At 43.9% G+C, this 288,358-nt stretch overlaps 4 protein-coding genes across 4 annotated transcripts; all 4 read right to left on the reverse strand.

Annotated features, from left to right (window-relative positions):
• Positions 1-14,495: 14,495 nt before the first annotated feature.
• CTNNBL1 (catenin beta like 1) lies at positions 14,496-167,340 on the reverse strand. The gene is made up of 16 exons (XM_082643383.1): positions 167,198-167,340; positions 143,285-143,473; positions 138,821-138,927; positions 130,059-130,200; positions 119,092-119,187; positions 111,077-111,170; positions 107,498-107,589; positions 98,731-98,803; positions 98,434-98,492; positions 96,816-96,964; positions 70,226-70,407; positions 42,061-42,158; positions 40,549-40,629; positions 25,954-26,091; positions 25,652-25,724; positions 14,496-14,688 (listed from the first exon to the last, which is right to left on the reverse strand). The coding sequence occupies exons 1-16, from the start codon at positions 167,225-167,227 to the stop codon at positions 14,600-14,602; spliced, it is 1,692 nt and encodes a 563-aa protein (XP_082499509.1). The 5' UTR covers positions 167,228-167,340; the 3' UTR covers positions 14,496-14,599.
• Positions 167,341-176,364: 9,024 nt separating this feature from the next.
• On the reverse strand, positions 176,365-177,405 carry LOC309816817 (melanoma-associated antigen B3-like; the record flags this gene model as incomplete). Its single annotated transcript, XM_082644593.1, has 1 exon — positions 176,365-177,405. The coding sequence occupies one exon, from the start codon at positions 177,403-177,405 to the stop codon at positions 176,365-176,367; it is 1,041 nt and encodes a 346-aa protein (XP_082500719.1).
• Positions 177,406-206,799: 29,394 nt separating this feature from the next.
• On the reverse strand, positions 206,800-207,840 carry LOC309816789 (melanoma-associated antigen B3-like; the record flags this gene model as incomplete). Its single annotated transcript, XM_082644560.1, has 1 exon — positions 206,800-207,840. One exon carries the CDS (start codon positions 207,838-207,840, stop codon positions 206,800-206,802), a length of 1,041 nt encoding a protein of 346 aa, XP_082500686.1.
• Positions 207,841-237,076: 29,236 nt separating this feature from the next.
• LOC309816243 (melanoma-associated antigen B3-like) lies at positions 237,077-238,117 on the reverse strand (the record flags this gene model as incomplete). The annotated part of the gene is made up of 1 exon (XM_082643500.1): positions 237,077-238,117. One exon carries the CDS (start codon positions 238,115-238,117, stop codon positions 237,077-237,079), a length of 1,041 nt encoding a protein of 346 aa, XP_082499626.1.
• Positions 238,118-288,358: the final 50,241 nt, after the last annotated feature.

Consider the following 288,358-nt stretch of genomic DNA (forward strand, 5'->3'; position numbering starts at 1 on the left):
TGTGGAAACATCACTGCTGTCTAATCTCAGCCAGGGCCTGAGTTTTAAGCCCACTGCATCACTTGCTGGCTGTGTGACTCCAGCCAAGCCACAGGGCCCCTCCTAGGCCCCGCTTCCACATCTAAAGCAGGCGGTCAAGGTAACAATCTCATCTCTATCTTGCAGGGTTGCTGTGGGTGTGGATTCAACGAGCCGCTGGGTGATGGCTGGGAAGCAATGTGGTAGAGGGGGTGCGGGTACTGCCCCCCTCTCCGTGTTCAAGGCGGAAAGGGAGGCTAAGGGGGACCTGCAACCTGTTCTAGGTCACATGACATGAAGGCCAGAGTCAGAGCCCTGGAAGAGCCTGGCCTGGAAGAGGCCGAACCCTGGGATGGGGGACCCGAGACTCAGACAGCCCAGTGACTTAGGCCCTTTGACCTACGTTAAGGTGGAAAGAGGGAATTCCCTGGCTGTCCAGTGGTTAGGACTCGGCACTTTCCCTGCTGGGGCCCGGGTTCAATCCCTGATCTGGGGACTAAGATCCCACAAGCCACATGGCACAGCCAAAAAAAAAAGGTAGAATGTGAACAGCAGGGAGGCAGTTGAGGGTTGATGATTATTAATGGTGTACCAATAATAGTAACAGTAACCAGTGAGCAAGTCACCTTGGAGGAGGCCTCTCACGGGGGCTGCGGGAGATGGAGGGCGGAGGGAGGACGCCCTGACGGTGCACCAGGCCAGTACGTGGGGCTCTCGGAGAGGCCTGTGAGCCATCGAGGATGCGGGGGCCAATGGCGGGACACCTGCTTGGCCCTGGCTCCCAGCCTGTCTTCTCAGAGGAGACCCCCTCCTCCTCACTCACATGTACACCCACCCACGGGTTCATTCTGTTCACACTCACTGTTCTCTCTGACTGGAACATTCCTCCAGCTCTGCCCTTGGCGGCCCTGCTCACCTTTCACGTCTCAGCTGGAACAGCACCTCCTATGAAAGGCCATCCAGAACCATCTTATCTCAAGTAGAACCTCACCACTCCCATACAACGCACTCTCTAATTTGCTCTTTTTTTTAAAAAAAAATATTTATTTATTTATTTTTGGCTGTGTTGGGTCTTCGTTGCTGCAAGTGGACTTTCTCTAGTTGCGGCGAGCGGGGGCTACTCTTCGTTGCGGTGCGCGGGCTTCTCACTGCGGTGGCTTCTCTTGCTGCGGAGCCCGGGCTCTAGGTGTGCGGGCTTCAGTAGTTGTGGCACTTGGGCTCAGTAGTTATGGCTCATGGGCTCTAGAGTGCAGGCTCAGTAGTTGTGGCGCACGGGCTTAGTTGCTCCACGGCATGTGGGGTCTCCCTGGACCAGGGCTTGAACCCGTGTCCCCTGCATTGGCAGGCGGATTCTTAACCACTGTGCCACGAGGGAAGTCCCCCTAATTTGCTCTTTACCTCATTACCTTATTGTCTTCATCTCACCTATTTCTGTCTGAAATTATATCATTTCGTTCTTCTTCTTTTGATTGGTTTAGTTGCTCTGTGCGTGTCTCCTTCCACTCATGAGTTCTTTAAGAGCAGGGATCTTTGGGCTTCCCTGGTGGTCCAGTGGTTAAGACTCTGCGCTTCTACTGCAGGAGGCATGGATTCAGTCCCTGGTTGAGGAACTAAGATCCCACACGCTGTGTGGCCAAAAAAAAAAGAGAGTAGAGAGCTTTGTTTTGTTCCTTTCCATCTCCCCAGAGCCCAGCAGGAACACAAAGCTCAACAAATATGGCGGAATGAACTTTGAATTCACCCGTTCGTTAGTATCTGCCTTGGTGCCTGTCGATGTGGGGGAGGCAGAAATGGAATTAGACGGATGTTCTGCCCTCACACGCTCACAATCCTGCCCAATATGTAACTGCAGGATCTCAGCAAAGCCCAGCCCCCTGCACCCAACACTACTGATGGGATAAAACCTCCTGGGACAGCCCTCTTGGGGGGTTGGCCAGACGAGGGGCAGTGCGTCTGGGGCAGCATCCAGACAGAGTCCTGGGTCCTGTCTAGGTCAGAGCCCTGGGGCCAGGCCAGTGTGGGCTCCAGCCCAGCTCTGCCCAGTCTCACCCGGCCCCGATGGCCCTGGCTGGAGACCTGAAATGACACCAGTTGTCCGTGAGGCTCTGGAGGAAGCTCTGAGAGGGGGAACGGCTCCAGTCCAGCGTGCACAAGCTCCAGTTTGTCTCTTTGTCTTTTGGGGTGTGTGTGTGTGAACCCCGGCTGGGGAGCCCCTTCCTGGGGAGCAGGTGTCTTATTCAAGGACTGGGAGATGCATCCTGTCTGGAAGCCTCAGGGATATGATGGCTTCGGGTGACAGAGAGGGCACCTCAGCTGTCTCCCTGCACTGTTTGTTCATATTTCTACTCCCTGCCCGTGTTCCTCGTTTCAGCCCATATAAGTAGGTGTCCAGGGGTGTCTCTGATTCTGCTCCGATAGAATTTGCCTTGTTTAATCAGTAACAGAATGGCTGCCTCTGACAGCTGTTTTTCCCAGAAAAAACTGCTATTAGGGATGGCGTGAGTTGGGAAGCAGCAAGAATGGGGTCTCTTGGCTTAAGTTCACCTTAGCCACAGATGTGTGGGCGACCCCGGTGCCTGTCACTTCCTGTCCCTGGACCTCAGTTTGCCCATCTGTAAAACGAGGGGAGTCAGACTCTGTGACCCCTCAGCTGGGACTTTGAGACGCAAGGGTTGGAGGTGGTGCCACAGTGGAGGGTGGGCTGAGTTCGTGGAGCATCACTCACTCGGATGCCAGAGAAGAAGCATTTAAATCCAAGGTGGTGGCAATTTATCTCTGTGTTCTTAATTGTAATTGCCATTTAATTAGATTAATGATCATTAATAACACTAATAATGTCCTGTCCTTTGTCTGGGACAATGACATTGCAGACCCACCGTCCCAAAGTGGAGCTGGGCTGCACTGAACCTCCCTCCTCCTCTTCTCTCCCCGCCAGCCCCGTTTCTCCAACTTTGTCTCCCTTTTCACCCGTGCTCGGCACACGGGGTTGTGACCATGGCTTGTCACGATGGTCTCCCTATTAGACCATGAAGTGCTCCAGAGAGCTGGGGACCGGTCCAGGCATCTCATGCCCCGCTCCACCCCTCAAAACATAGAGGAATCCTCCCAGAGAGGGGACTGATACCTACCGGATGGCAGGAAATTAAGTGGGCAGGTGTGTGGATGGATGGTTGGAAAGATGGATAAATGCATTAATGAATGGCTTTAGTCTCGGGCCAGGGAGGTGACAGCGCTATCCGACCCCCAGAGGGGACCCACCTCTGCTCTCAGCCCCCTTCTCCCTGACCGAGCCCGGACCGCTAGAACTCCATAATAGCTCTCAGATACGTCTCCCCCTCTCCATCCTCAAGGTCATGGTCCTGGCTGAAGCCACCAGCACGCTTGCCTAGACAGCAGTACCAGCCTCTGCCTGGCTCTCACAGCCTCCTGAGCTACCCCTTTCTATCAATGATTATGTGCAAAACCGGAGAGGCTCTGGGACTCATATACGTATGTGACCTGCCTCTCTCTGGTTCAGAACACTTCCAGGGCCCCTCTGGGCCTTCCGAAAAGAGTACAAACGCTTGGCCTTGGCATTGGAGCATTCCTAATCTGGCTCCTGCCCACCTCCCTGTCGCCGTCTCTGCTATTGCCCCGCCCGCCTCCCCGCCCGCTCCTTTTACTCACACACGCTCTGGCCACCCTGGAGCGGGCACACTTCCTCCAACACGCTTTCCCCCTCTGGGCCTTTGCCATGCTCTTCCCTTGGCAACCTCTCCCCTCCTGCCTCGCTCCCTCCTCTCCACCTTTCACAGTTGAATTCAGATGCCACCTCCTCCACGAAGCCCTCCATGATGCCCCAGGGAGAATGAGCTACTCTGCTTGCCCACAAGTGTTTTTGTGGGTCTTTGACAGTATCCTCCCCCTACTCCCCACTTGCTTTCCAGGTAGAATCCCCATTTTCCACAAGAATGTGGGAACATATTTTATTAACCCTTCTTGGGCTTTGAGTTCAAGTCTCAGCTCTCACCCGCAATAGCCTGTGACCGTCCAGCCTCCTCCTCTTTCCGACACTTGATTTTCCCATCTATAAAACGGGGACAGCCGCTTGCCCTTCACAGGGCTGTGGTGACAACTAACTGGATTTGGGTCTGTAAGGCCCCCAGCTCAGAGCTGGACTCTTTCCTGCCTCCCCACCTCTGCCTGCTCATTTCTGTTCCTGGAAGCGCCTCCTGTCTTCTCACCTGCGGAATTTCCACTCTCCCTTTTATTCCTGGGCCAGAGCAGCCTCCTCCAGGAAGTGGCGGGGACCTTCCCAGACATAATTCAGTTCAGATGTTCCCACTGCTTCCCACTCTGAGTCAAGACGCTTTTGTGGCTGCCGCTCTGACCACTGTGAGCCCAGGCTGGGCGCCGGCCCCTCCAGACAGTGGGCCAGAGGGACACAGAGGACAGGAGGGGAACAGATCCTGTCCCACACGGTGGCACTTCCTCCATGCGGGCGGCCAGAGTCTCAGTCTCCACCCTTCACTCCATCATTCATCCTCTCATCCTCCCTCCCCTCACCCATTCCCTCCCTCCCTCCTTGACTCAGTCATCGTATTCCACGCATTTCTCTTCTCTGCGTACAATCCTCTGATGGCTTCCCATTGCATGTGGGAGACAATCCAAACTCCTTACTGTGGCTGACAAGGCCCTGTAGGGTCTGGTCCCAGCCCCGCTCTGCAAACTCATCTCCTCCCGCTCTCCTCCTCATTCTCATGGCACATCTGGCCGTTCCTCAATAGGTAAACCACACTCCTGCCCCAGGGCCTTTGCGCTTGCTATTTCCTCTGTCTAGAATCTTATTCCCAGTTCCCCCTGGCAGCTGCTCTGCTCAGCAGTCCTGTCTCAACTCCAACATTACCTCCTCAGAAAGGCTGACCATCCAGACCAGAGTAGCTACGCTTCCTTCCAGTCACTCCTTTATTTTCTTTATAGCTCCTAAGCGCCATCTCAGGCTGCCTTGCTGGTTCATCTCTTGCTTGTTTACTTCTGTCTCCCCTGCTTGGAAGGCAGCAGGGCAAGGAGCCTGTCTGCCTTGTTTGTTCTCTATTCCCACGGGGTCCGGCACAGAGTAAGTGCTCAGAATGTATTTGCTGAAGAAATGTTGCAGGAGCACCACCTGGGTGGCAGGCCCTGCGCTGGGCACAGCAGAGCAGAAATGGATGAAACGCGGCTCCCACCCTCAGTCAGCTCATAGGGCAGATGGGGAGAAGTGGGCTCAGGGGAAGCTCACTGGGGGTCTGGGGAGGGCAGAGAGAGGGTGGAAGAGGCGCTGGGGGGCCTCAGGGCTGAGGGCAGAGTGTGTGGGGTTCTCGGCACCCCTGCTTATCACGCTCTGGCTGATGGGGGTTATATCTGCCTCTGTCTCTCCTGTGAGGCTGGGAGCCCCCTGAGGGCAGGACTTGTGCTCCTCCTTCCCAGATAGGGAGCCAGTCTCAAGGAATGAGTAGGGTCACCAGGGGTTTGGGGAAGGGGGAAGTGGGAATTGGGGCAGGTTACAGAGAAGGAAGGGCGTGGACAAGGGCCTGGGGTCGGGGACATCAGTGTGGGCTGTAAGCAGTGGCTGGACAGTAGCTCAGGCCCACCCATGGCACTTTGGTTCAATTCCCCAACCCCTTAAAGAGCACTTGTTGGGACTTCCCTGGTGGCGCAGTGGTTAAGAATCCACCTGCCAACCTAGAAAAATGGTACAGATGAACCGGTTTGCAGGACAGAAAGAGAGACACAGATGTAGAGAACAAACGTATGGACACCAAGGGGGGAAGCGGCGGGTGGTGGTGGTGGGCTGAATTGGGAGATTGGGATTGACATATGTACACAAGTATGTATAACATAGACAACTAATAAGAACCTGCTGTATAAAAAATAAATTAAATTAAATTAAAAAAAAATAAAAAGAATCCGTCTGCCAATGCAGGGGACATGGGTTCGAGCCCTGGTCTGGGAAGATCCCACATGTCACGGAGCAACCAAGCCCGTGCACCACAACTACTGAGCCTGCACTCTAGAGCCCATGAGCCACAACTTCTGAAGCCTATGCACCTAGAGCCCGTGCTCCGCAACAAGAGAAGCCACCGCAAAGAGAAGCTTACGCATGGCAATGAAGATTAGCCCCCGCTCGCCGCAACTAGAGAAAGTCTGCAAGCAGCAATGAAGACCCAAAGCAGCCAAAAAAAAAAAAAAAAGCACTTGTATAAAATACATTGCTCACTCTTTGTTCCTAAAGGACCTTGGCTTGGGTGTTCGCTGATGGATGGATTGATGCCCTCATGGGTTTTCTCCTTCATTCTGGAAGGTATAAACAAAGATGAGTCAGCTCCCAGTCCAGTGGGGAAGGTGAACAAGAACACCCAACAAGATAAGGCTATCAGGGAGGATGATATGACCACTGATCAGCACATTATAGGTGCTCAAGCGCTTCCTGTGTATCAGCTTGTTGCTGGTCTAGACAGTGAGTAGTATTGTATAGTATGATCACCCCATTTTATAGATGAGGAAACTGAGTTAGGCAGGTGAAGTGACTCACCCAGGGTCACACAGCTGGTGAGAAGCAGGATTAGATTTGAACCCAGGTAGCCTGTCTCCAGCATCCATGCCCTGTGTTCACTGCCCGTGTGGGTCCACAAGGCCAGCCTGGTGAAACTTGTTTGTGCATCTTTAAATCTTTCCCAATTACAGAGAGACTTTTGCTTACAGCTGCTAAAAGCAAGAACCTGTCCTCAGGCCTTGCTCCCAAGAGGGCCAGAGCAAGGTTGGGGGTAGGGTCGAAGGCAGCTGGCACAGCCCATGTCCTGCCATGGCCACTTAATGAGCTTAACTGATAACCACGGGCCCAGGCAGGCTGCCGACTGGGTCTGTTCATTTGGCCAGGCTTCCTGGCCTTACACCCACTGGCTGGGGGAGGGTGGCATTGGGGCCAAAGGAGGGGCCTGAGGATCTCCAGTTGTCTGAGTGTTGGCAGCCATGGCCAGCATCAGTGACACGGTTGTGTGACCTTGGGCAAATTCCTTGATCTCTCTGTACTTCCTTTTCTTATTTGTAAAATGGAGGTGAGCGTGGCACCTTGGAGGATGCTACAGGGACACAGCAAGGTGCTGAGGACAGTGGCCTTCAGTTCAGAGACTACCCGGCATGTAGTAGGCACTCAGCAAAATTTTCAGCCCAGTCCTTCAAAGGCCTCAAGAAAACAATCTCAGCCCTACCACGCTTGAATAAAGCAGAAAAAGCCTGCCGTGAGAGGCTGGAGAACTGGACTCTCATCTGGCTGTCTCTAACTGAAGGGGTGACCTGGACCCTAGCTCTCTCTGGGCCTCAGTGTTCTCATCTGCAAAATGGTATAACGATAGTCTCCACATCACATGAATGTGGGGAGGATTCGAGGAGGCAGGCATTTAGTTGGTGCTATAATGTAGCTGACACTAGGGTAGTTTTGGATGGCTGGATCTGCAGACCCTGTGTGATTTTAGGACAGTCACCTACTTTCTTGGGGCCTCTGCTCTCTCATTTGTAAAACATCTGACCCCAAGTTCTGCTTCCCCCCAGCTCTGTCATTCCAGGAGTTCAGCAGTGTTGATTACTGCTTCCTCTGAAACCCACCTAATCTGCTTTAGATGAGGAGAGAGTAAAGTCCTCGTGTCCAGGGGAGGGGGGAAAAGTGGGGGCCGGAATTTTTGTGCCCATTTCCCAGCTAAGGAGAGTGAAGCCCCTGAATTTTAATGGCAAGACCCATGTCCCTGCCCACTGCTCCCTCTTGCCTGTTCAAGCTGTGGGGCTGGCGCAGGGAGGGATCAGACTCCCCTGGGCCCCAGGAAGGCCTGGGGAGAGGGGTCTGGGTCTGGATTCTCCAGGGCGTGGGGCTGCGTCAGCTCAGAGTGGAGGCAGGGCCTGAGGGGGGGTGGGCACGTTGATTGCAGCCGTTCCTCTCCCCCTGCAGCGCCTGCTTCTGATGACATTTTACGGCAGGTGGAAATGATATGACTCCGTCAGCCCTAAAAGCACTTCTATTTATTCATTAAAGATATTTATTACTGAGCAGCCCTGTGCCGGCCCCACCTGACTCCTGCCGGGCCGTGAACTTGCTCCCAGTCCTCAGTGCTGGGGGAAGCCTCCACAGGGCAGGGGGCCCCTCCCTATAGAGTGACCAGCTGGCTCTGCCCCAGCCACATCCTTAACCCCCTGTCTCTAACCCACTACCTCTTCCCGGTCCGAAGCGCCAGTATCCCCTCTTCTTGGGTCTCCTGCTTCCATGCTGGGCTCCGCAGTGTGAGCTCCATCAAGCCGTCAAAGGGATCTTTTCAAAACCAGATCACATCCCTTCCATGCTCAAAACCCTCCGTGGCCCTCCAGGCCCGGCAAGACCTGGCCCCTGCCCCCCTCTCTGGCCTTATCCTCCACCAGCCCTGCCTCACGCGTGGGTCCACAGTGGCTTCTTTTGGCTATTTCCTGGAGAAGGACGGTGCTCTCTCTGCCTCAGGACCTTTGCACCTGTGCCTTTGCTTAGAACCCTCTTCCCTCAGCTCTTGGGCTGCCCAGCTCCTTGACATCATTCAGAGCTTAGCTCAAAGGCACCTCACTGAGGAAGACTTCGCAGACCACCCATCCTCAGGGTCCCCCGTTAACTAGTCTCTATCGCTTTGCACTGAGTTTGCTCCTTGACGGTAATCACTCTACGTATTTGTTTACTTGTTCATTGTCCTTCAGTCTGTCCCACGAGGATGAGGATGAGGACGTGAGCTCCTGGAGAGCAGGGACAATGTATGTTTTGTTTCCAGCTCTGGTGGGTGTTCAGTAAATGGTGCGGGGGAGGTGGGTGATGAACTCCCAGACACCATGAGCTGGTCACAGGTGTGGAGTTCCCCGGGCTGGGCCCTCAGAGACCCTCTCAGTCCCCAGATGAAGGAGAGCTGAGATTCCGAGAGGGTGAGGCTCATGTCTCACAGAGCGTGGGCTGGGGGCTCCTGCCCCTCGTCCTCTGCCCTCCTGCATCTGGGTGTTTCCTGGATGGGCGGGCTTGCTGAGGCCTCAGGGGCTGGAGCCGGGCTGTAACCTTCCTCAGACCACGGCCTGGTTTCTGAAGACCCGGCTCTGGTGGCTCTTCCCCAGCTGCTCTCTAGGGCTTTAGAGCAGAGCCTCTTCCCAGGGACTGTGGGAAGCCTCCTGCAGCCTTCCTGCTGCCTTAGGGGTGGTGGCCTTGCTCCTTGCTCAGCTAATATCAGTGTATCTGGGTCCTGGGCACTTTCTGCATGACCTGCGAGGCCGGATCTTGCTTGAGGGGTCAGAATGGAGGCTTCATCGCCATCCAATGGAATCTGTTTCTCCATCACTCAGGGACTGTAGAGATTTAACTGGAACAAGCTGTGACTCAGGACAAACGGGACCCCCGAACTCCCAGGAAATCACCACATATGTGGTTCTGGCAGGTTCTGCCACAGCCAGAAGCTCACTCAACCCCGGCCTCGCTGACCTCAGGGTAGCCAGGGCCTATCCAGTGAGGTAACCGTGAAAAACCCCTCATCTCCAAAGGCCCCCTGCATTGTCATGGCCCCGTTCCTTTGCCCGTGCAGTTCCCTCTGCCTCGAATGACTTTCTATTGATACCTCTCGGGTGCTGAGACTCTCGGCCATCCTAAGGCCGCCGTGGAAGTCACTCAAGACACAGTCATGGTGCCGGGTCCTGCCTCCCCCAATCTGTCCTGCTAGGTTTGGAGGCGCCTCTCTGCCCCTCACCTCTGTCGAAGCCCATCATCGCTCTCTCATGACACCCTGTCCAGCTACCGTGGGGGTGGTTCACACTGCCTTTCAATCTGGGGGCACGGTTCCAGAGCCCAGCAATGGGGCCCGGCACAGAGTGGGCGCTCAGCAAACGCTTCCCGGGAGGTGAATGGCAGGAGGCAACGTGGGACACGGAGCCAGGAGCAGGGAGGTGCTGGGTGAGGGTGTGAGCTGGTGGGCGGGCAGAGGAGGCGATGACGGGAACGGCAGGCAAGGGGCCTCGCTCCAAGCGTGCTTGAAAGTGGCTTCTCCTCCTCGCTGCTGCGGTGGGAAAGCCTAACCTTCTTCCAGGGAAGAGCAGCCAGGGACCCTGGCCCCGGGGCCCTCACGCAGGTGAGTGTTGCAGCCACTGCTCAGATGTGGCGTGAGAGACACAGGGAGAAAGCAGGGACCCTGCAGGGCCGCTGGGGGCTTCAGTCATGAGGCTGAGTCGGTGCTTCTCTGGGGCTTCTGCTTCCAGTGCGATAGGGCGGAGCCCCTTCTCTGCCACGTAGTTGGGGGACAGTGTGGCTCTGGGGTCAAGAGTGTGGGCTTTGAAACCACTTTGCTGTTCCCCACCCAGCTCCGTCACTTTGTAAGCCACCGACCCTCTCGATCTGCTTTCCTCATCTGTGAAATGGATTGATAATAAAAGGACCTACACCTCACGAACGAGGGTTAAATGTGCTAATTTGACGAGCTCATAGCAAGAGCTTCAATGAGTATCAGCTAATATGGCACACACTCAATAAATCCATTCTTCCGAAACACCAAATGACTTCACTCATAAGAGAAATGCAAATTAAGACAGTAAACTCCATTCCCCCATCAGAGAGGCAGAGACGGAGACGGCGAACACGGCCACGGAGGGTGTGGGGCAGCCCTCACATCCACCACTGACGGAAGTGGGGCAACGTGACAATATGCATCACGGTGAAAACTGCACATCCCCTCTGACTTAGCAGTTTTGCTTGGGAATTTAAACTCACACATGTGTGAAATGACGTTCTATACAAGGATGTTCACTGCGGTACTGTAATAGCCGAAGACCGAAGACAACCTAAATGTCCATTAACGGGATTAACTGAATTATGGTACCGCTCTGCAATGGAGCTCGGCTATTAAAGGAGTAGTGGCGGGGGACTCTGTGCGTTGGGTAGATGTAGAGTGAAAAGCAAGGTGCAGAGCAGAGACCGGGAGATGCCACCGTTTGCGTTGGCTATATTTTATTCACTTGAAGGCACTGAAGACTGCCTCCGAAAGGATACTCCAGCTCATTATCACTGGCTGCTTCTGGGGAGGGGCCTGGGTTGGCCGGAGATGCAGCTGGCAGGGAGACTTATGCACTGAATCTCCTTATGTACCTTCTGAAGTTTATGCCAAGGGCATGTGTTACCTATCAAGGGAAAGGTGACTGGAGGAGCGCTTGCCATTTTCTCGGCACAGATAACGAAGGCCCACCTCTGTGATACCAACCACTTTCCACGTGTACCGGGGAGCAAGACAGATTGAAAAATGTGGCTCCACTTTTATCTCTACTGTGGAGTAAGAAAATCTAATCAAGAAGTTTTCGCCTTTAGGAAAGCGAGTCTGGTCTCCCCGTTGACACTAAATTGACGCTCTTGGTAACGGCAGGAGATGCCACCTGGGCACTGGTGCTGCTGTGAGGGTGACTGAAGGTTGCCTTCCAGCTTCCCTGACGATGCCTTTCCCCCAGATAAAGAAGGAATGCAGCCTGCATGCAAATCTCTCTAAATTAGACATGGCCCATCTTGACGCCGCTGAATTCAGGCTGACCACCATGAGCAGAGCAGCAAGCTGCAAAGGAAGAGGAAAATAAAATCCTCATTTCCCTCTGGAAGAAATTCTGGCTAATAGTGCTGAAAGACTATTTTATTGCCGTGTTTAGATAGAAAAAGGAATACCGCCTGGCTGGGGTGCCATGTCCTGGACTCAGCTATGGACACAAGGATGGACACGAGGGGCTTTGTTTGAAGGGGAGAGCTGGGGAAGCCCATGAGTGGCAGACGCAGAAGTCGCGTTCAGAGCCACAGGGCAAATGGGGCCTTTATTCGAGCCCAAGAAGTCCTCCTGGAGGGGTGGGGCTGCTTGGTGAGGCAGAATCTCAGCCATGAGCAGACGCAAGAGGTAGGACCACACCCCTCGAGCCTAAGGGTGAGCAAGGTTAATGATGAGGATCTTTCTCTTGTTCTTAAAGCTTTTCTCAGCCTTGAGTGGCGGGTTGTCAAAGTTAGCTGAGTTTAGAGATTTCTCCCCATCCCGTCTCCTTGGTCTCCCAGCCCCTGGAACCGTACACTCTTTCTGAATCCTAAGGGATTGTACCTCACATTCCCCCCAAACCCTCCCATCACAAAACTGATGGAAAAGGGGACCTCATCCTCATTTGAAAGTGAAGGTGTGAGTTCAAACTTGCTTTTAGTACAGGGACTTATCGGAAAAACAAACTCTCAGGAGGCAGTCTAATGTAGGAAGCAGGGCAAAGTGGGGGGACTGTAGTTGAGGGGGTGAGTGGCCTGAAGCCCTACCCACCTTCTCTTCTATGTTGGCTTCTGACGCACTTGTGGGAAGCCTGGGGCTCAGGTAGAAAACTGCGGGACAGAACTTCTCTGGCTGGATAATCAGGCGACAGCAGTTGCTTCCGGGGATAGGGAGGCCTGGGGGCAGGTGGGAGATGGGAAGGGAGACTCCTCTCTGCATACCTATTGTTAAAATTTGAACTTCCGTACCATGTACAAGCATTACCCGGGCAAAAACAAAATTTAAAAAGAAAATAAAGCTGAAGGACTAATGATCTAAGTACAAACCTTAGTTCAAAAAATTTAAGATTCTGAACTTATTTATGAAACAGAAACAGACTCATAGACATAGAGAACAGACTTGTGGTTGCCGAGGGGGAGGAGGGGTGGGGGAGGGATGGACTGGGATGGGAATTAGCAGAAGCCAACTATTATATATAGGATGGATAAACAAGGTCCGACTGTATAGCACAGGGAACAATCATTTTGCTGTACACCAGAAAATAACACATTGTAAATCAACTATATTTCAATAAAAAATAAATTTAAAAAATTTAAGATTCTATAGGTTACATTCGTTGTGAATTCATTAAATCCCATATGGACAGTGGAACAGATCGAAGTGGACTGTATCAGTCAGGGACCTGTGACTGTCTCCTGAACAGAGGCAGCTCAAGGGAGGGCAGAGCATGGGCTGTGGAGTCAGACCTCGCTTTGAATGCCGGCTCCGTGCGTACTGGTCCCAGGGCCTTGCACAAGTTACTTACTCTCTGGGACCTCAGTCTTGGCTTCAGTAAACCGGGGATAATGATGCCAGCAGGGCTATTGTGCAGGTTAGAAAGAACGGACGTAAAGTGAGTAGTACATAGCAGGTGTTTGATACATGGTCGCTATTATAATTACAGAAAAGTGAAATTAAAAAATAACAATCCAAATGTGACTGTAGGGCAACTCTGATTCTGTAACGGGACCCCGGGGAGTGCTTACCTCATGGTAATAACAGGCACACCGTCCATCTTCCCGCCAGGCTGGACGTGAGCACCGAGAGGGTAGGGCCAGCCTCACTCACTGCTCCGTCACCAGCCCAATCCGGGGTGATACAGGTGCCATCTTATTCCGAGTCCCCCAGGGGGGTGCCTGGGATGGTGAACAGTTTCTCCTGGCATGTCAACTCTGGCCAGATGGTAGTGGCCGCCTGGAGCCCTGTCCCTGGGGGCTCACTGAGAAGCCAGAGCTGCTCTGACTGAATGGTGGCCACGGGCACAGCACAGAGCATGCGGTGTCCCTCGTAGCTGACCTGCTGACCCTGGGCTAAACACTTCATTCTAAGACGGTTGTCCTCCCACTCCTCACTCACGAGGACTTTACTCTCTGTGACAGAATAAAAACACGCTAAAGGACCGCTGACTTCTGTAGAGGAGGAGACCAGCTTTCTCACAGTCCCTGTAAAAGGGGTGAGACTGCAATTCTGAAGCCACAGACGTGTGAGGGAAGGACAAAAGAAATCACCAAATGGGTATTATGACCCCCACTCTGCAGATGAAGGAAGTGAGATTCAAGAAGGTGAAGTCACTTATCCAAACTGCCACAGCTGGTAAACAATGCAGCTGGATTTGGACCCCTGTCTACTCTAAAGTGGTAGTTCTCACCCTGACACTAAGAACCACCTGGGGGCTTAGGACAGTACCAGCACCTGGGCCTCACTGGACATTCCGATTTCAGCATTCTGGGGTGGGGCCCAACACCGATATGTACTTCCAAGCCCCCTTCCAACCAGAGTGACTCTGACGCGTGGCCAGGGTTCAGACCGCTGCTCTGAGGACTGTGTGCTCTGCGGGCGGCCTCGCAGTGCCAGGAAGCCCTCCCCAGGGTGCTTCTGCACGAGCCACGTGCCTCGTGTTACACGCCCAGGCTCTTCATGTCAGGGCTGGAAGCCCCAGAGAGGTCCCCAGTCCATGCCTTCCCCTTCCCAGCTGCAGATGGGAAGCTTCACTGTAACCCCCAGGGCAGCCACAGTGGCCACTTTATCACTCATCAGCTCTCAGACTCAGTTTCCTCACTGGAAGGGGGAGGCCAACCACTAAGCTTCCTCAGACGCGTTCCGTGAGCACTGCTGGGAAAGGTGTTGGGTAAAGGTTAGAAGGTATAGAGAACACCAGCCCAGGAATACCAAAACTAGCTTTTATTTGTCCAAAAGTCACATCGAGCTCCATAAAAACTGTTTCTGGGGGAGGCCCAGAGAGAGTCCCTGCTGCCCAGGGCCAGGGGCCGCTAGAAGTTCTCCAGCAAGCCCAGGATGCGCTTCTGCTCGCTATCCCGGAACTCCGGGCTCCGGCCGTCCCCGATGTTCTCCGCATACTCTGGGGAGACAAAGGCAGGGTTAGGCATGAATCTGAGGCGTGGGGTCCTTCGTGGCCGGGTCACATCATGCCTCTCCCTGAACCCCAGCTCCCGTGGGGTGTGTGCTGTTCTAATGCCTCCAGTTGCACCCACGGTGGCAGTTGTGTGCAAACTCCTTGGTCTTGCATTCAAGGCCCATGGTGGAAAGGGCGCAACTCCCCTGTCCCTGCCCGCATTCCCCTGCTAGCTGCAGCCTTTCTTCACTTAACACACACAGTGGATGCTATTATGGGCAGGTGCTGCCCCAGACCCAGTGGTTCTCAGAGCGGGGACCCCAACCCACAGCAGCAACATCACGCAGGAACTTGTTAGAAATGCAGATCTGGGGAGTTCCTTGGCGGTCCAGTGGTGAGGACTCGGCACTTTCACTGCCGGGGCCTGGGTTCAATCCCTGGTTGGGGAACTAAGATCTTGCAAGCTGCGTGGCGCAGCCAAAAAAAAAAGAAATGTAGATTTGGGGGTCCAATTCAGACCTACTTATTAGGAAGCTCTGAGGATGGGGCCCAGCAGTCTGTGTGAACAAGTCCTCCAGGTAGTGCTCATGCTGCTCACATTTGAGAACCACTATTTGAGGCAAAGGGGATAAAGTCCTGATCAAAACAGGACAGGTGAAATCTCTGCACTTGTGGAGACTACCTTCTAGTGGGGGAGACAAACCGAAAGGTAAATAAAATATATAGGGTGGCTGGCAGAGGCCTCACAGAGATGGGGGATTTGATTAAAGACCTGAGGCAGGTGTGTGCGGGAATATCTGGGAGTGAGTGGCAGAGGGGCAAGCAGAGCAGGGGCTGAGAGGGGAGCATGCCTGGACCCTCTGCGGTGAGCAAGGAGCTCAGAGCCGGGGAGGGGCGGGGCATAGGTCATGTCGGGCCACTGTAAGGACTTTGGACTTTCCCCTGAGATGAGAAGTTATAAGAGAGTTTTAAGCAGAGGAATGACATGATTTGACTAACCAGCTCACTCTAGCTGCTGTGTGGAAGATACCCTTAAGGTGGCAAGGGCAGAGGGAAGGAGATGTGATTTGATTGGTGGTTTGGTCCAAGGAGGTCATGGTAGAGGTGAGAAGTCTTTAGACTTTAGATGTATTCTGAAGGTGGATCCAGCAGGATTTACTGAGGGACTGGAAATGGGGCGTGAGAGAGAGAGATGTGGATAGTGAAGCTACTAAGAAATACGACAGGGTAGTGGAGAGGGTGACAGGGAGCTTGGAATTCCTCCAAGGAATAAGGGGAACAGGTGTCTGCACCACCAAGGAGGGGGGCTGGGGTACAGTCCACTGACATGAGATTGAAACAAATGGGTGTTTTTTGGAAAGAGGGAGGGAGAAAGAATGGTCTAGAGACGCCCAGGAGGAGCGTGGAAGGCCCCTCCCCCATCTCCAGTGGTTAAAGGCATTTGGGAGAAAGTAGGTACCACTTGAGAGGACCCATCCCTGGTACAGACAGTTTTAGTTAGAGCAGGAAGATAAAGGAAATAGGCCTAAAGAGGATGGGAATACAGGACATGACGTTGATGACAGAACATAACCGAAGAGTTGTAAGGTGGGTAAACATATGGTCCCGTTTCCCCTGTTATCCCAACAGAGTACTTAACACACCTCCATTTTATTCTCAGAAGTGTCCTGGCCCCCCCAGATTATGTGGTCAGCTGGTTTTAGGAGGCGGGAAGGGGTGCAATATGGCACAGAAGTGATGTGTGGAGCTTAGGGACGAGAGTGCAGGGCCTGCGTGGTGAGTGGGGCCCTGAGTTTCCTGCGGTGGCACCCAGAGCCCAGTGGACGGGGAGGGGGGACGGAGAGCCAACTCCTCTGTGTGCTGACCGTGCCCTGCCCCCGCCCTCAGACAGGAGATGGTGCAACATTGTGGGCTGTGTTTGTATCCTGACTCTGACTCACAATCCTAGGTGGCCTTGCGCGGTCTCCCCCTCCGCAAATGCATGTAAAGAACCTATAATAACAGATGTTCAAGATACGCTAGCTCCCTGCCTGAGCCTGCTTTGCTCAGGCCAGCAACATTTCTCGGGGAAACACCACACATCCTTCAAGGACACCATCTCCGCGAAGCCCCGCCCGCTCACCTCTGACTCCTGTTCCTGTCCTCAGGCCTCTGTCTCCACCGCAGGCCTGACTTCTAGATCATCCTCTACTTGTCCCCTCTCTCCCTCTAGACTGACAGCTTCATGAAGCTAGGGGCTTTCGCCTTACTTTCAGCTAAATTCCCAGCAGAGCCTGGCTGAGAGCCAACTACCAGTCTGGTGCTGTGAATAAGCTCTCAGAGCAGTGGATCAGGAATGAGTGCCTGCGGGTCTGCCCCCAGCTCCCTGCTTGGGGTGGCCTGAGATGGAACAATAGAAAACTCTCCTGCAAGAGGCTTCTGCATAATAAAACATCTGCTCATCCAAATCAGACAAAGAGTGGGGAAAGGGAAGAAAGCCTGCAAACCCTCCCCTACCTCCCATTCCCTACCACGATGGAGAAATACCTTGCCCCTGCCACTTCTTCATTTTTCATCCATCCTCTTTATTACTTTGGACATGTGCCGGAAAACGGGACTTGGGATTCAGACATGTGCCAGCTGTGTGTCTCCCCCTGGAAATCATCCTCTTCTGTTAGGCCCACCCATCACCTCCAACAGCAAACGGCTGTGATCCCTTCTATTAAGGCTCCTTAAAGGGAGGGCTGGGGAGAACAGAAACTGGGCTGCGGGAGAAGGCTAGGGGCTGTATGTAAGTGGTATCTCTTACTCACATGTGAATGATCTAGTCGCTGCCCCAGGAGAGAGAGAAATGACCATTATAGCATTTAATACCCTCAGAGGCATGGTCTGAAAGCAAGAGTCTTAATGGATTGAACTAACACTTTGTTCTCCTAATGTATTCTCAGACCCAGGAGAGAGGGAAGTGGAGAAACAGTCTGATCCTTTGGGGCAGTGATTTTTTTCCAAGTAAAGCCAACTTCCCTGGAGGGACCTAATCTCTTTCTAGGGATGCGCAGAGGAGAGGACCAAAGTCTGTATCAATCCCCTGCTGAATCACCCCTCCCAAGGCCTTAGAAAAACACATGCCACTGCTGTACACAGAGCACCCACCCAATGGACAAGTCTCCTCTGTTGCTCTGCATGCGGGGAAGGAGGAAACAGTCAGATTACCTGCTCTCTGGAGATGGGCTGTGAAGGAAGTTAGTAGGATCTGGAAGAGGGGCTATCCTGTACAGAATGGAATGGGACCTCACACGTGGTGAACACTGTTTACGTGCCAGGCATTTATCTATATTGTCTCATATAATCTTTGCAGCAATCCTATAAGGCAAAGAGCACCATCTCTGTTTAGAGATGAGGAAACTGAGGCGTATTAGAGAACTGAAGCAACCTGCCCAAGCCTAGGATGGTAGAGGAGCTGATATTCACACCAAGAACATGTGTCAGAAGTGAAAAAGGGACGTCAAAAGCCATGGGGGTGGGGCTGGGGAGCTGGTCCCCAAAGTGGCATCCTCTTACCTAGGCAGTTATCTTACCCTGCCTGTTCCCCATCCTTTGGGGAAAAAAATCTCCAAAGCAGCCCAGCTGTGGCAGGGCATCTGGCTACAACGTCCTCATAAAAGGTAAGGCTCTTCAGTGCTTTGTGACCACCTAGAGGGGTGGGATAGGGAGGGTGAGAGGGAGACGCAAGAGGGAGGAGATATGCGGATACATGTATATGTATAGCTGATTCACTTTGTTATAAAGCAGAAACTAACACACCATTGTAAAGCAGTTATACTCCAATGAAGATGTTTAAAAAAAAAAAAAAAAGGTAAGGCTCTGGAGGGAATGTCCTGGAGTAAAGGGGCCTCAGCAGCCAGAACAGATGTGGAGTGGGCTGCTGGGGCCATGCTCCCTCATGCCAGGTCACTGAGTGTCAGGGCTGGCAGGCCTCTCAGAAATGTACTGCAACTGGATGGACAGGTGACCGGCCAGGGTCCCGCAGCGAGCCAGCCACAGGGCCAGGCCCACCGGGCCTGACAGGCCCCGAGTGCTCTCCCACTGGCCGTGGCAGCTGGTACCAACCGTGCACCTCACCTCTCACCCTCTGCCCCTTACCCCAACTAACTCTTTGTTTCCAGAGTAGAATCCTATTTGGAGCAAACCTTGGTGGTGCCAGCTACCTCTGGTTATTAAAGCTGCTGCAGCAGTTTATAAATATTAAACAGATTCCTCCCAGAGGTCTTGGGAAAGAGTCCTCTTTGCTCTGTGCGCACGCGCGCGCGCGCGTGTGTGTGTGTGTGTGTGTGTGTGTAAGAAAGGGAGAGAATGCAGGAAAAAGAGAGACGCTAGATGAAGGGAGGACTTCAGGGTGGGGGAGAGGGAGAGGGGAGACAGGAAGAGCGTGAGTCGGGCTGGAGAGTGAGAAAGACGGTGTACACATAGACTCCCTTCTCGACTTCCCCAGCGTTTTCAAATGCTCTTACAATAAAGGCTTTGATGGAGGTCAAAAACAGGCAGCAGTGCTGAACGCATAAATATTAAAGCAAACTTTAGACAGCAGGTTTATTATGCAGACATGGAATACAAGCTGTTCTGTTTTTGGTAAGAGGAAGAGGGAGGGACACCCGGGCTGGCAGATGGGGAAGGACTGTCTTTGAGGACAGAGACTGGGACCAGCGCTCACAAGCCTGGTTCAGGTCCCTGGACCTTAAGCCTTAAACACTCACCCTTGAAAAAGTGCAGGAGGAAGGGTGAGTGGGGAGAAGAGGAACACCAATATTTTTACACTGAAAACCCTTGAAGACATAGAAATAATCACAAAATAGAAACTGGGAAAGGAAAATCCTTGAGGTCTAACAGAGAGTCCTTAACGACAAGGATGAGTGTGGGGGGACTAATGTTACTTCTCTAGGAGGAGGATGTGCTGGGGCTGCAACTGGGGATAGAAGCTTCATCAGGGATCCGATTAAAATGAAACCTACTTAAAGGAGGAGGAGAAGGAAACTTACCCTTTGCTTACGGCGCTAACAGGGTCACATCCCTATAGACCATTTTCCCACAGACCTTTCAGCTGCTTGAAAAAGCACCACCTACCCCTTCCACCCCCACCAGGCCCTGAGGAGTATGGCCTGGGTGTTGGTCCGTGGGCTTTCCTGCCAGCACCGGTGAAAGGATTAGGCCAAGGAAGGGAAGGAAGGAACCTGCATTTACTGAGCAAGTAGTCTGTCCCAGGCCCCCACCTGCATCTCAACCTCAGCCTTCCTTGGGGCAGTATTCACTTTCGGTTTGTTTCTTACAGAGGAGTAAAGGAAGGCTCAAACGGGTTATCTACTAACTTACCCCAAGTTACAGAGAGCCAGAATTCTTGCTGGTCTGTGCCTCTCAGCTCTGCTTATTCCTGCGTGAGCTGGGATGCGAATCACAACGGTGACGGTAGCTACCATTATCAGGCACTTATTACGTGCCAACATGTAGGCACTTTACCTGCAGCACCTCATCTAATTCCCACAGCAACCTTTTGAGGCAGATTACCCTCATCTTATAGACACTGTGGCTTAGGGAGAGGGCAAGTAGCTGCCTAAGGTTAAACAGTCCCTCCGGGGTCCTTTCCTGCCTCTCAACCCTAGAGGCCATAGCAGCAGTGGCCTGGAGCAAGTCTCACACATCAACGTGTCACCGGAAGAGAAACCCTCTCAGCTTCTGCAGCTTTCAACCAAGAGCTGAAATCAATATGGAAATACATGTTTATGAGCTTCTGAGAGAAGACTTCAAGCCATAAAGAACACAAGCAAATCAAAGGGCCGGGAGCCAATCTCTGAAAGCATTCTGAAGTCTTTGGCTCAGTCTTTTTGCCACCAGTGACAGAGTTTTGAGTCAGTAATCCTCTAAGCTTTCCTCTGCCAAACAGCCCAGCACCACCTGATCTTCCAACAACTTTCACCAGTGACTAAAACATCCAGGAGACTCACCAGAGGCTTCCATGCAAACCCCTGGCACAAGTATTTATATGAAGAAGTATTCCCAGGTCACAGCGCCTACTCCATATCCAAGGAGAGGACCACTCAGTGCACACCTGCATCTGCATATGGAGGTCCTTCACAGGCTTCAGGAAGCCATCTCCTTACTCACAGTCATCAACCTCCCAGGAACGGAATATACAAGGGAGGTTGCCAGGGGCTGGGGGAGGAGGGAATGGGGAGTGTTTCATGGGTACAGAGTTTCAGTTTTGCAAGATGAAAATAACTTCTATGGACAGGGGGTGGTGATAGCTGCAATGGTTAAAATGGTAACTCCTATGCATATTTTAGCACAATTAAAAAAAAAAAACCCCAAGCACCTCCTCCTCTGTGCAGCCTCTCTGGATCTGCAAGCTCCTTTATAATCTCCAGCAGAATTAACTGTGCTTTCTTGAGTCTCCCTCCATATCTTAGCACTGACTTCAATCTGCTTTGTGTTGTGCTTATTTATTTCACATGTGATGGCACTGAATCGCCCTGGGGACAGGGCCTCCTAAGTGTCTCACTCATCTAAGGAGCCCACCTAGTGCCCTGCGATGCCAGTGGGTACTCTGTAAAGGTGCATGCCCTGAATTTTCTTTCTTAAATGCAGTAGGAGTGTATCAGCCAATTGGCACAGTTAGAGCTCTCCTTTCTGCCAGATGCAAGACCGACTGAGTCTGGATCCAGTTTCCAGCATTAATAGTGACCTGGGTAACATCCCTTAACCTTAACCACAAGTCTTGGTTACCTCATCTGTGAAATGGAGACTGTAATCCTGCTTTTAGGACCGTCGTGAGAACCAGAGAACATACATTAAAAGCCTGGCACAGACGACGTGCTCGGGAGAGACCACTCTACCTACTGTGGTCCTGGATTTCTGGAACAGCACAAAGAAGCCTGAAGCACCACCTCAGCAGTACCCTCAATAAGCATTAGCTGAGCCCCTTCTCTGCGCCAGGCGTGGGCCAGGCACCAGAAGGTAAAAGCCAGGGACGACTGTCACTGCCCTTTCAGAGCGCGTGGTCCTTCTCTGGCACAGAGACCACCGTCCCCTAGGTGGGCACCAGAGGCCTCAGGCCAGAGCTGCTGCCAGTTCAGGGAAAGCTGGACTTTGGGAGCACTGAGTAAGCAGTCTGCAAACCAAGGGACTTTAATGAGCCATCAATTTTTCCCAGCTCTCTTGGCACCCCCAACAGAAAAGGAGGGAGGAAGATCCTGAGAAAGGGGACTGAAATATAACGGGAAGAGTCCCCTGCTGGGCTTGCCTCATCAGCATTTTCCTGAGACCTCAAGGGATACATCAGCTGTCATCCTGCCAGCAAAACTTAGGAAATATATAGGACATAAAATCAAAGAAAAAAGCTTGCATCTAATTAGCACGTTAAAAAAAAAAAAAAAAAAAGGAAGCAACCCAAACTGAAAAACAAAATTAAAATCAAAGAGCACAGACTGATGAGCTGGCTTTCTTTGTGAGGCTTTGTTTTCTCGTGCATTGTGATGGAATGGAGGGTGGGGGCAGGAGGGGGAGGGCGTGAAGGCTTTTAAGAGGTGGGCCTGAGCAGAGCCCAGACGCCACCCCTACCCAGCCCTGCGGTAGCCTCGCCCCTTTTCAACCTCAGCACTGCCCGGAGCTTGCTCACTGCACCACTTTCAGGGGCTGCTGAGAGGCAGCCTGTGGCACAGCTCCACCGCCCAACACCGCAGGCAGGTGGGCTTCCTGGGGCCAGCGTGAGCCCTTTATTATAACCTTAACCTTCCATCTGGAGAGAACTCTTTCTTTTGTTTGTTTTCAGTGGTCAGCGTCCTGTGAGGACTTCTTTGACCTGGGCAATGACATCTAATTTCCTGGCTTTAAATATCACCTCCATACTACTGACTTCAAATTGTCCAAACAAGCACCTCTCCCGCCCTAATGAGAATGTCTACTCTCTGCTGGCCAACAAAGGGATGCAGGCGCTACCCGTAACCCAAACTCACCGTGTACCCAACAGAACTCGAGAGACTTGCCCAGCAATACTCCCAACCCCACCCAATGCTCCAGCCTCCCTCACCCCTGCTTGGCCTCCACTGACGTGGCAGGGTCCGTATGAAGGCCACTGGTGTCCTGTGCTGGACCTCTGCTCCTTCTGCCTGGGACGTGCCTGTCCCTCTGGGACACCATTCCCAGTCCTGGGAGGAGCCTCTCCTCCCCTGGGATTCCTTGGTATGGCCTGTGCCTCCATTACTGCCCCCTTATCACTCCCTTAACGCTGTTCACAACTTTAACGCAGCACCAAGCACGTCATAGTTAGTTTCGAGTATCTCTCCCAGCTAGACCATGAACCCTCAAGGACAGGGATCTTGCTTATTTATTCTTCCTTGTATCTCTAGTACTGGATACAGAGCTTGGCACCCAGCAATGCCAGCTGAGTAGTTGTTGGAGTGTGTATTTCACTTAGCTTGATTTCTACATCTGTGTTCCCCAGAAGACTATAAGCTCCATGAGGGCAGGTGCTGTGTGACACCTTAGTAGCACAGTATTAGCACTGTGCCGAGTCCTGAGGAGAGTCTCAGTAAACATTTGCCCATTTAAATTCACATAAGGGTAGGGTTTAATTCAACAAGTTTAATGGACACCGGGTGTCCATTATGTGCTTGGCATTGCTCTAGGTGCTGAGGAGACACGGAGAACGAGCCAATGTGCCTACGTCACGGAGCTTACAGTTTAATGTATGAGACACACAAACCAAGGAAACAAAGACATAAATAAAAATAATTACAGACTGTGATAAGGGCTAGGAAGGAAATAAACTGGGTGCTATGATGGAAAATAACACATGGAGAGAAGTGGATTGATTCGGGATGGAGACTGGAGGCAGACATGGCAGCTTTACTAATGGACTGGCTGTGAAGGGTGATGGCGAGAGAGCTGAAGGGCTGGACCTGGGTCTGGAAGGATGGATCTGGGAGTCTGGACAGAGCGGGAAAAGAAAGCAACAGGGGAGAGGAACAAGAGTGCTGGGAATGAACGCAGCATCTGTGCAGGCTGCTCACGGGCTCACCTGCCCAGATAATCAACAAATGTCTATTCAGCACCCAGTATGCGCCCAGTGCTTAAACAGGCACTTGGGGAATAAACTGGGATCTGAGGGAGACAGAGGCTGGCTCACAGCAGCTGAAAATCCTGAATAACCTCAGGTATATGTGTTAGGATCTCTGAAAGAAAAGCATCCACCTACTACGTGTCAGCACCTGTTAAAAACACTTCTCCTTTCTCAGATCACTGTTTTGATCACAGGAGTGGAGGTGCAGGGAGAAGCCTAAGTGCAGGAGAGTAGAGCTGAGAGTCATAAAAAGTTCTAACTGAACATGTGGGCATTGAAAGTAAATGCCATTTAAAGGCTGGGGTTGCAAATCACCACAGCTGCGCCTTAGGGAGGGGGTGGCATGACACTCTGAGCAGTAACTCATGTGAATGTGACACTGAGAAAGAGGGAGCACCCATGATGCCACTGTGGAAGATACTAGGCTAGGCTCATGAACAAGTTCCCTCCTTCCTCTTTCTGAGGGAGAAGACAATAAATTCCAATGCCTTGAAGGCTCCATCTACAAAATGGGCACGACGGATTTACCATCCCCACCCTCCTGGGAGGGCTGTGCCGATCATGTGATTTCCAGTCCTATGTTTTCACTCACGCTGTTCCTTTGTTTTGGAATGTCTAAGGCCCAGGTCAGTGTTACTATTCCCACAAGGCTTCCCATGGGGTTTTAGCCATGCCTCACTTATAATGCTGCTAATGATAATCATCATCATAATAGTTCATAATACTCATAATAGCTAACATTTGCTAAGAACTTACTAACTTGAGATATTTTCCATATATCATCTCATTTAATCCTTTTACCTAATCTATGAGGTCCCAGAGCAATTGGATACCTTGCCCAAGGTATCACAGTAAACAGCAGAGCCAGGATTCTGTTTCAGGAGCCAGATCCCAGAACCCATGGCTCTTAACTTCTCCTCACTTTATTATATGTATCATTTATCTCCACATTTCATCTCCCACATGTAACAGGAGTTATAAGCCACTTACAGGCAAACCTCTGAGTAAATCTAGCCTTATCTCTCATCTTAGAAGTGGGCAGGAGAAGGGTCAGAGAGAGAGAGATGATGTGCCTGCAGTTACGTCCATCACGACTCTCTGAACTCTGGCATTATCAGTACTGTAAAGGCCAATACAGGCTTCTAGCCGCCATGTGTGTTAGTCTGTGCTAAGTGGCCGGAGGGTGGAACTGCACCACAGAGCTGATTGAGAGCATGCTCACCGACTGGAGGCCCCTTGGGAGCCACTCCAGCTGAGTCAGGCCCAGCCAAAGATACAACAGCATTGGAGAGACCCGTTGGGGTAGGTGAAGGAAATTCGCCCAAGCACCTTCTGTGTGCCAGGCACTACACTGGATGCTATCATGTAAGTATCTTGTGAACTTTTGCAAAATGTCTTCTAGATCATGCTCACACAGCTGGGGGAAGGCAGAGCTAGCACTGGAAAGCAGGCATGCTTTTTCTACTACACCACACTGCCTCAGATTCACTTCCTTCTGCCTTAATTCCAGGTAGTTCTTGTTACTTCCTTGTTTTTTTCCCCTAAGAAAGCAATTTCCTTCCATTACATGCAGTTTGGAACTGGATTTTTTTGTTTATTTCTTGTTTGGTGTTTTTTTGTTTTGTTTTTATATTTCCAACACCTAGTGCTTCTTGTTTGTTATGTGTTTTTAAAATTCTGGAACTAGAGGGTCAGAGGCAGAGAATACCTAGGGTAGTCTTCGGTGTTCTGACAAGATGACCTGGACACACACTGAACTGGATAACACACTTAAGCCTTTAGTGCAGAGAATGCTATGCACCAAATTCCAGGGATATTGACAGAGACAGAAAGCATCATCTAATTCCCTGGAGCCCCAGACACAAGCAATGTGCAACTCACCCTTGATGATGTGCCTGACAATTTTGATGGAGCTTCCGCGCATATTTAGGATTTGGTGAACCCTCTGGCGAATCTAATAAGGAAGGGGAAGAGTGGAAAGAGAAAGAAAAAGCATCATTTGCCCTGGTAGACATCAGAATACATCGTATTGAAAGTATTCACCTCACCCCCATCCCTAAAAGAGAGGGCCCACGTAGAGTGAAGGAGTTCAAGGAGAGTGTGATTCACTCCATTCTACCTAAGCAGGTGGCAAGCAAGGAGGCAGGGAAGGAAGGGCCCATCCAGGGGCAGCCCCCTCCTACCTGGGGCACGTTGGCATTGCAGATCTCTGCCATGATGTAGCAGATGTGCTGGAGAACAAAAAGCCCTGCGTCCAGGCGCCGGAGGTAGAACTCATCCTCAATGTCATTGTCTATGATTTCTCCACGCCGGACCATGTCCTAGAAATGAATGAACGTTTGGGAATAAAAGCCACACAGTGAGTGAAGGAGGAAAGAATAGGTTTCTAGTCCACCCCTAATACACAGAATAGTAGTAATTACCACTACAACAACAGAAGAAAACCACTCTGCCTCGATTTGCCTCCTGCTTCTCCCATTATTCTAAAGTATCTTATGTTCTCTTGTTGGCCCAGGGAGTCAAGATTAAAGTCCATTTTTCCTACACAGTGACTCAGGGCCAAAATGATCTCATCAACATATTCAACCTGAAAAAATAAGCTGATGGGGACACAAATCTATTCATCTGCTTCTACTCATTCTTTACTCTTTTGTTCCAGCCTCCATAAATAACCTCTCTACAGATATACTTAACTCTCTTTCCCTTCCATCAAGTTAACCTAGGGAAGAGAGGTCTGCTTTCTCTACGATTCTGTCTTGGTACCCTGGTGATGGCACAGGTACCCAATCTATGTGTCCCTTTTGGCTTACATTTTGTTAGATGCAAAATACTGCCCATCTTTCCATTTCACTCCACAAGTTCAATACTCCCTTAAGGCCAAAGTCCTAATGAGTGATGGGAGTCTCTTTCCTAAACTTTTGTAACCCCAGACCTATCAGACTTGCTGTCCCCATATCTATTCCTCTCTAGTAGATTCTTTAGAAAAAAACAAAAACAAAAACAGCTTTATTGAGATACAATTGACATACCATACAATTAGTATAGTCAGAGTTGTGTAACCACCATCACAATCACTGTAGAATATTTTCATTCCCCTCCACCTCCAAAGTCCCTCATCCAGTGGATTATCACCACCTCTGCCAAGAGGGCTCTTCTTCCCAACTCAGGGACTTTAGGGCCTTCCGTCCTAGGGATTCTGGGGTACCTCTCAAGCCAACGCTATTTTTAAGCCACCTCTCCTACAGAGCCTTCCCTGATTACTTAAAGCTAAAAACTCCTCCTTTCCAAAATTCCCGACAGCACCCTTGCAGGTCACTCCATGACACGACCTCTTCTGGCACGTCATATTCACACTGATTTCAGTTATCATCAGCTCCCTGTTTCTATAACTCCCTTTATTTCATGAGGGTGAACTGTGAGCTCTGTGAAAGTGGGGACTGAATTTTGTCTTTACATTCCCAGCTCAGTAAACATCCATGCAGTGAATGAAAGGAAAAAGACATCTCTGTTTCAGGCTGTCAGCTCTCAGGAGTCAGAACTGGAGGAGGGACTCATTCTACACGACTAGCGATTGGTCTAAGAAGACAGGTGCTTGAATACATGCTTTTGATGACAACAATCCATTTCTTAATTCCGTCAGTGGTTTTATGGCCATGGCTCCCTCTGACAACTCAGGCTCCTGTCACTGACAGAAGCCCTTGGGACTCTGCTTTCCACTCTCCCAAACTCGAAGGACTTACCACTGTGGTCATCAATCTCCAACCAGCATCCTGCAGAGACTATTTAGACGCAGATAACATGCTTCTTTATTTGCCCAGGGGGCCAGCCTGCAGCTACACAAGGCTACTTTTCATCTCACTCCCAAAGGTCTCTGTCTGAGAGGCAAAAGAGGGTTCTAGATTTGCCAGGCCTTGCACTGCCCAGTAAATCACCACCACTAATTCATAGCTTCATTTAGTAGCAAATTCCTTGGTAATCTGGTAATAGTGCTAACGTTCATGAGGTAGTCATGGAGCACTGGACTGATGTCCAAGGAGTTTAAAAGTAGAAGGGCCTCTTTAGTTTCTCATTTGCTCATAATCATAACTTCCTGCTCCAGAACTCCTAAGTGTTCAGCAGCTGAGGGCCCAGGAAGGAAAATTACTCTTGACTTTCACTCATGCAGAAAGCATTTGCTGCTAATACTTCACATTTCTATAATGCTGCAGAGTTTAAAGTGTTATTATGTATACGGTCCTTATTACCAAATTTAAAGAGAGCAGGGAAGGGATTATTAATCCCACTGTACAAATTAGAATCCAAGGCACACAGAGGTTAAGTTAGTTGCTCATAATCACCAGTTTACTAGAATATGGACTCCCCGGGGACAGGAAGCCTGTCTGATTCACCTCTGAGGTGGAAATGAATAACATGAAGCACAGTGTTCAGATCGGGACCCTGCCAAGTGCCTAGTGGCAAGAACACCTTTCTAAGCATTGAGTTAAGGCAGAAAAGGAATGAAAATGGAGGTAAGGGGATGCCCTGGTCTTAGTCACCAAGAAGCTGACTGTCTATCCGGGAAGGTCACAGTAACACAGAAAATGACCAAAAAGTAAAGGGATACAGTGCGCCCACAAATTTAAAGTCATTGCAAATGGTGGGTGCTAATCAGGGCTGGTTAAGATGCTAGGGCATTGGGAAGAAGTGACTTTATAGATAAGGTTTCAAGGCTCCTCACTGGCAGACATAGCAGAATGAATGCCTTAAGAATGAAGGCCTTCCTGTGGTCCGAAGCCTTACGCAAAATGCCTTATGCAGTTCATACTTTCTGCTCACTAGCCCCCGACCCATACACACAGCACAAACAGGCCTGCCCTCCTTTTTCTGGCCCCTTCACTTTTGCTTGTAATGTTGGTACTCCCCCCAACCCCCAATCTCTATCATAATGTATTTAAAGTCTAAAACGTGATACTCCTTACAAAACTTCTCCTGCGATCTTTAAAAACTTCTCAATGCTTTCCAACTTGCTATGATTTTTCAATCCTCACCCCCCCCAAGTTTTGGATTTGTACCTCTTTTATGGCACCTCCCATGCCCTGTCCTGCAACAGTTATTCAGATGTGTGCCTCTTTCCTGTGTAGGTTCCTTGAAAGCAAGAGGTGTAAAGTTTTAAATCATCTTTGTACCTAGAAAGCACCTTGCATGGTACTTTTTTGCATAGCAGACTCTTGAAAAGCATTTGTGAAACAGGATTGGAAAAATGCAGGTTAAGTTCAGCTGTATTAATGAGCTGTGTGTGCTAAGACTTCTGTGGATGGGGTAGGAGGGGAAACATTAGGAAATGGCGAGGGACAGTGCCTTGGAGGGCTAGCTGGTGGGAAGCTTGAATGCTGGCCAGAGAAGTGAGATATGGTGAGCTGCAGACTACACTGTGCAAGAAAGTGAATGAGAATGTGCCAACACCTCTATGACGGACACATCGGCTTAAACTGTTGAGAGGCAGGCAGGGTGTACAGCTCGGAGGCCACAGTATCAGCCTGTGTGAGAAGTATATCAGGTGGGGAAGAGAGGAGGGGAGGGGAGGGGAGCAGAAGAGAGGAGAGGACAGAGACCAAACCCTTAGAGGTTTCCAAACATGGGAACTTGGAGAGAAACATATTCATTCATCTACCTGGTAAAGACTTCCTGAACACCTAACTATGGGCCAGGTATTACATGATGTACCAGGGGCAGCAAAGATAAATAAGACAGTCTACATAATCAAGGAATAAGACAGTCTACATAATCAAGGAGATTAAAGTCTAATCAGGTTAACAAATATGAACAAACTTCTTTTTTAAATGCAGTAACGGCTATTATGAAGGACCTCTCAAACTGTACTGAGTGCCATGGGACTCCAGAAGAAGGACAGACTAAGTTTGTTTTGAGGAGTCAGGAGAGTTCAAGGGAAATGTAACATTTGAGCTGGATTCTGAAGGAATTTGACAAGCTGGAAAGAACATTCTAAACAGAGGGAACAATAGCATGGGTCAACTCGGCTAGGGTGGAAGAGAACAAGAGTGGAATATCACCGTCATTAACAGACAGAAAGAAGAGAACGAAGGGAGTGTTCCTTTGCTTATTAGATCCTAGCTACCGGCAGATCATCGTTTTTGAATGATTACTACATACCAGGCGTTGTGTGAGGCAGTCTGAATAATAGCCATTGCTACCACCATCTACCCACCTTGGAGGAGCAGCTAATGTTTACTGGGGGCTTATTATAGTGCCAAGTGCTTTTCCTATACTGATTCCTTTACTTCTCACAAATATTACGCGGTAGGGATTGTTACCCCCATTTCAGATGAGGAAACTGACTCAGGCAGAGCAACCTGCCTAAGGCTAGTGGGTAGGAGAACTAGGATTCAAATCCAGGAATGTGCTCTTTTCATACTACCACGGTTGTGTAGGTATACGTTTTAGAGCTGTTTGGAGAACAAAGGAAGATACTAAATAACAGAAAGGCTTAAGAAATAGAGTTTAGCAAAATTAAATTTCTCCAATTACGTCAGAAGTGCCCCTGGTGATTTTTTCTTTTTCACACTCTTTCCCACAATCTGATCTTCTTTTAACCAGACATAATGTACCTTCCAATTTCTCTAAATACTGTCATGTGGAAAGGATGGACCCAAGAGAGCATTGACAAATCCTATTTTTTCCTCTTTCCTCAGAACTTCAAGACTCTAACAACATTCAATTCAACATTCTACTTTTAGACATAAGGCCACATGATTTGAAAGTGAAATTTTCCAATGTAGATCTGAGATACGATTACAGTTCATCTCCAAGAGAGGCATCACCATCACCGCACTGAACAGGCACAAAGATGAAACACAGACTGGCTTCTAAGACAAAGTTTTGCCCTGACAGATTTAGAAGCATCATAGAAACCAGCACACAGAGAAGGTGACTGCTGTCAGGATAGTCCCTAATCTAGCCTGTTACAACTCTGTGGCATGGAATATTTACTGCTGAGTGGATTCACGGAAGCTGAGTACAAATGTGTACTCCATGTTTAAAGGGAAATTAAAAAAAGCAGGGTGATTATGTATTATTCTGATGGAAAATAAGGAAGTTTGGGTACAGTTCTTTTAGGCTTCTCAAGTTCTGGTCTGTTTTAGAAAGAAGTAGGATGGTATGTCACCTTTATTATCCACCCGTCTTACAATGTGTGAACAGAGTCAACGTCTTATAAATGGATTAATGCATTTTTGGCTCTTTTTCTCCATTTCTAAGACACTAGATAAAAATTTGATCTTGAGGTAAGGACGTGATATGGTTCTTTGGATTTCTGTGCCTGAGGAAGACCCAGACATCTTAAAGAACTAAGCAAATGGGATCAGATCCCAACTCTAATACTAACTTACTAATGTCCGTAGGCAAGTCATTTAATTTTTCTTGGCCTTGGCTTCTTTGCTTGGAAATTAGAAGCCTAAGCTGGATCAGGGAAGGGAAATAGGGTTCCTGAGTGCCAACTCTAATTCACTGTCATGGCTGCAGATTACCATATTGGAAAAGCGTTGTGCAGCCAAGTTGGAGCTTAGTAGGGGAAGAACACTGAAATCAGTCAGCACTGTTTACACCAATCACAGGTTGGGGAGTGTAGGGGGGCTGAGCTCTGTCTTCCCTGATCTGGCCTTCCTGAAGGTTCCTTTTAGCTTTGATAACCTGTGGCAAATCTAGGACTGAAGCACCTTCATAACCAGATGCAGTGAGTTTCTGCCTGCATATGGGTAAATGGACAGACGGGAGCTGTTGACTGACAGTGCTCCTAGACAGTCAGAAGAGCCACTGGGAGACATGCCTCAAGTAGAAGACACAAACTGTCACCTCAACAGGACAATTAGCTCGTCCTCTCATCGATAAATTAAACTTCCCTATAAGAAAGAGACAACCCCTGGATCTGCTATTATATTAGACAGGCTATTTTAAAACAATTTGGGCAGGCAAATCAAGTGCTCTTAAAATGGGAATATGATTAATAGAGATTAAAGAGAAATTCCAAAAAATCAGTAACCTCCTTAAGTATTGTAAAGATACCGTACTTTACAAAATTTCAAAGTGAAAATCTATATATACATTGAATTGTATTTGAAATATGACAGGAGAGTTAAGATTTAAAGGATGTCTTCCACAAATTAATTCATTCAACTCTCACCTTTGAGTGAAGGTGACCGTCTTCTCTGTGAAGCAATGACAACTCAACATCCACATACAGCATTTTTTACTTTTCAAAGCAGTGGATCTGCATTAACCTCACTTGTTATATATGCCCAGTGTTGGATATGTACAGCAAACACCATTTTCAGATTTCACAGATGGAAATATTGAGATAGATGTCAAATGACTGTCACTGAGTTTCGGTTAGAGACTTGACTGGAACATGATTTCCTAGTCCAAAACCTTTTTCTGTTAGTCCTTTCACTCTGACAAGGGATGGGCAGCAAAAATGGAATAATAACAGCACAATTTCCTGAGTCCTTACTGTCTGCCAGGCACTGTGCTAATAAGCACTTTCATGGACTTCTCATTTTTCCTTAAACCCCAAGAGGTAAGAATCATTACTATTTTCACTTTCAAATGAGAAACTGAGGCTTAGAAGAGTTGGAGAACTCTCCAAAGGTCACAGGCTCAGAGCTAAGTGCTGGAGACAGGATAAAAACACACACAAGTCTGGCTCCAAGCCTGTGAGCACTTCCATAGTTCAAAGAAGGAAAGTCTTTGTTTTATAGACCTTTTCTGGTATTAGCATATGAGCATATGAGTTCTTTATGCTATATCTGGGAACTACTACAAACCAGCAGCATTAAATGTAAGGTCATCTGGCTCCTTTGCCTGTCTTTTCCTTATAAATTGAAGAAACTTAAAAAAAAAAAAAAAGAGGGGGGTGGGAATCTATAGCTAGACCAGCAAATTCCACACGCAACTTGGGAGAGTTAAACCAAAAAAAAAAAAAAAAAAAAAGACACTCTGAAAGGTTTTATTTTGTTCATTCCATAAGAGAGGGCTAGAATAAAAAAACTTAGATGGTAATTCAGTGAATAGCTCATTAAGTAGAACAGATTGCAATTCACAGCAGCATAAGTCTGTTTGGGGGCTGCTAAAATAAACGGCTTCGTCTCCTAAGACACACAAGGAGGTGGTACGTGTGGCATCAAGGTGCCATTTCTGCAGGGCTGTGTGTGTGTGTTCTAACCCTCCTCCAGCCACATCCTCACTTTAAATGTTAATCTGTCTTCGGGAGCACTACCAAATCACTACCTTTCCAGGTGTCTCTATCGCTCTCCGCAGGCAAGTCGCAAGCCTCCAAATGGGCGTGTGGATGCTACTCCTAATCTGCCCCTGACAGGCAGCGAGCTGCCCCTCGCTGAATCCCTCTTTTCTTAATAAGAGAGGACATGACTCAGAAACCCATTGGGGGTCACAGTTACTGTCTGTAGTCATGGGCAGGAATTGCCCCACCATTGAGAAAAGGCCAATTTCCTTTTTTCTTCCAAAGCAAAGGGAGAGATAGGTATGTGGAGTTGGGGGAGGCACAAGCAACAGCAAAACAGAATCTTCCTCCAAGAGCTTCTGAAATAGGGCAGACTGTTAGAGAAGGATCCTAGGACTGCAGGTCACTTTCAGCAGGGGAAACAGAGGCTGGAGAATTAGTAAAAGGGATTTTTTTTTTTTTTTTGAGAATATACAGCCAACTGATAGCAGCTCTAATAAGAATCCAAGGATATCAGGCCAGAGTTTGCCCAACAAAGGGAAAACTATGTGTTAGGCCAGCCTTAACACATGAGCATGTGCCAGGTTTTTACAAACAATCTCATTAATCTTCAAAATGACCCTCTAATAAAACTATCATGAAAACGAATATACATACACACACAGGGCAAGGCATTTCCCCAAAGAACAGAATTATGTGTGGCAGAGCTGGGATTTAACCTTTGGCTGTACGACCCCTGGGTTCATGTTCCTTCTATGGTACCATGATGCCTCCATCACAGGTAGGATTTCTAAATTCACTAAAAATAAACAAACAACTAGACTACTAGACTATTCATCTGAATTTTCACAACATATAAGCCAGCCTTGAGAGAACCAGGGCTTCTGTGAAGTTGGGAGAGACTGTGGACCCCCCCTGAGAGAGGACAGAGAGGATGAGAAAAGCAAAAACAGAGTGCTCAAGGCTACACTGCAAGGTAAGAGTCAGAGGCGGGGGGCCAGAACTCAAGCCCCCCAGCTTCTCCAATGGTAGGAAGGATGACTGTGATCAGGAAAGGCGCGGGCAGGGAGGCAGGAGAGAGCGGGTGAAGGGGCATATGGCTAAATCTGCATCTAGGAAAGAGGCAAGCAGGACAGGGAAAAGCACCATAGCATCCCCTGCCCCACCACCTCTGGCTTCTACTGACTGTAAAATGTGTTCTGCCAAGTTCATAGACTGACAAGTTTGGGAACCACTGTTTCAAGAACAGCTGAGAGGAACTCTCAGCAGGACTCCATTTCTTTTAGGTTTGCCCAGGAGCTTCCAGCAGTTAACAGAAGACTTGACAGCAGTCTCACACTTCCACTGTCTACACACCTACCAGTGCTTTACGATCACCAATCCCACTCATTCGTTCCTGCGCTTTACCCCCTTTGTACAAATCCTTAAATGAGTTTCAAATGCTAAGGAAATAGTCTGTTTCCGACATCACGGCCTGTGGATACTGTTTCATTACAAGGAGTCCCTCTTTCTCTTTCCAGGATAAAGCCTGGGATGATTCAACTGTGGCAAAATTTGCATGCAATTTGTAAGTCATTATGGTGCAAAGTATGTGGCAAGAACACTTTATTGAATAAACCTGCTGAGAATAATTTTCCTAGGAACTCAAAAAAGGAAAACCTTTCATCAAGGCTCTCCTCCTTCTTTTAAAATCCCTGCCAGTATCTATATAATTATGTCTTACTTCTGACACTCAGAAGCCTGGCATTTCTGTACATTTAACCAACAGAAGCCAGAAGGAACCCATGAGAAGTCAGGATATCTTCCCAACAACAGGGGCCTTGGCATTTTCTGGGCTTCTTGCTGCTTGGGGAGTCAGGTGAAATCTGCTGAGACAAGCATCCTGGGTATTTATAGATCACAGAGAACTGCTGCTCACTAGAAGAGTCTTAAGAATTACATGCCCTTTAAAAGGTTAACCAGGAAGCCCAAGGGTATGTTCAGATACACTGTGGCCCTGAAGTCGCATGGACACTGAATATGACGTTAAAGCATTGGGCAACTGCCCAAGATGTGAAAGTCTTTCCTAGTTACAGATTGCTGTAGCTAATGTGATTTGAACTGAGTATGTATACAATTATCAGTTTGTCCTGTAGACTCTTCTAAATAGGAGTATCTTTCTGTGTTTAATATAGCTACAGGTATGCCACAGAATTTACACAGTTGTAAAAAATATTTTTTTGATGATGGGGCTATTCAGAGAAAACAAAAATTAGGGTTAAAATGAGAGTTTAGATGTAATGTAGAAAACTCAGGACCCTCTATCTTCCTTAATACCCATGGACAAATATTAATTTTATCTCATGAGTAGTTGTCCTTCATTTACTGCATGTTATCACTATGTAGGTCCTAAGAATATGATGAACAAGAGATTAGAGTCGCACAGACAGAGAGTAAACAAACATATAAAATAATTACAGGTTACGAAGAAGCACTGGCATGGGGACACTACTTTACATATCGGTGTCATTGAAAAGCTCTCTGAGGGGGTGACATTTAGGCTGAGACCTGAAAGTAGAAGGAGGCACCAGCGTGAGAAGAGGCAGGACAAGGGGAGAAGCAAATGCAAAGGCTATACAGCTGGAAGTTAACGCACAGCAGCAGGAGAGGAAGTGGGAGAAGTAGAGGGGACTCAGATCACACAAAATCTTGCAGTATTAGGGAAGGAAGAAAATCGTGTGTGCAGAGAGGTGGTGGTAGAAACAGTGCTCACAGAGAAAAGAAAACTAAAGGTTCTCTGGCCACCTCTACAGCCCAGGACCTGTGGAAGCAGCTTTCACGTGTGTTATAGCTGTGTCACCAAATTCCTAAATATGTAATTCCTCACAGACCCACAGGTTGGGACGTATACCTTAAAAACAAAACACCAGAAAGGAAGAAAATAAAGCTGGGGAAGTTAGGCTATTTGTCCGCAGTTGGAGAACCAGAAGAAGCCTGGCTCTAAAGCCCATGCTCCCCCCTCGCACCTTCTGCCCTGGAATATAACTTATCACTCGCCCCAAAACTTAACTTGGCTTCCCACTGCCCCTCCTTTGCCCCTGTTCCTCTCTAGTCTGGAAATGCCTTATATGTCTCCTCCTTTTAAGGTTCACCTTGAATTCTGCCTCATCCACAAAACTGTTAGGGTTGACTCGAGGTGCAGATGGCTTCCCTCCTGCTCCTTGGATTCTTCCAGCCCTCAGCAGCGGCAGCAGTACCCCTGGGGCCCATTCTTCTTTTGACACTTCCACCTGTGCTCACCCCCAGCCAGTGCCTAGCTTAGTGCCTTGCACAGAGCAGGTGCCTGAGAAACATCTGCCAACTGACTGGATTCTTTTCAGTGAATCTTGGTCAACTGCAAACCATGGACACTTGCACCGTGCCCATGGGAATCTGAAGTTCGCAGGGAAGATGGTGGCTCCGAGACACTAAAAATGTCAATACTTGATCCCCCTTCTCTTGGTCAATACCTGACCCTGTTATTTAAGGTGTTTTTTTGTTGCAGACTTGGCAGAGTAGATGAGATCTTTATTCATTATGGATATGACAGTCAATGTTATCAAATGCCTGAGAAAAAAGTATTCAATTCAGGTCAACAAATATTTGCTGAATTCCCAGTAGGTGTAGGACATTCAAGTTTAACAGGGTGGGGTGAGGCAACAAATCGTTTAAGAGAGACTTAAGAGAGTAGGCTGCATGAAGGAGAGACGAAAAGAGGTGGTTTGTTCCAGGTCACTTCATACCTGTGAGGCGGCTTCATCTGGCAGGATGAGCCTGAGTGCTGGCAGACAGTGCTGCTCACAAACATGTCCCCCCCCACCTCCCCGCCACGACTCTCCCAGCAACACTGAGGCTGCTGAGCACTAATAGCCTTGGAATGTTTGCCAGTGCCCAGCAAAACAGCCTTGGCATCAAGGAGACAGGTGTTTGTCAGGGAATGGCAGGGCCCTGCGCCTGTGGCACACAGAAGCACCGTGAACGCTGGCGAGAGTGGCTGCAGCCATTACTCTCCGTCAGTGCTAATCAATTTCACACCCTCTTCAATGTTGATAATAGATAATCTTGTGGGAAGCAGCCCAAGTTTCTTTTTTTTCTTTTTTTTTTTTAAACATCTTTATTGGAGTATAATTGCTTTACAATGGTGTTAGTTTCTGCTTTATAACAAAGTGAATCAGCTATACATATACATATGTTCCCATATCTCTTCCCTCTTGTGTCTCCCTCCCTCCCACCCTCCCTATCCCACCCCTCCAGGCGGTCACAAAGCACCGAGCTGGTCTCCCCGTGCTATGTGGCTGCTTCCCACTAGCTACCTATTTTACGTTTGGTAGTGTATATATGTCCATGCCACTCTCTCACTTTGTCACAGCTTACCCTTCCCCCTCCCCATATCCTCAAGTCCATTCTCTAGTAGGTCTGTGTCTTTATTCCCGTCTTACCCCTAGGTTCTTCGTGACCTTTTTTTTTTTTTTCCCCCTTAGATTCCTGCTCCCTGATGCCCAACAGCTTACTCTGGTCTCTCTCAAAAAACAAAACAAAAGAAAACAACACCCTCCCCCGCAAAAAAAAAACAAAAACAAAAACCAAAGTCTATTCCAGGTTCGCCTCAGATGAAGCATCTGATGGTGCCAATGCCCTGGTCTGCTAGGACAACTCCTTCTGGGTTATCTGGTAAGGAGGATGATCTTAGGAAAAGGACTGCCTGGCATACTTAAAAGTTACATGGGAATTCCAAAGGAAGCTAGGAAAATCTAACAACAGCAGTAGCTTGTACTTATTGAGCAAAGTAAATACATAGTTTATGCTTAGTCTTCATGATAGCACTGAAAGGGAAGTGTTATGGCCATTTTACAGATGAGAAAATCACAGCTCGGAGAGGTCAACTCATTTGTCCAAGGTCTCAGAGCTAGGAAGCAGCAGAGCTGAAATTCAAATCCAGGCTTATCTGACCCCCTACCTCATGCACACCTTTCTACTAGGCTGCTGCTGGCACTCCATGAAGAAGTCGCTGATCAACCTCTCATTGTGCTTTTAACCCATTTCATTTTCAAAAAACGGCAGTTACCGAAGTATGCTCACCTGAATCTGAGGGAAAACGTTAAGTTGGAGGGGATTTGAGAGACCTCCTTTGCTGATGCCACGTTATGGCTAAGAATCTGGGGCTACACAAGGCGCAGTGACAAGGTGTGGCGAGGCAGTGATTTTGAGGTGGGTGCCTGCACTTAAAAGCTAGTCCTCGGACTCCCAGGTGCTCCTTCAACCAGCCCTGAAAATCTCCTTCAGCAGATAACTTGGGGAATTCCGTCAGAGCAGGAGTTCTAATTGTCCCATGGCTGTTTCCCTACAGAAGTCTAGGGAAGGGGCTTCCCTGGTGGCGCAGTGGTTGAGAGTCCGCCTGCCAATGCAGGACACACGGGTTCGAGCCCTGGTCTGGGAAGATCGCGCATGCCGCGGAGCGGCTGGCCCCGTGAGCCACAATTGCTGAGCTTGTGCGTCTGGAGCCTGTGCTCTGCAACGGGAGAGGCTGCAATAGTGAGAGGCCCGCGCACCGCGATGAGGAGTGGCCCCCACTTGCCACAACTAGAGAAAGCCCTCGCACAGAAACGAAGACCCAACACAGCCAAAAATAAATAAATAAATAAAATTTAAAAGAACTCAAGGTCTTAGTGTTCAAACATCTTAAAAAAAAAAAAAGTCTAGGGAAAGTTCGATTTGTTTCTAATTATCATTCAGTCAAAGATGAAGAATACATAGTTTGGCACTTTAACAATCACAAGTGTGGACCATGTACAAGTTACTGTGAATGGAAGAAAAGAGGGAAGAGGAAAGTTTAATCAAAGAATAAAATAAAGGGGGTGAGGTGTGTGGAATGAAAGGACTGTGTGTGGAACATGCTGGTATCTGAAGTCCAGCCTCAGAAGTCAGAGTCTCTGCCATTTACCCTGTAATAGTATCACCACATTAAAGAAGAAAGTCCCAGTCAATCAATTCAATCAATCAACAAACATCTGAAGACTTACTAGGTTTAGAGAGCACAAGAATGATACATATGGTTACCTATCTACTGGTATTCATAAATGAAGGTATAGTTTGTGAAAGGGAATGGGTGGCTTCCCCATGGTGTCTAGAAGGGCACAGACAACAAGGTCACTGTTTCCCCCAAGCTCTAGTCTCTCACCCTGGCCTGAGGCACAACTTGAGGGAAGATGCTAGTGTAATTCCCAGTGTACACAGCTCTGCCTCATGGCTGGCCTGCCCCAACACAGATGGGAGGGGTGCTGAAGCAGGCTCTCCCACCAGTGAGGCTCAAAAGCCTCCAGTGTGTCTTTAAGGCAAGAAGAGTGAAAAGAAAATAGAGAGATATAGCAAATCCAGATCATGAAGAAAGTGGGCTCTACTACAGACTTTGAAAAAAGCAAAAAAAGGATCATTGTGCAACATGACCATAGACTGAGGGTACTTCCCTGGTGGTGCAGAGGTTAAGAATCTGCCTGCCAATGCAGGGGACTTGGGTTCGATCCCTGGTCTGGGAAGATCCCACATGCCGTGGAGCAACTAAGCCCGTGCACCACAACTACTGAGCCTGTGCTCTAGAGCCCACGAGCCACAACTACTGAGCCTGTGTGCCACAACTACTGAAGCCCGAGCGCCCTAGAGCCCACGTGCTGCAACTACTGAAGCCCGTGCTCCTCCACAAGAGAAGCCACCGCAATGAGAAGCCCGCACACCACAACGAAGAGTAGCCCCTGCTCGCTGCAACTAGAGAAAGCCCACACGCAGCAACAAAGACCCAACGCAGCCAAAAACAAAGAGAATACAAATCAGACATTAACCAATATGAAAACCTGCTCTGATTAAAGGGACAGATGAGAAAGCTACAGAGGACAGAGATAGCAGAGAACAAAACAGAAGCAGATGAAAAATACAGGAGGTAGGATAACACCCTAGGTTAAGTATGGCTTGTCAAGAAAAAACATCTAGCAGGTTTCATCTCCCTCAGCAACCACCGCATCAGACAATGCGGCTCAGTCACTCTGACCCGGTGTGCAGGCTGTGCTGCAGAGCTTTGAGCTCCCTTCTCTAGGTCTCCAGGTTTCATCTACAAATGCGGGAACTGGATTCAATGACCTCACAGTTTCCTTCCAGTGCCTCCCTATGACTACAGAAGCCAGCAAGTGTGTGTGCCGAGACACACTCTGCCACTGTGGTACCAAGTCACAGCACTGTGCTTTGGTCAGATTTTCGAAGAGAAGCTCTTGTCAAGGGTACTTGTGCTACCACCCAGACTCCCAGGTCAGACCGGGATCAACTGTACACATCCGTCCTCTTCAGGGACTTCACTCCTGTTAAAAGAGCAGTTATAACCGCTGGCGGACTGTCATCTGCCCAGCTCTTACGACATGTTAGGTGGCACACAAAGGCAGATGGCACCTTTGCCCTTGCCTGTCCTGTGGGGAGATACGAGGTGCACAAGGGACCCAATGGAGTGCAAGTCAATAGCTGGCAAAAGACAGGCAGGGATACGTACGTGCTTTTCCCCTTCAATCTTCTTGTCGGCCACCTGCATTGCATCCAGATATTTAAAATGCAATTCCATCAGCCTGTCAACCTGAAAGAGAGATACTTCACAGGCATGAGTGAGAAAGAAAGAGAATACCAAGGCAAGAGGACACTGGAGCTCCTATTCGTCTTACTGTCACTCCCCACAAAGGGAGAGCCACTCTACCACTTCTCACTCTGGATACGAGCTTTGCTGCGGAACACATCAGGAATGGATCAAACGAATCGGGCAGAACAAAGCAAACACTTGGCATGGATGTAGTTTGAACACAGGCCATTCCCGAAGGACACTATGCATTCCCAGCCCTTCTAGGACTCCCCTGAATTCACGTTGTTAAAAACAAACAAATTAAAAATTCAAGTCCCTTCTTGCAAAGAGAAGAAGCATGAAGTTACATACTTGATATTCACTTAGAACTATATAGAAATTTCTTTTTTCAAACTGAAACCTTTCATGTTCAGATTCTGCCCCAGAGCTGATCTTTTTTTTTAAAAAGGTCTAAGTAAAATCTCTTTAGTTGCTTTTCAGTCAGAAGAGAGTGCAAGAAAAACTCCTTCACAACTTAAAAAAAGCCCCTGACTTTTGCTTAGCAATAACCTAAAAATCAGTTTCAAACTTAGCAAAAGTCATGCTTCAAACATGGCCTGAGGAATACTGAGTGGATTTGAAAGTTTCATTTTTTCCCTAAGACTTCCAAAAGATTGAAGGAACACTGTGAAGCCAGCCTAAACTTCTAACCTCTCTTTTTACTGGGTTGGCACCACTATGGTTCTTGGCAGCCCTGGTATTTACCCAGGAGCTGGTATTGATTAATAGTAGATGTTGCTTCAACACAGCATCAGACAGTCAGGAAGACTGTGCCCAAACCTTCCCTGGTTAACAATGATGACCCTAAGATCTTATATATTTCAGTTTACAAAGTATTCTCATATCCACTATTTCCTTAAACATTAGAAAAACCTGATAAGGCAGGCAGGGAAGATAGAGAGCAACCCTAATTTTAAAGATGAGGGAGCTGACGCACAGACATTAGATAATGTCACCAGGGTGACATGATTGCTAAGATGTTCTGTGTCCTAACCCAATGGCCTCTTCTTCTTCTTCTTCTTTTTTTTTTTTTTGCAAACAACAATTGCATTTATTTGTATTACTTACATGGTAACAAATGGTTTCATTGCATATTAAGAATTTTTAAAGCACTGACCTGATCTTTTCCTCCTCATCTTAATGATCCATAATGGTACACTGTTGCGTACAGAAATGGTTTCAAAATATTTGGGGTCAAGGGTAATGCATTAGGAGATGAGAGGCAGAATAACCAGAAAAACCTTTGAGATCCAAACCAATGGAGCCCAGATGCTGGAGAAGATATTTTAGGGCAGGAACACTTAACCCAGCACTCCTCAGATCACATCAGGGAGATAGTGATGCTATTCCCACTGGTCCCAGTCCCATCTTTACAGTCTAACAAGCACCCACCTTCTCACTGTCATTTTCAGTGAATTTATTCAGAAGCCGGGTCCGCTGCTGCCCTCTCAGGTTCCGCAGAAGGGAAGCCAGGATCGAACAGACATGCTCTGGGTTGGGAAGGAGAAAAGAGAACATGTTGTGATCAGAGCAGTAATTACTACCTCTCTTCAAGCCTGGTCTGGTTCTATTGAAGGAGGAATAAGTAGGTCTTCCCTGACTGCTGCTATTGATTAATAAGACAAGAACCTAAATTGTGTCAATGGAAAATTGAACTGATTTTCACATATGGTGCAAGAAACATATTCAAAAGGGATTATATCCCCAAGGACAACTTGAGCAAGTGAATCAAAACTAAGTTAGAATTTCTATTCTGCCTATAATTGAGTTTTATTGTCCACAACAGAACCTCAAACTAATCCCCCCATTTACAGAAATAACCTGTAAATAGAGTATGAATACTAACCATGAGGTGAGCACATAATGAACAAATAAGACATGTTCTACCATATTCTCAAATTACCTAATAACTTTCCCAGGTAAATATCTGAGAATTAAATAAGAAATATGAAAGGGTCCCAGTGCTATCACTTACATTCTGGTGCACCTAAAATCCCTACCTCAAGTTTAAAGACAGCAGGACAGTAAGGACTTCAAAAGGATAACAGTGTTTTTTCAGTCCACATAACCTATAGGCTTCTATTATGAGATGCTATTCTTCTAGCCAGGGAAGAAGAGGGTAATTGAAGGGTATATTATAGGCTTCAGCTGTAAAGAGGTTCTTTTCTTTAAAAAGAATTTTTAAAAACCAAGGATAATGATGTTGACAAGGAGATGGCAGAGTAAAGTTTGTTTTGAAATAAAATGTTCACAGTGTGGGTAACAAATATTCTGTTTGAAAACTGACTGAACATCTTCATATGCCAAAGTCTGAGTTCTCAAAAAGTCACTTTCCTCACTTATATCAGAGAAGCATTCCTCACTACTTCATTTTTCCAATCTCTTAATGCTAGAGTAATTCAGTCTTTAGACTTCTATTTCTACCTCCTACACCTTCTTCTATCTACTTTCACCTCCCTGGGGATCTCATCTAGTCCCACAGCTTTAAAGACCATTTACGTGCTGACAACTCCCAAACTTGTGTCTATAGGCCAGTCCTGTTTTCTGAACACAGGCTCATGAATTCACCTGTCTACTCGCTCTCTCCACTTGGCTGTCTAACAGGTCCTTTAAACTGAACATGGTTTCGGAACCAAGCTCCTGACCTCCCTCCTCAGGCCTGTCCCCAGTTTGTTCCACTGAGTTAATGGCAACCAGGTCCTCCAGTTTCTCAAGCCAAAAACAGTGGCGATATCCTTGATTCTCTTCTTTCTCACACGTCCCATAGAAACCTTGTCAGCTGTAGTTTCAAATTACACCCAGGACTCCATGTCTTCTTACTGCTATTCCCACTGCCATTACGCTGGTCCACAGCACCATCACCTCTTGCTTGGAATACTCAGCAGCCTGCTTGTGGGGCTCTCTGCTTCCACCCTTGCCCGCTTTGGCCTGATCTCCATAGAGCAGTCAGAATGATCCTTTAGGTTAAAACCTAAGTCAGATCCTATCATTCTTCTGTGTAAAACCCTCTAATGGCTCCCCACTCACTCAGACTAAATGCTGTTTCTAACGTCAGACAGGCTTCTGCCCTGGGACCTCTGTACTTACTGTTTTCCTTGCCTGAGATGCTCCTCACCAGACTATCTGCATGGCTCAATCTTCAAATCTAGTTTTACTCAACTGTCATCTTCTCAACGAGGCTTTTCCTTGACCACCCTATTTAAAAATGCAGTGCTCCACCACCACCGATTTCCAAGTCTTAACTGCTTTATTTTTCTCTTCAGCATGCATTATCTTCTAAAATACTGTATAATTAATTATTTGTTTTGTTCACTGCCACCCTTCAATTAGAATATAAGCTCCTTGAAGGAAGGGATTTTAGTCTGCTTTGTTCATTGGTATATCCCTGGTCCCACAACACTGTCTAGCACATAGTAGGTGCTTTAGAAATACCTGCTGAATAAATGGGAAGAAAGCAGGCCCTCAGTACAAGTTTTTGGTGGTGGTGGTGGTGGAACCAGACAAACAAATCACTCTTGAACTCTGGGTATTTTTCAAATGCCTTTGAATAGCTTTCACCTTTTGTATATAGTGCCTATCCCAAGTTCAGAGTAATAGCACCCTTGCATTGGTAATATGCTCTCAAATCATCAGTTACAAAACGGTCCTTAAAGATATTTTGCATTTGGGAGTAAGTGGATGACTTTTTCTTAGGGAGCCATCAGTTTGAATAAAATATCTCTAGTCAGTAGATTCACTTTTTCTTTTTCTTTTTTTTTTTTTTGCGGTACACAGGCCTCTCACTGTTGTGGCCTCTCCCGTTGCGGAGCACAGGCTCCGGACGCGCAGGCTCAGCGGCCATGGCTCACGGGCCCAGCAGCTCTGCGGCATGTGGGATCTTCCCAGACCGGGGCACGAACCCATGTCCCCTGCATCGGCAGGCAGACTCTCAACCACTGCATCACCAGGGAAGCCCAGCAGATTCACTTTTTTAAGTATAAATTTTTTCTTAAAATATGCTGTGGAGAGAGGTATTATACCTTCTCAAGACCCCAAGTTCACCCCAATATCTTTCTTCTAACTTCCGATGTAAAGCTGGGATTGAGCTGGTATAAGCTCCACCTTGAAAAAAAAGGAAGGGGCACGGAACAGGAGGAGGGTGAGATGAGGGTATAAAGTGGTGAGTGGACAGAATAGGACCTGTCTTCACAGGAAGGCAAAAAACATCATGAACCTAGGGTAAGGAACCAAGACAGCTCAGCTCAGGGTGACAAAGTATAATAAGAAGGGACATCTTTGGAGGCTCACATCAGGCAAAAACAACAAAAAAGCAAACTTCTGTGTATGTCAAGGAGAGAAGATTAGAGGAAGGAAGAGTGGGGGACGTAATCAGTTCTGCAATCTTGGGCCAAGCAACTGGATGTGGCTCTGATCTCTTCAAGTTGGTGAACAGATGTGGGACAGGCCATAAAAAATGCAGTGAATTTTAACAAGCTTAGTTTTGAAACTTTGAAATTACTCAGCATGACAACTGGTAACAACCTCCATGTATATATATGACAATCTGACAACCATAGAGGAAGAAAAAAAAAAAATCAGCCAGAGAGTTCTCATAGATTATCTAGGCCAAATCTCTTATTGTACCTATAGAAAAATCGAGGCCCAGAGAGAAGTAACTTGTCCACACAGCTAATTGGTGAAAGAGGTAGAACCCAAATTTCAGATTACTCACTCAGTCATTCACTGACCACTTACCTCTGTGCCTGGCAAGCACTTGGTTATCAGGGCCTCCAAACAACATAGTATCCCTAACCTTAAGGAGCTCTGTATTTAGTGGGGAAAACAAAACAATAATTACAGGGCAGTGTGACAAGTTCCATCACTGAGGTAGGCAGAGGGGATCTGGGGAGCACAGACAAGGTATAGCTGACCTAGAGGAATTCCCACTGGAGGTAACAAACAACTGAAAATCTTAAAACAAAACAAAACTAAAAAGCCATGGCTGACAACTAGATAGAGAAGATAGAGCACTCCAGGCAGAAGGAACAATATATGCAAAGGCCGGTTTGGATGGCGTATCACATACACATGGGGGAGGAGAGGCCAGTCAGGTGGGGAAAGGCTGGAGAAAAAAGCAACAAGGATGCACCAATGAATTTTAAGCTGTAGACAGATAAGACTAGATATGAGTTTAGACCAATCCTTGGCTGCTAGAGTCCTTTGAGAGATCAAGATAATGTTTCTCTTTCCTGATAAATTTTTTGTGTTTTTTACCCGAGTTACCTCTTTGCCTTGGCTGTTAAGAAGCTCAAAGGTGAGTCCATGCTCAACCACAGGAGTCAATTTCTTTTACTACTTTATTATTGACTCTTTCCATCCTCAACCAATGGATTTTAAAATAAAAGGAATGGATGCATATGGTAAAAACCGAACTATACAAAAAGGTATGAATGTCCTCAACAAATATTTATTGAGCACGTACTAATACTTTTCTTTTCCCATACTCCTCTCACTACCCTGTTCATCTCTCCCAAAGGACAAAAAACTACTAGTATCTTGTGTACATTTACAGGAGGGGAAAAATATATATACATACATACACACATGTATGTATATATACATACATGTGTGTAAATATATACACACATATATTCTCTACTATATTTTTCTATACCAGCACATACTTTTTTTTTAATGGCTGTCAGGAATTCCACTGAACTTATTTATCATAATTTAACTAATGCCCCAGTCATGGATATTAGGTGGGTTCCAGTTTTGGGTTGTTTGTTGTTTTTGCTATTAGAAACAATGCTGCAATGAACGTCCATGTACATGTATTCTGGCACGTATACCTTTATTTCTGGCATGGATACACTTTTGCACATATATTCTTATGGCAAATTCCTAGAAGTGGAAGTGGTGAGTCAAAAAAAAAACATATAAAATGTTGAAAGATATTGACAAATTATCTTCCAAGAAGGTTGTACTGATTAACTTCTACTCTCAGTATGTGTATGTGTGTGTGTCTATGTGTTTTGTACATACAAAAAGCTTTGATGATTACCTTTTATATGTGGGAAGCATGTAATTTAGTAGGAAAAGCTTACATTTTGGAGTCAGACCACGTAGGTTCAAATCTAAGCTCCTACCACTTGCTCAAGGGCATGACCTTAAGTAAGTTAATTAACCAGAATGTGCTGGGAAATACCTACATGCACATACACATATATCATACATACACACTGAGAGTGGAAGTATAATTTTACATACATAGTGAAAAAGAATATCTGTTTTCCCATATCCTCACTCAGATTGGATATTATCCAACTTAGAAATTATGACAACCTTGTAGGTGAAAAATGGGATCTTCTTTCGATTAGCATGTTTTTATTTTTATTATGAATAAGGTCAAACACCTTTTCTGATGTTTACTGACCATTTGTATTGCTCTCTGTGTGAACTGCCCGGCCTTATCCTTTGCCCATTTTGATTTCTATGAGCTCTTTGTAAATTAAGAATATTACCCTTTTGTCTTCTACACTGCAGATATTTCCCCCAGTTTGACATCTGTCTTTTGACAAATTCTTACTCAAAGCTAAGATTTAGTATCACCATATTGTTTTGCTGTAAGTTGCTTCAAATTCCGGTATGAAAGTAAGTAGGGTACAATAATAACTGTCACCAATTTATTGTGTATCAATAACAGTAGGCTTGAGTCTGTAAACAATTTTCTCATTGAATCTTCACTACTAAGCTATGCAAAAGGTACAATTCTCATTTCTGATTTAGTATGCAGAATCCAAGTGTCAGAGAGGTTAATCAATTTACTTAGTAGGTCATGTCCTTGAGAGAGTGGTGGGAACTTAGATTTGAACCCGTGTTGTCTGGCTCCAAAATGGAAGCCTTTCCTACTAGGTTACATGCTCCCACATATAAAAGGTAACCATCAAAGCTTTTAAAGAAGAAACTTTTATGATAAAAGAGATCAGAAACTAAACCATGCAAAGCCTGAAAATGTGCTTCATGGGGGGGCTCACTGTGTCCAAAAGACAGGCACTTTGTAAATGTGGATTAACAAAAAAGTCAATAGTTTTAACAGGAGGAAAGTGAAGAGAAAGGCCACATGGAGGTAAGACATGAATAACACCCTTCTTTTCTCTTTTACTGAATTACTCTTTCCAGAAGCAATTTCTAGCGGAGTCCAAATAAAGAAGTGACTGAGTTCTGGGCAGTTCCACAAATACTAAACCAAAACTTCTCAATAATTCTCCCATTTAATCTTCCTCATTAAGATGGATGAGGAGTTGCAAGAGAATGTTCTTTTTGTGTGTGTGGGGGGGTCCACGCTGCGCGGCTTGCACAATCTTAGTTCCCCGACCAGGGATTGAACCCAGGCCCTGGCAGTGAGAGCGCAGAGTCCTAACCACTGGACCGCCAGGGAATTCCCAAGAGAATGTTCTTTATATACCTCAACAAGATGGGATGTGGGGTGCTGGTGGCACAGGGAGAGTGTCAGGAGCTGTAATTTTCAAAGAGGAAAATATAATATAGAGGAGAATCATTTTTTCTGGAACTAGATCATATTAGCATGTATTTCCACAGCTCATCCCAGCCTGGAACAGGAGATACCTTGATCAACTGCAGTGGTATACTAAGAACAAATGACATATACCTATTAGTTTGGGATTTTAAGCAAAGGACAGGTTGTCAAAGGCAGACCTGAATCTGCCTATGTTCTTTGCATCTCTCTCTCTGGGTGCTGTGGCTGGTCGTAGGTCACTGGTGCCTGCCAGATAGGAAAACACTTCATTCACCCTAAGTTTTGCGCATACACGTGAGTGCAAACACACACACACACACATACACGCTTTCATTAGCCACTAATAAATGTAACTTCCCTAGGAACAGATTTCAGCCCAAGGTGGTGTCAATTCCTCATGCACCAAGGAGATGGGGAGAGCTGCTGGTACAGAGCGCAGGGGAGATAACAGGTTTATCTGCTGGCCAACACCGCTCAGCTGCTCTGTCATTTCGACAGGATAAAATGGAGGTGAAGGATGGCTATGGAGCTGTCAGTATAGACAGGGTGGATGTGGTGGCCCCACTGCAGAGAACAACCTCTAAGGCAGGACCCAGGAAGAGCAGAACATACGCACGCACGTGCACACACATTAAAGGAATCCACAAAGCGCAGGGAGGGGAAGATCACGCAAATCTACACTTTGAAGTCACTAGGTAAGGAGGCAGGGGTCTTGGTGGAGAATTAGAGAGCCAGTATTGAAACTGTGTGCCAGTGTGAGTCCCTGCCTGCTGGGTGCCTTGCTCAACAGTCAGACAACTGACTGCCTCAGACACTAATTAGTGAAACTGCCTAGAGGAGTGGTTCTGGCCCATTCTTCCCCCAGCTCAAATCCCTTCAGGGCCTCTCAAGAGTGATTAGCAATGGGTTAGACCCCCCTGGATATATGCAAGGGGGGCTAAAAGTTTGATTCTCTAGGGTCAATCAGAATTCTGTAATTTTCAGAGCTGAAAGGAGAATTAGAAATCTTTGGTTCAACTCCTCTGGGATTTCGAGTATAGAAACAAGAGCCCTGATAAAGGATGTGATTTGCTGCTTCCAGTCAAAAGTACCTTTCTAGGTCACTGAAATCTAGATCTGCAATTTGTCCCCCCCCTTCTTATTTTTTCCTTCTTAAAATCATGACAAACACTTCTGAGAATCTGATGAACCCTTATGCATGCTATTCCCTCCTGTATATATAGATACAAATGCCACATTTCCATGAAGTTTCAGAGTGTTCCCATCTCTTAGGGATGGCTCTTGGGTTAAGAACCCAAGATCTAGTATACCCAGATCAGAGGTCTTTCCAGAATGGCACAACCAGACTGCGGCAATCACTCTAACCAGCCTCCTGCAGTATGTGCCACTTTCTTAAAGAATGAGATGGAAGTGCATTTCCCATCCTCATTCTTAAAAAGGTATAGTCTAAATCCCAATAGGCTGACGTCACCTCTCTCTGTGAGGAGAGTTATTCATCCAGATGGGCCTATAAACAACTAGGCCTATCAGTGTCCTACTGCTGAGAGGTACACTGAGAGGACTAACTCCAGGGACCTCCTCCAGAAACGCCAAGTGAATTAATTAATTATGTGGGGCTTCAGGATCAGACTTGGATTCAAATCTTGCCTCTGACACTCACTAGCTGGTTAAACTAAACCACTGGCATACTGTTTAATCTCTGAGCCTCAGTTCTCTTAATTTGTAAAATGTGGCTGTCCCTTCTATGATTAAGTCCATTGTATCAAATGAGATATGTACACAGTAGGCACTCAACAGACATTAGTTTGAGATCTGCTGCACTGAAAAAGAGCATCACAAGAGGTTCTCTCACTGAGGCACCTGCCAGAGATCGCCACCTCACTCCTTCCGTACTGCATCCTGATCACATGTTGGCAACTGAACATGTTTCAGTCGGCCTGGGCTATTCTAACTCGCCCCTGCTGAGAAAAATAGGAACTTAGATGGCTTGACTTTCTCAGCTGGTAGGGCTATTTTCTACAACTCGAGATTTGTTCTAACTCTAAAATGGAACAAGGCCAAATTCACTCAGACTCTTTAATCCCACAATAAATTAAAATAAAGACCTTATGTGTGGTTGCCTATAAAGCCAAATAATACAAGATTCTGGGAGACCTGCAAACAGCCCTGAGGTGGGCAGTGGCTATTTATCAGTAAGCTGAAGGACACAGCACATCTAAGCAGAGATGGTCCTTGCCTTTTGATCTTGTTGCAAGAACTGAAAACATAACACGTGATCTGCAGAGGAAATGAAAAAGACACTCTCCTTTATGAGTTTTATAACCACAGGACAAGTAATTACAGGGCACAAAGTGGTACATACACCAGCCATTCCTTTACTCAAACTTCTGAGTACCTACTGTGTGCCAGGCAATGTGCTAAGTACTGGGACTGCAGAGATGAAAGATGATGGTCCACTCTAGAGAAGCTCATCCTCATCATCTTATGAGCAAGGCTGGAGGTGTTACACTGGCAAGTAAATGTCTGTGAGCTCACAACCCCAAGTTTTCTATGGCAAAGCTGGTAGACAGAAGCTAGAATTTTGGGTTCTAGGAGCACATTTAATTCTTGAAGCACAGATTTGGACCACATTCTTGAATCCTGGGACAAATGGACTACTATTTATATTAGCAAGTCTCCCAAGGTGAGGACTGGGGTAGAGGTAGGGAACAGAGGGAAGAAGGTGACAAGGTGCACAGTAATAATCCCCAAATGTGACTTCTTCATCCTTCTGTGCCTCTGGATTTCAGAGGTGTCCCACTTGCATCTCTGTTGGTCCCATGAGGCAGGGGAAGATTATATTTACCAGAAAGGAAAAGGAGGCATTAACCAGCTGAGCTGGGCCACAGGACTATCTTTGGGACCGGAACTGACACTGATTTATTCATTTATTCATAAGATAGAATCCTACAACATATAAGATTCAGTGTTTGGGGACTGAGACAATCAGACAATCCTGCCCTCTAGGTGACTGAGGTATACTATGTCTAAAATTACTTGACAGAATGTGATAGTGAATGGGAAAGGGGCAGAAACTACTAATGAGTCAAATACTCTTCCAGTGAGGATATCTGGGGAGGCTGGTAGGCAAGATGGCACTTGAGCGGAGCCTTGAAGAACAGAAGCAGGCAAGAGAAGAGCCTCGGCAGGAGAAGGGGCAATGGGAACAACAGTATTCCAAACAGATGGACAAGCATGAAGCAAAGGCATTAAGTTGAAATGTACAGGGTGCAGGCAAAGAACTGGGAGGAGATCAGCATGGTGGGAGGCAAGGGGGACAAAAGGTGATTAGGTTGGAAAGGTGGGGAGGGGTGCAGATAATGGATAAATGTACATGCTGGACTATGGAAAGTGGACCCTAACCAACACCCCAATGGCCTGGCATTTAAATACTGGCCCAGCATGGCTCATTGGGGAATGAATTCAGGGCTGATCTGCCCACCCAGCTTCAGAGCCTGCACCTCCTTCCAGCAGCCCAAATGGTTAAGAAAGATATGGGTCAGCCAGAGTTCTATTCTTAGGACGGAAATGGTCCCTGTACTTCAACCAGCAGTGCCATGTCATGGCAAGATCTTGCAGGGCCACTTTAAAATTCAAGGCCATGCTGAAGAGCTGCCTTTGTTTAAGTCCATTAGCTCTTTTGTTTTAATGGGATCACACAGAAGTGATCTCCCCTCATTTCTAAAATGAAAGCCATCTCTGTTTTATTGCTGAACCTTGCTGCCCACCTCCCCCTGAGCTCCCCCAGATGGAGAGACATCCTGCTTTCTGGTAAGACTCTAGATGCAAACAGGATGTTTAAAATACCTTAATTAGATCGATCTTGACTTCAGCACTGGTGTGTTGGAATACAGATTAATCTGTTCCATGCCTGGCACTGGCAGCTGAAGCAGCAGGAGGCCCTGTCAAATCAAGCCATAACATCACACTGCTCTGCCTTTATTATTATTTTTTTCCTTTTTTACATTTCATTATAATGGACATCTGCCTACCAGGGGATGTGGTAACCCAAGAAGAGTCATGCATGTGCACTCAGCCACTCCAGTTGAATATTGATGCAAGTCAAATCAAACACTCTTTTCAAGACAGATGGATCTGTGTTAAGCATCTATATATAGTCCCTTTTAACACGTACACAAAATACATATATTCCTATTCTTCACAAACACTTACTGAATCCTGGCAGGCACTGGGCTACAGACTGGGACATAAAGAGGCAAAATTTATTGTAAACCTATTATGTGCCTATGTGTGCTCTGCATGTATTACTTTATTTAATTCTCACAACAATCCTTTGAACCATGTTTATTATCCTCCCCATTTTACAGATAAGAGACTAGAGACTCAGCTAGGAAAAGAAATTTGCCTCCCAGGGTTTCACAGCTAATTAGGAAGTAACCTCATTAGTTCCACTATAATAAAACTTGATTATTTTCCTCAAGAGTTAAAAAATACCCAATAAGCATATTAAAAAGGCATTCAGCCTCAATAGTAATACAAATAAAATCATGAGATAGTTTCATTTGATAAAGTTTTCAAAATACCTGATGCCTGGAAGGCTGTGGGGAGCTCCCGTAAGCTCTCCTACACTGCTGGCCCTTATAAGTACTGATGACGCAGTACTGAAACCGCTCTTGCTGTGTGAATCTCCCGGACAGATGGTAAGCTCCTCCAAGACAGGGCCCATCTTTTTCACTGGCACAGCTCAGTGTCTAGCCTTGTGCCAGAGATTCAACTAATACTGAATTTGACATCCTAACTAAACAGCATGGTAAGCCAGATGTGAACTTGGAATATAAATGATGAGACTCCTGAAGGCCATTTTTCCAAAAAGTGGTTTTAAATATGTTTGTTGTTTGCAATTTTGAATGCATTTTCCATCGAAACAGGCCCACTGAAATCCAGTTAACCTGAAATACAGCCAAAATTAATTCAGTATTCTCATTTTTCAGTTACGGTGAGATTCTACAGTGTCTAAGCATCTACTGGGTACAAAGCAATATGACAGGTGTTGCTTTTAAAAAATTTAGTTCCACTTTCCCATGGGATTTCTTTCCTTCCTTTCAGAGTTCCAGTAGCACTAGGGATTTAAGAAAGTGTTTAAGTGCTAGCTTAACTAATTTACGGATTTGAATCTGTGGGAAAATGGGCCTTACAGCAAGAAAGGGACATGTATGCCCAAGCAATGCTTCTTTCTGCTACACAATTATTCTCCAAGGACTCAGAGCGAAAAAAAACAAAAACAAAAACAGAGGGATGTGGCATCTAATTCTCCCAACTCAGGGCTTGAGCTGAAAGCATGAAGTTCCCTAAAAGTCTAATGTTCATATATCAGGGAAGGCCCAGATCTTAGATGGGCCGAAGGAGAGGTCCATGAAACTCTAAGTGTCTGCCACGTGCATACGCAACTGTCTCCTTGGAAAATGATTCCAATCTGTAGTTTTCTATGGCTCCTACAAGGTGCTTTGTCAGTGAAGCCAACCCTATCACTCAGGCAGCGGCAGTGTGGATTGGGGAATGATACTCGTTCTGGGGAGTACCACTCTGAGATGGCCTAGACGAGCTCTGCCCAAGAGAGGTGTTCTATACCAAGTGGCAGCATCCTGACTGGAAGAGACCGCCAGCTACCTACCCAATTTCTCTTATGTCTTACCAATAGAACCTATATTTACTTGGTAATATGCCCAGCTTAAAAAAACAAACAACAACAAACAAACCACCACTTCCCTTATAGCTAGGTATGACTGTGTGACTAACTTTGGGTCAAGACTTAAGATGAACTGGTATTTGGGACTTCCAGGAACGGCCATGACCCCTTCTGCCCTGCTCCCTTCCCCTTTTGATCTTCTGTAGTTTGGAATGTAGACACAGTAACTAAAACTCTAGGAACCATCTAAGACCATGAGGCAATCCTGAAAACAGAAGCCAGGCATTTTATAGGTGCCTGGGGTGCATAAACAAGCAAGCATACATCCCTGGCCCTGTGATAAGGAAGAGAATGACAGAAGGAAGCTGGGCTCGGGCTGACACTGTGAAAGTGCCAGTCCAGTCCTGCTGACCTCTGGGCTGACTTTACATGAGACAGAAATAAACCTCAATGTGTTCTATTTTGTTTAAGCCACTGTGAGTCTCTGTTACTAGCAACCAACTGCAATTCCTAACTGATATACTAATTCAGTAAGTCCTTTTCCAGGAAGTCCAAAGACAGACTGCATCCTGAGAGTCAGGTATTTACCCCAAGAAAGCTGAGTGTGCAGTCTCACTCATGTTTGGAACCAGCCACACATCCCAGTGGGGAAAATCCTAGAACCAGGAGTAACTGCTGGTGAAAGGCACATTCCCCTCTTTTCATCTGTCTTGAAGGATCTCCTCAGGACACTTTTCCATTATATTCTGGAGAACCTGGCTGGAAGGACTGATACAACTTTTTTTTTTTTTTTTTTTTTTAATTAAAAAGATTAACCCTCATCCTTGTAATGGCAGAAATGCATGCCTGGAGTTTCAGCACCTTTGTTTCCTCTCTGCATTCCCACCAATACTCATATAAGCAGAACTCACACCCAGCAGTATTTTGAAGAACTGGTATGAGAGGCTCAGATGCCTGGTTTCTGACTCACCAGCCTGAGTCCTTTAGTGAGCCCCCTTGATGAAGCCATCTGAATGTCAGGTGTGGCTGGTTAGAGTTTACTTTCCTTTAGCACATCACTTAGGAGTATTTCATCTAAATTAAACTGACTGTGGCCTAAAAGCTCTTTCAGGTTTAAAAAGGTAAATTATACAGTTACCACTCCTCTCCCCACCCACGCCCTACAAAAAACATTAAAAAATCTTTAGATCCTAAAATGAGACAATCACTATGAGTATTTGTAATGTGGCTTTTTTTTTTTTTAAAGAGTCCTTTTCAATGGTTAGCTTACTGTATTCTCCAATAAGCCTAAAAGGTTAGGAAAGCACAGCAGAACCCTGTCGTAACAAGGATTTGGATATACTTGACGTTAAACCTAAGTGCCAGAATTCTCCCACATTCTCCCCTTCCTCAGTGATTTCTTTGCTATTCCAATCTCCCACTTTCCAAGTATCAACCTGCCTTGGCTCAGAAGAGCTGATCACCACAGCCCCAAAGCAAGGGAGGTATTTTCACACTCCTCTGAAAGCCATCCCTGGATGCCTGCTTTAGATCAGAAATTCAGTTTAGGGGGGGAAAAAAAGAAAGAAAAATCTGTTTCCAGGGCCTTCAGGGAATGATCTAAACCTACCTCTGCACGACTTTCATTTATTCACCAGTCCTGCCTTTGCACTCTTCCAATAGCCACGGCTCCTCCTCCTAGTCTTCCCACATTTAGCAGTAAAGTCCTCTTTTAAGCTGCTGCAGCCTCACCAACTGTTGGGCTCCACACACTCTTCCTCCAGACTCCAGGGCTTCGCTGATTTCCACAGAAACCAGAAAAACCTGCTCGCAGACCCAAGGCGGCCTTACGTTCATTTTCTTGAAGTCTGACTTCTTAACCCTTTTTCCATCAGCCGGTAATACAGCAGTGAAAGTACAGAGGGAATTTCAGTGCTGCACTAACACAGTTCTTTCATTTCCATTGTGAGACTAACAAACTAAACCATTCTATAATCTTGCACACACAAAAACTACTGGGAAAACATGCAGGCATCTCTGCGAAGTTGCTTCAGGATCATATTCTAACAGTTATTAGACTCATAATGGGGGGGAGACAAAGGAACCTGGCTAATCCTAAAAAACACAAGGCATTTGGGAAGACAGAGTCCATATTCTGTTTTACGAACAAGATATAATCAACAAGTGGCAGATATATGCAGTACTTTACCATCATCATTTTCTCACAAGCTAATTCTTCCATATACTCAGTGCAACCATTTTACAGTTGTACAAATAAAGAACTAAGGGTCTGAGAGATTTACGTGCCTTTCCTGACGGGTCTTCCTCCCTTCTTCCCTCCCTTCCTTCCTTTCTCTCTCTCTCTCTTCTTTTTTGCCTGCTCAGCTTATGGGATCTCAGTTCCCGAACCAGGGACTGAACCCGGGCCATGGCAGTGAAACCCGAAGTCCTAACCACTAGGCCACCAGGGAACTCCCCAATGGGTCTTTCTTAAGAGGAAAAAACCCATTTATTAGTGTTACATGCCAGGTTACTGTGCTAGGTGCTTCACATACTCTTTCTCACTTTATGTTCATGACCACACGTGGAATGAATTCTCCCCATTTTACAGATGAGAAAAAGTAAGGCCCAGAGAGGCTATATGTTTTATCCAAGTTCTCAGAGCTAGTAAGAGCCAGAGACTGATCTGACCAGTTTTCTCTCCACTGCCCCAAATCTGCCTTTTTAGTGGTAAACTAAATTTACTAGCACCCAAATTTCTGGGGGTACTTCTTAGAAAACTGAGCTGTAAAAAATAAGCAGGGAGCCCATTTTGAACATAGCTATAAATTGAATGTCAATGTCCCTTGCTTTATACAAAGCAGATGGTTTCTGGAAAAAACTGACTTCGAAGTAATTTCTCTGAAACAAATCCTACTTGTTTACCACTATGGAATCCAAGATGCATTCCCAAGGAAAGAATTCCCCAGCCTGCTTCATCATCACTGTCCCTGTTGGCAGTGGTATCCCAGAACTCCCCTCAGCCTGGCTTCGTGCTTTTCCCTGCTCAGTGAGACACCCCCACGAGGACTACAGGAAGTCTTCCTGCTCCTGGGAAGCCTCTGACCTCACCCTGGTAGCTCCTGGAAACTGTGTGTAAGATAGTAGGACACATGTTGGCACAGGGATTGGAAAACAGAGATTTTATTCTCCAGCATGACACGAATAAGTACAGTAACAATCAGAAAGGCACTCTTCCTTTCTGGCACCATTAGGTATTCAACAAATAATGGCTGAAGAAAACTTTAGAGTGAATGAACTCATGGAAGACGTCAGTCGAGGATTCCTTTGAAAGGCCACCTTACAAAGGTTTTCACAGACTTCCTAAATGACTCCTAGTTCTGGGCAAACACCTCAAGATGACCTCCTAAGTCATCAAGCTATGCTCAGATGTGGGCATCTCTCATTTTAATGCTTAATCCTGAATTTACTACTTGCAAAATGTCTTCTGTAGCCTGGAACTTTGACAGAGATAAGACATGCTGGGAATACACATTTCCAGAAGTACTTCTTAAATAAAGGCCATGTTGGAAGGAGAAGGGAAGAGGGCTAACATTTGTTAAGCACCTACTATACGCCACAATGACTCTGAGAGACAGATAACTTACTGAGCTCACTGGGCAGGATGTGGGTCTCCTTCCACCACTGTTTTATTGTTTCAGGGCATGTCTCATGCTTCTGTTGCACGGTTTTGTTGCTAAGCAAGCCTGCTTGGTTTTGTGGGTAAGCAAACCTGCTTTCTTGAGTGATCAAGGGGTCTCCCATACTTTTTCTCTACTTACAGTCCCCTAGTGGGATTAACTATTTAATCACCTCCTTCGTCCCTTCACCCTGTCCCTGTCAGTTTTATAGATCCCTGCTACTCAAAGTGTGGTAAGAGGACCAGCAGCAGCGGCACCACCTGGGGCCGCTTCAGGCCTCACCCTAGACCTACTGGAGCAGATGGTGTTTTTAAAAGATCCCCAGGTAATCTGTCGGCAATATAAACACTGAGAAGCACTGTTGTAGATGCAGTATATCTGAGATCAATGAAGTTAATTAATGTGCCTAATGTGATACTGTGAGTTATAATAAGAACTATTATATTTGGTCCTTGTCCCCATTTCCGGCAAAGAGCTCCTAAAACCCTTGGAATTTTCTAAGTGATGAAAGCTACAACGGTGTCTCTTGTTATGTTAATGTTATGTTGCTAGGAGAACCAACCAAGAGGTTAGAGTGATTGGAGGATTGCAACTTTCAGTCCCAACCCCAGATCTGGGAGGGGATAGGGGCTAGAGATTGCATCAATTACTAATGGCCAATGATTTAATCAATCACACCTATGTAATGAAGGCTCCATAAAAACCCCAAAAGGATGGGGCGTGGAGGGCTATCGAGGTGCTGGGAGAGCGGCGTGCCTAGAGGGGGGGCATGGAGGTTCCGCACCCTATCCCCATGCCTTGCCCTATTCATATCTTACATTTGGCTGTTCCTGAGTTATATCTTTTTATAATATACCGGTAAGTAAAATGTTTCTCTGAGTTCTGTGAGCTGCACAGAACCCAAGGAGCAGGTCTTGGAAACTTCTGGTTTATAAACAATTAATTGATCAGAAGTACTGATAACAACCTGGGCTTGCGAATGGTGTCCAAAAGGAATAGGAGTGGGGCAGTTGTAGGACTGAGCCCTCAACCTGTGGAAAATGCTCCTATCCCAGGTCTATAATGTCAGCATTGTACTGAATTCTAAGACAGCCTGCTGGTGTTCGAGAACTATTTGTTGGTATGCGGAAACCACCCTCACCTTCACGTTGGAAACTGAGTCTCAGAACACCTAATTTAGTTACACAACTGGTATAAGCTGGGATTTGAACTCCAGTCTGCATGTTCTATAAGCTTTTCCCCCTACACTATTAAGAACTATGCCAAGCTTACAGCTTAGAAAAACACATCTAACTTAATATAAAACACATAGAAAAAGCTTTATAACAAGATTATTTCAAAAATTTAGGTTGATGTTATAAAAAATGTTCACATCCCACATTACAAATATGCCCCCCCCGCCAAATTCACATCTTACATAATACAAAAAAACTTGGTAATAGAGCTTTTCTGCCCTGCCTTGCCAGTATTATAAATTTTCCTGTTTTATTTCTAGAAATAACTAAAGGTTGCTTTGGTGATGATTAAAAGTCATTTAACTCTGGTTTTCAGTTGTCTCTTTAAGAGACTAAAGCGTAGGATCAAGAACATAGGCTTTAGGTTCTAGCAGACATTAATTTAAACTGTGCACGATTTGAGAAAGTGCTTAACTTCTTGGGGACTGTTTCCTCAGTAATAAACCAGGCTAATGATACTCCACAAAGGGCTGATGTTAGGGATAATGACATCATGGATATACTGGAACACAGCAAATACTCAATAAATGTGAGACACCACCACAGCCATCATTGTCAACAGTAACCTCAGACTGGCTGGCACATCATCAGGAAAATCAGCCTGCTAACGAGAAAAGCAAACACTGTTTGCTTTTCCACGAGTTTGCCAGCCAGCAGGCATACTTAACAGAGACATGACTTATTAGTAATCGATACTTTTAAGAAAGTTGTAGGCATATTTTTAGTGATTATCAAAATGATCACTTAATTTATTTTATGGTAACCCTGCGGCAAATACGGAACAAATTAACCATCATTTTCTTTCTACTTTGGAGCCAGAGACAAGGACGAAAAGTGTTACAAGGAAAAAAATATAAGGAATGAAGAAGAGACAAGGGAAAAACACTGAATGTAATACACACCACAACCATATCGTATGTGTGCATAACCGTATAGTATATAAAAGCACTTCCCCATATACCATCTTATCCAATTCTCACACACTGTGAAATATTATTATCTCCCTCTTTAAGGGTGGGGAAACTGAGGTTCAGAGAGTAAATGACTTACCGAAGTCACAGAGCCTATGGTAGAAACACAAATCCAAACCTCCTGAACCCAGCCCAGGGCTCCTTTCTAATAGGCTACTTAAGGGATTTGAAGCTACTACTGGCAAACAGAGGTGCTCAGCTGCAGAAAATCACCCCATGATGGTTACAGCAACGTTCTCCAACCGCATCCCCAGGGTGACCTCCCCAGTTCAACACATAGATCCTTTAATAAACCTGAATCTTAAAGAGAAAAGAGCTGCTTCACTTTAACCTGATACCTGAGAATAATTTGTTTGGAGATCCTTTGTTTGGCTACCAGAAAAGAACAGTCAACATCTTTTCAACCTCTTTCTTATGCTAATTATATTTCATCAGCATCTGGACACCCATAAGCAAAATCAATCTGACTATAAAAGCAAGCCAAAGGCATTTTCTTACCATAAGAGAAACAAACAAGTAAGACTGCAACATGATTAAATACACAGAGCATTTCCCCAGCAACCTGCAAGCTGCTGTGTATAAAAATCACATCCAATATCACAAAAGTCCAGGAAGGTGGACACTAACAAATATCTCACACACGTAACTGTATTCTTTATGAGCAGTGAAATGTATACAGGTTTATTTTCAGTTTATCTCCTTCTACCTTATATCTACTGTTAGATGCCAACATGTCTAACACATTAAAATATTCACACATTAAAAAAAAAATCTGAAAGGCATCTTCACTGCCCTTATACTATAACCAAGTGAACTCAGACGTATTAGCCTTCAGTCCGCACCTCCTTTCCTTACCATCCTGAAGTCCCAGCACATTAACAATACTTGGAAGAGCCAACATCACCATCCAAGCACAGCTTACCGTTCCAAACTGCTATCACCTCTACAACCTAATTATTTAACCTGAAATCTATCCTGCCTTCTAAAAATATACAGTCCTGTTTCCTAATTTTATTAAAAGACTCACCCCTATCAAATATGCCCAAGACACACTGAGTAAAAACAGCAGGTTACAAAACAGCATATACACCATGGATCCACTTATACAAAATTATATGCACATATATCCAACCCCCACCCATAACACAGATGTTTGAATGGATAGTGTCCACCATGTTTCTAGTCATTAACTCTGGGTGGTGAGACTGGGGGTGATTTTAACTTTCCCACCCTTCTTTTCCACAATGCTTGACTTTTCTACATTAGGTTAATTATTCATACTCAGAAAAAGCAATAAACATATTTTTAACAAGGCTTCCCCTAAGACCCGCCATGTCAACAATCTTCTCTCGGCCCAGAGAGAAAGTAAAAAGTATGCTTACCAAGGCTTATGCTCTGAGCATTCTGGCTAGTGGGTCTCAGCACTAGCTGAGCAACAGGCTCTGGAGCTTTTAAAAAATACAGATGTTTGGGCTTCCCTGGTGGCGCAGTGGTTGAGAGTCTGCCTGCCGATGCAGGGGACGCGGGTTCGTGCCCCGGTCCGGGAGGATCCCACGTGCCGCGGAGCGGCTGGGCCCGTGAGCCATGGCCGCTGAGCCTGCACGTCCGGAGCCTGTGCTCCGCAACGGGAGAGGCCACAACAGTGAGAGGCCCGTGTGCCGCAAAAAAAAAAAAACAACAAACAAGAAAAACAGATGTTTGGCGTTCCGATGCTCAGAATTCCTGGAGGTGGGGCCCAAGCATGTGTATTCTGTCAAAGCTCTTCAACTCAGGAGGGTTGAAAACTATGGATTCATGTCTCATTCTCAAGGGGGCCAACAGAGGGAGAAAATAGGCCAGAGTGCTGAGTGAAGTGTTTAGAGGCAGGCAACTGCAAAGTAAGCAGATGGGAATGTTTAGGAACAGAAATTGAAGGCTGAAGCAGTGCTGAGCTTCAGGCCTGAGAGGCCACCGAGAAGAGAGTAGAATATCAGTGGACAGATACACCCTAAAGTCGGAAGCCAAGAAGAGGTGAACAAAGTGTGGCAGGGCAAAATGTTTGGAATTGAGAGAGTTTATGCAGTACTGGCTGCAGGACTACTGATGACTTAAAAGAAGTCAAACAGGAAAAGACACCAAGCAGTTTAAATTAGGCCCACTACTACTAAGCAACACTGATTTATGATTAAAAGAAGAATTAGAAGAGTACTGCATATGATTTAATTTTCAGAAACCATGGAAAAATCTTAGCTTAAAATCCTAGTAAGGCCATGTACTAGCTGTGTCTTCGGAAAATGACAACTTCTTTATGCCTCACTGTTCTCACCTGTAAAATGTAGGTAATAATCCATGGCTCACAGGGTTCTTGTGAGGATTAAGTGAAATGATATAATGAATGCTTTCACCTGATAGGTTTTTGCCTATCAGAGTACTCAACAAAAAAAGCCCCCAGTGGTAACATTAGGAAGCATATCATAGTAAAGATTACGTGTTGAATTTTAATAAACCAGGTTATTATAAACCAGGTTTAATAAACCAGTTAATTACTGCCTAGCCCCTAAGTTATTTCCTCATTTTGGCACCACCTAATGCTAAAGAAATAACCTAAAAAGGTTTGGCTATTTCTCGACTGCTGCTTCAACATTCCCGGTATTTGTTTTACTTCTATAAAGGAGATACACTGCACACTAAACTATTTCTATAAAACCTAATCAAGATTATAAATGAAAACTAACAGAGTTATATTGACAAAATAATAAAGTAACAGTGGAAAACTCTATATCCAAAATAAGAATTCAGCTAATGCTACCACTAAAGAACTAAGTTTCTACCTGGCAAAATGAAAAACGCAAAAGAAAAACAGTGATAGATGTTTCTCCTTCATCCTTTCCACCCAGGCCTTCAATATCAAAATTGAGTTTGTGCTAAATTAGCTGAAATAGTCAAAATAATTAAAATTAGTACTCTATCTATGACCCAGAAAAATTGGGGGGAGTCCTTTTTTACTATAACACAATAAAATAACTGTAAGAACAGCAATAACTATTAACATTAATGAATGCTTACCATGTGCCAGGTACTGCCCTAAGCACTGTACATATATTAACTCAGTCAATCCTCACAACAGCTCTGCAGGGTCCTTCAAGGTCTGGTTTCTGCTTAACTAATCTAATCTTCTGGCTCCATGCTCTTTTTACCAAGGGCTGGTGCCTGACTGGTCTCAGAGGGTACTCATGGCAAGCTTAATAAAACTACATATCCACCAGCATTATGCAGACTGGTGGAACCAGAAACTCTGAGAACATGTCCCAGAAGGCTACATTTTAAACAAATTTCCAGATGATTCTGAGGGGCAGCTAGTTTAAGGCTCACTGTAGTCTGTGCCTCCCACCTTTTATTTTATACACGCTGCTTTTTTCACTTGATATTCCTTCACGTGGCTAACTCAGACTTAAGGTTTGGCTCAAGAGCCACATTTCTAAGGTGGAGTTGTTTCTAACCTCCACCTGTTCTCTCACCACCTAGGTTAGATTAGGAGCTCCTGCTCCGAGCTCTCTTCTACCACTTTACCTTGTAATATAAATACAGGTTTCCATGTCTCCCTAGATGCACTGTGAGCTTGTTCACCTTCCATCTACAGCACCAAGCCTGGCACAAAGAAGGGGCTAGTGGTTTGTTTAATGAAAGAATGAATGAGGCCTCACTGACCTACCTTTAGGGCTCTTATCCATGAAACAGACCCTCTGCAAGAGCATCAAACTGAAATAGAAGGGTGCAGGACCTCATTCAAGGTGATGAATCTTGACAGGACCAGCACAATCAGGATTATAACTGAGGGTCCAGATTAGTAGGCTATCATGATAGACTGGCTGTCCCATCTCTTGGTAGCTCCTGTTATGACCCAGCCTCTCTACATATGCAGTCCTGGTGCACAACTGGGCTTCACACCCACGAAAGCCAAGGAGTTTTGCTCCCTACATATAAACATGAAAACTGAGAGAGGTAAGGATGACTATTTTTGAAAGCAGGCTGACACGCAGCAACTATTTTACCATTTATTAAATGTCCACTTGCTAGAGACTATGTAGGATGCTCATAATCATTATTCTTCACACAACAATTTGAGGAAGGTTTTATCTGCCTTGTTGATTGAAGAGGAATTCAAAGTCCAGAAAGAATAACTTGTCTAAGGCCACCAGCTGTTTTGGGGGTAGAGCTGGGATGTGAAGCCAGGTTTGTCTCCTACAAAGACAATCCTCCTCCCCCTACACTGTGCTGCCTCTGGATACCAACCAGGAGACCACTGGAGCCACCTTGGTGTTAGAGGAACCTTTAGAAGCAAACCTAGGCTCAAATTCTGTTTGTGTCACTCACTTGCTAGAAGGTATTTGGTAATGAACAAACTCTTTGAGACTCATCTGTAAAAAGACAGAAAGATAGAAATGCCTAATTCATAAAGTATATACACCTGTAAAGCCCTCAGTATACTCGTAGATGCTCAATAAAATGTGAGTTGGCCACTAACCTCCTCCCACAAAAGAGAAGAGCAGTTTTCCAGGATGGTAAATACATCCTTTGTTTCACTGTCTTCCTCAGTGGCAAACAACTATGCTGTGCTCTACTTGGGAAAGGCCCGTGGGTTAATCCTTATATGACTGGAACCAGTTAGCAAACCAGATGTGTAACACTCAAAATCATCCCCTCAAGCCTGATGAGAGGAACCCTAAGTCCAAACACATTGCTTATTTCAGCATCCTTATATTTTGTCATCTGAGGTCAGGAAAGAGACAAGCAGCTGGAGGGAGAAAAAAGAAATTGATCCAGGAACTATTCAGTTATAAGGTTTTCAGATAGCGACAAAAAAACAACAGCCAGACATTTCCATCCTTGTTTAACATAAAGTCCCTGGTACCAGATGGCTTAATGCTACTCTTAAAATTAAATACCATTTACTCTTCACTTGTTCATTATTCTGAGCACTACAGCCAACTCTTTGGGATTTTTAAGCTTGGGGAATACAAAAGGAGGGGGCGAAATCTTTGAATTCCTGTTTACATGATGTGGAGAAGTGGGGAGCTGGGGCTCCCTAGTACATCCTCTATGGGAGAGGTTTTTGTCTTACATTCCACATAAGACTGGCATGTTTACTGTCTACCCCTATGAATGGCAGATCCAGGGAGAAAAAGGATTTTTTTCTGTGGGTACTTCTAAAACTACTAATAAAGTAGAAGGAAGAGGAACACAAATGGGAAACCTATCCACAACCCAGCCACTAATACTAATGAAGCAGGCACTAGGCTAATCATTTGATCTGTATTATTTCATTTAATCCTCGCATAGTAGCCTTATGAGATAGATTCCAATATTATTCCAAATTTACAATTGAGGAAATACAGGCTCAGGGAGGTTAAGCTACTTTTCCAAAGTCATAGAGCTAGTAAATGGCAGAACCAAGACACCAACCCAAGTCTTGTCCTGTGCATGTGGGGAATATTAGAGTTAGGCATGGTGTGTTGATTTCTGCCTTGGGTGCCATTTACCAGGACAGGAAAAGCAGAAGAGACTTGGGTGATGAAGGAATGAGTAAGGTTTTGAATGAGCTGAATTTGAGTATCCGGTGCAGTTGTCTTCTGGTTAATTAGTTGTGCTGATTAGAGCTTGTAAGAGAGACAAGGCTGAAGAGTTGGGAATCAGTGGCAAAGAGATAGAGGTTAAAGCTGCAGGTAGTAGATGAGATCAAGGAGAGTATGGGGAGTAAAAAAAAAAAGAACTGGGGGAAGACACCGCCAATCCAGACAGACAAAAATGAATGCTTGAGGGACAAAAGGATCTGGAGATTTGGAACACTGGGAAAGAGCAGCTCCCCCAAGGACAAGCATTCAGTTTTATTCCTGTCACGTGTTAGGTCTGTTAAATTTTGAACACAGTAGGAGCCCCAGTAAAAGTTGCCCCCAAACGATGCCATGTCATTACCACATTAAAAATATTTCTTTTTTGCCTATGTTGGCTAAACTCCCTTCTTTTCTGACTGCAGGAAAGGTTTTGCTATTTCCCTCTCCTAAGCCTGGTAGGTGGTGGGAGCTCTGGTCTGCAATTCCTCACCGTTAGGAGTCCAAGAAGCACCAGGCAACTGTATACCTCCTGACCTGAGGAGTCCATGAGAATCACCTACAATTCTCTTCAGATGACAGAAAAGTATTCTTTAAAGCAGTGACCTGTTATCAACTGCTGTCATTGTTGATGAGGTAAGATGTGTGCATATGCCTAGCATGCACACACACACCTACACACTGCTTGGTAGCTCACCCCCTTAAAGCTCATAATAACCTCTAGGGGAACCATGCTGAGACAGTGCAATTAACTAGAACTGCTATAAACTCAATAACTCACCTACCTAATGAAGCAATGCAAGGAAAATTGGACCTATTTTAATAAGAATTTTTAAAAGAGACAAGAAGTAAAGGTCAAATGCCATTTCTGGATCCCAGCTCTTTTCTTCCTCCCTCATATTCTGAAGCAGTTAATTCCAAAGAGACAATATATACTGTGCTATTCTTTATAAAACCAAGGAGGCAGCCAATCATGCTATTGCACCCAAGGGCAAATTTTTTCCTTCCAACCCATCCCCCAAGTTAAGTGCCTCCCCTGATCTATTTCAGAAGGTTTTATTATGCAAAACTGAATGGATTTCAATTATGGTAATTCTTTTCCTTCTCCATCCCAACTCATAAAAGAAGAACTACATTACCCACAATTCTAGGTTATAAGGGTGGTTTCTGCTTCTTCCCTCCTCTCTAGAGTCAGCTTAATCTAGAGACTGTCCTCTGTCAAAGCTCTTTTGTTAGCTTTAGGAACATGTTGTTTTTATGCCGCCCCACTATTTAGCATATCATGACTCCTGACATTCCCGTCAAGAATGAGTTTGCCCATTCTCATGCAGCAATCATACAGCGATTAGACCGAAGGCCAATAACGCCCACACTCTCCCAATCCTCCCATACCCAAGGTGTAGGCAGTCTCTTTGCCTGGCTTCCCAGTGACCCCTTAGAAGAATGGGTATGTGTGACTAAGGTCAGGGTGGGCAGAACTGGAGACAGATTTAGTAGAGGAGAGAACTTACACTTCTTGAAGTGCCTACTCTATTCTAGAGTCTGTGCTAAGTTAATATCTGTCACCTCACCTGACCCTCACAATCACCCTATGTGGTAGATCTAGCATTTTACGTAAGGCTCAAGTAAGGCTCGGAGAGTTTAAGAATTAACCCAAGATCATGTGGTTGACAAGCAGTGGATCATTCTGTACCACACCAGGCTATATTGCTACCATCGGAGTTTGGGGAAGATTCTAAGTGATGACAGGGGCTGAGACTGGACCAGGATGAACTTAACCCTGATATGTGACAAGCCCCTGAATCTGACAAGAAAGGGAAGCTTACAGGGTAACCCTCCAGAGGTTCTGGACGGGCAAGCTGATTCCCAGCCCATAGTCCTTTATTAGGAGTTGCTGGATTACCACAAGAAGCTTGTCATAGGGTGGCCTCACCTATAAGGAAGTTCCATCCATAACATGTCTCTTAAAGGCATAGCTCTAAAGGAGGGGGGAGGAGTTCTGCCATAATTTCTAAGCCCATGAGACAAGGAAAAACTTAAGGCTAGGAACCCACTTGTTTTGCTTCCAAACAAGCTGGTCACCCCAGGTGTATGACCAACAACTGTCAACTGTATTGATTCAACCTTGCAAGGTTCTGGGGAGAGCCCCAAATCCATGTCTGTCTTTAATGAGCAGTCTTTTAGGGAAGCAGTTATCCATTCATGCAGTCAGTAAATATACACTGTGTATCTACCACATGCCAAGCACGGGACTAGGCCCTGGGATGCAGAGGTGACAAGACTAGTGGTTCCATAATCTTAAGGGCTATGAAGTCAAAGTCCTGGGTCCAAGAGTCCACTTAATAGGAGGTTCTATTCAAGCCTAGGAGCTGATGTTATGTTTCCCTGAGAAAGTGACATCAAAACTAAGGACTAGGGCTTCCCTGGTGGCACAGTGGTTGAGAGTCCACCTGCCAATGCAGGGGACACGGGTTCGTGCCCCGGTCTGGGAGGATCCCACATGCCGCAGAGTGGCTGGGCCCATGAGCCATGGCCGCTGGGCCTGCGCATCTGGAGCCTGTGCTCCGCAACGGGAGAGGCCCGTGTACCGCAAAAACAAACAAAAAAAACAAACAAAAAAACTAAGGACTTGAAGGATGACTATAAGGCAGGCAAGCAGACAGGTCAGAGAAAATTGTTACAGGTGGAGGCAAGAGCATGGTAGAAACCTGGGGCTGGGCATCTTTGCAAATATTTCTGATGGTCTGAGCTACCGTGCTCTAGCTTACCACACAAACCTGGTCCACTTCCTTCAGAAAGGTCAGCACATAGAGAGCAACCCAGAAGACAGGACAAAGAAACCTTGCACAAGGTGCCCCTGCTTTGCCCTGCCTCCATCCTCACCCCACCACCATGGCCAGGAGCAGGAGCAGGGGTGGGAGAAGGGCCGGGGCTGTGTTTTCTCCTTGGGGGTCACTCTTTGGGTGCCGGTGTATTCAGGATGCAGAGCTCATCCTCACCAGCCATTACAGTCCAAACGTGCCCTCCAGGAGCTGTCTTCCCAATCCACTGCCCTCACTAATATAATGTTATCAAATTCCTAATGTGGGTACTCTAAAGCAAATGTACTGTTACCAGCATGCCACCAGGCACATTTTTCAGAAGGAAAACAGCTACTCACTGAATCTGTCATTTCTCTTCTCAGCACCATGCACACAGAGCAAGACCCTGCTAAGGGCTGTTTCCCTTCACTTTCTTCAAGCATGCTCAAAATGTAGCATCAAGCCTCTCAATACAACCCAGCAGGTCAGCCACCCACAGTCCTCGAGGAGTTTCCTGGATTATAGGACAAAGCCTTGACAACTAGGGCCTGTGCCTCAGGATCTTAGGGTACAGATATCAGAGCTTCTAATTCACTAGTCTAGTTTCCGCATCTTACAGAGCAGGAAGGAAAACGCAGTTGAGAGAAGTTAAGCCAAGGGTCTAAAGTCACACAGCTATTTAGCTGTAGAACCACCGCTTGGTTCCTTTCTTAGCTGATTTCCTTATCTTAAAAAACAAGGATACCACCATCTGCTTCATGGGTAAGGCCCAACTAAGATAGCATATAATGCAGCAGCACTAGGAATGTGGCAGGTTTTCAAAGAACAGTGACTGTCTCCAAAATTTTATCTCCTCGCTCTCCAATACCACCCATTCCCTCTCCCATGGCCTCATTTTGCTGAATTTCCATTGAGGAAAGAAAAAAGATCAGCAGTAGGCTTAACATGTTCACAGCTGGTGTTTGGTCAGTCTCTGGTTTGAGGTGAACTGAACTCTCTACATGTTCTCACATCTCTAATCCATAGCTCTTCCCCTGCCAGACTTCCTGCTGTCTCTGGAGAGCTGCTTTCATCAGAGAAGGTATCACTGGAGGTGACCACCGAAGGCATCCTCTTCACCTTTAGCCACTCCAAGTTGGTACAGACTAAGTCAAGTCAATTTGAGAACTGATAGACAGGAACCCCCAAACTTTTACCTAGGAGCGTAAGGAATGCAAAAGATCCTGCAGATACCTATGCCGTTCTACTAATCATGATGAAAAAAAATCAAACCATGGGACAGATGCTAACTTCTGACAAGACAACCAACTTAGCCAGCCAATCAGCCCAGGTCCTCGTCCTTCACACACACCACCTCCTCGTCCCCCTCTTAGCACCCTCCCCATACTTTAAAATAACCACCCAACCACGTAAATTCCCTGGTGCAAGTATCTGTTAGCCTCCAACAGAACCGTCAATGCTCATAAATCCAGGGCCCTCCAGATTGCACTGCGGCTATTTACTGGGGAGAGGGATGCAGCAGGCCACTAGACAACAGCAGGAAGAGAATGGCCTAGCAGTAACTACTCTGCTTACAGCACCGCAATTCATGGCATTTTGCTGGGAGTATTGCACCATCAGGGAGGAGAAACATAAAAAGGGGAACCTGGGCTGTAAATAGTTTATTTCGGCAATTCCTAATGGTGGCTGAATCACACTTTAATACAGAAATACATGAAAGCACTACTCTGGCGGTGACATGTGTTGCCACCTCATTACTCTTTTCAAAAGGGTCTTCCATCAGAGACACTCCTCGCTACAAATTATAGTGAAGAAAACAAAACCTTCACACACAGACTTATTCACAGGCCAGAAGGGAATGGAACCACTAGGATTCAAACAAGCAGAGAACCAGTGCAACAAAGGCCATCAGTGATCAGGGGTCTCTGGGTTGCTTTTCCATGCATAGACAATAAGCAGGTAAAAAAGAAAAAGGTAGCACACTTCCGCCTAAGAGTCAACTCCTCAGCTGCATGACGGAGTTTTTCAAAGTAGCCCTCATTGCCTCCCATTTCTCCTAATGCATCTTCATTAGGCTGACTTCTCCAGTGAACCCTACCTTCATGCTCCTTCTCAGTGGTTCCCACTTTCTTGATCTTCCTGGGAGATTTCATAAAAAGGGGAAAGATGGTTCGTAAGCCAAGAATATCAACAAACTTATGGCAATTGTCTGTGCCCTCGGGTCCAATCATGGCATGGTCCAGCACTTTCAGGGCACTGCTCCGGGAGATCTTCTTTTCTCTGGGAACAAAAGAGGTTTTCATGAGTGTGTTCTAGTCTTAAAAAAAAAAAAAAAAAAAAAGTGTATTTACTGCAATACTCATTACAATGGAAAAAAGAAAAATAAAAACAAAACAATTAAAATGTCCACCAGTAAAAAAATTATTACATTATAGTATATCTACATGGAATTGTTAACACTTGTTAACAATTAGGAGCGTATGTGCTAGAATGAACAAGTTCTTATGGTCAGAATGATAAGCACAAAAGATAATATTCAAAATTCTGTATGAAGCATTATCTCAATTATGTAAAACATATGCATTAAAAGAGACTGGAAAGAAACAGATCAAGATACGAACATGTTCAAGGTGGTAGGATTATGGGTCACCTATTCTTCCTTTTTCTTTCTTTTTAACAGCTTTATCAAGATATAATTCACGTACCATACAACTCACCCATTTAAAATGTACAATTCAATGAATTTTAGAATATTCACAGGTATGTGTCACCATCACCATAGGCAACTATAGAACATTTTCATCACCCTGACAAGAGATCCTCTACTCTTAAGCTACCATCCCTCTACCCTCCCCATTCCATCCTAGCCCTAAACAATCACTGATCTACTTCCTGTCTCTATGGATTTGCCTACTCTGGACTTTTCAATTTAAATGGTATCATACAATACTTAGTCTTTTGTGACTGACTTCTTTCACCTAGTATAATGGTTTCAAGGTTCATCTATGTTGTAGCATGTATCAGTAGTTCATTCTTTTCTATGCTTGAGGAGTAGTCCACTGTATGGAAATGTCACCATTTATCTATCCATTCATCCATCATGGACATTTGGGGTGTTTTTACCTTTTGGCTATTATGAATAATGCTGCTATCAACATTCATGCACATGTTTTTGTATGGATATATGTTTTCATTTCTCTTGGGTATATGTATACCTAGGAGTGAAACTGCTAGGGAATATGGTACTCTATGTTTAAACCTGTTGAGGAACCATCAGACTTTTCCAAAGTGGGGCTACATCATTTAAGATTCCCATTAGCAGCATATAAGTGTTCTGATTTCTCCACATCTTTATCAACACTTACCATCTGACTTTTTGGTTCTAGCCACCCTAGTGGGTGTGAAATGGTATCTCACTCTGGTTTTAATTTGCATTTCCCTGATAACTAATGATGTCAAGCATCTTTTCATGTACTTATTGGCCATTCATATATCTATTCAGATACTTTGCCCGTTTTTAAATTAGCTTCACTAGCTTTGTTATTGAGTTGTAAGGGTTCTTTATTCTGGATACAAGTCCCGTAACAGGTAAATGATTTGTAACTACTTCCTTCCATTCCAGGCGGTATCTTTTCACTCTCTTGACCGCCCTTTGACGCACAAAACTTATGTTTTTCTTCTGCTGTTTGTGCTTTTGGTGTCATAGCTAAGAAACCATCACCAGGGAATTCCCTGGTGGTCCAGTGGTTAGGACTTGGTGCTTTCACTGCAGTGGCCTGGGTTCAATCCCTGGTCGGGGAACTAAGATCCCGGAAGCCATGTTGTGCAGTCAAAAAAAAGGAAACCACTGCCAAACCCAGTGTCGTGAAGATTTACACCTATGTTTTCTTCTAAGAGTTTACTAGTTTTAGTTCTTACATTTGGATCTTTAATTTATTTTGAGTTAATTTTTGTATGCACTATTAAAGTGTTAATGATGACAAAGCATACTATCCTGGGTCAGAATAGCCAGCCAGAATTGGGTCCCAGTGAGTGGAGGAAAGGAGAGTAGATAAAAAGCTTGCTGACAGTGCCCTTTGGTGCTAGACCATGCTGGTATACCTGAGACTGTTCCATTTTTAGCACTGAAAAGAAAGTACGACATCCTGGGAAACCCCTCAGTCCTGGGCAAACCGAGATAGTTGGCCATCCTACTTGGTGCCAACCTCAAAAGATCAAGGATGTATTGTGAATATTCCTACCTTTATTCCCCTTGCTATGGGGAATAAACAAATCAATCAAAACAATACAAGATACTCACAAATGACATTCAACCCAACTACTGAGTTTAACAGAAAAAAAAAAAACAGGCTTCTACTAAGCACTTGCCTCCATACAGCAGGCACTACACTAGCTGCTAGGAATTATAAGCTCCCTGTCTTTAGCCAATTTAAGAACAGGTAAATAAAAATAATTTCAAAAGCCCAAAGCTGGGGCTTCCCTGGTGGCACAGTGGTTGAGAGTCCGCCTACCGATGCAGGGGACATGGGTTCATGCCCCGGTCCGGGAAGATCCCACATGCTACGGAGCGGCTGGGCCCGTGAGCCATGCCGCTGAGCCTGCACGTCCGGAGCCTGTGCTCCGCAACGGGAGAGGCCACAACAGTGAGAGGCCCGCGTACCGCAAAAAAAAAAACAAAAACCAAAAACCCAAAGCAATGGAAATTTAACTCCAAGGAGGTGAGAGGTAGAGATAATTAACTTTATCAAGGAGAAATCTGTGAAGGTGTCAAATGAAAGGTGACATCTGAACTGAGTCTGAAATATGAGTGTTTGTCAGGCAGAGAAGGGAGAGCCATGACATTGGTGGCAGTGGTGGGTAAGCGACCTGGGCAAAGGTACAGGAGGCCTGTAAGAACACGCCACTTGGGGGAACTGGAAGTAGCTCTCAATGACCAGGGGTTGTTGGGCTTCCCTGGTGGCGCAGTGGTTGAGAGTCCGCCTGCCAATGCATGGGACATGGGTTCATGCTCTGGTCCGGGAAGATCCCACATGCCGCGGAGCGGCTAGGCCCGTGAGCCATGGCCGCTGAGCCTGCACGTCCGGAGCCTGTGCTCCGTAATGGGAGAGGCCACAACAGTGAGAGGCCCACGTACCGCAAAATAAATAAATAAATAAATAAAAATGACCAAGGGTTAAGAAGATGACTAAGGGGAGGTGGGCAGGAACAGGTCATGACAGGCCCTAGATGTGCTGCCAGGGAACCTGGGCTCCATGTTGTTGACATGGAGAAGCCATAAAATGTTCAAGAAAAGGAGGACTCTACACAGATAGATTTTAGAAAGCTTAACCTGGCAGTAGTGTGATGAAGGGACTGGAGTGACAGAGCTTGGGGGTCAGTAAGCATATTTAAGAGAATGACAAGAGTGTAAGTGAAAACGACAGAGTTCTGATCACTGCAGTGGGTATGAGAAAGGCATATTTGTGAGACATGCAATCTTAAATATCTGGAGCAGGGTAAATAAATTTCTAAATTCAATAGGAAGGGTATTTTTTGCACCAAGATGAAATTCTAAAAGGAGAGTAGACAAATAATATATATGTTTTCACTGCAGTTGGACTTGAGCACCCTACTCTACAAACTTAAATTTACAAAGGTTATGGCTAGGGCAGATAACCATGTGAGCAGAAGTTAGGAAACTGAAATACAATATCCTTACTGTTTAGTCACTCAGAAAAAGTCCTCTTGAAATGAATTACAGTCATGTAACAGGGCACCTTCCGTTACCATGCAGCATACATTCAAACCATTTCACATATAACAGAATTGCTTGAAATGCTAAAGATAAATGACGCTGGTTTCGCCAAGTCTCTTTTTTTCCCTGCCTAAGCAAATTCAACAAACAAAAGATCTTAAAAGTAAAACCCTTCTTCAGGTAGGCAGTGTAAGACACGTTTAAAGGGGGCAGTAATTGCATATTGATCAGGCAAGCTGCATGGAGGTGAACGTTGGAATACTCACTGGGCTCAAGTTCAGGCTTTTAGCAATCAATAGCTGTTTGGCCTTTCTTGGGTTGACTTTATTTGAAATATTTATTCTACTCGAGGACAAGCAGTTTATCTTAGTCTTGGCTGGGTTCATCAGGTTGTTGATCATGCGAGGACCAATGTGAATGCTGGCCTCTATAACATGGGTGGTTGTGGGAAATGACTGAGTCACCTACTGCTCCCTCTTCTGCCCAGGTGAGCCTTCTGATAAGAAGGAAAGGTGAGGAGTGGGAAGTTTCCGTTGTTGCTTTAATTAGCTTATTCTTCTTTATTATACAGAAATACTTTTGTAATGAACATGCATTCTGAGTATAATTTTTTTGCTCTTTCATCAAATATAATATTTATGAGGCATCTAATAGGTGCCAGTTATTAAGCTGAGGATGTAAAGAGAGGCACAGCTCATGCTTCTGAGGAGCTCAGTTCACAGGGGAGACAGACATGCAGACAACGAAGAGCCAAGTACTACAATGGAGGTGTACACAAAGTAGAACAAGAATGCAGGAAGGAGGGCTGACTATGAGTCAGGGAGGCTTCACAAAGCAGATGATGCCTGAACCAAGCTTCACTGGATGTCCTTCCCAGACAGGCAAAAAAGATAAGGGTATTTCAAGCAGAAGGAAACAACAGCACATGCAAAGGCATGAGTAAGCATGGAACCTTCAGGGAAGTGGTGCATGGTACTGCTAGAATATAAAGAGCACGAGGGGCAGCAGCAAAAAATGAAGCCTGCTGGGCTTCCCTGGTGGCGCAGTGGTTGAGAGTCCGCCTGCCGATGCAGGGGACACGGGTTCATGCCCCGGTCCGGGAAGATCCCACATGCCGCGGAGTGGCTAGGCCCGTGAGCCGTGGCCGCTGAGCTGCACGTCCAGAGCCTGTGCTCTGCAACGGGAGAGGCCACAACAGTGAGAAGCCCGCATACTGCGAAAAAAAAAAAAAAAAAAAAAAGAACAACAGAACAAAAGAATAATTCTATGCCATAAACTTGGAAAACAGGTGAGAGGGACAAATTCCTAGGAAAATATATTTTCCCCAACTCAAGAAAAACAAAAAAATCTGAATGGAGAGCTAGTTAAAAATCTCCTCCCAAAGAAAACTCAAGGTCCAGAAGGTATCACTATCAAGTTATACTAAGCATTCAAGGGCAAAATAGTTCCAATTTTACTTAAACTCATATAGAAAACAGAAAAATAAGGAACATTATTCAACTCATTTAATAAGGCTAAAACAAACAATTAACAACCTCTGACAGCAAAACTTTTCTGAGAGAGTAAAATTACAGGCCAAGCTCATTCATACATATAGGTATAATAATCATAAATAATATACAGAATCCTAGAAAACATAAAAAAGATGGGCTCATTCCAGGAATGCAAGGTTAGTTCAATATCAGAATATTCATTAATGCAATTTTCACTATATTAATATTAAAAGATCATCTCAATAAATGTAGGAAAAGCATTTGATAAAACTGATTGATCAATTATGTGAAATCTGTGACAATTAGAGAAATTTCATTAATCTGATAAATGCTATCTCCAAAAAACTTAGAGCAAATATTACTCAATGGCAAAATGCATTTCCTTTAACACCAGGAACAAGACAAGTTTGCCCTTTATCACTACTCATACTCAATGCTACACTAGAGGTCATAGCTAGTAAAATTTAAACACACACACATACACACACACACAAGTTGACAAATTACTAAAAAGAAACATGATAGAAAATAATCTTGTTTCCAACTATTAACCGCTACTCTCTAAAAGAGGCATATACCTAGTGGTTCGAAACTAAAAGTTCAGCTAGCTCTCCAGAAAAAAAGTGCTGATTTGTTGTGTTTGCCAATTTACATGGTGTAAATACTCCCATCATAGTATATTTCAAGTCACCAACATGATCACTAAACGCAGTGTTGGAAAGAGAGGTGTACAAGCAGCTTTCATGAGCCTATATGAGCCAGCTCTAACACATCACTGCTTATATACCCTCCTCCCACCACAGACATCAGGTTTGGCCATGTGACTTTTTATGGCCAAATAGATGTGAGTGTAAGTAATATATGTGTCTTTAGAGAAGTTTTAAGATTTATTGCATTATCCAGTCTTTTGCCTCTGCCATGAGAGAGTCATGTCCCATTAAGCACTGCTCCTTCAGCCTGAATCCCCAAATAAAGATGTGAAGCAGAGCCTCAGATGGCCAGTGATAGATGTACCAGGAGTAAAAAACAAACATTTGCCATCGAGAGTCCCTGAGATTTGGGGATTGTTATTGCAACAAAAGCTGACCAATACATGACACAGCAAAGTTGTTAATAAAAGATCAAAACACAAAAGTTAATTGCATTACTATTTACCAGCAATAAATGGTAAGAAAATATAGTTTAGAATGTATTTTTTTTTCAGTATATAATATACTGTTAGGCTTCCACTTTGGGTCAAGATGGAGTAACAGGGACTGGATTTACATCCCCTCCCATGCCTAAAACAAAAAAATGAAAGGATAAAATATGCAAAACAATGGTTTTCAGATACTTTACATCAGGTAGCACAGGAAGTAATCACTGAGAGAGGGAAACACATTCAATGAGCCAGGTTGGCTGGTAGGAGAGAGTTTCCATGCCTCAGGGCAGGGAGGAGGCACAGTGAGGAGTCTGGGGAGACCACTGTGGCTGGAGTTCACAAAGCAGGGTACCAGAAACAAGAGCTGCACAGAGATCTGCAGAGGGTACCTGCTGAGTCTTCAGTTCAGTATTGATTAGAATATGCATGAGGAAACTAACCAAAGCTGTAGAAAAGAAGCACCTTAAAGAAGAAGGGGGAAACAATCCCTAGAGCTCACCAAGGGCCAGGAATAGTTTGTGTTCCCACCAGTTGCAGTGGAAAAGCTTGGTGAATTCCCAGTGCAGCAGGTAAAGTACTCAGAAGGGTACTGCTTTAGTAATGAGTTAAATTTGCCATAGACTAAATGCTAGTCTGGTCCCACCTCATAGTAAGCTTAAAAGTAAGCCTCAAAAGGAACAATTATTTCCAATTAATTTAACTAGAACCTAGAACAAAGTTAAGAATATTTACTAACACTGTAAATCAACTATACTCCAATAAAATTTAAAAATAAAATAAAAATAAAGAAGCACACACACACACACAAGAATATTTATAAGTATACCAAGAAAAAAAATCCAAATTCACAAAATCTAAATTTCAGTAAAAAAAAAAAAAATTAAGCATTCAGACATTCAAAGAGACAGGAAAACATTAACCATAAAGAGAAAAAATATCATTAGTAAAAATAACAGAAATGACAGAATTAGAAGACAAGGATGTTAAAACAGTTATTATAACTACATATGATATGTTCAAGAAGATAGAGAAAAGCTTAAGCATGTTAACTAGAAACAGGGAAGATATAAAAAAGACCCAAGTTGAACATCTAGAGAAGAAAAATACAATGTTTGATGAAAAACATACTGGATGAGGTTAACTGCAGATTACACACTGTAGAAGAAGAGTAAGCTCAAATACATAACATTAGAAACTATCTAAAATAAAACAGAAAGAAAAAAAGACTAAAAAAATGAATAGATCACCAGTGAGCTGTACTTGGACAATTTCACAGAGCCTAATATACAGTTGACCCTTGAACAACGTGGGGAATGGGACACCAACCCTGTGCACAGTCAAAAATCTACGTATCTTATACTTGGCCCCCCATATCCGTGGTTCCTCCACATACACAGTTCCTCTGTATCCACAGATTCAACCGACAGCAGATTATGCAGTACTGTAGTATTTACTATTGAAAAAAAATCTGTGTATAAGTGGATCCATGTAGTTCAAACGTGTGTCGTTCAAGGGCCAACTGTAACTGGAGTTCCTGAAAGAAGGATGGGGGCAAAAAAAATATCTGAAAATATGATGATTGAAAATTTTCCATATTTGATGAAAACTATAAACTCACAGATCTAAGAAGCTCAATGAACACCAAACAGAAGAGACATGAAGAAAACAACACCAAGGGACATCATAAATTATTCAAAATCAATGATAAAGAGAAAATCCTATAAACATCCAGAAAAAAAGACACATCACATACAGAAGAACATATAAGACTGAAAGCAGACCTCTCATTGCAAACTAAGCAATCCAGTAGACAGTGGAGCAACACTCAGAGTACTGAAAGAAAAAAAAAAAAGCCTATTAACCTAGAATGCTATATCTGGTGAAAATATCATTCAAAAGTGAAGGCAAGTAATTTTTTAGACATACACAAGTTGACAGAAATCATCACCAATAAACCAGCACTACAAGAGATGTTGAAGGAAATCATTTGGGAAGAAAAAAACTGATACAAGATGGAAATCTGGATCTACACAATGGAATGAAGAGCACTGGCAATGGCAAATATGTGGGTAAATATAAAAGACTTTCTTCTTACTTAAAAAAAAAAAATCTCTTTAAAAGATAATTGACCACTTATGGACTTCCCTGATGATCCAGTGGTTAAGAATCTGCCTTCCAATGCAGGGCACATGGGTTTGATCTCTGGTTGGGGAACTAAGATCCCACATGCCGCGGGGCAACTAAGCCCGTGCGTCACAACTATGGAGCCTGTGCACTCTGGAGCCTGTGCACCACAATTAGAGAGAAGACTGTGAGCCACAATGAAGAGCCTGTGAGCCACAACAAAAGATCCCACATGCCGCAACTAAGACCCAACGCAGCCAAATTAATTAATTAGCTAATTAAAAAAATAAAACCCAGGGGACTTCCCTGGTGGCGCAGTGGTTAAGAATCCACCTGCCAATGCAGGGAACATGGGTTCAAGCCCTGGTCCAGGAAGATCCCACATGCTGTGGGGCAACTAAGCCCATGTGCCACAACTACTGAGCCTGCATTCTAGAGCCCACAAGCCACAACTACTGAGCCCACATGCTGCAATTACCAAAGCCCACATGCCTAGAGCCCATGCTCCACAACAAGAGAAGCCATCACAATGAGAAGCCCGTGCACCGCAACAAATAGTAGCCCCCACTCGCTGCAACTAGAGAAAGCCCGTGCGTAGCAACGAAGACCCAACGCAGCCAAGAATAAATTAAAAAAAAAAAAAAACCCAAAAGATAATTGACCACTTAAAGAAAAAGAGCAACAGTATATAATGGGGTTTATACCATATGTAGAAGTAAAACATGTGACAACAGGAGCACAAAAATCAGGAGGGAGAAATGGAAGCTTAGAGTTGTAAGGTTCTTACACTATAGCTGAAATGATATAACACTACTTGAAGACAGACTGTGAAGAGTTAAAGACGTACCCTATAAACCTTAAAACAAGTACTAAAAAGGCAAAGAAGAAGAGCTAAGAAAATAGTATGGAATAATAAAAAAATACCGTGAATCTAAAAGAAGGCAGACAAAGCAAAAATGGGAACCGGAAAAAGAGATGGGAAAAATAAAAACAACCCACAAGAGGGGAGATTTAAACTTAACTATAAACCACCATGTTAACAATCACGTTAAAAGATATACTATACTAACACTAATCAAGAGAAAGCTGTGGTGGCTATATTAATATCAAATAAAGTAAATGTCCACCCAAAGATTTGTACATGAATATTAATAGTAGCTTTGTTCTTAAAAGCAAAAAAACTGAAAATCTAAATGGCCATCAACAAGTGAATAAACAAAGTGTGAAATATTCAGAAAATGGAATACTACCCAACAAAGAAATAGGGACAAACTATTGATACACGTGGCAGAATCTCAAAATACTTATAGTGAGTTAAACAGGCCCAACTAAAAAAAGAGTAAACACTATAATTCCATTTACATAAAATTCTAGAAAATGCAAACTAACCTATAATGGACAGAAAGCAAATCAATAGTTGCTTGAAAACACTGAAATAGGGGAGAGGGGTTATGGATTACTAAGGGGCACAAGGAAACATTCGGATATGATAAATATGTTTGTTATCATGCTTGTGATGATGGCAGGATGAGTCTAAGCTGATGGAAGGGCTCAAAGATAGGTCCTACACCATTTCCTGCCAGGTAATCTTGCTTCAGTTTAATCTGCCGTCTCTGCCATAGCACTTTCCCATTTATGAAGAGGTAACACCAGCCTGGAGGACTGCTGGAAGCATTACTTTGTACTTTTGAAGCATCTTTCTATTTCTAGAGATCAGGTGCAGACTCCTCTTACTCATCTAAGTGAGAATGGCAATATTCAGTGAGTGGGGAAAGGGATGTTTGCTGGACAAACAACAGCAAGATCTGTGTGTGCAACTTGGAGCACAAACTGGCTACAGCCCCATTAGGAAGCACAGCTGAATTCTAAAAGATCTGCATTACCATTTTGCTCTTGCAGTTGAATCTGGAGACTGAAGGTCAGAAGAAAAGGTTCTAGAATTTAAAGGCACCACCACCACCAACCACCACAGCAACAACAAAACCTTTTGTAAAGGATCACAAGAATAAAACTGCGATAGAGTTTGGATCTTCACATGTTCATTAGGAACAAAACCAATAAAGAACAAAACCAAGGGAATAAAATTTCAAGGTTAAAAACAATTCACCAGGCTGGCCTACCTACCTATATGCTTTGGTACAAACTTACAGCTCAGAATTGGGCCTGCAAAGACTTACTTTGCAAATGGTATACTATCACCATTTTATTTGTTTTCTTTGTCAGAGACAATTTTCTTTAGATTAAGGAAAATCTTACTAAAAAAAAAAAAAAAAACTCATAGGAAAAAAGAATTGATGGCTTCTGAAATGGATGTATCTATGTACCCTTCTCTTTCCTTTCCTTTTTTTTTTTTTTTTTTTTTTTTTTTGCCTATACAGTTAATAACCAGAATCGGTTCACTGTATTTCTGTTACACAATCCCAAGCTGCAATTGTACACATCCCTTGGGATCACGGTGGTCTCTTCTTTTTCTAAATGGAACAGGGTTTTACAACAGAAGTAATAAGCTTCATGTCAACATTTCCAAGGAAACTGACAATGTAGTTCTTCTGTCTCCCACTGGCTTTGTTGTTTCTTAAAGAACACTGAACCATTTGATACAAGGACATACTGTTAAAAAGTGGTTTGTGGAGGCAAGAAGCAAACATTTGGAGTACAGTCTATAATTAAGCCCAGTATACTGAAATCTTCTATTTGTAGCAAAATCTTACCAAAGATAGGCATCTGTAACCAAGTACAAAGAAATGGCAAACCAGTCCCCATCCAGGGGCAATGAGGGCATTTTTATAGCTCCACCCTCATTTCCTGCCAAATTCTAAAACGGCTATACCCCCAGGGGTATAATCTAGTCTTGTTAATACTACTTGGCTCATGTTCATATCTTAACTCTCCTGCTGCTAGCCAAAGACCATCCAAATATCCTCTCTGTACCCTAACTCTTGACTACCAAACGAAAAGAATGAGGCCAAGATGCCTGACACACACACAGGGACTCTGGCTCTCTCTTCCTTTCAGTACACAGTTCTCCACTGCCTAAGAGGCCCTGCAGGTCCCACCCTCACCTCATCTTTTCTCTTTCCTTATCAAAACGCTACAGCCAAATGTGAAATCTCTTTTTTTTTTTTTTTTGAGTTCCTATACTCTAGGACGGCTACCTGCTGTTTTTTCCACAGCATGAGTTCCATTTTAAAATATCACCTCAGCAATCTTTTCTTCTTTTCCAAAACGTCTTCATCTATCCTTTGGCAGAGAGAGAGAGAAAAAAACAAACAAAAAAAATGGCCCTTTTTTCCTTATTGATTCTGTCAAGCACTGTGAAATCCAGGCACTCTTAACACAGGAATGAAAAGAAGTCACCTGACAACTAAACTGACACTGGGGTGGAAGGGTAAACCAGAGGGGAAAAGCTTGTTAGGTAAGGGCTAAGAGGTACTGGACCTCTGAACAGTCCCCAGAAACAAAAGCTGAAACTCAACTACAAATCTACATGAAGGACTTCTTTGAAACTTGAGTAGAAAGGTTATAAGAAATGAATAACTAAAACATAACCCTGAAACACCTAGGAGTATGATGGAAGAAGAGTCGAGAGGGTGAAGTATTCCAAAGGGGGATAAACTAAAGTGCGGGCACTTGAGTTGGTTTCTGCTCTGAAGCCCAGCATGGACACAGGCCAAACAGGACAGTGAGCCCAGGACTAGAGCTGATGCCTGGCTTCCCTGGAACCTTGAAGATCAGGTTCACAACCATCCTGTAGACTGTTCTATGTTCTTCACACACTAAAAAATTTCACATAGGAAAATAGGACTAAATATCTCTTGGCAGGAAATTGTGTTCTCAGCTACATGGCTTTTAATAAGTCACTCCTCATTCTTTGGGTCTATCTATGGGGTCTGCCAGCAATTCTATGACCCAATGACTCTAAACAGCAAAAATATTTCTCAGATTTTTCTTATTCATTTAGAAAATATTTACTGGGAGCCTAATGTATACTGTTGTTAGATTCTGGGGATGTAAAATGGAAAACCTGGTCTCTGCTCTCAAGAGTCTTATAGTGGGCTTCCCTGGTGGTTCAGTGGTTAAGAATCCACCTGCCAATGCAGGGGACATGGGTTCAAGCCCTGGTCCAGGAAGATCCCACATGCTGGGGAGCAGCTAAGCCCATGAGCCACAAATACTGAGCCTGCATGCTACAACTACTGAAGCCCGTGCACCTAGAGCCTGTGCTCAGCAGCAAGAGAAGCCACTGCAATGAGAAGCCTGCACACTGCAACAAAGAGTAGCCCCTGCTCGCTGCAACTAGAGAAGGCCCACGTGCAGCAGCAAAGACCCAATGCAGCCAAAAATAAATGAATAAAATAAATAAATTTTTATATATATATATAAAAGAGTCTTATAGTACAGCCAGAGACAAACAGATGTTCACCACACAGGGTGGTAAGTGCTCCCACAGAGGTATGCAAGGGATACCACAACCTAATCTCTACAATCTAGGGGGTGGGTGGGGGTATAAGGACAGGCCTAGGAGAAGTGATACAGGGGCAGAAGCTTCTTAAAGAAGTTTAGCCTAAACATCAAGGGTGAATCACCTGGAGAATACAGCAATGTGTTAAGGAATCTAAAGTAGTCTGGTTTAGACAGTAGAATGTAAATGTGTGGAAAAGGGAGAATGAGAAGACATGGTCACAGGAGAATTAGACAGAGACCAGATTCTGAAGGGACTTGGTAGCGTTTCGAACGTTCATAAACAAATAAATAAAGCTTCATTTTTTAAAAAGTAAATTTCACTGATAGAAAAGAAACAATAATTTCCATATTTTCACAGAAGAAGGAAAAGGATAAAAGAACTAAAAGACAAAACAAAATAAAATAAAACCATGAAGGAAATCATCAGGACAAAATAAACAGAAGAGGGACTTCCCTGGTGGCACAGTGGTTAAGAATCTGCCTGCCAGTGCAGGGACACGGGTTTGATCCCACATGCCGCGGAGCAACTAAGGCTGTGCGCAACAACTACTGAGCCTGTGCTCTAGAGCCTGTCACAACTACTGAGCCTGTGCACCACAACTACTGAAGCCCATGTGCCTAGAGTTCGTGCACCACAACAAGAGAAGCCACCGCAATGAGAAGCCTGCGCACCACAACAAAAGAGTAGCCCCCACTCGCAGCAACTAGAGAAAGCCCGCACGCAGCAATTAAGACCCAACACAGCCAAAAAACCCCACTATGTTTAAAAATAAATAAATAAATAAACACACAAACAGAAGAAAAGGGCCAAACATAATAGTCATTGTAATAGAAACAAGTACATCAAATTCATCTACTTAAAAACAAACTCTCGCATTGGACTAAAAAACCAAGAAACAGCTATATGCTCTTAACAGGAGTCACATATAATATAAAATGACATAAAATGTTAAAGAAGACCTTCTCACGCCTGTGGCCAGGCCTAAGAAAAGCTTCCCCCAGGGCTGACCTTCTCGCACTGGCTGCCAGGCGCTAAGACTGGATCTATCACTCCCGTGGCCTCTGGCTTTCCCATGCACCTGTCGCCACCAGGGCCGCTGTGACCCAGGGAGTCATGCCACCTCTGCACCTTGTCCTCACCAGGGCAGACCCAAGTGCTCCAGGGCAGCCTCAGGAGCAGACTCCTGTGGGTGGCTCACATGCAGAGGTGAGGCTAAAACCACAGTTGAGCCCCAGGGCAGGGCGACTAAGGAAGAGGAACAAAAGTCTTCCCGTGAAGCTGCACAAGCCTCAGATTAAGTCCTCGAGATCAGCTTGGTAAACCCTGCATCTACAGAATACCTGGATGGACAATGAGTGTTCCCACAAATGAAACTGGTCTAGCTGTAGCAGCTGCAGACTTTGAAGACTAGTACGTGCAGGAGGTGGGCCAGGTCAGAGCCTGAGCTGCCCCCACAGTGCCCACAGTGGGACCAGAGACCTAACTAGAGGCTGTGGAGGGCCTCCTGGGGAGGCAAGTGCTGGCTGTGACTCATGGTGGGGGCAAGGATGCTGAAAGCTGAGACCCAGGAAAATATAATGATTACTATTTTTAAAAATGTTTTGTTCTGTTGTTGTTTTATTATTATTGTTTTTATTTTTATTTTCATTTGAGTTTTTAAAAACTTCTAAAATATATTTTAATTTTTTAATATTTCTCTTTCTACATTACTTTTTTGTTCTGTGTTTTTTCCTTTTCTTTTTTTTTCTTTCCTTTGTTCTGTTTTGTTTAAATCTTTTTTGCTTTGTTCTATTTGCTCTTATCTTTATCTTTTAAAAATTATCTTTGTGTGTTTGTTTTGTTTTCTTTGCTTTTTCCTTCAGTTTGCATTCTGCTTTTGTTTTGTTTTTTATTTTTTTGTCAATTTTGTTTTTAATTGTTTGATTTCATTTTGGGGTTCTTTTGTTTGTCTGCTTGTTCTCTTGTTTTTTCTTTTCCCTGTTTTTGTTTCTTTTTTTGTACGTTTTGTGTTTCTTTGTTTCTGTTTGGTTCTGCTTTTACCATCTGTCTGGGGCTTTGTCTGCTTCATTTGTTTGTTTGTTCTTAGTTGTTGTTGTTGTTTGCTTGTTTTTATCTTTGCTATCTGTCTTCAGTTTTCATTTGTTTTCTTCCTGTCCTTTTTTTCCCCCACCCTCTTATTGCCAAGCTGTGCAGCTTGTGGGGTCTTGGTTCCCAGGCCGGGTTTTGGGCCTGAGCCTCTGGTGTGGGAGCGCTGAGTCCAGTACACTGGAATGCCAGAGAATTCCCAGTTCCAGGTAATATTAAACGGCAAGAGGTCTCCTGGAGGTCTACATCTCAACTCCAAGACCCAGCTGCACCCAAATGCCTGCAGGCTCCAGTGCTAAATGCCCCACACCAAACAACAAGCAAGACAGGAACACAAACCCATGCATCAGCAGACAGGCTGCCTAAAGTCGTACTAAGCCCACAGACACCCCAAGAACACACCATGTGATGTGGCCTTGCCCATCTGAGTGATGAGATCCAGCTCCACCCACCAGAACGCAGGCACCAGTCCCTCCCACAAGGAAGCCTACCCAAACCACTGGACCAACCTCGCCCACAGGGGGCAGACACCAGAAGCAAGAGGAACTACGACCCTGCAGCCTGCAGAAAGGAGACCCCAAACACAGTAAGTTAGACAAAATAAGAAGACAGAGAAATATATTGCAGATGAAGGAGCAAGATAAAAAACCACAAGACGAAATAAATGAAGAGGAAATAGGCAAGCTACCTGAAAAAGAATTCAAGGTAGTGACAGTAAAGATAATCCAAAATCTCAGAAAGAGAATGGACAAAATACAAGAAACGTTTAATAAGGACCTAGAAGAACTAAAGAACAAACAAACAGTGATGAACAACACAATAACTGAAATTAAAAATACACTAGAAGGAATCAATAGCAGATAACTGAGGCACAAGAATGGATAAGTGAGCTGGAAGAAAGAATGGTGGAAACAACTGCTGCAGAGCAGAATAAAGAAAAGAGAATGAAAAGAACTGAAGACAGTCTCAGAGACCTCTGGGACATTAAACACTCCAACATTCAAATTATAGGGGACTCAGAAGAAGGAGACAAAGAGAACAGGTCTGAGAAAATATCTGAAGAGACTGTAGTCAAAAACTTTCCTAACATGGGAAAGGAAATAGTCAATCAAGTCCAGGAAGCTCAGAGAAATAGGAAATATGAATAAACCAATCACAAGTAATGAAATTGAAACTATGATTTAAAATCTTCCAACAAACAAAAGTTCAGGACCAGATGGCTTCACAGGAGAATTCTATCAAACATTTAGAAAAGAGCTAACACTGATCCTTCCCAAACTCTTCCAAAATATTAGAGGGAGGAACACTCCCAAACTCATCTACGAGGCCACCATCACCCTGATAGCAAAACCAGACAATTTATCACAAAAAAAGAAAATTACAGGCCAATATCACTGATGAACATAGAGGCAAAAAACTAGCAAACCGAATCTAACAACACATTAAAAAAATCATACACCATGATCAAGTGGGATTTTTCCCAGGGATGCAAGGATTCTTCAATATATGCAAATCAATCAATGTGATACACCATATTAACAAATTGAAGAATAAAAACCATATGATCATCTAAATAGATGCAGAAAAGGCTTTCAACTAAATTCAACACCCATTTATGATAAAAACTCTCCAGAAAGTGGGCATAGAGGGACCCTACCTCAATATAATAAAGACCATATATGACAAACCCACAGCAAACATTATTCTCAATGGTGAAAAACTGAAAGTGTTTCCTCTAAAATCAGGAACAAGACAAGGGTGCCCACTCTTGCTACTATTATTTAACATAGTTTTGGAGTCTTAGCCACATCAATCAGAGAAAAAAAGAAATAAAAGGAATCCAAATTGGCAAAGAAGAAGAAAAACTGTCACTGTTTGCAGATGACATGATACTATACATAGAAAATCCTAAAGATGCCACCAGAAAACTACTAGAGCTAATCAATGAATTTGGTAAAGTTGCAGGATACAAAATTAATGCACAGAAATCTCTTGCATTCCTTACAGTAATGATGAAAAGTCTGAAAGAGAAATTAAAGAAACACTCCCATTTACCATGACAACAAAAAGAATAAAATACCTAGGAATAAACCTGCCTAGGGAGACAAAAGACCTGTATGCAGAAAACTATAAAACACTGTTGAAAGAAATTAAAGATGATACCAACAGCTGGAGAGATATACCATGTTCTTGGATTGGAAGAATCAATATTGTGAAAACGACTATACTACCCAAAGCAATCTACAGATTCAATGCAATCCCTATCAAATTACTAATGGCATCTTTTACAGAACTAGAAAAAAAATCTTAAAATTTGTATGCAGACACAAAAGACCCTGAATAGCCAAAGCAGTCATGAGGGAAAAAAATGGAGCTGGAGGAATCAGACTCCCTGACTTCAGACTATACTACAAAGCTACAGTAATCAAGACAGTATGGTACTGGCACAAAAACAGAAATATAGATCAATGGAACAGGATAGAAAGCCCAGAGATAAACCCATGCACCTATGGTCAACTAATCTATGACAAAGGAGGCAAGGATATATATAATGGAGAAAAGACAGTCTCTTCAATAAGTGGTGCTGGGAAAACTGGACAGCTACATGTAAAAGAATGAAATTAGAACACTCCCTAACACCAAACACAAAAATAAACTCAAAATGCATTAGAGACCTAAATGTAAGACCGGACACTATAAAACTCTTAGAGGAAAACAAAGGAAGAGCATTCTGTGACATAAATCACAGCAAGATCTTTTTTGATCCACCTCCTAGAGAAATGGAAAAAAAAACCAAAAATAAACAAATGGGACCTAATGAAACTTAAAAGGTTTTGCAAAGCAAAGGAAACTACAAACAAGACAAAAAGACAACCCTGAGAATGGGAGAAAATATTTGCAAATGAATCAATGGACAAAGGATTAATCTCCAAAATATATAAACAGCTCATGCAGCTCAATATTAGAAAAACAAACAACCCAATCCAAAAATGGCCAGAAGACCTAAATAGACATTTCTCCAAAGAAGACATGCAGATGGCCAAGAATCACATGAAAAGCTGCTCAACATCACTAATTATTAGAGAAATGCAAATCAAAACTACAGTGAGGTTATCACCTCACACCATTTAGAATGGGCATCTGGGGATGGTGGTGTGCTGAACTGGGCAACTGGGATTGACATGTATACACTGATGTGTATAAAATTGATGACTAATAAGAACCTGCTGTATAAAAAAATAAATAAAATAAAATTCAAAATTTTTAAAAGAATAAATAAATAATGGGCATCATCAGAAAATCTACAAACAACAAATGCTGGAGAGGGTGTGGAGAAAAGGGAACCCTCTTGCACTGCTGGTGGGAATGTAAATTGATACAGCCACTATGGAGAACAGTACGGAGGTTCCTTAAAAAACTAAAAATAGAATTACCATATGACCCAGCAATCCCACTACTGGGCATATACCCAGAGAAAACCATAATTCAAAAAGACACATGCACCCCAATGTTCACTGCAGCACTATTTACAATAGCCAGGTCATGGAAGCAACCGAAATGCCCATTGACAGGCGAATGGATAAAGAAGATGTGGTACATATATACAATGGAATATTACTCAGCCAAAAGGAATGAAACTGGGTCATTTGTAGAGATGTAGATGAATCTAGAGACTGTCATACAGAGTGAAGTAAGTCAGACAGAGAAAAACAAATACTGCATATTAACACATGTATGTGGAACTTAGAAAAATGGTACAGATGAACCGGTTTACAGGGCAGAAATTGAGACACAGATGTAGAGAACAATGTATGGACACCAAGGGGGGAAAGCAGTGGTGGGTGGTGGTGGTGGTGTGATGAATTGGGAGATTGGGATTGACATGTATACACTGATGTGTATAAAATGGATGACTAATAAGAACCTGCTGTATAAAAATTAAATAAAATAAAATTCAAAAATTAAAAAAAAAGGATTATAAAAGAGACGTAAAGAGGTGAAAAAGAAAAAGATGAAATGAAATGGAAGATACAGAAAAGAATGATACAAATACAAGGACAACATATTAATAAACTTGAACGTCTATGAAATTGAAAATTTCTAGGAAAACATAAAGTATCAAATTGTCTTTAAAAATCAGAACATTGATGAAAGAAATCAAAGACCTAAATAAATGAAGAAATATACCATGTTCATTGATTGGAAGACTCATTATTGCAAAGATGTCCATCCTCTCCAAAAGAACCTATAGATTCAATATGATACCAATCAAAACCCCAGCAGAGTTTTTCTAGAAATTAACAGGCTGATTCTAAAATTTATACAGAAAGACAAAGACAGTAAAGAACTAGAATAGTTAAAAAGACATTAAGTCAGAGGATTCACACCATGTAATTTCAAGACTTAACCATAAAGTCAAAATAGGGTTGTGCTGGCAAAACGATAGATACACAGATCAATGGAGCAGAATAGAAAGCACAGAAATAGACCCACACATACATAATTGATTTCTGACAAAGGTATAAAGGCAATTAAACGGAACGTGGATAGTCTTTGCAATAAATGGTGCCAGAACTGGACATCTATATGCAAAAATAATAAATAAAACCAAGAACCTCAATTCATATCTAACACTACATATAAAAATTAACTTAAAATGGATCACAGGGCTTCCCTGGTGGCGCAGTGGTTGAGAGTCCGCCTGCCGATGCAGGGGACACGGGTTCGTGCCCCGATCCCGGAAGATCCCACATGCCGCGGAGCGGCTGGGCCCGCGAGCCATGGCCGCGGAGCCTGTGTGTCCGGAGCCTGTGCTCCGCAACGGGAGAGGCCACAGCAGTGAGAGGCCCGCGTACAGCAAAAAAAAAAAAAAAAAAAAAAAAAAAAAAAAAAAAAATGGATCACAGACCTATAAATGCCTAAAACTGAAAGTTGTAAAAGAAAATATGAAAGGAACAGTTTGAGACCTTGGGTTAGATAAACACAGTTTATACACCACATCAAAAGCACAATTTAAAAAATATTTTTGACAAATTAGACTTTATCTAAGTAAAACTTTTGCTCTTTAAAAGACACTGCTAAAAAATGAAAAGGCAAGCCACAGACTAGGAAAACAATATTTCTAAAACATGTATCTGACAAAGGCTTCTATCTAGAGTAAAGAACACTTAAAACTCAGTAAGACAACCCAAATAAAATTTAGACAAAAGGTCTGAACAAAGGTTTGACTTTAACAAAAGATATAAGAAAGGTCAATATGAACATGAAAAGATGCTCAACAACCTGAGTAATCAGTTATATGCAGATTAAAGCCACAATACACACTCACTCAAATGGCTAAAACTAAAATCTGACAATACCAGGTATTAAGGAGGATACAGAGCAACTGGAGTTCTCATGCCTTGCTGGTAGGGATATAAAATGATACAATCATTTTGGGAAACAACTTGGTAGTTTCTAATAGTAAATTTTTATTTAATATATGACTCACTCATTCCACTCCCAGGTATTTACCCAAGAGAAATGAAAATATATGTTTATCCAAAGACTTTTAAGCAGCTTTATTCACAATAGCAAAACAATGGAAACAACCCAAATGTCTAGAACAGGTGAATAAATAAACAAACTGATATGCTGGAATGGATTAATATAATGGAATACTACTAAGCATAAAAAAAGAATCACACTACTGATACATGCAAAATAAATGAACCTCAAAAACAACCTGTTGAGTTAAATAAGCTAAACAAAACACATACTGTATGATTCTATTTATATGAAATTCTAGAATGACAATGTTTGACTGGGGTCAAAGGTGGATTGGTGGGAACTGATTGTAAAAGGGATCAAGGAAATTTTGGAGGGTGATAAAAATGATCTACATATGCATTGTCCGATATCATAGCCACTAGCCACATGTAGCCACTGAGCATCTGAAATATAGCTAAATTTCAGATTTAAATTGAGGAGCTAAAATTTAAATTTAATTTAAATAAATTTAAATTTAAAAATTGATACTTGATTCAGTTATTGGGAAACAGTTAAGTATGTTCAGAGAAACCTAAGTATGGGAATCTACTTTTTCAACTGTAAATTTTATGAAATCTAAACACAAATCAAGTACTGTAATGAAAATTTAGCATTGAATTCAGATGTTAATGTAAAATACACACTGGATTTTAAAGACTTAGTAGGAAAAAATAATGCAAAATGGCTTAATAATATTTTTATTGATTACATGTTGAATTGATTTATAATATATGGCATTAAATAAAACCCATTATTTTGTTTCTTTTAAACTTTTTACTGTGGCTACTACAAAATATAAAACTATGTATTGCCAACTCAAAGTTGTCACTTGCCATCTGCCTCTACAAGGATTAGGTCACTAACCACAGCAGTCGCTGACCTTCAACACACCCTGAAAGGAGTTCAGGGTGGAGATATCAGGAATGAGGCACTGTGTGCTCTGGCAAGAACTGGCAGAACAGGCCTCCAGAGAGTTAGATATTTTCCGAAGATTTTTTGTTGTTGTTGAAGTGTAGTTGATTTACAATGTCGTGTTAGTTGCAGGTGTACAGCAAAGTGATTCAGCTCCGTTACAGATTCTTTTCCATTATAGGTCATTACAAAATATCAAATATAGTTCCCTGTGCTATACATTAGGTCCTTGTTGTTTATCTATTTTATATATAGTAGTGTGTATGTGTTAATCCCAAACTCCTAATTTATCTCTCCTCTCAACCCTTTCCCCTTTGGTAACCATAAGTTTGTTTTCTATGTCTGTGAGTCTATTTATGTTTTGTAAATAAGTTCATTTGCACCATTTTTTTAGATTCTACATATAAGTGACACCATATGATATTTGTCTTTCCCTGTCTGAATGACTTCACTTAGTATGATAATCTCCAGGTCCATCCATGTTGCTGCAAATGGCAATATTTTATTCTCTTTTATGGCTGAATAATATTCCATTGTATATATATATATATATATATATATATATATACAGCATCTTCTTTATCCATTCATCTGTTGATGGACAATTAAGTTACTTGCATGTCTTGGCTACTGTAAATAGTGCGGCTATGAACATTGGAGTGCATGTATCTTTTCAGATTACAGTTTTCCTCTTTTCTAGATATATGCCTAGGAGTGGGACTACTGGGTCATATGGTAACTCTATTTTTAGTTTTTGAAGGAACTTCCATACAGTTCTCCATAGTGGCTGCACCAATTTACATTCCTACTAACAGTGTAGGAGGGTTCCCTTTTCTCCACACCCTCTCTGCATTTATTATTTGTAAACTTTTTTTTTTTTTTTTTTTGGTATGCGGGCCTCTCACTGTTGTGGCCTCTCCCCTTGCGGAGCACAGGCTCCGGACGCGCAGGCTCAGCGGCCATGGCTCACGGGCCTAGCTGCTCTGCGGCATGTGGGATCTTCCCAGACCGGGGCACGAACCTGTGTCCCCTGCATAGGCAGGCGGACTCTCAACCACTGTGCCACCAGGGAAGCCCTGTAAACTTCTTGATGATGGCCATTCTGACTGGTGTGAGCTGGTGCCTCATTTTAGTTTTGACTTGCATTTCTGTAATAATAGCAATGTTGAACATCTGTTCACATGCCTGTTGGCTATCTGTATGTCTTCTTTGGAAAAATGTCTATTTAGGTCTTCTGTCCAATTTCTGATTGGGTTGTTTTTTTGCTATTGAGCAGTATGAGCCGTTTGTATATTTTGGGAATTAAGCCCTTGTCTGTCACATTGTTTCCAAATATTTTCTCCCATTCCGGAGGTTGTCTTTTCATTTTATTTATGGTTTCCTTTGCTGTGCAAAAGCTTATATGTTTGATTAGGCCCCATTTGTTTATTTTTGCTTTTATTTCTTTTGCCTTGGGAGACTGACCTAAGAAAACATTGTTATGATTTATGTCAGAGAATGTTTTGCCTATGTTTTCTTTCAGGAGTTTTACGGTGTCGTGTCTTATATTTAAGTCTTTAAGCCATATTGAGTTTATTTTTGTGTATGGTGGAAGGGCAGGAGAAGATTTTATGAGCCTAATTTCTTGTAACCTCTCATATCTAGAAAAACAGTAAAATCATTAATCTTCTCCTCACAACTAGCAGCAACCCTCTGCCGAAATGTGTGCTTGATTGCACGTATTCCCCTTCACCAAAATCATATATGTACTGACCTCCCCCCTTACCTCTTCAGAACAGTTCCTCAGAGCTATCTGAGAGGCTGTCTCCCAGGCTATAGTCCTCATTTTGCCCCAAATAAAACTTAACTCACAACTCTCACGTTGTGCATTCTTTTCAGTCGGCAGTATCTTGCATCTTCATTGTGGTGAAAACAAAGGTATATACATTTGTCAAAATTAAAATTAGTGTTTGATTGCATATAAATTATGCCTCAATAAAGGTGATAAAATCATTAAATTGGGTAGTATTGGGTTGGCCAAAAAGTTCTTTCGGGTTTTTCTGTAAGATGGCACAGAAAACCCGAACGAACTTTTTGGCCAACCCACTATATATATATATATATGTGTGTGTGTGTGTGTGTGTGTGATAACTTGTGCATATAAATGTATAAATGACTATCTTGTGGGTGACCTTTCCTTATCAATAATCAGAAACATAAAAAAAAATTCTGTGGACATGCAAAATTAACTGTTCCTCTCAATAGTTAACACATGAAATTATATTACGGTTATTTAATGTTGGCCTCCATCACTAGCAACTGAGTTTCTTGAAGGCAGGAATCCTGTCTTGTTCATGTCCGTATAAGCCTAGCACTTAACACAGTAAGTTAACATAGCACTTTACCAATGTTTTAAGAACGGCAGAACTGTCCCAGCCAATTTATATATATAGTCTAATACCCACAAAGATCCCTGCAAATTTGGCATTATTACTCCCATTTTTCATATGAAAAAAGTGAGGGTCAGAGGACAGAAAGCTTAGAGTAGCTCACCAAATATCCAGAACTAGTAAGTGAAAGAACTAAGTTCCAAACCCACATTTGCCTCAACTCCAAAGCCCGTTCTTCCACACTACATCATACTGCCACCTCTCCAGGTGGCCATTTCATAACTGTTTGATGAACGTCTAAATCAAAATAAAGATTAGTATTTAGGGGCAATGGAAGCACAGAAATTTTCCTGAACTTCTAGTGTTACAGCTTCATAATCTTTGAATGGGTTTCCTTGAGACAGAGCAACTTGGCAGCTCTTGCTAGAAGATCAGGAAGGATGAATCTAATAGGAAAAAAAAAAAATCCCTCCCAATTAAACTTTCCATTTGGGAGTCTGAAGAAGAAAAATAACCCAGAACAAAGAGCATGGGAAAGAGAAAAAAAGAAATGCTGAATCTGCTAATATAGTTAATTAATGTGAAAGAATTAATCTAACAGTAACTTCAGCATTCAAAAATGAAGTTAGGGGCTTCCCTGGTGGCACAGTGGTTGAGAGTCCGCCTGCCGACGCAGGGGACACGGGTTCGTGCCCCAGTCCGGGAAGATCCCACATGCCGCGGAGCGGCTCGGCCCGTGAGCCATGGCCGCTGAGCCTGCGCGTCCGGAGCCTGTGCTCCGCAACGGGAGAGGCCACAACAGTGAGAGGCCCGCGTACCGCAAAAAAAAAAAAAAAAAAAAAAAAAAAAAAAAAAAATGAAGTTAGGAGATCCTACAAAGGTAGTACAGTTTCTAAGTCTTTTGGAGCTCCTTTTTAATTAGGCTCCCAGAATCTCAGCATTCCTGTTTGAATAATCCATATTTCTGGTTATTTATTCAGCTCCCCACTGCTGCACATTTACAAGCCATATGCTACAGGAATACATCACCTCATATTTGCACTCAAACATCCAAAGACACTGACAGTTCAGACCTTTAAGAAGCTTAGAGGAAAGTCCCTGCAGAGTATAGTTTTAAGGTTAGAAGGTCCAGGAAGCCAAATGCATCTTCTTTATATGCTATTTGCTTGAGAGAAGGTGGGTCATTTCAACAAAAGGACAGGCAATTAGAAGGGTAAAGGAGATAAACAAACAAAAGACTCAAGAGAGTAAAGCTAGCGAAAATCAGCTGAACACTAAAGGCCTCTGAATAATTCCAATGCCCCTCTCTGCACTTTAAAATAAATTTTTAAAAACAATTCCACAAAGGAAGATTCTTCAATCAATCTAAGGTCTGGTACACACTGGACAAACCAAGAGGTCTACTGTGCCCCTGGGCCTACACAAGCCTTTAAAGAGGAGAGGTTTTAGTAACATATACCTTGATAATCTTAAATACAAAAATAGTTCAAACACAAAAATTTGTAGAATTTGTCATTGGAGAATTTTTTATAACAACAAAACAATGGAAATACCTTCCATATCAATAACAAAGTAAGACTAAGTTATATTCCCTTAGAGTGTGTTATTCAGTTATTGAAAACTCTCATGAAGGTTATGTCAAAACATGGGAAACAGTATGTTAAGTTCAAACAAACAAACAAGAAAAACAGTATAGAAAATTACATGTGTGGTAGGCCTAAAAAGCTGTTAAAGAGAAAACAATTATGGGAAAAAAGACTACAAGGAACATGCATCCAAAGTTGGGCTGTGTTCAAGTGACAGAGCTGTTTTTTAGCTTCTTGGAGGCAGGAATCCTGTCCTCCAATTCTGTATAAGCCAAGCACTTAACATAGTACCTTATCAGTCCTGCTACTAACAGTAGTTTTGCATGTCTATACTCTAAGCTATCAAATTTATCTAAAAATGTTGTCAATGAAATAAATTAACGGAATTTTCAGTGTACTTGAATATGTTTCAGGACAGCAGACTCTGGCTCAATTTCATAAATAATCCCATGATTATAGTCTCTTGCATCTCTCAATTGAAAAAACTGACCATTGATACTATAACCCCTTCTCTGGTTACTCCTTCACACCATTTCTCTATTTCCCTTCCAAGCCAGATTTCTCAAAAGAGTTATCCATAACAAGCTATCTCCTATTTACTTCCAACTTTAGGATTCTGTGAATTATACTAACATGATATTTACTATAAATATTTTAAGAAATTAAAGCATAAATAATAAGATATACAAGGAAAGCACTATAAAGAAAAGTTCTAGAACTGTCTTGCACATTTTCCTATCTCCTATGCTAGCCACATAGCACATGTGCAATGCATTATTGAAAATAACACATAATGAAAAATATGTATAAGTGAAAAATATGAATTATATTCTGCTGTCAATAATAAAAATATGGACAAACATATGGCATAGACAGGTCTATGTGGAATATAAAGAAAACTGGGCTAAGTTTAGAAATTAATATAGGATATGTTGAGAAGTTAACGACTAGATTTCCCAAAACCAACACACTATAAGGAGGAGCAAAAAAAACATTTCCCTTTGATGGAGTGGTCCTATTACCAAATGACCTAACAATAGGGCACAAACAGACTGAAATATACTTTTTATTCATCCAATCTAACTTTAGAAAAGACCATACACACACTTGAAGACTTTACTGTTTTATATATCTAGCAAACTCAATGGAATAAAAGACTATAGCTACATGTTCTTGAATCCAGGCTAACAGTGAGGAGTTGGGCAAAAAAAGATGGAGAGCTAGGAGATAATAGGAGATAAGAAGCATACCTTAGCATGAGATTCATCAGTTGAAGACCCTCACCCTTCAGGAAGCGCTCACGATTGGAACTGAGCATTAGGCAGGAACAGAGTGAATCAAACAGATTCTCCATCATCTCCTGCTCCTCGGCTGTGCTAGGATTGTGTCTTTTAAACACCTGTCAAGTAAAGATATCAGAAAGCACAGAACCATAAGAGAATGTCTTTTCATCAACCAGCACTCAACAGTTTCCAAAGCCTATCTACTCCAAAAACCCTACAACTGAGGAAACAGAAGCTTACCAAACAAAATTCTCATCAGTTTCCATTATAAAGAAACTGGGCTTTTTGATGCACAGGTTAAATAAATGGCTATCAGTTCATGCAAAAAATCAGAACACTCAACCTGACCACTGAGTCCATGAATAACTGATAGTTCCAAGGAGGCAATTTAACAAAACCCAACAAAAGCTTTTCATTGTGAAATATATTAACATGTAGAAAACTCTATAAAAGACAAGTATAGCTAAATGAATAAAGTGAACACCCCTGAAACCAGCATCCAGATCAAGAAACAACTTTGCCAGCTACCCCCCAAAGCCCTCCACTTGCGCTACGCAACCACATTTCTTCCCCTTCTAAAAGAAACCACAGTCCTGAAGGGCAAATCTTGGCTCAATATAAGGAACAGTTTCCTAACCATCAGGGCTACTGAACTGCCTCATAGACTAGTTGTGGCTCTAAATCATGGGAACAGCGAAAAGCAGTTTTATCTTTGCCAGAAATATATGGCATGTTAAGAGGAAAGCCTTTTAACAGTGTATGCATACCCATACAGTCTACTACAAAATGATCAATAATCTTGCGGGAACAGGACTAAGCACTTTCCCAGAATTGGGAGATTCATGTTTCAAAGCTCTGTTTTTTGGGGTGGAGGCCAAGCCACTCAGGCTGCTGGCACCAAGACGAAAGCTGTATGCAAACTGACATCTCAGACACTCCCAACAGTCTTAAGATTTTATCCAAATGATCTATTTTCAGTCCTGGTTTTGGAATAGCACAGATGAGATTTGTTAGAAAAAAAAATCTTAACAGTATTTTCAGAATGCCAGTAGAACAACATTTCAACAGGATTTACATTTCTTACAAGGAGCAAATGGCAATTTCTAATTTCTTTTTCCAGCCTCCAGTGCCACATCCTTCCCTATCCTCCTCTCTTACCTCTATCCCACTGTATTGGAACTTGTACTCCTGAAGCTTATCTGGATCCTAAATGAACAGACTCCAATTTAGTGGCAGACTGACGGGAAAGCAAGTGAATAATCTTGGGAGTGGGTCAACTAAAAATAATTTGGCATTCTTGGCTCAAGAATATACACTTAAGCAGGAAGCACACCTCTTTTGAATTGATAAATATCAGAAGACTGAGAAAGTCCACACCAGATACACAGTGATATCTGGTCATAAAGAGCAAATGACTAAGAAAAGGAGGCAAACCATGTACCTCCAGTGTGACCTCAAAACTGCCAACACACTCCATATGGCTTGCATCACATGGCTTATTCCTTCCAACAATTTCCAGCTCCACCTCCCATTTAAAGCAAGCCATGTATCTTCACTGCAGACAGGAGGCATAAGAATTACTCACAGATAACTGCTGAAGAAGCACATCGATTCCATCCAGCTCCCCAAGCAATTCCCTGTTTTCTAAAAGGGGAAAAAAATAGAAGGAGAAAAAAAAATGAAGCTAACTGTCAGATTTTACAGCCGTCTAACACTGATACATCAGCAAACAAAATCAATACAGCTTGACAGAGTACAAAAGCTGCACAGAGAGTGAGAGGGAGAGCAAGGGGATGCCAAAGGCAAGAGAGCTTGCTGTCATGATCTGAAACAAGCCTGGCTCCTATCCTAACAGAATATCAATACTGAGAGGGAGCCTCACCATCATTGTCCTGGAGCAATATGGCCAGCACTTCACTACAATACAGTTTGTTGGCATCAAAAGGCATCTTTGCCTGTTGGGAAATAGGAGAAATGAGAAAAACGTTAAGGAGCCTTGCTTCCTTCCCCAGGACAAATTTTTTCACAAGTACTAAGATCTGAGTTAGAGAGAAGTAGACGTTAGAAAGGGAAAGGGCAGGTTAAGGGTAAAAAAAAGTCTGCCTCTGCTCTCAGGAGACCAGACTCAAGCACTGCATAGTAAAACCATAAACAGCAGATGTACACAACAGCTCTCACACTCCTAAAGCCCAGGTGCAAATGTCACCTCCTCTATGAAGCCTTCCCAGATTCCCCATTTTGAGTCTAGGGACTATTGTCTAGCACATAATACATACTCAAATGTGAACTAGATAAATGATTGAAAGTTTTGAACATTTAAGACTAAACTCCATCATGAAGCTTCATTCACAAGTTACAATCATAAAATTAGGCTGTAAATTAGCTGATAGATGATCAGAGAAGCTGAAAAGAAAGCAAGCTCTTGTTTTGATTAGTTGAATGTCTTTATAACAAAGTAGTTTCCTTTGGATTTTTTTTAAATGCTTAAAATTTAATTTGAAATCATAAACCTATCTGCTCATGGGCCATAATCTGCCTACTATTTAAAAAGGAAACCACATTAAATATGCAGAAATGTGTTAATATTTTAACACCCAAATTACTACCCACAATTCTTTCCCTGCTGCATGCTCTGCTACTTGGAGTTGCAGAGGGGACACATCTACTGCAGAGCCTATTTTTCATGGTCATACACATTGTTGCCCCAGTAGTGAGACTCAAGTGCCTCATCGTTAACAATGCCCCTTGGATAAAGGTACACAGAGAGGAGCGCAAGCCTCATCGATGTGTTTTTATTTACCATACCCTTGATCTTAAAATGCAGGCACAAAGACCATGACTGTTAATCAGCAGCAGCCTTGCTACCTATCCAGGTTTTTTTTTTGTTTGTTTGTTTGTTTTTGCGGTACACGGGCCTCTCACTGCTGTGGCCTCTCCCGTTGCGGAGCACAGGCTCCGGACGCACAGGCTCAGCGGCCATGGCTCACGGGCCCAGCCGCTCCGCGGCATGTGGGATCTTCCCGGACCGGGGCACGAACCCGTGTCCCCTGCCTCGGCAGGCGGACTCTCAACCATCGCGCCACCAGGGAAGCCCCCTATCCAGGTTTTTGAACTAACAAATAATTACTGTACCCGAAAAGGACAGGGGAAGTGTTTATACTGAAGCTAATACCTCCATCCCCTTAGCGCCATTCACAGTTCTGTTTGGACACTGATTTTGCACTTAAGAAGGAAGAGTGGCCCCTAATGAAGCAACACCCAGCATCTTTTCAGTTCTCTCTGCATGTCTTCCCCATCAAGCCTAAGCGCATCCCATAGGGTTTCAGAAGGCTGACCAGGTATGACCCATCTTAGGTTAAAAGATCTGTAAATACAAGGTCTTATGTGTGCTGACTGCAAGTTATGCTCCCTGGGCAAGCTTAAGGCCTTGTTTCAAGAAATTCAGTACAACAGCCAGGGTTTAAATCCAATCTGTGGCATTTTTCACTTTAAGAAAAACAGTTTTATACAAATCAAAATACAAAAGTGAAAAGCCAAGGGGTGAGCATGTCTATTTGAATGAAGGATTCGCTAATAAAATCACTTACTCAAACGATTTAAGTTCAAGTATTGCTAGTTTAAATTATTTAAGCCACACCAACTTATATGCAGCTTTTTAAGGGTCAGGATTCTTGTTGCAAACAAGATACACTCAACTGAAAGAAGCCAAAAGACATCAGGCCACTAGAGCAATAGCCTTTCTGTGGTTCCAATGTCTCTTGTCTTTTATTTGATTTTATAAACTCCTGTCTCTAAGGTAGGAGATAGGTTTCCTCTTTTTTTCCAACAAATATTTATTGGGCACCTGCTATATGCAAGACACAAAATTGAACGTGACAGCAAACAGAGGTGAATTTGACATGAAACTGGTCCATTGTTATGTCATTTAAAAAATTACACTGAATTAAAGTTAATTTCATCAAGTAATACATTTACGTTAAAAAAAAAAAAAAGGACATGAACCTGGGATGAGACATACCTAGATTTAACTCATAAGCATGTACTACCTATGTGACACTAAGTCTGCAGTTCCCAAACTGTGTGCCAAGGTACCTGGGACATCATATTGAATTCACAGGGGACTGCAAGGATTTACAAGGAAAGCACAGTGACATCTCACATCTGCTGATTAGTGAGCACGTTAACCACTAGCTTCAGGTACATTTCTTTTTTTTTTTAACATCTTTATTGGAGTATAATTGCTTTACAATGGTGTGTCAGTTTCTGCTTTATAACAAAGTGAATCAGTTATACATATACATATGTCCCCATATCTCTTCCCTCTCGCGTCTCCCTCCCTCCCACCTTCCCTATCCCACTCCTCTATGTGGTCACAAAGCACCGAGCTAATCTCCCTGTGCTATGAGGCTGCTTCCCACTAGCTATCTATTTTACGTTTGGAAGTGTATATATGTCCATGCCACTCTCTCACTTTGTCTCAGCTTACCCTTCCCCCTCCCCATATCCTCAAGTCCATTCTCTAGTAGGTCTGCATCTTTATTCCCGTCTTGCCCCTAGGTTCTTCTGACCATTTTCTTTTTTTCTTTTTTTTTAGATTCCATATATATGTGTTAGCATACGGTATTTGTTTTTCTCTTTCTGACTTACTTCACTCTGTATGACAGTCTCTAGGTCCATCCACCTCACTACAAATAACTCAGTTTCGTTCCTTTTTATGGCTGAGTAATATTCCATTGTATATATGTGCTGTGTCTTCTTTATCCATTCATCTGTTGATGGACACTTAGGTTGCTTCTATGTCCTGGCTATTGTAAATAGAGCTGCAATGAACATTTTGGTACATGTCTCTTTTTGAATTATGCACATTTCTTTTGATGACATCTTTTCTTTGTGAAGCTGGGTTTGGGTGGTTGCTGTGATAAAAGAACTATGTGAGGGCTTCCCTGGTGGCGCAGTGGTTGAGAATCTGCCTGCCAATGCAGGGGACACGGGTTTGAGCCCTGGTCTGGGAAGATCCCACATGCCGCGGAGCAACTAGCCCCGTGAGCCAGAAATACTGAGCCTGCGCGTCTGGAGCCTGTGCTCTGCAACGAGAGGCCGCGATAGTGACAGGCCTGCGCACCGCGATGAGGAGTGGCCCCCACTTGCCGCAACTAGAGAAAGCCCTCACACAGAAACGAAGAGCCAACACAGCCATGAATAAATAAATAAATAAATAAATAATTTAAAAAAAAGAACTATGTGAAAATCAATGTGGAACAGAAATGAAGATGGTTGCATTCAATCTGATTCCAAGGTTTTAGAAGTTGTGTAGTACAACTACACAAGAGGCACATACATCTACTGGTAAGTAATTGTGATATTTAAGAATGAAATAAAAAATATATTTTATTTTAATTCATGCATATTATTTTTTTGAACGGCTACTAAAGTCTTAGGACATAAGTATGTATTAAATTTGTTTGGACCTAACTACTTTAAATGGGACTGGTAGGTCCTTTTTGGCATAGAACCCTGTAAAAACAAAATTACTGAGATACTGATGGCACCATAAATTAAGAACGGTCATCTATGACTGAAGTAACATTTCCTGGTCTCAAGTTTCTTTATCTGTAAAATGGAAACAATAAAATAACATCTTCTTTGGAGAGTTACTCTGAGAATTAAATAATATGGAAGTACCTAATACATAATAGTTGCTATAAGTTTTTCTGATGATTGGGATCAGAAATATCCAGGTTAGAATCTCAGCTCTAACAGTTACCAGCTATGTGAACTTGGCCAAACTACTCTGCCTCTCTAACCTGATTGATATCTCTTACGTTGAGTGAAACCGGGCTAGATGGAAAAGCAGGAGACTAATCTTTCATGCCTAACCAAAAACAAAAGTCACCAAGGAAGTTTTATTTCTGTTTAAATCTCAGCCAGAGATGACAGCCTCCAAGCCTGCAAAATACCAAACTGCCAAATTACAAGGACATTTAGTCAAAATCAGGAGGAAGGAGAATTTATTTAGCAGGTATAGTCTCTTGGATTTTGCAAAGTTAGTCAACGGGAGTTGGAGCTTTGGGGGCTCTCTTCTATCCAGGAGCCTGGTGATCCTACATCTTTCAGCTGTCAGAGTAATTACAGAGTCAAGCATAGGTTTGTACTCAGCATGTACTGGCCTTGAATAAAATTAAACTTCACCTTTTTGGGAGCTGCTGCTTTTTTTGAAAGTACAAGACATTTATGCTACCCACAGCCAGAAGCTGTGAAGCCAGAAGCTGCAGATTATTTCTGCAGCTCACCTCTGGTACCTGGAACACATGGGGCAGGTTCAGACACAGCTACAGCCCTGGACAACAGTCAAAGCAGATTGTGCCCTACAAAAATCCCATCTCCTGGTCATAAGAGGCTAAGAACTTAGCATCAACCAGTTGTACATGTAGTATAACATAGCCAATTCTCAATTCATTAGCTCAAGCGCCAAACATTGCAACTGTTTTTGAAGCAATGATTTAATTGAGAAACAAAAAGCAATCTCAATTTTGTTTCTTTGGAAAAGAAAAAAGTTTTGGTGTTATTTTCAATAGTACACAATATCCTAATAAGTTTGTATTCCCCATTAAAAAGTGAACTATGGTGCAGTGTCTCTCATACTACTGTTATCTGCTTACCTGTTAAACCATTTAATGTAATCCTCCGCAATGGGTTTTATCCTTATTAGCAGCACAAATGAGTGAGGTTTCATTTAGTGAATGAAGAAATCCATGAGTATCTCTGTAAACTGCTAGGCTACCAGTACATAAAGGAGACTCACCAATGTGCCACTCAGTTACTCAAGGACTACTGAATAAACAGGGGACAATCAGTTAAATAGCAGGGTTTTATCAAGCAATGTAAACTAAGTACTCTAGGATGAGGGTTCTCAGACTTCAGCATGCATCAGAATCACCTGGAGGGGTTGTTAAAACACAGATTGCTGGCTCCACCCCAAGCTGGGCAGATTTAATGAGTCTGGAGTGGGTTCAAGAATTTGCATTTCCAATTGATGCTCCCCATTGGGAACCACACCCTGCGAACAATCGGGAGGAGATACACATATGATGGAGTCCCAGTCCTTGCTCTTAAGGAGTTTAAGGACATTGGGAGAAAGACAAGGAGCACACATAAAAAGAGGAAAGTCTCCCAGGTGATGAAGAGAAGATGCTCCATGAGGGTAAGGGTCACCCAGTTATAGGCATATGTTACAACCCAGATCTGCTAACTCCCAGAAGAGAACCAGTAGAAAAAAAATAAAATGATTGATATTCAGAAAAGAAAGAGGGCAATATGGGCTGGGGGCAAAGCAATGCTATGGAAAGGGTGCATGAAGAAAGTCTGGAGGCTTGGGTTTTCATTCTAGCTCTATCTCTAACTAGCTGCATGAATTTGGGCAAGGCACTTAATCTCTACAGGTCTTGATTTTTAATTTTTTATCTGCAACAGAACTTATAAAATTCCTTTCAGTTCAAAAAATGATGGAGGCAATGTGGAAGAGTAGGGATTTAAGTTGGTTAATGAAGGTGGTGTATAATTTAGAATTACATAGGCAGGAGTCATTCCTGGGGGAGGGGGGAACATGAACAAAGACAGACACAGAGGTCAATACTGTTGACCCTTGTTGAGCTTTGCAAAGGGGGTAGGTACAAGAGATGTCTGAACAGTAATAAGGCCAGTGTTTCAAAACTGAGAAATGAAAGGAAAAAGGAAAGAAAAGAAAGGTCAGGCCACATTAACGGGCCTTGAAAAGCAGGCAGAGATGGTGGGATCTGATGAGGGCAGTAGCATCACTCTAGGAAGGTTCTAGAATAGGGAATGGCATAATGAAAATGGAGTTTTAAATTAGTTTGGGAGCAGTGCGGAACAAACATGCTCACATTTCTAGAGACCAGTGGATCTTAGTGAGGATCGTACATTTACAATCACAGGTGGAACTTCTCTAAAATACACCGAAGACAGAGGGCTTGAGACAGTAAGTCTGGGAATCTGTATTTTTAAAAGTTCTACTGGTGAAAGTAAGGATCTGGGTCCAGCACTCATTCTGATTCACCATGATATTTATGATGGTGAAGATTAAAATAAGCACTTTCCTAGATTATGAGAAATAAGAGCAAGGCATTGGTTTTAAAGACATGCCTTCTTACTGGCCTCTCCCTTAAGCAGAACCTTCTTTCATTAATGTTCTGGGCAGCACAGGATTTTTCTAAGGGTACTTGCTTACTAGTAAAATAACCAAATAGCATTTTAATGTTTAGATACCCCAAAACCTTGAAAAACTGTTCCAGAGAGAGCAACATGGCTATTTATGCCTTGAGGATTGCATAAACACTATGCCCTTTGCAAGAGTCAAAAGCTTGCAAGACTACCAAATGGACCTCTTTATTACTCTCATAAGGGTAATGGTATCCAAGCCAAACACCCAAAGGTCTCGATTTCCCTTCCTGTTACTAATCCAAAAAAAGACTGGCAAGTTTAAACACCTTTCAAAAGGCAGAAGAGGCCTTACATTCTGGTTTAATGAAGAATCCCTGATTCAGTATCAAGTCTCAAGTAACTGGGAAAAATTGGTCCTGATTTCAAAAAGACAAAAACTATTGGATTATTTTGTATATTTTAAGGTTAAGGCCCCAATCTATGGCCACCCCATCAACAATTCAGGTCTCTTCCATCTATCCTACCCCCTTAACTACGTGTTTTACTTTCCTCTCCCCTACTCCTCACCCCCAAAATGTCTCAAGGCTTTGGAGAATAAAGATTTGTTGAATATTGAGGAAAGAAGAAACTGAGGGAGATGTGAAGGTATTTACAAGGGGAAACCAAAGGACATCAAAACTCGTAAGAGGAGGTCAAAAGGAAGCTGCAAAAATGACAATGAATGAATTAACCAGACCTGATTTTTCCTGAAAGGAAAGGCGAGGGTGAGGGTGTGTGTGTGGGTAGGAAGTTGCAGTCTACTGAACTATGCATTAAGTTTATACTCTGCCAGCAAATGTGCCCATACCCACTGATGATAATATACAGCAGGCTAGCTGAATATCCTCAAGCCATGTTATATAAGTCTATGTTACAGATTTAATGGGAACAAAGGATTAAATAAGAAGGATTGGGGAAGACCTAGACTGTCAGAGAGGGAGGGAACCATGGGGGCATATGATATCTTAGGCAGAATCTTCTTCCTTAGCCCTAACCAAGACAGTGGGGGACAAATCGGACCTGATGCACCTCAGACTTTCTGCATCTCTATGACACTCTGAAGCACAGCAAGGCCAGGACTACTTAAAGAATCATACCAGCTACAAACATGTCTTCCTCTTTCTCACTGAAAAATTGGGAACCCTTGCTTGCCGAGATTATTTCAGTAGCACGTAGGCAGTTCCAAACTGCCTTCCACCATATCTTTGGTTAACACTATTCTGAGAGAAGCTCTTACCTCTCCCTTTCCTCATTTACTCTCTGTGACAGCACTAAATGTTAAAAAGATGGTCAAAAGGACTATGCTAAGAAGAGAATGAATAATCCAACAGAAATATGAACAAAGGATGTAAACAGGAAGCTAAAAGAGATGAATACAAATGGCTAATAAACAACTGAAAGCCAATACACTGTCCTCGATTTTAAAATTCCAAATTAAAATGAAATACCCGTTTTCACTTATCAGATTAACAAAATTTTTTTTTTTTTTTCTTTTTTCTTTTTGCGGTATGCGGGCCTCTCACTGTTGTGGCCTCCCCCGTTGCGGAGCACAGGCTCTGGATGCGCAGGCCCAGCGGCCATGGCTCACGGGCCCAGCCGCTCAGCGGCATATGGGATCCTCCCAGACCGGGGCACGAACCCGTATCCCCTGCATCGGCAGGCGGTCTCTCAACCACTGCGCCACCAGGGAGGCCCTAACAAAATTTTAAGTTTGGTAATACCCAGTGTAGGTAAGGGAGACAGACCCTCTCAACTATTAGATTTTGCAATATCTACCAAAAATGTTAATGTGCATACCCTTTGACCTATCAATTCTATTTCTAGGAACTTATCCTACAAATAAACTAACACTAGCATTCAAGGAAAAAAAAAATGTGCATGTGTACATGGGGATATTCACTGCAGCACTGTTTTAACAGTGAAAAACTATTATAAACAGGAGAATGGTTAAATTGACTTTGGTACAACCGTAAAATGGAATACTAGGCAGCCATTAGTTCAGCGAAAAGATCAACTTGCAAAAGAAAATAATGTATAATTCTATTTGTGAAACACACACAAACACACACACACTCACATACTCCTATTTACACAGAAAATTTCTGGAAGGATAGATAAAATATTGTTAACAGAGGCTGTCTCTGAGAAGTGGAACTAGAAGGAATCAGCAGAGGAGGACTTTTATTTTCAGTATAAACCTTGTGTACCACATGAATTTGTGTTGACAACATGTTTATATTATTTTCAGGGGCATTAAAGGGTACTTTTAAAACAAACAAAAGAAGAGAAGCAAAGAAAGAGGCAAGAGTTGCCAAAAGATTCCCAAACTAGATCACATAGCCTAGGAATAACAACCTGTGCCAATGACCCAGCATGAGCTGTGCCCAGAGCAAAGAGAGGTTTGAGCTACAGTCCCACAAAGCCAAACTTACCTTCAGCCTCTTCAGCAGCCACTGCAGAAGACCCTGCTGGGCAGCCTCTGTGCACATCTCAGGCCGGAACTCAGCCATGTTCTCCACAATAGCTGAAGGGAGACAGACACCAGTAATGTGGGAGGGCAACTTTGTTTCCATCTTCAACAAGCTTGCTTCCCATGACAGACATTTTATTCCTCTTTCCACTTCCCTGTATTCCTCCCAGCCAGATGCTGTGTTGTCATTTTCAGATTAACCAGGGAGATGCTATGGTTTTTTTTTTCTTCAAGTTATGTGACAAGTAAAACTCATAACTGAATGTGATGGAATTCAATAAAGGAATAGTGAAAGATTTTCTTTGTTAACAGGGAACAACACTACAGCAGAACACACAAAGGTGTGAATATCTGCCTAAGAAGGCCCTCTTAATCTCACTGTACTAGAGTCCCTGAGACCTGTGACTAAAGAAACAGGGGGCTAGGCAGAAGCCTTAAGGAAAAATCAGGGGATGAATTCAGAGCCTCTTCCTCTCCTGATTCATCCATTTTCAGATCTCTTTCTCTGGACACTGCAAGGGAAGCAAGCATCATCTTAACTGAACAAAATAATGTGCACAGAGGGGAAAGACCATGCTGGCAGAGGTAACCATCAGGTACTCAGAAGCAAATATAATTGGTCCTGCTATCTCCTACAACAACCAAATTGCTGTTTAATGGAAAAATTTTAAATGAGGAGGCAAAAAAAAAAAGTGATTGTATGATTATGATGCTAAAAAAAGAACATTAAAAAAAAGAACCCCAAACCTGTAGTCTCATTCTATTGCATCCAGTGCTTTACTTCCTTCAGGGCTCCATCCGCTCCCCATCCCAGGATATGTTATTATCTATCATAAAGCGGATCGGAGTTCTGTGCTCTTTAAGCACAACGCCCAGCGGGTCTGAGTCTTGAAGAGAAAGGGCTGAAGAAAGCACTACACCTCCTATCTGCTTCCTCACTCACGCCAGCCTCACCAATGGCAAGTTAAAGAATGACCAGGCAGCCCCTCAGGGAGTGGATACAGAGCTGTGGCAGCAGAGCAGCAACGAGACCCCTGAGAGATGAAGATCATTTTAATCGCTTAATTACTGTCTCACATTTTCTAAGAAATCAGCTCATTCATTTTAATCTCCAATGCCTTTATCTTATTCTGCATACACTTTAGGTGGCTTTCTGTTGTCCACTAGGATAAAATCCAAACATCCTGCCAGGGTTTAGAAGGTCTTCCATAATCTGGACAAACTTACTCCTCCGGTCCCATCTCCCACCGTACCTACCTCACACTGCCACAGTACATTTCTAGTCTTCCCCCAAAGCCCTTGCCCATTCATGGCTTTACAAATGATACTGCCCTGCCCGTCTCACATTTCTCCGTCAAAATGCCCCTGTCGGGACTTCCCTGGTGGCGCAGTGGTTAAGAATCTGTCTGCCAATGCAAGGGACATGGGTTCGATCCTTGGTCCGGGAAGATCCCACATGTTTGTTGCAGAGCAACTAAGCCCGTGCGCCACAACTACTGAGCCCGTGCTCCACAACAAGAGAAGCCACCGCAATGAGAAGCCTGCGCATTGCAACGAAGGGTATCCCCTGCTCGCCACAACTAGAGAAAGCCCGCACACAGCAATGAAGACCCAACGCAGCCAAAAATAAATAAATAAATGAATTAAAAAAAAAAAAGCACCTATCTTCATATTCAGCCCTAATCAGCTACCTGCTCCTACCCACCAATTTGGAGCCCCTTCCTCTTCACTTCCACAGTGCTCCCCACTATTACCATTTGTCACCCTGTATTACCTTTCCTTTCTGTTCAAGACTTTCCCATCAGTCTGCCTCTTAAGAACTGTACCTAATTCATCTTTAATTTACCCAGTGCCTAGAACAGTGCCTGACAAACATCGGATGCTTAATAAGGGAAAGAGGGATGAATCTCCTGAGCTGTCGGTAAGGGACCAAGTTGAAAGTAGAGAGAACTTCATAGACTGCCAGGCCGGTGCTTTTTCCATTACATCAGGCTTTTTTTTTTTTTTTTTTTTTTGCGGTACGCGGGCCTCTCACTGTTGTGGCCTCTCCCGTTGCGGAGCACAGGCTCCAGACACGCAGGCTCAGCGGCCATGGCTCATGGGCCCAGCCGCTCCGCGGCATGTGGGATCCTCCCGGACTGGGGCACGAACCGTGTCCCCTGCATCGGCAGGCGGACTCTCAACCACTGCGCCACCAGGGAAGCCCCATCAGGCTCTTTTTACTAACTGTCAGTTAAGACTTCTGATACTCTTTCTACTCAGCAAAATTCAGCATTAGGCTAACAGATGGCAATGCCAAATTCTGGCTCTAGACTAGAGCCAACCCCCAAATCACAGATTGTTGTGTTCTCTCTTCTCTTACTCCCTAGGTGCCATGTCTTCCTCCTTCTTTATGATAATCTTCACAGTAGAGAGTATAAAACTATAAGAGAAATCTGTGCTAGACACAAAGGAGCTGGAAGAAAATCTAATCTCATCAAAATTTCTACTTCTGCTGGGCCTTGTTCATTTCTCAAGCTCTGCTTACCGATATGTCACCTTTGGTTTTATAAGACAGTGACCAGTGATAAAGAGAACTACCCAAAAGCACAATTTTAAATAGGCTATTGGTTCAGCAACTTTGCAGGGGGAAAGACTGGAGAGACTCAAGGAGAAGGAGGAGGAGGGGAAATATTGCAGAGGAATCCACTTAAATGAACATATGATAAAGGGGCAGCCAAGTTAACAGCAATATTTCAACTCACAGTTTACACGGCAAAGTACACATAAGAAGCGAAAGAAATACTAACTCTTTTTCAAATAAAATGTCCTATAAAGGTACAAGCATACCTTGGAGGTATTGTGGGTTTGATTCCAGACCACTGCAATAAAGCGAATATCACAATAAAGCAAATCACATGAATATTTTGGTTGCCTATTATATATAAAAGTTATGTTTACACTATACTGTATGTAGTCTATTAGGTATGCAATAGCATTATGTCTAAAAAAATGTACATACCTTAATTTAAAAATACTGTATTAGTATATATAATGCTAACTATCATCTGACAATGCAGGGTTGCCATAAACTTTCAATTTGTAAAAATGTAATATCTGCAAAGCACGATAAAGTGCAATAAAATGAGGTATGCCTGTACATAGTTGTTCAAAAGTTTGTAGTTCCACTGAAGGGAAATGTGAAGAAGAACCAACAGAAGGGGATTCAAAAATTATAAAATAAACACTTTCCAAAAAAAAAAAAAGAATTCATCCTGCATAGACTTCATCCTAACTTTTGGAGGCAAAGGCAAAGGCCTGCTCAAAGAAGCCAGCAGTTTCTCTCCAGGAATGATTTCTGCTTTTATTACCGCAAGCCAAACCAAAGCAGCAGTTATATGAAATCTACACAAGGGTCTTCATTTCTGAAAAGGCAGTTTGGGAGCAGAAAAAAGGAAAACCCTCCTGCTGTTGACTCTATAATGAAGGAGGAAGGAAATGAGTACCAAACCCCAAAACAAACACAAAGAAACTCAGAGGATGCTGGCACCCTCCCCCTTACCCAGAGTGTTGTGGACGCCGTCTGCCTCTTCTTTCACAGACTCATCCAGACGTTCCAGATTCTGGACAAGCAGTGCTACCACTTGCCCGTCCACCTGCAGCAACATGGGAGCAAAAGGAGAATGGGATACATGTCACAGTCTCCAACATGTTGTCATTCCCATACTCCTCTACTGAAGGAACAAAGTAAACAACCTGCCACTTATGGTCTACAGTATGCTCTCCCATCCCAATACCTCTTTTGAGGCTTGAAGTGACCCTGAGGCAAAGAAGGGAAGGCATCATTACCCCTAACGTTAGACTGGAGCTTAAGGGGACAAGGTAAACTTCAAGGTTACATATGTAACTGAGTGACAAACTTGCACTTGAACCTAGGCCTCTGAAATCAAGTCCTGTGCTCTGTCTACTGCTATGCGGTATTGAAACACCTCACAAAAATGCCATCTTAGGTCAAGTCACAAGTTCATTCAGGTCAAAAGCACATTTCTAGACCACAGCACCAAGAGATATTCAGTTGGGGAGTTTACTTGCCATATTTACACTGACATCAAAATTTAGGGTTAAACTCAAAACATTCCTAAGTTTCTACATCAAGCTTTTATGAAACTATTACTTTCGAAGAACTTCTGACTCCTTCTCGAAAAGAATATTAACAGAATAAAATACCTTATGTTTGTATTACACATAATGCATAAGAAAGCAATTACATTTCTCTTATTTAATTTGATTCACATAACACTTATGGGAAAATTTTAGTAGCCACATCATATAGATGATATTCAAGAGATTAATGACTTAGCCAAGACCACACAGCTACTAAGCAGTGGCAGCAGAAGCAAAAACCAAGCTTCCTTCTTAGGTGAAATAATGCTTACACCGCTTCACACTACCTTCTGGCACAATGTGCGCCCTTACAGAGACTGCCTTGGGGAACCCTGAGGCACACCAAGGAAGATAACTAAGTAAACACCTAATAATCAAGAAGTGATTATCTATCTGGTAATACATTTCTAAGTCATAGCCAATAAGTAAACCTATACTGGAAGATAAGATCTGCTGCATACCCATGGTATATCCTCTCTCTCACCACCTCAGTTTCTTCACTTAGGAAATGGGAAAAAGTTGTAAAGATTAAATGAAATTATATGGCATACTTTACCCCGGGTCTGGTTCAAAAATTAAGTAGAGAGTTTGAATCTAGCTCTTTACTTCTTCTGATACCTCATTATGCACTGTTCATATCTCCCATGGGCTAAGAAAAACTCAAATTCTTTGAAGGCAGGCACTGCACCCTCATTTATCTTGGTACACTCCTCAAAGTCAAGTGCAATACTATACATTCAGTAATTTTGCTAAATTTAAATAAACTGACAAAACACTTTACTTTGTGTACTGTAGTCATATTTTTTATTTTGTTTTGTTTTGCGGTACGCAGGCCTCTCACTGCTGTGGCCTCTCCCGTTGCGGAGCACAGGCTCCGGACGCGCAGGCTCAGCGGCCATGGCTCACAGGGCCAGCCGCTCCGCGGCACATGGGAATCTTCCCAGACCGGGGCACGAACCCGTGTCCCCTGCATTGGCAGGAGGACTCTCAACCACTGTGCCACCAGGGAAGCCCTGTAGTCATATTTTTATATACATTGCTCCATTTACTCTCATGTAATCCTCACAACTTTTACAGGTGAGAAAAACAAAGGTCCAGAGAGGTTAATTAACCTGGTCAAAGTCACAAAGCTTGTGGCAGAAGTGACCAACTCCGAGACTATTTTTTCCCATCATATCCTGTCACTTCAATGAGGGGAAAAGAATGGAGAGGAAAGAAAGGAGCGAGAAGGAAATGATCTCATTCCACTGATGCCTCCTGAACACTTGCATATAAGGCACTCTATGGACAATTCAAACTGAGCCTGAGGATGGAACAATGGCAAGAGGGACAGATCTTCAAAGAAGGCCTCTTTACTCCTTCTGGGTGAGACTTAAGGGAAGCATCTGGATGGGGGAAAAGCTGAAGTTGTTGACTAATTTGGGATACCTGAATCACGAATGAAGCAGATTTTTCTAGGCTCTCCTTTATGCCCTGGCGTGAGAAGCAATGAAAGACACTAGTTGCAGATTGGAGGGGATACTGATGCCAGAATTGAGAACTCCTGTAAATACGAGAAAGAGCTGTTTCCCTCCCTTGTATCAAGGAGATATACAGTCTTGCTCTCAAATCTCACAGCCAGCAAGAGCTTCACCAAAGAAATCCACTGCAATATTTTCCTTAATTAATTGGACAAGTTGGGTATGTGAGAGAAAACAGAAAAACATCTGGGGGAAAAACATGAACCATATCACAGTTTGTTTTTCCCTAAATCACCCTGATTGACTTATAATCTCCCTGAATCCTAAAGCAGCGGACACTGCAACTCCGCTCGGTATCACACTGCTTGTCGGTTCTGCAAACTGCCTCACCAGTTTCAACTGCTTATTGATGCTTTATGTGCATTGTCCCCCCGTCCCCTTGATTCTTAGTTATGTTACCCATGGTCTGCTGTCTGGAGAGTGGTGAGGACAGTGGCAGTAAGCAACACATTCAAATCCCAGAACTGAATGGTTATTGGTAATGGGTGTCTGGCTGGAGGAAATCTTTTTTTCTTGCTACAAAAATCTAACTTCTAACAGAGAGCCTTTTTAAGCTTGCAAAGTGTGAAACTTCATGTTTAGCTGGGTTAAATGCAATTTTATCTGACTGCAGGAGGGTCAAAGCAGTCAAAATACATTTAGCTGAGAAAACCCTCAGGAAAACATTTATATTATGCATAGCTCCAGATATCATCTAGTAAGAAGCACAAATTAGCATTCTGTCCCTCTAAACCCTTGGGTCTACCACCGTCCTGACTGTTTTGGACCTGTGACTAACTCTGAAACTAAAACCAAATCCTGCTTAGGGATTAAAGCATCAGGTAGAGTAACTCTGGTCTTGGAAATCATGACTGTCTTAAGCCTGATGTTTTCTGATAAGTCATTGGCTTTTTCCGCTTGTTACCAGTCTCCCAAACAATACTCCACCAGGTCCTACTGAGACAGGGTTCAAGGGCATGATCAGTCATATTTTTCCACTTGACCAGAGAGGGTAGATACAAGAGAAGATGAGGAAATAAAAAAGGGATAGATGAGGGGAGATGAGAGGGTTTGAAGGATTCCTTTTCTATCTTGCACAATCTGCCAACAAGGTTTCTCAAGAGTTTGACTGGAGTTTTTCTCCCTACTATGAGTTCTGGAAATTTCATATTTAAAAAACAATAATAAATCCTCCCCCTGCCCTACACACCCACCCACTGAATCTTGACCAAGCAATAAGTTTTGAAAATACACAGAGTAATGTGGTCATAATGTAAAACTCAGGCCTGCTGCAACCTAATATATTCTAGCTTCCACTCTTGCCCCTCCAATCCATTATTGACACAGCTCCCAAGAGTGGTTTTTTGAAAATGTTAGGTCAGACTATGTTACTACTCCCCTGCACACTGGCAATCCCACCCGAACTTACTACAAGGCCTACAAAGCCCAGTGTGGTCTGGCGCTGACGGTGCTCTCTCCCTTCACCCCAGCTGTGCTCCAACAATACCGGCCTTGTTTTTGTTCCTTGAGTATGTCAAACTCATTCCTTGCCCTTGGTCATTCTGAATGGCTGGCTTCTTCTCATCACCCAGAACTCAGGCCTTTCCTGACTATCTAATTTGATGTGATTCTCCAGTTGCTCTACAGGACATCATTCTATGTTAATTCTCTATGTAACAAGGAGTCATTACCTGTTTTCTCGTTTACTAATTTACTGTTTCTCCCGACACTAGAATACGAGCTCCACAAAAACAGACTTTGTCAGTCTTGCTCACTGCTACATAAGCAATTCTTAGAATCCAGAACACACTAAGCATTCAATAAACAATCAGTGAAATGAATGACCCAATGAATTCTGCTTAAGAACAAATACAGATGAAGGTGAGGACGTGAACAGACATGGGAAGGGATAAAAGTGGTAGCATCCAGAAATTTACCTAAGTACCCTCAGAACAACCAAAAACCTGCCAACTTCAGCCTCACCTGAGCAGCACAAATGCATTGCCACCAGCTCAAGCTTCAAAATTTAAGTAGGGTTAACTGAGGGCAAGAATGGGTATAGGGCCATCTCCTGGCCCTCCACATCAAAGCCACGATGGGAAACTATAGTAAGTGGTGGCTCCCAGCCACATTTCCACCTCCTCTGGCTGTGACCCCTCCAAGCACCCTCACATGGAAGACTCCCTACAGGGGCCATGGCCAATACCTACAGCTCTGCCGGCCCTCCTGGTTCTTCCCCATCAGAAGGGATGGCTCTCTCCTCCTCATTTCCAAAGAAGCTTGCATCTCTCACAGTCATTCTTAATGCTCTGCCTTGTATTATCATCATTACTTATTTCATCCTCTTTTTTTTTTTTTTTTCAAACTAAACATCTATCCCCCCATGTCTCATTTAGGTCCACACCCTTCAGATGTTTTTGGGTATTTGTTCAAAATGTTTCTTGAACATTTGCTGAAATGAAAAAAAAAAGTTTGTTGAAGTCAACAAACATTCATAAACATTTCACTGTGTGGCATGTGATATATATCGTTTTAACTTGACACTTACTAAGTACTTAATATGTCCCAGACATTTATACCATTATTAAGACAATGGCCAACATTTATTGGGTTTTTACTCTGTGCCAGACACTGTTCTAAAGATCTACTAAGTATCTCATTTATTCCTCACTTCAGCTCTATGCAATAGGCACTACTGTTATCCCCATTTTACAGCAGAATCAACTGAGTACAGAGAGGATAGGTAACTTTCTCAAGGTCACACAGATGGTAAGTGACAAAGCCACCACTTTGGCCACTCCCCTGATCGGGATCACATCTCAGGGAAGACAAACTTAGAAACAGTGCCAGGATATACACAGTGGTAGGGGAACACAAATTCTGCTGAAGTGATGAGTCTGAAAAAAACTCAGGAGAGATAAGGTTTAAGTGAGGCTTTAAAGAATGAGGAGGGGTATTCCAGATAGCCCGGGGAAGCAAGCCTTGCCAAGCTGAAGGCAGATGTGAGCAAAGGCATGGGATTGCCAAGCACATGGCAAATTTTGGGACTAGTAGGGAAATGACTATAATCTAATCATGACTCTCAAGGAGTCCAATGTCTTCTTCAGAGAGGCATGCCATGCCAAAGAACTGCCATCAAAGCAAATACCCTGAGTTCCCGCTTTTCAGAAAAGAGTCTGTTTTCCAGGCTACCAAATCAACTTGTTACAAAGCACAAATATTTGCCTTTTGCATAAGTAATAGCAGTGGATATAAACCAAACTTTAAACCCCAAAGATCCCTGAGAATACCAGGACAGCACTCTCTCCCCACAAATGTGCTATTCTATTGCTTAGGACTTCCAGATGAGAAAACGACCAAGGCAATAACTGCAAACTGAACGTCACAATAAATTCTACTACATGTCCTCTAGCCTCTGCTCATGCAATTCCAGGCCTCCAATATTGGCCCCAAATTAAAACTACGAAGACAACTCAACCCTTGTAATATGAGAATACTTATCAAACTTCTTCCTGAATGCAGCACAAGGGTAGAGGAAAAACAGATGAAGACCACCTACCAGTTCTGCTCTCTGATATTTACTGATGGCTCCTGACTGGCTGCAGATAAGCAAATAATATATGGGAGTCTAGAAATGTTCAACTGTTTGTGATTCACACCAGCCCCACCAGTATAAAGCTGTAAGAGTCAAAATCTTAAAATAATATAACAATAAAGAAACTAAACAAAACAAACAGAAGACCCTGTATAGCAGCTACCTAATGGCTCCCCAGACTGAGGATGAACTGTCTCTTCCCAAAAAAACAATAAAATCTACAAGATCCAGCTTTCATTGGTGGGCTTGGCAACACAGAAAACACAAAGGGGGCTTTTGTGTGAATTGCTGTTTCTGGGTACGTTTTACAGGCAGCAGACCAGCTAGTTGTTCCTGTCTTGTTTCCTCTATTCACACAGGCAAAGGATGTTAATTAAAATCAGCCCAGAGTCCAGGCAGGAAGGCTCACTCAGGGCCACTGTAATTAACCTCTGAAAGGTAAGACTACACAAATGACACTGTGGGGACATGGAGAAGGAGCAAGTGCCACAGCCTTCCTTCAGATGCTCCTCCAAACAAAAGGACACCCTGACATCGCCCTTTTCTGTCTGCACAGTGGTTCAAAGGAAAAATAAAGGTCCTGAATTCTACAAAAGTGGCAGTTCGCTCTAGGAAGGAGCTTGAAAGAAAAATGCCCATAGAAATTTTCATCATACTCAGTCACAAATGGCCCTGCTGGACTCCAGCCTCGCCCTCTGTAAGAGACAGTCCTTCATATCCAGTGGGTTCACAGCCCCTTCATTCACACCAAATGGTAGCTGTGAGCAAGGCACATGGGAAATTTCTCGTGTCAAGAACCTCAAGAGAGGGGGCTTCCCTGGTGGCGCAGTGGTTGAGAGTCTGCCTGCCGATGCAGGGGACACGGGTTCGTGCCCCGGTCCAGGAAGATCCCACATGCCGCAGAGCGGCTGGGCCCGTGAGCCATGGCCGCTGAGCCTGTGCGTTCGGAGCCTGTGCTCCGCAACGGGAGGGGCCACAACAGTGAGAGGCCCGCGTACCGCAAAAAAAAAAAGAACCTCAAGAGAGAAAGGGTGAGGAGGGGGTGGGGAGTGTAGCAGTGGGGTCTCAGAATCATTTGGGGCCCTCGTCCCAGCCATTCTGATTCAGCAGGTCTTGGATGGGGCCAGAAAGCAGCCTAACAAGCACCCCAGGTGCTTCTAATACAAGTGGCTACATGGACCTTTGATAAACTCTGCAAACTGCATCAAAACCAGTACTTATTAACATTCTTAACCAGAGAGAAAAGACCAGACAGCAGAAGACAACAGAAAGGATGGAAAATCAACAGAAACTTGAGGAGGGAGATGGCTTGGTGGGTGGACAGAGCTCCACAGGCAGTAGCAGGGTAAGAGGCTGGAGAAGAGTCACTCCTGCCACTGGCCAGCTGTGGGGCCCTGGGGCCTCTCCCATGCCTGGTAAGAGGGAAACTGGTGCTGTGGGACAGGACTGCAGTGGCGATCACAACGTGCAGAAGCTCATCTTTGCTGTTACAGGGACTGGCTGAGAGCGATGCAGGGGAAGGCTTCACTTCTGCACCTGGGCTTCCTCAAGGCTAGAGTGAGTTGATGAGATTACATCACTTCACCTCACATATACATTCTTTGGATTGGCTGCTTCCTGGAATAATACCTGAAGAAGATTCTGAGGCCTTGCCTAGGCTGCACAAAAAGGAACACAGAAATCAGCTGACCCTGTCTTCTGCAGTCAATGGCTGCTACTTGGACCTGGATGAGCTAGAAGGTTTGTTCTTGTTTTTAAACACTCTCCGATTCCCTATCTGTACAACAAATAATAATGATACCCCTCTTTACTAGCGCTTGGGATTATAAAGCCCAGAGAAGAAAAGAAACTCTCTTCTGCAAAAACTCTTTGTAAAAAGGTCAGAAGCAACACAGTGAGGGCAGGCGAGCAGGAACGTGGAGTCAAAGAGAACACAGGTTCAAATCCCAGCCGTGTGACCACGGGCAGGTTGTTTTGTCTCTCTAAGCCTCAGCTTCATGGCTATAAATGGGAATAATAGCAGTAATACCCTTCTGAGAGGTTACAGTGAGGATTAAATAAAGTGTAAAAAACAAGAAAACGCCTGCCTACAGCACATATTTAATAAATACCAGGACTCTACAACCCCTGCCCTAACACAGTTCCGAAGAATAAAGTACCCCACAGGTTGCACTTTACTTTCTTACTCTCCTCATTCAGTCCCGCCTTGCCACAGAGCTCTTCCTGACACCCAGCCCGTGCCACTCAGAGAGACAATGGTGGGGAGGATGCCAACACCGTACACACACCTGCAAAACCCCAGAGGGACACGTAACTTACCAGAGCGTCAGTGAGTACTTCTGCTCCTTCTTCACTCTCATGGAGGGTGTCTATGTCTGTTAATTCCTGAAGCAAATCAACCACAGCTATGGACACATGTGAAAAACGTTAAGGGTAACACATACCTATGAAAACCCAACTGACATTTTATTAAAATATTTGGTTCCCTTCCATTTCCTGGTCAATCGCTTCATCACCATTTACCTTTGATACACTCTAGTTTTATTAACATCTCTTCAACAAGGTTCTACTCACAGTGGGTGTTCAATAAATGTTGGCAACTGCTTCACTTAGTTCCTTTCCTTATGCTGCCTTCCTGGCAACTTATTCCATAGGTTCAGTGCATTTTCATAAATTTCAGAACTTCAAATAGATCACTTAGGAGGTCACTTTTCCAGTGAAAAAAAGGCCAACACCCTTAACCTTACCTCATAATTTAAATTCTTGGAACTCAGTATAATCTTAACTATCTTCTACACTTCACCTTCAAAGACAGTAATGATTACTTCTGAGATAAGAAGGCTGGTGTTCACCAAGGAGTCTTCAGAAATCAGGGCGTGACAAAATAGGTTTAAAATGTAGAGGGAAGGATTTTCGTTGGACTGTGCTAGACCCCACCAACCTCCCTTCCTCTTAAATACCATGTTGCTTTGGACATAAAAGGAAGGTGAACAATGATGATTAAACACGAGGCAAAAAGAGAGAGACAGGGACATACAGGAGAAAGAAAACATGAAGGAGAGAAAAAAGGAGTTATGTTTGGAACCTGGAAGCCCAAACTAAACTAAGTTTCCCTTCCCTCACCTTGGACGCATACACACACACACACACACACCCCACTTGCTCTGTCAACCAGCATTTACTGAATGCTTATGATGAGTAAAGCACTGTGATAGTGACAAAGGCAAATCTATTCACTCTGGGCCTCAGTTTCCTCATTGATAAAATGAGGAAGTTAAGGTAACTAAAGACATTTAAAAAAAAGTATATACCACAGGCAATTACCAACATGTAACAAATGAGGAATACAGACAACTTGAAGTGCACACATCCTGAAAAAGGAGCAAACTGAACTGGGAAATAAGGAAAGATTTGCTAGAAGATGACTGGTCAGAAAACAGGCCACTAAATAGATGAGGGCAGGTAGGCTAGAAAGCAAAACATCAGGAATATAGACAGAGAGATTAGAATGTACAAAGGTATATGAAGAGGAGAAGAAAGAGGATTAGGGGCGGGGGAGGGGAGAAAATTATACCTAGACTCATATGAAGAAAATAATAAATTGAAAGAATAATATAATAGCTGCGTGCAGGATGCACTAAAGCACTGTGAGTGTCGGGTTTGGGGGTGGCTAGATGGGGGGTATGGGGAAAAGCCAGGCCTGAAGGAGGAAGACCTGTTCCGAAGCTACCACACACGAAAGAGTCCAGAAGTGAGATGACAAGGGTCAGAATCAGGGCAGTTTCAATGCAAACTGGAAAGAAAAAATAAAAAGAAAGATACAGGACATATTAACAAGAATGATAGGACTTGCTAACTGCCGACTGATGTTACAGGTATTTTATGAACATCTTTTGCTAAAAGAAAAATTATTCAAAGGTTTGTTTTATTTATCTATACCTGACCAGCTGACCACCATGAATAAGTAATTAAGCTTTCTGTGTCTTATTCTTTCACACTTTAAAGTAATATATATGCAAAACTTGGGTGTGCTATGAAACTCTGTGTGTATAATGAGATTAAAGGTCTTTGGATAAAACTCCTTCATGCATATAGTATACAGTCTTTATTAACAAAGTAACCAGAAAGTTCTTGACACAAAAGACCATGTATCAAACGTGATGTATAGTAAACTAAACTACGTAAATTGTTTGAATTGAAAAACAAAACAGAACAGCCGAACCACAGTAACCGCTAGACATTCTGAGTAGTAGGACTTAGCAGTCCTCCCTCTCTGAACACTGCTGTAGGTACCATCATAATAACTACCAGTTTAAAAAAGTCATCATTGTGCCAAGCACTGTGCTATTGAATTCTCACAGCAGCATTAAAAGTGTGATCCCCATTTTACAGATAAGAAAGCGAAAGCTCAGAGTGGTTAAGTAACTTATCTAAAGGTCACTGCAATAGTAAGGGAGAATGTTAGGTCCGCCTGATTCCAAAAACAATACCTTTGCCCGTACTCTTCATATTAATGCACAGGGGAGGATAAACCAGGTTTAAAAACCGCTAGATTCAGGTAGATTCTAGCTATTGACCCTACTATAATGACAGAGAAAAGGACTGTCACTTACTTCATCATAAATTATTAAAATCCCAGGAAAAAGGACAAAATGCTAACAACTCCTCATTCTCCTCATCTGAGAAGCTCCCATATTTATTCTCTTGGAAAGTTCTTACATATGAGATGTAAAAATCTTATTATTTATCCACCTGCGTATTTAATATGCATGATGGCATTTCATCCATCTATCCATCCATCCATCCATCCATCCATCCATCCACCATAGAGTCAGATGTCTATAGGACAAGGATGTGAATTGGGCATGTAATAAGTACTATCACTACATCCCCTGAATAACATCATGCCCCACTAAGTACTTAATAACTATGATTATTAATTAAACATTAGCCTCAAGAGACAGGTGGGGCATATATGAAAGAACAATAGATGAAGAGTCAGAGCAAACTCGAGGACAGGGGTCATATCATATTTATCTTTGCTTCCTATCTTTAGTGAACCAAACTGTCCCCAAATTGTTAATACTATGGAATCTTGCTCAAGCTCCTTTATTTCCTTACAGCTTAGTTTCCTCATCTGTAAAAAGGTGATAATGATCTCTGCCCAGCCTATCTCACCCAGTAGCTATAAGGAATAAATGACATCATGTATGTCAAAGGGCAAGTAAATCCAAGTACTGAGAAAATAAGAAAGCACTATAATAAAGATTGTTGTTAGTCAATTCTTCCCACAGAATGGCCAAGCCCTCACTATTGCCTTCATTTTTTCTAAAACCTCTAAAATCTAAAATTTAAGCTAACAACAGCATGATCCTCCCTTTCTGGGTCAAAATGGGTTGGAAGATCTAATTTTATATTTCAGCTATGCCACAGAAATTCAGATTGATCAAGTCCTTTTTCAGCCTCTAAGGTCTTATGGGACAGGTATCATATTTTTCTTTGATTATTCTTATACCATGCTCACAAATGGGTCACATTAAACCTGGGGGAAAAAAGGAAAAGAAAATTTGACAATGGTGATCGTTTTATATAGGAACCGAATAAATGTCTAACTTTTACCAAGAAAAGTCATTTCTTATAATGGTCCAGTAGGTATCTCCTTGCCTACGACACTCCTGCCTCAGTTGAGAAGTCAAACAAGAAATCACTTACCAGCTACCAGGTCTGGTAAACAACTCATCAATCCTACCACTAACTGATTTTACATAAATTCTCAACTTTCACCAAATAGCATTTCAGCAAGGCAGTAATGAGTCCATGATTGTAATCATCAACTCCCGAGTAATATAATATGATCCAGAAGATAGAGGTCATTTGAAGACCAGAAAGAGGAATAAGAAGTGAAACTAAAGATAAACAGATGAACTCTCAGTCTTAATGAGAAAATTCAGCATGGTCTGCCACCCATCCAGCATTTCTTCACAAGCAGACTCTGGGCATGGGTGACAGGTTTTTCCACTGTAGCTACAATTTCATTTCACAAGGTAAAAGGCTCTCCCATCCAAGTGCAATAGGAAAACAGAGAGCCTGTCTCTTTGCGAATTACTAAAACATAGTTTTTGATAGCCTATTTTGTCATGTCGGGTAGAAAGGCCACCCCAATCACTCCCTCTGCACCTGTCCACTACTGGGGCAATAAGCCAGTATAATATAAGAGGTGAAGTAGAAAAGACCAGCTGGGTACAAAATGGCCCACAACACAATGGCTTTTAGAAAAAGAGGGGTGTTTGCTTTTATTTTGGCTTTAGATATTTGTTTTTTTGGCCTCATCTCATGTAGAGTCTTGGGACAGAAATGGGGCGTCAATTTCATTAATCTCCAGTGAGATGTGACCATAAGGAACAAAATTATTAAAAGAAAAAAAGATAAAGAGGAACAAAATATATTAAGCAGATGGCTTTTTTTAAAGTCCTTTCAAAAATGCTTCTTTAAGAAAAATGACCAGTCTAGATTCACAGTATGTAACTGATTTAATGGAACAAATTTGGGGTTTTTTAGAAGCCTTTTTTTCTTTTATTCCTAGATTAGAAGAGTGATTAGATATAGCTCAATTAATGCAGATGAATTTCTAAACAGACAAAACGGTCTTTTTCTCCTTTTAAAATAATGGCACAGAACTACCTAGAATGAATCTAGATTCTTAATTTTACCCCAATCCTTAATCAAAATAGTATGAGGGAAAAAAATGTCCTCATTCAACACTCATTAAGTACCTACTAAATGTTAGTGGGCACTATTAGGCCACAGGGGAAATGTCCAAAGCAGGCTACGACCACCCTAGCCTTCCAAGGACATGGAATTCACCTAAAACTCATAAACAAGATCAAAAGTCACATTAAGAGGTCCTTTTCCTAGATTGCCATTTTGGCACTCTTCTCCTAATCTGACTTACTTCAGAGCATACTTAAATGGCTCCAAAAAATGGGTGGTTTATCAGTACAGATTATCAGGGAAGTTAGACTACCAATCAGGAAAAGAAGTAAATTCTTTTCAGTGTAATTTTTTTTAAAAAAAATAAATTTATTTATTTATTTTTGGCTTCACTGGGTCTCTGTTGCTGCATGCAGGCTTTCTCTAGCTGCGGTGGGCGGGGGCTACGCTTCATTGCTGTGCGCGGGCTTCTCATTGCGGTGGCTTCTCCTATTGAGGAGCACATGCTCTAAGCGCGTGGGCTTCAGCAGTTGGGGCTCCCGGGCTCTAGAGTGCAGGCTCAGTAGTTGTGGCACACGGGTTTAGTTGCTCCGTGGCACGTGGGGTCCTCCCGGTCCAGGGCTTGAACCTGTGTCCCCCTGCATTGGCAGGCGGATTCTTAACCACTGCGCCACCAGGGAAGTCCCTTCATCGTAATTTTGATTCTAGAAATATCAAGACAAGAATAGCTCCTAGCAAAACAACAGCTTGACATATAAAGTCTTGTTAGACAGTGCTTGCAGGAAAGCACTGGAGCAACAGCCAACTCCCTCTCAGTCCAATTAGAAGAAAGCCCTTAGGAGGCGCAAACCCTTCCCAGCCCTATTCCTGCTCATTAGCACTGGGGCTCGAACACAAGGCACCCCTGACTATTGTACACACCCTCTGGGATAATATGGTGTGTCATATAGACCCAAACTGCTCAAGTGCAACTGATCCCTGCTGGTCTAAAAAAAACCTGTCTGCCCTTTATTTTCCAATTCCCACAATAATTCTTCACAAAATCCAACGGGACAACTTTGCAAGTTCTCCTGGCTTTCTAGAGTTTGAGAAAACTAAGCAGTAATTTAGAAAAGAATAGCGCTAACGACCACTCCCTATTTGAGACAAAATAGAGCTGTCCCATCAGGACCAATGATCTACTCTGTAATTAACAAAACAAATCTCCCCCTTCCTGCATATTAGCATGCAACCAACTGTACTGATGCCCTAAGTTAACAGTACAATGAGACCTCATTTTTCTGAATCACAACTGGGTGGAAAGAAAGCAGATTTGAAAAAATCTGATTTATATTATTCAATAGTTTTTATTAAAGAATAGGGCACTTAGCTGGGAAGCAGTGGTCATGATTTTAAAAATAAATAAAGCCATGGACCTGATATCCCTATAAGTTTGTAGTGACTACGTGAGCACATCAGCTTCCAGCACGTGAGGAATGGCAATTTCCATTGCCACGGTAGAAACTGTGAAAATAAACTTGAAATGCACACTAATCTCCACATCTATCAAAAGCTTACCCATCTCCAATGCCCAATTCCCTAATCACTGCCAAACCAGAGATGACCTACGTTTTCTCAGAACACCAATGGTACTTCCTGAGCATAACACTCCAAGGGCACTTACCACACATAGTAATGTGAGTGTTTTTGCTATCAACTAGAGTTATTTATTTATTTTTAATAATTGATTTATTTATTTTGGGCTGCATTGGGTCTTCGTTGCTACGCCCAGGCTTTTCTCTAGCTGCGGTGAGAGGGGGCTACTCTTCGTTGAGGTACGCGGGCTTATCATTGCGGTGGCTTCTCCTTGTGGAGCACGGGCTCTAGGTGCATGGGCTTCAGTAGTTGTGGCACACAGCCTCAGCAGTTGTGGCGCACGGGCTTAGTTGCTCCGCAGCATGTGGGATCTTCCCGGACCAGGTCTCGAACCCGTGTCCCCTGCACTGGCAGGCGGATTCTTAACCACTGCGCCACCAGGGAAGTCCTCAACTAGAGTTATTATTTGTTTCCCTGATAGCGCCCAACAGGGCTTATCATACAAAGGAGGAACCCGGTAAATGCCATGATCTGCCCTAAGGACTTTAGAAAGGATTCCACTGACTCTTCCCTCAAACTGAGAACACAGCAAATGACATATAAAAATAAGATATTTATGGATTTGCTGCCCTAATTTTTTTTTTTCTTTTGGTGATAGCAGAAGAGGTGATTAGCCACCAACTGGGGTTCTATCTTCCTCTTGTTTTATTCCTCCTTGGTCCTTTAGGCAAATTGAGTAAATTTGGTTTAAACTGGGCCACAGAACTGACTGTTTAGCAATATCTTAAGAAAATATCTTTAGGGACTTCCCTGGTGGCACAGTGGTTAAGAAGCCGCCTGCCAATGTAGGGGACATGGGTTCGAGCCCTGGTCCAGGAAGATCCCATATGCCGCGGAGCAACTAAGCCCATGTGCCACAACTACTGAGCCCTCATGCCACAACTACTGAAGGCTGCATGCCTAGAGCCTGTGCTCTGCAATAAGAGAAGCCACCGCAATGAGAAGCCCGTGCACTGCAATGAAGAGTAGCCCCCACTCGCCACAGCTAGAGAAAGCCCATGAGCAGCAATGAAGACTGAACGCAGCCTAAATAAATAAATAGGGCTTCCCTGGTGGTGCAGTGGTTAAGAATCCACCTGACAATGCAGGGGACAAGGGTTCGAGCCCTGGTCCAGGAAGATACCACGTGCCATGGAGCAACTAAGCCTGTGCGCCACAACTACTGAGCCTGTGCTCTAGAGCCCGCAAGCCACAGCTACTGAGCCCACGTGCCACAACTATTGAAGCCTGCGTGCCTAGAGCCCGTGCTCTGCAACAAGAGAAGCCACCGCAATGAGAAGCCCGCGCACCGCAACAAAGGGTAGTCCCCCCTCACTGCAACTAGAGAAAGCCCGTGTGCAGCAACGAAGACACAACACAGCCAAAAATAAAAATAGATTTATAATAAATAAATAATAAAATACCTTTAAATGTACCTTTGACTTTATTTTTCTGTAGAAACACTCCAAAAGGGTCACAAAAAAGGGCTCTGAACATGTTTAAATGATTTATTTTAAAGGAAAAATTGTTTTAAAAAGCAATATTTCTAAAAGGCAGCAGCTGTTGAATCCCACCTTGTGTTCCCTCCTAATGCATTCAGAGTGACTCTTCAATCCATGTGAGGGGTGTACCCCTCCCTCTCTGCCCCTCACCCCCAGAGGTGCTCTTCACGGACCAGAATTCCTCTCCACAGCCAACTGATGGCTGAGCTCCAGCCTCTCAAGGGGGGAGATGAGGCACAGAAGCGCTGACAAGCCCTCACCAGCAGCAGTGATGCAGAGCGCCAGAATAAACTCTGAAGCTGCTTCTCACGGTTGAAAGGACGAGGCACAAGCTGTTTTCTCACATCCTCTGCCTCTTAAGGTTACAACAAACCAGCCTCTGATCCAATTAAAGTCCCTATAGTTTATGTTTTCTCAGAGAAGGACAAAGCAAAGATGACCTGTGCTTGCTGGGACCATAACCAGCCATGTATGGTCTTGGTTGATAAATGAAGAGTTAAAAAGATGAAAAATTTAAGTCCTGACTGCCACGAAATTGTTTATTCATGGTAAGGTGTTTCGGGCAGTTACAGCTGTACAACAGTAAATTGTTAACAACCGTTTCCTGAAGAAAAATTTCCATTACAGATCACAGATACGACAAGAAGCAGAGTGCAATGCTACTGGGAGATCAACATTCCAACTGATAGAGGATATGTTAGATGCAAGTCAAGAGGGCCTACCCTTTCTTGAAACCACTTTCAAGAAAAACGGTACTTTGAGGAGGATGACATTTACCCTAATCGCTGCATCTAATTAAAATGAGGTCATTTAAAAAATTTCAAATGCACTTTAAACTTGATGTAGGGCATAATTAAAAAATTAGATTTAAAAAAATATCATTAGGGCAGCAGGGTGAAGGTTAGCAGACAAGAAGGGGAAAAAACAGTTTAGCTCTCAGAAAACAGGAGGGAAATGGCAGTCTGTCAAAGTTATTATAGGGGGAACTTGTTTTTTTCCCTTCTTAAAGACCAGAACGTAACAACTTGGAACATCTGTGCCGTTGTCTTTCCCAAACATCCCGATGTCGAGCACACTTCTTGTGTCAGTCTTCTCCCCAGCAGGAACCAGGCTGGTGAATCAGCAAAGTGTCAGCATCTTCAGAAAGCTGCCACTATTATTTTGAGTTAGCAAGAATTAAAAAAAGAATAAGAATTGTGTTTCCAGAAACAAAATAGGTGATTGCTGTATTAATACACAAGGTAATGGGTGACTATACAACTCTGTCAGGGATGTAGTAAATCCTACAGGGAAAGGACTCAAGGTGCATTAGAAATGACACTGGACTGGAAATCCGGGGCCTGGAGTGCCAGCCTCAACCTCAACAGCTAGTGGTCCAACATCTAGACCTTAGACTTGTTACTAACTAAACAAATAAGGCCCTGGACTAAGTCAACTCTAAGGTCTGTTTGGATTCTGAAAATCTACCATTCTTAGGTGAATTGAAATGTGAAGTCACAAGTTGAACTCTTGGTTACTACCTCTGTGAGGACCAGTTAGTACCTTGAATAGGGCTATTTGTATGCTAGATACTCAGTATGTTTACTGACGGATACTGCTTGAGCATCAGTGCAGCCTATGGTTCCTGGGGGTCTAGCACAGTGCCTGATAAGCATTCAAAGCCATGTCTACCAAATGAATTCATGAGACCTATACCAAGCTCACCCAGAGACAAGCTAATTGACTAGGGTCCTCATACAACCTGGAACCTCCCAGTGATGAGTATGGGGAATATACTCATCAATCTAGGGACTGACAGCAATTCTCAATACTGTCTAACATTCCATGAATTATCAGAAATGGCTTAAAAGATCACCCTTCAAGAAGCCTGCATTAAGATTATTCACTGACTTATTTCTATGAGAATTATCAGGCAGGAAAGAACCTAGTCAGACATGCTCTCAGGAGAGAGATTACCAGAAAGATGAAAATAACATGAAGCAGCAGCAGATTTCCCATGAATATCACTCAAGCAGACTAACTACATTTGTCTTTTACCTTCGGAAACCTGTATTCAAACAGAACAAGTATTGGAAGAGAATTTGCTTTAATGTCCATAACCCCAACCACAGATATATCAAAAACCTTTTCCACTAAAGCTGTTTCACATCTGATAGCAAAGACAAAGTATAAAAAGGTTTAAGTCATGATTCAGCTTCAGTTAAATATAACATTTACTGGGCTTCCCTGGTGGCGCAGTGGCTGAGAATCTGCCTGCTAATGCAGGGGACACGGGTTCAAGCCCTGGTCTGGGAAGATCCCACATGCTGCAGAGCAACTAAGCCCGTAAGCCACAACTACTGAGCCTGCGCGTCTGGAGCCTGTGCTCTGCAACAAGAGAGGCCGCGATTGTGAGAGGCCCGTGCACCGCGATGAAGAGTGGCCCCCGCTTGCCACAACTAGAGAAAGCCCTCGCACAGAAACGAAGACCCAACACAGCCAAAAATAAAATTAATTAATTAATTAATTTTAAAAAAGAAGTAACTGTTTAAAGAAATAAATAAATAACATTTACTAAATACCTACTACGTATCAGAAACTGCTTAGCACTTATATGAACTCCTTTGATCCTCTCAATAACACTGCAAGGCAAAAGTTTATATCTATATATATGAATGTTTATATTTTTTCCAGTAAATGCCATCCACGAATATACACAGTATCATTCCCACAGAAGAGTCTATAGCATTTAAGTCTTGAAAAGAAGGTGACAACTGAATTCACAATTTTTAGATCCTTCGGTAGTTTAATGTTCTATGCCCTTAAGGCTGTTAGACCTTAAGGTATCCAGGTCTGGTTAGGGCCCAGTGACATAACTCATCTACTTTTGCAGATGAGAATACTAAGGGCTGGAGGGGCACCAAATTTCATACAAGTAATCAAACTTAGACTGCCTGTTTAGGTCTAATGCTGTCAACAAATACTAAATGTTATTGTGCACCTAGCCTCTTTTAAGGAATTGGGAATATAGCAGTAGACAAAGTAGATAAAAATCCCTGTTTTCCTGGACATTCCAACGTGAGACTAGAGGAGAGTTCAACTCCACTGGGCCATCTGTTAGCAAAATGATGTCTAGATCAACAGATGTAAATCCTGCCTGGTTTTGCCTATAATAATGGGCCCCCAAATCAAGATCCTGAAAAATTAATGCTGTCAATGTATGAACAGGATACATCACGATGAATTCTAACACTAACAAGAGCAAGTAGGACAATTAAGGGTTGCCCAAGATTTATTACTAGATAAAAACCAGACTTTCGAATGAGTAAAGAGCGTGTGTGATTCAAGATGGGAGAAAATTAAAATGGAAATAGAAAACCAAACGTGACAGCAGACATCAGCAGAGACAGGCAGGAGAAGAGAGTAAACAGCATTCCCCCACCACGTCTGCCCTCCTACTGAGGACAGATCTGAAAGGATATCTGTATTATCATGGCCAAGCAACCCGAGGAGAGACTGAACAGCGTTCAGCTCTACCAGAAGGTGGTACAGGTCTGGCATGGTGGCCACCACGTGCATCTCCTGAATGATGTCATTTAGGTCCAGCTCGGATTCCATAAACCTAGGAAGGGAAAACAAGACAGCATTATTGAAAGGGAAGGGGTACAATCAGTACTGAGGAGTAAACAGCAACATAATCCAGACAGAGAGACAATCTGTCAAAGTGTCTACAACAGACCAACCAAGAAGTATGCTCGTCCAAAAATCATACTGTCACACAATTTCCTTGGGAAATCGATTTCCTCATTACAAAAATCAATCTCGGATTCAGATCTCACTACAGGGTTCCCCTTACTCTTGCAGGCACAAGTGGCCTTTTAGAGGCTTCGAAAGCATTCTGCAGCATTAGATGATCTAACTGCCTACCAGTCCTGTGGATTAGCTACCATTACCCCTTGGAGTGGCAATTCCCTCTGTTGTCCTGAACACAGTTATCCTACTGATCCAGAAAGGGCTTCCCTTACCTACCACTTCAGATCAAGAGCCAATTATTCCCCTTACCCAAAGGAAAGTACAGAGATTCTGCTGCCATCCAGAAATACCTTCCCCTCCCCCACACCCCTTCCAATGAGCTGATTAAGAGACAGATCCCAAAGTAAAGTCTGGCATCCTGTAATCACCACCATACCTTAAGTAGCATGATACTTCACTCACATTTCCACACCTGAACCTTTCCGCAAACCTATGCCCAGGTACAAAGAACAGAACTGCTTTGCATTCACCTCTGTATGCCCTCCCCCAGCGTTTGACATGGAAGAAATGCCCACTAAGCCTTTGATGAACAAGACAGGAAGGTTTGTTCTGAGAAGGAAATGAGCTAATCCATGTAAAGCAACTGAAAAAATAACTGGCTGAGAAGAGTCAGTGGTTAAACACACTCTGGAGCCAGACTGCCTGGCTCTGAACCTCACTTCACCACTTACTTAGCCTCTCTTTGCCTCAGTTTCTTCATCTGTATAATAAGTGGGATAATAAAGTTACCTATCTCATAGGCTACTGTAAAAAGTAAATGAACAAATACACATAAAGCACTTAAAAAATGTCTGACATGCAAAAAGCACTATACCTTTGCTCTCATTTCTATGACTACTACTAACACATATAATATGTCTATCTTCTCTTCCAGAATGTAAGCTTCTTAAAGACAGGAATTATATCTTTTGTCTCTATGTATCCACAGATGCCTACTTAACTGAATTGAGGCCACAAAGAAAAGGAACATAAGCAGGGACTCCTGAAGTCATAAAGGACTCATCAAACTCCAGATGCTGAGGAGTTGGGCAAACACCACCTCTCCAGAACTCTGGAGATTCTGTAAGAACAAAATCTGGAGACTGTAATTTTTTTTAAAACATGTCCATAATTTAGACAATATCTTACCACTGTTTTTCTCCATTACTATTTTTAATCATAACATTTATGTATTTTTTTCTGATTATAAAACACCACATTTTGTAGAAAACTGGGAAAAGGGAAGAAGAGCCCTCAAAAAGTAAACCGAAATCATCTATAATCTTATTAACCAGAAATAACCATTGATAATACTCCGGTATGTTTAAGTCATTTTTCTCAACTCATAGCCTTCCCCCTGCCCAAAAGTAGCCTACACAAGTATACAGTTCTATATATAATTTTTGCTGTTGTCGTTAACATAGTCCGAACAATTCCTCTTATCATTAAACATTCTTCTACAGCAGGAAAAGCCAGTATCCAACAGGGCTGTCAGTCCTTCTTCTCCCTTGGCAAAATCCCTCACTGAGCACAGCATCTCCCCCGCTGAGCCCAGATATGGCTTCAGAATCCTTCGCAACATAGTGTTCCAAGAAAAGACTACCAATCAATCGTGGAGAGGGAACAGATTAGGCCTATCTGAAAGTCCTATTCTAAATAATACATTTTAAAAAGCTACATGGTGTTCCCTTGTATAGGTGTTCCATAATTTATTTTACCAATCCCCCTTTGTCAGACATTCAGATGGTTTCCAATTTTTTCCCTTATAACAAGTGACACTAAGATGCATGTATTCATAACTATCGTGTTAGGATAATTCCCAGGAAGGAAAGTCCCAAGTCAAAGAGTATGCATAACTTAACAGGTTTTGATATATTCTGCCAGAAAGGCACCAATAGTGTATGAACTCCCTGTTTCCCCTCACCCTCTTCAAAAAAAGTATTATCTATTTATAATCTCCTAATTGAGACGGGAAATGTAACTTTTTAAAATTTTGCATTTCTGATACCACCATGGTAAAAATTTTGTTAATGTTTACTAGCTATTTGTATTTCTTCTTTGCCTATTTTTATATCAGGGTGTTCATTTTATTATTGATTTATAAGCACTCTATATATTAATGAAATTAATCTCTGTCATATATTGCAAAAAAAAAAAACCCAGAGAAAAATATTTGTCCTTTAATTTGTACATTGTGCTTTTTGACATAAAGGTTTTTAATTACCTTTGCCTTATGAACTCTATTTTACCTGTATGCTGAGCAAGGTTTTTTCTATGCTAAGATCAGATATATGGTGTACTTTTATGTTTATACATTTTAAAATGTTTAGGAGTAATAAAACTAAAATTTATTTCAGTGTATAATATAGGGCAAAGATCTAACTTTATACTCTGCAAATGTCTGGCCAATTGCCCCAATACTATAATCTATCTCTTTTCCACAAATTTAAAGAAATGCCACCTCTATCATACACTAAATTTTAATGTGTACTCTAATCTGTTTATGGGTTTTTCACTCCATTTCATTGATTTGTCTGCAAATTCCTGAGCCAGGACCATACTTTCATAGTGTTACAACATATTTTAAATCTGTTACTGCAAAACACTCCTATGTTAGCCTTCTTTCTGAATGTTTCCTTGTCTATTCTCACCTGCTTATTACTCCAAGTAAACTTCAAAATTATTTTTGTCAGACCCCCCACCCATACCACATCCACATTTTTTTTTTAAGTCTCCTTCCACAGTGCTTACAAGTAGATTACCTTTTAAATCACTAGTTCCCCATCACCTAAAGTGTGGAAACCAAATCAGAATCATGACATGGAAGGGCTGGTGCAGACTTCAGATATTCCACGGGGCAGTAGGTCTGTATAATCTTTGAATCTAATGGGCTCAGCAAACCTCTAAGGCTTATTTGCCTTACATGGGTAGTTTAAAACAAAGCAAAACAAAAAATCTGATTTCTTGAGAGTAACTTGACAAAAGATTTTTGCAGCTCACTGGGAAGAATTAGCAAGGGAGACTGGGCACTAACTAGTAACAAACAAAATCATCTTGCATGCAAGGAAGAGATTTGGGGACTTGAGTGATAATTAGTGAATGAATGTCAGCCTGGAGAGAAGCTTCTGGTGGTATCCTGCAGGGCTCCATCCTTAGGTCTGTTTAGATCAACTATATTATTTTATTGTTATGTTTTGATCAACAACTTGGGTGAAGATATATAAAAGGCAAACTTAACAAATGTCATATAACACAAAGTTTATAGTGAACACAGCAGCTGACAGAATCAATTCAAAAAGTTTCTGACAGGCAATGATGATGGGCCAAATCTAACAGGAGAAAAATTACCTAGGGTCTATGTGGAGAACGCATTGAACCAAAAAGTCAAGTACAAATGCATGGGGCAGGAAAGACACAGTGTAGTAAGAGGACATGTGTAGAAAGGACCTGATGGTTTTAGTCAACTGTAACCACAATACAAATCAGACCACGAAACAGTTCTGCCAGGACAGACAACTTCTCAGTCATCTCTGGACACCTAGCACTGGGCACACTCCCTGGTCCACTGCAGAAATTCAGCAGATGCCTTCCAAATGAAGGAGCAGAGGAAAGTAGCTGCCACAAATGCTGCTGTGGTTTTAGGCTGCTTCAAAGAAGACAAGGTAGTTATGCTGATTAGATGACCGTAGAAGTCTGTGACATCTGTTATGGGAACCATACTTTAGGAGGGATATGGAAACTAATTTGGGGAAGCAACTGAGGTTATAAGGAGTCTAGATATCCTCTCACAGGAGGAGTTGTTGAAATTCTTTTTCATTCGGAGTTGAAATCTTAAGAGTCAGAGATGCCAAATGGTGAAATAGGTTTCTCTGGAAAGTTAGATCTTTGTCACTGGGGGTAATTAATAAAAGGTGATTAAAAAAATCAATGATAAGAAGGGAGAAACGGACTGTACCTTTCAGTCCCTTCCAACTTTGAAATCCTTCTTCCAAATATGCAATCTTAACCAAATATCTTTAAGTTTAGAAAGTCAGAAAATTATCACAACAAAATGAGCAGAAAGTCAACTGTGAGCAGGGAAACAGCATAAAAATACCACTGGGGTCCCATGTGACATGAGTAACGAGATACAGTGGGAAATACCTGGACGTAGGAATAAAATTGACCTGGGTCACACCCCAGCAACATGATTTACTGGCTGTGTAACCATTAGCAGTGTGTCAATAAGTATTTATGGGCACATACTAGGTGCCAGTCACTGTGCTAGGTACTGAGGATATAACAGATAGCAAAATAATCCCAGTTGCTGTCCTCACCGAGCTCCTAACCTAGCACATATATAAATAATCTATTACGTACAATTCATTGTAAGGATATCCAGCTTTGCCCAAGAAAGTTGCCATTGGAACACAGAGCACTGGGCTCCAACCTCGTCAAGGGAGACAGAATATTAACTAACCTATCTCTAAAACTCAACGTCCTTAATCTTCCTATCTGAATTACAGTGAGGATTAAAAGAGATAATAAAATGCCTAACAAGTGTTGGCACGTAGTAGATAGTCAATGAATCTAGATACCCTCAAGTTTGCTACACTATAACAAAGAAAATTCTCTTTTTGCTGACAAAAGTACAAGCCCACTCATTTAAAAGCACACACTACAGTATTTGCAGACGGCTGCCTAGGGATTAGGTATACCTTCAGCAACAGAAGACTCACAGCTGTGGGGAGAGGATCAAGCTAGAGGTCAATGGGAAAGCAATAGAGCAACATATTAAAACAGTAACCCAGGCTGAGATGGGGTCACTGATTCCATCTGGTAGGACGGAGAATATTCTGCTAGCTTGCCCATGTACATTTGCTTCAGACCAGCAGGATGTTCTCCCTCAACCACAAAAGTGAATTTTAGCAAGTGATCAGCAATGTTCAAAAACACTGTAAGAACAACAGAAACCAATGAGTCCTCCTGCAATCACAAAACCAGCTGTAAGTGCACAGAGAACATGATGCTTCCTTCACCTGGCTAAATCAGCAGTTCTCAAAGTGTGGTCCTGGGACTGCAGGTGGTGGCTGGAGATCCTTTCAGGGGTTTATAAGATCAAAACTATTTTTACAACAACTCCAAAACATTATTTGCCTTTTTCACTCTCATTCTCTCAGGAGGGTATGGTGGAGTTTCTCAGACAACTATACAACAATGTGATGATATCATTGCCCTAATGGCTAATGAAATGTGTACTTGAATATTCTAGAATTTTCTTAGATAAGTACTTTGGGGTACTCAATAATTTAAGGGTGCAAAGGGATCCCGAGACTAAAAAATTTGAGCACCACTAAACTAAATAGTTCTGCCCCTGCAAAAATGAAGAGAAAAACTACTAAAGGACTTAGTAGGGAAACAGCACACTCTACTAGATGTGATGTTTGGGAGAAAGATCACACAGTGCAAAGTAGAGGCTGCATAAGAGAACTGTCAATTGAATCTGAAATGCAGCCAAATGAAGAGAGGCATTTTTTGGTATGCAATCAAAATGACAATTGCATACATGGGAAAATAAATTTGAATGTTTCTGATCTCAACCGGAAAGTTTCATTCAAATATGCTCCAGCAATTTTCATCTTAATTGCACCTTGCTGGTCTAGAGAATTATAAAAGACACTGCACCAGTAAGAATTCAAGAACTCAAAGTTAAAACACAATGTAGTTTCCTAACTGCTTTTGGACATAAAAAAAAAAAGTTCTTTATGCATAATTTCAATTTTCAAATGTTTAGATCTTAAAACTAAAATAGTATATAAATTTTGTGTGAATGGAAAACACTGTTGAAATTTTTAAATAAAGCAACATTTTCTTAAAACCAGTTCATGAATTGTAACAATATAGCATCTGTGGTACCTAAGATGTAGATGGTGAACATAAGCTGCTGAAACTCGCTGCTCTAAAATGACAAGTATATCTACCAAGCGGGCAAAGGTAATACTGCCATTCCAAGAAGTAAATTGGATTTCTTACATTTCTAGTGTCATCAACCTGTGGCATAGCTGCCTTATAATGTATCCTTGGGTTCCAAGCAATAGGGATGCAGTAAATATGACATCAACTATATAAGATCTCTCTTGTTTACTGAGTGCCTACAGTAGGGCAGGTACTGTGCTAGGTACTACAGAGACAAACAATACACACCAACTAAAAGGAACACAGAGTCTAATGCAGGAAGACCGCTGAGTAAAGAAATAACAATAAAACAAATGGCAAAGATGTTGAGAGATCAAATTCATTGTGGGCAAGAACGTAGGGAAAGAGACCTGCTGGTGACAGAACTAAAGGATATGGTGGGGAGCTTGGCAGCAGCTATCAAAGTTTAAAATGCACGTGCCCTTCAATCTGGGAATTCAACGTTTAGATGTGTATCCTATAGAAATACAGGTACACTAAGACACATGTACACAGAGGTTCACTACAGCGTTGTTCATAAAAGCCAATATTTAAAATAACCAAATGTCCATCTATAGAAACATAATAAATAAATCATGGTATCTCCGAACCATGAAATGCTATGCACCAGGCACAAAATATAAGGTAAATATGCATGCAGCAACACTGAAAGATCTTCCGTTATGTGACCAAAAAAATCAAGGTGCAGAATATGTACAGTATGATTTAGGGAGGAGAAAAATATTTGCATATCTATATATGTGTAAATAAGTGTACAGAAAACAATCAAAAAGGATACCCACAGAAGTGTTCACAGGCGCTATCTCTAAGTAGAGGAATGGAAAGGGGATCAGTGCAGTGAAGGACAGCTTTCATTTTTCATTCTACTAGGCACTATTGGTATTTTTTACGATGACAATCTATTCGTGTATTACTTATATAATCACACACACACACACACACACACACACACACAGCAGTATGACAAGTGCGATTACTGCTGTACGGCAGAGGTCAGCACAAAAACTGATAGGACTCTGGTGCGGGGAAAGCTGAGCTCTGATCTAGCTACTCCTACTGTCAAATGGGGGGTGTGGCCCTAGGTCCAGTAACCAGGTTCTCCCCTCTCCACCTCCTCATCCACAGTACAGAGAGAACGTAGTGGACCACATTAGCCTTACCAAGTTGCCATGACAACAGGATGCTCTCTGATACTTCTGTGCCTTTGTTCCTGCTAGTCACATTGCCTGGCATGCCTTTCCATGTTTTCTGCCTAACTAAAATCAAAATCATTCTTCAAGGCCCAGCTCAAATACCACCTCTTCTGTGAAGCCTTCAATATCCCCCGACTTGGTATTCACTGCTTCTTCCTCTTTGCCCCCACAGTACTTTGCTTGTATTCCTTCTACCGTGCATTTATAGTCAGTCTCCGTAGTAACGTTTAAACTTGAGTGCAAAGACTATACTATTCAACTCCTAATTGCCTAGGGGCCTTAGGCATATTAAGATTCATTAAAAGTGTATGTCCTAGGAGGGAGGAAGGGAGGGAAAGAGAGATTTAGGACATTAAAATCTGTATAAATACGAAAATCCATTTACTTAGGATTCAAAACTGATGCAAAGTTATCAGATTCCTCATTATAGCACTTCACAGTGCACTGAGGAGCTGGTGTAGTAACAACCATATTTACTATCATTTCATGAGCACTTACTATGTGCCAGATACTGAGCTAAACACTTGCCATTATTTTCACTTAGTCTTCACAACCACCCTGTGAGGAAGGTACTATTTCTTTATACAGATGAGACACCTGAGGCTAAGAAAGGAGAAATAACTTACTCAAGGTCATGTGGGAGTCACACCCATATTTGTCTAACCCCAAAGCCTTTGACATTTCTCAACAGTAAAGCTATCACTAATGGCAGCCATGGTCAGTCTTCCTGGGGCCTTGAGAAGAGTAATGCAAAAAAGAGTTAACATAACAGGCCTGATCCTTAGAAGGGCCTGGTCCTAGGCTGGCAGCTGGGAACCTGGCTTTTGAAACAATTCCTAAGTGATAAGGTTGCTTTGCCCATCTGGGGCACTGAACATCTGCTTTCCTTCTGTGAGTCTGGAATTTTGGTAGCTGTTGCTGGCAGAGAATGCTATGATGTGTCTTCAATAAATACCCTGGTCTCAGAGTCTCAAACGGGTTTTCCTAACAGAAACACTGCACATGTGATGATGTATTTCACTGCTGGAAAAAGGAGCAGGTCTGTTGACCCCTCCCAGTGGAAGGGAGAAAACACAGGAAACCTGTACCTGAATTTCTCCAAACTGCCTGATGTGTCTTTTCCCCTTGCTGATCTTATTGTGTATCCTTGAGTACCACTGACTCCAAGTCCTGGGAGTACTTTTAGTGATTTCCCAAACATGTGGGTCATCGTGGGAAGACAAAACACACAAAGAGCAAAACAAAATAGCAAACAAAACATCTCAGAGGAGAAAGGGCAAAAACAGCAAAACAGAGACTTACTTCTCTGGATTGTCTGGAAACTTGATCCGCAACTCTTGGTTTTTGTATGATCTTTTTTCAAATGTAAGGATCATCTTCTTCACTGAGCTTTCATCCAATGGTTCTTCCTGGGGTAAAGAGACAAATGCAACAATTTCAGTCCAAAGGGATTTCTTATTTGCTAATCACTACTTCTTTCCCGTGGCTCTTACATGGCATTCTGCCCCTCACCTTTCTGGATTAACTGTACAGTAAATACTTTATCTCCCCCATTAGAATGAGGGTTAAGGGTGTACATCACATGCTACTTTGTATCAACACTCTGTGTGTCTCACATCTAGCACAGGAAGTTCAACTTAAGGTATTAAAGACTCACTCATTCAACAAATATTTCTTGAGCATACTGTATGGCATGGAGTAAGCAACAATGAATATTGTTTAATATTTATTTCATCCTTCTCTTCTGTTGTACAGGTAAGATAACATTTAGAAGTTTAAAGAACTTGTTTAAGGTCAAACCCTGAGTCAGTGAGAGTGCCCCTCAATCTTTTCCCTACACCGGGGGTCAGCAAACTATGGTCCATACGTCAAATTCAACCTATAGCCTATTTTTGTACACCCGTAAGAATGGTTGTTAATTAGCAATAGTCACTGCTTTGTGTTTCTTATATTATACATTACTGTATCTAGTCCTTACTAGCTACTGAGAAGGGTATCAGACAGGTACCTGGAATCCCGATACAGCCACAAGAATTTAGTAACCTCGCTCAGAGGAAGCATAAAAAAACTAGCAGACCATACAGAATATTCTTACTTCATACAGTGGAATAATACCTACAAAGGTAAATAAAGTGAATTTTTGAAAACAGAATCATTCGCCCCCCCCCAAAAAAATCTACACTAAAGTTTCAGAAGTGTTTTTTCCTCAGCTTAGTTCCCAGTTTAAAGTAATGTGCTGCAGTGCACTCTGACTCTCTAACACTCTCCCAACTCCTAGCTTCGTAACTTTGAGTCGTTGACCAAAACTCACACCTAAAAGCAATAAAGAAACTGCTATTAAGAGAACCAGAAATAGGGCTTCCATGGTGGCGCAGTGGTTGAGAATCTGCCTGCCAATGCAGGGGACACAGGTTCGAGCCCTGGTCTGGGAAGATACCACATGCCGCAGAGCAACTAGGCCCGTGAGCCACAACTACTGAGCCTGCGCTCCGCAACAAGAGGCCGCGACAGTGAGAGGCCCACGCACCGCGATGAAGAGTGGCCCCCACTCACCGCAACTAGAGAAAGCCCTCGCACAGAAACGGAGACCCAACACAGCCAAAAATAAATAAATAAATAAAATTGAAAAAAAAAAAAGAACCAGAAATAGATCCTTTCGGAAAGCACTGAATCATCTCATAATTTTTTAAGTACCTAAAAATGTTAGCTATTATGTTATTAAATTTAGATTTTGGCATATTGAGGGTTTTTTTAAATTTACTTATTTTATTTTTGGTTGTGTTGGGTCTTCATTGCTGCCTGCGGGTTTTCTCTAGTTGCGGTGAGCAGGGGTTACTCTTTGTTGTGGAGCACAGGCTCTAGGTGCACAGGCCCCAGTAGTTGTGGCTCACGGGTTCTAAAGCGCAGGCTCAGCAGTTGTGGAGCACGGGCAGTTGCTCCGCGGCATGTGGGATCTTTTCGGACCAGGGCTCAAACCCGTGTCTCCAGCATTGGCAGGCGTATTCTTAACCACTGCGCCACCAGGGAAGCCCTGACATACTGAGTTTTAAGTGGGAGATACCTATACATTCATTTTGGGCGTAACACCTTTCTTAGATTTTATCAATGACTCCTGGACCCTGAGGTACTCTGTTGGAACCCCACCCGCTCCCCAGTGTCTACAGCTTTAAGGAGAGGCACCCTGACTTGGTAAAAAAACTGAAGTCAGTGCCCTGACTCAGTCAGGACTCAGAGCTTAGCTTCACTACTTACTACCCACGTGGCAACGTTACTTTGCTGAATATAATCTTCAAACCCTCACCAAGTCTAACTGATTCTACCACATAAGTGAATTCATCCACTTGGCATTTAGAATAAAGTCCCAAATCCTTCACATGACCTGTATAAGGAAGGCCTGGCAGGATTTGGCCCAGTAATCTCTCCAACCCCAAACCTCTGTTAGTGGCCCATGTCTGCTTATTCACTGTTGACTCTCCAGTGCCCATGATAGGGCCTGGCACACAGGAGACATCCAATGAAGATCTGTTGAAGGAAGGAAGGAAGGCAAGGAGAAAGGGGAAAACTACTACCTGTATCTTTCAAGGTCATAGAGATGACCTAAAGACATGAGGTACATAAAATTGTTTCATAAACTATATGACACTCTATTAATATAAGCTGTTATTGTAACTATTAGCATGATTGTTAATGTACCCAACTTATCACTGGGATCTAACTAAAATAATTTAAATTGCTAGGAAAGGGTTAAATCATTTTCAAGCAATCTCAGTACCTACGGCTTTTCTTTCCCTTAGCTAACATCCTGCCAACCCTGTAGGAAAAAACTTTATTAGTGTTAATAATACAGCTCTCATAGGATTCCCAAAGTCTTAGCCTCTCTAGGGTTTGGCCTTCCCTCCTTTAATTTCTCTCCAACACTGGGGGAAAACCGAATTATCAGTCTTAGTCATCAGCCACAGCAGTATCTCCAATAGCTCAACGTCAGAAACCAGAGGGAGAGTTCAGAAAGATGAATGCTGGTGATGTAGCACAAAAAGGACAATAATATTTTACAAGTTCACGTGACTTTACAGGGGCAAACATCACTTGTTTTTCATCAAATGAGACTTCGGTGGCAGTGAGAAAATAACTCCTGGACTTGTAGCCTTCCATGCGTCATTTTTACAAAGCGACCTATTTTTCCCTGTCCCTGAACAGAAGGGCTGGTCCCACATCCCATTTCTGTCTTCCAGGCTAGAAACCATTTACCCATGACAGCTACTATCCTAATCCTCCAGTACCAGCCTTGCCCGACACGGGAATTATACCTGCCAATTAACTGCTGCTGCAGGGCTAACAGATTGATCAGAAGCTAGTAAGGAGGGAGGGAGAGAGGGAGGATGTGCTACACACACTGTTTGTCTAAGGCTGGCAGGGCTGCTGCCCTCAGAGAGGAAATCCAGGACTGTCTCCCACCACAGATTTCCAAAGTGTCACCATCTCTTAGGGGCAGACCCCCAAATTACCACTGGTAGAAATCCTAATGAGGAGAGAGTTACTGTCATAATACAATAAAGACCTTTTGGGAATATGAATCAATTTTTTTTTCTTCTCAGATTCACACTCCAGCTTCATTTTTTAAATCCAAACTTAGCGTCAAGTCTTTGAGGGAACCAAAAAACAGCTGGCTCTTAAGAATCTAATTCATACTGAACAAAATGCCAGAGTGAAATAACATACAAGTTAACACTTAAGGATTTAAAGAGACACAGAAGGTAAGGTCACATTATTTTTAATCACTGATATTTTACCTCTATTCTTTTCAGCTTCATTCATTTATTCATTCAATAAATATTTGTTAAGGGCCTACACCAAGTTCTAGGCATTGCTCTGAATGCTAGAGATACAGCTGTGAACAAAACAGAGCCAGTCCCTGTTTTCAACAGAGGTTGGGGAGAGGACAATAAAATAACAAACAGGAATTTCAGATCATGATAAGTGCTGTGAAGACAGTATACAGAATAACGTAATAAGAGAATAAGAGAACGACTTGCAGGGCTACCTCAGAGACAGGAACGACTTCCCTGAGGAGGAAGCATCTGAACTGAGACCTGAATGAGAAGAAACCAGTCATGTAAAAAGCATCAGGGGAAGAAGAGCATGCCAGCAGAGGACACAGAAGTAAAAAGGTTCAGAGGCAGGAGTCAGTGCAAAGGCCCTAAGGCACCTTGAGGAACAGCAAATAGAAAGGGCCTTGGTCTCTCTTTCCCTAAACCATATTTCTTCAGTCACATCTAAATACCTAATCCCCTAGCCGCGCCTTTAACTTCTTCAACTGTGTTGCTTTGCGAAGGCCATTTCAACTGCCTGAAAAGCCCCTCTTCCACTTGTTTGACAAAATTCTACTCCTCTTTCAAAGACTACTGACTGTACTTAAAAATGAGTGCCCTCTATGTGTCCTCAGTACTGGCTAGGAAGCCTCTCTGACCCTCCTCAGTCCATACTAATTGCCCCACAGTTCAGTGCTTGGGCCTCGATTATAATATATAAACCAGAATAATTTTAAAACTCTATCTGTAATGTTCTTTACAGTCTGTAAAATGCTTTCCCAACTCCATTATTCCACTTAACCTTCATGTCAACACTGTGAAATAAGTATTCTTAACCCCATTTTACAGATTAAGCTGGGAAGTTCAGGGAAATTAAGCATTTAGCACTGAATTACACTCTACAGATGCTGTGTCAGGGCCAAGCATCTGAGCTCCAAGCCCAACTCTGCCACCTTACCTCTTCCTCTTCCTCCTCACCCTCTCTGTCAATAATTTGAAGCAGCCGTTTTTTGTCATCATCTGCTTCTTCTACCACAGTCATTTCCTCCTCCCGAAAGCGGCCACGCTCTCGAGTACCAGCTTGTCTCCGACGCATCTTCAGCTCTTCCTCTTCATCATCCCGGGGACGTTTTGTGCCCCTGTTGGGCTAAGAAAGAGAAAAAAGAAACACAGGACTTTAGAGCTGGAAAATATGTAGAAGGGCATACATACCAAGCATTCTAAAAGTTTTCGGAATTCCCTGACTGAGAAACACCAGAGCATACAATTTCTCCCACAGAATGAAGTAAAGCTCTAAGTGGTTATTTTTCAGACCCGCAATGATTCTATAAATACATGATTACAGTCACCTACAAGGTAGCTGGTTTTTGTTACAAGTATTTTTCAATATGCAAAGTTTAGCACTTCACAAAAGTTCCTGTATATACAGAAATCACGGGGAACAAGGCTACTTTGAGAAGGGAACGCTGGGTTAAGCTCAATTTACTAGTTAGGATTCAGTCCCCAACACCAATCCCTTAGTACCTGGTTTTAATTCAGATTTTAAAAAGATTATAGTCACTCACAAGTAATTCAAACAGAGAATATTACATACATAACTTCCAAGGGTCTACAACATTCTAAAGTCCTACTTTACAGCAGAGTAGAGTAAGGCCCAGAGGTCAAGTATCACCCAAGGTCACAAAACCAGGAGCAGCACTGAAAATAGAACGGCACTTCCTGACTCCTAGTCCAGGGCTTTTCCCACCACACTGTTAGGGTCTCATTCTCCCTCTGACAGTGCAATCCATGGAGGAGTTTTTACAATTGCTTGCCATTCAGCTGGAATAAAACAGGGCACTACTGAAATGGGCCTCAGAACTGAGGAAGAAGAGCACCGCGCTAGATATCAAACAGCCCAATATCTCCATTCAGCTCGAGTTACTACTGTGCAACTTTGGGCACATCATTTAACCTCTCTAAGCCTTACTTTCCTCATCTGCAAGTGGAGATTATCACCCTTTTCTCCTTGCGAACTTCAGAAAAGATGTTTTTGTGTGTATTTAAAAAAATTTTTCCAGCTTTATTGAGGTATAACTGACATATAACTTGTGCAAGTTTAAGGTGTACAACGTGATGATTTGGTTCACATACATATTGTGAAATGATACCACAATAAGGTTAGTTAATACCTCTATCACCTCACATAATTAGCTTTCCCCACCACCACTGATGGTGAGAACATTTAAGATCTCAGCAACTTTCAAGTATACGATACAGTATTATTAACTACAGTCACTCTGCTATACATTAGGTCCCCAGAACTTATTTACCTTATAACTGGAAGTTTGTACCAAACGGTGGCAAACTGTAGTGAAAGAACACTAAACTATAACAATACTAAACAATTATATAAAATTATTTCTATGAGTTAATTAATCCAAATGATTCTGTCTTCCCCAACACAAAACATTTGTGTTAGGCTCTTCTTCAACGAGCTTTTCTTTATCTGTTACAATAACTGCACACACCAACAGTGTGCTAGGTGCCATGTGGTATGTTACTACCAAAGTGAAGAAAATGCTACATTCACTGCCAGCCTGCTAAGTTGCTTTTGGTGATAACAGACAAATTTCTATTATACATGATACACATCTCACCATGTGACTTATAACCCACACTGTTACTGAACTCTGCTACCCCAGTGGTACAAAGGCATTCCCCTCTATATTCATGTACCCTGCTGGTTCCACATGCCAGGTGCTTCAGTAAGTCTAAGCATATGACATTGCTTAGAAAACTCACATTAGACAATTCAGTTTGTGGGGTACCACCTGCTATTTTTCACTCTGTTCCTGAGTCTCCCTGGGATGGATTATAATTTCATATGATCACACTCTATTTCCATAAATATAAAAATTACAAAAATCTGTTGTCATCATTACTACTCTACACGTTAAAAAAAAGAAGAAAAAGAAAAAGGAAATCAACATGCCAGTAACCAAAGAGTACCAGAAAAGGGGGTGGTGGTTTTCATGTGAGGAGAAGGAGGTAGCTTGCTCCTAAAGGAGGGCAGGCTTCAAACTAGGTAGCTCCACAGTAGGTAAGGAACTTCAGCCCCCTGGGAGCACTAATTCTTTCAGGCTCCTAAAACAAGCCCTGCTGCGGTTCTGATTAGTGTGAGCCTATTGCAGCAGCCAAATCAAAGCATGAGCTCCACAGTCCTCCACGGAGAGATTTCTGGACTGTTTATCTCAGCGCAGAGAGAAAAGGCAGTGGACCACAATTAAAAGGAGAAAGCTAAATACTGCCACAGTTAAGAAATGCAAGAAAAAGAACAATGGCAATGTCTCTTTTGAACACATCTTCCGATCCACTTCTGTAAAACAAACATTTCAGAGGTCCAGGAGGAGTTTCATTTTTACCACTAATAATTTCCACTGAAATGGCACTTTCCTTCTGCAGAACTTAAAGCACTCCTTTTAATCTTCACCCCATCTCTGGGGATGAGAAGTAGTTAACAGTTCTATTTTATAAGCAGGGAGACAGGATGCCTGAGATCCTTTAATAAACTCTTGCAAAGACAACCTGGTGACTTCTAAAAGTTGAAACTGATCTCTGGGAAGTTTGCCAATTTCCATGATTCCAGGACCCTAGCTGAGACAGATCTGAGGGACTTTCAGGGAAGAACATATACCCATAAACGTAAGTCATACAAGACGTTAGCCAAGTTAAAATAATACTTGTTAAACCATTCATTCAACAAATAATTTATTAAAGAATTCCAAGGCTTGAAGGATCCTCAAGTAATTAGCCTGGCCTAGTACCAGTCCCAGGCTTCCATTAGGGTAATGTCTAAATGGGGACACAGGGATAGACAGGGCTAGAACAGATTCTTGAGACAAGAATAGCTTTGCTAGTCTTTATGAATAGTCTAAGCACATTCCTAAGAGGGCAACCTTTAGGTTTACCCACTGTATCTCCAATTTCCTTCCCCCTCATACAGGGTATTGGGCTTTAGCTCCCCTCATGGAGGACAACTCTGTAGCAGAGCACAGAAGAACCCACCCCACTGGGATGCTCTGACATGGTTCCTTGACAAACATAACAGCTCCCACCTCCCTCTCCAACAGATGGATAAGCCTCCCAAAGGCCTGATATATTTTATTTCAGCATTTTTCTCTCCCAAGGCAAAATTTTAAAAACTTCTGTTCTTTACTTCTCTTCTCAACTCTCAATTCTTTTTCAGATACTAACGCTCCAAATAGAGAAGTTCCTACTCATTTCTGAAATTTGACCATTCTGAGTAATAAAGGTTAAAATTCATTTCTTTAACAAATATATAATAAGTGCCAACTATATATAAGGCACTGTGCTGGGGACTGGGGACACATGGCATAAAGACAAACATTGCTTTGCTATCAAGGGGCTTAACAATCTAGGACATAGCAGTCCAATCAAAATATAATGCAAGCCACAGATATAATTTAAAATTGTTTTAGCAGCCAAATAAAAAAAGAAACAGATGAAATTAATTTCAATAATATATTTTATTTAATCCAATATATCTAAAATATTACCATTTCAACATGTAATCAATATAAAAAATTACTAATGAGGTATTTTACTTTTTTAAAAAAATACTAAGTCTTTGGAATTTGGTAGATGTATTTTACACTCGTGGTGTATCTCAACACAGAACCAGCCCTATTTCATGTGCCCAACAGCCATGTGCAGCTAGTGGCTACCATAATAGACATCTCAGGTTTAGGGAATTTTCATCTGAGGGGTTCCTGTTCCCTGATAATGTCAAAATGAGATTGGATTTCTGGCAACACTGAATGAAATAGGGACTCATATAAAGCTGAAGTCCTATTTGTACAAGATCCCCATTAAAATCTGTGAAGCTAACAACACCCTGCCCCAGAAATAAACTTCTAGATTATATTTACCAGTATTCACCACTGAGAGGGTGATCAGTTATACAAAAAAAAGCAAGAATACGTAAGTGGGGAAGAACCTAGGAACTGCCAAACTGATTTCACTACAGAAGAGACAAAGGACTCTGGATCCAGAAAGGGAGCACTCACAGCCTGTCAGAGAGGTCATCAGCTCAGGCCTGAGCTCTCCTTGCGTTTTACACAACCAATACCAAGAGGATTAAGCCAGTCTTACCAGTCACCTTTGGAGATTAATTTGTTTTGCTATCTGAAAGGTGTTTGGAATCCCTCAAGATGAAGGAATGACAAAAGAAATTGTTCTTAATAAAGTCATTTCTCTGCTTCTGCTGCCCACAGCAGAAAAATGATTAACTCTTAACTTCTGATGTACTAGAACATCAGCCTTTTAAGGATTTTTACAATCTTCTACATTCCCTGCCTTATTCCCAATAGGTGGTGAGCGGAATAAATACTCACTAAGCATTTGCCACCATCCAACCACACAGCTGGTACCCTTTCTAGGATACACAAAGGATTCCCACTTGCTCAAAGCTTATAGGAAGCTCCAAGAATATATATATATGTCTTTACTTTCCAAAAATCTTGATGCCTTGTGTCTGTTTGTGTGTGTATGATGGATGATATATATACCCATCCCCCTAGAAACAGAAATCAAGACATCTCCATGAAAGCTTTGAAAGAATTAAAAAATTAAATAAGCAATCTGCCTAGACTAGTCCCTGCATACCCAGACAATATCCAACCTAAGCTTTAGGTTTCATTTCTCTCCCCCTCTCTCTCTCTTTTTAATTAAAAAGCAGTGAGAAGCTGTAGCTATAATGAGGGGCTGTGGGAAAATGCAGTTATATTGGGCTCAAAGTAATGTACCATAGGAAGAGGCTACATCACCAGAACGAATCCTAAATTAAAACTCCACTATGAAACCAACCCCATTTCCTCTGAGCATGCAATCTATATTATCGCATTTATGGTCTGCCTCGACCTCAATTAGACTTGGGGGTGGGGGAGAAGAAAGGGGACTTCTATAATAAGCAATAATGGTATCATTATGATAAATTATGAAAACACACAGTGCAATTATTAATGTGCAGAGCACATTTGTACCAGGCTATAACAATGTAGATGTATACTGTGGGGGAACATCTAAATATAGCTCAATATTCCATGTCACCTGGTTAAGAAATGGAGTAATTTTCATAAAATGTACTTTCATGTTAATGGAAGAAAAATATGTTCACTTTTATTAAGGAAATGGAAAAATTCAAAGGAAATCTTCTATTAACTTTATAATAAACCAGGAATTCTTCACCTAGCATCAGGAAGGTCACATATCTTCAGAAAAGGGGCTTCCAAGTGGGGGCATAAAGTGCTGTTTCCTAAATATCAAACAATGGGAAAGACTCAAATGTGAGCTGAAAGAGATAATCTAGTTTATCCCTCTTTTTACAGAAATAGGGAAACCTGAGCTCGGTGGGTTTAAGCACCTTGTCTGTGGTAGGCAATAATATAAGGCTTCTAATTCCCAATATAATTCGTCTCCTCCTTTGCTATACTAACTAGTCATTCCTAACCTGTGTGCAATGGTGATATCCTGTTTGGAGAATGAATTTTGGAGTCAGATTTTCCTAAATTCAAATCCTGTTCCCTCTACTTAGCAGCCCTGGAAAGTAACTTACCCATTCCAGGCTTGAGTTTTCTCAATCTATAAACTAGGAACAACGCACACTTTCACACAGACTTTTATATATATATATATATACACATACACATAAAGGCCAATGTTTCTAAAGTGCTAATCACAGTTTAGCCCACAGAAGACAATACATGTATCTCTCCTAGACACTCCTGACTTAAAATCAAAGAACCTCAAGGTTGGAGAGGGTGTAGACCATTAATAGGTGTTAAAACAAGGATCCCATTTTTAACATCAAAATATTTGACAGACCCCACCCCAGCTGCATTTTTTTAGTATCCAATGATTAAGAAAATATACAATGACAACAAACAAATTTCTATGTATTTGGTAATACTTTTCATTGAATTTGTGTTTTTAACTCCCACATTTATGAGAGAGAGAAGAGAAGAGAAGACAAAGAGAAACAGAAAAAAAGAGATTAATTTTGAGAGAGATTTTGAGAGATTGAGATTCATTCTACAGAAAATGCTTGTGTATATCTGGATTCAAAACCTCTTGTAATAATTCTGAGTCACTAGAGACAATCCAGATTTTAGGAATCCTTGATCTAACTCAATTATCTTTCTGAGGTTTGAAAACCCTTTAAAACACTTCTGCTAGGCATAGGCTGGGGTTTCCTAACACTTCCGGTGACCAGAAACTTAACCTCCTCCTAAACTGCACCTCCTCCATCTCTGGATCACTCAGAGAGTTCATTCAATTAAGGGGAAACATTGCAACTTAATAATTTTCTTCCCTAGTCCATAATCTTTCTCCTTAAAGCAATATAAAATAGGTTTAGTCTCACTCTCACATTAAAAAAAACAAAACACTATATTATTTTAAGACAGTAATCCTATTTCATTCTTCCTCTCTCATTACCTTTTCTTTTTCAGAATAAACACTTTCAATATGAGATGCGAAGAATGTATGCAACACAGTTAAGGGAGGTGTACACATAATTAAATTCCTTCCTACCTTTATTTGGGGATTTCATAATTTCAAAGCTTTCTGATACCTCTTCAGGTGATTCGACATATGGAATGTCACAAACCCAAGCTTGTGGACGGACTGCTCTAACCAATTCGAAATGCTCAGAAATCATCTGCTGTTAACCTCACCTAATTACATTTTGTCAGAATAAAAAGGAGTTTTCAAACATTCATTTTTACCAGATGGTAGTGAGTGGCCTGACCCAGAAGTTACAGATGAGCTGCAGTAATGAGTTTTCCCTTGCCTTTGCTGGCTGCACATTCACTGGTGACATTCTACAACTAGGGCTTCTGGCTCAATCAATATTTGCAGGCATGAAACCTGCCAAAGTTAACATCAGAGCTCTCTTGCAAATTTGCTTAAGGCATCAGAACTGAAAAAGCTCACAATCTCTAATGCTGCAACTATCATCAGCCAAAGTTCATAATTAGGGATCAAAGTCATCAGAGACAGAAAATTCTACCCACTCAAAGGGTTGTTGTGATGGTTAAAACATCTTACAAAGGGGCTTTGTGTAAGCTATAAAGTGCTATGTCAATGTAAGGGAATATCATTATCATGTTTTTAAGAAATATCTGAGTGACTAGAACAAAAAAATCTCACAATTTGTATGGAAATACAAAAGACCCTGAATAGCCAAAGCAATCTTGAGAAAGAAAAATGGAGCTGGAGGAATCAGGCTCCCTGACTTCAGACTATACTACAAAGCTACAGTAATCAAGACAGTATGGTACTGGCACAAAAACAGAAATATAGATCAATGGAACAGGATAGTAAGCCCAGAGATAAACCCACGCACATATGGTCACCTTATCTTTGATAAAGGAGGCAAGAATATACAGTGGAGAAAAGACAGCCTCTTCAATAAGTGGTGCTGGGAAAACTGGATGGCTATATGTAAAAGAATGAAATTAGAAGACTCCCTAACACCATACACAAAAATAAACTCAAAATGGATTAAAGACCTAAATGTAAGGCCAGACACTATTAAACTCTTAGAGGAAAACATAGGCAGAACACTCCATGATATAAATCACAGCAAGATCCTTTCTGACCCACCTCCCAGAGTAATGGTAATAAAAACAAAAATAAACGGGACCTAATGAAACTTAAAAGCTTTTGCATAGCAAAGGAAACTATAAACAAGATGAAAAGACAACTCTCAGAATGGGAGAAGATATTTGCAAACAAATCAGAGAAACAGAGGGCACCCTGACCACCTGGCCATGTGGAATATGATCAAAAGAATTCTTTGGTAGCCTGGGTAGCCTCTTGCCCAGCTACGAATTCCCCCTACAAGCTCTATCTCCACCACAACTCTCTCAGGAAGACTATAAAATTGACTTCAAAGTGATTTCAAACTAATAACTGCTCACTCCAAGAACATTTTAGGGTACTCAATTTCCTAGCAATAGCATCTAATAGACCAGATAAGCCAAAACACACACCTCGCTGGGTGGGAAGAAACTCTACCAAGGGTTAAGATAATTAAGTAAGTGTCTTATACAGAAACAAATTAAATAAATAGTAGAATAAAATAATTGTTTTGAACCATCTTTTTCCTTTTTAAAGTTTTCTTTGAACCTTGGTAGGCTTTTGGCATCAAAAAAACTTAAGAATTGACTGCCTTTTAAAAAATTACCTTAAAACAGTGCAAAGACAACTGTTTTTTTTTTTTTTGCATCATGCAAAGACATCATTACATGTTATAATACCTTTACTTTTTTATAAAGGAAAGCAAAGTGAATTTTCATAAGCATGTTTCCTCTGTGGATGCATCTCTAGTTGGTTACAACCAACTGGAGAGAGCCATCAAGGCAAACTACCCATTAGCTGTCAATTTAGAATGATTCTAGAAAGCTAGCCCCAGAGCTCCACCAGTATCTTTTCAACAACCTCTTAATCTTGTTTATAACACCTGTGTTAAAGCAGCCTGACATCAATCCTACTCACTTGTCTCAGACTGAAATTACTTAGAAACTTGAGAATTCAGGTAAACATATTAAATACCAGAGAGTCACTGGCTGAAAACCCTGTACACAAGGGAATTCGGTCAACTCTTTTAAACAAAGCTGCACAAATAAGCCAGGATGGGCCTCAATAGGCAAAGTCAGATATAAATCCTACAAAGAGCTTCTCAGGAGGCACTGAGGTCAGAGAATTGCAGGATTTAAAGAAACCATGAAGAATTCTTCCTCACCAAGCGATTATCCAAGCTTTATAACAATGACCATTAACTGTGTGCTTATTATATACCTGGAACTTCACATTTCATTATCTTTTCAACCCTCACACAACTCTGCCAGGTAGGTAATACCATTCCCTGTTTCTTCAAGTGAGGAAACCAAGGCTCAGGTAGTGGCTTGCTTGGCGAACTGCCTAAGGTCAAAGAGCTAGAAAATAGTGGAGACGGGACTCAAACAATCTAAGCCCAAGGCTCTTGCTCTTACCAGGACACCATACTACCTACGACCGTGTGATTGGGAAATCACCCCACCATAACTGGTTTCTGTGCTTACTACTAATCTGTTTCCCAAGGCTACTTAAACTTAAGTGTACTTTTAGCAGCTCTACCACTTTCTGTTTTAGAAACCCATGTGTGTCCCAGGCCTGTACAAAACAATGTACATAAGAAATGATGGTAAAGTAGTCCCATTTATAGGGGAGCATGGTGCAGGGAAAAGAAAATGGATGTTAGTGGTCAGACACTTAACTTTGTTGTTACCAGTATGTGACCTTGGTCAAATCACCACACACTGAGATCATCCTTGGAAGAAGCTCTCACAGCGAGGAAGTGCCTAACCCAGAAAAAGTACTTAATAAATGTTTAAGAAAAAAAACAAATGGAAATGCATGTGCCAGACATAACCAACATGAAATAAAAACTAACCTTGTTAGTTTTATCTTTTGCCTATAAGGTTGGGTAAAGAGAAAACAGCAATTATGGCTCACAGTAGAGTTGGTATAAATCTGGCTAATAAATGATTAATCTCTTGTTTTGGAGTCAAAGACAGCTCGGTCTTTAAAACAACTCCAGTCAACTCTTGGGTTATTAAAGTACTGGAATCGGACTTTTATCAAGATCATCAACTGCTATTTAAGACAAGTTTCACCCAACCCACTGTCTCCTATGACTAGGGCCACTATCATTCACAAACACAGCTTAATCTCCTCTCCATCAAGATGTAAGAGACAAGAAAGAGAAGACAACTGTGGAAGTGCTAAGAGTTAACATAAAAAGATACCTGGAAGAAACCCAAATTCAGCCACCTAATCATTGATTCACTGCTTCATTCATTCATCCCTCGTTCTTTCCTTTCTTCAGTCAAGAGACATTCATTGAGTAGTTACAGCAGGTACTGAGCTGGTCACTGCCCTAGAGGAACTCAAAGTCCAATGGGAAGAAAGATATGTAATCAAATAATTCCAATACAAAATTGTTGGGAAAGGCAGTCTCATGCATGCAGTATTTCAAACCCCACTCAGTCACATAAAAACGGGCCTTGGGCCTGGAATACTTCTGTACAAGAGATAAGGAGCCCATACGGCCTATGCCTGGCTTATCACTTTGTATAGGAATATCTTTCCCTGTTTCAGGCTCAGCCAGTGTTCCTTTGTTCTGCTTAAGCATGTGTGTCAATGGCCCTTAGTCATGCCACTAGCTTTCAGGTCTGGGTCCTTCTGCTGCTGCAAGAAAGAGGGGTGCACATAGGCTAACCGTCCAGCATTGGAAGGGGGAGGGCCCTGCTAGCCACAAGGGACTGACGTACACCACTGGAGCTGATCGTGCTCTGTCTCTTCTCTATGTGAGTAAAGCATTGTTCCATCCAGTGCTTGACTGTGTTGTGTTTTCCTTGGCAACTCCAATACCAAGATGCAATGGACAGTGTTTGAAGCGCTCCCCTGGGATTGGTAACTGATGCACGGTGTTCTGCTTCCCCAGATTTGATAACCAGGGCATGGTGTTCTACTGGACAAGAATGATATATATGGTAGACTGGAGGCAAGTACAAGGTAGGGTGATGGTAGCATTCTGCTGCATTCTACTCTCTAGTGTGTTTCTTTTTTTAAGCTACCTTCATCCACTGGAGCCCTCTATTAGGAAAAAGATTCTACCACCTACTTCTTGGGTGTCTTTGGGCAAGTCACTAAACCTCTGTGAACTAACTTTCCTCACCTGCACGATGGGAATAAGAATACTGACTTCCCAGGGTTGCCTTTAGGGTGAGACAGAATAACATATCAAATCAAATAGCACAATGTCTGGCTCTCAGGAGGCTTCAATACCTGGTAGTTCCCAGCCTTCTATTTTGTTCTTTTGGCTTGGTGACATAGGGAGGAGAAAACACATATTCTTTTATCTCATTAAACGTATGACAATTCCTACAAGCTCCTCTATGAGGTGTTTTTCATTCACTGCAAATCAGGAACATACTAAACCTATAAGTAACCCCTTCTCCCGCAAACACAAAGAGAAACTGTCAATTGAAGGCATATCTGCCATTAATGCAGAGGCAATACTTCAAGCCCAGCTGCACACCTACCTCCGGATATTATCCTGTTAGGCTTGGTGTCATGCTCCTGAAAAAAGCTATACTCACTGCACTCAGCAATCAAAGTGCCTCTGCCTCACACAAGATGAACCATGGCTAAAAATTGCTTTTTTAAATTAAAGTAAGACTTCCTCAACCTCAGCACAACTAGAATGTGGAGCCCAATATCAGACTGTCAACCAGCCTCCATCTTGCTCTAATGGTGGTTTGAAGCACCCAGAAAAGTAGAGGGAAAATTACTAATTTAAACAAAATGTTTAGTCCTCTAATTATGGGACAGGCTCCAGGAATATGGAAAGTGATTTGCAATCTTCATTATGGAATCCCCACCAACCACTAGCACAAGTCATATCAGCCAGAAGGCAAATGCCATCTCTTTTTCCCCCACTGGGCCTTCTGTGTCCTTATAAGTTCTGTGGGGATGGAAGAAGAAATCTTTGGAAAAAGAAAAAAATGAGGTACAAGAACCAGAATTTCTGTCTCCCCAAGTTCACTATGCTGAATAAGGTGTAAGGATCCCCCAGTGAGAAGCCAGGGAGATAATATTCAGTGACTACATTGGCAGGCTAAGCGGACTGAGGGCCTTTGAAACTCTCAAGTCTTGTAAAAACTGCCCAACTCAAGTGGTGCTTAAGTAATTCTTTTTATTTGCTGAGAAGTCCTGTCATCCTCCTCTCATCAGTGGTAAGAGATGCACAGAAAATTAGGTGGTGCCCACCAATGGCACCTCTGGTCAGAAGGAAATCTGTTCCTCTGTGGATATGCTTGTACCATTGCTAATTTGTGTTCATCTCTGCCCGTTCAGATCTCTATGTGCTAACTCAGGAAAAAAAGTCCCTACCAACTAACTCTGACAAGTCTGATGGCAGAACTCCCACTGGAGAATCAGCAGACAGCAAAGGCAGGCAATTATTCCCCTTCATTAGAGAGAGTTCTTTTTAATTTTTTTTTTTTTAATTTTGAAAACAACAAGTAGCCATTCACAGGCACTGCTCACTGCAGTCACTTATACAACTGGCAGAAACTGAAATTTCCCCCAAGCCAACTGAAAAAGATGTCCTGGAAGTAACCAGAAATGACTGTGCCCCTTTAATTACCTACCCACTGTGATGTAAAACCAGACATAGAGAGGATGGCCACAGCAGATCTGGGCAAAACAGTGGTGATATTTAATCATCAGTCCAAACCATCTGCAACTGTTTTGCAGAAGCACATGAAGTTTATGGATTCCAAAGCTTCCTACAAGTTACCAGGTGCTGAGGGTCAGCTGCATTGTCCTCAGGTCCACCAGAGGCTGCTTTCTTCGTTCTCTCCAGGCCAGCGTGCTCAACAAAAGGCACCAACCCCACATTTTCTGTGCCAAGCCTGGCACTAGGAGAGTGTTGCTTCTTGATTAAGCCAGAATCCAGATTAAATGTTTAGAACTGGGAGATCCTGAAAACCACCTAGGCGGGAAAGCAATTATTCTAGGGAGAGCACAGCTTCAGCTGCGGCCCTCCGCAGCACAAAGGTGAATTCTACCCCCTTTGAACGACTAAGCTGGCCAGATTGCTTCCCTACAATCTATTCTCCATTCGGCAGAGGCAGTGATCTTTTAAAACTTAACCAAACTGTGTCAGTCCACAGCTTAAAACCCCTAATGGTTTCCCAATGTACCAACAATAACATCTAAACATCTTAGCGCTTCCCATCCTCCCCACAGCAGACCTCTCCGTCCTTATCTCTGTCCCTGCCTCACTCGTCATGCTCTAGGCCATACTGCCTCAAACATGACGAGCTTGGTCCCACCTTAGGACTTTTGTAGTGGTTTTCCCCTTGGCTTACATTGCTGTTCCCACAGCTCTTCATGTGGCTGGATCCTTCTCGTTATTCATTCTCAGCTCAAATGTTACCTCCTCAGAGAGGCCTTCTGGGATCTTCTGATGATCCCCAATCATTCAATTACATCAGCCCATTTTTCCCTTCATATCTCTATTTAAAATATCTTGTTTTTGTTTCTCTAGTGCTATTTGTTTGCATGTTTAGGTGTTCTTATTTATTTGTATTTGTTTTTCTTGTATATTTTCTGTCTTGCCTCCCTGGGTATAAGTTCTATAAAGACAAGGGACAGCAACTGTCTTGTGTATCACTCTATTCCTGATGCCTAGTATAACATCCTACATTTAGTAGGCATTTAATAAATTTGTTGAATAATTTAAAAATGAAAGGCTTGATACGGATTACTAATCTGAATGAAGTTTACTAGCCCTTGAAAATCTGGATTGGCTCACAGCCTGACGATGAGCATGTGTCACAACGCCCTAGAAACACACAAAACACCAGCAGAGAACTGATGTACTATTAATGGTTAAGTCTATTAAAGATTCCAAAAGTAATTTTAAACTTAGTTGCTCTTAACTGGAGGGGGGGTCAAATAAAAATGTAATTAATCCTCAATTTTATGTACTAACAGAATAAGCACATGAATAATGCCAAAGTGTTCAATAATTGATCATACCTGCCTTTGGAATATAGTCAGACACAGTCAGAGAGAAGCATCATAATACTCTGTGCTTGACTTCAAATCCTTCTCAGTTCAGTCACTGACTTTGGACACTGCTGGGTAGTTGAAGGGAAGTCTAAGGAGCCAAAGTAGACAATCTGCTTACAGGAAACTGATCATCTAAAATAGTTAAGAGATGAAAATGCACTGTGGTAGTCTCACTAGATCTTTCACTGAACTCAGGATGAAGGTAATCTAGTTTGTTCACCAACCCACAATGGAGCTGGGGTTCCAAAGTTTAGGCCAACACACTTTCAGATCACTCACTCCTGGAACTCTGTGGAAAAGAAAATGTTCTTGAACTATTCAGCTGAAATACTAGAATCAAATGGCTGGCCTTGGAGAAGGTAAGAGTATTCCTGCTATACTTTCTCCTAATTCCATTTTCCCTACAGCTATACAAGACTCAGACCAAAACCAATCACTTCCTTCAGGAACATTAAGGGAAAAAAAGAAAAAGAAAGGAGTAATTTGTAAATGAGATTCCTGGCACTAGAAAAGAGGAAAACTGAGATATCTCAGTAATATTAAAGCAACCTGGGGAAAAGAATTACTGTGTTGATGACATAATCCTTGATATCAATGACTGCTAACTGTGGTAGACTAGGGTTATACTTTAATCTATTGAGAACAGTTCTATACTGTGGAATGTGTGAGTGACAAACTGTTCTCATTTCCTTTTATAGCATTCTAAAGCTTAATCTCCAAGACACCAGTGACCTTGGGAATACTAAGGCAGCTTTGCAGAATTCGAGAAAAACATTTTTTCCTTTTGCTATACCATATGTGTTGTCTATAATTATATCAATAATAAAAATTGACAGCTAGCATGTACTGGGCACTTACCATGTGTCAGGCACTGTACTACTTAGCACTACCCACACTGTCTCATTTAATCCTGTATCTTTAAGAAAAAGATGGTAAAGTGGAGATTTTTTAAAAGATGGTGGGGCAGAGATAGACACTGTTATATAATCTGCATTTTAAAGATGAAGACTTGAGGCTTAAAGAGGTTAATTAAGTGACCCAAGGTCACATAGCTACCCAGTAGCAGAGGTGGGATTCAAACACAGGCAGCAGTCTGCCTGACCCAGAGTTATTGTTCATCCACTACACTAAACATTAAAAGACGTCTAAAATGGGCACACTCAGAAGGGCATGTATTTTGAATTATTTTCTCCAACAGTGCTAACAAGGTATCTTGAACCATCCACATTGTCCAATGTAGTCATTTATACATGTGAAAACTTCTGTATGGGGGTCTTATAAATGCAACCCCCAATTTAAACAGTGACACCTAGTGAGAGACTGCAGAAAGGTATGGCTGTCTTCCTCAAATTCACCTCCAAAATTAGGCATCTCAATAAGACCTATCTCCAAGGAAGCTGAAATAGGTAGGACTGGAGTCTATGACCAGAGAAGGGTGTTCTGTTGGTACACAGAGGAAATAAACCCACATTCATCGTGCCAATATGACATCCACAAAGAAAAAAATGAAGACAAACTAGAAAGCTAATTATTTGACAAAGTCCCAAGAGTCTAAACAAAGATGGTGGCAACTGAAATAGAAAAGAAGGGATAGAGAAAAGGCTCCTGAAGAAGCAACAACTCCCCTGCAAAGCCTTCCCAAGTTCCCAATGGCAGGACTGCTCCTGCCTCTATGCCACCACATCTTGTTCACGCAATGGCACTGTGTACTGGATTATCAATTCTCAAATCTGTGGGATGCTCCCCCTTAGACTGAAAGCTCCATGAGACCAAGAACTGTGACTTATGCATTTTCAGACCCTAACATCCTCTTGACTCCTGAGAAAAGAGCTAGCCCTTTGCCCAAGAGTTTGCATTTTCCATGAGGAAAACAACCTTGCCTTTCATCTTTAAGCTCCTTCATCTTTGAGAACTAGCTCCAGGGCTTTTTTCAAATCTGCTGGACAGCTACACCCTTGACTAAAAGGCAGAATTGGGGGTAGGTGATAAGGGGGCGGGTGGAGAGATGCAGAGAATTATGTGATACCAGAGCATACGGTCAGAATGTTCAGTAGTCACATGAAACCTAAATCAGGACTAGTGAGCTAAGAGTTTACATAAAGATGCTGAAAGACAAAAGAATGGATGATTCCTCTAAGATGAGGAACCAGGTTATAGAATAAAATTCTAGTGAAGAGGCTCTAAACAAACACATGAAAGGATGCTCAACATCACTAAAATTGGAGAAATGCAAATCAAAACTACAATGAGGTATCACCTCACACTAGTCAGAAGGGTCATCATCAAAAAATCTACAAACAATAAATGCTGGAGAGGGTGTAGAGAAAAGGGAACCCTCTTGCACTGTTGGTGGGAATGTAAGTTGATACAGTCACTATGGAGAACAGTATGGACGTTCCTTAAAAAAACTAAAAATAGAACTACAATACGACCCAGCAATCTCACTACTGGGCGTATACCCTAAGAAAACCATAATTCAAAAAGAGTCGTGTACCACAATGTTCATTGCAGCTCTATTTACAATAGTCAGGACATGGAAGCAACCTAAGTGTCCATCGACAGATGAATGGATAAAGAAGATGTGGCACATATATACAATGGAATATTACTCAGCCATAAAAAGAAATGAAATTGAGTTATTTGTAGTGAGGTGGATGGACCTAGAGACTGTCATACAGAGTGAAGTGAGTCAGAAAGAGAAAAACAAACACCGTATGCTAACACATGTATATGGAATCTAAAAAAAAAAAAGGTTCTGAAGAACCTAGGGGCAGGACAAGAATAAAGACGCAGCGTAGATGAAGAGAATGGATTTGAGGACACGGGGAGGGGGAAGGGTAAGCTGGGACGAAGTGAGAGAGTGGCATGGACATATATACACTTCCAAATGTAAAATAGATAGCTAGTGGGAAGCAGCTGCATAGCACAGGGAGATCAGCTCGGTGCTTTGTGTCCACCTAGAGGGGTGGGACAGGGAGGGTGGGAGGGAGAGGCAAGAAGGAGGAGATATGGGGATATATGTATATGTATAGCTGATTCACTTTGTTATAAAGCAGAAACTAACACACCATTGTAAAGCAATTATATTCCAAGAAAGATGTTAAAAAAAATGAGGCTCTAGAGGTTATCATACTAAGTGAAGTAAATCAAAGACAATACCATATGATATCACTTATATGTAGAATATAAAATGTGATACAAATGAACTTGTTTACAAAACAGAAACAGACTCACAGACATAGAAAACAAATTTATGGTTACCAAAGGGGAAAGGGGGTGGGGAAGGGATAAATTAGAAGTTTGGGATTAGCAGATACAAACTACTATATATAAAATAGGTACACAACAAGGTCCTCTGTACGGCACAGGGAAGGACAATTCAGTAACTGAAGTAACGGATTTGAATCAAACTTTCTTGAAGTCTAACATGAAAGCAAAGAGATACAAGCCAGCAAGCAGACAAGATATTAGAACAAAAGCTTTCCAAAAGAGCATATTTGAAGGCACATACTGGTTCATTCGCTCAATCATTAAACAATGATTTATTAGGCATCAACTAGCAGAGAGACACTCTCTAGGTGCTGGTCCCTGCCTCTCAGTTCACTGCCTAGGGTGGAAGGGGACACAGAAATACAATGAATTTTGCGAGTATGAAAAGAACTCATCACAGGAAAAAGAGACGGTAAGGTTGCAAAGGGAGGAAGTGAACTTAAGAAAAAACGTCACTCAGAAGATGAAACAGAAAACACCCTGAAGTGGGAATACCAATAAGAATAGCAATTTATTTGTTACTTATAGTCCCACTAACAACAAGTAACTTCAAAAAGCACTAGTCTAAACTGTCACGCAAAAAGAACCTGTTTCATGACGCTGTAAAGTGACATCATGATTATGACAATATTCTCAGAGCTAGAGGTAAAATGGGGCTACCAAGGAATGAAAGATATATTTGAGCACAAGTGTCCAGACTTCCAATAATGTTTCTTATACACACACCATCGACAAAACAACAGAACAGAAAAGCTCGGTTATAAGCTACAACACAACCCTAAGAAAAAAAAGCAGATAATAAGAAGTACAAACAATAAACACATGCAAGGGAAACATGTTTATTAAAGCAGATGAACTCACACTTTAGAGACCTCCTCTATTAATGAGAAGACTTTAAATTATGACAACTAGTAGCATCGAGATTGCAGTAAACTGGGAACACACACTAGTGTTAGCACCGTAAACCGATACAGGATTCCTTCCACACGAGCGCGGTGTATTGCCTGACATACCTGCAGCTGAGGCAACCCCACCATCTCCTGCCGCTCGGCTCCATTCACTCAATGCTCTGAACATGTCACTCCCATGTTTTTGCTGTCACTAGTCCTAGTCAAGAATGACTCTCCTCAGCCTCCTTCAGTACCCACAGAATTTCTATTCATTCATCAGGGCTGAGATTCCAGGGTCATCTCCTTCTCCTCAATGACCAAACCAAATCCATTCCCAGCAATACATGCCCTCTCCAGGCACATCCAATCGTTCCTTCCACTGTGCTCCCATAAGACTTTATTCATACAGTTAGTTGTTGAAAGGTCTGTCTCGCTCCTTAACTATGAATTCTTTAAGGTCCAAGACCATAGCTTAATCATTTTAGCCCATGCAATACTTCGCACAGGAGATGATGGCACATGATAATGACTAACGACAGATGTGAGGGGGAAAATGCCACAGGAATAAAGAAGTTCACTGCAATATTATCTCCAAGAACAAAACCTGGAAACCACCTAAGTACTTGACTATAGAGGAGCAAGTTAGGGAAAAATGGTTGGTCTATCACTTGAGCAAAAAGTATGTCAACATTAAAAACAACATGAAGACTACGTAGAAACACAAAATATTTCTGGCAATGTTAAATTAAAGCACAGAACGCAAAACAGTATATATACAATGGTTATAGCCATGCAAAATACATAAGGGCTGTGGGAATATAAAAATATTTTATTGGATTAGGGTAGTAGTTTCCCTTTTCTTGAATACTTTAATACTATTCCTGTCAGATTATTGCCATTAAAATTTTTTACTTCAAAAGAAATGAGAAGGGAAAAGGAGAAAGATTATAGATTCCAATAAACCCCTGCAATCCAAGGAAATGCTATATTACTGACTGATAGGTGACAAGAGGAGTGGGTGTCTGCAATATTGCCAAAACCAAGGCTCCCTGACCCCAATCTGCCTCAAAGAGAATACTTCTCATGTCACAAAATAAGTCATTCCCAATGAGCCAAACTGCACTAAATGTGAATTCTTTATTGCAAACCTTCAAAGGTAAGAACTTTTTCCAGACATCTGTGGAATCAGTATTAATGAGAATGCCCCGGAGTTCATATACGTGCCTACGCAGCAGAAACTTCTCAGCCAAGGGAACTGCTGGGCACACTTCTTGATGAGATGTCTAAGCCTGAAGGCATCAAAAAAGTACATTTCCATATTGGGAACATAACTGGTTTCCTCTTTAAGACTTTTTCCACCACCACCTGTCCACATTATAATTCTCCTGTCTTTTCAAATGAACAGTTAACATATGTCAAGGATATAAGGCATATACTGAGGCACTTGCTGCCTAACTCTATTACTAGAAGAACCAATCTCAGCAGAAAATTGGAATCTTCCCACCAAGTTGCCCCAAAAGTGAAATTTAGTAAGCATCCAAAAAAAGTCAAATACTTTTAATAAACATTTTTGGCATTACATATTTTCTTTATTTACCTTAGTCTCTGAATTTTAGGAAAAGAAAGAACCAGAAGTCATATAGCTCAATCTCCTCATTTTACAAGTGATTAAAAAAAAGATGTACAGAGAAGGGAAGTGACTTATCCTGAATCACCCAGATAAATAATGATAAAGGTAGGATTAAAACTCAAATCTCCCAGATTTTCAGCCCCAATTCATTCTTCTACATCAAGCTTTTCTTATCCCTTGAAATCTCCGGAGCTCTTCGCCTAAATAATCAGTACCATAGTATTTTAAAGCTAGAAGGGACCTCAGAGAAACTTACCTAATCCCCTCATTAGGCATATAAGGAAACTGAGGCCCAGAAAGATTAAGTGATTTGCTCTCAATATCTGAGATGGCAGGGGCAAAGTATACCTTAAGCTCAAAATACTGTGAACTAATGGCCATGAGAAGGTAGGTGAATGTCTCAGAGAAGATTTTAAGAGGAATGTAGATCATTCTAGACCAGGGGTGGGTCTCAAAGTGTGGTCCCGGGACCAGCAGCTTAAGCATCACCTGGAATCTTGTTAGAAATGCAAATTCTAAGGTCCCATGGGAGACTTACTGAATCAAACTCTGGCGGTGGGGATGTTCAAATCAGACCACCTTTGTCCCTGAGAAATGAACTTTAGTGGCCATATTGAGTCTACTTTGTAAATGACAAGTATAATCAAAAGCGCTTAAGAGTTACGCATTCTTCTATACGTGTACCATACTTCAACTTGAAAAGTTTTTAAAATTGGAAAACGAGATTTGGGTATTCGGTCGGTTCCAGTTCTGGCTCTCCTCCTTACTGGCTGTTTCATCTTGGGCTGGTAACTGACCTCTCCAGCTTGAGTTTCCGTCTCTATAAAATAGGCATGCCACCTACCTCAAAGGGCATGCTGACAATTAATGTAAGAACATATCTGAAAGCACTTTAGTTCAGCACAGCACAGTGGTTAGGAACTCCAACTCTGAGGCAGGCATTTTTCTGTACCTCAGTTCCCCCATCTGTACAACAGGGATTTAAAACAGTACCTTCTTCATAGGGTTGTTATAAGGATTTAGAGAAACGATGCAGGCATGCAATGCATCTTTCATGTCTATAAAAAGTTAGTTTTCAAAGAGCTTTTGCATCCATTAACTCAGGTAATCCTCATGACTTTCTACAAGAGGATGGGAGCATTTATTATGGACTAGATTCTAGACTGTACCATCTTTAGGAACAGGAAACGTGGACACTGATCTTACAGAAAGAAAAGTGCGTGAGTAGTGCACGTGGGGAATGAACAGAGCTGGAAATAAGATCAGGATTCTGGTTTCAACTCTTGTCACTACCTTGGCCCACCACCTCAGGGACGTCCCTTACCAAAATGGAGTTCACTTTTCACTTATAAATATGTGGGCTGAATGAGGTTATCTGTAAGATTTCTCAAAATAAAATTCAAATTCCTTATCATGGCCCACAGGAAGGCCTACATAGTCTGTCATCTGCCTACATCTCCAACCTTACAGCTTATCATTCCCCTGCTCATTCACCAAGTTCCAGCTACATCAGTCCTCTTCCTGATCCTCTAACAGGATGCACCAGCTTCTATTTTAACAACTCACAGCCTGTGTACTTGCTATTCATTCCCTCTGCCTTGATTATTCTGCTCTTTTCACGACTGGCTCCTTCTCAACCATCGGTCCTTTAATGTCCGTTCCTCAAAGTCCTTCCTAGACCATATTACCTAAAATAATAGGTCCTGTCTCCTGCTCCCAGCGGTTATCTTCTTTAGCAGCTCTGTCCAATAAAAATATATTGAGAGGGCTTCCCTGGTGGCGCAGTGGTTGAGAGTCCGCCTGCCAATGCAGAAGACACGGGTTCGTGCCCTGGTCCGGGAGGATGCCACACGCCGCGGAGCAGCTGAGCCCGTGAGCCATGGCCGCTGAGCCTGCGCGTCCAGAGCCTGTGCTCCGCAATGGGAGAGGCCACACAGTGAGAGGCCCAAGTACCACAAAAAAAAAAAAAAAATATATATATATATATATATATATATATATATATATATATAGAGAGAGAGAGAGAGAGAGAGAGAGAGAGAGAGAGAGAGAGAGAGAGAGAGGGCCACAAACAAGCCACATATGTAACTTTAAATTTTCTAGTAGCCACATTTAAAAAGTTTTTAACAAGGTGATATTAATTTTAATAATTTTCTTTAAGCCAACATATCCTAAGTATTATCATTTCAGCATGGAATCAATATAAAAATTAATATATTTTACAGTCACTTTTTTCATACTGAATCTTGAAAATCCAGTGTGTATTTTACAGGTGTAGCGGATCTCAATTCTAACTAGCCACATTTCAAGTGTTCAAGGGTAACATGTGACCAGTGGCTACCACACCAAACAGCACAGCTCTGTAGTATACCCTGTGTATCCTTCAAAGCACTTACCACAATCTGAATTTCTCATTTGTTTACTTTCTTATCTTGTTACTTCCCCACCAGATTATAAGCTCCACAAAAGCAAGAACCTTGTCTGTTTTGTTCAATGTTGTATGCTCAGTAGATGCAGTCAGTACATATTCAATAGATATTTGTTGAGCAAATGAATGAACCTCTTCTAGCTTTAATATTCTATGAGTCAGTGGGCTCATATGTAGGCCAAACAGGCATATAACCACTCATTCAACAACGCTCCTATTTCCTTTCTTCTTTCACATCCTATTACTGTCTTAAAAAGGAAATCACCTGGCTATATACCCCCCATTGCTTACAAGCTCTTTCCCACAATGTCTAGTTTCCAAGGTCAGTTCTATGTGTACCGGCTGAGGGAATTGCATGAATAGAACTGCTAACGTTTTTCAAACGTTTAACTCTTTGACAAGCATTGGGCTAAACACTTTACATTTCACAGCAGCTTCAAAACAGACTTATATGATAGCTACTTTCATTGCCCCCATTTACAAGATGAGGAAACTGAGGCATAGAGAGGGTAAGTATTCTGCTCAAGGTTACAGCAGCCAGTTAGCAGCAAAACAGAGATTCCAAGCCATAGGGCTTCAGACTCATGGCTCTGAATCCCTTATTCTCTACTGCAGAGCTGTCCAAAGGAAATGTAAGGCCTGCTATACATGTGATTTTAGTAGTGACACAAAAAGGCCACTAGCTACATTAAAAAGTCAACAGAGGGGGGCTCCCGGGGGCTCCCCTGGTGGCGCAGTGGTTCGGAGTCCGCCTGCCGATGCGGGGGGCGCGGGTTCGTGCCCCGGTCCGGGAGGATCCCGCGTGCCGCGGAGCGGCTGGGCCCGTGGGCCATGGCCGCTGGGCCTGCGCGTCCGGACCCTGTGCTCCGCGGCCGGAGGGGCCGCGGCGGTGAGGGGCCCGCGTACCGCAAAAAAAAAAAAAAAAAAAGTCAACAGAAGTAGGTACAACTTATTTTGAATATATTTTATTTCACCCATTACGGGTAATGGGTGAAATATATAATTAATCAGTATGATCAATAATCAAAGTAATCGACATGATCATATAATCAATCTAAAAATTTTACTTTTTTAATACTGATTCTTCAAATTCCAGTGTGATTTGACACTTAGAGTACTTCTCAATTCAGACTAGTCCCATTTCAAGCGTTCGATAGCCATATGTGGCTAGTGGCTACCATACTGGACATTTAGGAAGTCAAAAGTGGGGGGAAAACGTTGAGCTGGGAGCCAAAAGATCTCATCTCTAATCCCAGCTCTTCCTTGTTGAGTGACTTTGGATAAGTCCTTTCTACCCTCTGGGCCACTGTTTCCCCACAAGTACTCCGAGCAAGTGGGACAAGAAGAAGATTCCAAGGTACCCATCCCATGCTGGAATGTCAAACATCTGTCAATAACTGCAATTAACATGGGTCCGGCTTTCCACACTTTAACATCAGCTTTCACATCCATTGGTTGATACAGTCCTGAAACAAACCTAACAGGTAGCTAGTACTGTCTCCACTTTATACATACAAAAGCTGAGGCTCGAAGAGGGCGACAGGACTTGTCCTACAGCCACAGAGCCGGTCAGTAGAGAAGATGGGGCTCAAATGCAAGAAGGGCCAGTGCTCTCCCACCACGACCACCAACTCAATGACTGGAGAAGAGAGTTTAAGGGGGGTGCTTGTGAAGAGTGTTTGGGGCCTTCAGAATAGTTGAAGGGAGCCAGGCCCCAGGGCCTGGTGAGAAGGAGCCCAGCCTTTAGTTGACAAGGGGCCCGGGCCTTGGGAAGAAATAAAATGAAAGAGCCCAGGAGAAAGTCGAGGGAGTTAACGTGAAATGAGAGGCTAGGACCCGGGTGACAGGAAACGTGAGGGGACCCGGGGCTGAGGTGGGAGAAAGTGAGATGAAGGGACCCTGGTCCTGAGACTCCTGCCCGGGTGAGAGGACGGCCCCCCCAGCCCTCCTCGCCCCTCATACCTGGTAGCTCAGAAGTTCGCCAACGTCCATGGTTCCAGGTTCAGTCAACACCGTCTACTCTGATTCCCTCCACTCACAACCAAACCGCAGGCCCCACATAGGCATAGGCGGCTCCAGCCACACGGCTGTAAAGCGCCTTGAGCAGGGGCCGCAGAGCCAATGAGGTAAGAGTGCGCGCGTCGCGCGAGCCGGCCACACTGCGGTAAAAGTGCAGCTTTACGGCCACACTACCGTAAAGCGCGCTGCATTGGCCAGTACTACTTCCTCCCGGAGCCTGGAGGGGGCGGGGAAAGGGGGCGGAGACTTGATGGAGGGCGGTGCGGTGAGAGAAAAGATGAAAGGAACCAAGGTTTATCACGCGCCTCTGGCGTGCAGGGTGTTTCCCTTGCGCTCTCACGATCCATTCAGTGACTAGGCAGTTTTATCCCTCATTTTATCCTCAATTCGCAGATAAGGAAACTGAGGCATTGGACTTCACTGTCCAGTACTATACCCACTAACCACATGTGGCTACTGAGGGCTTGAAATATGGCTAGTCTGAATTAAAATGTGCTATAATTGTAAATAAAATACCCATCGGATTTCTAGGACTTCTACTGATTACATGTTGAAATAATATTTGGGGTATATTGGGTCAAATAAAATACAAAATTAATTTCACCCATTTCTTTTTACTTTTTTAAATGTGGGTAGTAGAAAATGTAAGTTACACGTGTAGCTCCCTTTGTAGCTTCCGTTGTATTTCTGCTGGACAGTGCTGGCTCAGAAAGTGTATTGTCCAAGTCCATATAACTATTACTGCCTTCAAAACTGTTGGTGATCACACTTCCCTGTCTGGACTTCTGTTTATTCATCTGTGCAAAGGCCAGAAACTGGATGATCTTGTTTCTACCCAAGAGATGTAAAAAGATTTTCTATAGGAGAAAGTTGCCCATTATTGGAAGAGAACCATTCAAAGAGTGCATCTGAGCTCCTGGGATTTAAATAAGGCTCTGTCTTCAATGGGGGCTAAGCCTCTCTGCCTTAGTCCTCTTGGCCATTAGCCCCCTGTTTTACATGTTCATGATATTTGTCTTAGTCCGTTCAGGCTGCTATGAAACAAATACACTGGCTGGTTTACAAACAACAGAAATTTATTTCTCACAGCTCTAGGGGCTGAGAAGTCCTAGATCAAGGCGCTGGCAGCTTCCTTGTCTGGTGAGGGCCTGCTTTACTGTTCACGGACAATGCCTTCTCACTGTGTCCTCAGTGAGTGTCTGTCTTCCCTTCCATATTCTAAGCTCCAGAAAGCCCGTACTGCTGCATTGCTCATCATGGTAACCTGAGAACCTAACACAACACCTAGCACTCACCGGGCACTCCCTAAAGTTGTTGATTTAATAGATGAGCCAGGGAATCCCTGGCAGTCCAGTGGTTAGGACTCCGTGCTTCCACTGACAGGTGCCCAGTTTCGATCCTTGGTCAGGGAACTAAGATCCCGCAAGATGCGTGGTGCAGCCAAAACAAAAAACAAACAAACAAACAAACACAAAATCAGAGGCTGAGAAGGAAGACTGTTCCCTTCCGATGACTAAACAGCTAATCTACCTAATGGGCATTAATTTAAAAAATAGGTAAGCCAATCAATCTACTAACTGATTGATACATTCCTGGAAATAATATTATCAAATACCTTTAAATCCTCACCCCTCCTAACAAAATGCTATTCCAATTTTAAAGATGAGGAAATGAAATTTCAGAAGAGCTTTGTTTATGCTAAGTGAGCTAAGTCAGACAGAAAAAAAATAAATACCATGTGATTTCACTTATATGTGGAATCTAAAACAAAACAAAACAATGGAAATAGAGAACAGATTGATGGTTGCCTGAGGTAGAGGGTGGGGAGTGGGCAAAATGGGTGAAAGGGATCAAAAGGTATACATTTCCAGTTATAAAATGAATTAGTCATGGGATAGTAATGTATAGCATGATGCCTATAATTAATAATACTGTATGCATATTTGAAAGTATCTATAAGAGTGGATCTTGAAAGTTCTCATCACAAGAATAAATAATTTTTTTTTTTTTTAAGATTCCCGAAGCTAATTAAACAGGGCTTACCCTTGTACTCCTAGTACGTTGGGGAGTAGCTTGGCAAATGCTGTGATTGATATGAAAAGTAGCAAGGTATTCTTAAGCACTTTTAGCACGGTTGTTACTCTCTGAAGCACAAGCTTTCAACACTGTGGCCTTTTTTAAAAATTTTTTTTTATTTTTTGCTTTATAACAAATTTAATCAGTTATACATATACATATGTTCCCATATCCCCTCCCTTTTGCGTCTCCCTCCCACCCTCCCTATCCCACCCCTCCAGGCGGTCACAAAGCACCGAGCTGATCTCCCTGTGCTATGCGGCTGCTTCCCACTAGCTATCTACCTTACGTTTGGTAGTGTATATATGTCCATGCCACTCTCTCGCTTTCTCCCAGCTTACCCTTCCCCCTCCCCATATCCTCAAGTCCATTCTCTAGTAGGTCTGTGTCTTTATTCCTGTCTTACCCCTATGTTCTTTTTTTTTTTTTTTTTTACACAATTTTTTTTTATTAGTTTCTGCTTTATAACAAAGTGAATCAGTCATACACATACATCTGTTCCCACATCCCTTCCCTCATGCATCTCCCTCCCTCCCACCCTCCCCATCCCACCCCTCCAGGCGGTCACAAAGCACCGAGCTGATCTCCCTGTGCCATGCGGCCGCTTCCCACCATCTATCTACCCCACGTTTGGTAGTGTATATATGTCCATGCCTCTCTTTCGCTTTGTCACAGCTTACCCTTCCCCCTCCCCATATCCTCAAGTCCATTCTCAAGTAGGTCTGTGTCTTTATTCCCGTTTTACCCCTATGTTCTTCATGACATTTTTTTTTCTTAAATTCCATATATATGTGTCAGCATACAGTATTTGTCTTTCTCTTTCTGACGTACTTCACTCTGTATGACAGACTCTAGGTCCATCCACCTCATTACAAATAGCTCAATTTCATTTCTTTTTATGGCTGAGTAATATTCCATTGGATATATGTGCCACATCTTCTTTACCCATTCATCTGATGATGGACACTTAGGTTGTTTCCATCTCCGGGCTATTGTAAATAGGGCTGCTATGAACATTTTGGTACATGTCTCTTTTTGAATTATGGTTTTCTCAGGGTATATGCCCAGTAGTGGGATTGCTGGGTCATATGGTAGCTCTATTTGTAGTTTTTTAAGGAACCTCCATACCGTTCTCCATAGTGGCTGTACCAATTCACATTCCCACCAGCAGTGCAAGGGTGTTCCTTTTTTTCCACACCCTCTCCAGCATTTATTGTTTCTAGATTTTTTGATGATGGCCATTCTGACTGGTGTGAAATGATATCTCATTGTAGTTTTGATTTGCATTTCTCTAATGAGCAAAGATGTTGAGCATCCTTTCATGTGTTTGTTGGCAGTCTGTATATCTTCTTTGGAGAAATGTCTATTTAGGTCTTCTGCCCATTTTTGGATTGGGTTGTTTGTTTTTTTGTTATTGAGCTGCTTATAAATTTTGGAGATTAATCCTTTGTCAGTGGCTCCATTTACAAATATTTTCTCCCATTCTGAGGGCTGTCTTTTGGTCTTGTTTATGGTTTCCTTTGCTGTGCAAAAGCTTTTAAGTTTCACTAGGTCCCATGTGTTTATTTTTGTCTTTATTTCCATTTCTCTAGGAGGTGGGTCAAAAAGGATCTTGCTGTGATTTATGTCATAGAGTGTTCTGCCTATGTTTTCCTCTAAGAGTTTGATAGTGTATGGCCTTACATTTAGGTCTTTAATCCATTTTGAGCTTATTTTTGTGTATGGTGTTAGGGAGTGATCTAATCTCATACTTTTACATGTCCCTATCCAGTTTTCCCAGCACCACTTATTGAAGAGACTGTCCTTTCTCCACTGTACATTCCTGCCTCCTTTATCAAAGATAAGGTGACCATATGTCCGTGGGTTTATCTCTGGGCTTTCTATCCTGTTTCATTGATCTATCTTTCTGTTTTTGTGCCAGTACCATACTGTCTTGATTACTGTAGCTTTGTAGTATAGTCTGAAGTCAGGGAGCCTGATTCCTCCAGCTCCATTTTTCGTTCTCCAGATTGCTTTGGCTATTCGGGGTCTTTTGTGTTTCCATACAAATTGTGAAATTTTTTGCTCTAGTTCTGTGAAAAATGCCAGTGGTAGTTTGATAGGGATTGCATTGAATCTGTAGATTGCTTTGGGTAGTAGAGTCATTTTCACAATGTTGATTCTTCCAATCCAAGAACATGGTACATCTCTCCATCTATTTGTATCATCTTTAATTTCTTTCATCAGTGTCTTATAATTTTCTGCATACAGGTCTTTTGTCTCCTTAGGTAGGTTTATTCCTAGATATTTTATTCTTTTTGTTGCAATGGAAAATGGGAGTGTTTTCTTGATTTCACTTTCAGATTTTTCATCATTAGCATATAGGAATGCCAGAGATTTCTGTGCATTAATTTTGTATCCTGCAACTTTACCAAATTCATTGATTAGCTCTATTAGTTTTCTGGTAGTATCTTTAGGATTCTCTATGTATAGTATCATGTCCTCTGCAAACAGTGACAGCTTTACTTCTTCTTTTCCAATTTGGATTCCTTTTATTTCCTTTTCTTCTCTGATTGCTGTGGCTAAAACTTCCAAAACTAGGTTGAATAAGAGTGGTGAGAGTGGGCAACCTTGTCTTGTTCCTGATCTTAGTGGAAATGGTTTCAGTGTTTCACCATTGAGGACGATGCTGGCTGTGGGTTTGTCATATATGGCCTTTATTATGTTGAGGAAAGTTCCCTCTATGCCTACTTTCTGCAGGGCTTTTATCATAAATGGGTGTTGAATTTTGTCGAAAGCTTTCTCTGCATCTATTGAGATGATCATATGGTTTTTCTCCTTCAATGTGTTAATATGGTGTATCACGTTGATTGATTTGCGTATATTGAAGAATCCTTGCATTCCTGGAATAAACCCCACTTGATCATGGTGTATGATCCTTTTAATGTGCTGTTGGATTCTGTTTGCTAGCATTTTGTTGAGGATTTTTGCATCTATGTTCATCAGTGATATTGGCCTGTAGTTTTCTTTCTTTGTGACATCCTTGTCTGGTTTTGGTATCAAGGTAATGGTGGCTTCGTAGAATGAGTTTGGGAGTGTTCCTCCCTCTGCTATATTTTGGAAGAAGAATAAATAATTTTTATAACAAAGTATGATGATGGATGTTACCTGGACTCATTGTGGTGATCATTTTGCAACATATACAGATAATGAATCATTACATTGAACGCTAACATAATGTGATGTAAATTATGCCTGAAAAAAGCTAAGGGGGAAAAAAAAAAGGAAGAGCTATGTGCTATGCAACACGCAGTCCAAAAACATGTGATAATGATGATGATTTGAGAGTGGCATCCACGAGAGAGATGGGAGAAGGGCACCACCCTAGAGACCAACTGCTGGGCTGTAACCTTTAAAAAAAAATCTTATGTGGAAGAATTATCCCTTCTAGAAATTTTTAAATAGCTGCGGGCTACCTAGTTTCCTTAAACTTCAAGCTTTAGATGCTCCAAGATGTAATCAGAGTCACTTCCTCCATCTTTCATTGCCCCAGTAAATTATTTGTGGGAACAGCCTTTAAGAAAATATCCTCAGAAAAACACTCATAAAGTATATTTATCACCAACATTGAGCTCCTACGCTGCCACCACGGACTGATTGGAAACATATGACAGTGCCAAAGAAATCCAGACTCCTCCATTTAGGCACTGATTGAGGTGGGGAAGAGTTGCAGGGTAGGCAGTGGAAAGGGAGTTATATTTTTCTGGAGAGCAGAATGCAATTATGCAATTTCTGGGGTTCAAGAGGAGTCCCTGTTCCCTCTGCCTCTCACTCCCCAAATCCAGGTCTCCAGATCCTCTCTAATCTTTTTAAATAGTGAAAACTAAAATGTAGAGTGTTTAGTTACTTGCCCACAGTCGTAGTATAAGTAATTGGCAATATTCCAATCCAAGCCTGTCTGACTATGCACTACACAGTAGGGATTTGGGCTCAGCTAACCTTTCAAACAGGACTGACACTTATGATCCAGGCACAGCTGATTATTGAATGCTAAAGAGTAATTATCTCTCCCAGCAGGCACTGGTCCCAATTAGACACAAGGAGAATTTATGTCCTTAGATACGCTGTGAGCCAAGTAAGAACTCAATAGTCCGGGATGTGCAATGAAAAGGAATTATTTGGGGTGTTTTTTTTTTTTTTGAAGTATGATAATAGAATTGAACTACACTGTCCTAATCTTTTAAAGATACATACTGAAATCCATGTATGAAATAATATTATGACTGGAATTTGCTTCAAGATTATCCAAGGTGGGGTAGGTGTGGGTGTGGGTGGAAGCATGGATGAGAGGGTTATTGGTGAGTTCATAATTGTTGAAGCTGGGCGATGGATGCATGGGAGCTCATTTTATTACTCTCCTGGCAACACAACGTTGGCAGCAGTTCCAGGCACAATAACATCAAAAAGAATAAAAAGGACTATCTTTTCCTGAGGCTTTCTCTTAGGAGGGAAGGAGAAGGAAGAAAGGATGCCGGTAGGGACCAACTTCGTCTATTGCACAAAAAAGGATTCTCCAGTCAAGTAAGTAGGGCTGGAAAAGCCATGAATGCCACTACTCACAATGGTTCGTAAGAATGTAATGAGCCTCATAAACACTTAATTCTGAGGGGATCCCCTCATCAATGCCCCACACCAATGAGCCTCATGAGTCACACCTTCCATAGAGGCTTTCATAATAAGGGCTGGAGGGAATTCTTTCTGCAGTCACTATTTGGGGTCAGTGAAAGGACATTGGTCAAGACCACTTCTAGCTTAGGAAGTAAGCAAACTCTTGGCCAGTGAGCTGAAGCAGCTGCTTATTACCCAGCCTTAGCACTAAGGACACGGATTAGTTATCTATTGTTGTGTAACACGTTACCTAAAAATGTCGTTGCTTAAAACAACAACGAACATTTATTATCTCACACAGTTTGTGTGGATCAGGAATTTTGGAAGCAGCTTAGCAGGATAGTCAAGGTCTCTCTTGAGATTAAAGTCAAGAGGTCAGTCACTTCTGAGATGGGTCAGTCATATGCCCAGCAGGTTGATGCTGCCTGATGGCCAGAGACCTCCATCCCTTACCACGTGAATCTATTTGGCCACCCAAGTGTTCTCATAACATGATGGCTGGTGTCCCCCAGAGCAAGTGATCCAAGACAGATCAAGGTGGAAGCCACAATGTTTTTTGTGACCTAGTCTCAGAAGTCACAGTCCGTCATTTCTGCAATATCCTGTGGGTTGCATGAGTCAGAACTATTCTTCGTGGGAGGGGACTACACAGGGCATGGATGCCAGGAAGGGAGACTCATTGGGTCCATCTTGGAAGTGGAGCCTCCAATGCCAGTCAAGCTTTCAGATGATGCATCTCACATCTTCACTGCAGTCTCATGAGACGTGGGGCGCCAGAATTGTCCATCTAATCTGGTCCTAACTTCCTCATCCACAGAAACAGTGAGATAATAAATGCTTTGGTATTTTAACTCCTGAGTTTTTCAGTAATTTGCTATGCAGAAATAGATACACAAAATTGAAGCAGGTTAGGTGCCAAAAAGTGACATTCCCATCATTGACTGCCACTGTGACCTATTGATAAACTGAGCATCTGATTAATACCCATTAGACTCCCCAGACCATTCCTGGCAGATATCAATGAAGGCAGAGAATGGCCCCACACCCCAGGTCTACTGGAGGGGCAGCTGCTAAGTTTACATCTTCTCTTAGAGGATCACAATGCACCTTAGCATGTTAAAAGCTCCAAGCAAGTCTTGCAGGGGAAAACCTGTTTAACTGTTTTACTCAATGTTTTCCAAGCCTATTTGACTACAGAAACCATTTTTCATGGAACATCTGTGGAAACACACCTTAAGAAAAACTGCTCTATGTCAGCCTCCTCAGAAGTTTCAGAAAATCCTCTACTCAGAGTGAAATCTCAAATTTTTACTTCGAAAAATAGCTATGCATATCCACATATATATTTAGTCCCTCAGACTCTAAGCCCTATTAGATCTGCTGGGACACCCCCCTTCTTTGAATCTTACATGAAAAAGATGCAAAGGCTTTGTCATGTTAGTGATGATGCTCTCTGAGTAGTAGGCTATGAGTGGCTTTCATTTTCTTCTTTTGGTTTATTTGTATTTTCTCAATTTCTATCCTGAACAAGTATTACAGAAGTAAATAATAAAGTAAATATATAAGATATATAAGTATCTATAAAGGTAATAAAATAAAACCTTTTTAAATCTCCATGCTATGTATTAAAGTTATTTGTAATGCCACACCTTGGGCTTTGTAAAATTACATAGATCTGTTCCTTTTGGATGCACACGGTTCCCCTCCCCCCAACACACCTCTCATCATCCTGTTTCTCTCCATGATAAATAACCACTGTTGGTATTTTAGGAATAGGCTTTTAGAGAGCTTGTTACATTGTCTATTTATATTTATGTTATACGTTTTTGTTTATACCACCACCTAGGGTCACTCCCCTAATAAACTCTGTATATCTGAATTCTTTTTTTTCTAATTTCTTATGATTTAATTCTGCATTTTTGAATGAGCCAAGCACATACTGTTATTTATAATTTTATAAAACAGACTAAAAGGAATTAGGAAGCCAAATATTGACCATCTTACTTTTCTTATACTATACTACAGTATACTATACTATACTATACTTAACTTTTTCACATTTTCAAGGAATTGCATATTGCAATGCCATGTTATCTTCCACCAAATTACTAAATAAGATGGAAGTTTTCCCAATCTGTTTTACAAAACAGCAAAACTCTTATTCTTAAACCTGATAAACAACCATAAGTATGACTACTGTACTTCATAAACTTACATTATAACGCTAAATAAGATTTCATTTAGGAGTTAACGTTTGAAAGACAGCAACAAACAAACACACACACGTATTTCCAACTTCCCCACACAGAACAGGAACACAGAGGTATTATACACTGTTCCCTCCGTCCCACCCAGCCCTACACTACTTGGAACACTGAACGCTCTCTTCAGCCACAAAGTGCAGAATCTGCCTCCGTTTGTGTGTGGGAGGAGCTGGACAGAACCCCGGAAGATCCACTGCCTTGCGCTCTCTCTTCCTCATCTCTCAAAGCCTCTTCATACCAACACTGGAAGGCACTGGGGACCGTGTGATTGATCTTGGCCAGGAACTCCAGGACTTTCATCTTGCTGGTTTCGGCGTGGGCTCTCGGGCCCCACAGGAACTCGTAGCGCGCTGGATCACTGTTGGCCACTTGCCGGTATTCCAAATACTTCAGCTTCACCAAATCTTGGGTGATGAGCTTCTTGGGCTCCCCAAATATGAAGTGCCTCTTCCCAGCATAGACACTCATCTTATTCAGGAATGCCCAGATATTCTCCTCTGTGGCGCAGTTGCCCTTCATGAGGATCACACCCAGGAGATACATCAGGAGACCGGTCTTGGGTAATCCCCTGGCACGACCCACGGTCCCATTGTTGGGGAGAGCCATTTTGCTGACAAAGGTATAAGAATGCTTGGTACGGTCGACCTCCTTTAAGTCAACACCAAATACCACCTCCATGTTGAAAGAAGCTCTTCTGAGGATCTTAGGGAATTGCTTTTGGTACTTCTTATTGATAAACTTCAGCATATGTGCTTTCGTAACAGGCCTTTTCTTTTTATACATGTGCATCAGGAACTGCACCAACAAATTCACTGTCTGCCTTAGAGGGCCTTTTCGAGACCGCACGGCGGAGACGGGAGCCTGAGAGGAACTGTGCTTTTGCTCCATTTGGCCTTTGGCTCCTTTGGATGATCTTGTGGGAGAAACACCTGCAGGCTTAGTGGTGGTGGCTAGGGCCCTCTGACGACTCTTGAAATTGCTACGTGACTTAGCAGCCGGCTTTCTCGGAGTAGTAACTCCAAGAGGAGGAGGAGGAGGAGAAGAAGACGAGGCGGCTTCCTCCTCGGCTGCAGTGGCCTGAGCACCCGTCAGACCCTGGGTCCCACTTGGGGCCTGGCGGCGTCTCCTACGTGTGCAGCGCTTACTGTTCTGACCCCGAGGCATGGTGACTGTGGTCAGGGACAACAGGCAGGAGTGCAGGTAGGACAGCGGGTGATCTTGACTGCAGATCAGCCCTGGGAATCCGCCCTTGGCCGAACAAACGCCGTGAACAACCGTCCAGCTCCTCGCCCCCGGAGCAGACAGAAGTGTGGAGCCACTTCCGTTAACGGCTGCCTTGCGTGGGGTTCCAACGGCTGGCGCGAGGGGCGGGGCTCTACGGGTTCCCGGGGTTCAGAGTTCGGCCGTCCCTTGATCCTCCCTCGCGGTTCTCTCCGTGCCATCTATTAGAGCCCGTGACCCCTCCCTCTGTGGTCCCGAGTCCTCCAGCCTCCAAACAAAGCCCTCACCTCCCTGAGTCCCTAGTGGGGAAGGCAGGGCGTTGCTCTGACCATCTCTGCCTGACAAGAGGGGCGCCACCCTGTGAGCCTCCCTCCTTGGGAGAGAGACCCTCTCGATAGCACTGAGGTCCTCACCTTGACCCTGGTTTGTCTGGTTATGGCCAAGACCCCTTCCCTTGCAGAACTGGGACCTGATCCTGACAGACAAAGCCCTTCCCTCGCTGAGACCAGACAGACAGAAACAAGGAGGCTTCTCATCCCTAGAGCTCTGCCTGGGGCCTCTCGTGGTTAAGAATGGGGGCAAGGGGTCTGTAAAGCCCCCTCACTTGTGGGTCTAGTGATACTTCTTTCCTCAATCAGGGACCCCACCATACTCCTGGCCAGTCCTGGGACCTGATCCTCCCTGACCCTCCAACCTGAGCTTCTCCCTCTACCGAACTGAGGCTGTTCTTCTTAGACCAAGACTTTGACCGCGCTCAGAACTATGAGACTTAGAAGAGAGGATGCCCTGCCTGGGCATTCTAGGTCTGAGAGCACGTTTGGGCAGGTCTCTGAATGACCTATATTTTGGCGTGGCTGTCTCTCCAGTCCTCACTCATTTCGGGGGTGGGGGGGTGGGGGCGTGTTCCTTTTGTCTATCTCTTGGATTAAAAGGTTCCTGGGGAATGCCACATCCCTGCAAACTCTTGAGCCGTGTACCTAATGCAAACCTTGTAGTTTCATGTCCCAGACTTGACGTGAGATGGGGAAAATGCAACTAATAAGGCAGGGGGCCCAGGACAGGGGTGGGCTCCCAGAGAAAAATAATGCTAATCTGTCCTTCTCAATAGCCAGAATTAGCCTCACCTGTGACTTGTTTTAACTGATTTATAGGCATACCTCTTTTTATCGTATTTCACTTAATCGTGCTTCACAGATATTCTGTTTTATTACGAATTGTAAGTTTGTGGTTACTGTGCATTGAACATGTGAATGGAGACAAGGCTCTCAAATCTCACCTATCTGAATTCTTATCTCAGGCTTCTGGGAGATCCCAAATAGGATCGTGTATCATGAAGACATTGAGCACAGCAGGGCAGGATGGGCACACCAGTTGTACAGGCAGGAGATGCTTGGGGCTTGGACTGAGTGACACTGGGCATGGAGAAAAGTGGAGGGAAAATCAGCGGGACCAAGATATACACTGGATGAGCAGGAAAAGGAAGAGGGCGATAGGGAGGCTGCCTCCTGGGCTTTGTCGTCCCTAGAAGGGAGGGCAAGGGGAAAGGTCAAGAATACATATGTTAATAATTTTGTGTGTGTCACAGAACAGCTTGAAACCATCAGATTTTCTGGAACTCTCTGCTGTCTTCTTGCCCTGCCGTTTTCCCAACACCATGTGTTCACGTGGGGTCCCTGGGCCACATTTTGTTAATTCTTGAAATATTTTAAACTTTTCCATTATTTTCTTATGGTTCTCTGCTCAGTTGTCTTTGTTATTATTGTAACTGTTTTGTATTTTTAAATTAAGATGTGTACATTGTTTTAGACACCGTCTAGTAAGTGTACAATAGGATTAACAACTTTTATAAGCACTGGGAAACCCAAAATCTCGTGCGATTTACTTTATTGCAATATTCGCATTATTGCGGTGACCTAGAACCCAACTCACAGTATCTGAGATATGCGCATACTTCTAAAGGAAAGGAGCTGCCCAGGATGGTTTTGTGCTTCCCCTGATTGAGGTTATCTGACACTGCATATAGAGATGATCCTACTGTCACTGAGCAGCATCTGTTTCTTCTCCTTATTCCTGTTCCTCCTCCTTATTCCTAACTGGCATTTACTGAGGTATTCTTCAATGCTTTGGATAGATTCCAATCCCGTTCTTAGCCACACAGTCCTTATCTTCTTTATCCCAAGATACATTTGAGTGTCAAGGAATACAAGCTCTGCTTTAGGCCAAGAGGAGTATAACAGTGTGAGATATAGAGGAATTCAGACCAGGAGTCTAGTCCCCTGTCATTTACTAGTGTTACCCAGCAAGGGCTCACTGCCTGACATGCATAGAAGCCAATACTATGGCACTGGCTCTTGAGACAAAAACTTTATTCCGGGACTGCCCTGGTGGTGCAGTTGTTAAGAATCTGCCTGCCAATGCAGGGGACATGCAAGAGGGAAGAGATATGGGGACATATGTATATGCACAGCTGACTCGCCCTGTTACAAAGCAGAAACCAACACACCACTGCAAAGCAACCACACTCCAACAAAGATGCCAAAAAAAAACGTGTTGAAAAAGAAAATGACACAAATGAACTTATTTACAAAACAGAAACAGACTTACAGATATCGAAAACAAACTTATGGTTACCAAAGGGGAAACGTGGGGCGCGGGGGAGGGATAAATCAGGAGCTTGGGATTAACATACACACTACGATATGTAAGACAGATAACCAACGAGGACCTACTGTATAGCACAGGTAACTCTGCTCAATATTCTGTGATAACCTGTGTGAGAAAAGAATCTGAAAATGAACGAATATACGTATATGTGTGACTGAATCACTTTGCTGTACACCTGAAACTAACACATTGTAAATCAACTATACTCCAATAAAATTTTTAAAAAAAATACCCTGTGATCCAGCAATCCCACTCCTGTGCACATATCCAAAGAATACCATAATTTGAAAAGGTACACGCACCCCAATGTTCACTGCAGCACTATTTACAATAGCCAAGACATGGAAGCAACGTAAATGTCCATTGACAAAGGAATGGATAAAAACTATATGGTACCTATGTACAACGGAATATTACTCAGTCATAAAAAAGAAAGAAAGAATGCCCTCTGCAGCAACATGGACGGACCTAGAGATGATCACACTAAGTGAAATAAGTCAGACAGAAAGACAAATATCATATATCACTCATATGTGGAATCTAATTTTTAAAAATGACACAAATGAACTTACTTACAAAACAGGAACAGACGTACAGATATCGAAAACAAACTTATGGTTACCAAAGGGGAAACATGGTGGGGGGAATGGATAAATCAGGAGCTTGGGATTAACATACACACTACTATATATAAGACAGATAACCAACCAGGCCTACTGTATAGCACGAGGAATTCTACTCAATATTCTGTGATAACCTATATGAGAAAAGAATCCAAAAGACGTCTGATCCAGGAGCTGTTTCTTTTCTCAAAAGTGAAAGTAGTCCGAGGAGCCTGGAGTGCCATGGCGGGGAAGCAGGAACCCAAAAGCCGACCTTCTAGACAAATTCAGTCTAGGTGGCTACTCAAGGTTGGTGCCGAGGGCCCACACTCTGCCAGGGGCTACAGTGCCTCAGGCAGGCGGTCACAAGACCCAAATCTCACCTGGGTTGCCAAAACTTACCGAACAAGGGCTCACTGCCCTGTGTGCGCAGAAGCCAACACTATGGCAACAGTTTTTGAGAAAAGAGCTTTACTGCAAGGCCGACTAACACGGGAGACAAGGCTCTCAAATCTCACCTATCTGAATTCTTATCTCAGGCTTCTGGGAGATCCCAAATAGGATCGTGTATCATGAAGACATTGAGCACAGCAGGGCAGGATGGGCACACCAGTTGTACGGGCAGGAGATGCTTGGGGCTTGGACTGAGTGACACTGGGCATGGAGAAAAGTGGAGGGAAAATCAGCGGGACCAAGATATACACTGGATGAGCAGGAAAAGGAAGAGGGCGATAGGGAGGCTGCCTCCTGGGCTTTGTCGTCCCTAGAAGGGAGGGCAAGGGGAAAGGTCAAGAATACATATGTTAATAATTTTGTGTGTGTCACAGAACAGCTTGAAACCATCAGATTTTCTGGAACTCTCTGCTGTCTTCTTGCCCTGCCTTGACTCATCAGACTCCAGAACAACCTAGCTGCCATCGTCGGGGGAAGCCTGTGTTTTCTCCTTCAGGGCAGGATCCAATAATAGTGTTCTCATCCCATAAAGGAGGCTGGCGCACAGGGGCCAAGTATTGAATTAAAAACAATACCAGAGCCGCTGAACTCGCGCCACCCCTGAACTGCCTGTGCGTGCCTTTGCTCTGCAAATTGGTAACGGGAGCCCCAGGGAAATACTGTCCAAGAGAGCAAGGAGGAGGGAAGGTGGGGGAAGTAGAGTCAACTCTTAGCGACAGTTGGCTGAGCCAGCGCCCGGGAGCAAGGAGTCAGCTGCCAGAAACCCAGCCCTGAGCTGCAGGCTCTGGTCTTGGTCCTGTCTCCAGGAAGCTACCTTCAGGGAGGAACCCAGATCCTCTGAGATCAGGCATTCTTGGGTTTGCAGCCTGCCTCCACCACACTGCTTGACTCTGTGACCTTGGGATACTCTGAACTTCAATTTGTTGGTGGTGTTGTTTCAAGGCCCAGCACATGCCAGCACTGTGCTTAGCACTTATTTAATCCTAACAACGACTCTATTCCCATTTTACAGTTGATGGAACCAAGGCTCAGAGGAGTTAAGTAACTTGCCCAAGGTCACACAGCCAGGTGTAGCCAGAATTCAGATAAAGCGATGTGAACCTTGCACATGCCCTGTTAACCATTACATGTTACTCTCCTTCAGATAAGAAATCTCCTATTTCCAAAGTGTTGGGGGATCCCCATGCCACTGGAGGGAGAGGGCTCTCTCTGTCCTTGATATAGCATCTAGTCTCACACATTGTTATGTTCTCTCTCTCTCCCTTCCCACCCCCAAACTCTTCATTTCTTTCCTCCAACCCTTCACTAGCCCAAATGACCAATTCCTCCCCTTGGCCCTTAGCCAGCAGTTTCCATAACCATATCATCACCTTCTAGCCACCTCACTTGACATCTTAGTGCCTGCTCACTTCCATGCCCTAAGCGGGGCTCACCTGCCTCCAAGGAAGCTTATCAAGGTATCTCCCCAACCCAAATAGTTGTTTTCAGGAAGAATTCTGGTGCCCACTGTTTCAGTGAACAATGTGTCTCCACCATGTTTCAAAGCCTGAAGCTCAGATGGGATCCAGAATGGAGCTAAGAGTTTGGACATTATAAGTGTACTGGGGCTGTCGAGGCTGTGCTACAGAAGTGAATGGGGCCTCCCAGGGACAGTGAGTCGGGTAAGAGGACAGAAGCCCTGCCAGGGCCTCAGGGACAAGGCTGGAAATGAAAAGAGGGAGGTGGTTGCACAAATCCATCTTCAGGGCAGAGACCCTGCAATGTGAAGGACAAGCCAGGCCCTGGGCAGCACGGGGGCTTGGGAAGGTGTCAGGCAGCAGTCTTGTCATTGGGACAGAAATTCAACTTGAACTAATCAAGGCAGAAAGGAGAATGTGCTTGCTCCTGGTATCTAAGAAAGATTGGCTACTCTAGGTTGAGGCCAGGCAGTGGTGCCCTTGGGCCTCAGCAAATCAGGCACATGGGCTCAGAGGCTGCCAAGACCATCTCTCCATCATTCATTTCTGCTTTCCTTGTTCTCTCACATTGCATCCTGACTCCTTCCATATAATGGGAAGCATGACTACCTGTAGCCTCCAGATCTAAATCCCACAACTTGTACCTTGGAAAGAGATTGGCTTTGCCTCTAGGTTTAAAAATCCAATGGAAGTTTTCTGATTGGTCTAGCTCTAGTCCACTGTCCACCTATGATCCAATCAACTATGGCCAGAGGGGTGGAGCCAAGTTAAAATATGCCCACTCCTTCGGGAACCATACGGACAGAGGAAGGAGGGAAGCGGGGGGGGGGGGGGTGGGGGGTGGGGAAGGGGAGCAGGTATGGCAGGATGAAAGTGGGCCCAATATAGCAATGGATATCCTTGACATCAGGAGCTAGTGACTTCAGCATTAAGTCCAAGGGGTGCCTCTCAGCAATGAAAACCACAACGGTGGGGAGCCAGAGAGCCAAACAGATCAAGGAGGGAAAGCAAAGGCTCAAGCCAAGCACTGTTGGGCAGGCCAAGGGCTTAGCTTTATTGTCTGCTGGCTATGTGCTGGGTAAGGCCCAGGCTGGGATGGAGATGCTGTCCATCTGGGGCTGACCTATGGCCGCAGAACCTCAATCCCACCCATGATAACTCCTGCCAGAGAGTGTCTTGATCCAGCAAGTGCCATGACCTGACCCCAGTACCTCCCTTCTCCTCCTCCAGATTCAGGAATGCAATTCTAAGACCTCAAAACCTACCTAACCACCAGTGTTATGGGAACTGGATTTGGGCGAATAGAGATCAGATGAGTCTAGTCTTAGGATGAGTATGGGGAGAGTGTAGAGGCTTTCACAGAGGCAAAAAATTCAGCAATGACCATAGCAAGAGCCAGCACCAGTATGAAATATCGAATAGTTATTACATACCCTGCACTTGTGCTAAGCAGCCCCTTTCGTGCATTACTTTATTTTACCATCAAAGGCCTAAGATGTGAGTATTCTCCTCCCCAGGAACTGAATCTCACAGACATTAACTGATTGCTCCAAGGTCACACAGCTAGGTAGCAGCCAAGCTGGGACTTGAATTGTCTCCATCTGACTGCAAAGCCTGTACCTTAAGCTCCCCCAAGCCTGAGTGGTGAAAACAACCACTTGGCTTGGCATCCTTTTTACTTCTTGTGTCAGTCAGAATGCTTTGGGCTGCAAAAATGAAACCACCAACTTAGGTGATTAACAATGAGAAAAATGCATCAACTCAAAGATTAAGTTCAAAATTTTGATGGCTATAGGAGTCATTAATTCAGCAGCTCAGTGATGTCCCTTCCATCTTCCCACGGTGTCATCATCAGTGTGTTGCTTCATCCATCTGGTCACAAGATGGCTGCTACACCTCCAGGCATCACGTACAGACATGACCACATCCTGCAAAAGAAGAGGTACTTTCTCTTTCTGAGCAAGAAAACCTCTCCCAGAAGCCCTTGAGAAAACATTCCTTGTACCTTATTGGCCAGAATTGTTCCCACTCCTCTTTCCAAACCAATCATTCACAGGGGAGATGGAAACTTCATGAAAGCTTTGATAAGAGCCCATGGCCATTTGTAGGAGGATGGATTACCCCCCCAAATCAAGGCTCTGTTAGAAAGGAGAATGAGGGCAGTGCCCAGTTTGGGGTAAACAAACAAAAATGTATGCTACTCCTCTCTTTTTTCTTCGCAATCTCCAAAATTCTCTTTCTTTACCAGTTAACATTTTATTCACCCCTCAAGAATCAACTCCAATATTTCTTCTCGGCAGTCTTCCCTGACTTTTCCCCATCAGATTAATCGCTCTCTTTACTGTGCTTTCGAGGAACTTGGCACATGCCACTTACGTGGCCTTTACTACATCCTTATGCGGAGAGGTCAGGCTTTGGAGCAACTGGACCCAAGTTCATATCCAAGTCTGCCACTTCCTTCACAGGGAACTTTGGGTATATTACTTCCTCTCTTCAAGCCTCAGCTTCCTTGTCTGTAAAGTACACATTCCTTTTTAGGCAGTTTTGAGGATTAAAGCAGGTAATGTGCCTGGGATTATTCAGTAATCTCCTTGGAAGGAAGAAAGGGAGGAAGAAAAGAAACTCTCAGGCCGGACTAGGCAAAACTCAACTCTCAGCAAGAAAAGCAAAACTCATTCCAAGTTGCCAACCACACAGCCCCTTTCCCCTGAAGGTCCCCTCCCCCTCGTTCTCCCAAGAAAGTCATTTTTCATCCCCAAAGTCATTTGGTTTAGAGAGAAGGGGGAGATGCAGTGGCAGGGTCTGTATTGTGCCTGCCCTGTCGCCATCCATCACCTGGCCGACAGGAACTCACCTCCCACAAATAAAATTATGACAAGCGTCCCCGACCCATCTTTCAGCCGTCGCCTCCCTGTTTCCATCATCTCTGACATTATGAGCCATCAGCCAAGCTGTTTGTCACGCCTGTGACAGGGCCTTGGCATCGCAGGCAGGAGGGCTGTGCTAAGGTATGGCTGGACTCAAGGGTGGGTGTCCCACCCGCACCTGCCATTGGTGATCTCGAGCTATTTCACACGTGCTCTCAGAAAGCGTTTCTCCTCCGAGGGAGAGAGGCGGCGGTCCAGATGTGGAGCAGAACTGGAGGGGAACATTCATTCATTTATCCAAATTATTTAGCAAACATTAATGAATACCTCTACTGTCCTGACCCTGTGTTAGGCACAGCTGCAGCCACAGAGAGAAATCATGCACAGGCCTTGCTCTTGAGCAGTGCCCAGTGCAGTGGGAGAGTGGAGAACAAGCCGTTTCAACAGACAGTGCCCGCACAACTGTGGCAAAGGCAGTCTAAGGATTATGGGAGCACAGAGAAGGGTAGGAACATAGGGAAGGCTTCCTGGAGGAGGTGGCATTTGAGCTGAGACCTGCAGGATAAGAAGAAAAGACATGTGAGGGTACAGTGTGAGCAACTCCTTAAAAGGTTCCCTTTCTTTCTTCTCTGCAGGTTTGTCTACTTATACGCCAAAGGGCAGAGTGGAGTGGAGATCTGGGGAAGAGAACCATATTCCAGGCAAATGGAATGGCACGTACAAAGTTCTGTAGTAGTTTCTTGGGGCTGTCGTAATCAATTACCACACGCTTGGTGACCCCAAATGACCAAAGTTTATTCTTTCACAGTTCCAGAGGCCAAAAGTCTAAAACAAAGGGATGGGCAGGGCGGGGGCTTTCTGGAGGCTCTGAGAAAGAATTTGTTTCATGTCTCTTTCTTAGCTGATGGCTGTTCCAGGCAAGCCTTGCTGTTCCTTGGCTTACAGATGTATCATTCCAATCTCTGTCTGCACATGGCTTCCCCTCTGTGTCTCCGTCTCAAATCTCCTTCTCCTTTCTCTTATCAGAACATGTCACTGGATTTAGAGCCCACTCCAAATCCAGGATGATCTCATCTTGAGATCCTTCAGTTAATTATATCTACAAAGACTCTATTTCCAAATAAGTTCACATTTGTAGGTACCTGGGGTTAGGACTTGAACATATCTATTTTAGGGGGACACCATTCAACCCAGTACAGCCCCAAAGGCCAGAGAGTATTCAGAGACAGAGAGTGGCTAAATGTGGCTGGAACATTTGAGACGGGACCAAGTTCAGATCCCATCTCTGCCACTAATGAGCCAGGTGACCTAGACCAAAGCCCCTTATCCTCTTTGAGCCTCGGTTTGCTCACCTGAAATGTGAATTGCCCCCCAGACCTCTCAGGACGCTGGTGAGGGTGAAACGTAGTCATTCCATTAAAGGGCCAGCTCCTCAACGGGAGTATATCAATAACGGACCTTCTGGTTGTAAAAGACAGAAGCCAACCCACAGTGCCCTAAGCAAAAGAGAGCTTATTCGCTTATGTAGCTAAAGAGCCCAGGAATATGCCTGCTTTAGGCTCTGCTGGATTCAGGGGCCCAGAAGACATATTCAGGATCCAGTTTCTTTCCACCTAACCTCACTGTCTTGGGCTGTCTTGTTTCATTTTCAGGTTTCCCAAGGCCAGCCCTTCATGCTGGCTATCTTCCTTGGGCCCTGCAGATCTGCTCTCTACCCTGGTCCACTCTGCTGTGTGGCGTGGAGGCCAACTACATCAGCAAGGTCCCTTGCCCTCTGGCTTCTGATAGGGTTCGGCCAATGGGAAGCAATGGCAGGCAATCAGAGGAAGGGAGAAGAAGAAGGCAGACTGTTTCTCTTTCCTGGGTTCCTCCCTGTCAGCTCCCTCTACCAAAGGCCCCAGCTCCTGCCAGGCAGAAGCCTCTTGGAGCCACAGCTACTCTCCCTGCATTCCAGTAACCACACAGTGGTCTTGCCCTTCAGACCTAGGGGTGCCAAAGGCTCCCCACTGTCTAGCCCAGAGGAACTGTACCACCGTTTGCTGGATTCCCTAAACACTGCTGTGATTCCCTAAATACCTTTGTAAATAGCCCCTTTATTACACTCTCCTGAAATTACAGCTTGAGTGCCTCTGTTTCCCCCAAGGACCCTGCCTGGTACACCCCGGCAGCTCACGCTTCTGTGTGATCCTCCTCTCCTGGCGGTTAAGTAAGCCCCATGTGGTAGATTGTAACATGGGTGGCCCTTGGCGAACCATGCCTCCCAGTATTTGTGCCCTTCTGAGTCCCCTCCGACAGTGAACACTGGAATTGGCCATGTGACTGGCTTTGACCAATGGAATGTTAGCGTAGGTGAGGCAAGAAGAGGCTTCAGAAGCACTTGTGCATTTGTGCTTGACGTCTTGGAATGCTCCCTTTTGGAATCCTGATGCCATGCTATAAGGAATACTAGGGTATCTTGCTGAAGAGGAGACACCATGCAGAAAGATCCAGGAAGATGACCTGCCACATGGGGAAAAAGGCGACACAGGGGAGAACTGAGGTACCCCAACTAGTAGTCGCCACAAAGGTTCCAGACCCTAAGAGAGATGCCTTTGTAATAAGGGGGGAACAGTGATTTGTCCTAGAGGTGTGAGGTATTTAACTCTAACATCATTTAGAATTGCCAGCATCCAGTGATAAAAAGCAGACTGACTTTTAGTTAGTGTTATTATCATTTTTAAGCTTTCTGCAAAAAATGCTTCTCCTTATTGCCAGCACCTGGGGTGGACCATGCCCGCCCCCCCCCCCCGACACACAACTCTATTGCTCCCTGGCCCTTCCAGTCCAGCCACAGCTGAATGCAGCCACTTGACTGACCCCTGCCAACATCATGTGGAGCAGAAGCACCACTGTCAACCTACAGAATCTTGGGAAATAATAAATCATTGTTGCTTTAAGCCACTAAGTTTTGGGGTGGTTTGTTACACAGCAGTGAATAACTGAGACATACCAGCAGCTCAAGCTGTACCTTGTTGCAGGTTCAAGGGCAACTAGAAAGAGCCCTTTCTGGCACCCCTGCATAAGTCCTGGAATCACTCTGATTGGTTTCCCCTCGGTCACGTGCCAGCTATGAAATAATTGCCTGGCCAGGGGAACATAATACACTGACTGGCTCAGTCTGGGTCACATGCTTTATCCCAGAGCAGGAGGTGGAGCCAAACTTGGACCACTGAGAGTGGGGGATGGAGGGGTTCCTAAAGGAAGATGAGGGAACAGGAGGCTGGCTGCTAAGGACAACTTATGGGGGTAAAACTCGGGGATGATTATCCTTGGTGCTCCCCATCCAGCTACCATTTGTGCCTATAAGAAATGGATAGGGGAACTCCCTGGCAGTCCAGTAGTTAGGACTCAGCACTTTTACTGCTGTGGGCACAGGTTCGATCCCTGCTTGGGGAACTGAGGTCCCGCAAGCTGTACTGCACAACCAAAAAAAAAAAAAGAGGATAAAAATGGATCCTCAGGGTAAAAGTGTAAAAGATCCCCTATGATGCGATAAGAAGACCATAAAACTTTGGCCGTGGACAGACCTGGCATCTCTCACTTTCTTTTTGGAAGCTGCTTTGGGCAAGGTGCTCAACCTCTGTGAACTCATCTGAAAAATAGGTTAGTTAATTCCTGCACAGATGTGTGGTGGGGGTAAGGGCGGGGTTCAATTAGATCCTGGCTGGTGTGGTGGACAAAGAGAGGGGATGCCCATACAGCCCTTCAAGAAAGGGCTTGCTGCCCAGCGGGGAGCGGGCGGCGGCAGCAAACAGCTGTCAGCCCTTCCAGGGCTGCCTCAGCCTCAGACAGCCACCTGGCCTGAGGTCACACCCTTCCCAGGACAGCCTGTGTTCGGTCAGTGGGGGAGCCAGGGTTTAAATGCTTGATGCAGAACCGCTCTGCCAAAGGAAACCATAAACTAGATGAAAAGACAACCCTCAGAATGGGAGAAAATATTTGCAAATGAAGCAATGGACAAAGGATTAATCTCCAAAACATACAAGCAGCTCAGGCAGCTCACTATCCAAAAAACAAACAACCCAATCCAAAAATGGGCAGAAGACCTAAATAGACATTTCTCCAAAGAAGATATACAGATTGCCAACAAACAAGGGAATGTTGAAGGGATGCTCAACATCACTAATTATTAGAGAAATGCAAATCAAAAGTACAATGAGGTATCACCTCACACCAGGCAGAATGGCCATCATCAAAAAATCTACAAACAATAAATGCTGGAGAGGATGTGGAGAAAAGGGAACCCTCTTGCACTGTTGGTGGGAATGTAAGTTGATACAGTCACTATGGAGAACAGTATGGAGGTTCCTTAAAAAACTAAAAATAGAACTACAATACGACCCAGCAATCCCACTACTGGGCGTATACCCTAAGAAAACCATAATTCAAAAAGAGTCGTGTACCACAATGTTCATTGCAGCTCTATTTACAATAGTCAGGACATGGAAGCAACCTAAGTGTCCATCGACAGATGAATGGATAAAGAAGATGTGGCACATATATACAATGGAATATTACTCAGCCATAAAAAGAAATGAAATTGAGTTATTTGTAGTGAGGTGGATGGACCTAGAGACTGTCATACAGAGTGAAGTAAGTCAGAAAGAGAAAAACAAACACCGTATGCTAACACATGTATATGGAATCTAAAAAAAAAAAAGGTTCTGAAGAACCTAGGGGCAGGACAAGAATAAAGACGCAGCGTAGATGAAGAGAATGGATTTGAGGACACGGGGAGGGGGAAGGGTAAGCTGGGACGAAGTGAGAGAGTGGCATGGACATATATACACTTCCAAATGTAAAATAGATAGCTAGTGGGAAGCAGCTGCATAGCACAGGGAGATCAGCTCGGTGCTTTGTGTCCACCTAGAGGGGTGGGACAGGGAGGGTGGGAGGGAGAGGCAAGAAGGAGGAGATATGGGGATATATGTATATGTATAGCTGATTCACTTTGTTATAAAGCAGAAACTAACACACCATTGTAAAGCAATTATATTCCAAGAAAGATGTTAAAAAAAATGAGGCTCTAGAGGTTATCATACTAAGTGAAGTAAATCAAAGACAATACCATATGATATCACTTATATGTAGAATATAAAATGTGATACAAATGAACTTGTTTACAAAACAGAAACAGACTCACAGACATAGAAAACAAATTTATGGTTACCAAAGGGGAAAGGGGGTGGGGAAGGGATAAATTAGAAGTTTGGGATTAGCAGATACAAACTACTATATATAAAATAGGTACACAACAAGGTCCTCTGTACGGCACAGGGAAGGACAATTCAGTAACTGAAGTAACGGATTTGAATCAAACTTTCTTGAAGTCTAACATGAAAGCAAAGAGATACAAGCCAGCAAGCAGACAAGATATTAGAACAAAAGCTTTCCAAAAGAGCATATTTGAAGGCACATACTGGTTCATTCGCTCAATCATTAAACAATGATTTATTAGGCATCAACTAGCAGAGAGACACTCTCTAGGTGCTGGTCCCTGCCTCTCAGTTCACTGCCTAGGGTGGAAGGGGACACAGAAATACAATGAATTTTGCGAGTATGAAAAGAACTCATCACAGGAAAAAGAGACGGTAAGGTTGCAAAGGGAGGAAGTGAACTTAAGAAAAAACGTCACTCAGAAGATGAAACAGAAAACACCCTGAAGTGGGAATACCAATAAGAATAGCAATTTATTTGTTACTTATAGTCCCACTAACAACAAGTAACTTCAAAAAGCACTAGTCTAAACTGTCACGCAAAAAGAACCTGTTTCATGACGCTGTAAAGTGACATCATGATTATGACAATATTCTCAGAGCTAGAGGTAAAATGGGGCTACCAAGGAATGAAAGATATATTTGAGCACAAGTGTCCAGACTTCCAATAATGTTTCTTATACACACACCATCGACAAAACAACAGAACAGAAAAGCTCGGTTATAAGCTACAACACAACCCTAAGAAAAAAAAGCAGATAATAAGAAGTACAAACAATAAACACATGCAAGGGAAACATGTTTATTAAAGCAGATGAACTCACACTTTAGAGACCTCCTCTATTAATGAGAAGACTTTAAATTATGACAACTAGTAGCATCGAGATTGCAGTAAACTGGGAACACACACTAGTGTTAGCACCGTAAACCGATACAGGATTCCTTCCACACGAGCGCGGTGTATTGCCTGACATACCTGCAGCTGAGGCAACCCCACCATCTCCTGCCGCTCGGCTCCATTCACTCAATGCTCTGAACATGTCACTCCCATGTTTTTGCTGTCACTAGTCCTAGTCAAGAATGACTCTCCTCAGCCTCCTTCAGTACCCACAGAATTTCTATTCATTCATCAGGGCTGAGATTCCAGGGTCATCTCCTTCTCCTCAATGACCAAACCAAATCCATTCCCAGCAATACATGCCCTCTCCAGGCACATCCAATCGTTCCTTCCACTGTGCTCCCATAAGACTTTATTCATACAGTTAGTTGTTGAAAGGTCTGTCTCGCTCCTTAACTATGAATTCTTTAAGGTCCAAGACCATAGCTTAATCATTTTAGCCCATGCAATACTTCGCACAGGAGATGATGGCACATGATAATGACTAACGACAGATGTGAGGGGGAAAATGCCACAGGAATAAAGAAGTTCACTGCAATATTATCTCCAAGAACAAAACCTGGAAACCACCTAAGTACTTGACTATAGAGGAGCAAGTTAGGGAAAAATGGTTGGTCTATCACTTGAGCAAAAAGTATGTCAACATTAAAAACAACATGAAGACTACGTAGAAACACAAAATATTTCTGGCAATGTTAAATTAAAGCACAGAACGCAAAACAGTATATATACAATGGTTATAGCCATGCAAAATACATAAGGGCTGTGGGAATATAAAAATATTTTATTGGATTAGGGTAGTAGTTTCCCTTTTCTTGAATACTTTAATACTATTCCTGTCAGATTATTGCCATTAAAATTTTTTACTTCAAAAGAAATGAGAAGGGAAAAGGAGAAAGATTATAGATTCCAATAAACCCCTGCAATCCAAGGAAATGCTATATTACTGACTGATAGGTGACAAGAGGAGTGGGTGTCTGCAATATTGCCAAAACCAAGGCTCCCTGACCCCAATCTGCCTCAAAGAGAATACTTCTCATGTCACAAAATAAGTCATTCCCAATGAGCCAAACTGCACTAAATGTGAATTCTTTATTGCAAACCTTCAAAGGTAAGAACTTTTTCCAGACATCTGTGGAATCAGTATTAATGAGAATGCCCCGGAGTTCATATACGTGCCTACGCAGCAGAAACTTCTCAGCCAAGGGAACTGCTGGGCACACTTCTTGATGAGATGTCTAAGCCTGAAGGCATCAAAAAAGTACATTTCCATATTGGGAACATAACTGGTTTCCTCTTTAAGACTTTTTCCACCACCACCTGTCCACATTATAATTCTCCTGTCTTTTCAAATGAACAGTTAACATATGTCAAGGATATAAGGCATATACTGAGGCACTTGCTGCCTAACTCTATTACTAGAAGAACCAATCTCAGCAGAAAATTGGAATCTTCCCACCAAGTTGCCCCAAAAGTGAAATTTAGTAAGCATCCAAAAAAAGTCAAATACTTTTAATAAACATTTTTGGCATTACATATTTTCTTTATTTACCTTAGTCTCTGAATTTTAGGAAAAGAAAGAACCAGAAGTCATATAGCTCAATCTCCTCATTTTACAAGTGATTAAAAAAAAGATGTACAGAGAAGGGAAGTGACTTATCCTGAATCACCCAGATAAATAATGATAAAGGTAGGATTAAAACTCAAATCTCCCAGATTTTCAGCCCCAATTCATTCTTCTACATCAAGCTTTTCTTATCCCTTGAAATCTCCGGAGCTCTTCGCCTAAATAATCAGTACCATAGTATTTTAAAGCTAGAAGGGACCTCAGAGAAACTTACCTAATCCCCTCATTAGGCATATAAGGAAACTGAGGCCCAGAAAGATTAAGTGATTTGCTCTCAATATCTGAGATGGCAGGGGCAAAGTATACCTTAAGCTCAAAATACTGTGAACTAATGGCCATGAGAAGGTAGGTGAATGTCTCAGAGAAGATTTTAAGAGGAATGTAGATCACTCTAGACCAGGGGTGGGTCTCAAAGTGTGGTCCCGGGACCAGCAGCTTAAGCATCACCTGGAATCTTGTTAGAAATGCAAATTCTAAGGTCCCATGGGAGACTTACTGAATCAAACTCTGGCGGTGGGGATGTTCAAATCAGACCACCTTTGTCCCTGAGAAATGAACTTTAGTGGCCATATTGAGTCTACTTTGTAAATGACAAGTATAATCAAAAGCGCTTAAGAGTTACGCATTCTTCTATACGTGTACCCTACTTCAACTTGAAAAGTTTTTAAAATTGGAAAACGAGATTTGGGTATTTGGTCGGTTCCAGTTCTGGCTCTCCTCCTTACTGGCTGTTTCATCTTGGGCCGGTAACTGACCTCTCTAGCTTGAGTTTCCGTCTCTATAAAATAGGCATGCCACCTACCTCAAAGGGCATGCTGACAATTAATGTAAGAACATATCTGAAAGCACTTTAGTTCAGCACAGCACAGTGGTTAGGAACTCCAACTCTGAGGCAGGCATTTTTCTGTACCTCAGTTCCCCCATCTGTACAACAGGGATTTAAAACAGTACCTTCTTCATAGGGTTGTTATAAGGATTTAGAGAAACGATGCAGGCATGCAATGCATCTTTCATGTCTATAAAAAGTTAGTTTTCAAAGAGCTTTTGCATCCATTAACTCAGGTAATCCTCATGACTTTCTACAAGAGGATGGGAGCATTTATTATGGACTAGATTCTAGACTGTACCATCTTTAGGAACAGGAAACGTGGACACTGATCTTACAGAAAGAAAAGTGCGTGAGTAGTGCACGTGGGGAATGAACAGAGCTGGAAATAAGATCAGGATTCTGGTTTCAACTCTTGTCACTACCTTGGCCCACCACCTCAGGGACGTCCCTTACCAAAATGGAGTTCACTTTTCACTTATAAATATGTGGGCTGAATGAGGTTATCTGTAAGATTTCTCAAAATAAAATTCAAATTCCTTATCATGGCCCACAGGAAGGCCTACATAGTCTGTCATCTGCCTACATCTCCAACCTTACAGCTTATCATTCCCCTGCTCATTCACCAAGTTCCAGCTACATCAGTCCTCTTCCTGATCCTCTAACAGGATGCACCAGCTTCTATTTTAACAACTCACAGCCTGTGTACTTGCTATTCATTCCCTCTGCCTTGATTATTCTGCTCTTTTCACGACTGGCTCCTTCTCAACCATCGGTCCTTTAATGTCCGTTCCTCAAAGTCCTTCCTAGACCATATTACCTAAAATAATAGGTCCTGTCTCCTGCTCCCAGCGGTTATCTTCTTTAGCAGCTCTGTCCAATAAAAATATATTGAGAGGGCTTCCCTGGTGGCGCAGTGGTTGAGAGTCCGCCTGCCAATGCAGAAGACACGGGTTCGTGCCCTGGTCCGGGAGGATGCCACACGCCGCGGAGCAGCTGAGCCCGTGAGCCATGGCCGCTGAGCCTGCGCGTCCAGAGCCTGTGCTCCGCAATGGGAGAGGCCACACAGTGAGAGGCCCAAGTACCACAAAAAAAAAAAAAAAAAATATATATATATATATATATATATATATATATATATATATAGAGAGAGAGAGAGAGAGAGAGAGAGAGAGAGAGAGAGAGAGAGAGAGGGCCACAAACAAGCCACATATGTAACTTTAAATTTTCTAGTAGCCACATTTAAAAAGTTTTTAACAAGGTGATATTAATTTTAATAATTTTCTTTAAGCCAACATATCCTAAGTATTATCATTTCAGCATGGAATCAATATAAAAATTAATATATTTTACAGTCACTTTTTTCATACTGAATCTTGAAAATCCAGTGTGTATTTTACAGGTGTAGCGGATCTCAATTCTAACTAGCCACATTTCAAGTGTTCAAGGGTAACATGTGACCAGTGGCTACCACACCAAACAGCACAGCTCTGTAGTATACCCTGTGTATCCTTCAAAGCACTTACCACAATCTGAATTTCTCATTTGTTTACTTTCTTATCTTGTTACTTCCCCACCAGATTATAAGCTCCACAAAAGCAAGAACCTTGTCTGTTTTGTTCAATGTTGTATGCTCAGTAGATGCAGTCAGTACATATTCAATAGATATTTGTTGAGCAAATGAATGAACCTCTTCTAGCTTTAATATTCTATGAGTCAGTGGGCTCATATGTAGGCCAAACAGGCATATAACCACTCATTCAACAACGCTCCTATTTCCTTTCTTCTTTCACATCCTATTACTGTCTTAAAAAGGAAATCACCTGGCTATATACCCCCCATTGCTTACAAGCTCTTTCCCACAATGTCTAGTTTCCAAGGTCAGTTCTATGTGTACCGGCTGAGGGAATTGCATGAATAGAACTGCTAACGTTTTTCAAACGTTTAACTCTTTGACAAGCATTGGGCTAAACACTTTACATTTCACAGCAGCTTCAAAACAGACTTATATGATAGCTACTTTCATTGCCCCCATTTACAAGATGAGGAAACTGAGGCATAGAGAGGGTAAGTATTCTGCTCAAGGTTACAGCAGCCAGTTAGCAGCAAAACAGAGATTCCAAGCCATAGGGCTTCAGACTCATGGCTCTGAATCCCTTATTCTCTACTGCAGAGCTGTCCAAAGGAAATGTAAGGCCTGCTATACATGTGATTTTAGTAGTGACACAAAAAGGCCACTAGCTACATTAAAAAGTCAACAGAGGGGGGCTCCCGGGGGCTCCCCTGGTGGCGCAGTGGTTCGGAGTCCGCCTGCCGATGCGGGGGGCGCGGGTTCGTGCCCCGGTCCGGGAGGATCCCGCGTGCCGCGGAGCGGCTGGGCCCGTGGGCCATGGCCGCTGGGCCTGCGCGTCCGGACCCTGTGCTCCGCGGCCGGAGGGGCCGCGGCGGTGAGGGGCCCGCGTACCGCAAAAAAAAAAAAAAAAAAAGTCAACAGAAGTAGGTACAACTTATTTTGAATATATTTTATTTCACCCATTACGGGTAATGGGTGAAATATATAATTAATCAGTATGATCAATAATCAAAGTAATCGACATGATCATATAATCAATCTAAAAATTTTACTTTTTTAATACTGATTCTTCAAATTCCAGTGTGATTTGACACTTAGAGTACTTCTCAATTCAGACTAGTCCCATTTCAAGCGTTCGATAGCCATATGTGGCTAGTGGCTACCATACTGGACATTTAGGAAGTCAAAAGTGGGGGGAAAACGTTGAGCTGGGAGCCAAAAGATCTCATCTCTAATCCCAGCTCTTCCTTGTTGAGTGACTTTGGATAAGTCCTTTCTACCCTCTGGGCCACTGTTTCCCCACAAGTACTCCGAGCAAGTGGGACAAGAAGAAGATTCCAAGGTACCCATCCCATGCTGGAATGTCAAACATCTGTCAATAACTGCAATTAACATGGGTCCGGCTTTCCACACTTTAACATCAGCTTTCACATCCATTGGTTGATACAGTCCTGAAACAAACCTAACAGGTAGCTAGTACTGTCTCCACTTTATACATACAAAAGCTGAGGCTCGAAGAGGGCGACAGGACTTGTCCTACAGCCACAGAGCCGGTCAGTAGAGAAGATGGGGCTCAAATGCAAGAAGGGCCAGTGCTCTCCCACCACGACCACCAACTCAATGACTGGAGAAGAGAGTTTAAGGGGGGTGCTTGTGAAGAGTGTTTGGGGCCTTCAGAATAGTTGAAGGGAGCCAGGCCCCAGGGCCTGGTGAGAAGGAGCCCAGCCTTTAGTTGACAAGGGGCCCGGGCCTTGGGAAGAAATAAAATGAAAGAGCCCAGGAGAAAGTCGAGGGAGTTAACGTGAAATGAGAGGCTAGGACCCGGGTGACAGGAAACGTGAGGGGACCCGGGGCTGAGGTGGGAGAAAGTGAGATGAAGGGACCCTGGTCCTGAGACTCCTGCCCGGGTGAGAGGACGGCCCCACCAGCCCTCCTCGCCCCTCATACCTGGTAGCTCAGAAGTTCGCCAACGTCCATGGTTCCAGGTTCAGTCAACACCGTCTACTCTGATTCCCTCCACTCACAACCAAACCGCAGGCCCCACATAGGCATAGGCGGCTCCAGCCACACGGCTGTAAAGCGCCTTGAGCAGGGGCCGCAGAGCCAATGAGGTAAAAGTGCGCGCGTCGCGCGAGCCGGCCACACTGCGGTAAAAGTGCAGCTTTACGGCCACACTACCGTAAAGCGCGCTGCATTGGCCAGTACTACTTCCTCCCGGAGCCTGGAGGGGGCGGGGAAAGGGGGCGGAGACTTGATGGAGGGCGGTGCGGTGAGAGAAAAGATGAAAGGAACCAAGGTTTATCACGCGCCTCTGGCGTGCAGGGTGTTTCCCTTGCGCTCTCACGATCCATTCAGTGACTAGGCAGTTTTATCCCTCATTTTATCCTCAATTCGCAGATAAGGAAACTGAGGCATTGGACTTCACTGTCCAGTACTATACCCACTAACCACATGTGGCTACTGAGGGCTTGAAATATGGCTAGTCTGAATTAAAATGTGCTATAATTGTAAATAAAATACCCATCGGATTTCTAGGACTTCTACTGATTACATGTTGAAATAATATTTGGGGTATATTGGGTCAAATAAAATACAAAATTAATTTCACCCATTTCTTTTTACTTTTTTAAATGTGGGTAGTAGAAAATGTAAGTTACACGTGTAGCTCCCTTTGTAGCTTCCGTTGTATTTCTGCTGGACAGTGCTGGCTCAGAAAGTGTATTGTCCAAGTCCATATAACTATTACTGCCTTCAAAACTGTTGGTGATCACACTTCCCTGTCTGGACTTCTGTTTATTCATCTGTGCAAAGGCCAGAAACTGGATGATCTTGTTTCTACCCAAGAGATGTAAAAAGATTTTCTATAGGAGAAAGTTGCCCATTATTGGAAGAGAACCATTCAAAGAGTGCATCTGAGCTCCTGGGATTTAAATAAGGCTCTGTCTTCAATGGGGGCTAAGCCTCTCTGCCTTAGTCCTCTTGGCCATTAGCCCCCTGTTTTACATGTTCATGATATTTGTCTTAGTCCGTTCAGGCTGCTATGAAACAAATACACTGGCTGGTTTACAAACAACAGAAATTTATTTCTCACAGCTCTAGGGGCTGAGAAGTCCTAGATCAAGGCGCTGGCAGCTTCCTTGTCTGGTGAGGGCCTGCTTTACTGTTCACGGACAATGCCTTCTCACTGTGTCCTCAGTGAGTGTCTGTCTTCCCTTCCATATTCTAAGCTCCAGAAAGCCCGTACTGCTGCATTGCTCATCATGGTAACCTGAGAACCTAACACAACACCTAGCACTCACCGGGCACTCCCTAAAGTTGTTGATTTAATAGATGAGCCAGGGAATCCCTGGCAGTCCAGTGGTTAGGACTCCGTGCTTCCACTGACGGGTGCCCAGTTTCGATCCTTGGTCAGGGAACTAAGATCCCTCAAGATGCGTGGTGCAGCCAAAACAAAAAACAAACAAACAAACAAACACAAAATCAGAGGCTGAGAAGGAAGACTGTTCCCTTCCGATGACTAAACAGCTAATCTACCTAATGGGCATTAATTTAAAAAATAGGTAAGCCAATCAATCTACTAACTGATTGATACATTCCTGGAAATAATATTATCAAATACCTTTAAATCCTCACCCCTCCTAACAAAATGCTATTCCAATTTTAAAGATGAGGAAATGAAATTTCAGAAGAGCTTTGTTTATGCTAAGTGAGCTAAGTCAGACAGAAAAAAAATAAATACCATGTGATTTCACTTATATGTGGAATCTAAAACAAAACAAAACAATGGAAATAGAGAACAGATTGATGGTTGCCTGAGGTAGAGGGTGGGGAGTGGGCAAAATGGGTGAAAGGGATCAAAAGGTATACATTTCCAGTTATAAAATGAATTAGTCATGGGATAGTAATGTATAGCATGATGCCTATAATTAATAATACTGTATGCATATTTGAAAGTATCTATAAGAGTGGATCTTGAAAGTTCTCATCACAAGAATAAATAATTTTTTTTTTTTTTAAGATTCCCGAAGCTAATTAAACAGGGCTTACCCTTGTACTCCTAGTACGTTGGGGAGTAGCTTGGCAAATGCTGTGATTGATATGAAAAGTAGCAAGGTATTCTTAAGCACTTTTAGCACGGTTGTTACTCTCTGAAGCACAAGCTTTCAACACTGTGGCCTTTTTTAAAAATTTTTTTTTATTTTTTGCTTTATAACAAATTTAATCAGTTATACATATACATATGTTCCCATATCCCCTCCCTTTTGCGTCTCCCTCCCACCCTCCCTATCCCACCCCTCCAGGCGGTCACAAAGCACCGAGCTGATCTCCCTGTGCTATGCGGCTGCTTCCCACTAGCTATCTACCTTACGTTTGGTAGTGTATATATGTCCATGCCACTCTCTCGCTTTCTCCCAGCTTACCCTTCCCCCTCCCCATATCCTCAAGTCCATTCTCTAGTAGGTCTGTGTCTTTATTCCTGTCTTACCCCTATGTTCTTTTTTTTTTTTTTTTTTTACACAATTTTTTTTTATTAGTTTCTGCTTTATAACAAAGTGAATCAGTCATACATATACATCTGTTCCCACATCCCTTCCCTCATGCATCTCCCTCCCTCCCACCCTCCCCATCCCACCCCTCCAGGCGGTCACAAAGCACCGAGCTGATCTCCCTGTGCCATGCGGCCGCTTCCCACCATCTATCTACCCCACGTTTGGTAGTGTATATATGTCCATGCCTCTCTTTCGCTTTGTCACAGCTTACCCTTCCCCCTCCCCATATCCTCAAGTCCATTCTCAAGTAGGTCTGTGTCTTTATTCCCGTTTTACCCCTATGTTCTTCATGACATTTTTTTTTCTTAAATTCCATATATATGTGTCAGCATACAGTATTTGTCTTTCTCTTTCTGACGTACTTCACTCTGTATGACAGACTCTAGGTCCATCCACCTCATTACAAATAGCTCAATTTCATTTCTTTTTATGGCTGAGTAATATTCCATTGGATATATGTGCCACATCTTCTTTACCCATTCATCTGATGATGGACACTTAGGTTGTTTCCATCTCCGGGCTATTGTAAATAGGGCTGCTATGAACATTTTGGTACATGTCTCTTTTTGAATTATGGTTTTCTCAGGGTATATGCCCAGTAGTGGGATTGCTGGGTCATATGGTAGCTCTATTTGTAGTTTTTTAAGGAACCTCCATACCGTTCTCCATAGTGGCTGTACCAATTCACATTCCCACCAGCAGTGCAAGGGTGTTCCTTTTTTTCCACACCCTCTACAGCATTTATTGTTTCTAGATTTTTTGATGATGGCCATTCTGACTGGTGTGAAATGATATCTCATTGTAGTTTTGATTTGCATTTCTCTAATGAGCAAAGATGTTGAGCATCCTTTCATGTGTTTGTTGGCAGTCTGTATATCTTCTTTGGAGAAATGTCTATTTAGGTCTTCTGCCCATTTTTGGATTGGGTTGTTTGTTTTTTTGTTATTGAGCTGCTTATAAATTTTGGAGATTAATCCTTTGTCAGTGGCTCCATTTACAAATATTTTCTCCCATTCTGAGGGCTGTCTTTTGGTCTTGTTTATGGTTTCCTTTGCTGTGCAAAAGCTTTTAAGTTTCACTAGGTCCCATGTGTTTATTTTTGTCTTTATTTCCATTTCTCTAGGAGGTGGGTCAAAAAGGATCTTGCTGTGATTTATGTCATAGAGTGTTCTGCCTATGTTTTCCTCTAAGAGTTTGATAGTGTATGGCCTTACATTTAGGTCTTTAATCCATTTTGAGCTTATTTTTGTGTATGGTGTTAGGGAGTGATCTAATCTCATACTTTTACATGTCCCTATCCAGTTTTCCCAGCACCACTTATTGAAGAGACTGTCCTTTCTCCACTGTACATTCCTGCCTCCTTTATCAAAGATAAGGTGACCATATGTCCGTGGGTTTATCTCTGGGCTTTCTATCCTGTTTCATTGATCTATCTTTCTGTTTTTGTGCCAGTACCATACTGTCTTGATTACTGTAGCTTTGTAGTATAGTCTGAAGTCAGGGAGCCTGATTCCTCCAGCTCCATTTTTCGTTCTCCAGATTGCTTTGGCTATTCGGGGTCTTTTGTGTTTCCATACAAATTGTGAAATTTTTTGCTCTAGTTCTGTGAAAAATGCCAGTGGTAGTTTGATAGGGATTGCATTGAATCTGTAGATTGCTTTGGGTAGTAGAGTCATTTTCACAATGTTGATTCTTCCAATCCAAGAACATGGTACATCTCTCCATCTATTTGTATCATCTTTAATTTCTTTCATCAGTGTCTTATAATTTTCTGCATACAGGTCTTTTGTCTCCTTAGGTAGGTTTATTCCTAGATATTTTATTCTTTTTGTTGCAATGGTAAATGGGAGTGTTTTCTTGATTTCACTTTCAGATTTTTCATCATTAGCATATAGGAATGCCAGAGATTTCTGTGCATTAATTTTGTATCCTGCAACTTTACCAAATTCATTGATTAGCTCTATTAGTTTTCTGGTAGTATCTTTAGGATTCTCTATGTATAGTATCATGTCCTCTGCAAACAGTGACAGCTTTACTTCTTCTTTTCCAATTTGGATTCCTTTTATTTCCTTTTCTTCTCTGATTGCTGTGGCTAAAACTTCCAAAACTAGGTTGAATAAGAGTGGTGAGAGTGGGCAACCTTGTCTTGTTCCTGATCTTAGTGGAAATGGTTTCAGTGTTTCACCATTGAGGACGATGCTGGCTGTGGGTTTGTCATATATGGCCTTTATTATGTTGAGGAAAGTTCCCTCTATGCCTACTTTCTGCAGGGCTTTTATCATAAATGGGTGTTGAATTTTGTCGAAAGCTTTCTCTGCATCTATTGAGATGATCATATGGTTTTTCTCCTTCAATGTGTTAATATGGTGTATCACGTTGATTGATTTGCGTATATTGAAGAATCCTTGCATTCCTGGAATAAACCCCACTTGATCATGGTGTATGATCCTTTTAATGTGCTGTTGGATTCTGTTTGCTAGCATTTTGTTGAGGATTTTTGCATCTATGTTCATCAGTGATATTGGCCTGTAGTTTTCTTTCTTTGTGACATCCTTGTCTGGTTTTGGTATCAAGGTAATGGTGGCTTCGTAGAATGAGTTTGGGAGTGTTCCTCCCTCTGCTATATTTTGGAAGAAGAATAAATAATTTTTATAACAAAGTATGATGATGGATGTTACCTGGACTCATTGTGGTGATCATTTTGCAACATATACAGATAATGAATCATTACATTGAACGCTAACATAATGTGATGTAAATTATGCCTGAAAAAAGCTAAGGGGGAAAAAAAAAAGGAAGAGCTATGTGCTATGCAACACGCAGTCCAAAAACATGTGATAATGATGATGATTTGAGAGTGGCATCCACGAGAGAGATGGGAGAAGGGCACCACCCTAGAGACCAACTGCTGGGCTGTAACCTTTAAAAAAAAATCTTATGTGGAAGAATTATCCCTTCTAGAAATTTTTAAATAGCTGCGGGCTACCTAGTTTCCTTAAACTTCAAGCTTTAGATGCTCCAAGATGTAATCAGAGTCACTTCCTCCATCTTTCATTGCCCCAGTAAATTATTTGTGGGAACAGCCTTTAAGAAAATATCCTCAGAAAAACACTCATAAAGTATATTTATCACCAACATTGAGCTCCTACGCTGCCACCACGGACTGATTGGAAACATATGACAGTGCCAAAGAAATCCAGACTCCTCCATTTAGGCACTGATTGAGGTGGGGAAGAGTTGCAGGGTAGGCAGTGGAAAGGGAGTTATATTTTTCTGGAGAGCAGAATGCAATTATGCAATTTCTGGGGTTCAAGAGGAGTCCCTGTTCCCTCTGCCTCTCACTCCCCAAATCCAGGTCTCCAGATCCTCTCTAATCTTTTTAAATAGTGAAAACTAAAATGTAGAGTGTTTAGTTACTTGCCCACAGTCGTAGTATAAGTAATTGGCAATATTCCAATCCAAGCCTGTCTGACTATGCACTACACAGTAGGGATTTGGGCTCAGCTAACCTTTCAAACAGGACTGACACTTATGATCCAGGCACAGCTGATTATTGAATGCTAAAGAGTAATTATCTCTCCCAGCAGGCACTGGTCCCAATTAGACACAAGGAGAATTTATGTCCTTAGATACGCTGTGAGCCAAGTAAGAACTCAATAGTCCGGGATGTGCAATGAAAAGGAATTATTTGGGGTGTTTTTTTTTTTTTTGAAGTATGATAATAGAATTGAACTACACTGTCCTAATCTTTTAAAGATACATACTGAAATCCATGTATGAAATAATATTATGACTGGAATTTGCTTCAAGATTATCCAAGGTGGGGTAGGTGTGGGTGTGGGTGGAAGCATGGATGAGAGGGTTATTGGTGAGTTCATAATTGTTGAAGCTGGGCGATGGATGCATGGGAGCTCATTTTATTACTCTCCTGGCAACACAACGTTGGCAGCAGTTCCAGGCACAATAACATCAAAAAGAATAAAAAGGACTATCTTTTCCTGAGGCTTTCTCTTAGGAGGGAAGGAGAAGGAAGAAAGGATGCCGGTAGGGACCAACTTCGTCTATTGCACAAAAAAGGATTCTCCAGTCAAGTAAGTAGGGCTGGAAAAGCCATGAATGCCACTACTCACAATGGTTCGTAAGAATGTAATGAGCCTCATAAACACTTAATTCTGAGGGGATCCCCTCATCAATGCCCCACACCAATGAGCCTCATGAGTCACACCTTCCATAGAGGCTTTCATAATAAGGGCTGGAGGGAATTCTTTCTGCAGTCACTATTTGGGGTCAGTGAAAGGACATTGGTCAAGACCACTTCTAGCTTAGGAAGTAAGCAAACTCTTGGCCAGTGAGCTGAAGCAGCTGTTTATTACCCAGCCTTAGCACTAAGGACACGGATTAGTTATCTATTGTTGTGTAACACGTTACCTAAAAATGTCGTTGCTTAAAACAACAACGAACATTTATTATCTCACACAGTTTGTGTGGATCAGGAATTTTGGAAGCAGCTTAGCAGGATAGTCAAGGTCTCTCTTGAGATTAAAGTCAAGAGGTCAGTCACTTCTGAGATGGGTCAGTCATATGCCCAGCAGGTTGATGCTGCCTGATGGCCAGAGACCTCCATCCCTTACCACGTGAATCTATTTGGCCACCCAAGTGTTCTCATAACATGATGGCTGGTGTCCCCCAGAGCAAGTGATCCAAGACAGATCAAGGTGGAAGCCACAATGTTTTTTGTGACCTAGTCTCAGAAGTCACAGTCCGTCATTTCTGCAATATCCTGTGGGTTGCATGAGTCAGAACTATTCTTCGTGGGAGGGGACTACACAGGGCATGGATGCCAGGAAGGGAGACTCATTGGGTCCATCTTGGAAGTGGAGCCTCCAATGCCAGTCAAGCTTTCAGATGATGCATCTCACATCTTCACTGCAGTCTCATGAGACGTGGGGCGCCAGAATTGTCCATCTAATCTGGTCCTAACTTCCTCATCCACAGAAACAGTGAGATAATAAATGCTTTGGTATTTTAACTCCTGAGTTTTTCAGTAATTTGCTATGCAGAAATAGATACACAAAATTGAAGCAGGTTAGGTGCCAAAAAGTGACATTCCCATCATTGACTGCCACTGTGACCTATTGATAAACTGAGCATCTGATTAATACCCATTAGACTCCCCAGACCATTCCTGGCAGATATCAATGAAGGCAGAGAATGGCCCCACACCCCAGGTCTACTGGAGGGGCAGCTGCTAAGTTTACATCTTCTCTTAGAGGATCACAATGCACCTTAGCATGTTAAAAGCTCCAAGCAAGTCTTGCAGGGGAAAACCTGTTTAACTGTTTTACTCAATGTTTTCCAAGCCTATTTGACTACAGAAACCATTTTTCATGGAACATCTGTGGAAACACACCTTAAGAAAAACTGCTCTATGTCAGCCTCCTCAGAAGTTTCAGAAAATCCTCTACTCAGAGTGAAATCTCAAATTTTTACTTCGAAAAATAGCTATGCATATCCACATATATATTTAGTCCCTCAGACTCTAAGCCCTATTAGATCTGCTGGGACACCCCCCTTCTTTGAATCTTACATGAAAAAGATGCAAAGGCTTTGTCATGTTAGTGATGATGCTCTCTGAGTAGTAGGCTATGAGTGGCTTTCATTTTCTTCTTTTGGTTTATTTGTATTTTCTCAATTTCTATCCTGAACAAGTATTACAGAAGTAAATAATAAAGTAAATATATAAGATATATAAGTATCTATAAAGGTAATAAAATAAAACCTTTTTAAATCTCCATGCTATGTATTAAAGTTATTTGTAATGCCACACCTTGGGCTTTGTAAAATTACATAGATCTGTTCCTTTTGGATGCACACGGTTCCCCTCCCCCCAACACACCTCTCATCATCCTGTTTCTCTCCATGATAAATAACCACTGTTGGTATTTTAGGAATAGGCTTTTAGAGAGCTTGTTACATTGTCTATTTATATTTATGTTATACGTTTTTGTTTATACCACCACCTAGGGTCACTCCCCTAATAAACTCTGTATATCTGAATTCTTTTTTTTCTAATTTCTTATGATTTAATTCTGCATTTTTGAATGAGCCAAGCACATACTGTTATTTATAATTTTATAAAACAGACTAAAAGGAATTAGGAAGCCAAATATTGACCATCTTACTTTTCTTATACTATACTACAGTATACTATACTATACTATACTTAACTTTTTCACATTTTCAAGGAATTGCATATTGCAATGCCATGTTATCTTCCACCAAATTACTAAATAAGATGGAAGTTTTCCCAATCTGTTTTACAAAACAGCAAAACTCTTATTCTTAAACCTGATAAACAACCATAAGTATGACTACTGTACTTCATAAACTTACATTATAACGCTAAATAAGATTTCATTTAGGAGTTAACGTTTGAAAGACAGCAACAAACAAACACACACACGTATTTCCAACTTCCCCACACAGAACAGGAACACAGAGGTATTATACACTGTTCCCTCCGTCCCACCCAGCCCTACACTACTTGGAACACTGAACGCTCTCTTCAGCCACAAAGTGCAGAATCTGCCTCCGTTTGTGTGTGGGAGGAGCTGGACAGAACCCCGGAAGATCCACTGCCTTGCGCTCTCTCTTCCTCATCTCTCAAAGCCTCTTCATACCAACACTGGAAGGCACTGGGGACCGTGTGATTGATCTTGGCCAGGAACTCCAGGACTTTCATCTTGCTGGTTTCGGCGTGGGCTCTCGGGCCCCACAGGAACTCGTAGCGCGCTGGATCACTGTTGGCCACTTGCCGGTATTCCAAATACTTCAGCTTCACCAAATCTTGGGTGATGAGCTTCTTGGGCTCCCCAAATATGAAGTGCCTCTTCCCAGCATAGACACTCATCTTATTCAGGAATGCCCAGATATTCTCCTCTGTGGCGCAGTTGCCCTTCATGAGGATCACACCCAGGAGATACATCAGGAGACCGGTCTTGGGTAATCCCCTGGCACGACCCACGGTCCCATTGTTGGGGAGAGCCATTTTGCTGACAAAGGTATAAGAATGCTTGGTACGGTCGACCTCCTTTAAGTCAACACCAAATACCACCTCCATGTTGAAAGAAGCTCTTCTGAGGATCTTAGGGAATTGCTTTTGGTACTTCTTATTGATAAACTTCAGCATATGTGCTTTCGTAACAGGCCTTTTCTTTTTATACATGTGCATCAGGAACTGCACCAACAAATTCACTGTCTGCCTTAGAGGGCCTTTTCGAGACCGCACGGCGGAGACGGGAGCCTGAGAGGAACTGTGCTTTTGCTCCATTTGGCCTTTGGCTCCTTTGGATGATCTTGTGGGAGAAACACCTGCAGGCTTAGTGGTGGTGGCTAGGGCCCTCTGACGACTCTTGAAATTGCTACGTGACTTAGCAGCCGGCTTTCTCGGAGTAGTAACTCCAAGAGGAGGAGGAGGAGGAGAAGAAGACGAGGCGGCTTCCTCCTCGGCTGCAGTGGCCTGAGCACCCGTCAGACCCTGGGTCCCACTTGGGGCCTGGCGGCGTCTCCTACGTGTGCAGCGCTTACTGTTCTGACCCCGAGGCATGGTGACTGTGGTCAGGGACAACAGGCAGGAGTGCAGGTAGGACAGCGGGTGATCTTGACTGCAGATCAGCCCTGGGAATCCGCCCTTGGCCGAACAAACGCCGTGAACAACCGTCCAGCTCCTCGCCCCCGGAGCAGACAGAAGTGTGGAGCCACTTCCGTTAACGGCTGCCTTGCGTGGGGTTCCAACGGCTGGCGCGAGGGGCGGGGCTCTACGGGTTCCCGGGGTTCAGAGTTCGGCCGTCCCTTGATCCTCCCTCGCGGTTCTCTCCGTGCCATCTATTAGAGCCCGTGACCCCTCCCTCTGTGGTCCCGAGTCCTCCAGCCTCCAAACAAAGCCCTCACCTCCCTGAGTCCCTAGTGGGGAAGGCAGGGCGTTGCTCTGACCATCTCTGCCTGACAAGAGGGGCGCCACCCTGTGAGCCTCCCTCCTTGGGAGAGAGACCCTCTCGATAGCACTGAGGTCCTCACCTTGACCCTGGTTTGTCTGGTTATGGCCAAGACCCCTTCCCTTGCAGAACTGGGACCTGATCCTGACAGACAAAGCCCTTCCCTCGCTGAGACCAGACAGACAGAAACAAGGAGGCTTCTCATCCCTAGAGCTCTGCCTGGGGCCTCTCGTGGTTAAGAATGGGGGCAAGGGGTCTGTAAAGCCCCCTCACTTGTGGGTCTAGTGATACTTCTTTCCTCAATCAGGGACCCCACCATACTCCTGGCCAGTCCTGGGACCTGATCCTCCCTGACCCTCCAACCTGAGCTTCTCCCTCTACCGAACTGAGGCTGTTCTTCTTAGACCAAGACTTTGACCGCGCTCAGAACTATGAGACTTAGAAGAGAGGATGCCCTGCCTGGGCATTCTAGGTCTGAGAGCACGTTTGGGCAGGTCTCTGAATGACCTATATTTTGGCGTGGCTGTCTCTCCAGTCCTCACTCATTTCGGGGGTGGGGGGGTGGGGGCGTGTTCCTTTTGTCTATCTCTTGGATTAAAAGGTTCCTGGGGAATGCCACATCCCTGCAAACTCTTGAGCCGTGTACCTAATGCAAACCTTGTAGTTTCATGTCCCAGACTTGACGTGAGATGGGGAAAATGCAACTAATAAGGCAGGGGGCCCAGGACAGGGGTGGGCTCCCAGAGAAAAATAATGCTAATCTGTCCTTCTCAATAGCCAGAATTAGCCTCACCTGTGACTTGTTTTAACTGATTTATAGGCATACCTCTTTTTATCGTATTTCACTTAATCGTGCTTCACAGATATTCTGTTTTATTACGAATTGTAAGTTTGTGGTTACTGTGCATTGAACATGTGAATGGAGACAAGGCTCTCAAATCTCACCTATCTGAATTCTTATCTCAGGCTTCTGGGAGATCCCAAATAGGATCGTGTATCATGAAGACATTGAGCACAGCAGGGCAGGATGGGCACACCAGTTGTACAGGCAGGAGATGCTTGGGGCTTGGACTGAGTGACACTGGGCATGGAGAAAAGTGGAGGGAAAATCAGCGGGACCAAGATATACACTGGATGAGCAGGAAAAGGAAGAGGGCGATAGGGAGGCTGCCTCCTGGGCTTTGTCGTCCCTAGAAGGGAGGGCAAGGGGAAAGGTCAAGAATACATATGTTAATAATTTTGTGTGTGTCACAGAACAGCTTGAAACCATCAGATTTTCTGGAACTCTCTGCTGTCTTCTTGCCCTGCCGTTTTCCCAACACCATGTGTTCACGTGGGGTCCCTGGGCCACATTTTGTTAATTCTTGAAATATTTTAAACTTTTCCATTATTTTCTTATGGTTCTCTGCTCAGTTGTCTTTGTTATTATTGTAACTGTTTTGTATTTTTAAATTAAGATGTGTACATTGTTTTAGACACCGTCTAGTAAGTGTACAATAGGATTAACAACTTTTATAAGCACTGGGAAACCCAAAATCTCGTGCGATTTACTTTATTGCAATATTCGCATTATTGCGGTGACCTAGAACCCAACTCACAGTATCTGAGATATGCGCATACTTCTAAAGGAAAGGAGCTGCCCAGGATGGTTTTGTGCTTCCCCTGATTGAGGTTATCTGACACTGCATATAGAGATGATCCTACTGTCACTGAGCAGCATCTGTTTCTTCTCCTTATTCCTGTTCCTCCTCCTTATTCCTAACTGGCATTTACTGAGGTATTCTTCAATGCTTTGGATAGATTCCAATCCCGTTCTTAGCCACACAGTCCTTATCTTCTTTATCCCAAGATACATTTGAGTGTCAAGGAATACAAGCTCTGCTTTAGGCCAAGAGGAGTATAACAGTGTGAGATATAGAGGAATTCAGACCAGGAGTCTAGTCCCCTGTCATTTACTAGTGTTACCCAGCAAGGGCTCACTGCCTGACATGCATAGAAGCCAATACTATGGCACTGGCTCTTGAGACAAAAACTTTATTCCGGGACTGCCCTGGTGGTGCAGTTGTTAAGAATCTGCCTGCCAATGCAGGGGACATGCAAGAGGGAAGAGATATGGGGACATATGTATATGCACAGCTGACTCGCCCTGTTACAAAGCAGAAACCAACACACCACTGCAAAGCAACCACACTCCAACAAAGATGCCAAAAAAAAACGTGTTGAAAAAGAAAATGACACAAATGAACTTATTTACAAAACAGAAACAGACTTACAGATATCGAAAACAAACTTATGGTTACCAAAGGGGAAACGTGGGGCGCGGGGGAGGGATAAATCAGGAGCTTGGGATTAACATACACACTACGATATGTAAGACAGATAACCAACGAGGACCTACTGTATAGCACAGGTAACTCTGCTCAATATTCTGTGATAACCTGTGTGAGAAAAGAATCTGAAAATGAACGAATATACGTATATGTGTGACTGAATCACTTTGCTGTACACCTGAAACTAACACATTGTAAATCAACTATACTCCAATAAAATTTTTTAAAAAAATACCCTGTGATCCAGCAATCCCACTCCTGTGCACATATCCAAAGAATACCATAATTTGAAAAGGTACACGCACCCCAATGTTCACTGCAGCACTATTTACAATAGCCAAGACATGGAAGCAACGTAAATGTCCATTGACAAAGGAATGGATAAAAACTATATGGTACCTATGTACAACGGAATATTACTCAGTCATAAAAAAGAAAGAAAGAATGCCCTCTGCAGCAACATGGACGGACCTAGAGATGATCACACTAAGTGAAATAAGTCAGACAGAAAGACAAATATCATATATCACTCATATGTGGAATCTAATTTTTAAAAATGACACAAATGAACTTACTTACAAAACAGGAACAGACGTACAGATATCGAAAACAAACTTATGGTTACCAAAGGGGAAACATGGTGGGGGGAATGGATAAATCAGGAGCTTGGGATTAACATACACACTACTATATATAAGACAGATAACCAACCAGGCCTACTGTATAGCACGAGGAATTCTACTCAATATTCTGTGATAACCTATATGAGAAAAGAATCCAAAAGACGTCTGATCCAGGAGCTGTTTCTTTTCTCAAAAGTGAAAGTAGTCCGAGGAGCCTGGAGTGCCATGGCGGGGAAGCAGGAACCCAAAAGCCGACCTTCTAGACAAATTCAGTCTAGGTGGCTACTCAAGGTTGGTGCCGAGGGCCCACACTCTGCCAGGGGCTACAGTGCCTCAGGCAGGCGGTCACAAGACCCAAATCTCACCTGGGTTGCCAAAACTTACCGAACAAGGGCTCACTGCCCTGTGTGCGCAGAAGCCAACACTATGGCAACAGTTTTTGAGAAAAGAGCTTTACTGCAAGGCCGACTAACACGGGAGACAAGGCTCTCAAATCTCACCTATCTGAATTCTTATCTCAGGCTTCTGGGAGATCCCAAATAGGATCGTGTATCATGAAGACATTGAGCACAGCAGGGCAGGATGGGCACACCAGTTGTACGGGCAGGAGATGCTTGGGGCTTGGACTGAGTGACACTGGGCATGGAGAAAAGTGGAGGGAAAATCAGCGGGACCAAGATATACACTGGATGAGCAGGAAAAGGAAGAGGGCGATAGGGAGGCTGCCTCCTGGGCTTTGTCGTCCCTAGAAGGGAGGGCAAGGGGAAAGGTCAAGAATACATATGTTAATAATTTTGTGTGTGTCACAGAACAGCTTGAAACCATCAGATTTTCTGGAACTCTCTGCTGTCTTCTTGCCCTGCCTTGACTCATCAGACTCCAGAACAACCTAGCTGCCATCGTCGGGGGAAGCCTGTGTTTTCTCCTTCAGGGCAGGATCCAATAATAGTGTTCTCATCCCATAAAGGAGGCTGGCGCACAGGGGCCAAGTATTGAATTAAAAACAATACCAGAGCCGCTGAACTCGCGCCACCCCTGAACTGCCTGTGCGTGCCTTTGCTCTGCAAATTGGTAACGGGAGCCCCAGGGAAATACTGTCCAAGAGAGCAAGGAGGAGGGAAGGTGGGGGAAGTAGAGTCAACTCTTAGCGACAGTTGGCTGAGCCAGCGCCCGGGAGCAAGGAGTCAGCTGCCAGAAACCCAGCCCTGAGCTGCAGGCTCTGGTCTTGGTCCTGTCTCCAGGAAGCTACCTTCAGGGAGGAACCCAGATCCTCTGAGATCAGGCATTCTTGGGTTTGCAGCCTGCCTCCACCACACTGCTTGACTCTGTGACCTTGGGATACTCTGAACTTCAATTTGTTGGTGGTGTTGTTTCAAGGCCCAGCACATGCCAGCACTGTGCTTAGCACTTATTTAATCCTAACAACGACTCTATTCCCATTTTACAGTTGATGGAACCAAGGCTCAGAGGAGTTAAGTAACTTGCCCAAGGTCACACAGCCAGGTGTAGCCAGAATTCAGATAAAGCGATGTGAACCTTGCACATGCCCTGTTAACCATTACATGTTACTCTCCTTCAGATAAGAAATCTCCTATTTCCAAAGTGTTGGGGGATCCCCATGCCACTGGAGGGAGAGGGCTCTCTCTGTCCTTGATATAGCATCTAGTCTCACACATTGTTATGTTCTCTCTCTCTCCCTTCCCACCCCCAAACTCTTCATTTCTTTCCTCCAACCCTTCACTAGCCCAAATGACCAATTCCTCCCCTTGGCCCTTAGCCAGCAGTTTCCATAACCATATCATCACCTTCTAGCCACCTCACTTGACATCTTAGTGCCTGCTCACTTCCATGCCCTAAGCGGGGCTCACCTGCCTCCAAGGAAGCTTATCAAGGTATCTCCCCAACCCAAATAGTTGTTTTCAGGAAGAATTCTGGTGCCCACTGTTTCAGTGAACAATGTGTCTCCACCATGTTTCAAAGCCTGAAGCTCAGATGGGATCCAGAATGGAGCTAAGAGTTTGGACATTATAAGTGTACTGGGGCTGTCGAGGCTGTGCTACAGAAGTGAATGGGGCCTCCCAGGGACAGTGAGTCGGGTAAGAGGACAGAAGCCCTGCCAGGGCCTCAGGGACAAGGCTGGAAATGAAAAGAGGGAGGTGGTTGCACAAATCCATCTTCAGGGCAGAGACCCTGCAATGTGAAGGACAAGCCAGGCCCTGGGCAGCACGGGGGCTTGGGAAGGTGTCAGGCAGCAGTCTTGTCATTGGGACAGAAATTCAACTTGAACTAATCAAGGCAGAAAGGAGAATGTGCTTGCTCCTGGTATCTAAGAAAGATTGGCTACTCTAGGTTGAGGCCAGGCAGTGGTGCCCTTGGGCCTCAGCAAATCAGGCACATGGGCTCAGAGGCTGCCAAGACCATCTCTCCATCATTCATTTCTGCTTTCCTTGTTCTCTCACATTGCATCCTGACTCCTTCCATATAATGGGAAGCATGACTACCTGTAGCCTCCAGATCTAAATCCCACAACTTGTACCTTGGAAAGAGATTGGCTTTGCCTCTAGGTTTAAAAATCCAATGGAAGTTTTCTGATTGGTCTAGCTCTAGTCCACTGTCCACCTATGATCCAATCAACTATGGCCAGAGGGGTGGAGCCAAGTTAAAATATGCCCACTCCTTCGGGAACCATACGGACAGAGGAAGGAGGGAAGTGGGGGGGGTGGGGGGTGGGGAAGGGGAGCAGGTATGGCAGGATGAAAGTGGGCCCAATATAGCAATGGATATCCTTGACATCAGGAGCTAGTGACTTCAGCATTAAGTCCAAGGGGTGCCTCTCAGCAATGAAAACCACAACGGTGGGGAGCCAGAGAGCCAAACAGATCAAGGAGGGAAAGCAAAGGCTCAAGCCAAGCACTGTTGGGCAGGCCAAGGGCTTAGCTTTATTGTCTGCTGGCTATGTGCTGGGTAAGGCCCAGGCTGGGATGGAGATGCTGTCCATCTGGGGCTGACCTATGGCCGCAGAACCTCAATCCCACCCATGATAACTCCTGCCAGAGAGTGTCTTGATCCAGCAAGTGCCATGACCTGACCCCAGTACCTCCCTTCTCCTCCTCCAGATTCAGGAATGCAATTCTAAGACCTCAAAACCTACCTAACCACCAGTGTTATGGGAACTGGATTTGGGCGAATAGAGATCAGATGAGTCTAGTCTTAGGATGAGTATGGGGAGAGTGTAGAGGCTTTCACAGAGGCAAAAAATTCAGCAATGACCATAGCAAGAGCCAGCACCAGTATGAAATATCGAATAGTTATTACATACCCTGCACTTGTGCTAAGCAGCCCCTTTCGTGCATTACTTTATTTTACCATCAAAGGCCTAAGATGTGAGTATTCTCCTCCCCAGGAACTGAATCTCACAGACATTAACTGATTGCTCCAAGGTCACACAGCTAGGTAGCAGCCAAGCTGGGACTTGAATTGTCTCCATCTGACTGCAAAGCCTGTACCTTAAGCTCCCCCAAGCCTGAGTGGTGAAAACAACCACTTGGCTTGGCATCCTTTTTACTTCTTGTGTCAGTCAGAATGCTTTGGGCTGCAAAAATGAAACCACCAACTTAGGTGATTAACAATGAGAAAAATGCATCAACTCAAAGATTAAGTTCAAAATTTTGATGGCTATAGGAGTCATTAATTCAGCAGCTCAGTGATGTCCCTTCCATCTTCCCACGGTGTCATCATCAGTGTGTTGCTTCATCCATCTGGTCACAAGATGGCTGCTACACCTCCAGGCATCACGTACAGACATGACCACATCCTGCAAAAGAAGAGGTACTTTCTCTTTCTGAGCAAGAAAACCTCTCCCAGAAGCCCTTGAGAAAACATTCCTTGTACCTTATTGGCCAGAATTGTTCCCACTCCTCTTTCCAAACCAATCATTCACAGGGGAGATGGAAACTTCATGAAAGCTTTGATAAGAGCCCATGGCCATTTGTAGGAGGATGGATTACCCCCCCAAATCAAGGCTCTGTTAGAAAGGAGAATGAGGGCAGTGCCCAGTTTGGGGTAAACAAACAAAAATGTATGCTACTCCTCTCTTTTTTCTTCGCAATCTCCAAAATTCTCTTTCTTTACCAGTTAACATTTTATTCACCCCTCAAGAATCAACTCCAATATTTCTTCTCGGCAGTCTTCCCTGACTTTTCCCCATCAGATTAATCGCTCTCTTTACTGTGCTTTCGAGGAACTTGGCACATGCCACTTACGTGGCCTTTACTACATCCTTATGCGGAGAGGTCAGGCTTTGGAGCAACTGGACCCAAGTTCATATCCAAGTCTGCCACTTCCTTCACAGGGAACTTTGGGTATATTACTTCCTCTCTTCAAGCCTCAGCTTCCTTGTCTGTAAAGTACACATTCCTTTTTAGGCAGTTTTGAGGATTAAAGCAGGTAATGTGCCTGGGATTATTCAGTAATCTCCTTGGAAGGAAGAAAGGGAGGAAGAAAAGAAACTCTCAGGCCGGACTAGGCAAAACTCAACTCTCAGCAAGAAAAGCAAAACTCATTCCAAGTTGCCAACCACACAGCCCCTTTCCCCTGAAGGTCCCCTCCCCCTCGTTCTCCCAAGAAAGTCATTTTTCATCCCCAAAGTCATTTGGTTTAGAGAGAAGGGGGAGATGCAGTGGCAGGGTCTGTATTGTGCCTGCCCTGTCGCCATCCATCACCTGGCCGACAGGAACTCACCTCCCACAAATAAAATTATGACAAGCGTCCCCGACCCATCTTTCAGCCGTCGCCTCCCTGTTTCCATCATCTCTGACATTATGAGCCATCAGCCAAGCTGTTTGTCACGCCTGTGACAGGGCCTTGGCATCGCAGGCAGGAGGGCTGTGCTAAGGTATGGCTGGACTCAAGGGTGGGTGTCCCACCCGCACCTGCCATTGGTGATCTCGAGCTATTTCACACGTGCTCTCAGAAAGCGTTTCTCCTCCGAGGGAGAGAGGCGGCGGTCCAGATGTGGAGCAGAACTGGAGGGGAACATTCATTCATTTATCCAAATTATTTAGCAAACATTAATGAATACCTCTACTGTCCTGACCCTGTGTTAGGCACAGCTGCAGCCACAGAGAGAAATCATGCACAGGCCTTGCTCTTGAGCAGTGCCCAGTGCAGTGGGAGAGTGGAGAACAAGCCGTTTCAACAGACAGTGCCCGCACAACTGTGGCAAAGGCAGTCTAAGGATTATGGGAGCACAGAGAAGGGTAGGAACATAGGGAAGGCTTCCTGGAGGAGGTGGCATTTGAGCTGAGACCTGCAGGATAAGAAGAAAAGACATGTGAGGGTACAGTGTGAGCAACTCCTTAAAAGGTTCCCTTTCTTTCTTCTCTGCAGGTTTGTCTACTTATACGCCAAAGGGCAGAGTGGAGTGGAGATCTGGGGAAGAGAACCATATTCCAGGCAAATGGAATGGCACGTACAAAGTTCTGTAGTAGTTTCTTGGGGCTGTCGTAATCAATTACCACACGCTTGGTGACCCCAAATGACCAAAGTTTATTCTTTCACAGTTCCAGAGGCCAAAAGTCTAAAACAAAGGGATGGGCAGGGCGGGGGCTTTCTGGAGGCTCTGAGAAAGAATTTGTTTCATGTCTCTTTCTTAGCTGATGGCTGTTCCAGGCAAGCCTTGCTGTTCCTTGGCTTACAGATGTATCATTCCAATCTCTGTCTGCACATGGCTTCCCCTCTGTGTCTCCGTCTCAAATCTCCTTCTCCTTTCTCTTATCAGAACATGTCACTGGATTTAGAGCCCACTCCAAATCCAGGATGATCTCATCTTGAGATCCTTCAGTTAATTATATCTACAAAGACTCTATTTCCAAATAAGTTCACATTTGTAGGTACCTGGGGTTAGGACTTGAACATATCTATTTTAGGGGGACACCATTCAACCCAGTACAGCCCCAAAGGCCAGAGAGTATTCAGAGACAGAGAGTGGCTAAATGTGGCTGGAACATTTGAGACGGGACCAAGTTCAGATCCCATCTCTGCCACTAATGAGCCAGGTGACCTAGACCAAAGCCCCTTATCCTCTTTGAGCCTCGGTTTGCTCACCTGAAATGTGAATTGCCCCCCAGACCTCTCAGGACGCTGGTGAGGGTGAAACGTAGTCATTCCATTAAAGGGCCAGCTCCTCAACGGGAGTATATCAATAACGGACCTTCTGGTTGTAAAAGACAGAAGCCAACCCACAGTGCCCTAAGCAAAAGAGAGCTTATTCGCTTATGTAGCTAAAGAGCCCAGGAATATGCCTGCTTTAGGCTCTGCTGGATTCAGGGGCCCAGAAGACATATTCAGGATCCAGTTTCTTTCCACCTAACCTCACTGTCTTGGGCTGTCTTGTTTCATTTTCAGGTTTCCCAAGGCCAGCCCTTCATGCTGGCTATCTTCCTTGGGCCCTGCAGATCTGCTCTCTACCCTGGTCCACTCTGCTGTGTGGCGTGGAGGCCAACTACATCAGCAAGGTCCCTTGCCCTCTGGCTTCTGATAGGGTTCGGCCAATGGGAAGCAATGGCAGGCAATCAGAGGAAGGGAGAAGAAGAAGGCAGACTGTTTCTCTTTCCTGGGTTCCTCCCTGTCAGCTCCCTCTACCAAAGGCCCCAGCTCCTGCCAGGCAGAAGCCTCTTGGAGCCACAGCTACTCTCCCTGCATTCCAGTAACCACACAGTGGTCTTGCCCTTCAGACCTAGGGGTGCCAAAGGCTCCCCACTGTCTAGCCCAGAGGAACTGTACCACCGTTTGCTGGATTCCCTAAACACTGCTGTGATTCCCTAAATACCTTTGTAAATAGCCCCTTTATTACACTCTCCTGAAATTACAGCTTGAGTGCCTCTGTTTCCCCCAAGGACCCTGCCTGGTACACCCCGGCAGCTCACGCTTCTGTGTGATCCTCCTCTCCTGGCGGTTAAGTAAGCCCCATGTGGTAGATTGTAACATGGGTGGCCCTTGGCGAACCATGCCTCCCAGTATTTGTGCCCTTCTGAGTCCCCTCCGACAGTGAACACTGGAATTGGCCATGTGACTGGCTTTGACCAATGGAATGTTAGCGTAGGTGAGGCAAGAAGAGGCTTCAGAAGCACTTGTGCATTTGTGCTTGACGTCTTGGAATGCTCCCTTTTGGAATCCTGATGCCATGCTATAAGGAATACTAGGGTATCTTGCTGAAGAGGAGACACCATGCAGAAAGATCCAGGAAGATGACCTGCCACATGGGGAAAAAGGCGACACAGGGGAGAACTGAGGTACCCCAACTAGTAGTCGCCACAAAGGTTCCAGACCCTAAGAGAGATGCCTTTGTAATAAGGGGGGAACAGTGATTTGTCCTAGAGGTGTGAGGTATTTAACTCTAACATCATTTAGAATTGCCAGCATCCAGTGATAAAAAGCAGACTGACTTTTAGTTAGTGTTATTATCATTTTTAAGCTTTCTGCAAAAAATGCTTCTCCTTATTGCCAGCACCTGGGGTGGACCATGCCCGCCCCCCCCCCCCGACACACAACTCTATTGCTCCCTGGCCCTTCCAGTCCAGCCACAGCTGAATGCAGCCACTTGACTGACCCCTGCCAACATCATGTGGAGCAGAAGCACCACTGTCAACCTACAGAATCTTGGGAAATAATAAATCATTGTTGCTTTAAGCCACTAAGTTTTGGGGTGGTTTGTTACACAGCAGTGAATAACTGAGACATACCAGCAGCTCAAGCTGTACCTTGTTGCAGGTTCAAGGGCAACTAGAAAGAGCCCTTTCTGGCACCCCTGCATAAGTCCTGGAATCACTCTGATTGGTTTCCCCTCGGTCACGTGCCAGCTATGAAATAATTGCCTGGCCAGGGGAACATAATACACTGACTGGCTCAGTCTGGGTCACATGCTTTATCCCAGAGCAGGAGGTGGAGCCAAACTTGGACCACTGAGAGTGGGGGATGGAGGGGTTCCTAAAGGAAGATGAGGGAACAGGAGGCTGGCTGCTAAGGACAACTTATGGGGGTAAAACTCGGGGATGATTATCCTTGGTGCTCCCCATCCAGCTACCATTTGTGCCTATAAGAAATGGATAGGGGAACTCCCTGGCAGTCCAGTAGTTAGGACTCAGCACTTTTACTGCTGTGGGCACAGGTTCGATCCCTGCTTGGGGAACTGAGGTCCCGCAAGCTGTACTGCACAACCAAAAAAAAAAAAAGAGGATAAAAATGGATCCTCAGGGTAAAAGTGTAAAAGATCCCCTATGATGCGATAAGAAGACCATAAAACTTTGGCCGTGGACAGACCTGGCATCTCTCACTTTCTTTTTGGAAGCTGCTTTGGGCAAGGTGCTCAACCTCTGTGAACTCATCTGAAAAATAGGTTAGTTAATTCCTGCACAGATGTGTGGTGGGGGTAAGGGCGGGGTTCAATTAGATCCTGGCTGGTGTGGTGGACAAAGAGAGGGGATGCCCATACAGCCCTTCAAGAAAGGGCTTGCTGCCCAGCGGGGAGCGGGCGGCGGCAGCAAACAGCTGTCAGCCCTTCCAGGGCTGCCTCAGCCTCAGACAGCCACCTGGCCTGAGGTCACACCCTTCCCAGGACAGCCTGTGTTCGGTCAGTGGGGGAGCCAGGGTTTAAATGCTTGATGCAGAACCGCTCTGCCAAAGGAAACCATAAACTAGATGAAAAGACAACCCTCAGAATGGGAGAAAATATTTGCAAATGAAGCAATGGACAAAGGATTAATCTCCAAAACATACAAGCAGCTCAGGCAGCTCACTATCCAAAAAACAAACAACCCAATCCAAAAATGGGCAGAAGACCTAAATAGACATTTCTCCAAAGAAGATATACAGATTGCCAACAAACAAGGGAATGTTGAAGGGATGCTCAACATCACTAATTATTAGAGAAATGCAAATCAAAAGTACAATGAGGTATCACCTCACACCAGGCAGAATGGCCATCATCAAAAAATCTACAAACAATAAATGCTGGAGAGGATGTGGAGAAAAGGGAACCCTCTTGCACTGTTGGTGGGAATGTAAGTTGATACAGTCACTATGGAGAACAGTATGGAGGTTCCTTAAAAAACTAAAAATAGAACTACAATACGACCCAGCAATCCCACTACTGGGCGTATACCCTAAGAAAACCATAATTCAAAAAGAGTCGTGTACCACAATGTTCATTGCAGCTCTATTTACAATAGTCAGGACATGGAAGCAACCTAAGTGTCCATCGACAGATGAATGGATAAAGAAGATGTGGCACATATATACAATGGAATATTACTCAGCCATAAAAAGAAATGAAATTGAGTTATTTGTAGTGAGGTGGATGGACCTAGAGACTGTCATACAGAGTGAAGTAAGTCAGAAAGAGAAAAACAAACACCGTATGCTAACACATGTATATGGAATCTAAAAAAAAAAAAGGTTCTGAAGAACCTAGGGGCAGGACAAGAATAAAGACGCAGCGTAGATGAAGAGAATGGATTTGAGGACACGGGGAGGGGGAAGGGTAAGCTGGGACGAAGTGAGAGAGTGGCATGGACATATATACACTTCCAAATGTAAAATAGATAGCTAGTGGGAAGCAGCTGCATAGCACAGGGAGATCAGCTCGGTGCTTTGTGTCCACCTAGAGGGGTGGGACAGGGAGGGTGGGAGGGAGAGGCAAGAAGGAGGAGATATGGGGATATATGTATATGTATAGCTGATTCACTTTGTTATAAAGCAGAAACTAACACACCATTGTAAAGCAATTATATTCCAAGAAAGATGTTAAAAAAAATGAGGCTCTAGAGGTTATCATACTAAGTGAAGTAAATCAAAGACAATACCATATGATATCACTTATATGTAGAATATAAAATGTGATACAAATGAACTTGTTTACAAAACAGAAACAGACTCACAGACATAGAAAACAAATTTATGGTTACCAAAGGGGAAAGGGGGTGGGGAAGGGATAAATTAGAAGTTTGGGATTAGCAGATACAAACTACTATATATAAAATAGGTACACAACAAGGTCCTCTGTACGGCACAGGGAAGGACAATTCAGTAACTGAAGTAACGGATTTGAATCAAACTTTCTTGAAGTCTAACATGAAAGCAAAGAGATACAAGCCAGCAAGCAGACAAGATATTAGAACAAAAGCTTTCCAAAAGAGCATATTTGAAGGCACATACTGGTTCATTCGCTCAATCATTAAACAATGATTTATTAGGCATCAACTAGCAGAGAGACACTCTCTAGGTGCTGGTCCCTGCCTCTCAGTTCACTGCCTAGGGTGGAAGGGGACACAGAAATACAATGAATTTTGCGAGTATGAAAAGAACTCATCACAGGAAAAAGAGACGGTAAGGTTGCAAAGGGAGGAAGTGAACTTAAGAAAAAACGTCACTCAGAAGATGAAACAGAAAACACCCTGAAGTGGGAATACCAATAAGAATAGCAATTTATTTGTTACTTATAGTCCCACTAACAACAAGTAACTTCAAAAAGCACTAGTCTAAACTGTCACGCAAAAAGAGCCTGTTTCATGACGCTGTAAAGTGACATCATGATTATGACAATATTCTCAGAGCTAGAGGTAAAATGGGGCTACCAAGGAATGAAAGATATATTTGAGCACAAGTGTCCAGACTTCCAATAATGTTTCTTATACACACACCATCGACAAAACAACAGAACAGAAAAGCTCGGTTATAAGCTACAACACAACCCTAAGAAAAAAAAGCAGATAATAAGAAGTACAAACAATAAACACATGCAAGGGAAACATGTTTATTAAAGCAGATGAACTCACACTTTAGAGACCTCCTCTATTAATGAGAAGACTTTAAATTATGACAACTAGTAGCATCGAGATTGCAGTAAACTGGGAACACACACTAGTGTTAGCACCGTAAACCGATACAGGATTCCTTCCACACGAGCGCGGTGTATTGCCTGACATACCTGCAGCTGAGGCAACCCCACCATCTCCTGCCGCTCGGCTCCATTCACTCAATGCTCTGAACATGTCACTCCCATGTTTTTGCTGTCACTAGTCCTAGTCAAGAATGACTCTCCTCAGCCTCCTTCAGTACCCACAGAATTTCTATTCATTCATCAGGGCTGAGATTCCAGGGTCATCTCCTTCTCCTCAATGACCAAACCAAATCCATTCCCAGCAATACATGCCCTCTCCAGGCACATCCAATCGTTCCTTCCACTGTGCTCCCATAAGACTTTATTCATACAGTTAGTTGTTGAAAGGTCTGTCTCGCTCCTTAACTATGAATTCTTTAAGGTCCAAGACCATAGCTTAATCATTTTAGCCCATGCAATACTTCGCACAGGAGATGATGGCACATGATAATGACTAACGACAGATGTGAGGGGGAAAATGCCACAGGAATAAAGAAGTTCACTGCAATATTATCTCCAAGAACAAAACCTGGAAACCACCTAAGTACTTGACTATAGAGGAGCAAGTTAGGGAAAAATGGTTGGTCTATCACTTGAGCAAAAAGTATGTCAACATTAAAAACAACATGAAGACTACGTAGAAACACAAAATATTTCTGGCAATGTTAAATTAAAGCACAGAACGCAAAACAGTATATATACAATGGTTATAGCCATGCAAAATACATAAGGGCTGTGGGAATATAAAAATATTTTATTGGATTAGGGTAGTAGTTTCCCTTTTCTTGAATACTTTAATACTATTCCTGTCAGATTATTGCCATTAAAATTTTTTACTTCAAAAGAAATGAGAAGGGAAAAGGAGAAAGATTATAGATTCCAATAAACCCCTGCAATCCAAGGAAATGCTATATTACTGACTGATAGGTGACAAGAGGAGTGGGTGTCTGCAATATTGCCAAAACCAAGGCTCCCTGACCCCAATCTGCCTCAAAGAGAATACTTCTCATGTCACAAAATAAGTCATTCCCAATGAGCCAAACTGCACTAAATGTGAATTCTTTATTGCAAACCTTCAAAGGTAAGAACTTTTTCCAGACATCTGTGGAATCAGTATTAATGAGAATGCCCCGGAGTTCATATACGTGCCTACGCAGCAGAAACTTCTCAGCCAAGGGAACTGCTGGGCACACTTCTTGATGAGATGTCTAAGCCTGAAGGCATCAAAAAAGTACATTTCCAGGGCCTCCCTGGTGGCGCAGTGGTTGAGAGTCCGCCTGCCGATGCAGGGGATACGGGTTCGTGCCCCGGTCCGGGAGGATCCCATATGCCGCGGAGCGGCTGGGCCCGTGAGCCATGGCCGCTGAGCCTGAGCGTCCGGAGCCTGTGCTCCGCAACGGGAGAGGCCACAACAGTGAGAGGCCCGCGTACCGAAAAAAAAAAAAAAAGTACATTTCCATATTGGGAACATAACTGGTTTCCTCTTTAAGACTTTTTCCACCACCACCTGTCCACATTATAATTCTCCTGTCTTTTCAAATGAACAGTTAACATATGTCAAGGATATAAGGCATATACTGAGGCACTTGCTGCCTAACTCTATTACTAGAAGAACCAATCTCAGCAGAAAATTGGAATCTTCCCACCAAGTTGCCCCAAAAGTGAAATTTAGTAAGCATCCAAAAAAAGTCAAATACTTTTAATAAACATTTTTGGCATTACATATTTTCTTTATTTACCTTAGTCTCTGAATTTTAGGAAAAGAAAGAACCAGAAGTCATATAGCTCAATCTCCTCATTTTACAAGTGATTAAAAAAAAGATGTACAGAGAAGGGAAGTGACTTATCCTGAATCACCCAGATAAATAATGATAAAGGTAGGATTAAAACTCAAATCTCCCAGATTTTCAGCCCCAATTCATTCTTCTACATCAAGCTTTTCTTATCCCTTGAAATCTCCGGAGCTCTTCGCCTAAATAATCAGTACCATAGTATTTTAAAGCTAGAAGGGACCTCAGAGAAACTTACCTAATCCCCTCATTAGGCATATAAGGAAACTGAGGCCCAGAAAGATTAAGTGATTTGCTCTCAATATCTGAGATGGCAGGGGCAAAGTATACCTTAAGCTCAAAATACTGTGAACTAATGGCCATGAGAAGGTAGGTGAATGTCTCAGAGAAGATTTTAAGAGGAATGTAGATCACTCTAGACCAGGGGTGGGTCTCAAAGTGTGGTCCCGGGACCAGCAGCTTAAGCATCACCTGGAATCTTGTTAGAAATGCAAATTCTAAGGTCCCATGGGAGACTTACTGAATCAAACTCTGGCGGTGGGGATGTTCAAATCAGACCACCTTTGTCCCTGAGAAATGAACTTTAGTGGCCATATTGAGTCTACTTTGTAAATGACAAGTATAATCAAAAGCGCTTAAGAGTTACGCATTCTTCTATACGTGTACCCTACTTCAACTTGAAAAGTTTTTAAAATTGGAAAACGAGATTTGGGTATTTGGTCGGTTCCAGTTCTGGCTCTCCTCCTTACTGGCTGTTTCATCTTGGGCCGGTAACTGACCTCTCTAGCTTGAGTTTCCGTCTCTATAAAATAGGCATGCCACCTACCTCAAAGGGCATGCTGACAATTAATGTAAGAACATATCTGAAAGCACTTTAGTTCAGCACAGCACAGTGGTTAGGAACTCCAACTCTGAGGCAGGCATTTTTCTGTACCTCAGTTCCCCCATCTGTACAACAGGGATTTAAAACAGTACCTTCTTCATAGGGTTGTTATAAGGATTTAGAGAAACGATGCAGGCATGCAATGCATCTTTCATGTCTATAAAAAGTTAGTTTTCAAAGAGCTTTTGCATCCATTAACTCAGGTAATCCTCATGACTTTCTACAAGAGGATGGGAGCATTTATTATGGACTAGATTCTAGACTGTACCATCTTTAGGAACAGGAAACGTGGACACTGATCTTACAGAAAGAAAAGTGCGTGAGTAGTGCACGTGGGGAATGAACAGAGCTGGAAATAAGATCAGGATTCTGGTTTCAACTCTTGTCACTACCTTGGCCCACCACCTCAGGGACGTCCCTTACCAAAATGGAGTTCACTTTTCACTTATAAATATGTGGGCTGAATGAGGTTATCTGTAAGATTTCTCAAAATAAAATTCAAATTCCTTATCATGGCCCACAGGAAGGCCTACATAGTCTGTCATCTGCCTACATCTCCAACCTTACAGCTTATCATTCCCCTGCTCATTCACCAAGTTCCAGCTACATCAGTCCTCTTCCTGATCCTCTAACAGGATGCACCAGCTTCTATTTTAACAACTCACAGCCTGTGTACTTGCTATTCATTCCCTCTGCCTTGATTATTCTGCTCTTTTCACGATTGGCTCCTTCTCAACCATCGGTCCTTTAATGTCCGTTCCTCAAAGTCCTTCCTAGACCATATTACCTAAAATAATAGGTCCTGTCTCCTGCTCCCAGCGGTTATCTTCTTTAGCAGCTCTGTCCAATAAAAATATATTGAGAGGGCTTCCCTGGTGGCGCAGTGGTTGAGAGTCCGCCTGCCAATGCAGAAGACACGGGTTCGTGCCCTGGTCCGGGAGGATGCCACACGCCGCGGAGCAGCTGAGCCCGTGAGCCATGGCCGCTGAGCCTGCGCGTCCAGAGCCTGTGCTCCGCAATGGGAGAGGCCACACAGTGAGAGGCCCAAGTACCACAAAAAAAAAAAAAAATAATATATATATATATATGTATAGAGAGAGAGAGAGAGAGAGAGAGAGAGAGAGAGAGAGAGAGAGCCACAAACAAGCCACATATGTAACTTTAAATTTTCTAGTAGCCACATTTAAAAAGTTTTTAACAAGGTGATATTAATTTTAATAATTTTCTTTAAGCCAACATATCCTAAGTATTATCATTTCAGCATGGAATCAATATAAAAATTAATATATTTTACAGTCACTTTTTTCATACTAAATCTTGAAAATCCAGTGTGTATTTTACAGGTGTAGCGGATCTCAATTCTAACTAGCCACATTTCAAGTGTTCAAGGGTAACATGTGACCAGTGGCTACCACACCAAACAGCACAGCTCTGTAGTATACCCTGTGTATCCTTCAAAGCACTTACCACAATCTGAATTTCCCATTTGTTTACTTTCTTATCTTGTTACTTCCCCACCAGATTATAAGCTCCACAAAAGCAAGAACCTTGTCTGTTTTGTTCAATGTTGTATGCTCAGTAGATGCAGTCAGTACATATTCAATAGATAGTTGTTGAGCAAATGAATGAACCTCTTCTAGCTTTAATATTCTATGAGTCAGTGGGCTCATATGTAGGCCAAACAGGCATATAACCACTCATTCAACAACGCTCCTATTTCCTTTCTTCTTTCACATCCTATTACTGTCTTAAAAAGGAAATCACCTGGCTATATACCCCCCATTGCTTACAAGCTCTTTCCCACAATGTCTAGTTTCCAAGGTCAGTTCTATGTGTACCGGCTGAGGGAATTGCATGAATAGAATTGCTAACGTTTTTCAAACATTTAACTCTTTGACAAGCATTGGGCTAAACACTTTACATTTCACAGCAGCTTCAAAACAGACTTATATGATAGCTACTTTCATTGCCCCCATTTACAAGATGAGGAAACTGAGGCATAGAGAGGGTAAGTATTCTGCTCAAGGTTACAGCAGCCAGTTAGCAGCAAAACAGAGATTCCAAGCCATAGGGCTTCAGACTCATGGCTCTGAATCCCTTATTCTCTACTGCAGAGCTGTCCAATGGAAATGTAAGGCCTGCTATACGTGTGATTTTAGTAGTGACACAAAAAGGCCAGTAGCTACATTAAAAAGTCAACAGAGGGGGGCTCCCCTGGTGGCGCAGTGGTTCGGAGTCCGCCTGCCGATGCGGGGGGCGCGGGTTCGTGCCCCGGTCCGGGAGGATCCCACGTGCCGCGGAGCGGCTGGGCCCGGGGCCGTGGCCGCTGGGCCTGCGCGTCCGGACCCTGTGCTCCGCGGCCGGAAGGGCCGCGGCGGTGAGGGGCCCGCGTACCGCAAAAAAAAAAAAAAAAAGTCAACAGAAGTAGGTACAACTTATTTTGAATATATTTTATTTCACCCATTACGGGTAATGGGTGAAATATATAATTAATCAGTATGATCAATAATCAAAGTAATCGACATGATCATATAATCAATCTAAAAATTTTACTTTTTTAATACTGATTCTTCAAATTCCAGTGTGATTTGACACTTAGAGTACTTCTCAATTCAGACTAGTCCCATTTCAAGCGTTCGATAGCCATATGTGGCTAGTGGCTACCATACTGGACATTTAGGAAGTCAAAAGTGGGGGGAAAACGTTGAGCTGGGAGCCAAAAGATCTCATCTCTAATCCCAGCTCTTCCTTGTTGAGTGACTTTGGATAAGTCCTTTCTACCCTCTGGGCCACTGTTTCCCCACAAGTACTCCGAGCAAGTGGGACAAGAAGAAGATTCCAAGGTACCCATCCCATGCTGGAATGTCAAACATCTGTCAATAACTGCAATTAACATGGGTCCGGCTTTCCACACTTTAACATCAGCTTTCACATCCATTGGTTGATACAGTCCTGAAACAAACCTAACAGGTAGCTAGTACTGTCTCCACTTTATACATACAAAAGCTGAGGCTCGAAGAGGGCGACAGGACTTGTCCTACAGCCACAGAGCCGGTCAGTAGAGAAGATGGGGCTCAAATGCAAGAAGGGCCAGTGCTCTCCCACCACGACCACCAACTCAATGACTGGAGAAGAGAGTTTAAGGGGGGTGCTTGTGAAGAGTGTTTGGGGCCTTCAGAATAGTTGAAGGGAGCCAGGCCCCAGGGCCTGGTGAGAAGGAGCCCAGCCTTTAGTTGACAAGGGGCCCGGGCCTTGGGAAGAAATAAAATGAAAGAGCCCAGGAGAAAGTCGAGGGAGTTAACGTGAAATGAGAGGCTAGGACCCGGGTGACAGGAAACGTGAGGGGACCCGGGGCTGAGGTGGGAGAAAGTGAGATGAAGGGACCCTGGTCCTGAGACTCCTGCCCGGGTGAGAGGACGGCCCCACCAGCCCTCCTCGCCCCTCATACCTGGTAGCTCAGAAGTTCGCCAACGTCCATGGTTCCAGGTTCAGTCAACACCGTCTACTCTGATTCCCTCCACTCACAACCAAACCGCAGGCCCCACATAGGCATAGGCGGCTCCAGCCACACGGCTGTAAAGCGCCTTGAGCAGGGGCCGCAGAGCCAATGAGGTAAAAGTGCGCGCGTCGCGCGAGCCGGCCACACTGCGGTAAAAGTGCAGCTTTACGGCCACACTACCGTAAAGCGCGCTGCATTGGCCAGTACTACTTCCTCCCGGAGCCTGGAGGGGGCGGGGAAAGGGGGCGGAGACTTGATGGAGGGCGGTGCGGTGAGAGAAAAGATGAAAGGAACCAAGGTTTATCACGCGCCTCTGGCGTGCAGGGTGTTTCCCTTGCGCTCTCACGATCCATTCAGTGACTAGGCAGTTTTATCCCTCATTTTATCCTCAATTCGCAGATAAGGAAACTGAGGCATTGGACTTCACTGTCCAGTACTATACCCACTAACCACATGTGGCTACTGAGGGCTTGAAATATGGCTAGTCTGAATTAAAATGTGCTATAATTGTAAATAAAATACCCATCGGATTTCTAAGACTTCTACTGATTACATGTTGAAATAATATTTGGGGTATATTGGGTCAAATAAAATACAAAATTAATTTCACCCATTTCTTTTTACTTTTTTAAATGTGGGTAGTAGAAAATGTAAGTTACACGTGTAGCTCCCTTTGTAGCTTCCGTTGTATTTCTGTTGGACAGTGCTGGCTCAGAAAGTGTATTGTCCAAGTCCATATAACTATTACTGCCTTCAAAACTGTTGGTGATCACACTTCCCTGTCTGGACTTCTGTTTATTCATCTGTGCAAAGGCCAGAAACTGGATGATCTTGTTTCTACCCAAGAGATGTAAAAAGATTTTCTATAGGAGAAAGTTGCCCATTATTGGAAGAGAACCATTCAAAGAGTGCATCTGAGCTCCTGGGATCTAAATAAGGCTCTGTCTTCAATGGGGGCTAAGCCTCTGCCTTAGTCCTCTTGGCCATTAGCCCCCTGTTTTACATGTTCATGATATTTGTCTTAGTCCGTTCAGGCTGCTATGAAACAAATACACTGGCTGGTTTACAAACAACAGAAATTTATTTCTCACAGCTCTAGGGGCTGAGAAGTCCTAGATCAAGGCGCTGGCAGCTTCCTTGTCTGGTGAGGGCCTGCTTTACTGTTCACGGACAATGCCTTCTCACTGTGTCCTCAGTGAGTGTCTGTCTTCCCTTCCATATTCTAAGCTCCAGAAAGCCCATACTGCTGCATTGCTCATCATGGTAACCTGAGAACCTAACACAACACCTAGCACTCACCGGGCACTCCCTGAAGTTGTTGATTTAATAGATGAGCCAGGGAATCCCTCGCAGTCCAGTGGTTAGGACTCCGTGCTTCCACTGACGGGTGCCCAGTTTCGATCCTTGGTCAGGGAACTAAGATCCCTCAAGATGCGTGGTGCAGCCAAAACAAAAAACAAACAAACAAACAAAAAATCAGAGGCTGAGAAGGAAGACTGTTCCCTTCCGATGACTAAACAGCTAATCTACATAATGGGCATTAATTTAAAAAATAGGTAAGCCAATCAATCTACTAACTGATTGATACATTCCTGGAAATAATATTATCAAATACCTTTAAATCCTCACCCCTCCTAACAAAATGCTATTCCAATTTTAAAGATGAGGAAATGAAATTTCAGAAGAGCTTTGTTTATGCTAAGTGAGCTAAGTCAGACAGAAAAAAAATAAATACCATGTGATTTCACTTATATGTGGAATCTAAAACAAAACAAAACAATGGAAATAGAGAACAGATTGATGGGGTTGCCTGAGGTAGAGGGTGGGGAGTGGGTAAAATGGGTGAAAGGGATCAAGAGGTATACATTTCCAGTTATAAAATGAATTAGTCATGGGATAGTAATGTATAGCATGATGCCTATAATTAATAATACTGTATGCATATTTGAAAGTATCTATAAGAGTGGATCTTGAAAGTTCTCATCACAAGAATAAATAATTTTTTTTTTTTTTTAAGATTCCCGAAGCTAATTAAACAGGGCTCACCCTTGTACTCCTAGTACGTTGGGGAGTAGCTTGGCAAATGCTGTGATTGATATGAAAAGTAGCAAGGTATTCTTAAGCACTTTTAGCACGGTTGTTACTCTCTGAAGCACAAGCTTTCAACACTGTGGCCTTTTTTTTTTTTTTTTTTTTTTTAATTTTTTTGCTTTATAACAAATTTAATCAGTTATACATATACATATGTTCCCATACACCCTCGCTTTTGCGTCTCCCTCCCACCCTCCCTATCCCACCCCTCCAGGCGGTCACAAAGCACCGAGCTGATCTCCCTGTGCTATGCGGCTGCTTCCCACTAGCTATCTACCTTACGTTTGGTAGTGTATATATGTCCATGCCGCTCTTTCACTTTGTCACAGCTTACCCTTCCCCGTCCCCATATCCTCAAGTCCATTCTCTAGTAGGTCTGTGTCTTTATTCCTGTCTTACCCCTATATTCTTCATGACATTTTTTTTTCTTAAATTCCATATATATGTGTCAGCATACAGTATTTGTCTTTCTCTTTCTGACTTACTTCACTCTGTATGACAGACTCTAGGTCCATCCATCTCATTACAAATAGCTCAATTTCATTTCTTTTTATGGCTGAGTAATATTCCATTGGATATATGTGCCACATCTTCTTTACCCATTCATCTGATGATGGACACTTAGGTTGTTTCCATCTCCGGGCTATTGTAAATAGGGCTGCTATGAACATTTTGGTACATGTCTCTTTTTGAATTATGGTTTTCTCAGGGTATATGCCCAGTAGTGGGATTGCTGGGTCATATGGTAGCTCTATTTGTAGTTTTTTAAGGAACCTCCATACCGTTCTCCATAGTGGCTGTACCAATTCACATTCCCACCAGCAGTGCAAGGGTGTTCCTTTTTTTCCACACCCTCTCCAGCATTTATTGTTTCTAGATTTTTTGATGATGGCCATTCTGACTGGTGTGAGATGATATCTCATTGTAGTTTTGATTTGCATTTCTCTAATGAGCAAAGATGTTGAGCATCCTTTCATGTGTTTGTTGGCAGTCTGTATATCTTCTTTGGAGAAATGTCTATTTAGGTCTTCTGCCCATTTTTGGATTGGGTTGTTTGTTTTATTGTTATTGAGCTGCATGAGCTGCTTATAAATTTTGGAGATTAATCCTTTGTCAGTGGCTCCATTTACAAATATTTTCTCCCATTCTGAGGGCTGTCTTTTGGTCTTGTTTATGGTTTCCTTTGCTGTGCAAAAGCTTTTAAGTTTCACTAGGTCCCATGTGTTTATTTTTGTCTTTATTTCCATTTCTCTAGGAGGTGGGTCAAAAAGGATCTTGCTGTGATTTATGTCATAGAGTGTTCTGCCTATGTTTTCCTCTAAGAGTTTGATAGTGTCTGGCCTTACATTTAGGTCTTTAATCCATTTTGAGCTTATTTTTGTGTATGGTGTTAGGGAGTGATCTAATCTCATACTTTTACATGTCCCTATCCAGTTTTCCCAGCACCACTTATTGAAGAGACTGTCCTTTCTCCACTGTACATTCCTGCCTCCTTTATCAAAGATAAGGTGACCATATGTCCGTGGGTTTATCTCTGGGCTTTCTATCCTGTTCCATTGATCTATCTTTCTGTTTTTGTGCCAGTACCATACTGTCTTGATTACTGTAGCTTTGTAGTATAGTCTGAAGTCAGGGAGCCTGATTCCTCCAGCTCCATTTTTCGTTCTCCAGATTGCTTTGGCTATTCGGGGTCTTTTGTGTTTCCATACAAATTGTGAAATTTTTTGCTCTAGTTCTGTGAAAAATGCCAGTGGTAGTTTGATAGGGATTGCATTGAATCTGTAGATTGCTTTGGGTAGTAGAGTCATTTTCACAATGTTGATTCTTCCAATCCAAGAACATGGTACATCTCTCCATCTATTTGTATCATCTTTAATTTCTTTCATCAGTGTCTTATAATTTTCTGCATACAGGTCTTTTGTCTCCTTAGGTAGGTTTATTCCTAGATATTTTATTCTTTTTGTTGCAATGGAAAATGGGAGTGTTTTCTTGATTTCACTTTCAGATTTTTCATCATTAGCATATAGGAATGCCAGAGATTTCTGTGCATTAATTTTGTATCCTGCAACTTTACCAAATTCATTGATTAGCTCTATTAGTTTTCTGGTAGTATCTTTAGGATTCTCTATGTATAGTATCATGTCCTCTGCAAACAGTGACAGCTTTACTTCTTCTTTTCCAATTTGGATTCCTTTTATTTCCTTTTCTTCTCTGATTGCTGTGGCTAAAACTTCCAAAACTAGGTTGAATAAGAGTGGTGAGAGTGGGCAACCTTGTCTTGTTCCTGATCTTAGTGGAAATGGTTTCAGTGTTTCACCATTGAGGACGATGCTGGCTGTGGGTTTGTCATATATGGCCTTTATTATGTTGAGGAAAGTTCCCTCTATGCCTACTTTCTGCAGGGCTTTTATCATAAATGGGTGTTGAATTTTGTCGAAAGCTTTCTCTGCATCTATTGAGATGATCATATGGTTTTTCTCCTTCAATGTGTTAATATGGTGTATCACGTTGATTGATTTGCGTATATTGAAGAATCCTTGCATTCCTGGAATAAACCCCACTTGATCATGGTGTATGATCCTTTTAATGTGCTGTTGGATTCTGTTTGCTAGCATTTTGTTGAGGATTTTTGCATCTATGTTCATCAGTGATATTGGCCTGTAGTTTTCTTTCTTTGTGACATCCTTGTCTGGTTTTGGTATCAAGGTAATGGTGGCTTCGTAGAATGAGTTTGGGAGTGTTCCTCCCTCTGCTATATTTTGGAAGAAGAATAAATAATTTTTATAACAAAGTATGATGATGGATGTTACCTGGACTCATTGTGGTGATCATTTTGCAACATATACAGATAATGAATCATTACATTGAACGCTAACATAATGTGATGTAAATTATGCCTGAAAAAAGCTAAGGGGGAAAAAAAAAAGGAAGAGCTATGTGCTATGCACCACGCAGTCCAAAAACATGTGATAATGATGATGATTTGAGAGTGGCATCCACGAGAGAGATGGGAGAAGGGCACCACCCTAGAGACCAACTGCTGGGCTGTAACCTTTAAAAGAAAATCTTATGTGGAAGAATTATCCCTTCTAGAAATTTTTAAATAGCTGCGGGCTACCTAGTTTCCTTAAACTTCAAGCTTTAGATGCTCCAAGATGTAATCAGAGTCACTTCCTCCATCTTTCATTGCCCCAGTAAATTATTTGTGGGAACAGCCTTTAAGAAAATATCCTCAGAAAAACACTCATAAAGTATATTTATCACCAACATTGAGCTCCTACGCTGCCACCACGGACTGATTGGAAACATATGACAGTGCCAAAGAAATCCAGACTCCTCCATTTAGGCACTGATTGAGGTGGGGAAGAGTTGCAGGGTAGGCAGTGGAAAGGGAGTTATATTTTTCTGGAGAGCAGAATGCAATTATGCAATTTCTGGGGTTCAAGAGGAGTCCCTGTTCCCTCTGCCTCTCACTCCCCAAATCCAGGTCTCCAGATCCTCTCTAATCTTTTTAAATAGTGGAAACTAAAATGTAGAGTGTTTAGTTACTTGCCCACAGTCGTAGTATAAGTAATTGGCAATATTCCAATCCAAGCCTGTCTGACTATGCACTACACAGTAGGGATTTGGGCTCAGCTAACCTTTCAAACAGGACTGACACTTATGATCCAGGCACAGCTGATTATTGAATGCTAAAGAGTAATTATCTCTCCCAGCAGGCACTGGTCCCAATTAGACACAAGGAGAATTTATGTCCTTAGATACGCTGTGAGCCAAGTAAGAACTCAATAGTCCGGGATGTGCAATGAAAAGGAATTATTTGGGGTGTTTTTTTTTTTTTGAAGTATGATAATAGAATTGAACTACACTGTCCTAATCTTTTAAAGATACATACTGAAATCCATGTATGAAATAATATTATGACTGGAATTTGCTTCAAGATTATCCAAGGTGGGGTAGGTGTGGGTGTGGGTGGAAGCATGGATGAGAGGGTTATTGGTGAGTTCATAATTGTTGAAGCTGGGCGATGGATGCATGGGAGCTCATTTTATTACTCTCCTGGCAACACAATGTTGGCAGCAGTTCCAGGCACAATAACATCAAAAAGAATAAAAAGGACTATCTTTTCCTGAGGCTTTCTCTTAGGAGGGAAGGAGAAGGAAGAAAGGATGCCGGTAGGGACCAACTTCGCCTATTGCACAAAAAAGGACTCTCCAGTCAAGTAAGTAGGGCTGGAAAAGCCATGAATGCCACTACTCACAATGGTTCGTAAGAATGTAATGAGCCTCATAAACACTTAATTCTGAGGGGATCCCCTCATCAATGCCCCACACCAATGAGCCTCATGAGTCACACCTTCCATAGAGGCTTTCATAATAAGGGCTGGAGGGAATTCTTTCTGCAGTCACTATTTGGGGTCAGTGAAAGGACATTGGTCAAGACCACTTCTAGCTTAGGAAGTAAGCAAACTCTTGGCCAGTGAGCTGAAGCAGCTGTTTATTACCCAGCCTTAGCACTAAGGACATGGATTAGTTATCTATTGTTGTATAACACGTTACCTAAAAATGTCGTTGCTTAAAACAACAACGAACATTTATTATCTCACACAGTTTGTGTGGATCAGGAATTTTGGAAGCAGCTTAGCAGGATAGTCAAGGTCTCTCTTGAGATTAAAGTCAAGAGGTCAGTCACTTCTGAGATGGGTCAGTCATATGCCCAGCAGGTTGATGCTGCCTGATGGCCAGAGACCTCCATTCCTTACCACGTGAATCTATTTGGCCACCCAAGTGTTCTCATAACATGATGGCTGGTGTCCCCCAGAGCAAGTGATCCAAGACAGATCAAGGTGGAAGCCACAATGTTTTTTGTGACCTAGTCTCAGAAGTCACAGTCCGTCATTTCTGCAATATCCTGTGGGTTGCATGAGTCAGAACTATTCTTCGTGGGAGGGGACTACACAGGGCATGGATGCCAGGAAGGGAGACTCATTGGGTCCATCTTGGAAGTGGAGCCTCCAATGCCAGTCAAGCTTTCAGATGATGCATCTCACATCTTCACTGCAGTCTCATGAGACGTGGGGCGCCAGAATTGCCCATCTAATCTGGTCCTAACTTCCTCATCCACAGAAACAGTGAGATAATAAATGCTTTGGTATTTTAACTCCTGAGTTTTTCAGTAATTTGCTATGCAGAAATAGATACACAAAATTGAAGCAGGTTAGGTGCCAAAAAGTGACATTCCCATCATTGACTGCCACTGTGACCTATTGATAAACTGAGCATCTGATTAATACCCATTAGACTCCCCAGACCATTCCTGGCAGATATCAATGAAGGCAGAGAATGGCCCCACACCCCAGGTCTACTGGAGGGGCAGCTGCTAAGTTTACATCTTCTCTTAGAGGATCACAATGCACCTTAGCATGTTAAAAGCTCCAAGCAAGTCTTGCAGGGGAAAACCTGTTTAACTGTTTTACTCAATGTTTTCCAAGCCTATTTGACTACAGAAACCATTTTTCATGGAACATCTGTGGAAACACACCTTAAGAAAAACTGCTCTATGTCAGCCTCCTCAGAAGTTTCAGAAAATCCTCTACTCAGAGTGAAATCTCAAATTTTTACTTCGAAAAATAGCTATGCATATCCATATATATAGTTAGTCCCTCAGACTCTAAGCCCTATTAGATCTGCTGGGACACCCCCCTTCTTTGAATCTTACATGAAAAAGATGCAAAGGCTTTGTCATGTTAGTGATGATGCTCTCTGAGTAGTAGGCTATGAGTGGCTTTCATTTTCTTCTTTTGGTTTATTTGTATTTTCTCAATTTCTATCCTGAACAAGTATTACAGAAGTAAATAATAAAGTAAATATATAAGATATATAAGTATCTATAAAGGTAATAAAATAAAACCTTTTTAAATCTCCATGCTATGTATTAAAGTTATTTGTAATGCCACACCTTGGGCTTTGTAAAATTACATAGATCTGTTCCTTTTGGATGCACACGGTTCCCCTCCCCCCAACACACCTCTCATCATCCTGTTTCTCTCCATGATAAATAACCACTGTTGGTATTTTAGGAATAGGCTTTTAGAGAGCTTGTTACATTGTCTATTTATATTTATGTTATACGTTTTTGTTTATACCACCACCTAGGGTCACTCCCCTAATAAACTCTGTATATCTGAATTCTTTTTTTTCTAATTTCTTATGATTTAATTCTGCATTTTTGAATGAGCCAAGCACATACTGTTATTTATAATTTTATAAAACAGACTAAAAGGAATTAGGAAGCCAAATATTGACCATCTTACTTTTCTTATACTATACTACAGTATACTATACTATACTATACTTAACTTTTTCACATTTTCAAGGAATTGCATATTGCAATGCCATGTTATCTTCCACCAAATTACTAAATAAGATGGAAGTTTTCCCAATCTGTTTTACAAAACAGCAAAACTCTTATTCTTAAACCTGATAAACAACCATAAGTATGACTACTGTACTTCATAAACTTACATTATAACGCTAAATAAGATTTCATTTAGGAGTTAACGTTTGAAAGACAGCAACAAACAAACACACACACGTATTTCCAACTTCCCCACACAGAACAGGAACACAGAGGTATTATACACTGTTCCCTCCGTCCCACCCAGCCCTACACTACTTGGAACACTGAACGCTCTCTTCAGCCACAAAGTGCAGAATCTGCCTCCGTTTGTGTGTGGGAGGAGCTGGACAGAACCCCGGAAGATCCACTGCCTTGCGCTCTCTCTTCCTCATCTCTCAAAGCCTCTTCATACCAACACTGGAAGGCACTGGGGACCGTGTGATTGATCTTGGCCAGGAACTCCAGGACTTTCATCTTGCTGGTTTCGGCGTGGGCTCTCGGGCCCCACAGGAACTCGTAGCGCGCTGGATCACTGTTGGCCACTTGCCGGTATTCCAAATACTTCAGCTTCACCAAATCTTGGGTGATGAGCTTCTTGGGCTCCCCAAATATGAAGTGCCTCTTCCCAGCATAGACACTCATCTTATTCAGGAATGCCCAGATATTCTCCTCTGTGGCGCAGTTGCCCTTCATGAGGATCACACCCAGGAGATACATCAGGAGACCGGTCTTGGGTAATCCCCTGGCACGACCCACGGTCCCATTGTTGGGGAGAGCCATTTTGCTGACAAAGGTATAAGAATGCTTGGTACGGTCGACCTCCTTTAAGTCAACACCAAATACCACCTCCATGTTGAAAGAAGCTCTTCTGAGGATCTTAGGGAATTGCTTTTGGTACTTCTTATTGATAAACTTCAGCATATGTGCTTTCGTAACAGGCCTTTTCTTTTTATACATGTGCATCAGGAACTGCACCAACAAATTCACTGTCTGCCTTAGAGGGCCTTTTCGAGACCGCACGGCGGAGACGGGAGCCTGAGAGGAACTGTGCTTTTGCTCCATTTGGCCTTTGGCTCCTTTGGATGATCTTGTGGGAGAAACACCTGCAGGCTTAGTGGTGGTGGCTAGGGCCCTCTGACGACTCTTGAAATTGCTACGTGACTTAGCAGCCGGCTTTCTCGGAGTAGTAACTCCAAGAGGAGGAGGAGGAGGAGAAGAAGACGAGGCGGCTTCCTCCTCGGCTGCAGTGGCCTGAGCACCCGTCAGACCCTGGGTCCCACTTGGGGCCTGGCGGCGTCTCCTACGTGTGCAGCGCTTACTGTTCTGACCCCGAGGCATGGTGACTGTGGTCAGGGACAACAGGCAGGAGTGCAGGTAGGACAGCGGGTGATCTTGACTGCAGATCAGCCCTGGGAATCCGCCCTTGGCCGAACAAACGCCGTGAACAACCGTCCAGCTCCTCGCCCCCGGAGCAGACAGAAGTGTGGAGCCACTTCCGTTAACGGCTGCCTTGCGTGGGGTTCCAACGGCTGGCGCGAGGGGCGGGGCTCTACGGGTTCCCGGGGTTCAGAGTTCGGCCGTCCCCTGATCCTCCCTCGCGGTTCTCTCCGTGCCATCTATTAGAGCCCGTGACCCCTCCCTCTGTGGTCCCGAGTCCTCCAGCCTCCAAACAAAGCCCTCACCTCCCTGAGTCCCTAGTGGGGAAGGCAGGGCGTTGCTCTGACCATCTCTGCCTGACAAGAGGGGCGCCACCCTGTGAGCCTCCCTCCTTGGGAGAGAGACCCTCTCGATAGCACTGAGGTCCTCACCTTGACCCTGGTTTGTCTGGTTATGGCCAAGACCCCTTCCCTTGCAGAACTGGGACCTGATCCTGACAGACAAAGCCCTTCCCTCGCTGAGACCAGACAGACAGAAACAAGGAGGCTTCTCATCCCTAGAGCTCTGCCTGGGGCCTCTCGTGGTTAAGAATGGGGGCAAGGGGTCTGTAAAGCCCCCTCACTTGTGGGTCTAGTGATACCTCTTTCCTCAATCAGGGACCCCACCATACTCCTGGCCAGTCCTGGGACCTGATCCTCCCTGACCCTCCAACCTGAACTTCTCCCTCTACCGAACTGAGGCTGTTCTTCTTAGACCAAGACTTTGACCGCGCTGAGAACTATGAGACTTAGAAGAGAGGATGCCCTGCCTGGGCATTCTAGGTCTGAGAGCACGTTTGGGCAGGTCTCTGAATGACCTATATTTTGGCGTGGCTGTCTCTCCAGTCCTCACTCATTTCGGGGGTGGGGGGGTGGGGGCGTGTTCCTTTTGTCTATCTCTTGGATTAAAAGGTTCCTGGGGAATGCCACATCCCTGCAAACTCTTGAGCAGTGTACCTAATGCAAACCTTGTAGTTTCATGTCCCAGACTTGACGTGAGATGGGGAAAATGCAACTAATAAGGCAGGGGGCCCAGGACAGGGGTGGGCTCCCAGAGAAAAATAATGCTAATCTGTCCTTCTCAATAGCCAGAATTAGCCTCACCTGTGACTTGTTTTAACTGATTTATAGGCATACCTCTTTTTATCGTATTTCACTTAATCGTGCTTCACAGATATTCTGTTTTATTACGAATTGTAAGTTTGTGGTTACTGTGCATTGAACATGTGAATGGAGACAAGGCTCTCAAATCTCACCTATCTGAATTCTTATCTCAGGCTTCTGGGAGATCCCAAATAGGATCGTGTATCATGAAGACATTGAGCACAGCAGGGCAGGATGGGCACACCAGTTGTACAGGCAGGAGATGCTTGGGGCTTGGACTGAGTGACACTGGGCATGGAGAAAAGTGGAGGGAAAATCAGCGGGACCAAGATATACATTGGATGAGCAGGAAAAGGAAGAGGGCGATAGGGAGGCTGCCTCCTGGGCTTTGTCGTCCCTAGAAGGGAGGGCAAGGGGAAAGGTCAAGAATACATATGTTAATAATTTTGTGTGTGTCACAGAACAGCTTGAAACCATCAGATTTTCTGGAACTCTCTGCTGTCTTCTTGCCCTGCCGTTTTCCCAACACCATGTGTTCACGTGGGGTCCCTGGGCCACATTTTGTTAATTCTTGAAATATTTTAAACTTTTCCATTATTTTCTTATGGTTCTCTGCTCAGTTGTCTTTGTTATTATTGTAACTGTTTTGTATTTTTAAATTAAGATGTGTACATTGTTTTAGACACCGTCTAGTAAGTGTACAATAGGATTAACAACTTTTATAAGCACTGGGAAACCCAAAATCTCGTGCGATTTACTTTATTGCAATATTCGCATTATTGCGGTGACCTAGAACCCAACCCACAGTATCTGAGATATGCGCATACTTCTAAAGGAAAGGAGCTGCCCAGGATGGTTTTGTGCTTCCCCTGATTGAGGTTATCTGACACTGCATATAGAGATGATCCTACTGTCACTGAGCAGCATCTGTTTCTTCTCCTTATTCCTGTTCCTCCTCCTTATTCCTAACTGGCATTTACTGAGGTATTCTTCAATGCTTTGGATAGATTCCAATCCCGTTCTTAGCCACACAGTCCTTATCTTCTTTATCCCAAGATACATTTGAGTGTCAAGGAATACAAGCTCTGCTTTAGGCCAAGAGGAGTATAACAGTGTGAGATATAGAGGAATTCAGACCAGGAGTCTAGTCCCCTGTCATTTACTAGTGTTACCCAGCAAGGGCTCACTGCCTGACATGCATAGAAGCCAATACTATGGCACTGGCTCTTGAGACAAAAACTTTATTCCGGGACTGCCCTGGTGGTGCAGTTGTTAAGAATCTGCCTGCCAATGCAGGGGACATGCAAGAGGGAAGAGATATGGGGACATATGTATATGCACAGCTGACTCGCCCTGTTACAAAGCAGAAACCAACACACCACTGCAAAGCAACCACACTCCAACAAAGATGCCAAAAAAAAACGTGTTGAAAAAGAAAATGACACAAATGAACTTATTTACAAAACAGAAACAGACTTACAGATATCGAAAACAAACTTATGGTTACCAAAGGGGAAACGTGGGGCGCGGGGGAGGGATAAATCAGGAGCTTGGGATTAACATACACACTACGATATGTAAGACAGATAACCAACGAGGACCTACTGTATAGCACAGGTAACTCTGCTCAATATTCTGTGATAACCTGTGTGAGAAAAGAATCTGAAAATGAACGAATATACGTATATGTGTGACTGAATCACTTTGCTGTACACCTGAAACTAACACATTGTAAATCAACTATACTCCAATAAAATTTTTTAAAAAAATACCCTGTGATCCAGCAATCCCACTCCTGTGCACATATCCAAAGAATACCATAATTTGAAAAGGTACACGCACCCCAATGTTCACTGCGGCACTATTTACAATAGCCAAGACATGGAAGCAACGTAAATGTCCATCGACAAAGGAATGGATAAAAACTATGTGGTACATATGTACAACGGAATATTACTCAGTCATAAAAAAGAAAGAAAGAATGCCCTCTGCAGCAACATGGACGGACCTAGAGATGATCACACTAAGTGAAATAAGTCAGACAGAAAGACAAATATCATATATCACTCATATGTGGAATCTAATTTTTAAAAATGACACAAATGAACTTACTTACAAAACAGAAACAGACTTACAGATATCGAAAACAAACTTATGGTTACCAAAGGGGAAACATGGTGGGGGGAATGGATAAATCAGGAGCTTGGGATTAACATACACACTACTATATATAAGACAGATAACCAACCAGGCCTACTGTATAGCACGAGGAATTCTACTCAATATTCTGTGATAACCTATATGAGAAAAGAATCCAAAAGACGTCTGATCCAGGAGCTGTTTCTTTTCTCAAAAGTGAAAGTAGTCCGAGGAGCCTGGAGTGCCATGGCGGGGAAGCAGGAACCCAAAAGCCGACCTTCTAGACAAATTCAGTCTAGGTGGCTACTCAAGGTTGGTGCCGAGGGCCCACACTCTGCCAGGGGCTACAGTGCCTCAGGCAGGCGGTCACAAGACCCAAATCTCACCTGGGTTGCCAAAACTTACCGAACAAGGGCTCACTGCCCTGTGTGCGCAGAAGCCAACACTATGGCAACAGTTTTTGAGAAAAGAGCTTTACTGCAAGGCCGACTAACACGGGAGACAAGGCTCTCAAATCTCACCTATCTGAATTCTTATCTCAGGCTTCTGGGAGATCCCAAATAGGATCGTGTATCATGAAGACATTGAGCACGGCAGGGCAGGATGGGCACACCAGTTGTACAGGCAGGAGATGCTTGGGGCTTGGACTGAGTGACACTGGGCATGGAGAAAAGTGGAGGGAAAATCAGCGGGACCAAGATATACACTGGATGAGCAGGAAAAGGAAGAGGGCGATAGGGAGGCTGCCTCCTGGGCTTTGTCGTCCCTAGAAGGGAGGGCAAGGGGAAAGGTCAAGAATACATATGTTAATAATTTTGTGTGTGTCACAGAACAGCTTGAAACCATCAGATTTTCTGGAACTCTCTGCTGTCTTCTTGCCCTGCCTTGACTCATCAGACTCCAGAACAACCTAGCTGCCATCGTCGGGGGAAGCCTGTGTTTTCTCCTTCAGGGCAGGATCCAGTAACAGTGTTCTCATCCCATAAAGGAGGCTGGCGCACAGGGGCCAAATATTGAATTAAAAACAATACCAGAGCCGCTGAACTCGCGCCACCCCTGAACTGCCTGTGCGTGCCTTTGCTCTGCAAATTGGTAACGGGAGCCCCAGGGAAATACTGTCCAAGAGAGCAAGGAGGAGGGAAGGTGGGGGAAGTAGAGTCAACTCTTAGCGACAGTTGGCTGAGCCAGCGCCCGGGAGCAAGGAGTCAGCTGCCAGAAACCCAGCCCTGAGCTGCAGGCTCTGGTCTTGGTCCTGTCTCCAGGAAGCTACCTTCAGGGAGGAACCCAGATCCTCTGAGATCAGGCATTCTTGGGTTTGCAGCCTGCCTCCACCACACTGCTTGACTCTGTGACCTTGGGATACTCTGAACTTCAATTTGTTGGTGGTGTTGTTTCAAGGCCCAGCACATGCCAGCACTGTGCTTAGCACTTATTTAATCCTAACAACGACTCTATTCCCATTTTACAGTTGATGGAACCAAGGCTCAGAGGAGTTAAGTAACTTGCCCAAGGTCACACAGCCAGGTGTAGCCAGAATTCAGATAAAGCGATGTGAACCTTGCACATGCCCTGTTAACCATTACATGTTACTCTCCTTCAGATAAGAAATCTCCTATTTCCAAAGTGTTGGGGGATCCCCATGCCACTGGAGGGAGAGGGCTCTCTCTGTCCTTGATATAGCATCTAGTCTCACACATTGTTATGTTCTCTCTCTCTCCCTTCCCACCCCCAAACTCTTCATTTCTTTCCTCCAACCCTTCACTAGCCCAAATGACCAATTCCTCCCCTTGGCCCTTAGCCAGCAGTTTCCATAACCATATCATCACCTTCTAGCCACCTCACTTGACATCTTAGTGCCTGCTCACTTCCATGCCCTAAGCGGGGCTCACCTGCCTCCAAGGAAGCTTATCAAGGTACCTCCCCAACCCAAATAGTTGTTTTCAGGAAGAATTCTGGTGCCCACTGTTTCAGTGAACAATGTGTCTCCACCATGTTTCAAAGCCTGAAGCTCAGATGGGATCCAGAATGGAGCTAAGAGTTTGGACATTATAAGTGTACTGGGGCTGTCGAGGCTGTGCTACAGAAGTGAATGGGGCCTCCCAGGGACAGTGAGTCGGGTAAGAGGACAGAAGCCCTGCCAGGGCCTCAGGGACAAGGCTGGAAATGAAAAGAGGGAGGTGGTTGCACAAATCCATCTTCAGGGCAGAGACCCTGCAATGTGAAGGACAAGCCAGGCCCTGGGCAGCACGGGGGCTTGGGAAGGTGTCAGGCAGCAGTCTTGTCATTGGGACAGAAATTCAACTTGAACTAATCAAGGCAGAAAGGAGAATGTGCTTGCTCCTGGTATCTAAGAAAGATTGGCTACTCTAGGTTGAGGCCAGGCAGTGGTGCCCTTGGGCCTCAGCAAATCAGGCACATGGGCTCAGAGGCTGCCAAGACCATCTCTCCATCATTCATTTCTGCTTTCCTTGTTCTCTCACATTGCATCCTGACTCCTTCCATATAATGGGAAGCATGACTACCTGTAGCCTCCAGATCTAAATCCCACAACTTGTACCTTGGAAAGAGATTGGCTTTGCCTCTAGGTTTAAAAATCCAATGGAAGTTTTCTGATTGGTCTAGCTCTAGTCCACTGTCCACCTATGATCCAATCAACTATGGCCAGAGGGGTGGAGCCAAGTTAAAATATGCCCACTCCTTCGGGAACCATATGGACAGAGGAAGGAGGGAAGCGGGGGGGTGGGGGGTGGGGAAGGGGAGCAGGTATGGCAGGATGAAAGTGGGCCCAATATAGCAATGGATATCCTTGACATCAGGAGCTAGTGACTTCAGCATTAAGTCCAAGGGGTGCCTCTCAGCAATGAAAACCGCAACGGTGGGGAGCCAGAGAGTCAAACAGATCAAGGAGGGAAAGCAAAGGCTCAAGCCAAGCACTGTTGGGCAGGCCAAGGGCTTAGCTTTATTGTCTGCTGGCTATGTGCTGGGTAAGGCCCAGGCTGGGATGGAGATGCTGTCCATCTGGGGCTGACCTATGGCCGCAGAACCTCAATCCCACCCATGATAACTCCTGCCAGAGAGTGTCTTGATCCAGCAAGTGCCATGACCTGACCCCAGTACCTCCCTTCTCCTCCTCCAGATTCAGGAATGCAATTCTAAGACCTCAAAACCTACCTAACCACCAGTGTTATGGGAACTGGATTTGGGCGAATAGAGATCAGATGAGTCTAGTCTTAGGATGAGTATGGGGAGAGTGTAGAGGCTTTCACAGAGGCAAAAAATTCAGCAACGACCATAGCAAGAGCCAGCACCAGTATGAAATATCGAATAGTTATTACATACCCTGCACTTGTGCTAAGCAGCCCCTTTCGTGCATTACTTTATTTTACCATCAAAGGCCTAAGATGTGAGTATTCTCCTCCCCAGGAACTGAATCTCACAGACATTAACTGATTGCTCCAAGGTCACACAGCTAGGTAGCAGCCAAGCTGGGACTTGAATTGTCTCCATCTGACTGCAAAGCCTGTACCTTAAGCTCCCCCAAGCCTGAGTGGTGAAAACAACCACTTGGCTTGGCATCCTTTTTACTTCTTGTGTCAGTCAGAATGCTTTGGGCTGCAAAAATGAAACCACCAACTTAGGTGATTAACAATGAGAAAAATGCATCAACTCAAAGATTAAGTTCAAAATTTTGATGGCTATAGGAGTCATTAATTCAGCAGCTCAGTGATGTCCCTTCCATCTTCCCACGGTGTCATCATCAGTGTGTTGCTTCATCCATCTGGTCACAAGATGGCTGCTACACCTCCAGGCATCACGTACAGACATGACCACATCCTGCAAAAGAAGAGGTACTTTCTCTTTCTGAGCAAGAAAACCTCTCCCAGAAGCCCTTGAGAAAACATTCCTTGTACCTTATTGGCCAGAATTGTTCCCACTCCTCTTTCCAAACCAATCATTCACAGGGGAGATGGAAACTTCATGAAAGCTTTGATAAGAGCCCATGGCCATTTGTAGGAGGATGGATTACCCCCCCAAATCAAGGCTCTGTTAGAAAGGAGAATGAGGGCAGTGCCCAGTTTGGGGTAAACAAACAAAAATGTATGCTACTCCTCTCTTTTTTCTTCGCAATCTCCAAAATTCTCTTTCTTTACCAGTTAACATTTTATTCACCCCTCGAGAATCAACTCCAATATTTCTTCTCGGCAGTCTTCCCTGACTTTTCCCCATCAGATTAATCGCTCTCTTTACTGTGCTTTCGAGGAACTTGGCACATGCCACTTACGTGGTCTTTACTACATCCTTATGCGGAGAGGTCAGGCTTTGGAGCAACTGGACCCAAGTTCATATCCAAGTCTGCCACTTCCTTCACAGGGAACTTTGGGTATATTACTTGCTCTCTTCAAGCCTCAGCTTCCTTGTCTGTAAAGTACACATTCCTTTTCAGGCAGTTTTGAGGATTAAAGCAGGTAATGTGCCTGGGATTATTCAGTAATCTCCTTGGAAGGAAGAAAGGGAGGAAGAAAAGAAACTCTCAGGCCGGACTAGGCAAAACTCAACTCTCAGCAAGAAAAGCAAAACTCATTCCAAGTTGCCAACCACACAGCCCCTTTCCCCTGAAGGTCCCCTCCCCCTCGTTCTCCCAAGAAAGTCATTTTTCATCCCCAAAGTCATTTGGTTTAGAGAGAAGGGGGAGATGCAGTGGCAGGGTCTGTATTGTGCCTGCCCTGTCGCCATCCATCACCTGGCCGACAGGAACTCACCTCCCACAAATAAAATTATGACAAGCGTCCCCGACCCATCTTTCAGCCGTCGCCTCCCTGTTTCCATCATCTCTGACATTATGAGCCATCAGCCAAGCTGTTTGTCACGCCTGTGACAGGGCCTTGGCATCGCAGGCAGGAGGGCTGTGCTAAGGTATGGCTGGACTCAAGGGTGGGTGTCCCACCCGCACCTGCCATTGGTGATCTCGAGCTATTTCACACGTGCTCTCAGAAAGCGTTTCTCCTCCGAGGGAGAGAGGCGGCGGTCCAGATGTGGAGCAGAACTGGAGGGGAACATTCATTCATTTATCCAAATTATTTAGCAAACATTAATGAATACCTCTACTGTCCTGACCCTGTGTTAGGCACAGCTGCAGCCACAGAGAGAAATCATGCACAGGCCTTGCTCTTGAGCAGTGCCCAGTGCAGTGGGAGAGTGGAGAACAAGCCGTTTCAACAGACAGTGCCCGCACAACTGTGGCAAAGGCAGTCTAAGGATTATGGGAGCACAGAGAAGGGTAGGAACATAGGGAAGGCTTCCTGGAGGAGGTGGCATTTGAGCTGAGACCTGCAGGATAAGAAGAAAAGACATGTGAGGGTACAGTGTGAGCAACTCCTTAAAAGGTTCCCTTTCTTTCTTCTCTGCAGGTTTGTCTACTTATACGCCAAAGGGCAGAGTGGAGTGGAGATCTGGGGAAGAGAACCATATTCCAGGCAAATGGAATGGCACGTACAAAGTTCTGTAGTAGTTTCTTGGGGCTGTCGTAATCAATTACCACACGCTTGGTGACCCCAAATGACCAAAGTTTATTCTTTCACAGTTCCAGAGGCCAAAAGTCTAAAACAAAGGGATGGGCAGGGCGGGGGCTTTCTGGAGGCTCTGAGAAAGAATTTGTTTCATGTCTCTTTCTTAGCTGATGGCTGTTCCAGGCAAGCCTTGCTGTTCCTTGGCTTACAGATGTATCATTCCAATCTCTGTCTGCACATGGCTTCCCCTCTGTGTCTCCGTCTCAAATCTCCTTCTCCTTTCTCTTATCAGAACATGTCACTGGATTTAGAGCCCACTCCAAATCCAGGATGATCTCATCTTGAGATCCTTCAGTTAATTATATCTACAAAGACTCTATTTCCAAATAAGTTCACATTTGTAGGTACCTGGGGTTAGGACTTGAACATATCTATTTTAGGGGGACACCATTCAACCCAGTACAGCCCCAAAGGCCAGAGAGTATTCAGAGACAGAGAGTGGCTAAATGTGGCTGGAACATTTGAGACGGGACCAAGTTCAGATCCCATCTCTGCCACTAATGAGCCAGGTGACCTAGACCAAAGCCCCTTATCCTCTTTGAGCCTCGGTTTGCTCACCTGAAATGTGAATTGCCCCCCAGACCTCTCAGGACGCTGGTGAGGGTGAAACGTAGTCATTCCATTAAAGGGCCAGCTCCTCAACGGGAGTATATCAATAACGGACCTTCTGGTTGTAAAAGACAGAAGCCAACCCACAGTGCCCTAAGCAAAAGAGAGCTTATTCGCTTATGTAGCTAAAGAGCCCAGGAATATGCCTGCTTTAGGTTCTGCTGGATTCAGGGGCCCAGAAGACATATTCAGGATCCAGTTTCTTTCCACCTAACCTCACTGTCTTGGGCTGTCTTGTTTCATTTTCAGGTTTCCCAAGGCCAGCCCTTCATGCTGGCTATCTTCCTTGGGCCCTGCAGATCTGCTCTCTACCCTGGTCCACTCTGCTGTGTGGCGTGGAGGCCAACTACATCAGCAAGGTCCCTTGCCCTCTGGCTTCTGATAGGGTTCGGCCAATGGGAAGCAATGGCAGGCAATCAGAGGAAGGGAGAAGAAGAAGGCAGACTGTTTCTCTTTCCTGGGTTCCTCCCTGTCAGCTCCCTCTACCAAAGGCCCCAGCTCCTGCCAGGCAGAAGCCTCTTGGAGCCACAGCTACTCTCCCTGCATTCCAGTAACCACACAGTGGTCTTGCCCTTCAGACCTAGGGGTGCCAAAGGCTCCCCACTGTCTAGCCCAGAGGAACTGTACCACCGTTTGCTGGATTCCCTAAACACTGCTGTGATTCCCTAAATACCTTTGTAAATAGCCCCTTTATTACACTCTCCTGAAATTACAGCTTGAGTGCCTCTGTTTCCTTCAAGGACCCTGCCTGGTACACCCCGGCAGCTCACGCTTCTGTGTGATCCTCCTCTCCTGGCGGTAAGTAAGCCCCATGTGGTAGATTGTAACATGGGTGGCCCTTGGCGAACCATGCCTCCCAGTATTTGTGCCCTTCTGAGTCCCCTCCGACAGTGAACACTGGAATTGGCCATGTGACTGGCTTTGACCAATGGAATGTTAGCGTAGGTGAGGCAAGAAGAGGCTTCAGAAGCACTTGTGCATTTGTGCTTGACGTCTTGGAATGCTCCCTTTTGGAATCCTGATGCCATGCTATAAGGAATACTAGGGTATCTTGCTGAAGAGGAGACACCATGCAGAAAGATCCAGGAAGATGACCTGCCACATGGGGAAAAAGGCGACACAGGGGAGAACTGAGGTACCCCAACTAGTAGTCGCCACAAAGGTTCCAGACCCTAAGAGAGATGCCTTTGTAATAAGGGGGGAACAGTGATTTGTCCTAGAGGTGTGAGGTATTTAACTCTAACATCATTTAGAATTGCCAGCATCCAGTGATAAAAAGCAGACTGACTTTTAGTTAGTGTTATTATCATTTTTAAGCTTTCTGCAAAAAATGCTTCTCCTTATTGCCAGCACCTGGGGTGGACCATGCCCGCCCCCCCCCCCCCGACACACAACTCTATTGCTCCCTGGCCCTTCCAGTCCAGCCACAGCTGAATGCAGCCACTTGACTGACCCCTGCCAACATCATGTGGAGCAGAAGCACCACTGTCAACCTACAGAATCTTGGGAAATAATAAATCATTGTTGCTTTAAGCCACTAAGTTTTGGGGTGGTTTGTTACACAGCAATGAATAACTGAGACATACCAGCAGCTCAAGCTGTACCTTGTTGCAGGTTCAAGGGCAACTAGAAAGAGCCCTTTCTGGCACCCCTGCATAAGTCCTGGAATCACTCTGATTGGTTTCCCCTGGGTCATGTGCCAGCTATGAAATAATTGCCTGGCCAGGGGAACATAATACACTGACTGGCTCAGTCTGGGTCACATGCTTTATCCCAGAGCAGGAGGTGGAGCCACACTTGGACCACTGGACTGAGAGTGGGGGATGGAGGGGTTCCTAAAGGAAGATGAGGGAACAGGAGGCTGGCTGCTAAGGACAACTTATGGGGGTAAAACTCGGGGATGATTATCCTTGGTGCTCCCCATCCAGCTACCATTTGTGCCTATAAGAAATGGATAGGGGAACTCCCTGGCAGTCCAGTAGTTAGGACTCAGCACTTTTACTGCTGTGGGCACAGGTTCGATCCCTGCTTGGGGAACTGAGGTCCCGCAAGCTGTACTGCACAACCAAAAAAAAAAAAAAGAGGATAAAAATGGATCCTCAGGGTAAAAGTGTAAAAGATCCCCTATGATGCGATAAGAAGACCATAAAACTTTGGCCGTGGACAGACCTGGCTTCTCTCACTTTCTTTTTGGAAGCTGCTTTGGGCAAGGTGCTCAACCTCTGTGAACCCATCTGAAAAATAGGTTAGTTAATTCCTGCACAGATGTGTGGTGGGGGTAAGGGCGGGGTTCAATTAGATCCTGGCTGGTGTGGTGGACAAAGAGAGGGGATGCCCATACACCCCTTCAAGAAAGGGCTTGCTGCCCAGCGGGGAGCGGGCGGCGGCAGCAAACAGCTGTCAGCCCTTCCAGGGCTGCCTCAGCCTCAGACAGCCACCTGGCCTGAGGTCACACCCTTCCCAGGACAGCCTGTGTTCGGTCAGTGGGGGAGCCAGGGTTTAAATGCTTGATGCAGAACCGCTCTGCCAAAGGAAACCATAAACTAGATGAAAAGACAACCCTCAGAATGGGAGAAAATATTTGCAAATGAAGCAATGGACAAAGGATTAATCTCCAAAACATACAAGCAGCTCATGCAGCTCACTATCCAAAAAACAAACAACCCAATCCAAAAATGGGCAGAAGACCTAAACAGACATTTCTCCAAAGAAGATATACAGACTGCCAACAAACACATGAAGAGATGCTCAACATCACTAATTATTAGAGAAATGCAAATCAAAAGTACAATGAGGTATCACCTCACACCAGGCAGAATGGCCATCATCAAAAAATCTACAAACAATAAATGCTGGAGAGGGTGTGGAGAAAAGGGAACCCTCTTGCACTGTTGGTGGGAATGTAAGTTGATACAGTCACTATGGAGAACAGTATGGAGGTTCCTTAAAAAACTAAAAATAGAACTACCATATGACCCAGCAATCCCACTACTGGGTATATACCCTGAGAAAACCATAATTCAAAAAGAGTCATGCAGCACAATGTTCACTGCAGTTCTATTTACAATAGCCAGGACGTGGAAGCAACCTAAGTGTCCATCAACAGATGAATGGATAAAGAAGATGTGGCACATATATACAATGGAATATTACTCAGCCATAAAAAGAAATGTAATTGAGTTATTTGTAGTGAGGTGGATGGACCTAGAGACTGTCATGCAGAGTGAAGTAAGTCAGAAAGAGAAAGATAAATACCGTATGCTAACACATAAATATGGAATCTAAAACATAAAGTTTCTGAAGAACCTATGGGCAGGACAGGAATAAAGACGCAGACGTAGAGAATGGACTTGAGGACACGGGGAAGGGGAAGGGGAAGCTGGGACGAAGTGAGAGAGTGGCGTGGACTTATATACACTTCCAAATGTAAAATAGATAGCTAGTGGGAAGCAGCTGCACAGCACAGGGAGATCAGCTCGGTGCTTTGTGACCACCTAGAGGGGTGGGATAGGGAGGGTGGGAGGGAGGGAGATGCAAGAGGGAAGAGATATGGGAACATATGTATATGTATAGCTGATTCACTTTGTTATAAAGCAGAAACTAACACAACATTGTAAAGCAATTATACTCCAATAAAGATGTTAAAAAAAAAAAAAAAAAAGAACCACTCTGCCAGGCAGTGTTCATTCCAGAGCCGCCTGCTGGGCTGGCTGAGGCTTTGTAGAACCTGCATCAGTTGATTTCCCCCCTTCCCCGCACCATCCAATCCTGCTTTCTCCCCTTCCTTTCACAGGTGTTGATCCCTAATAAATATCTTGCATCCCAAACTCTGCTTATGGAAATCCCAATCTGTGATAGATGTTTCAAATGCTTAACCCAGCACTTGGCACTTAGTAGTCTGTTGATACAGGTCTACCTAGTGAAAACTGGCTCCTTGCTCAGGAGAGTGAGAAACGGCAAACAGTTGGGGCAGGCGACAGAGGCTGGTGTGGGGACTGCCAGGCATTAAGCAGCTGTTGTGGAGGAACGGGCCTGGGGCTGGCAGAGGCAGCTGCTTCCTCAGAGAGGAGAGGAGGGTCTCTCCAGGGGCACCTGCTCCACCCCCATGCATCTGCAGCCCCCTGCTCGCCAAGCAACTGGATCAATTATGAATGAGGTCTAACACGTGATGGCAGGCCTGAAGACAAGCAAGTCAGGGCTCTCCTCCATGCTGGGCCCAGCCCCAAGTGGCCTGTCAGGGGCCTGAGGCCTGGTGGCCCTTGGAGAGGTGGCAGAGACCACTCAAGTCCTAAAGTAGAAGCCCCCTCCTCTTTTTGTAGAATCTTAAGAGATCGGGAATCTTGGAAGGGGAGATTCAGCGTTCCAGGACCGTCACAGAACTGGAAACAATGCTATAGTCTTGGAACAAGAAAATCTCTGGTTTAAAGGATCCTGGTATTTTGAGGCCAAAGGGGCCAGGAAGGCTCTTCATTCGAGCGTTTCTCTCTCTGAGAACTCTGAGTGCAGACCCTAATCGTGTGGCCTGGAGGAACTTACCACCTTCCTCTAGGTGCACAGGAGAAAAAAACAGACCCTACAGCAAGCGGGGAACTTAGACAAGAGGGAGGGTATCATAGCTGGAAAGAACGGTATGTAGGGATGGGATGAGGAACAGCAGTTGTGTGGGAGGACTGTCTTTATGAAAGTGAGGGCTTCAGATGACACAACACAAGTAAATCAGCTGACCAGCACATTGTAGGTAATAAATGTTACCTCACTTCCCTTTCACTTTTGCTCACAATTCTCTCTTTTCTACATTTCCAAATTATCCACATTCACACTGAGGAATTTTGGGAAAATACAAGGTTATCTGGAAGGGAGACTCTGAACTGATTCCACCCTTACCACCCCCCCACCCGCAGAAAGAATCACCTATCACAATGTATGGGGACCTGTGCTCAGTACAGGCCAGGACACGCTTCTGTGGGAGCAGGAGGATGGATGACTGATCACAGAAAGAAACCCAGGAGGGGGATATCTGAACAGGGTTTTGAGAGTAAAAGAGGAGTTCACCAGGCAGAGGGGGTGGTGGTGGAAGGAGGAGAATTCCACGCACTTTCTGTGTCTGTTAAATGAACTGGCAAGGTCTCCCCTTTCTAATCCATACCTTAGGTATGAATTCAAGCAGCTACACACTCTGACTTTACAAATGGAAAAACTGATGGACACGGGCATATCCAAGCAACCTTCACGTCTATTTCCTGTTTCTAAAATCCCCAAGCCAAGAATACAGAGGGAATAACAATGTGTCCTGAGCCCAAGTTAGACCCTGAAATGGAGAGATATTTTCAAGGGTCGGGGCCAAAGTGAAGGCATTTTTGATAAAGCTAAATTTATTTCACTTAAAGCTCTCTCTTTATTCCAAGATCATGTCCTTCCTACTTTGGGGGTGTTGAAAATGGGCTTTCATTTATGAAATTAGGTGACACTAAATGATCATCACAGTTTGGATTTTTTTAGTGTTTTCACTTGGCAAAATAAAAAGTTAATAACCCTACACTGGTTCTCAAAACAAAATTTTCTTACATCATACCACTCCCCAAAGCCTCAGATTTTCAGACCTGCCGAGTCAGAAGCCACTGGTGGTAGGAGGTTCCATCTCATCATTTGGGATCTTCCTTCTGTCACCTCCCCAGAGTGACCCTTCCTCGCAGTCCTGCCTAAAATGTCCCCTCTCCCTCTCCCCATGTTTTCTCTCTGCTCCATCTCCTTCTTTCTTCCATTCAGAACACTCACTCTTAGCAAGCATCTTGTTAATGTGCACACACACTTACTTATAGTGTTTTCTCTATTTGAATGTAAGCAGCACATTCTGTCAGGTCAGGAGCCAGGTCTGTCTTTTTCACACACTCTCCCCAGCACCTAGCACAGTTTTTAGTGTATAGTGGGTGCTGGAGAAGTGTTTTTGGAAGGAAAGAAGAGAGGAAGGAGGAAGGGAGACTTCCTTCCATGGAGCTTGGGCACTCAGGCTGGAGAACATCAGGGGCAGTAGAGGGTAGAAGATGCTGTGGGGACCCTGTGCCAGAGCCTTTCATCCTACCTTTCAGCCTCAGCCATTGTGCACAGCACCCACGCACACTGGCAGCATCCTCCCTCAGGTGCCCGCTCAGTCTCTTAGCTTTTCCACCTCAAGGCTTTCTTGGGAGCCCTGATCCCTTGCTCAGCCCACACATAGGCACAGCCCAGAAGTACAAGGGAGTTCATGCCCCCTGTGGCGATGCTTAACACCTAGAGGGAATGGGAGTCGGTGTATAAGTGCCCCAGCCTCCCATCCTCGGGGTGAATGATTCTACATAGTACTCAGAGGGTCTTCCCAGGACTGAGCCCCAGTTGTCCACAGCAGCGACCACCTCCTTCCCTGTCTCCCCACTCCCTCACTCCTTGCTGTGCTCACCTCCCAAGTAAATTACATGTACCAAGTCCTTGTCTCAGGCTCTGCTTTGGGGGAACCCAGTCTAAGACAGGCTGGGTCACTCCCTTGCATCTCAAAACTTCCCTTTTGCTCATTCTCCTCTCTGAACCCCAAGTTCCACCTGCCTTGCTGTTCCCAGGTGACTTCTAGAGAATCACCCACCCTCCTCCATCCAGCAGACAAGCTGGCAGGTCTTGACCATCTTCCAACCTGGCCCTCATTCTGAGAAGTTTCAGTGAAGGGGCTTGACACTGCACGTGGGGGGTCCACATGCTTTGGAGACAGGCAGGGAGGAAAAGCCCTCTCTAAACAAGTCTGTAATGATTAAATCATCTGTTGTCCCTGTGCTCCTCCCCGCCTTTTGTGCTTTGGCTGAGATGTTACCTCCAGTCCATTATCTTCCCTTTCTTCTCTCAGCCTCCCCAGCCCTCAGCCACCTCAGCAGGAAGACTGAGCTGGGCTGAAACAGGACAGCCCAATGTGACTACAGAACTTTATAGTTTACCAAGAACTTTACAGGCTTAGAGCTGTTTATAAAGCCTTTTCTATTTACAAGATAATTCATTAGTACTATTATTGATGTTGTTTTAATACAAACATTTATTAACCTCAGGGAGAAATTCCCTTCACCTTGCCAAGGAAGAGTAGAGCCTGGCTAGAGAAGTCATGTAATCGAAATTCATTTCATTCATTCATTCATTCATTCATTCATTCATTCTCCTTTTGATTGTTTCTTCGTGTCCAGGCCCTGGGGATACAAGATGGAGCCCTTCCCACCAGGAGCTTGCAGCCTGGTAGGGAAGTATTTGAGTCTGAGTCTAACCAGGGAACACTTGAATATTTACAAAAGAAGAACTTTAGGAAATGGAAGGCGATGGAAGAGGTGAGAAGCCAACTGGACAAGTAACAGCTGGTGGCTGCCACCACCCCTGGACCTGAGGGACAGAAGGCAGATGAAGTGCCTACAAGTATTTGTGGAGCATCTCCTCTGTGCTGGCCATTGCTAGATGCTGGGGATACAAGGATGACGAGGACAGCCATGGGACTTGCCCCCATGGAGCTGGCAGCCTACTGGGAGAAACACACCCTACAAAACTTATTAGAAATGATTGTGTGAACACCCATAATGGGCAAGGTGCTGTGACCAAGCCCATACTGGCTGTACAAGGAGGTGTGTAATAGGAGAACCTAACCTAGTCTGGGGGGCAAGGAAGACTTCCTGGAGGAGGTGATGGTTAAGCTGAGGGTGAATGATGAACAGGCATTATTTAGATTCCATATCACAAACTGTTACTTGTACAGGGGCCTGTGACCAAATGCTTGGCCCTGTTGCATGTCCAGCTTGGGCCAATCTCCCAGCATCGCCCGGAGACCCCACCTCTGGCCATCCATGCATGGACACACTCTTGGCTGAAATGATGGCCTGGCCCACCACTGGGCCTGACGATACCTCCTAGGCCACCGTTGATGAGAGATTCCTGCCTGGGCTAGAGCACCTGGAATGCATTCAAGCCCAGCACAAGCCAGTGCCTTCAGGAACAGCCTGACCAGCACTGAAGCTTGTTCTCCAGACCCTGCTGGCCGCCTGGAGCCTTGGCAGACAGTCAGGAGGAGGCGGCTGGGAGGAAAAGACAAAGAGAATTTGATCTCCATTTTGCTCCTGGTTCCCTGTTTTCAGTCCAGATGCCTCCAGATCTAATTCCAAATAAATAATTGTACCGAGTAACCCAGGTCCCTTGGTGATTAAGTAAACACGCCGAAGCGGTAGAAATTGAATTACTGCAGTGTGCTCAGCCATTATTACCCGCCCCTTCTCATGAATATCAATGAGGGCTTATTAAGAAATGTAAATGCTGCCTCAGGGGGTGGGAAGATTGGGGGGGTGGTCAGGGCAAGAGGACAGACTGTTCAGAAGGCAGCGTGATTGAAGGCATTTAAAAAATTATGTCAGATCTTTCTCTTCCGCACTGTGACCATGTTTCCAGATGCTTCATTTTTATTAAAATGAGGATAAAGGAACAAATTTTAATTCGAGGATAAAATTAGCATTTTCCAAGCAGTGTTGGCAGCAGCAAGAACATATTTTGCCAGAAAATGGACATTCGGGCGGGGTGGTGCGGGGTTGGAGGAGCTGTGGCTGATGGACGATTAGTTCTCTCAGTTCGTCTCCAGGCAAGGGAGTAAACAAATTAATCTCTGAATAGGGAGCAGCCTGGAAGACGACGGAAGCCTGGAGGATCCAGCAGTGTCTTTGCTGGGAAACCAGAAGGTTTCATCCAGGCCTAGGATCTCCTTTACTGCTGGTTCAGAGAGGTTAGGCACTTGTGTGAGGTCACACAGCGAGGTAGGGCGCTCCACCTGGGTTCTATGGGCAAGTTGGGAACGGGGCTGTGTCGCTGAGACAAGCTTTGAGCAGAGAGGCAGACTCTCCTCCCACCCTTAACCCTTGACCTCCAGGACCCTCTGGTTGTCTCACCTCTGTGGCTCCAGCTTCTGCCCTCACCATTCCTTCCCAGTCTGTGCTGTCAGGTTCATCTCCCCACTTTCACTACATTCTGTTTCTGCTCTGCAATCTTCAGTGGCTCACTATTGCCCTTTGGCTGAAGATTAAGCTCCTTCTTCTGACATTTAAGTCCCTCCAGGATCTGACCACAAATCCACTTTTCCAATTTAAGTACCCATCACAGCTGCAATCAGATGCATCTAGGAAGGTGAGAAGGTGAAAAAGAAGGAGAAGAAAGGAAGGTGAGAAGACAGGAAAGAAGGGAGAAAGGAAGAGAGGGAAAGAGGAAGGAAGAGTAAACTAGTGTTAAGTACCAAAATGTTCTGGATTTGCTAAATATTTTACCTAATAATAATGGTGATGATGACAGTGAGTGTAGTAATTGCTATCATCTACTGAGTGCTCCCTCTATGCCAGCCCCCGGCTTAACACCACTAATCGTCCCACTGTCACAGCGAGGTAGGTATTGTTATCTACATTTTACAGAGGAGGAAACAGACAACACACACACTGTAAATGACAGAACCAGCCTATTGGACATTAAAATCTGAATTCTTAACTATTGCACCTCCCACATCACCTGGCAGTCATTATTATCCCCATTTTACAGTTGAAGACAAGGAGGCTCAGTGAAGTGATTTGTCCTACAAATACCCGAAAGAAACAAACAAGCAGAAACGGGAGGAATCAAAATTCTTTAAGCCAGGCTTGCTCCATTTTCATGAGCACCATTCCTGGAGAATCCAGGTAAAATGCACTGAACAGCCTGGTCCCTGCTTCCCACAGCCAGTGGCATCCGGCACTCCAGAGGAAACTCAAAAGCTCTCAGAGACACAGCCGAGCTGTGCCCCCAACAATGTCCACCAGATGAAGCCTGCAGGTTGGTCCTCTTGGTTCCCAAAGGTGTCCTCACCCAGGGCCACGAACCCCAGGCCTGTGGAACGAAGCCCAGATGTGGGGTCCAAGCACTCAGCTCCCAATGCTGTGCTCTGCACAGGAAAGAGTGAATCTGATCAAACTCATGCATTTTAACGACTTCAGCATGCCCCGCTCCATGCGATGGCAGGAATAAAGGCTGACAGGTGCAGCTGAGTTAATCAGAGTGGATAATAGAGGAAAAGACAGGAATCACTGGCCAAATTGCAGCAGAGAAAAATGGGGCAAAATCATGAGACGTAACTCAAAGGTATCCAATTAAAGTGTGATAATGTTTAAAGGGCAAGAACCGCATTCTCAGTCCCTTGGAAGTTCTAGTGCAACACTTACCATGAGGATGTGTGGAACAGTGGTACATGAGATAATTTCTGGCAGTACACAGATGAACAATTTTTTAATTTGAATAGGGACGTTTCACGTGTGTTAGAAAAGATATAGCTAGCACATAAAACCTATAACTAGCACATAAAATTTGATGTCTAGAATGAGTCTGAACCTCACCAAAAGAAGCCATTTAATTGCCAATTAAAAGAAAAAGTATTTTAAAAAATAGTAGAGATGGAAGAAGAATATGCAAAAAAATATGAAGTTGGCACTTATGTGACTGAAGTTTGGGAAACAATATTCTAGTTCTTTATTACTCCAAGTGGGGTCCATGGATTAGCAGCAGCAGCATCACCTAAGAGTTTGTGAGAAATACAGAATCTCAAGACCCTCCCTAGACCTACAGAAGCAGCATCTGCATTTTAACAAGATTCTCTGGTGATTTATATACCTGTCCATGTATACTTTGTGTTAAAAGCACTCATCTATCTTATTTACCACTGGGAGCAATGAAAACCTTTTAAGACTTGGTCCCAGGGAGAGAGCACTGGACTGGGATTCCATTCCAGCCATGCTCTTTGACTCTGAAGAGTTTAAAATCTTATAATTACAGAAGAGGAGACTGAGGTCCAGAAAAGGCAATTTCAAGATTGCAATGTGTGATTTTTCTCAACTTTGGGACCAGTCCAGGTCTCCAAATATATTGGCTGGTTCAGGAGGAGATTGTTGACAACAAAATTGCTGTCAACAACGTGATGTGATTTTTTAAAAAATTGTATGTTAAAGACATCACAAGGAAAGAAAACTATAAAACAATATATTTTATAAATACAGATGTAAAAATCCTCAATAAAATACTAGCAAAGCAAATCTAGCAATAGATAAAAAAGATTATACACTATGACCAAGTGGGATTTATCCCAGGAGTACAAGATAGGATTAATACATGAAAATCAATTAATATAATACACCATAGCAATAGAATAAAGGGAAAAAAACACATGATCATCTCAATAGATGCAGGAAAAGCATTTGACAAAATCCAACACCTTTTCATTATTAAAAAAGAAAACACTCATCAAATTATGAATAGAAGAGAACTTCCTCAATCTGATAAAGGCCATCGACAAAAAAAGTACACCTAATGTACTCAATGTGGCCAAATGTGTGTTTTCTTCGTAAGATCAGGAGCAAGCAAGGATGCCTGCTCTCACCACTTCTATTCAAGATTATACTGGAGGTTCTAGCCATGGCAATTAGGCAAGAAAAAGAAACAAAAGCATCCAGACTGGAAAGGAAAAGTGAAACCATTTCTAATTGTAGATTACATAATCTTATATATAGAAAATCCTAGGAAATCCATATTTCAAAAAAAAATTTAGGACTAATAAGTGAATTCAGCAAGGTCACAGGATACAAGATCGATTTTCAAAAGTTAATTGTATTTCTATACACTGGCAATGAACAATCCAAAAATGAAATTAATAAAACAATTCCATTTACAATAGCAGTAAAAAGAATAAAATGCTTAGGAATAACTTTAACAAAAGAAGTGCAAAGCTTGTAGTCTGAAAATTACAAAATGTTGTTGAAATAAATTAAAGAAGATCTAAATAAATGGAAACATATTGCATGTTCATGGATCAGAAGACAATATTTTTAAGATGGCAGTACTCCCCAAACTGAAATACACATTCAATGCAATTTCTACCAGAATTCCAGCTTTCTTTCTTTCTTTTGCAGAAAATGGAAAGGTGATTCTAAAAATCATATGGTATTTCAGGGGGCTTCAAATAGCCAAAACAATCTTAAAAAAGAGCAACAAAATTAGAGGAGTCACACTTTCTGATTTCAAAACTTACTATAAAGCTACAGTAATCAAGACAGCATGGTAGTGGATAGACATAGATCAATGGAACAGAACTGAGAGTCCAGAAAGAAACCCCTACATTTATGTAAATTGATTTTCAACAAAGGTGCCAATGGGAAGGAATTGTCTTTCCAACAAATGGTGCTGGTACAACTGGATATCCACATCCCAAAGACTGTAGTTGGACCTACCTCACACCATATGCAAAAATTAACTCAAAATGGATTATAGCCCTAAGTATAAGAGCAAAAACTATAAAACTTTAAGAATAAGTCAACCATAGGAGCAAATCTTCATTACTTTGGCTTGGTCTCTTAGAGCACCAAAAGCACAGCGACAAAAGAAAAACTAGATAAATTTCATCAAAACCAAAAACATTTGTGCTGTAAATGATACCATCAAGAAAGTGAAAAGACAGCCCATAGAATGGGAGAAAATGTTTGCAAATCATATGTCTGACAAGGGACTTGGATCCAGAACATATAAAGAACTCTTACAACTCAATAATAAAATGATAACTAACTCAATTTTTTAAATGGGCAAAGAATCTGAATAGGCATTTCTCCAAAGAAGATATATAAATGGCTAAAAGCACATGAAAAGATGCCCAACATCACTAGCCACTACAGAAATGCAAATGAAAACCAAGAGATACAATTTTATACCTACTAGATAGTTACTAAAAAAAAAAGAAGAAGAAGAAAGAAAAAAAAGACTGATAATAACAAGTGTTGGTGAGGATGCGGAGAAATTAGAACTCTCATTCACTGCTAGCGGGAATGTAAAATGGTGCAGCTGCTTTGAAAAACAGTCTCGAGGTTCCTCAAATGTTAAATACAGAGTTACCATATGACCCATTCATTCCAACTCTATGTATACATCTAAGAGAAATGTAAACATACGTTCACACAAAAAAGTGTTCACGAATGTTTATAGCAGCATTATTCATAACAGTCAAAAAGTGGAAACAACCCATATGTCCATCAAGTGATGAATAGATAAATAAAATGTGATATATGCATACAAGGGAATATCATTTGGCAATAAAAAGGAATAAAATACTGATATATGTACAATATTACTCTAAGTGAAAGAAGCCAAAGTACTGCATATTGTATGATTCCATTTATATGAAATGTTTCAAACTGGCAAATCTATCGAGGCAGAAAGTAGACTAGTGGTTGCCTCTGGCAGGGCCAGGGGAGGGTTTGTGTGGAATTGGGAGGAAATGAGGGTGACTGCTAATAGGTACAGTATTTCTTTTGGGGGTGATGAAAGTGTTCTAAAATTGAAGTGGTTATGGTTTCCAATTACTCTGCAAATATAGTAAAAACAATTAAGTTGTACTCCTTAAATGGTGAACTGTATGGTGTGGCAACCCCTCAAAGATGTCTGTGTCCTAATCCCTGGAACCAGTGAAAGTTAGCTTACATGGCAAACAAGAATTAAGAATGCAGGTGGGATTAAGGTAGTTGATCAGCTGACTTTAAAATAGAATAGAATAAAATACAAATAAACCAGGGAGATTATCCTGGATTATCCAGTGGGTCCAATGTAATCTCAAGGGACCTTAAACATTGGAAGAGGGAATCTGAGGAGAGAACCAGAGAGATGACATTGTGAGAAGGACTCATCCCAAAGTTGCTGACTTTGAAGATGGAAGAAGGGAACCACAATCCAAGGAATGCAGGCAAGCTCCAGAAGTTGGAAAATGTAAGGAAACAGATTCTCCTAGAGCCTTTGGAAACACAGCCCTGCTGACACTTTAATCTTAGCCCAGTGAGATCTGTGTCAGACCTCTGATCTACAGAAGCATAAGATAATACATTTTTGTTAAGTCACTGAATTTGTGGTAATGTGTTGCAGCAGCAGTAGAAAACTAATACATATGGTAAGTCAGTTATATCTCAGTAAAACTGTTTTTAGAATGATTATTATTTAGGCTACATAAATAGAAGCATGGTGTCTAGAAGGAGGAAGGTGATGGTCTGCTTGCGATCTAAGTGAGGCAGACTCCATCTGGAGCTCAGCTCTCAAGGCCACACTAGAAGAGGAACGTGGGAAAACCAGGGTGGGTCCAGAGAAAGGTCACTGCGTTGGTGAAAAGACTCAAGATGATGTTGGGATGTTGGGTGAGCAATCATCCCCTGAAGTGGGATGAGTTTAGTGGGGATGAGAAGACAGATCCTGGGACAATGGAGTGTGTTACCTACAGGCAGGGTTCAGCTTGAGATGAAGATGAATTTTCTTCTTCTTTGTTTTAAAAAGATATTTTGTTTCACCCAAATACATGTTTACTTAGAAAAATGAGAAAATACAGTTAAGCAAGGAGAAGGAAACCCCCCACATATTCACATAACATTTTGTTGCAAGTTATTAAGGCTTCTAGATGACCTGCCTGGGAAGCTAAACCGTGTCTGTCTTTTATTGTCATGTTCCCAGAGTAGGTGGATGATCATGGAATGCTTATTGAATGAATACATAATGCACACACACACACACACGTTTTTAACTTACAGAAATGGGACCCGACTGTACATATTGCTTTATAATCTTCTCTTCCCCCATTACCAATATATTATGAGCTTCCTTCCAGTTCAATAAATATGCATTTACATTAGGGATGTAATAGATACTGCCAGACTGCAAATACAATTCAGGAGGTCCGTGAATTTGAATGGGAAAAATATTATATCCTTACTTCCACTAACCTCTAACTGAAGTTTCTCATTTCTTTCAACTTGAATGTAGGCAACAAGACATAGTAGCCTTAGCAGTATCCTTGCCGTCGGTAGTGATCATAGATGTTTTCATAGCAAATTACCATTGTTGCTTGAAATACTGTTTACTCTCATCACTCTTTGGAAATGCCAATGGTTATTACACCTGCCACTAGATCTTGTTAGTGAATGTAATAAAGAAACATGAATACGACTATATCAGAAATTTAAAGATATTTAAATAACTGTATTTAAATATAATTGGTCTTCTTAGAAAGCTTAAACATCTTATTTTACATGTTTAAAGCCATTATTCTTGAGAAAGGGTCCACGGGCCCCACCAAAAAGGTCCATGGCACAGCAAAGGTTAAGAAACTTTGATCTACACTGTCACATTTTTTCTTCATTTTTATTCTGAAATAATTTTAAATTTACAGAAAAGTTGCAAAAATAGTACATGTACTCCCCACCCAGCTTCTCCTAATGTCAACATGTTACATAATCAAAAAATAATTATTGAAAGCAGGAAATTAACATTGGTTCAATGTTATTAAGAAATCTTTAAATTGAATTCGAATTTCACCTGTTTTTCCACTAATGTCCTTTTTCTGTTCCAGGACCTAATCCAAGATCTTACATTGTATATAGTTGTCACGTCTCCTTGGTCTCCTCCAATCTGTCATAATTTCTCAGTCTTTCCTTGTCTTTCATGATCTTGACACTTTTTAAAAAGTGTTGGCCAGTTAATTTGTAGACTGTCCACCAATTTGTATTTTTCTGATATCTTCTCACAATTAGATGGAGAGTTTGCATTTTTGGTAAGAATAGCACAAGAGTAATATTGCGACCTTCTCCAGGCATCACATCAGGGGTACATGATGTACACATGTCTTATTCCTGTACATAACGGCTACAGCATATCCATTATATATTTAATTGGATGTAACATATAACTTACTTAATTGGTCCCCTTACAATGGACTTTTAGCTTATTTTCAATTTAGGGCAGTTACAAATAGCACTACAATGAAAAAAGAAGTACAGGGCAGGGCAGCCTGAAGGAGCAACCAGCAGTCAGGGGTGGTGATGAGTATCCTGTCCCTGGAGGCAAGCAACAGCAGAGTGGCACCAGATGCCATTTCCATTTCCCCAGCAAAGAGCATCTGGTGTCCCAGAAGACTGACAAAATGCACAGGGGCAATAACAAAGGATGCTCCCCTCCCTTGGACCTCCACTCAGGTGCCCCATCAGCAAGGCGAGGCCTCAGCCCAAGTGGAGGGTAAAAAATGCTCCCCAGAATAGACCAGGTCTAGTTAGTATTCTGAGCTCTCTGCTCTACTGATGGCTAATTGTCCCTAAGAGCTGAGATCAGTGGAGGGGAAAATGGAAGGCAGCCTACCCTTTGTTGGGCTCCAGGAGCCAGCCAGCCTCCCAGCAGAAAGGTCTGCACTGCCACTCAGCTCGACCCTCCTTTCTCTGCTATGATAGCTAATGGAGCAGGGTGGCTCAGAGGCCCAGCATCCAGCAGAGGAGTAGCTCTCTGACTTACCCAATCTCAGGAAGTTTGGGGGCTGCAGGGGAGACAGTGCTGAACCTTCTAGTTGCTGGGTTCCTAAAATGTACAAGGTACAACCATTTTGGAAAACTGACAGTATCTGGGAAAGCTAACTGCATACCTAGTCTGCTCCTAGGTACATACCCAACAGAGTAAGTGCTCACGTCTACCAAAGGGTGTTCATATAAGCTTTACTCACGATCACTAAAACCTGGAAACAACTCAAGTGCCTATCAGCAGAATGGATAAACAAATCATGATGTATTCATACAATGGAATCCTACACAGCAATAAAATAAAAAAACAAGCTACTGCTACAAGCAACAGCACGGATGAATTCCCAGATGTGTTGACGGAGACACAAGAGGTCATACTGAATGAGTCCGTTTACGTGAAGTTCAAAAACAGGCAAACTATGGTGATAGAAATAAGAATAATGGTTCCCCTTGGAAGGGGGTGGTATTGACTGGGAAGGGGTCCACTGTGAGGGGGCTTCTAAGATGCTGTTCTACATCTCAGTCTGGGCGGGGGTTCTGTGAGTAATACCTAAGTAAAAACTCATCAAATGTATGCTAAAGTTTTTATGGCACATAAGTTATGTTTTAACAACAACATCAACAAAAAGATGGGTGAGGGCCAGGGGCAGGCTCTGCTGGCCCAGGGAGGTGGGAGAGGGAGTGACAGGTCCCAGCTTTGTCAGGACCTGCTATGTGAACTGGGTCACAAGATCAAGTGCTTCAGGTTCTTCCACTAGGGAGGGGCTGATGCTGCCTGCTGCCCTTGCCACGTAATTGGGAGGAGAATTTGGGGAGATGTGTCAGAAACCAACTTCTAAATCAAAAACTGATGCATGTGTTGACTCCTCCAATACGTATTAATCACCTCGGACGTGCAGGCAGATTAGACCCAGTCCTGGCCCTGGCAGGAAGTCTCAGACTAAGCAGGGATAAAGACAACCAACCCCCAAACATACAATTACAACCCATGATGAGGGTTATAGAGAGGCCATCGGGCCTGGAGATGGTAAATAATCAAGAGGTGGGATGGGGATGGCGGGTCAGAAGAGATGACTTAGAAGCAGGGAATTAAAGGACAGGAAGGAGCCGGGCCTGCAGGACAACATTTCAGGCAGAGGAATCCTTGATGGCAGAGACCTCGCAGCTGGAAACAGCCGCGTGGGCTCACAGGGAGGCCTGTGTGGCCAGAGAGGGCAAGCCAGGGAGTGGGGCTCATGGCAGGGGCAGACAGTGCACAGAGTGGGCAGGGTAAGGGTTTGGGGTTTTACTGGAAGCTTACCGGAAAGACACTGGAGGACTTTTAATCAAGAAATGACATGATCTGATTTGTGATTTTAAAAGATGACTTCAGTAACTAGCTAGGAGCCAAACACAAAAGATTACATACTTGATAATTCTATTTATGTGAAATCCAGAGATCTCCCCAAACTAACCAGTAGTGATGGAAATCAAAATATTGGTCAACTTTGAGGGTTGTGGTCTTGGAGCTGAAGGGTTGGAAATGTCCCATATCTTGATGTAGATGGGAAGTAAGAAAATGCAAAAAGTTGCCACAATATATACGTAAGATTGGTACACTTTATGAGTACAATACTATCTGTATGCTATACCTCAATAGAAAAGCAAAATAAAATTTGAAATTGCTAACATTTTTATTGGCTAACATTATTATTATTATTTTTTTTTTGCGGTACGTGAGCTTCTCACTGTTGTGGCCTCTCCCGTTGCGGAGCACAGGCTCCGGACGCGCAGGCTCAGTAGCCATGGCTCACAGGCCCAGCCGCTCCGCAGCATGTGGGATCTTCCCAGACCGGGACACGAACCTGTGTCCCCTGCATCGGTAGGCGGACTCTCAACCACTGCGCCACCAGGAAAGCCCTGGCTAACATTATTTTTTAAAGTAAGGTTTATTGAGATATAATTTCCACGCAATAAAATCCTCCCTTTTACAGTATGCAGTTGGATGAGTTTTGACAGATGTGTACACCAGCATAACCACCACCACAGTCAAGATATAGAACATTTCCATCCCCCGCCCAAAGCTGCCTTGTGCCCCTTTGCAGTTGCTTCCCATCCTCCTCACCCCCACCCCCAGCCCTAGCTCCTGGCAACCACTGATTTCATTTCTGTGCTTATAGGTTGGCCTTTTCCAGATTGTCATTAAATGGAATCATTCAGCATTTAACCTTTTGAGACTGCTTCTTTCACGTAGCAGAATATTTTTGAGATTCATCCATGTTGTTGTGGATACCAGTAGTTTGTTTCTTTTTATTGCCAAGCCATCTGCCATGTATGGATGTACCACAATTTATTTATCCATTCACCAGTTGATGAGCCTTTGAATTGTTTCCAGTTTGGGTCAGTTATGAATAGAGCTGTTATAAACACTTGCAGATAGGTCTTTGGTGGACCTAGGTTTTCATTTCTCTCGAAGAAATATGTTAGGATTGGGGTTGTTGGGATATATGATAAGCGCATATTTAATGTTGTAAGACACCGCCACAGTGTTTTTTGAAGTGATTTCCAGGTACTAAATACATTATCTCATTTTCTCCTCAGAATGGGTGAGGAATGGGAGGCCCAGAGAGGCTAAGCAGTTTGCCCAAGGCCCCACAGTAAGTAGTTGATAGTGCTGGGCCCCCAGATCCCACACAGGAAAACCCTGCTCTCAAGGTCCTCCAGAGGGGCCGCTCTCATGAGCAGGGTCAGTGGGTGAGGGCTGGTTTGCCCAGAGCCAAACTCAGACAAGTTCCAGACTAAAAATTAGGACCGTGACAAGAGGAGATGGCAGTGGACCATGTAACCCCTCCAAGAAAGAAAATAATGAAAGAAGAAGAAGAAAGAAGAACCAGGTGACATGAAAGTGGAGAAAATTGCCAGCTACAAGCCAAGTATTAATTCATTTGAAGTCAGCCTTTTCCCTCTGCTCCCAATGTCCCTTGGTCCCGTGGCAAGTTTTCAAATTAAAGTGCTGAACACTCCCCTGTCTCCCCTGACCCAGAGACGATGAGGGCGGGCAGGGCTGGGGGTTATGGCCAGAATATTGTCTGGAACCAGCAAGCAAGAACGCCCACCCTACTCCCAACCTCAGACAAAACCTGGACCCTGGCTTGCTGGGAGGTGGCTTCCCCCAGCCCAAGACAGGTCTGACCCCCCACAGGGGCACAGGGGGAATGGAGGTTAATGAGATTTTGATGAACCTGCAGTTTTCATTTTGCGAGGGAGAAGGCTCAGACCCTCGCTAATTAAAGGGAACTGACCTGTAAAATGAGTCTGGGGATGAATGACAGGGCAGGAGGGCCAGCAAGGGAGGAAGGGAGGAGAAGTGGGACCCCAATAGCCTGGTCAACACAATCTAGTCTGATGGGGGAGCAGGCCCAGAGACTGGAAGGGATTTGCCCAAGGACACACAGCAAATCAGACTAGACTTGGGTCCTGAAAAGAGGTGGGGAGGACCGGGGGACAAACTGAGAAACAGGAAGATGGACAAAGAGATAGATCGAAAGTAACAAAGAGAGAATTCCATTGACTGCATATTCAGTAATAACATCTAACTTTCACTGCAGGCTATGCTAAGTACCTGTCATCCCATTGTCTCATTTAATCCCCACAACTCTAGGAGGTAGGTATTATTACGCCCATATGTGGAAACTGAGGTTCAGAGAAGTTAAGTGACTTGCCCAAGGGCACTCAGCCAGCTAGTTCTACCCGACCCCATGCTTTTAGTCACCTTCCCCTACACCTGGGGAGACCCTGGGTTCCAATTTACACGTGCTGTCCAAGTTTAAGTATTAAAATGCCTCCTTTCATTGTCCAAAGTGACTCAGTTTAAGCCAAATATCATGTAACTACCCTACCTAGGCTGCATCTTATAAATTGCTTCCTGTGTGACATGCGTAGCCCAGGATCCAACACACAAATAGTCAAAACTAGACACAGACTCTATTTTGTCATGTCTCAGAAATGAGGCAGAGAGCACAGTGGTAAGACACTGTAGCTCTGGAGTTAGCCAAACTGAGGCTCAAACCCAGCAATATGACTTTGGATTAGTCACTTGACCTCTCTGGGCCTCAGTTTGCTCATCTGGAAAGTGGGGATAACCATGGCTACTCCACTAAGTTATGGAGATGATATAAAGAAAGGGGTATAAAGTGCCAGTGCATGTTTGCTATAATTACACGGCTGATGTAATTACAGGATTTTAATGTAAATTACATAGGATTTTAGCCTATGCCCTTTCTGCTGCACCCTGTGGATTTCCATACTGTGTACTTGGTTTGTGTTTGCTGAGCTTGTTTATAGACGTTTCTCCCATGACTCTCTTTGCAGTTCCCTGCCCCAGAGCCTTTGCATATAATGGGGCTTTCTGTTTGCTTGTTTAGCTAAAACTCATGTGCCAGGCATCATTCTAAGCATATTACATATGCTAATTTATTTAATCCTCACCATAAGCCTATGTTTACAAATGAGGAAACTGAGGCAAGGAGAGGTTAGTCAACTTGTCCAAGATCATACAGCTGGTTAGTGGCAGAGCTGGGATTTGAACCCAATCAGCCTGGCTTAAGGGTCAACCGTATATAGTACTTCCCTCTGTCCTGAAGGTGCTACCCCACTCCCACTACTGACCCCTCCTCTGCCTTTGCCTGAATAATTCTTACCGACCCTGCCTTTGCTGAAATATCACCTCCTGCAGGAGACCCTCTGTGACTGCTCAGCCTAAATTACATTTTTTCCCACCCCTGCCAGAGGAATAATCACTCAGCCTGCTCTTTACTGTCTTTCAGAGCTGAATCCAGTTTGTTATTCTCTATTTATTTGCTCATTCGTCTTCCCCACTGGACAGTGCATTCCAGGAGGGCAAGGACCATTTTTCTATCCCAAGCATCTAGCAACAGACACATGGTAGGTCTTCAATAAATATTTGTTGAAGGACAGGATAAGGGAAAGGAGGAAAGGGGGGGATTAGAAGCCCCCTAAGGACAGGAGCTGCCCCTGACAGTGTTTTATTGTCCCAAGAGCCTGGCCCAGGGTCTCCAGGCATACAAGAGGGCTCTCAGTAATTGCTGACCGACTACATCAGCAACGTGGCCGACCCACACCATTGGGCCCAGGGCTGTGGACAGCCAGATGGAGCAGGGCTGGGACCCAGCTTTCTACAGCCATCAGCCTTTCCTCTCCCCCCACACCTGACCCCTCCCTTCTCCCTTCTTCTTCTCCTTTCTGAGATGAAGCAGGGAAATGATTTTTCTACTTGAGCAGTTTTCAATTTAGATTAAGAAAAATGTGGTTTGCAGTCACTCGGCAAAAGGCCCTGGCAGCCCCGTCCCTTCAGGGACTGGGGGTTTCTCAGCCATTGACAGCAGAGCTGGTTCTGGAGTGGGGGAAATGTGGAGAGGACTTCCCAGTCCCTCTGTGTCTCCCGCTGACATTCATCCTCACAACTTGGCCTCCTCCTGCCTTCTTGGGTAAGGGACCAGGATCTGGAATCAGACAGAACTGAGTGGGTTCAGGCTCTAACCCATGTATACTGTGTGACCTTAGGCAGGTTCTGTACCTCTCTGAGTCTTCTTGTTTCATCCATAAAGTAGGTCAATGGTAAGCCCTCTAGTTTGGTCCCTGCCTCCCACCCAGATCAAAAGACTCCCTCTTAACCTTCCAGACTGTAAAGAATAAACAGAAGGACAACACAAGGACGTTTAGCTGGGATATGCCAAGGTGGGCAGACCCTCAGAAACCCCAGGGCCAGAGCAGAAAGCAGGAGAGACAGGCTGATGGTAAGGGAGGCTTGACCAGCCCAAGAATAGATGGAAGTTTCCAAAGAGGCCCTCAAGGAGCCAGAGGTTAACTAGGGCCAAAGACAAAGGCATCCATGTGGGGCAGGGGGCAGAGGAGGAAGGAGGCAGAACTCTGGGACCACTTAACTCCTTCCTAATTCTGAAATCTTTATGCCTGGGATAGATTTCGACCTGTTTGTTAATGTTGCCTTTCAATATGGAAGTGCTTTTGTTCATATGGGTAAATAAAGGGCATGTGTTAACCCTAGTTAATGGTACCAGTTCTGGAGTCAGGCATACCTGGGTCTCATTTCCTGCCCCTCCCCTCAGTAGCTGTGTGATGTTAGGCAAGTTACTGAACTTCTCTGAACCCCTCCAAAATATTCAATACATAATTTTCACACTGCTCTGTTTCTTAGGTTTTGTGGGGTTTTTTTTTGTAAATCAACTTTACTGAGATGTAACTTACAAATGATACAATGTACCCATTTTAAGTGTACATTTCCATGAGTTTTGACAAATGTATACACCCATGTAACCACACTATGATCAAGAAACTGAACATCTTTATTATCCTAAAAAGTCCTTTTGTGTCCCTTCTCAGTCCTTCTGTTGTTTTTAATGTAAAAATAATAGGTTCTCCAGGCCCCATGATAACAAATCTTGGCATCAAAATAAATATCCCAGGAAGGTGTGCGGTGTTTGCACTGTGACTCTGCCTACCTGCTCCTCACCCCCACCCTAATACACACACTGTCAAATAGACCCAGGGACGCTTGATTCAAGCCCAGCACCACAGGATTCTAGGTGGATTCCCCCAAGCCAACTGCCAGTGGTGAGCCATTAGACAGCCTATCCTTCCTCCACAGACAACCAACCAGCTGGCAGCTGGGGCCACTGGCATGTGTTTTTCTAGCTGACACGTCCAGGAGTCATGAGCTGCTCCAGGGAGGGCACATGGCTGCCACCTGTCATCCACCACTGCGTCTTCAGTGCCCTGGAAGGGACTGGCGCACAGTAGGTGCTTAATAACTAGGTGTAGAATGAATGAATGAGAAGGGGGGGTGCCAGCCAGAGGACCCCCTGGCAAGGAGTGAGGATCACTGTACACCTAACCAAGCGTTGCCCAAACATCTTCAAGTCCAACTTTCACAAATACCAGGCACTATTATTTAATATTTGTTAAATTGGCTCAATTAGTTTTTATTCTCTCTGTGTTTGCTTTGCCTTAAGCTACCATGAAATCATGGTTTGATTTGATATGTATATATAACTTTTAATTTTAATATAATTTTTTTTTTTTTTTTTGGCTGTGCCATGAGGCTTGTGGGATCTTATTTCCCTGACCGGGGATTGAACCTGGGCCCTCAGAAGTGAAAGTACGGAGTCCTAACCACTGGACTGCCAGGGAATTCCCTAATATGATTTTAAACTTTACAGAAAAGTTGCAAAGAACATCCACACAGTGTTTTTTCACCCAGATTCACCAGTAATATACATTTTGCCCCATTTGATTTACCATTCTCCCTCTCTCTCATATAGAGCTATGCATACGTAAGTATATATACATATATACATATATATGCATAGTTCTGTATTTTTCTAATACACCTTAATGTAAACACTATACTACATTGTATCAAAAAAAAGATACTTGTTGCCCTCGTTACCAGGTGCCTCTCTGCAAAGAGTTGTTCCTCCTACCTCATTGCCATCAGGTTTGGCCACATGGCTTGCTTTGTCTAATGAAATGTAAGCAGAACCGTGTGCGTCTTCTCTGAATGGAAGCTTTAAAGCTCTCATGTGGTTCTGCCATTGCTCTTTTCCTGCTGCCATGTAACCAGCAGCATTGCAGGCAGGGGTTGCCCCTTTAGCCTGGTCCTCAGGATGATGATACAGAGTAGAATCAAAGCAGACCCGTGGCTGACACGCAGTGTGAACAAAAAATAAAACCTTATTGTTGAAAGCCATTGAGATTTGGGGGAGGGTCATTTGTCACCACAGCACGACATTATTTAAGCTGACTGATATAAATGCATCACTATTAAAATGAAAAATGTTTCTGTTGCACCTACAAATACACAGCAAATTCAAAAAATGTCGTGTTGGCCATGGTGACCCCAAATAGCCCATGTAATAAAGAAGGAAACTGAGGCTCATGATGGCTAAGTCGTTTGCCTAAAGTCTCTCAGCTAGGGAAGGTGGAAAAGAAGATTCTGGGTACTGCTGTCTGGGGCTCAGTTAAAGGAGAGGCAATGGAATTGTCCTTTGGCAAAACAGCTCAGTCAGGGATATCTCTCCTGGACAATCTTCTCTCCTTTCAGAACCCCTTTCTTCTGCTCCTTGTGCCCCACGACCACCAGGAGCCCCTCCTGGCCCCATTCCTGGCCCCATTCTTCTCACAGCTGAATGCGAGGTGATTCCCTTTAAGGAGTTAGCTGCTAACTAAAGGTGTTAACTACTAATGAAAGTGCCAGCACTAACTAAGGTATTAGCTAGTAAGCATTAACACCTCTCGAGGTGTTGGCATATTAATAAGGAGCTTCAGGAAGACCCAAACGATTTCAAGAATCAGAGGAACAAAGCTCAAAAGGTGGCAGAATAATTTGGTTCTATAATTCTTCCTGCCCCTGTTACAAGCTGGGCCCTGAGCTGAGACCTGCAGCTAACACGTTGCGTATACACAAGGCTTTACAGTATACACAACACTCGACAGTCTGCAAAGCACTTAACAGTTTACAAAGCACTTCCTTATCCATCATCTCCTTTGCTCTTCACATCAGCCCACTGAGGTAAGCTTTGCTACCCCCAATTTGCCAATGAGGGAGCTGAGGTTCAGAGAGTGGGGGAGTGACTTATTCAAGGTCACAGGCTGGTGAGTAAGGGGACTGGGCTTGCCTTCAGGACTGTCAGGCTCCCAGCATGGTGATCTTCCCATGGACCCCAAACCCCTAACACAAGTGAAGCAGTAGCAAATGGGAGCCAGAACATTTCAGTTCACATCTGCCTTCCTCCTGGGCCTATGGTTGACTGTGACCCCAAGGCGTCAGGGCCAAGGCCAGGCTGGTTCTTGGAATACTCATGCCTATAGGGGCCCTCTTTTCTGCTAACTTCTATTCACCTTTCAACTCCTTTCTCAGCAACATCTCCTCCTGGAAGCCTTCCCAGATGGTCATGGGCAGTTTCTCTTCAAACTCCCAATATATAGGGCATATCTAGATCCTACACATTGCATTAGAATGATCTCTTTACAGATTGGAGAAATCTCTGTATCCCTGTGCCAGGCATGCAGCACAAAATGGAGGAAGATGACATAAATGGTTGTTTTTTTGATTTGGTTTGGTTTGGTTTTTTAGTATGTATGTATGTACGTATTTTGGCTGTGCTGGGTCTTAGTTGTGGCATGCAGACTCTTAGTGGCGGCATGTGGGATCTAGTTCCCCGACCAGGGATAGAACCAGGGCCCCCCGTAGTGGGAGGGTGGGATCTTACCCACTGAACCACCAGGGAAGTCCCCATAAATGGTTGTTGAATGAATGAATGACTCCCATGGTTGGTAGAGAGAACTGACGAAAGTGAACACCATTGCCCACCCTCCTAGGAACAGATTTACACAAAATGTGGTCATTTTAAAGTAAAACAAGAGATGAGCTATTCTCAATTCCTTAAAGCCTGATTAATATTTTACTATCCAGCAGTAGTAGTTATTTGTATCTTTGTGTGTCTCTCTGTGTGTGAACATGTGTACAAGCTACAGGGGAAAAAAGAGAGGGATGTTTCAAGGTCAAATAAGTTTGGAAAGCCCTGGGTTTGAGAGAGGTCTACTGCCAGACTTTTCAGAGCCTTTAAGGGTAACATTTACTGAGCATTTACTATATGCCAGGCACTATGCTAAGTGCTTTACATACATCACCTTATTCCTTTATAGTCCAATCAGTCTGTTAGCTTATATTCTACTAGACTGTAAGCTCCTTGAGGACAGAAGTTCGTTTGTTGATTAATTAATTAATTAATTAATTACTATGCCCATTTGATAGATGAAGGAACTGTCTGACTACAGAGCCTGGGCTCTTAACCACTGACTTGTTACTAGTCTTCAATGTGGTAACTAACGAGCCTGGCAGATCTGCAAGACAGAGTGCTTGCACTTAGCATTTCCATTCTTGATTTGACTCTGAACATGTTTTTTCAAGAACTGTCTGGAAGGACAGTATCTTGAGGAACATACTCTATGAATACTCTAGGCTCTGTAGGCTTTAAGGGCAGGGGCTATCTTCTTTGATTTGTCGCCCCGGACCATAGCACATAGGGATTGGAGGGCAGGAGGGAGGGAGAAGTCGGGGTATTCTTTCTGCTCTTTGTACTTTTTTCAGGAAGGAAGGAAGGAGGGTGCTGAGAGAGAGAGAGAAAGGAAGAAAGGAAGGAAGGAAAGAAGGAAGGAAGGGAGAAAATAAATGGATGGGAGGGAGCAGGGATGGGCATATGGATGGGTGGATGGGTGGATGATGAGAGTATGGATGAATCCGTGGATGAGAAGATGGATAGGTAGAAGGATGGGAGGATGGGAGGATGGATGGGTAAATGAATGAGGGGCTGGATGAATGGATGGGTGGATAGATCGAGTATACAGGGACCGCGAGGTGCTGTGCAGTGGATGCCCAATAATTTCTATGTGGGTGCAACAAACTGGTTGAAAGAGGGGCTTGACACTATATTCAAAGAACAAATTACATAAGTTTGAGAAACTATCAGCTGTCCATGTGAAAGAAAGGAGAAAGGGCTGATGGGAATTAGAGAGTTAAAGCCCCACTAAGCCACCCCTTAGCACTCTCACTGCAGGTGTGGCTGTAATAGTCTATAAGAGCGAGATTCTGAAAATCCATGTCCCTAAGAAGATTCAAAGGTTTTAAGGTTCTGTGTCTCTAAGACCGAGAATTTAAGACACTGTGTCTTTAAGAGCTCTTTATCTCTGCTAACATAGTGAGAGACGTACTATGTGCCAGGCAATGTTCTAAGCACTTTACAAAGAGTAGCCCCTTTAATCTGCCACCCGTGGTGTAGACATTATTATCATCCTCATAATGAGGCACGGAGATATGAAATAATTTGCCTTAGATCACACAGCTAGTAAGTGGCAGGCCTGGGATTTGAACCCAGGAAGGCTAGGCAGCATCCAGAGTCCATGCTTTCAACCACCACACGATCTTGCCTCTAGGAACTGAGGATTCTATGCATCTAATTTTCAAAGATTCAGTGCTCAAGGCTTGAAGAGTCTGCAGTTCTGTGGCTCTGAGTGTCTCTGCAACCAGGAGGCCGAGCCTTCCTCCTGGGGAAGGCAGGAAGGAGTCTTCAAAGGCTGAGGGAGAAAGGGGGTGCCTGGCTAGCTCCCGCAAGCACCAGCCCTGCTGATGTCAGGTGCCTGGCTGTCACTCTTCCTGTTAACTTTGGGGGAAAAACACATTTGTGGTAGATATCAGGCACGAGGGTGTACCGGCCCTCCGCCCGCTCCTGGGCCTGATGGATGGGCTACATGGGGCTCCCCTGACCTGTGTGTGTACTGTTATCTGTTCGGCCAAGGGAGGCTGTTCATCATGCCGACAGTTTGACAAGGCACACCTGCTGGGCCTGCATCAGCCAGAGCTGCCAGCATCCCAGGAGGAGAGAGGAGGGGCTTTGGGAGGGGTGGGGCAGGACAGACAGAGAGAGGAGAACCGAGGACCCCACGACAGCAACATCCCTAGGCCCAGGATTGACCCAGAGGGTGGCACTGACTGCCGGGTATGATGCTGTTTCTGGTGGTACCATGGATATGCTGTGTGACTGTGGGCTAGTCACTTAACCTCTCTGGGATGCAAAATGAGATTAAGATTTGCCAGAAACCTGAGGCTCCTCTTTTTTTCTCCTTCTCCTCATGCTCCATATCCAATCACTAGGTTCTGTTGGTTTTACCTCTGAGTCTGTCATGATCCTGTCCATGTTTCATCATCATCTCCACTGAGACCACCCTGGTTCAGGTCACCATCATCTCTTACCTGGGCTCCCTTCTTCCTTTCCTGCCCCTATACTCCACTGTCCACACAGGAGCCAGAAGGATCTTTATTACAGAATCAGATCATATCACTCCCCTACTTCAAACCCACCAATGACTTCCTTCACAACAGATCATATCACTCCCCTACTTCAAACCCACCAATGACTTCCTTCACACTTAGAAATAAATCCAGGGACTTCCCTGGTGGCGCAGTGGTTAAGAATCCACTTGCCAAAGCAGGGGACACAGGTTCGAGCCCGGGTCCGGGAAGATCCCACATGCCGCGGAACAACTAAGCCTGAGTGCCACAGCTACTGAGCCTGCGCACCTAGAGCCCGTGCTCCACAAGAGAAGCCACTGCAATGAGAAGCCCGCACACCCCAACGAAGAGTAGCCCCTGCTCACCGCAACTAGAGAAAGCCCGTGCAGCAATGAAGACACAATGCAGCCAAAAATAAATAAATAAATAAATTTATTTTTAAAAATTTAAAAAAAGAAAGAAATCCAAACTCCTTGCCAGGGCTCTGCAAATTCTGGTCTCCCCTCCTGTCCATCATCAATCACATCGTACCTTCTTGCCCACTTGCTCATCAAGTTCCAGCTACACTGCCAAGTCCTTTCCCATCTCTTGGTCTTTGCATATGCTGTTCCCTCTGATGGGAAAGCTCTCTCCCCAGTTCCTTGCATGCCCAGCCATCTCCTTCTCAACCACAGATCTCAGCTCAGTTAACACCTCCCCAAAGAGGTCTTCCTAGCCTGAAATAATATCCCAGCCTCTAAGTTCACTCTGTCACAGCACCAATGTATGCCCTTCCCAGCACTTATTACAACCGTAAATTATGTTGTTTGTTTATTTATATATTTATTTATTGTCTGTGTTCCCCACTAGACGGTAAGTTCCAAAAGGTCATGGATTTTTGTCTCATTCACCACTGTGATCCTGAATGTTTCCTCAGTGCCAGGACAGATAGTGTCCTCCACCCCAGGGTCTTTGTACTAAGTATCCCTCTTCCTAGAACCTCTTCTCTCTCTTCTTCCCCTATTTAACTTCTACTCATCCTTTAGCTCTATTGAAGAGTGTATTTTCCAAAGATCCTACATGTTGTTCATAAAATATAACCTCGACACTCTCCCCCTTCATTTGGGGTGGGCTTATGACTTGATTATAACCAATAGGATGCAGCAGAGGTGACACTAGAACACTTCTGAATAGAGGTTGAGAACACTGACTCTGGAGCCCTGAGCTATCAGGTAAGCAGCATGACTGTCTGGAGGACACCATGCTATGAGGAAGCTCAAGCTAGCCTATGCAGAGAGACCACATGGAGAAGGCCTGAGCTTACATGCAGAGAGAGAAAGGGATACCCAGCAGCCCCCAGATGCTCCAGCCCCAGCACCATCTGACTGAAACTCCTTGAGAGACCCAGAGCCAGAACTGCTCAGTAGAGCCCTTTCCAAATCCCTGAGCCACAGAAACCAGTGGCAACAACAAAATCATCGCTGTTGTTTTAGCCACTAGGTTCAGTTGTCATGCAGCATCAATAACCAGGACAAGATCTCAGCTCAGGCGTCACCTCCTCAGGCAAGTCCTCCCTAACCAAAGGCACTAGGTCAGATCCTCCTAGTTCCATTTTATTTTTCTTCATGACACGTATCACAGTTGGTAATTATGCAGTTATTTATGTGACGGTTGAGTTTTGTCTCTCTTCCACTAAAATATGAGCTTTGTGAAGGGGGAAGGGATCACTGTCTTGATCACTGCTGTGTGTCCCCAGGACCTTGAATAGCACCTGACACATAATAAGTGCTCCGTAAATACCACTGAATTAATGATTTCACTAAAATATCACATTAGCCCTGAAAAGTGGGCTTTATTCTCTCCATTTCACAGCTAAAGGAACTGAGACTCAGAGATGACAAGTCCCTGCCCAAGGCCACACAGCAGAGCAGGATCCTAGCCTGATTCACTCTGACCCCGAAGCCAGAGCCTATCTCCGGATAGGAAGAGGAATGAGGTACCAGTTTGGGACCCTGGAAGTGGGAGCCAACAGGGACCACAAATGTCGTTTTGTTTTACACTTGGAGGAAGAGAAGCCCAGAGAGGGGAAGGGACTTTCCCAAAGTCACACAGCTCATCGATGTTCAAGTTGGGACAAGACCCAGAGCCCACATTCCTAGCCTAGAGCTCTTCTAGCTACATCCTCAATGCTGCCCTGAAGACCTACCATGCAAGGCCAAGTCTAGACTCCAGGAGGTGACAGAGGCAGGAAAATCAGTTGTCCCTTTAAGGAAAAGAGAAACCAAATTCCTATGTACAAAACAAAGGGGACAAGAAGAGCAATTATATATGGAAATCTACTGTGTGCCAGAGAAGCCTAAAAGATATTTCTCTCAACACGCCTATAAGGTATTCTTATCACTGCCTTTCATAAGAGGAAACTGAGGCCCAGAGAGGTTAGAGGACTTACCCAAGTCACCAAGCTTGCCAAGTGGCAGGGTCAGGATTTGAATCCAGATCTGTCTGTCACCAGGACTCCTTCCAGGATGCCATCCTTCCTTGACAAGAGCCAAGGGAGCCTTGAGGTCCCATAAGAACAGGGAATCAAGGAAGGCTGCATGGGGGAGGGAGTCGGGTCTTGAAGGAAGCAGTGTGATTTCTTTTTTAAAAAATATTTTATTTATTTATTTATTTATTTAGGCTGCGCCGGGTCTTTAGTTGTGGCGTGTGGACTCTTAGTTGCAGCATGCGAGATCTAGTTCCCTGATCAGGGATGGAACCTGGGCCCCCTGCATTGGGAGCACAGAGTCTCACCCACTGGACCACCAGGGAAGTCCTGCAGTGTGATTTCTAAAGACTGAGCTGGGGAGAGCATTCCAGGTGGAGAAGGGGAGTATGGGAAAGGCTAGGGGTGGGACAGACAGGCAGGTGTGCCGGCTGAGGTTGGAAGATCCTGCCCCTCATCGCCTCTGCAGCCCCCAGTCACCTTCCCCGGCAGCCACCCCCAGCCCCCAACCTCACAAGAGTGAGGGATGGAAGATAAATGAATCTGTTTATGAAGTCCATAATGTTGCCAGCAAAACAAGGCACTCAGCAGAGCAGCTCGGCGCCTCTAATGGGATATTATTTATGTCATTTTCCTCCTGGCGCTGGAGCCATTACCGCACGGCATGGCGTTCCGTCACCCTCCACTCCCCCAGCGATGTTCCAGTGTCACACTGAAGGATGTGCGCTGCAGTCGTCACGGCTGGACCTGGGGGAGGGGGCGCTGAGTGGCCGATGGGGCAGCCCCCGACTCCCCACCAATGGGATCTAGCTGGTCCTGAGTTGCTCTTGGTGCCAGCCATCCAGCCAGGCATTCAGGATGCTCCCATGGCTCCCCACTGCCCTGCAGATCAAGTCCCATTTCTCCAGTCAACCAATTAGGCTTCTGGGCTTTGGGCCCTGCCCACCTCTGCAAACTCAGCTCTGGCCACTTGTGCATAAATTCCAGAATCAGGCAGACCTGGTGCCTCAGACCCAGTTTATGCATCTTCTCGGACTGACTCATTCCCACCTGAGCCCTCTCGTTCAATGGCGAGCCCTGCCTCTGCCTTTGCCTCATCGTCTAACCCAGCCGCCTGAGTCTCCTCTGGCTGAGGACCAGCCTTCCCTTCAGCATGGACTCCATCAAGCTTGCCAGGCTGCAGCAGCTGACACTTGGGTCCAACCCAATCTGAGGGAAGCTCGGACCCTTTCACATTCAGATAAAGAACCACGTGCAGGGCATGGGATCTGGCTTCCCCAGTGGCTTCCCAGAGATGCCAAGTAACTGCACCCCACGGAGGAAACTGGGCATACTCAGTTGGGAGAGAGGATGGAGCCACAGATGAATGGACTCTTCCAAAGAATGGAGGCTCACATGGCTTGTGGATGTGCCACCCCACATGACCTAGCGCCCCGCTGCATTGACTCCAATCTGGGGCCAGCTTGGAAACATATCACTGTGTGTTTCCCTCCTTCTCTACCTCACTTCCCCTTCCCCCTCATTCTTGCTGCCCCAGAATCACACCCCCATGAAGTATGTAAGCTTTGCCTCAGCCTTTGTGTTCAACCCCTACTTCATCACTTCTTGCTGAAGTATCTGAGGAAAGTTAAGGAACCTCTCTGAGCCTCAATCCCCTCAACTACAAATGGAGATAATAATAGTCCCTACCTCACAGGGTTGTTGTAAGTACTCAGTGAATGTCAGGAATGCTTGGTTTTCCTTCGGGGACATAACTTGTCTTGCATCAGACACTGATACTTGCTGTTTTCACTGCCAGAAACACTCTTATGACAACTCCATTTATCCTTTGTGCTTACCTTAGATATCAGCTCCGGGGAGAACACTTCCTGCTTCCTCTGGAGACTCCTCCAGCCCCCTTTGTTTCCTCTCTGATTTCACTAGACATCGTACGTACTGCTTTTGCCTCTCTCATTAGACTGAAAACTCCCTGAGGGCAGGGCTGTGTGCTTTGCTTCCCTTTGTCCCCCTAGTACTAAACACAGTGCCTGGAATACAGGATGTGCTGGACATAACAGTATGTGCCACGCACTTTTCTTGAGTGAATGAATGATCCTACTTCATTCATGCCACAGCTCTACTTTGTAAGGGTTATCATCTCATTTTCTGATTTGTCCATTTCTTCTTTGATCTTTTAAAATTCCTTCCTTCCTTTTTTTATGGATTTATTTTCTACTACCTTGAACAGAAGATTTAATTAATTTAATTTTTCAATCTTGCTTTCTAACAAATGCATTAAAAGCTATAAATCTCCCTCTGAATATTTTCTTGTGTGCATGCCACCAGTGGGGATATGACATGCTATCATTGCCTTTCAGTTCTAAATGGCTTGTATTTTATTTCCATTTTAGATAAGGAAATTGAGAGTCAAAGGGGTAAAAAGACTTGCCCGAGGCCACAAAATGAGAAAGGGGCAGAGCTGGGATTTGGACCCAAGACACTCTAGACCCCATTCTGTGTGTGTGTATGTGTGTGTATGTGTGTGTGTGTGTGTGTGTGTCTGTCTGTCTGTCTTTGTCCCTCAGTTTTCAATTAAACCTTTATTTTGAGATAACTGTACATTCAAAGGAAGTTGGAAGACACAGTACAGAGAGATAACATGCACCCTTTACCAGTTTTACCCAATGATGACATCTTGCAAAACTATCATACAATATCCCAACCGGGATATGAACATACAATCCACTGACTTTATTCAGATTTCCGCAGTTTTACTTGTATTCATGTGTGTGTGTGTGTGTGTGTGTGTGTGTGTATGTGTGTGTGTTTCATACAATTTAATCACATGTACCAATGCTCTTTGTATTGCAAGATGGCACCTCCTAATACATCAGGTTCCCAAGCATCATTTCTGCCAAGCTAAGGCTTTCACACTCTGTTCCCGGGAACAAAGCCACATTCTGTTAACTGTGTCCTTTCCTTTTCCCCTGGGTCTGAGCCTCAGCTGAGCTTCCCTTCAGGGGCCCAAGTCCTCTACAGTTGACTGTACTTGAAGTCCAGCCCTACACTTGGAGCTCTGGTGGCTGACAGTCAATGTCTCTAAAATCCTCTCCTCACTCACCTGTCCACCTCTCATCCTCCCCTCCTGCAGACCACCCCTAAGCCAACCCCTCCCTTTGCAGGCCACTTGTTCATGGAAGGATGAAACTGGGAGCCTGCCCAGGGTGGTCTGGGGACACCTAAACAGCCCTGCCCACGTCAACAGTTCTCATGGGAGCTACGGGTTTGACTTGACCCTCCAGTGAGAGATCTTCTGGTGCCACCTTCTTGTTTTACAGATGGAGAAACTAGCTGGAGCTACCTTACAGTGCATCTACTATATACCTGGCACTTTCACACTCATTACCATTTATTCTCATTGTTTTGCAATAACGCACAATTTATGGGTGAGGAACTAAGGTTCAGAGAGGGAAGGTCACTTGCCCCGGACCACAAAACTAATATATTGTGAAGCTGAGATGAAAGCACAAGGTTAGTGTAATTCCGCAGGCAATGAGGTTTCTACTACACTTAATTTTAAGACAGAGTCAAGAGCATCTCAGACCCTGGAACCAGACTGCCTGTTTCCATCACTTCACTTCTCTTCTCTGAGCCTCAGTGTCCCAATCTGCAAAATGGGAATAAGACTCCCTCAGCAAGGATTAGCTCCATATAAATCTAAATAGAAAATGAGGCCTCCAAGAGGTAAAGCGGCTTCTCCAAAGGTTCTCAGGAAGGGGGTGGCGAGGGTGGGAATTGAATTTCAATCTGCCTGAATCGGGGGCTGAGTAATTTGACCTCCTTGACCCCTTGGCCCTTTGAGGAGTCAGTGGGACCAAGTCTGTAGACCAGGGAGGTTTAAGTCGGGACTGAGGGAAGCACTGGCTGGATCTGTGGCTTCTGGACAGGGCCTGACTCCTGATGAGACTTTGCCCCCAAGCCATACTCCAGGTTCCTGGGAAGGTCTTCAAAGTGGACAGCAAGCACCTGTTGGCTGCCCAGAGGGTCCTCCTGTGCTTGAAGAAGCCAAAGGAAGGCCAGCAAGGAAGCTCGCTGAAGAGGGGGCTCCAGGGACAGAGAGGAGAAGCCAGCTGAGCTGTGACCCAAGGACACTTGGCCGGGCCCAGCCCTGACCCCAGGCAGAGATCTAACCCAAACAAGGCCTTTGCACACAGCTGTCCCTGCCCTGCTTCTCCTCCCCCACCAACTGTTGCATCCCTGTTACCTGGACCACCAACCTCCTGCCCATGGAGGGACACTTTGGCGCAAGGATTCATGCAGCTGTGGGGCTTGAATCTCAGCTGTTCATCCCCACCCCTGACCCCGGACCTGGCACATCTCTGAGCCTTGGTTTCTGCATCTGTAATTGGAGAGAACAAGTCCCAGCTCACAGAATCCATCATAAAGATGAGAGAGAAGGAATGTAAGGAACGTGGCACGTAGCAGGTTTCAAGGAATCCAGGAGCATCCCTTGACACCTTCTGCCTGTTTACACAGACGCTTAGGGGGAGATACTTTGGAGGATGGAGCCACAGCAGATGGGCCCTGTCTTCAGGAAATCCACGTGCTGGGGAGGAGGCAAGGTTTAAGGGAAAAAACACTTTGGGTTTGGACCAAACAGTCCTGGGTTTGAATCCTGTGCGACCTTAGGAGAGTTGCTTAACTTCTCTGGACCTGTTTCCTCATCCATACAATGGAGCTCAAAATTCCTCTGATATGGAGCATCCAGTGAGCTAATGGAACTGAAGATGCTGTGTAAACTATGAAGTCCTGTCCAGATGATAATGCTCTCATGGGCCAGATATTCCAGAGCAGAGAACTGAAAACAGAAGACCTCTTTGGAGTGCCAAGGAAATAAGAAAAGGGGGTGGGGGAGGAAGGGAGGATGCTGACTGAGCCCCCACTGAGTACCAGGTTCCTTCTGGAGGCTTCATGTGGAATTCTTATAACTACCCAAGAGAAGAGGCATTTCCCCTGCGAGTGGCGGGCCTGATATAGAGTAGGGACTCATGGGTTATTCCCTTCTCAGCCTTCCCCCCTGTTTCAGGTAAAGGAGCAGACCCAGAAGCGAGAAGTGACTTGCCCAAGGTCATGCCGCTGGTAGGTGGAGGAGCTGGGATTTCCACCCACCAAACTGGGTGGATGACTGGGGTATCTGAGGCTCATAGATATTTCAGGAGGGGAAAGGGGACATAAACTCTAGGTTTTTCTCCTCTTTCCTTCCCTGGTACCCTCTTAGGGATTGGGGTGGGCATCAGGGTGGGCACCCCAGGTGGCCAATGCCCATTAGCAGGGAGCCTGGGTCTGGGTACCACTGCCAGGCCCCAGCTGCTCCCCTGACATTCTGTTTAAGCTTTAGCATCTTCCACCCAGAATACCAGCCCTCTTGTGGAAGCCCTCTCTGCCTCCTGTCCCCCTAACCCCATCCAGGCCACTTCAGACAGATGTTTTAAATCCCAGTGGCCACACTCCACCTCTGCTCAGTCCCCTTCAGTGGCTCCCATACCCCTGGGACAGTGTCCAAACTCATCCCCTAAGCATTGGAGGATTCCCTTGACCTCACCCCCTCCACCTCCCCTCCCTCCTCGTCTCCCACCCTACACACACACACACACACACACACACACTCACCAGGAGCCTGCAGCTCCTCCCACACCTCTGTGCCTTTGCTCCTCTGTCTCCTCCACCAGGAACGCTGGACTCCGGGATGCCCTGATCACTTGCTGCTTCCTTGGAGACTATACCCTTGACCTTCCATGTCAGGATCACTTGCTCCTTCCCAGCAGACCCTCAGCACGTGGTTTCTTCCTCTATTAGAGCTCACATCATAGGAATCGTAGATCAATGGCCATTGTTCACTGAGCACTCCTAGTACCTGACGCTATGCTAAAGCACATTTCAATGCATGCCCTCACTGACTCCTTACAACGCCTTCGACCATCCCCATTTTACAGATAAGGAAACTGAGGCTCAGAGGTATAGGAAATTCTCCCGAGGTCACACAGGCCAGGTATTCTGACTCCAGAGTCAGTAGTCATAACTCCCCTGTTGTGCCACCTTGCTGTGTGTCCCCCCAGTTCAAGGGCACGGATGGGGGCTGTGGGGTTCATTTAGATGCCACCAGCGCTTCACCCGGTACCTGGAACTGATAGGTTCATTTATTAGCATCAATATGCTTTGAATGAAGTATGAGATAACAAAGAGTGGCCGCGTGCATACGCACGTTCCGCACTTTACTGAGCACCGACTAAGTGCTGGGTGCTGTTCTAGCTGCTCGGAATAGAGCAGTAAACAAAACACAAAATCTCTGCCCTCGGGGAGTCTGGTGAGAGGAGACAGTCTGCTGGGGAGAAACAGGCAACAAAAAAATAAGTAAATAAAGGATCACTACGTCACATGGTGAAAAGGGCTATAGAGAGAAATAAAGTCAGGGGGTGGTGAGAGCATGAACACATGTGCATCTGTAGTGTAGGACAAGGGTCCCTCTTCTGAGGTCCACTGGGAGAAGTTGATGTAAGAGGAGACAGATCTCCATTTGGGGGGTGGAGGGCAGCATGGAGGGGTAGGGCGGGAGAGCCCTTGCAGCCTCGCTGTGACGGTGGCGGCACTAAAAGTAGCAGCGTGACGGGAAATGGCCACCCAGTTCCTGCCTCCTCGTTGGCCTTATTTATGGCCCTCACTGTCTTCACTCCTGCCCTCTAGTGTGGGGCTGGAGGGAGGGAGGGGGCGCTGCTCTCTGCCTGCCTGGTGCGAGATGACCTTAGGGACAGTGTCCCCCAGGGTCCCTAGAGGAGGGGTGGGTTTTGGAACCTGGGTCACTGCCTTTCATGTGGCAGCCCCAGTGCTAGGGTCACATCCTCTAGGAAGCCTCAGACATCTCAGCTTTACTCAAGACGGGGCATGAGAGGAGTCTGACCTTTACTGAGACCTCTGTGCCAGGCATTTCATGCACACAATTTCCCTCAGCCCTCACGATCATCCTATTGCTCCCTCTTAGGAGAGGAAATTGAGGCTCAGGGAGGTAAATTAATGGGCCCAAGGTCACACAGCAAGTACAAGGCAGATCAGGGTTTGAACTCAGGTTGGTCTGATTCAAAGGCCTTCATTTAGAACTCTGGTCCTCAAGGTCACTTTTTATTTCTCTTGCAACTCCTGGCAAAGTCCACCGCAAAGCATTAGCAGGCTGCAGACCGAGTGGAGCAGGGTCTCACAGCAACGTGGACTATGAGACCAGAGAAGCTTTGAGTTCTAGTCCTGACTGTGCCACATCGTAACTCTGAGACTTCAGGCAAGTCTTTTTCCCTCTCTGGGCCTCAGTTTTCCCATCTATAAAGTGGACATAATAATAGCCTTCCTCTTGACCTGTTGTTTAAGGGTGGATGAGATGTCAGGCAAGATAGTCTTTGGAGAAGGCACTGTTTAGAGATAGTTCAGTTATGGTGCGGTCAAAATCCAGGAGAGGGTTAAGGAGAAAGGAGCTTTTATTTTTCCAGCAACGGTGGCAGCATCTTTGCAGCAAACTTCACCTGTTTACAGTCCATTAGAAGCCATTATTGCTGTGTCTGGGGCAAATGCACACCCCTGACCTTGAGGCGTGTCTGACAGCCGCAGGCAGCCATCTGGGGAGTAGAAGTCATTTCGCGGCACTTAAAGGGCCACAAGAGGCCGAAGGCCTCTTCCAGTGCCCTCCTCCCTCCCAACTCCTCTGAGAGCCAGAAGGCTGAGAAAGGGGCCCAGCCTGGGTTCCAGGTGCTCAGGCATCCCCCAGCCCTCTAGGCAGTCTCCAGATCACCACCTTGAGTTTGCAATCTTAGTGGGGCAATAGTGAGTGAGGAAGAATTAAACAGACAGCTAGGGCTGCAGGGACCTCAGAGAAATTGAGTCCAGGTCTTCCCTTGTGTGTAAGAAAGGAAGGGACATGCCCAATGTCAGAAGAAGAGAGCCAGAATGAGAACCAAGCTCCTGGCACTAGCCTAGGCTTTGAGATGCTAATGGTGGGAATTTCAGGCAGTGACCAGTGGCAAGTCAGCAGCAAGATTGGGCAGAGAGGAGGATTTATATCATGTCGCATAGGCAGCTGCCACCTCTGGCTTCAAGCAAAGCAGACCCTGGGCATGGGTGGCTCCAGGCCAAGCTTTTTCCCCCAGCTTCTAAAGTTTGCATGAGAGAGGGAGAGAAGCTATAAGAGAAGGTGGGGCAGCTGCACGATGCAAAATCAAGCTTTTCTCAAAGCTCTTGCTTTCCTTTTCTGCCCAACTCCCCTTTTCTGTTTTTTTAAAATAACTTTTCACCAAAGCATTTATAGCCCCTAGACTTTCTCTTCATTCTTCTTCAGCAAACTCTTTTCTCCGAAAAGAATTAAAAATCTCATCCATACTCAAGTGTAGATGATTGACAACAGCTTTAGGGCAGTGGCAATCCCTCCAATTGTAGTAGGACTGTAAGAAGGAAGTAGGAAGAGAGCCACACATCCCCCCTTCCCCACCTAATTACAACCCCATCTTTCACTGGTAAACTCATCCTTCAGACCTGTACTCAAAAGTCTCTCCTCCAGGAAGCCTTCCTTCACCTCCAGGCTGACCTGGGTCCCTCTGTTATACATCCTCACAAAACTGAGTTCCTTCTCTTCAGAGACCTTTGTCTTTTGGTGTGATTTTTTTTTTTTTTTTCTTTTTGCTGTATGCGGGCCTCTCACTGTTGTGGCCTCTCCCGTTGCGGAGCACAGGCTCCGGATGCGCAGGCCCAGCGGCCATGGCTCACGGGCCCAGCCGCTCCGCGGCATATGGGATCCTCCCAGACCGGGGCACGAACCCGTATCCCCTGCATCGGCAGGCGGACTCTCAACCACTGCGCCACCAGGGAGGCCCCTGGTGTGATTATTTGACAACCATCTGTCACTTGCCCTTGACTGTGAGGTCCCTACGGGCACCTTTTGCTCTCCAAGCTTTTCTCCAGAGCCTAGTAATGTCTCTGGAACATAGGAGATGCTCAATAAATAACTTCAGAGTGGATACATGAATTATTGAGTGAATGAAACTTGAGGCAGCTATAAAGTCTGGACTCCGCCTTCATTCCATGAACAACCTCTCAGTCCCCTGAAAGCAGTGACTGTCTCCTAAGACGCTGTAGTGGGTCTTTTTGGTACCCCATCCAGAGCCCCTTTCCCAGGCAGGCATACCCATCCCCCTGCTGCTGTAGGTTTGGATGCCCCCTCAACAGCTGCTCCCTTCTCTGCAAAATTGCCCTCACTGACCAGGCCACCTCTTCTGGGAGGTTACACCCTCCATCTCCCTCTCAGAGGCAGCTCATAGCCGATGATGGGTGACAATGGGATGTATGCTCCAGAGCCCCCCGTGAATAACCTGAGATGACATCTGTGCTTGTCCTCTTTCCTTTCCCTTTCCTGCTTCCCTCCCTCCTTTACTGGTTTTTCTTAAGAGCACTTCCTCAGTAAATCCTGTGTACTGAATCTTTCTCACACTCTGTTTCTAGGACTCTGACTTGAGACAGGCACTTGCCATCTTCCGTGGGCTCTACCTTAACAACATCTCCCTACTGGGCAATTAATATTTATTAAGCATCTACTGTGTGCCAGAGTCCATGCTAAATCAATTACATCTAGCATCTAATCCTCAAAACCACCTGATGAGATGGGTCCTATTATTATCCCCACGCTATATAGGAAAAAACTGAGGGTCAGAGAGAGTACACAACTTGCTCAGGATCATACAGTTGATAAATGGTGGAACAGGGATTTGAACCCAGTTCTAGCAAGCGAGGTGATGACGGCTACCTATCACTGTACTATGGGGTGACTATAGTTATAATGGCACATAAAAAAGAGAAATCAACATTGTCAGGGGTTGTGAAGGATCGTAAAGAAAACCTGTCTCTAAGTAGAAAACATTATAGAGTCTTGAAGAAGATGAAGAGGAGGGAGGGCCCGTAAGGCAAAGAGAACAGCACATGCAAAGGCAAGGAGGCAGAGATCCACATGTGTTTCATGTACTGATAGTTCCAGCAAAGAGTGCGAGGTACATTG

This window comes from Mesoplodon mirus (assembly GCF_964341445.2).
Source record: "Mesoplodon mirus genome assembly, chromosome: 15".
Lineage (NCBI taxonomy): Eukaryota > Metazoa > Chordata > Mammalia > Artiodactyla > Ziphiidae > Mesoplodon > Mesoplodon mirus.

Bases quoted from the DNA above. Each gene is read 5' to 3' on its own strand.
- CTNNBL1 (XM_082643383.1), bottom strand. From the start codon at position 167,227: ATGGACGTTGGCGAACTTCTGAGCTACCAG. The intron at 111,171-119,091 runs GTAAGTTACGTG...ATGTTGCTGCAG, and splicing joins AAGTACTCACTGACGCTCTG to GTGGACGGGCAAGTGGTAGC. The intron at 98,493-98,730 runs GTGAGGCTCCCT...TTCCCCTTTTAG, and splicing joins ATTGCTCCAGGACAATGATG to AAAACAGGGAATTGCTTGGG.